The sequence below is a fragment of the Epinephelus fuscoguttatus genome, linkage group LG18 (genome assembly GCF_011397635.1).
Source record: "Epinephelus fuscoguttatus linkage group LG18, E.fuscoguttatus.final_Chr_v1".
NCBI classification, from domain to species: domain Eukaryota; kingdom Metazoa; phylum Chordata; class Actinopteri; order Perciformes; family Serranidae; genus Epinephelus; species Epinephelus fuscoguttatus.
This window is the reverse complement of record NC_064769.1, coordinates 17,008,300-17,241,463: the sequence shown is the minus strand read 5'-3', so window position 1 is coordinate 17,241,463 and position 233,164 is coordinate 17,008,300. Positions and strand designations below refer to the sequence as shown.

Here is a 233,164-nt window from a genome sequence, read left to right as displayed (position 1 = left end):
GTTTCCAGATCCCACTTATCAGAGAAATGGTTGCCAAAATTAGCTCCCATGCAGCCTGAAAAAGATGATTGTGTTTTCATACTTTCTCAACACTCCAAAATCGTTGGGACTCGGAGTAGTGTTGAGATGGTGACGCAGTGACACAGTGACACAGGGTCGAGTGTTGGCCGGGTTGTTGGGTTGGGATGAGGGGAAACAGTTGTCTGTGTGTGTGTGGTGTGTGTTTGTCTGTGTTTTCGGGGGTTGATAAGTCTGAAGTGGTGTTGGAAACAGTAGTAACAGCGTCTAATCCTCTTTACCAGCTGCCATCTGTTTTGACAGACACAGCTTCTTTTTCCCCAAAAGGAATTGTCATCAACCTTTTCTATCGCCTATCCCGGCCTGTTTCCTCTCCGTCTCGCTCCCTGTTGACTGTCTCTTTGTCTTCAGAACCCACGCTTGTATTTTTTCATGCTCATCCTTAATGCCATACAATGGAGGTCCTGCTCTTGAGCTGGATTCCTTTACCAAATCCCTTTGTTCAAGTTTCCTTCCTCTCTGTCATCTGTGTAAACCACATTATAGTGCCTGTCATTGTTTTTAAATTCAGCTGTCACGTGAGTCCCGAACCCGCCAGCCCGCATTTCCTGCTCAGATATCTTGTGTCCTGCTATACCAAATATGGCCGTCAGTGTTTTCTCCACTGTGACAGTCTCTTATCTGACTTTCTTGTCACGTTAAAATTTGTCACCAGGATATGCAGTGTTACTATTTTTATTTACAGCACTTTTTTAATGTTGTGTAACATTATAGAGATACCCGTGTCTTGTTTGCCAGGCTACAGGGAAATAAACTTCCAATCCTTTTTATCTTTATTGCTTTGTCAGCTCAGCAGCACTCACAGTACCCTTGCCATGTCATTAAAAATAAAAACTAAAGTCACAGATCATAAAAATATCACTTCACGTGCTATGGACTAGAAACTTTAAGTATTAATTTGTCATTTTGGGAAATAAGCTTATTTGCTTTCTTGCTGTGATGCTTGGTATTAGATGAGAAGATTACTCACATATCTGTCCGTTACGTATGAAGCTAGCTTTAGCTAAGCATAAAGACTTGAAGAGAAGGTGTAGGCTACACTGCCTAGCCAAGAAGTAGTTGCGGCTAGTGACTCCCTATAAAACAGATTATTCAAATAGTATAAAGTGTTATTAGTGAGTGTTATAGGTGCTGTTTTGCTCTTGAACTCTGGACAAAACCAGGCTAACTGTTTCCCCCTGTTTCCAGTCTTCATGCTAAGCTAAGCTAAGCTAAGCTAAGCTAATCACCTGCTGGTTTAGCTTCACATTTAGCTTACAGATATGACAGTGGTATTGATCTTCTCAAAGAAAGCAAATAAGCATATTTCTAAAATGTTCAACAGTTCATTTCAGTGTCAGCTAAGGTGGTAAAACTTTTAGAAAACATTTCAAAATCTGGAGCAGAAAAATACTTTAATATGCTACAAAGATGATTCGCCTTGAACTGTCTAGGACAGTGGTTCCCAACTGGTGGATCGTGGTCCAAAAGTGGGTTGCGGGTCCATTCTGAATGAACCACAAGTGACTTGCAAACATGTCAAGTTTGTAAAAAACCACACTTTTTTTGAAGTATTTTGAATTTCTGGCACATAGTTTTTATTTTGAAGTGCCGATTCCTGCTGTAAAACGAGTGAGAGAACGGACAGCTATATGTCAGAGACAGCAAACTAGCTTGACAACATGGCCAAACGCAAGAATGATCCTGACTATATTAAACTGTGTGGACCTTGAACTAATGACTAAGGAAAAATCTGGACCCCGTGGGTCTAGGACCACCCATGATTTTGGCAAAGGGTCAACAATTAGCATTTCTAAATTTGTCTTCAAGGACAACAGGCCATTTTAAAGGTATACAACACAGGATTTTCCCAAAAAAAATAATTTCTAGACTCATTTAAAAGTAATCCCTCTTAGTCATCACTCATGACCCACTAAAAATGTGTGGCAGTGTGTTTATCAGAGACTCTGCCCTCCGTAATTTCCTTATTTCCTTTTTATTTTGCTGTATTCTGGGTGTTCCTGGACACAGCATGGAGTCGGGGCTTCATAAAAAGGTAGCAACCAGGTGCCAGACCATAAGTAGCACGCATCCAAGAGGAAGCTACAGACACAATGCAGAAAAAAACGTAAATACAGTATGCAAAACATCAAGCGGGAAAAGCCGGTTCCAGAACAATAGTGAATCTGGAGCAAGCCTTAACTTTTGCTGGTGATACTAATTACAAACAGTAGCCAACAATTCCCACATAGCATTTCCATTATACGTGGATGGATTTTGCAACTTTATTTAATAGCAAAATACTGAATAAGATCATTGCCACATCATTCATTCATTCATTCATCTTCTAACCGCTTCATCCTCACGAGGGTCGCGGGGGGGCTGGAGCCTATCCCAGCTGACATCGGGCGAGAGGCAGGGTACACCCTGGACAGGTCGCCAGACTATCGGAGGGCTGACACATAGAGACAGACAACCATTCACGCTCACATTCACACCTACGGACAATTTAGAGTTATCAATTAACCTAGTCCCCAATCTGCATGTCTTTGGACTGTGGGAGGAAGCCGGTCATTGCCACATCATCCTTGGATTAAAATTCTTTGGGGTTTTTTCACCTTGTGAATTTTGTGTCATGAAGGGAAAGTACCACATACACATTTTCAAGAATGTACAGAGCTGTACAAGGGCTTACTCAATAAAGAAATGTCATTATATCAGGATTATTAAACAATCCCGCATTTGTACGCCTCTATCAGATGACCTCATATAAATAACTATCTCTAAAGCAAACTGTGTATTAGAGATTGGTTCTTAGCACCATGAACCCAGAGGACCTGTAAAAACGCAGTCATGCTGAATTCACTGGGGCTGCCCCTCTTGTCTCTCATCTATTTGTGCAGCAGTCAAGGGGCTTAAGCCTCTATTAATCCTTAATTCTCAGATCAGCCTATCCTTTCAACTCTTGGCAGGTTTACAAAAGAAACATCACGTCCCTCCCAGCTACCCTTGCTGACTCAGTGGACACCTCAACCCTGTCTGGCATGGAGGGACTTGTTGTCTGCTCTGCTGTATGTACAGACTCTTAGGTTCACACCAGTAGCCAGAGTCTCTTCCACATGGTTTAACACAATATGCCACAGACAAAAAAAAGGATCACTTCCATTGGAGAGTCTTCCTTATATGTGTTATGTGCTACATTCATCATATTGTATCTTTTGACCTGGTACATGAGGTGATGTCTTCATGAACACCAAGAGATGTTTATGTTCTTGCACCCTGGTAACGGTACAATCTGTTGATTCACAGGTACATGTTCCCAGATTTGATTCAGTCTGGCACAAGGGAATCAAATGTGTCGAAGCAGCTATGGGGGCTTGAATGCCCTGAGCTCACCTTTATCACATGTGGCACTACCTGCCTACCTCATACACAGCTGCAGCACCTGTCCAGTTTTTCGTATTGGTATTGGCATACAGCTCAGTAGCTTTAGCGGATGTCGCTGTTGCTGCTCATAGACAGGGACAGGGAGAGGGACAGACACAGGAAGGGAGATTGGAAGGAAACAAAATGTAATAGTCTGCCCTATCCCAAAGGTCTAATCACAAAAGGTCAGTATTATATATAGATGGCCTTTATACAGATAGATAAGCGTTATACAAGGATTGCTGATGTTCTGATGTTTTGCAAAATCCTGGACATGGAGGTCTTCACAGGAATAGGTCAAAAATATGTTTATCCATTTTCTTGCCAAGAGTTTGATGAAAATATATATTTGGATCTCATGAGAGCGGTTTCAATATTTTCATCTAACTCTGTAAGAAGGCAAATATGTGTCTTTCCCAAAATGTCTAACTTTTCCTTCAAAGATCTGTGACTTTGCATGTTTTAGCCTATAACCACAAAATGTGTACACTTCATAGAACTGCTGGGGTTTTTTCTCTGTTGGAACAGGTTGTTGTTGTTGTTGTATTCCACACAGTGAAACTTTAATTGGGTTTGTCCTTTAATTCACAAGTATGTTGTCACTGTGAAGTGATAGGGAGGGAGAGCTGACAATGACAAACATGATCACGTCATAGCTGATAGCTGGTATCTGATGTCTCAGCATAGATACCTATCCTCTCACATCAATCACAGCAAACACATATCTTTAACCGTATATCTAAACAAACCCATTTTTAACTTTGATGATAACCTTAACAAATCACAAGGTAGTGAGTTGGGATGTATGTATGCACGTATGTGGTTTGTCTCTCTGAGTACTGTATATAAGCATGAGTGGGTGTAAAAACCTGAGGATAAAACTCCTCCATTCATTCTTGAAACATGTGAAATTTGAGATTGAGATTCAGGCAGACACAGCTGGACTGAGAGGAAGCAGCTGCGGACCTCAGAATTAGACACGCTCAACCCACACAAATAACGTTGTGGCTATCTGATTATGTGTTACATGAAAAACATACAGTGTAAGTTTCAGACGAAGCCTAATTTACAGCATTTAATTAAAGGAATGGTTTGACATTTCGGGGAATATTCACGTTTTGCAGAGAGTTAGATGAAGAAATGGATATCAAATATCACCATTTGGTCAGTGGACTTTCATGTCTACATATGATGCGTTAGGTATCCTCCTGCATCTGTTGTTGATGTTCCGAAGTATAGTGTTTGTTCCCATCCACCCTAACCCAGGTAAGTTTACATTAAGTGAGAAACATAATTCGTGGGGTGCTAATTCATAAGATATCATATGAACAGTTGTTCGCAATTTCTAGGATCGATAAAGCATTTCTGTATGAAGATATGCTGAGCTACAACCTGCATCCGGTTAGCCTGGTTTAGCATGAAGACTGGAAATGGTGGAGAGCTGTCCAAAAGTCCACCTGTTGTGGCTCACTTATTAACACATTAAACTCTTTGGTTAATCCATACAACAACAAGACTACAAGGTGTCTCTGCCAAGCTTCCCTGCACATAACCCCTGTAAATCAAAAAATAGATTGGTAGAGGTTAGGGTTGGGAACGATTAACCGATACGACCGGATATCCGGTTTGACAAGCGAGAGATACGGCTACGTCGGTAGCAGCCTCCTCAGTCGATACGAATCAGTCATGAATCCTTAGATGAATCGATTGTAGAGTCATGGATCGGGTATCGTGAGACTAGCAATCGGTTGACTGGCTTTAACAGTTTGCATCTCTAAAACAATGCGAGACCCGGTGGCATGCTCCGTAGCAGTAGGCATTACTGACAACAATAATGGATGTAAAGATCAGCGCCAACTTCACCGGAGGAGATGAGGAACAGAAGCTAATGTTGGTTGGATAAACCAGGGAGCAGCCAAGCTGCAGCAGAAACTAAAGGTGAATCCTGCCGGTTGTGGGTTGAACGCGGGGTCACAGACACAGACAGAAATACGTATTCCTGTCAAATACGGCGGCGCATGATAACAGCTTACCGGCGACCGACAAGCCTGGCTCCAGGTCCAAGAAGTCTTCGTCGGTGTCATGACTGCCCAGAAATACCAGGTGAGCCCTGGCAGCACACAGGTATGTCACGTGTCAGAGGAGAAACGAGCAGTTCACATTTCCACAAACCTCACCGCACTTTAGGGACTGTTCTTTACTTGTCAGGGGAGGAGGGTGGCTGGTTGATTTTGATTTTATTTATTTTATTTGATCCCCCCTTATGTTAATCACTTATTCATGCTGTTTTTGAAGTATGAATAAGTCAATAAGTAATTTATTCCATTGAAATATCATTGATGTATTATAGAAAAGTGATTTATCTTTTTATAAATGACAAACACAGAGTGTAGCAAACACAGAGAAATAGTCTGACATGCTGTCAGTGATAAGCTGCTAGTCATCACAGTCCATGATATCAACTAATAACAGGAGATGTCAGATTCTGCCCCTCCATTGCATGTTATTATTTTATTCTGCTTTATGTTTATACTGTACAGCGTTATGATAAACTTTATTCCAGACTCAAGTCCATATAAGATACATACAAAAACACAGACAATACCATAAAAACAACACAACAAGTAGGTTTAAAACACTTAAATTTTACTTAAAGTTCACTTCACTTAAAGTTTAAAACTTCTTCTCATTTTTATATTGATCCCATCCAACAAAATGATATTCATTCAGCAAGACTTTTTTTGGTCCATATCTAAAAATAAATACATTCGACATGTGATTTTGTTGTTGTTTGACTTTTTATTTTATTTTTGCCAGTGCCATACAGCAACAATGCTGTCTTTCACAAATTTGAAAATACTGTAAGAATGTCACTTTTATAGAATTGGCTTCTTTATTTTATAATATATGATTAATGTCTACATCAACAAATGTTAACCATAGAATTGTATCGAATCGTTCTGTATTAAAAATATATCGTTTTTGAATCGTATCGTAACCTGTGTATCTAGATACGTATCGAATCATCTATCACAGAGAGATTCCCAACCCTAGTAGAGGTGCAGGTAGGTGTATTTTGTTACCTGTTGTCCTGTGTTTCCAGTCTTTATGCTAAGCTAACTGTCTGTAGCTTCATATTTAGCAGACAGTCGTGAGAGTGTTATTGGTCTTCTCATCAAAATCTCCACAGGAAAACAAATAAAAACTGTTGAACTATTTGTTAAAAAAAGCACTCAGACATTACTGTGTGGAAGTCCTTCTGTGAACTTGACTGTTCTGAAGTCGAGAGCTGTAGTTGTGTGCAGCACAATGCAATTTTAGTGTCAAGGCCTGTCAGATTGCTTCCTCCTGCGACCCAACAGTTCCTCCACATAACTGCTGGTTCTGTTAAACTCCTCAGCTAATATCTTCCAACCATCAATTACATTACACAACAGTTTCTCTCTGGAAACCAACATCTTAAAGGAATATGTTGTCTCACTGTCTCCTCCTAAGTCATTTTAAAGTCCCATATAGTCACTTCTGCTGCTCCTGAAGGTCAGGGACAATCACACTGTATGGTTCCTCTACAATGTCACAGCATGTCATCAACACCAGGCAGCAGTTTATATCAACCTGTAGAGGCTGAACTGTAACATCAAAGTAACCTTCTGCAAGGTCAGCCAGCACTGGAATGAGTTATGCAAGTGAAGCATCAGGTAAGAGAGCATCTGGTGTGTGATGGATATTTCCACTTTCATGTTTCATTTCATTTCACGAGGTTCGATGACACGCCAGACTGAGACATGATAATGGTATAAGATGACGTTTCTTTTTTTTTTGGACTGTGTCTTCCTATAACTACAACCAGTCTGGAGGAAATATTTATATATTTTTTATGTCATTAAGCTACATTGAGTCATTGTTTTGACATTTTACATATCAAAAACTAAAAATCAAAATTCAGTTTTCCATTGTGCCCCACATGCTAGCACGTTTTTAGTCTCTTTCACTGAGCTGTTTTGACAGTAACCCCGCTGCATGTTCCACCAACAGGAGAAAAGACAGGTGGGTTCTTCCACTTTACATGATGAATGTTTTAAGTACAGTAGGCTTAAACAATGCACTTGACTAATAGGATTGTAATCAACCAAAATCCACTGACCCCATCAGATTACTCTACTAGAAAATAAAATCCTACAGTATGACAGCGGTGTTGTTTCCTAAACCTGCTTCTCTATTAAAATAAGGACAACTCAGGCTTTTTATATGGATTATGGATTTTTTGCATCCATAATTATGTCAGTTTGGGGCTATTAATGCCGGGTGGTTTCATAAATTTTTCATTAATTCCCTGAAATGCTGTCAGCTATCTCTTTATCCTTTAGGCAAACTGCTGTATATTAACTAATTAATGCATGGAAATAGGGAGGCCTCAGACTGCTGGTTGTAGAAGTGGAATGTTCTTATACTTAAAGGTTGCATATGTATGTTTTTACATGTATTAATCATGTTTTACTGCCAAAGGGTGAATGGATAGTAACCTAACTTAAAAGCTCAGACCTTCCCCGACTTTCTCTGCTGGACTGATTTCTATTTAAAGAACTTGGGACGAATTTTAACAAAAAATCAAAAGGATAAGATGTTACTCGTGCTCCAATGTGCCTTACCGCTCTTCAGCTCCACTACAGCACCAACAGTGTGAAACAGTGGGCAACGGTGAGTGTCCACACACGCTGTGTTTCCATTACATACCTTTTGCAGCAGTGGCTTAGAGACATACCTTCAGTTAGGGCTGTCGCAACTCCAATGCAACACTGACTTGTCTGTTCAGTCTCCGAGCTGCCGTTAGCTCTCCTCCTGGTGAAATAGTCTCAGAGCAGTGGGGAGTGACGCAGAGGGACCACAGGATCAGGCTCAAACTAGTTAACTCTTGTCTTGTTCTTGCTCTTTTATCCCTGTTGCCATTGACAAGCTTAATTTATTATGTGTATCTGGATTAGGTAGTTTTTAGATTGTATACCTTGATTATTCATTTCTTATTTATTTATCTTATCAATGTATTTTACCTTTGCACAGTATTTAACTGACTTGATGATGCATTACCTGTTTCAGTTTCTAGATGAGTGTGGTAGGAGTTTCTTTATTTTCACTGGAGCTGGGGAATTTTTGCAATTTCTCGTTTATTTCTGATATTGTCCGAGATAATAATTAAGTTGAAATTTAAGCATCTGTGGTCTGATGAACAGTAAATTCATCAAATTCAGTGCCTTATTAAAATAAAATATAGAAAAAGTACAGATGGTAATATTATTCTATATTATTGTAATTTATTTTCCAGCATTCTATAAACATGATGTCGGCCTATCACGTTCAGTCTCATGTTTGTCACTTCTGTTGTAGCCGATGCCCAGGTGCTCACTTGTGTCCACACAGTGCGAGCATGAGCAACACGATGCTGATTGCAGTTCACTCAAAGTCCAAATGTGTTCCCAGGTATTTTTAGCCTTTCTAGTTGGCACTCGGGTCGACAACATTGGTTCAGACTGACATATATCAACAAGTATTGAGCGGCTTGCCATAAAATTGGGTTGACCTCCAGAAGATGAAGCTCGCTGACTTCGGTAATCTATTGACCCCTTATATCAAGCACCATCATTGGTAAAGATGTCAGCCTTTCCAATCCTTTTGTTTGTCTGGCAGTATGGATTTCTTTACAGTGAGCATTACAGTCTCACAGAGCTGCTGGCATGACTACAGACTCTTAAGTCTGCTATTCTACTGGATCATAAGATCATGAGAATGCACTCACAAAAACCCTATTTTGTTGTTCACTAAACCCAAAGCCAAACCAATGTATTTGATTTGCCAGCTAAGCTAATTTAACACAATCTGCATCTGTGATTTCTGGGACCTTTTTTTCTGTATGTGAAGTGTTCCAGACTACACTCTGTGTAGCTTCCTGACTGGCAGCTACAGACGTGCACTCTCTGCCAGTTATGACAGTGTTTCCTCCTCCTGTGCTTTCCACTGTCGATTGTTTGCCTTGATTTACGTTAATGAGCAAACTGCCATTAGTGAGTGTACGTGTCACTGAAAGTGGGGAAGTGAAACAACGGAAGTGAATCAAGCTCATGATGTCACACACAAACCTAATAGTACACTGTTCCAAGATCTTGTTTGACTCATGGTTTCACTTCACATGTTTGATCACAGATATGATAAAGGAGCCAGCGCAGAGGCAGGCAGAATAATCACTGTAGTGGAGGAAGAAATTGATTTCTATAGGGGGCCACCATCCAGTGAGAACACCCACACAGAGAAATAATGTTAATACAGTATTTCATTTCCTCCTCCTGCTGTTACAAGCACAAAGAAGTTCCACAGAAAACATGTTTTGCTGATTTTATTTTTATCTGGCCACACAAAGCTCACACAGATCTTGTGACATGTGAAATCATTTAACTAAATATAAACTGACCAGAGGCACACTTTCCCTTTTATATGGAAAAAATGTTGTCCTCAAGGCTCAGTGGAGATTAAAAAAAAAAAAATGGAAAAAATGAGAGGCATAATCGCAGGAATGATGGTCCATGACTGTGAAAAGATGATGCTCTCACACATCATTTCATGTGACCATGAACTTGGTTGGAGCCGAGTGCTGTCTCCCCTGCATATCTCCGAGCACTGAAGCAAAGAAAACAACGAATGTGTAATTTTCTCCTCAGTTAGCTGATTTCATGCAATGAAAATAGAAACAACGCCTCATCACCTGAGTCATCTAGTGGGAGCAATCGTGAATGCACACGTTCTTTACATTTAAACACACGCCATTAATAATGTCACAAACTCTTTGGCAACTCAGGCTTCGAAATCAGTTCTTGGAAGACTTGTTGAAAGTAAAAATAAAGGCTGATGCTTGTGCCAGAAAACAGATTAAGGGTTGTGTGGCGGATGTGATGTGACACTGATGTTTTGCAGCTCCAATTCTATAATCACAGGATATGGAAATAAGACTTTATGCATGGAAACCTCAAGAGAAGACAGGAAAGATCGTATAAATTGATACTCTCCATCCATCTCTCTTTTCTCTGTTTCTTTTGCCCTGATCGCCGGATACACAACGGATCTGGAGCTCTTGACGCTATGGATAAACAGTGAGACTCTCATGACTAGAGAGCAGAAAACAAAGGGGACATGTGAGACACATAACTTGTCTGGTTAACGCCCATCCAGCTGTGATGTGACTAAACAACAGCCACCTCTGATCTGTACACTGTATCATTTGACCCAGCTCTGTCTACCACTGTACAATATCAGCAGTGCCAGGACACCTCTTAACCTTGCCAGATAAGGTCAAACTACTCATCTATCCTCTGCTGCCATGTGGCTCTGGATTATCTTAAAGCCACGGCTTGGAACATACAGAGAGGCCGGGACAGAATCAAGGGAAGCTCGAATCAGAAGGATTTGAGTGGTCTGGATAGAAGCCGTAAGACATGGAAATACTGAATGTGAGTTTCAATTTCTCAAGTATATTTAGCTCCTGCTTTAATTCATGATCAAACGGGAGTGGAAAGTGTTGAATGGAAACTTGAACACATATTATGTTCTGTTATTGTGGCCTACATAAGCCCACAAACCAGCTAAAACAAAAAACTGAAAAAAGCTGCCCTTAAATGGAGCACAGCGTGTAGATTCAGACTTAATGCTAAGTCCTTGAAGCAACTCAGAATAGCTGACCATCAGCCGACCGTTCTGTGGAGCACTCTGGTTGAACACCTTTATTTGGTCAGTGGCTGCTACTGCACAGCAATTTGAAAACACACCACGTACCATTTCATCCTTCACCTATATCTTTTTATTGTTTAATCTCATTGATTTTATCATGCAACATGAAGGTGTTCCTATATTTATCACAGCCTGGGTCCTTCATTTCTAGTTTAGCCATCATGTCTATCAGTAATAATACAGGCTGTTTGTATGCATGCCTCCAATAAGTAATGCACCACAATCATGTATAACACGCACACATAATCATAGGACAGTAATTTGTGTATAACCCACGAACTCAGGAATGCTGTGATCACATGACCAACAGACAGGAGTAAGGATGGTAGAAGTATAAAGAGCAAACCTCTGCATTAGCAAGCAGGTTGGGGTTGTAGACAGGTCAAACAAACACAGGACTTTCCCACAGGAGACCAGTGTTCAAGACTGTGTGGAACCAAGTGAAATTTAAGTTATTTGAATGTACATCGTCACCATGTTGCTTTTCCTAAGCCTATCCTATGTAACTTTATAACTCGGTCTTACTCTGAAGTTGTCGCAATCCAGCACTTGGGCTGTGACTTGGGGCGTCAGACACCAGTGAAAAAAGCTGTCCTTTGAAAGTTCAAAGGATTTGCGGAATATTTGCGCAGCGCTTTTCCGCATTTAAACCATACACACAGGCGCGGAATTTCGCGTTGTTGTGTTCCAAGTCTGTGCATTGTGAACGGGTGTGGGTGAACACGGACGAGAGTAGCAGCGGCAGCAGCAGCAGCGAGCTAGCAAGCACTTACCACTCTCACCGCAGTCAACAAGCTGGACAATGGACTGCCAGACGCGTTTATTTTGAAAGAGACTGTATATAAACTATGTATTTCCTGTGAAAACGGAAGTGTATCTTGCAAGAAGACAATGCATGTAACAGCCATAACTTGCCGTAACGTGTCCCAGAACAACCAACGCACCCAGGATACCTTGCACATCGTATCTGGACATGAAAAGTCCATGACCAAACTGTCATGATCCTGGGTTTGTTGATATATTGTTATCCTATGGACTTTGTTTTCTGTTTGTGTTCCTTGTTTCATGTTATTCATTCATGTTTAATGTGCTTCCTGTTTAATTTCATAGATTCTCTCCTCATGTGTCGTGTCTGGTTTTACTTCCTGTCTTTGTGTGTTTTCCCTCCTATTTTCTGTCACACCTGTCTCGTTAGTCCTTCCCTGTTCCCAGAGTCTTCCCTTCACACTTGTTCTGTATTAGTCTTGTCTGCTCCACCCTAATTTTCCCCACCACACCCTTGTTGTTAGCCAATCCCCATTTCCCTCCTTTTGCCCGTGCCCTCCTCAGTTTGTCTGTGTCCATCCTGTGTTCCTCCTGGGTGCATTCTTGCCTGTGTTCCTCCTCGGCCAGTTTAGTTTTTGTTCTGCTTTCATTTTGACTTTGAGTTGCCTGCCTGTATTGGATGTTTTCAATCACAAACTGTTGTATGAGAGTACGTTGAATAATAACATTCAAGGTAACTGATGAGTTGTGGCAATGTTTTCATCATCAAATCTAAAAAAGAGACCTAACTGTGATAAACCAGAATTACCCTTTAATCCTGCAGTAGTTCTTTGTCATGGAAGACATTCTGACATGTGACAGGAGAAACAGTGCAGGTGTAAATTATAAAATAAATTACGGCTGAATTGTACTTTTTTGATTCGGGATCTTGGTATTGTGCATGCTAGCTTGCTGTCACACAGTCACAGCTGACTGGGACGCTTAAATAAAGCAGAGCCATGGTTAATGTCATTAGGACCACCTGATGAATGTTCTGGTTTTCACCAACTCCAGAGAAAAGAATCTGTCTCTTCAGCTGCCATGATATTTCTCTGTAGGTACGTCACATGAGCAACCCCTTTCACATCATATTTGGTCTATTGTTCATATACAAATATGTATTAGAGCAGCTTTAAACCATGTAGTATATTGTCTTGTGCACAGATAATCCTGAGCATATACTCCACTGTTTGCTTTTCTCCCACCAGGGTTTTGCTTTTGCCCATCCAATGAAGGCTTTTTGTTTGGGCAGCGCTTTGATCTGAGCCAAAATAATCTGTCAGTTAAAAAAGAAAAATATGCACATCTCCATTACAACCATGATGTAATATGTGCTACTCTTTTATCTGTTTGTGAACACAACATTAAATCTTGGCCCCTCTTCCCTACTCTGCTTTGTACACTACTGTACTTGTAACGTCCAGTTTGTTGTAATGGTACATGGAGTGCATTTATGTAATGTGTTTTAAACTTACTGGACAAAATGCTTTACAATTTTGTCTCTCATTCACCCATTGACATAGACATTTATACACTGATGGTGGGGGAGCAATGCAAGGGGCTGGCTTGCCCATTGGAGCGACTTGGCATTCAGTCTCTTGCTCAAGAACACTTTGACATACAGTCAAGACACAACCCCCTCCACTGCTTTAGCCACAGTCACTGTAATGCAAAAGCCAATACTTAAAAAGCTAACTAAGCTAACCGCCAGCACCTTCCTGTCCAACAGAAAACTCTACAGTCATCACCATCCTCTTCTTCAGTTCTCACCTGCGAAAGTGAAAGCAGTCCCAGATTCACTCTTGTTTTGGAACGAGCTTTGTCCAATTGGTGTTTCGCTTCACTATATTTGTGTTTTTCAGTGCTGTGTCCTTGACTTTTGGCGCTTCCTCTTTAAAGCATGTTGCTGCTACCTGGTCGATACCTTTTTATAATGTCCTGACCTTACTTGCGCAATGTTATTGGCTGGGGGCTACAGGATAGTGGAGGCATTACCTGCCCTACTCTACCTTACACTGACTCTTATTGGCTTACCTTAATGTTTTTACCCTTACCCAAACCAGTATCAATCCTTATGCCGAAATCTAAACAATCTAACCAACAAAAGCAATGAGAACGAGCCAGTCAGAGGGAGAATAGGGCATGTCATATCTTCACCATCCAAGGAACGTTCAAACCACAGCAAAATAAGAAGAAAATTAGAAAGTACAGGCAGACGGCAGAGTCTCTGCAGATAAATACACAGCCACACACCTCTAGATGGTCATAAGTGATGATTGAGAGGGAATACTTTTGTATGAGTTTTTTTTTTAATTAGGAAAATCCTGCATGGTATACCTATAAAAGTCAAGGTTGAACGAAACATGTTGTCATTTCCCACAGTGATGATAAAACTCTAATTTCCTTTTTTCACAGTACATCACTAAAACACAAAATCATTTTAAAAATGTTCTGAAAGGCGCTCTTGAGACTTCTAAAACCCTGTCATGTTCCAGAAAGTGCAATTTCAGCTATTTCTGTGTTAACAATTCATCCTTCAGAGGCAGAGTACAGGAGATGGAGGGCTTCAGAAATCAGTGTGGCTGAACACACACAAATATTAACAAACTGCACTTCCTGAGGCATATGCTGCACAGACACACACACACACACACACACACACACACACACACGCTCACAACTCTCTAGGTCCCATAGACAAACAAGCAATGCACACACTATACTAATCAATACAAGATTTACACATGGATTAGGTGTGCTTTGAGCTGCATCTCCAAAGCTGAATGATTTATCCATTTTCCGTCTCTGTCGCAGCCATTTGGTTATGCAACAATCTAACACTAACCAGACAGTCTTTCTGCTCTTCTTGCTTTCCATTTCTCGACTTGTCGTTTCGTCTGTCATCTATGTGTTATAAATACATGAAATGCGCCTCTGTGCGTTTTTTTTTTTTTTTTTTGCTGTGTAAAGAAAAATGTGTGTGGCAGGTGGTAAAGAATACAATTATCATTTCTATCTGCAGAAGATTTATATACAAGCAACTAGTACATAAAATGTGTGTGAGATGCATCTGGCAAAGCTTGCACCCGCTAATACAAAACCCTCCTTTGCAGAAGAGAAGAATTTGGGCAGCAGCCTTGACTCCGAACTTGGTTGTACAAAGTTTATCTTCCATCGCTAAGAATGTGGTGACTGATGGCATTGGATGAGCTAAAGGGGTTTTCAGCGGTTTCCATCTTGGCAGCGAGTCATACATCTGCAAACTGAATCTCCCTGAGGATTTGTGTGTCAGCCAAGACTGTGCGAGTTAATGCAGGAGGCAGAAAGCAGGATCTCAAGTAAGAGCACTCCATTTATGTGGCGCTATTCAGTAAAACAAATAAAATAATTAGGATACGGTTGTGTTGTGGATGTTTTTCAGAATAAATACGTCAGGATAATGATATTAACTAAGACTATTTGTCATTTTATGTCCCACAAGATGTATTAATAGACATATGAATTCTGTTGATGTGTTTGTTGGTAAACAAATGTTTCAAAACTGCATCACTTTGCTTTGAAACAGCACATTTTAAGGACAAAAACTGCTAACTACAAAACTTCTAGCCGACACAGATCAACACTAGGAATAATTTGGAGCTGTGTTTCTGGCCAAGTTTAGCACTCCTTTTTGCTCTGCCTTTGGTCTCCGCCAACTCCTGAGGGAAATATGACTCTCTCACTGCTAAATGCTTCACTATGTTTACCAGCAGGTCATTTACGCCCTGTTTCCACCAAACACTTTCAGTCTGGTACCTTTGGAACCAAAAATAACCCTTCAGACACGGTACCTAGACAAACAAAACTCTTAGATGCAGGCTGGGTCGTTGTTACTCACTGCTATGTCCAGCACTCGCTATATTTCCTCAGTCTGTGACACAGTCTGCACCTTGTTTTTCAACCACAGAACAGGGTTGGACACTGACATTTTCAGAACAAAATAAAACAGGCTGCACTGAGAGTCTCTGTCAATGGGATACTTAAAAATAGTGGGTTTGTGCATGTAGTCCTTCTCAGGCAAGCTCAGGGGTTTAGTGTTGCCGTAGCCCACAGGAATGATGTTCTGTGACGCTTTTTTTTTTTTTTTTTTTTTTAAGTAAGGATTGGGGTATATGCTGTCCCAGTTGAAATAAATATATAAACTATATGTTAACTCTTGAAGATCCACTCATTACTAAAAGTGTATGTCATATAAAAATGAATGGAATGGTCAATGGTGTGCGGATGGATTCACATTGTCAACTCATACATTGAGTAACATTACAAGATAACATTCCACCTTAAAAGTTGCTGGCAGTTGGCCTGGTGAATTAAGTTATTTTTTCTCCAATTCCAGCTGCTGTGAGAGGCAGCAAAACATCCTTTCATTTCATTGTTACAGTCTACTGATAAAACTCTCCACATTATCAGCAGTGGTTACATGAGCCCCAAAACCAGCCACGACTCAGCCCTGAGCAAAGTCATCGTCCACTATTGACCAATCAACAGACTGCAGTGTTCACAGCTCCACCTTTTAGTACCAGATCTGTGTGCTAGGTACCCCAACAGAAGGGTGACCAAAAGGGGACAGTACGGAACGGTTCCACTGGTACCATCCACAACTTTTCACAATGGAAACAGAAAAAAGCATACCGAACTGAACTGTACCTTACTGTACTGCTCAGTGGAAATGAGACTTATCTTTGTCTGTATACTGTTTGGTGCTGAGCAGGTAGTGTAAATGCACCCCCTACACAATACAAATGTTGGATCTCCACTTTGTTTTTGTCTGCTAAAGTCTTTCTCTACAGTTTAAGGCATTTATACTTTTCCTAGAAAAATATTTCTTAGAGGTAGCTATTAAAAAGCCACCATCGGCTAAAACTGTGTGTGTAAGCATGGCATGGGAATGGAAAAACATACCGAAAAAGCTTGGCCACAGCTAATAGCTACGTTAAGCAGTTTTTGACTATTAGAGTGCTGACTCCAAAACAAATTCACCACAGCAACCATGGTATACTTTATCACCCTTTAAGGCTTTTTTTTTACTCTGAAATATTAGCAAATATTTCCATGTGCCATCCACTTCTGTAACAGCCAATCACACAAAGGCGGGGTTTAACCTCTGGCTGGTAAAACCCAGAGGTTACAGTAAAGGATTTGTTGAGGCAGGTTACTATCAGATATATGAATGACTTGTCCCCCCTCCTCTTCCTGTTTGTCTCATCACTTAGGGTGGTGGGTTGGCGGGAGTGGCACTGTCATACAGGATCAGACGCTGACACGTCAACAGCTGTTCACTGTTGGCTTTAGGCCCACATCCTGTGATGGCAGATGACTAATTCTTTAATGGTGCTGTCATAGGCTGCCAGATAAAAATGGATAGTATACTTGATGTAAAAATAGACCGAGAAAGGAAGGGCTGGGTGCGAAAGAGGAAGAACAGCGTAAAGTATGAGACAGACCATCAGAATGCAGCATCAAGATAAAGCGGGCCAGGACACAACACAACATATTACACCATCATTCTCCTTACAGTACTTTAATTTCTTTGCAAGCGCCTTTGTGTTGGGCAGTTTATTTTCCTAAACTTCACACTTTATAATGTCAAACAAGACATATGATACCATACAACTGTAGGAAAAGGGGACATAAGTTATTTCCACATATCCACAAATCAAAGTCCCCCTTGGTACTAATGAAATGTTCCATGGCAGCTATACAGTCCATTAATACTGAGCAGCGGTTTGGCCAGTGGCCACACCACAGAACACAGCACTGCAAAAACAGACCATAACAAAAAAATATATCTGGTAATTTCAAAATAACAGCACAGTTAAGGTTTAGAGATATCTAGATAGCATGATTGCAAGTTGGACTTTTCTTCCAGGAGTGTTGGAAAATGCATACATGTCAATAATCATACACACATGTACCATTAATCTGGGAAAAACGGAGTACAAGAGGGCTGTTTTTCCACAAAGAAGGATGTTTTCTTTGCCTCATTCCAGCACAACAAGTGTGCTTCAGTGTGTTCCAACTGTCTCTGACTAACAAAATCATAAGCAGTGAGGCCTGGCAGCCATCTGTGGCCAGCGGTATTCGGTTTGGTCATTGTCACACATATGTGGAAGGATTGTTGTCTGTTCTGTTATGCAGCAATCCTGGCATCTATTCATAAAAAAGTCGGAAATTCCAGATGATGATGATGATGATGGGGTACAGCTTTTCAGATTTGTTTGTTTTTCAATCCCTTTGTGTATCCTCTGTTGATTACTGCTGCTTCAGGCTGGAATCTATACTCTGTACTCACACTGGTTACATCACCGGAGGGGGAAACACATGGGTCTGATCGTCGCAGCCCAGAAAATGCTGGCATTGTTCGTATGTATGTTTCATACATATTATATCAACTGATTACGTGTATATGAGCTGTCATCAGGAAGTGGAGGGGATGATGGGTGGCGTGGCACCTGGGGGTGGAGGCTGTCAAGCTGTAGACCACTGCTGTCCACTATTCATGACCAACAAACAACAGAACAGGTTGTTTTTTGGCAAGACATCAGCAGCATTAGCAATAATTGTGGCACCAAAAGTGGATATTTTAAGTCAAAATATGATCTTTTTCAACATAGTTCCAACATACAGTACAGGCCAAAAGTTTGGACACACCTTCTCATTCAATGCGTTTTCTTTATTTTCATGACTATTTACATTGTAGATTCTCACTGAAGGCATCAAAACTATGAATGAACACATGTGGAGTTATGTACTTAACAAAAAAAGGTGAAATAACTGAAAACATGTTTTATATTCTAGTTTCTTCAAAATAGCCACCCTTTGCTCTGATTACTGCTTTGCACACTCTTGGCATTCTCTCGATGAGCTTCAAGAGGTAGTCACCTGAAATGGTTTTCCAACAGTCTTGAAGGAGTTCCCAGAGGTGTTTAGTACTTGTTGGCCCCTTTGCCTTCATAACTCCACATGTGTTCATTCATAGTTTTGATGCCTTCAGTGAGAATCTACAATGTAAATAGTCATGAAAATAAAGAAAACGCATTGAATGAGAAGGTGTGTCCAAACTTTTGGCCTGTACTGTATCTGCGACATAATAATGTAAAATGTTACATTTCTGAATGCAGAAACGTACATCGGCAACATTTATTACATTTGGGTTGATCGTGGATCATTCTGGAAGACACAGTGGTACAGTTTTGGTCTCCAAACAACCTCTGCTTCTTTGAGGCCGTTCTTGTCTTTACAACATCTCTTCCTTGTTAAAAGGGACTTTAAAAAGTTTATTTGGTTTGTGGTTGGACAATGACAGAATAACTGGCTTTGAATCTACAATGGTAGCCACAGAAGCCCAGTAAAAACTGTAGCGATGACATATGAGCTTTTTCCACTGTGTGACTGCTTTCCTTTACTTCCTTTGGATCTATTCCTGGCTCAGACACCATGTCCCACATACTGAACCGGTGGTTTGACAAATTGCAGGTATACAAGGATTGACAGCAGTTTCAGGTCTTTTCTGTGAGCCTTTTAAAAACAGCAGGTGCTCTATTGATTTCTCCAGGTACAAGTCAGCAAGTTCGGATCATGTAAAAGCTTTCTTTGTCATGCCTCTATTTTTGGGATACTTAAAAATGATCTGTGCCACGAGGTCTTGCGTGTAACCATCAGCTGACACCTTCAGGACAATCAGATATAAAATCCACCTACAGAACAACACTCCTACTCTCTTTGTGTCATTTTCCAGATTTTTTTTCCTTTTAAGTTGCGGGAATGATGAAGTCACTAAACTCAGTGTGTCTGTGTGACTTCATTTTATACGTCTGTTCCCCCACGAATAAAATTTTCTCTGAGTGACTTCTGTTGTAACTGAACAGTGAGCCTATTTTGCAAACAGCACAGTGCTTGCTTGTTTTCTGAAATGCCTCATTATGAACCTGCGTATATATGTATAAACATATAAATCAAGCTGCCGCTGCTCCCCTCACATTGTAGAAAAGGCACTCTTTTCTAAGCATTTTTTGTCAGGGCTCTTTTGGCAATAACAATATTTCTATCTTGTTTGTACACGTGTGTTTGCGAGGCTATTTGTGAAAGAATTACCTCTAATAATGATCTTTTTTTATCTTTCTATGTCATTGGATGAAACCTGTTTGTTGTGCTGCTGTATTCACCATAAAGGTACATAAATGGCTGTCCCACAAAAGCAGCTATGTAGCGCACACCCTCTGTGTCTCTCTCTTTCATTGCAAATGTCAAGGAAAGACCTCATTGCAGATTCACTTAATCATGCTAAACCTGACAGGAACTCATGTCCTTCCCTCGCCCACAGACGTGTTACCTAATACCGCAATGTTAATGTCAACATGTTCTGCCAGGTTTTCAGTGTGGATCCTAAATTTGCCCACTCTGTACTAAGCCTAGAAATAAACACTTGAGCAAAGGTTTGTCGAAAGTTGAAGTGACAAATTAAGTTGTGATACGAAAAGCCTGTGACACAGATGGAATGAATCATTTTTTCCCTTTAACACAAACAGAACTGATGATCAATCATGGAAACTAATAACTTCTTACTAACTATGTGACAGGAAGAAGAAACACTATATATTTACGTCAACAAATTCAGCTTCATACAATGTCTATCTGTACAGCTGAGGTACAACTCCTTGATAGAAATGGTATCTACTATTTTTAAGTCTAAATGACAACATGCCAGAAATCAAACTCAGCTGCAACCTATCATTTATACCAGTAAAAGTCTATCAGGCTGCAACGGATCATTATTTTCCTGGAATCTTGTCATCAGGTAACGAGCCATGAATCCAGGAACTTCAGCCAATTCTCATTCCTGCAAAGTTTACCACCACTTTGTCATGCCTCTTGGCCTGTGACATCAACGCCACAGGCACCCTTTAACATATTAATGAGACACAGTGGGCTTTCAGTGTAATCCCATTCACAGCAATACTTAAAGCTGAGAGAAACTGATGTAATATGTAGGTTAGCATTGTTTTAATGCTACATTAAGCAATTTACGTATGATCGCTGTGCATTGACGTCAGTCACCACACATAGCCTATTTATATCACATTATATTACGTAACAAACATAGATATTTGAACCCAAAACATATTTTTTTCTAAACCGAACCAAATGGTGTTGTTGCCTAAGCCTATCCACAACCGTTTCGCAACATCAACCATGTGATATGATGTGTTCAGCTATGTGTCACATAGATACGCTAAAGGGTGCCATGTGTGCTGCTACGAGGTGATGTGGCAAAGGGTTGGTGTTTGGTATTAGCTCCAGTACACATACCTCAAGCATGTTACTTCCTGTGAAGCCACAAGTTTTCATTTTTTGCACCAAGATGTTGATTAGAAGAGCTGTAGTTTTTCACCTTTGGACCAAGCCAGGCCAGCTGGTTCCCTGTGTTTCCAGTCAGCGTGTTAAGCTTATTTACCAGCTGCTGGAGGAGCTTCATATTTACCCACAGACTGTATCAAAAAGTGGACGTAGCAACCAGGGGTCTCATTTATAAACATTGCGTATGCACAGAACGAGGCCTTAAAGAGATGTACGCCACTTCCCATGCAAAAGTTGTGATCTATGAAAAAACTTTGATCCATGTTTAAAAACATTTTGGAGATGGGAAATTGGCGACACAGATGGTAAGTGGCCTGATTGTAGAAACTGTCAAATATTTTTTGGTGCATGTCATTTTCGGCTTTTGTCCATACGTAAATCTTTAGTATGGATCCTACTCGTTGTTTTATAAATCAGACTCCAGGTCTGAAAATGAATCCTGAAGGTGCTTTCTAATGGCCAGCAGGAGGCGACTCCACTGATTGCAAAGAGGTGTCCGCTTGCATAGACGTCCATACAAGAATGGACCCTACTTCTCACTTGATTTATCACCTCAGTAAATATTTTATTAAAGAGTTTGTGGTCTCAATAGCTAATTTCAAGTCTTCTTCAATAAAGCATGATGTTCATTTTGCAAATGATGGTCCCATTTAGACTAAAATAGATAATAAAGCAGGGTATGCTTTCAGGCTTGGCTGCCTTGTGATTGACAAGTTGCTACCATGGCAACCTGTCAATCAAAATAAGGTGTATCCATGGCACTGTGTACAATTAGCTATAAACTAGTTTTTTTTAGGTGTTGTATGTGTTATTGTGCATGAGCAGTCAGGTTGCCAGTATAGTTGGACGTGGTGTCCGCTGGTTCTCAGTCAATTCAACCCTTCGTTTCTCCATAACTTTGCCCTCTCGTGCAAATATGGTCACTTCTGGCTACAAAAAACCAAGATGGCAACGGCCAAAATGCCAAACTTCGGGCTTCAAAACAGGAATCTACAAACCAATGGATGATGTTATGGATGCTACATCCAGTGCTGTTATACAGTCTGTAAATTTACTGTACAGAGATGAGAGTGGTATCAATCTTCTCATTTAAATCTTAAAAGTTATTATCATTATGGAGCATCTGAGAAACTCTAAACTCAGAGTACAAGAGACAAAACAAGGGATACAGTGTCACAGGTTGTTTTGTCCAGATGCATTGTTGGTGTACAATATTTTAGATCCTGTCCCTGACGTAGTTTATCCATACAGGAATCCAGCCTCATCATGGTGGCGTCAATAGGACATTAATAGCACTGGGAGGGCCAAGTGATGCGTAATAAATGCAGCTTACCTACTCATCCTTCTCATTACTCTGCTCCGTGACGGATTATTACAGACATGCTGCACAGATGTGGATGCACAAACAAACACGCCTTGTCTTGCTAGATGGAGGTGCAATAAACTCATTAAAGTTCCTGAGAGACTTAGCTACAGTATAAACCACTCCCTGAGTAAAAATAATAACTGTTGATGGTGACTGTCATAGGTAAAGTCATGTCGCAGCGTGTCTAATCATAGGAAGGATGAACATCTGTAATTCTGAGTCATACTTTGAACTGAAATTCCTCTAGCTATTTTTTTGCAGTGGAACTAGTGATCAATAAAATTAAGTCAATAAAAACAGCCAGTAAAGGATGATGTGGGATGATGGTTAATGGAATAATATGATGCAGATGCACGCACATGAAAATAATAAAGCGAAAGCAGTGATGATTACAGTTATTATTTTTTCCGTAGTGATGTAGAGGTAGATAATTTTGTATCATTTCCCCCTTTCATTATCTCTATCTCTCACTCATACGCCCAGTTTTCCCTGGTCAGTGACTCACCCCTGCCATTCCTTTAGCCCCTGACTTTCCATTAGTCTCTTAGCAACCGGGGCTTGATCCCCCAGGATGCAGTCAGGAAACTCCTCATCTCCTTTTTTCTGTAAAATTAGAAAACAGGAACCTTGAGTGTAAGTGGCACAACATGGTGACATTATATGTTGCTGGATCAGGGAACCTAACTTCCCTTTTACTCTCAGTAACTGAAATTAAATGTATTCATTTCCACAGATTCGTGAAAAAATGCTTTGAATGTATTTAATACAGCTATTTCTGTTTTACTCATAATCATGGCGTGCTGTGGCATGTGTCTGCAGATGAAGAGGGGATCATAGGGTGTTTTGGAAAATGGGATATTAAGTAAGACCTTCTCGGTGGTAAAACCTTTTGCGGGAAACCACATGTCTAAGAAAGGTAATGTCTGGTATCTGAGTCCAAATAAAAGATCTCTCTCTATCGTCCTAACATAACACACATCAGTGGGTGCAGGTTCACTTCCCACAGACTTTTAGAAAAAATAGTTCTAATGTTTTCAATTTAATTTCAATTACGAACCCTGTTGCTCTTAATATAGCTTACTGGTTAAAGCTTTAAACTATTTTTTTCCTTCCTCCCAAAATGCTAATAGCCTACAACAATATTATAACTGGCAGCCGTCCTCCTCCCCAGCATGGGAGGGATGATAAAATACAATTTCCTCAAGTGTCTGAGACTAAAAATAACTAATGAAATGATCACTAAGGTTCTACCAGGAAGGCCAACTCATCCTTTACTACACAAGCCGAGAATTTCGGTTATGTAACATTTAGGCTGCAGTTATTCCCAAAAATATTAAATTTCTCCCCTGTACCCCCTGAAGCTGGGGTGACAAACTCATATTAGTTGCTGGGGCACACTCAGCCATATTTTACCTTAAGTGGGCTGGAACAGTAGAAACCATCGAAAAACAAACCCTCACAATAACATCCCCTCCATTTTTCCCCTTTCTTTAAAAACATACATTTACATAATCAATGATCCATTTACAAGACAGATGAGCCTGCGACGTTTTCAGAAAATCTAATGCAATTTCAGCATGTGTCAGTTTTTCCACATTCAGCCAGTCTACTACTCATTGGTATTAAATGTGCATTTTTCCATACATTTCCACTCCTGTGTGTTCATGCTGGCATCGCCACACCAAACTAAAGTGGACGCTTTTGAGGAAGCAGCTGAAGTTAACCCCCTACAACCCATTTATGGTCCAGAAGTCCTGACAGTGCCTCAGCCGCAGGGTTCCACCTGTACTGTTTTAAGAAGTCTGATACAGATTGTTTTGTACTGGAGCGTACAAGTTGCAACAGTTCTGTGCTGAATGTATGGTTAGGTTTAGGCACAAAAGACATTTGGTTATGGTAGGAAAAGATCATGTTTTCACCTAAAATACCCGATTTTGGATGGACAATCCCTGCTCAAAAGCAGCGACGTGTCAGTAAAAAACAACCACTTTTCCTGCCACTATACCCACTGGAAAACCAGCGATGGGTTGCGACCTATGTTTGGTGCCAAAAAGTCTCTGGAAAACAGTGACAAGCCACTCCAAATCACCCTCCTATTGTACCTAAAAACCAGCTGGAAAAAAAGATGGATCATTACAAAACACCCACACTTGGTGCCTAAAAACCTGCTGGAAAAACTGAGGCAGGTCACAACAAAACACTCACATTTGGTGCCTAAAAAGCCCCTGGTAAAATAGCAACAAATCACTACATAACAGCCTGGTATGGTGCCTAAAAGCAAACACATCGATGGGTTGCTACAAAACACCCACATTTTCCGACATCCCATTATTCCGAAAATTACCCATTGTTCCGAAGTCTCAATGTTTCGACATCCCATTGGTCCGACCATATTAAACCCATTGTTCCGAAGTCCTGTTGTTCCGAAATCTCAATGTTGCAATGCAAAAAGTTGAAAAAGCAAGCAGCAAGGGAAGAAACAAGAGACTGTGTTGTCGTGTTGTTTACTGTTGCCATGACGACAACGGTTGCCCTGTTTTGAGGACGTAGAAACAACGTTGAAAGTTATAATTTTAACCCAAACCATGATCTTTTCCTAACCTTAACCAAGTAGTTCTTGTGCCTAAACCTAACCAGACCTTAACCATGAAACAGTTATTTTGTAACAATGAAAAATGAGATTTCGGAACAGCGGGACTTTGTAACAATGGGTTTAATATGGTCGGAGCAATGGGATGTCGAAACATTGAGATTTCGGAACAATGGGATGTCGGAATAATGGGATGTCGGAATTATGAGCGGACCCCGCCTAAAAAGCCACTGGTAAAATAGCAACAAATCACTACCAAAGAGCTGGGTATAGTGCCTAAAAACCCACTGAAAACACAGCAATGTGTTGCTACAAAACACTTACATTTGGTACCTGAAAAGCCGCTTATAAAACAATGAAAAGTCACTACAAAACAGCCAAGTATATTGTGCCTAAAACTGCACTGGAAACACAGCAATTGCTCGCAACAAAACACCCATGTTTGGTCCCCTACAAGCTGTTGGTAAAACAGTGACAAGTCACTAAAACAGCTGCATATGGAACCTAAAAATCTGTTGGAAAAACAGCGACTAGTCACTACAAAACAGCTGGATATGGTGCCTAAAAACCTGCTGAAGACACAGCAATGGCTTGCTACAAAATACCCACATTTGGAGCCTAATAAGCCATCTGGTAAAACAGTGACAAGTCACTATAAAACACACTTGTATGGTACCCAGAAACCAGCTGGAAAAACAAAGACTGATCGCTTCAAAACACCCACGCTTGGTGCCTAAAACGCTGTTGGTAAAACAGTGACAAGTCAATACAAAACAGTCGAGTATGGTGTCTAAAAGCCTGCTGGAAAAACAGCGGGATGTCACTGCAAAACACCCACATGTGGTGCCTAAAAGGTCTCTGGCAACACGTCTCGCTAAATCACACAGTTTTTTTTTCCGTCGGTCTCAAACAGTCATCTGCAGTGGTCTCCAGCTTGGCAGGCATTTGGCTTAGGTGTCATGCCATCAACCATCCGTTCTACCTCTTAATGACAAAGGTCAGCTTATATACTACTTCATTTTAGAAACGCTGACATGTCTTTACAAGTGCATCAATATTAGGTGTGCAAAGTCATCCAGTGGGCCAGACTGGACCCTTGGTGAGCCGGTTCTGGCTCGTGGGCCGTATGCTATGTTAAGTTTATCATTGTCGCTGATTCTTAAAGTCCATCCTCCTCCTCAAATTCATGTACCTTTACTCAAATATTGAAGTAATGGGACTTGTGCTAAATTACCCTGTAAAATAAAATGAAATTATTAAATTAAATTAATTGATTCAGTGTTCTGGACAGAGGCACTGTTGCAGTTTCAAGCTTTTTTTTTAAGCTTTTAATCATCATCAGGAGCCAGTTGTGTAGGTGTCAGGAGACAGGAAACAACTAATAAAAACCAGGTGCAAATGCTGAGCAATCAGCTGGCACACCAGATGTTTATAAGCCTTTCATTCCAGATAACTTTACTCATGATTGTTTTATGGATCCGTCAAGTTTTTCTAGTTGAACCGACCGTCATAGTGTGCCACTTACATCAACGCCAACGTACAAACAAAGGGTGAGTAGATGGCTGGTGTGGATGAGTATATGAATATAATGTAAACAGATGATTCAGGGAAGCATTAAATTCACTGGCAGACATTTAAAAACTAGAAATGAATGAATGAACACAGGAAGAGAACGAGGGAACGCATGCTTTGTTTTCGAGTTGTGTTGAGTTCAACAGCACACACACACAGATGACACGTTTCAATTATTATGCCACGCGCATGCCCATAACTTTATCAGTTCAATAGTGGTGACGCATGCTTCACGTCACACTGTGACTAACAGGCCTAAGCAGCTGTGAGAATGAAAGACCAAAATGTCACTGGAGGAAGGTAAAAGGGTATATCACTCCCTACAAGCCCCTATACTGTAAATGCTGCAAGAGAGCGTGACCAAACACTGTGGCTTCCAGAGTGACGTTACTCATGACTCTCTTTGGTCCGAGAAGGAATGAGACCTAGGGAAGACAAAACATATAGCAGGGATTTTTTGTGTTAACTCAGAATGTCCACCCCCAGAGGAAGAGGTAAACAAATACATCTTTCCCGTAAAAAGTCTAATTATGGCTCTTTTTGGGACACAATCTCGACAGTCTCGTCACATAAGGTTGTCTCCCATGTTTCCCAGGCCTAAAATATGCGGTGAAAATTTCCTGTGGCCTGCAGTAAAAGGTTGTGTGTTACCTTCAAAAGAGGTAGGCAGAAGTGGTGAAGGCCACCATGATTCAGTTGTCTGCTCTCACTGGTGTTTATTTTAGTATCACATGAGTTGTAGTCATATGGACTCTCTTAAACTTTTCAAGTCTACTTTTAGTCAAGTGCTGGGTGTTTGTCTGGTTTCAATGTTTTTATTAGAATGATAGAAATTCACTTCAAAGGCTGAGCTCATCTGCATTCTTTTCCATATTTTTCAGATGAAAACTCCCACTCAACTGTTAGCGAAAAGCAGTGACGTAGGTTACAGTACTGATGCCCTCTCCCTCAACCCCCGCACATGCATTTTGCCATTCACTGACAGTGTTGAGTGAGGAGAGTGTTAGCTTGGAAGATTTGAGCTTGGAGGTAAAAGATGGTGCCAATTTTTTATTAAACCTTCACTCAACCTGGTGAAGACACGTTGAATCAGTATAATATTAAACTGCATTTGTATTATATAAACACATTCATAGATCCATTTCAGGGTATTATCCACAGTGGATGGCGGTAGGCATGCTCCCAGTTTAAAGAGGCAGACAGGAGTAACAGGGTACAGAAGCTAGGCAGTGTACTGCTGTGGTCGTTCGGTTTGGAAAGTCACACAATGACACAAACTAACCAATCAGAGGCAGCTGCAGACCAGAAACGTCTTGTGTTCTGTGAGGAAAAGTTACTGATTCTGTCAAAGGGGTCTGGTGGCTGTGGATGGGGGCAGCTGCAAAACGTATTTTAGCCCACTGGAAATAGGACCACATAAAAAATTAACATCACTTATATGCTATATTTAGATTATTTTTACCACTTTACCTGACCGTCAGACAGCCCTTTCTAAAGGGAAACTAAAGCTGTTATATCGCCCTCTTCAAAGCCACCAGACTCCACTGAGAGAAGCAGTAATTTTACCTCACAGTACACAGGAGTTACCACTGTCTTGACCGTTTAGTTTGTGTTACTGTGTGACTTTCATAACTGAAACTAATGTGGCATCTAGCAGTACATTACTTAGTATTCTATCAGTGTCATCATGCTGAAATCTGTCAGGTTATGTGAGAAATTTTTTTAGAATTAAAATTTTACCAAAATTTTAATTTTTGTATTTGAATAATTTAAAAACCTACATAAAAATAAAAAAATAATGGGACCACCCTTTAACTCTCTGACTTGCAGAAGAAAAATGAGTGCAAGAACGAGCTAAATGGTCATATTTAGTATTTAGTTAAAAGATACTCCTAACTGGACTTTATTCATTCATTCATGACTAAAACCTTAACTGGAAGCCTGGTACAAAACATCCAGGTCACCGCAGAGCTCCATTCCCGCTCAAGCCTCAAAAATGAGATAGAAGCTCTGGGAAACTCATCCAGATTAGAGCTCACGTTTGGTTTAGTATAATCCGCAACTCTGGCATCATCAGCAAAGCGTTATGATTAGAAATGATGCTCAAACAAAAGTGCACATTCACGTGTGTGTGTGTGTTTGTGACCGTGCACGCGACTGGATTTGTAGCTCCCAGCAACACAGGGGGAGGACTCATCCATTAAGGTTATTTGAAGTCTATTTTTAGCTTAGCATGTGAAAACAAAACAAAAGGATGAATGACATTACGTTAATACTCACAAATGCGCAGACAGAGAATTGTGCAGCTCATTTTGTTGTTTATGTCGGCTTTTGTTGAGGAAATTACCAGTGTGATGATGCGAAATGACAAGTTCCACGTTGATTGCACGCTTAAATTGGATTTGTTTTCACATTTTCCAATAGCCGAATAAAAAAAGAATAGTTAAATACATCAAAAAGTTCACAGAGTTTGACAGTTCCACATGTTTCTGCCATCGTTTCAGTTCTATTAGGGAAATACACGTGTGCATTCACTTTGCATTAGAAAGACAGGCTGCACAATGAGAAAATAAAGGAGAGAACAGCCTATTCCCCTCTGTGCAAGTCACTTATACCTGTAGGTCAATTCACACAATTAGAGCATGTGAGCGGCTCACTTACCGATGCATGTAAAGACAGAAGAAGGATGACAAAGGCACACGAGTGCTGCAGTACTGGACTGATACTTTCAAAGACCTATCTCTGCAAGGTTTACACATGCCCCTGAATTAGTTCTCAAGAGGAATACATTTAGACAACTGCACCCACACAAACAAAAAATAAGCTCCAGCCTTTTTTGTTGAAGTCTGTGATGTAACAGCTCTGTCTTTCTTGTCTTTCTTATATCTTGTGTAAGGATCTGCAGTTCTTTGTATTTATGCAGAATGTATTTAATTGTGCTCGACTTATTATGTGTGGGTCTTTTTAAAGATTGCATTTTATTACATCACAGTAAACTAGTAAACTATATTATGTGAAGGGGCAACAGCAGGGAAAATGGGCTTCATCTCTGCAGTGGTGGAAACTCAGTTGTCAGTATCTCAAACCCACTGACTGATGTGATCTCTGTAAACCAGCAGGAACACTAGTTGCTGGAAAATGCAGATGGATGTATTTATTACCTCCGTCTCAAACTTGTTCAAACCTACGTCTGTGAATCACCCTTTCTGTCCATTACAAACGAACAATTTGTGAATCAGTCTATTCAGTGTAGGTGTGTATACATGCACGTACAGGTCCCGGTGAAAGTAGGGCAGCACTATGAATAAGTGTTTTGCTGCAGTGTTTTATAACATCCTTGAGTAGGCTGCAGAATCCCGTTCTGAATCTCACTCACTGACTCTTCATTCATTATAGAGACAGACAGAGAGAGGGCATGTGATTGTGATAAGATTAAAGCTGAGACTGGAAAAGGTGTGAGAGGAGACAACATAAAGGTGCAGTAGCGTTCAGAAAGGAGAGCAAGAGGCAGCTCAAAATAGCAGCAGTTAGGTCAGATGAGGAGAAAATCACACAAGTCATGAGACAAAATTTACAGCAAAAGGCAAGTCGAGAAAAAGTGCACATTTTCTTTCACAAGCCAGAGCTGGAACTGTAAAATGTCCTCCACCTACTTATAAATTAAGATTAATTAAGCGATTCTTTTAAGTCTCCCTGTGGCTGTTTATCTTTAAATGCTTGTCACGCTACATTCAGGAGAAAGGAGACAAAACCAAGCTGCACGAGTGGATCCTGAGTGCAGATTACACAGAGGCTGATGAATACGTAAAAAAGAAAAAGAGACTAATCAGTGGCTTCAAAGAGCTGAACATACAGCTCTCAGTAAAGTGGATGGTCAGATGAGTATATTGAAGGGGTAAGCATTACATAACCTGTAACAAGGTTGAGGAGCCATGAAGGTCTTTGAAAAAGAAAAGGATGAATAAGGTGGCACGAGTAAACAACCTAGACCTAGTGAGGGAAACTGTTTTCTAGGGCCACAGAATGAAATAACTATCTCACCTTGATTATAAAAGGCCAAAGTAAAGTATGAGCCCTTGCGTTAAGAAGCATACATATTATAGTGCTGTATTATTATAACAGATGTATAGACATGTAAGCAGCAATTTTAAGTGCTTCACAGTGGAAAGGTTATAAGGACACATTATTTTCTATAAGATTTTTTTGTATATAAAATCGCATTCTGCAAAGTAACAGGTGTCTCCAGCTGTCAGCTGGATGTAGCAAAGTAAAAAGTGTGTCATTTCCATCTAAAATGTTGTGTGTGAACGAAGACATAGCGTACTACAGTATGGAAATATGGTACTTGTGTGGATGTACCTAATTACACCATGGCTTAGCAAGCTATTAATATTACCAAATTTTAACCATATATTCCGACTCTTTCAGCTATTTTTTTTGTTTTACAACCTGCAACTTTACTGTATTGTCATCTGATAAACCCACTGTATACTACCTGCCTAGCACCACAGCAAGAGGTTTCCCGGTTCAAATCCAGGGTGGGGGATTCGACCCAGGGTGGGGGAGCCCTTCTGTGCGGAACTTGCATGTTCTCCAAATGTCACCGTGGGTTTTCTCCAGGTACTCCGGCTTCCTCCCACAGTCCAAAGACATGTAGATTAGGTTAAATATGGTGACTCTCAATTGTCCGTAGGTGTGAATGTGAGTGTGAATGGTTGTCTGTCTCTATGTCTCAGCCCTGTGATAGTCTGGCAGCCTCTCACCCAGTGTCAGCTGGGATAGGCTCCAGCATCCCCGAGACTCCTTACAGGATAAGCAGTGACGGAAAATGAAGAATGGTGAACATCTTGTGTAACATTCAGCAGGGAAGAGCTGGACATTTTTCTGAAAAGCTGGTTGAGAGGAAGAGTACAGAAACACGACTCCAAATGAATGATAATGTTGCTCCGTATCTGCTGGATGCGTAAATACACAATTATCAGACAGTATTTTGGGTATCTGTTAGAACAGAGGTTCTCAACTGGTGGGTTGCGGTCCAAAAGTGGGTCGTGGGTCAAATGTGTCAAGTTTGTATAAAACACATTTTATTTTTAAGTACAGTGAATTTCCAGCCAGCACAGAGCTTTTACTCCAAGGTGCCATTTCCTGCTGTAGAGTGAGTGACCAATGGACAGCTACTTGACAGAGACAGCAAAGTATCTCGACAATATGGCCAAAAACGCAAGTGTGACGCTTAATGTGGTAAACTGTGTGGACCTTGAACTAATGACTAAGGAGAAATCTGGACCCTGGGGCTGGACCAGTTGGGAACCACTGTGTTAGAACATGTTTATATGCTTTAACCAAAAAAAACCCCCCAACCTTTAAGCCCCCCTCCCAAAAAAGCCCAGTCTGCTCTGATTAGTCAGTGTTTCTCGTTCTTCTGCATCTTGGCATCTCTGCACCATCATTGCAACTGGGGAATGACTATAACAGTCTAGGCCTCAAGCAACACTTTCTAGCAGGAGAAATCATCAATGAAAGCTTCAAAATAAAACTTGTCCCAGCAAGAACATGATCCAAAATCAGAGACAAACTAAGCTGGTGACCAAGATTACAAGTTTCCCTGAGGATGGCATGTACCTTAATGTGGCTGTGTAGGCTATGTAACATAAACATTTGCAGTAATGTGCCAACAACCATATAAAGAAATCTGTCTCAGTGTGATGTCATCTATTAGCCAAAATAGAAAAGACACTGGAAACAGAGCATTCAGAGCGGCCTGAAGCCTGAGGTTTTTGCTCACAGGGATTGATTTTATGTTTGTCGCATTATTTAAATCTTTGGCCACATTTAATATGAACATCCAGCACTGTAAGATGATAGGACCGAAAGAAGGGAAAAACACAATAGGTCCCCTTTAAGAGGTGAACAGCTTTGTGTTCCTACGTGGCCAAAAGAATCAGTTATAGGTTTAAAGCAATTTACACAAGACCATCTCTTGAACACCACTTGTAGCCACTGTGGCTGCCCTTTAGCAAAGGTTATGTGGACTTCCTGCTGGAAGGCACAAGGTCAACAGGCAAGCTATCAGTAGATGTTGACAATGGAGACTCTGGTGACGAGCAAACCTCATGTTCTCCGATTTTTAAATGATCAGAAATTTAACAGTATATGATTTTTTAAAAATTAGCCCCACAACCTACAGCAATGAACCTCCAACATATAACACTGCCACAGGAGATGCCAGGCAAGGACTCAGGCCCGAACTCTTTTTTGGAGGAGCCAAGAGGACGTCTCTAAGTGTTGCATCACTGGCAGAATTCAAAGGCCCCAGGGTCCTTTTGATGCCCTGTCTCTATTATAACAGCCTGCTAATGAGGTTCCATTTATAGACTGTTCATTTATATGATGTCAATGCTGAGGTCAAGCCAACGCACACACATGAATCTCCATATCTGAATCTCTAAGGAGCACATTCCTAATGGATGAATGCAATTTACGAATACCTTGAGAAGTCTTGCTTTCCTCATTTATTAGTCCAGTAATTTATGTTCGGGGTTTCTCTTGACCCAGATGTATACTGTTACAGTTATGTAAGTACCTTTGATTTGATTAGAAACAAAACTCGAGGGGGTACTTGACCATGAGGGTGCTTTAGATTGTTCTTATGAAACTGCTGACTGACCATGACCGATCAAGTATATTATAGCTGCCACCCTGGGATGTAATCTCAACACTGCTCGGGGTATCTTGCTCTTTTGATGACAAATGAGGATGAGGTTTGACTGCTTTTTCTTGGTTTTATGGCTTGCCTGTCTCCTCATCATCCCGATCCAAACAATTCCTGTGTTAGTGCAGCCAATGCATCTGCGAGCATGACCTGAATTGCCAGAACTTTTCCAGTGAAAACAGCTGAAGCAAGCAGAGTTTTGTAATTCTATGTCAAGTATGGAGATTTCCAATAGTATTTCCAGTGGTTTGTGTGTGTGTTTCATCAACTATCCCCACGTCTTCTTTCTGTATGGACATCCTGTCTCATGTCAACTGTCTGAACTCCTGCTCTGGGTCAGGGCAAAGGTCTGCTTTGACACACTGGACGTACCACATGGTGCCAAATTTTCAAATTCCTCAAGGCTGTTAAAAACAATCACTGATTGTGTTCACATGGACTTTAATAAAATGATGTCAAACCGAGAAAGAAACATTTGTGTCTACCCAAGATCTCATGTAAATTATGGTCTCTCAAATGTCTTTAGACCATGTCTTTAGCAGCATTCTCAAACTGTACTCACAAGATCTTTACTACTGTTTGCACTTTTTTAAAGCCACTGAAACATTTTACTATTGAATACTCTTGAAACGACATGTGTTCTAATTGGTTCACAGTAGTACACACAAAACATATTGCAACTTGACTCATGTAACTTTCACTTATAAACATTCAAACACAGGGTCATTTATTGTACAGTTGTATTTGTCCTGAACTTGATAAGAAGGCCATCTGTGCTTTTTTTTGTGGAATTTTCTCACCATCTGCAATTTCTGGCAAGTGTATTCCTCCCTCTGCAGATGGAAAACTCTTTTTGTTTTCCTTCATACTTGGGGTGCCTCGTAATGCCTCAGATGTCGCTCTAACTTGGCTAGCATCCTGGTTTTGTTCTCCAGCAAGTTATGACAGATGGTGCATTTAGGTCATTGTCACTGTTTTCAATACACTAAACTCAATTTATCTATCAGTTAATTTAGCTGGCGATGAACTCAGCATCCCATGGGAATGTGGAGCGAGGAGTCAGCAGTGTTCAGTGCAAAGCAGAGAAACTGCTGTGGGGAGCGTCATCTATTATACATCAATGTACATGACACTTCAGAACTGTAGATTTTATGTTTGGCTGTTTGTATATGGAACAAATTTGTGATAACATCAAGTGTAACAGAAAGCATTCAGCCCAGTTTCCAGAAGAAAATGTTGGCTTTGTATGTTTTTTGCAAACAATGAATATTCACATTTGTTTCATATGTATCATATGTGCTTAATATATAACCCATACTTGGGTGTTTTGTAGTGACCCATCACTGTTTTTTCCACTTGGAATAGTTCCATTACAAGTGATTGTTTTTTGCGTGACATTGTTGTGTTTCCTGCCAGGATTGTGCCCCCCAAACCAGGTATCTTAAGCCAAAACATGATCTTTTCCTAACCATAACCATGTGTTTTTTGTGCCTAAACCTAACCACACGTTCACCATGGTGTCGGTTGAAACATAAAGCTTCAACATATCTGCTACATAATAACATGCAAATGCAACGTATTTTTGGTTTGCAGAAATGTACAATGCCAAAGTTATTTCCAGTAATTGGGTTAAAGCAAAACATGAACACCAAAATTACCAGAGAAAGTGCTCTGTCTGCTCAGAACAAAACTAATATCTTTGCTTGTTTGACTTTATAAGAACAGCAATGTTTTTGTATACATGTATATAACACCATAACAGTATTCAAAACTCAAGAGTAACACCCTTGGGTGTGGAGGATAGGGGTGGAGCTATTAGATACTTTAATAAATGCTTGAAAATTTGTCTCAGTTCTTAAAGTTTGCTCTTCAGGCAAAGAGCAAATCTGCATTTGTTTTGATGTTAATCAAAGGGGAAGAAGGAAATTAGTCTCAGTGTAACAGTGATGGAATCTTTGCATGGAGCCCAGTCTCATGCCGAAGTCATCAAAATCCGGCACTTGGGCATTGACTTGCGGTGTCAGAAACCAATGAAAAAAGGCGCCTTTTAACGTTGACATGATATGCGGCTGGTTGCTGTTATAGTTTAACTGTGTGCAGTCGCATCAGGGGGAAGTGTGGCAGGACAAGGACGAAACTTAAAGCAGCGAACACATGGTTGGGTTACTGAAACCTGAACTGACATAGTGCATGTATTTTGAAAGAGACTGTATGTAAACATTAAATTTCCTGTGAAAACAGAAGTGTATTTCGCAAGAAGACCATGCATGTAACAGGCAGAACTAGACACGGTGTCCCAGAACGTCAACAACCGATGCACCCAGGGTACCTTGCATGTCATATGTGGATGTGGGAAGTCCATGACCAAATGTCAGTATGTGATGAGGTCGGAGTGAGAATGTGTTGTTTTTGCATGACATGAACAAAATTGCAAATAACTTTTGCAATAATTGCAAAACCAATGACATTCCCATCAGACTCAGATGTATTTTGTGTTTTGCCATAACTATCAAATGCTAGCATTCTAAAACATTACGCTATTAACATCAGCATGTTAGCATCACTATTGTGAGCATCTTAGCAGCTGACAGTAAGACTGAGCTCAGATCGAGCTGCTTAAGTATAGTCCTGGAGTCAGAGAGCTGCTGATGTGGCTCTGATTTTTATCCATATGGCCACTTTCCTGTAGTTTAAGCTGTATCAGCCTATAATGCTGTTAATGTCTTCATTAATGGCTCACAGTCAGTTCAGGGTAATGAGGCATTGAAAACACAAAAACAAAAGGAATGTGTGGAGAAGTGGAGAATGTTAGATCAACTGGCAGTAAAGAGTGAAGTGTCTGAGCCCTTCTCAACCTTCTAATCAAACGTTTATCATTTCAGTCTGATGACATTGTTTTCATGGATTCAAAGCACGTGTGGCTTTCATTGGCAAGGTTAGAAAGACCACATAAACACTCAGTGGTTAAAATTACCATTCTAATTCAAATAGAGGGTAATTATACATAAAATAAGTTATTTAGTTACTTACTAATTTTACTTAAGCCTGTGGTTTAAAATATTCTTTTTGATGATTTTTTAATTTTGGCCAAGTTCAATGAAAAATATAAATACATTGCATGCAGCCTTTTATATTTTCAGCTCCTTGATGATGATTTTAGGTTGTGGCCTCGACTACAGTGACCAAAAACAACATCCAAGTGCAGACCGTGGGTAACTATAATTAGCTCTGGACAGGGCACTACTGTAATCAGATACATTTTTGTCATTGTGGTAAGCAGAGGTTTACTGCACAATCACTGTATGTGTTATTCTTAGCTTCGTCTTTGGCTTCTCATGCATATGAAAGCATAGGCGGATTAGTCAGCTCATGCTACCATGTCATAACTATTATTACATTACTCACTCCTCTGTCCCTAATCAGGTGCTCACAGTGTAGGTGTAGAGATGCTGTTAAAGCAATTATGAGCTCTTTCGCCATGTGCTTGTGTCATGCAATCATGCAGAGAACAAAACAGCCAGGAGCCTCTGATTACCTGCAGGTTGAGGTTGAAAGAAAATGACCATTTGTCTCAAAACAGGCAAAGTGCTACTCATGTATTGTGGAATCTGTTTTTGTCAAGAGTAAAGCAGGTTAAAGGTTACACCTACACATTTATACATAGAAGAGCAACTTTGTTGAAATACAGTCATACTACTACTGCAACTACTGCAAGTTAAAGTATGCGGAATACAGGTAAGTGTCATTTATGATTGTTTATTATCTATTTTTATATAATCTTGAATGTTTCTCCCTGGAAATATGATCCTGCAGACAGATTACTTCTAACCAACATTTAGTCCTATCATCAAGACTTACAGTTCACTGTTTTAAAATATAATGAAACATTATCTTCTACTCCTAGAAGAGAGTAGAGATATGCTTGTCTCTTTTTGCATGTTTACGAAGGACACCCTCTTGAGGTTAGGTGACAATGCCAACCACTGTACCGCTACATCTGAAGTACTGCTTGTACGTATACTGGACACATCCATCCATCCATCCATCCATCCATCCATCCATCCATCCATTTTCGTAACCGCTTATGCTCTTTAGGATTGAGGGGGGGCTGGAGCCTATCCCAGCTGACATTGGGCAAGAAGTGGGGTACACCCTGCACAGGTCTCCAGACTATCACAGGGCTGACACATAGAGGCAGACAACCATTCATGCTCACATTCACACCTACGGGCAATTTCGAGTCATCAATTAACCTAATCTACATGTCTTGGACTATGGGAGGAAACCGGAGAACCCAGAGAAAACCTGTGCTAACTCAAGACCCACTTGCTGTTTTCTCCACAGAGGAGGGCTCCCCATCCCAGGGCTTGAACCCCCCACCCTGGGTTTGAACCAGGCACGCTCTTGAGGTTAGGTGACAATGCTAACCACTGTACCACTACACCTATCTAAGAAGTACTGCATGTATGTTTAGGGGACAGCTAAGTAAAAACATATGTTGATCCTCTAATCTGACTCTGTGTGAGGTGGAGACTGACATTTAAGAAAGACCTAAGCGAGATGGGTGTCAGCTGGCATGGTGCAAGGAAGGTCACCAGGGACCGGAGCAAGTGGAAGGGACTCGTCGCCCAGTGTTCCAGTAGGAACGGGAGGAACTAAGTCAAAGTAAGTCCAAGGAAGTGAGGTGGCAAACAAACATATTTTCCAAAACATCAAACTCTTCCTTTAAATATGTTAAGCCTACAGCCTCACCCAACCTCTTTGTTTTTATATTGGTCACCTAGAAAAACAAAAATATTCTATTTTTTGCTTTGGGATCACCTGTGGAAATAACACTTCAAATAGCTGCAAGAGGCCTTTAATTGGCCTTTGACAAAGACCTGCAATTACCAGCGGCAACGTAAAGAGCAACAGCCAGGCTTCCTACCTGCTTTTGCTCTCTGTGGTCTGCCGACAACTACTGTTTTCTCATCCCAACAATACATATTAGGTGGAGGGTAAACCTTTGCGCTGTAATGGCTGGTTAGACTTAGGTACTTGGTATACCGTCAACAGAGATTGTGTCGTTATTTTTACTGGCGCTCTGTAACTGTTGTCAACACTGTCATCATTGAGGGCTATGGCTTAAAATGAGGCCATCTGCTGTATTTGTGCATGGATGTCAACATAACCCAACAACAGCACATGTATGTGTGAATGCACTATCTCTGCTATTGTCTGTATTCACCATTTGAGATCAATGCTGTATTTACTGTACATCCAGGTCTCCCCTTGTGTTTTGTCACAAGTTTTCTTTCATCCATATTCAAAGAATGGAGCAGTGGCAGTGAATAGAATTAAAAAGTATAGTCAAATTTTGACACAAAATTACAGTTTGGTGCCAAAATAGCAGCAACAACTTATTCTACAGTTCACTTTATATCTGTGATTCTTTCTGTGGTGCAGAAGTACCCTTTCTGTAATTTGTTGTTCTCCTTCTGTGGGTTATTTCCATCAAAATTTGAAAGACCTAGATTGTAGTAGCATCGGCGTGGGGAAACTGTCTCCCAATGCTGAGCTCTCGAGCATGCAGCAAAGGTCTGCCGGCTCTCAAGTCAAAGTAGGTCACTGAGTGAAAATAGCATCCTTGTTGTCAGCCTCACTCACCTGTTGGTTCCTCTGCCACTTGCAAGAATATTACCCAAAAACTAGGCTGAGAAGAGGTCAGGCCAACCTTGAGTTTTGAAAGATTACAGAGGAAAGATGTGGTGTGTTTTGTTATATTGAGGACACCAGTTGCTAGGTTTTATCCCATATTTCTGAGGTGTCACATGATTCAGCAGCAGTCAAAAACACTTTCCCCAGTAAAAGTCAGTGGATTCAATATGTTCTCAGCTGCTGGTGTCATCACTGGGAGAAGCAGAAAACCTCTTAAAGGAATACCTCATCCCCCAAATGACCATTTATGTGTCATTTACTCACTGTGTGTCACATTAAATTCTCGAAGAAAACTTCATTTTTCAGGCATGCTGCCATTATGAACGAAGAATCCAAAAACATTGAACACTGATGAACTGAAGTCATAGGTGATAGCAGAACTCTATAAAAACATCTGTTTGCAAACTCTCACACTACTTTTACAGTATAATCCAAGTCTTATTTATCGAGCTGCATGCTCAGTACTTCCCAAACAGGAGCGTTTTTGCGAAATCGGAATATTCAGAACACACAAAACCACATGAACAGTCTCAGGCATGGTTGGATAGTGTGGTACAGGAAGTACAGAGCAAAGGACAGGATAAAAAAGACTTGTATGTTACTGTACAAGTTGTGTGAGTGATTGTAAACAGATGTTTTGATATTGTTTTGCTGTTTTTAAATGCAGTCCCCCATATCTTCGGTTTATCAAGAAGCTTATCCTTTTCTGGATTCTTCGTTCACCTTAAACATGTGAGAAAAACAAAGTTTTCTTCTGAAATTCAACTTAATACAGGTTGAATAATTGATATACAGATGGTCGTTGGGGGTGGCATTCCTTTAAAGCAAAATTAAGTGATAGAAAACACAGCTAAAAGTATAACCAAACACATATAGTTAGCTATTGGACTGACTTCAGAGTTGTCCAGTGGTGTTCATTATGTCTTTATTTTCTGATAATGACTTTAGTTGCTCTTTTATCTCAGACATGTAAGGATGTTACATACCTTGACAAGTTTCGGCAGAAACTTCCACCTTCCTCAGAAGTGTCACTTGGTGGTGGTTGCGACGCGTCTTTATCAGCTGATCTGTCAATCAGCTGATATTAGGGAGGCGTGACAGTCCTGTCAGTTTTGACAGACACACAACAAGGACTACAAATACTGGATCAGAGAGGCTATCGAAATAAGGAAGCGGGGCCCAGGGACAATGAACAGGGACGAAGGGGCATACATGCTCTCCCACACCTGGAACAGCATCCTGGAGAGGCTGCAGACGGACAGCAGGTGGCATGATTGTCCTGTCAAAACTGACAGGACAGTCACGCCTCCCTAATATCAGTTGATTGACAGATCAGCTGATAAAGACGCGTCACAACCACCACCATGTGACACACCGAAACATGTCAAGGTATGTAACATCTTAACATGTCTGAGATAAAAAGAACAACTAAAGTCATGACTTCAGAGTTCACAAGTGTACTCTACCACTTTCTGTTCACTGAATCAGCACCATCACCAAAACGGTCTTCCATCATCCCAAGGATATATCACAAATGACTTTTTTTTAATCACAGTCAGACCTGGGAACTCTTGTGCCTTTTTTTTTTTTTTTACCAGCAGAAAAGATAACTCTTGTGTCTTTATCAAACTTTTTTGTTTAAAATGTAAAAGCCATTTAACAGCTTCAGCTCCACTGGCTACCTGGCCAATACAGAACTGACTTTGATGGACACTGATTTTGTGACTGTTCTATAAGCCACTTAATTCCCTGGCAAAAACGAAAAAGCCGCACACTGGATGGAGCTCCCAAGTGAGTTTCAATAAAAACTAAAAAAAATGAGGATTTACCACATGACAAGGTAACGTTTCGAGCCTTAGTGAATAGTTAGGGTAATAGGGTAGTGAATAGTTCTTGTACCTGGTCACATGCCAGGCCAAAGAAGACCTGATTGGTACCAGCATACCTCTGTCGGTACTATAGCTGTCTGATGAAGAGCCATGAAGGCTCGAAATGTTACCTTGTCATATGGTAAATCCTCATTTTTTGAATTTTATTAAAACTCAATTGGGAGCTTCATCCAGTGCGCAGCTTTTTCCTTTTTTTTTTTTCCATGTTTGCACCTTAGCCAGCACCTGGGCCCCTACTACAAAGGCTGTGCCCCCTTTTGAATTTTTGCTACTGACTTAATTCCCTGGCCCCAGAATATGCTGTATATCAGGGATATCAAACTTATTTTGGTTCATAGGCCACAGTTATAGCCTGATTTGATCTGGAGTGGGCCAGACCAGTAAAACCACTGCATAATAATCTATATTAAAAAAAACAACACCTCCAATATTTTATCCTTTTCTTTTGTGCAAAGAAGGACAAGAACACTCTGAAAACATTTCCACTTACAAAACAGATGATGAACAGCCTGAGATGTCTCAAGAAAAGTAAATGCAATTTTAAGAATATGTCTCAGTTTTTCCACATTCAGTCAGTCCACGACTCACTGTCATTACATGCGCATTTCCATAAATTTCTGTTGCTCTGTAGTAATGCTGGCATCACCACACGAAACTTAAGTGGAAGCTACTGAGTAACCACGTTAAGTAATCCCCTGCCTTACAAATCATCTTCATATCAAAAGTTTTGGCAGTGTCTTACCGATAGAGTTCCACCAGATTGTACTGAAGCTGCCAATGACGATTTTGGACGATGTTCGACATCTTTAAAGGTGACCACAATAAGTATTCATTGTTTGGTTCAGAGAACTGTATTCTGGACAGGAAGTAGGCTACTCACTGTTTGAGTTATTCCTGAAAGGTGCCACCTATTTGCCTTTAAAAGTGCATCAGTATTAGGTGTGCAAAGTCATTCAGTGGGCCAGTTTGGACCCCTGTATATTTGACACCCTTGCTATATATGTTCACTTGACAATCTACGTTCAATCCAGTGACTGAGAATTCAATGCTTTTGCTCCTGAAGCATGAGACAAATAACCTGGAAACTTGAAACAAAGAATCACTCTAATGCCCACAAAGGATCTGAATTCCCTCAACCCACCGGCATTGAAAACCTCTCAAAGGTAAGTGTTGTCCTTCATCAGTGTCCCAGACACCATGTTACGTAACTATGAGGAAAACAGATCAATAAAGTGAGGCAGTCAGTCAACAAAGGATTATGCTTTCCCTGAAAAATCTGGACTCTCCTAGCTGCAAAATAAAGATACTCTTTGCCATCTGCACCTCAGTTATGCTGATGTTTATTCAACAGTGCCAGCTTAAAAAAAAATCACCACAGTGCTCAAATGTAAATCTTTCTTGCAAAGTGAAAGCAGCAGAGGGAGAAAGAGAGCAATAATATGTGCAGGTTCTAATGTACAGTATAAGATGCAGTGTACCCACTGGCCACTGCATAGGAGCAAGGGACGTGACTACTGGTATGTTGGTGCTCTCTGCTGGACAGAAACCATAAATACAGCAAGAGGGAGGGAGCAGGGTTCATCCAGTGTACATGCCTAAACAGAAGACAGGCATTTAGTCCAGATCATAAACACTTTATTGTATGTGATAAGTCATAAATCACACCAGCACCAATTACTTATCTCCGAGTACATGTGGGATGGAATTAGCATACAAAGCAACTCCGCATAACTGATGAAAACTACATCATCCAGATAACAAGAGGGAAGTACATCCGAAAATGCATGAGCGCTTTATAAGTGCTCGTAAATACATTGTTTCCACCGCCCTGTTTTATCGTTAGTCCTGCTTTAAATAAGACAGGATGAATGACCTTATTAGCCGGAGTCCAAATTGTAAACATATGGTGCGATTCATGGAATTATCAGCGATCTCATAACTTTCCAAAGGGGTAATATTTTCATCATTGAGCGGTTCGCAAAACAGAGAATACCAGATTGTGTTGTCATGTGTCTGGGACTCTTGAAAAGCAGAAAAATGTGGGAGCCTTTCAAATATGAATCATATCTTTATACCAAACTGTATTTCTGTGCAGTAATCTGCATAATGATCAAAAAAAGGGGAAGAATGGCCCTGCTTAATTTGATATTAGAGGTAAAATAAATCACGCTACACCCATGAGGAAAGGAGAATTCTCTTAATGGATACAGTGCCTTTAAGACTCATCCTGCCTTAGACTTTTTACTGTGTTGTTTTTCAACAATTAATCATTGAAATCAGTGGTTATGATTAAGATTTTAAACTCCGAAAAGTTCAATAAATAGTGTCACATTTAAAAAAACCTGCACACAAGCTAATTTTGTCGAAAAAAGGTGTATATGTGTCAGCCCTGTGATTGACTGGTGACCTTTCCAGAGTGTGCCCCACCTCTCGCTGTTAGGCTCAAGCCCCCTAGTGACCAGGAACAGTAAGTGATCACAGACAATGTATGGATAGTGTCTGTATGTGTTGGCTTCATACATCTGCACAAAATGGAATATCCCCCCATTCTTCTTTGCAAAACTGCTCAAGCTTGAGTTGCACAAGGGCCACAAATTCTTAACTGGACTTTGAACTCTGACTCAGCCACTCCTGGACATAAGAATTGTTGTTTTCTTCTTAGCTTCATATTTAAGGTTGTTTCCTTGCTTGAGAAAAAAAAATCCTCTCCCCAGTTGCAGACTGCAGCAAGCTTTCCTCCAGGATTTCTCTCTTCCTGCATTCATTTGACCCCCCACCCTCGCAGGGCCTCCAGGGCCTGCTGCAGAGAAGCATCAGCATGATGTTGCCTCCACCAGGATTTATGGTGGGGCTGCTGCGTTTCTGCTGATGTGCAGAGTGTTTAGTGTTTACTATGAGTATGACGCCTAAAAACAAATTCTTGATCTAATCAGACTATTCCACTGTTTCCACTTTGTTTCTGAGTCTCTCACACGTGCTCTGGTTAACGTTTTTTTTTTTTCCTCAAAACTTTAAGGCTTTCTCTTTGCCACAGTGTGAAGCACCTGGACACCTGCAGCTCCTTAAGAGTTGCTGTAGGCCTTTTGTTGGCCTCCTTCAGTGCCCTTCTCATGGGGATGCTCAGTTTTTTAGGAGGCAGATTTGCAGTTATTCCATACTTCTGATTGACCCCACTGTACTCTGAGGGATATTTGGTGCTGTTGAAATTTTCTTGCACTTTTCAATAACTTTGTCAAAAATTTGTTTGGTGTGTTTCTTGGTCTTCATGGCCTAGTCTTCACCTAGTTTGCCAGGAAATTGACTTTAAATTAACCTCCTAGATACAGCTGTGAGAACCTATGTCTTCAGTTAGTTCACTTCTAAAATCAAGTGCATAATAAAGCAGTCAAATACTTATGTAACAAAATATTTTGTGTCATTATATTTGCAAGTTGTTGGCAGCATAATGAGGGTTCCTGGTTCAAACCCAGGGTGGGGGTTAAACACTCTGCACATCAGCAGAAACTCCAGCTTCCTCCCACAGTCCAAAGACATGCAGGTTAGGTTAATTGGTGACTCTTAATTGTCTGTAGGTGTGAATGTGAGTGTGAATGGTTGTCTGTCTCTATGTGTCAGCCCTGCGGTAGCCTGGTGACCTGTCCAGGGTGTACCCCGCCTCTCACCCAATGTCAGCTGGGATAGGCTAGTGTTTTTCTGTTATGAAATTCAAAATTTTATAAAAACATTTCCTACTGACACAACACAATAAAGTGTAAGACACAAAAAACAAAAACAAAACAATCAATCCCTGTGATTTAATGATTTTTTTTTTTAATTAAGACAATTAAATCCTGGGTTGATTGTATAAATACTAATAATAAATAAATACTGAATAAATTCATTGCACATTTGGAGATTTAATTCTCACCTTTGCAGTTGATAGATCTAAGGGTAAATTTCTGTGGCTTTAAGTATAATATTTCATATCATAACTACTAACTAACAAATGAATTCATTCACTGATTGATTGACTGGAAAAAATATTTGATTAAGTAATTAATTTAACAAACTGAACTATAATGTACTAATAGACTAGTTTAGTCAACTAAAACTTTTAATTCTTCAGATGATTCATGAGAGGTTTGCAGAGGATCTAAATGGGGCACTGGGGGACACTGTACAACAAGAGCAAAACATCTCACTACGTACAGGCTCTCACTACAGGACACCTTGTCCTCACCACTGAGTGAACAGGAATAAAAAACCCTAATGTCCTCAGTACTTATGATACTGCAGGAAAATGCCATTTCATTGCTATATTACAGCTGAGATATCATAATAGTCAATAATGTTTTATTTTATGGTTATTATCATTATCACTTATTTTAATCATCATTATTATTATATTATCATCATCATTAGTAGGCTAGTATTTTTGTTATTAGTGTTCATGCTTATATTTCTATCTATTCTAAATAATTCAGCCCACATTTACACATTAACAGCCTCTGCCCTACCTGCACAACTAATTTATTAAAAATAATTAGCTGACAGGTCAAAGCTGTGTCTTTAAACATGCTGGAACATAAAACTTTTCTCTAGAAACAAGAACTAAACTATTTCAAAAGAAAAAAAAGATTGCTAATTCTCAGAGTAAGGTTTTGAAATGAAAATTTGTTGGCCAACCAAAAACTTGCTCTTGAAAGGCAACCTTAGAGCAAACTGTGTGTGGAGACTGCTGCAGTTAACAGCACTGACAGGAGTGAATCTGTTGTCACTGTTTTGATTAAAGTCCAGTTAAGAGTTTTAATTTTGGTTTAATTGTGCAAATTAACAGTTAGGAAACTTAAGTCTTGAACAGCACTGGGAAAAATGCTCATATCAGATTGCTATCTCCCTTTCCGTTTAAAAATAGCATCAAGGAAAACATTTGGAAAACAACAGTGATAGTGATGTGAACAGGGGCGTAACATCAAATTCTGGGCCCTATGCATAAACACTCTCTGTAGGCCCCTGCCCCTCCTCTCTTGATTCATATCTCTCTTACACACGTTTTGATTTTTTCTTTCACAAAGTCAGTTTTCTTTCTTTCCCGTTCTTTTTTTGTGAAACCCTGATTTCCATGTCTAGGGGAAAAACATGATAGTGTACATGGGTGCTGCGGCAGCATTAGCGGCCACTTAAATGACCCTGGCTGTATTTAAAGATGAATCCAAGTGCAGGGGCAGGCTAAAGGCTTTTTTCTTTATGTACGAAAAAAAGATAAGTCCGTTTTAAATGTTGTAAGCGTCACTTCCCTCATACTTGCATGCGTCCTTTATGATGGCATAGATACAGCCCATAGATGGCAATAAAGGGCAAGGTCAAAAGTTTCATACAACAACAAACGAGGTGGTCGTGGACAGAGGCAGTGTTGTAGTCTGTGTGACTATATAATGTCACTTCCTGACATGTGGATGGGGAATTCTTTTCACTATTTTTACTATATATTACCGTATATTATTATATATTACAGCTTTGTTATGTTATTTAAATTTCTTCATCGTCTCCTATGGTGGATTCTCACTTGAACTATGCTACACTGCCTCCATGACCTCTGGTTAGTACTGCTATGTTTCACCTGTCGCTGTAAGCTTTCAGAAAATGTGCACATATAGTATGGATGAACGTAGAGTATAGACAGATGGCTCTGTCTGTCTATGTGTCTAACATTAAGCATAAATAAGTCCTACAATGTTTATTTATTTATTCAAAGTTTATTTGTATAGGGACAAGTATGTAGCATACATGAATGACACACAACACAGCATTTATAGCCTACGCTAATATGCAATGCCCATCCTTAGCTGGGCCTTAAGATACAAAAGACTCTGCAATGAGAACACAAGTAACATTAAAGTACAAACAATAAAAATACAGACAGAACAAGACAAGACACAAACTACAATATGTAATTAGCACCATGGGATAGGAAGCACCAAATCATTCATGATGGCATGACTAATTCCTCTTAAAAAACTGTTTTAACTTGAGTTTACAGTGATCTAAACCAGGATCCAATTTGAGCTCTGAGGGTAAAGATGTGCCTTTAATGGGTGAGAGGGTTCTGAGAGAGGAGCTACTAGTTTTGTCATGTTACGTTCTATTATGTCTTTCACCTTATTTATTCTGCCATTTTTTATATTTCATTTGTAGATTTTCAGATTTTAACACAAACAATACAAAAAACAGGTACAAATCACCGTGGAAATGAACAGTACAAAAACAAAAGACGACAAACACTTTGGGCCATTCTTGACAAATAGGACATGAATGGTTGCCATGTCTTATCAAAGATTACAGAGCTGAGAGAAACACTGCACTTTCCTCTCTCCAAGGTGTAACAAGGTGGTGATTTCTGCCAACCAGGTCATAAAAGAAGGTGCATCCTCAGTTTTCCAAAGAGTTAAAATATTCCTTTGTGCCACAGCCATGCCTTATTGTATTGTCTTTTGTTGCAAGTGAGATAAAGCTGATAGATGGCAGTGCATGGGTGTGGTATAATATCACAGTGTATACTTTTGAAAAGCACTTAAGTTCTGCTATTTATTAAATTTAGTTGTGACACTACGGAAGTGTATTGCTGCCACATGTGAAAAGTTTATTGTTCTAAAAAGAAGTTTTTCATGCTATAACAATATATTATCACATTATAACAATATATTATCACATTATGACAATATAGTTTCACATTATAACAATATAGTTTCACGTTATAACAATATAGTTTCACATTATAACAATATAGTTTCACGTTATAACAATATAGTTTCACATTATAACAATATAGTTTCACGTTATAACAATATAGTTTCACATTATAACAACATAGTTTCACGTTATAACAATATAGTTTCACGTTATAACAATATAGTTTCACATTATAACAATATAGTTTCACGTTATAACAATATAGTTTCACATTATAACAACATAGTTTCACGTTATAACAATATAGTTTCACGTTATAACATTATAGTTTCACGTTATAACAACATAGTTTCACATTATAACAACATAGTTTCACGTTATAACAACATAGTTTCACGTTATAACAATATAGTTTCACATTATAACAACATAGTTTCACGTTACAACAATATAGTTTCACGTTATAACAATATAGTTTCACATTATAACAATATAGTTTCACATTATAACAACATAGTTTCACATTACAACAATATAGTTTCACCTTATAACAATATAGTTTCACGTTACAACAACATAGTTTCACGTTATAACAATATAGTTTCACATTATAACAACATAGTTTCACGTTACAACAACATAGTTTCACGTTATAACAATATAGTTTCACATTATAACAACATAGTTTCACGTTATAACAATATAGTTTCACCTTATAACAATATAGTTTCACGTTACAACAACATAGTTTCACGTTATAACAACATAGTTTCACGTTATAACAACATAGTTTCACGTTACAACAACATAGTTTCACGTTATAACAATATAGTTTCACATTATAACAACATAGTTTCACGTTACAACAATATAGTTTCACATTATAACAACATAGTTTCACGTTACAACAATATAGTTTCACATTATAACAATATAGTTTCACATTATAACAACATAGTTTCACGTTACAACAATATAGTTTCACGTTACAACAATATAGTTTCACGTTATAACAATATAGTTTCACATTATAACAACATAGTTTCACGTTACAACAATATAGTTTCACGTTATAACAATATAGTTTCACATTATAACAACATAGTTTCACGTTACAACAATATAGTTTCACATTATAACAACATAGTTTCACGTTACAACAATATAGTTTCACATTATAACAACATAGTTTCACGTTACAACAATATAGTTTCACCTTATAACAATATAGTTTCACATTATAACAACATAGTTTCACGTTACAACAATATAGTTTCACCTTATAACAATATAGTTTCACGTTATAACAATATAGTTTCACCTTATAACAATATAGTTTCACATTATAACAACATAGTTTCACGTTACAACAATATAGTTTCACCTTATAACAACATAGTTTCACGTTATAACAACATAGTTTCACGTTATAACAATATAGTTTCACATTATAACAACATAGTTTCACGTTATAACAATATAGTTTCACCTTATAACAATATAGTTTCACGTTATAACAATATAGTTTCACGTTATAACAATATAGTTTCATGGTATAACAATATAATTTCATGTTAAAACATGATAACTTATATTGTAAGAACATGAAAAGTTTCACGTTATAACAATATAGTTGCATGTTATCCATGTTTTTGGCCATGTTGATGCCTGTTCATTGCAAATACCTAAGTGTCAAATCACAACCAGAGTGTATGGGTGTACCTCCCCCCTGAGACTAAATATTACATAATAATGTGGAACTTTTAATGTCCTAACAATATAAGTTATCACGTTATAATGTGAAAATATGTTGTTATAACCTGAAAAACTTCTTGTTAGAACAATAAACTTTTCACATAATACTGACCCATTATTTTTTCCCTGGTGTGGCAGCAATATGCTTCCATAGTGGCACTAATTACTTAGAAATAAAAAAAAAAATATGTAAGCAAAACCATGCTTCTTGAGGGCCCCCTTTCCCATTAGGGTCCTGGTAACTGATCCCACTTTGCCCCCACTACAACACTCCCCAGATGGCTGTGATAGGTGAACACGGAAACTGTGCACGCCTAATCACTGACTGAAACGAAAGCTGTAATCTGATCAATATGCTCAATAATATAGACCTGCAGTCAGAGCATGTTTCTATAATGTTGTCACTTCACGAGAATTTTTTCCTCTGCGTAATTTCCAGGCTCCCTTTTTCCCCGCGTAACTTCATAGTCGGCCAACCATTATTTTCCGTCTTCTTCCCAGACTTTTTTCCTTTTTCTTTCTTTTTTTTCATGTAGGCTAATATACAGCCAGGCCGGCGCTGCAATTTCGGAATCTGCCCTTGTATATGGCGGACGAAATTTCCACAGGAGGAACCGCAACACAAACCCCCCGCGCGAGGCACAAACGGAGAGCTCGCCACGGACTGAAGTAAACCTCGGCAAATTCATGATTCATTACGCCATTACTCTTTCCTAAAATGTAACGTAGCGTGTCGCGGAGGGGGTAGAGAGAAAAAAAGAGACGCTGTGGTGAAAATTTGTAACATTTGGAATTTCCTCATAACTAATTCACAATTTTTTTTTTTGGAGGAAGCAGTTGTGCAGTCACCTCTGGTCGGGGAGGGAAGATTTCTGGAGCGGGGAGCCTGTTTCGCATGAGCTGCATCGTTTTTGGAGGTATGTCAGACCGCTGTGTTTTCTTTTTTTCTGATTTTAGAAATCCTAAATTTGAAGAAATTTCCAGCAGCGGGTGTTAAGTTTCAAGCTGCTCTACTTAGCAAGACGAGACCTGGCTGTCTTTTCGCACTCATGCTGGCAGCCAGTGAACCAGGTGCAGGCTTTGAAGCCATCCGAAATAGTCCTAATCTGTTGATGTGTTTTTTTGTGCCTGAATTTTCGTAATGAAGTTTCCGTGTAACTGCTGACTAGTCGCCTGTGCAGCTAGTTTGCTCGCATGTAGCGTTAACAGCACTTAGATAAAACACGCTGTGTATATTTCGGTGGAGCAAGGGGACCAGGCGATAGTGGCAACATGAAGGACGATGAGGGGAGGAACAATCTGAAACACAAAAACCTCCTGCAGCCATGTTTTGTGAATTTTCCTGCAAATTTGAGCAGAGCTTTCGGAGTTTTTCCCCTGAAACTCACACAGCAGTAACGCCAGCTCTGCTCGTGTTTGACGGCTCCGTGTTCACGATAGACAGACGAGAAGAAACACCAAAGTGTCGTCATGTCTAAATACATTTCTAATTTTATTTTTAGGAAGATAGGGGGATTTTAAATCTGGGTGTCATTGGCGCCACCTGTAGGCAGTCATTTTGGAAATTAAAAAAAATTGTAATGAGACTAGTTTTGCGACTTGTTTATTAAATTGAATGTTAGTTTGTGCACATATAAACCCGTGTTTTAATGCTTTTGAAATAAATAGACGCCTCTTTAAATGGCTGCCACAATTTTAAACTATCCTGTGCTTTTCATGCCATTTAATGGAAATGGCATTTAAATGCTGCATTTAAAGACCTGTGCAAGTGAATGCATCTCCTTTGATTTATCCTGCACTCATATTATTTTGTACATGTTAAACCCTCCACAGCAAACAGTTTGACAGTGTGTGAGATAAAGACAAAAAATCTTCTTAATCCACCTCAATCTTTTTTCTTTTACACACACATTAGCTGCTAATACCCAGTTTCTTATTGCATGCTTATGAATAAATGTGTATTTTTGTGTTATGCAGGCTATACAGGCATAATTTACTACTTAGTAAACATGGAACAATTTGGACTTTTATTCCCAGAGATTGGAAATGTGTAAGTGGAAAATAACTATCCAAAGTGTACTGAACAGCACTGGAAGAAGAAAGACCATGTCAGCATAATTTGAGGGCAGGAAAAACAATCACAACCAGTGGCTCTACTGTTTATATTAATCCTGCAGACGCCAAACAGTTTCCCATCTTGCACGGCTTGCTTTTTATTTTAATGTAAGGGGAAACTGCGGAGGCCATTTTGCTGTGGGTAATTTTAATGCTGACCTTCAAATCTGTATAAATTTAAAAAGAGCTGGTGGAAATTGTATGGTTGGTATGCAAAAATCTGGGTGTAAATTCTGACCTTTGCTTGCAAAGTCTAATCAAAATGCAGGAGTTTGAGTTAAAGTACAGGAGTGAAGAGAGGCAACCAGTGTCATGGGTTTAATAGGGTTGGATCACTCTGTGAGTGATGGGAATGTTTATATGCAGAATACCTGAAGGACCGAGTAATAAGTTATAAAGCTCTCAGGAATAATGCTGCAGTGTTGCAATGAAAAACACCTTAAACCCTGATGTGGTTAATGGGAACTGCATTCTGGGAGCGTTCTCGTTTTAAGCAAGGTAAGAGGAATGCTGGTCTGTCTGTACTTAAAAGAACAAAAGCTTTGATTCACGGAGGATATTTGGAGCGAATAGTTTGGATGGAGAGGTGAAACTTGTCCTTCCAGGCACTGATAAACATGAGATGGTGAGGGATCATATCACAGCCTGTGGGTTTCAGTGTTTGAAACGTAGTTGCTGCTTTAATTGTCATTATCTAAGTACAGAGGTTTTGTTTTCCGTTTAAAGGGCTAAGCGGTGAAACACAAACAGTTTCTGCCTTTGATGTCATGCCAGTTCTTTTTTGTTAATGTACAATTACAGATTCCTGATTTGTGCTTAGATGTGTCTGAGCAAACATACATCCTTTATAAACACAGCGAACATCTTGTGTTCAGTCATTTTCTTAGTGGCATGTTGAAAATGTCTGAAAATGGCTTCACTTAAATTAGTCTCTGGGGAATGGCTTTTCAGGGGTTGGGGCTGCTGCATTAAAAAAAATTCTGTGCATTCTGCACATATTTTTCCTGCCTCTTCCTTTGTAAAAATGAACCTTATTGGTTTCATGAATAATGCATAAGGACGTTCAATTGCTGCAGCAATGAAAATTAGGCCTGTTTACGTGCAGTGGTTATGTACACAGAAGCCTCTTTTTTTCCTTGACCATTTTCTGAAGGTAGAGCAGAGCCTGAGTAGCTTTTCTGAAATACAAATTTTCAGCAGGGCAAATCTCATTTCTTTGAGTGAAAAGGGGAGGGGTGAAACTCCCGCGGGTTTAATGAATCCATAAATCACAATAGTGCTAGGTTTGCTGCGCCTGCGTCAGTGTGCAGTGCAATTTTGATTTTCATCAAAAATTTAATCTGCCAGCCTACAAGGGTTTAGCAGCAGACCGGATGCCGCCCTGAATTTCTAATTTTAGGGGCCTGATCTTTCAGGATTTATTTTTGTATAATTCAAGTCTGCTTTTCAATATCTCTTGTTATTAAATTTTAATTCGTGGCATTAACATATAGATTGAAAAGGTTTTTATGGGGGTTTTGAGTGTATGCTGATGGAATTTTACTAGACGACACAGTTTCTTTTTCCAGAGCATCCCGTGTGTGTGTGCGTGTGTGTGTGTGTGTGAGGTGGGGTGGGGTGAAGGAGGGGAGGGGGGGATTTATCCATTTCTCTGCATTATTGCTTTTTTGAAATCATTGGTCATACACCATCTTGGAAGACATTTATTACAGAGGACAGAAAAATGTGCATTTGATTAAAGAAAGAGGAAAAGCAAAACATTTAGTGTGAAACAGGTTTTGGTCAACCCCTGCTCCTCGTCACTGACTCTGCTCCGGATAATACAAACATGCAGTGAAAGCAGTGATTGAAGTGACCCCCACCATCCCCCATTTTAGCTGATTCCTATTTTTAATCCCTCCAGAGTGGAACCATTTTCATGAGCCTTAAACAAATTTGTATTTTATATTTGGAATCTCTATTCCAGTCCACTTAACATGCAGAGCACAGTGATTTTTGGCTTTGCAAGGTACAATTCAAAGTAAGAAAATCTCTCTCTAAGTTCGACGCACTAGATTTTTTTTTTCTCTTTGCTTTAACCAAGCACAGTGATTGATTTACTTCATTATTGTGCAGAGGCAGATACTGTACTGCCCAAATATAGGCCAATTATTTTAAGTACCTCGACTAAGCGCTGAATTCTGAACAGAGGTATGTCCTAGAGATGTTTTCCTTGTATGCCTAACCTCCTTATTCTGTAACCCCATATACTTTTAGCACAGTGATATAATATATTGTTTTTAATATGCATGCATTGGCATTTTAAAACACAGCTGGACCAAATCACAAAGGGAAAACTCGTTTAATAGTTTGACATAAATCACAACACCACCCACCCTTTGCTTACTTTAGTGCCTCTTACAATGATAGCATCTGTAGATCCTTGATATGCAAATAGCATTTGATGATTTAATTTAACTATATTTCCCTTCTTTCTGTTTTAGTTGGTTTAGGTTGTGCTTTATTTGTAGGGAACATCAAGTAAGTGTGCATCTGGTTTAGCCTAGATTTTCCTTGCGCATGGTGCTGTAGGTTACAGTATATCAGAAGCCCCAGACTATGAAAGAACAGAAGGCCAGATGGCTAATTTTGCATTTTGACTTTAATTAGAGGAAAACAGGCCACAACAGGCATTTCATATATTCAGGGTATGCATTTAAAGTGTTGCACAGGGAATGTTACAGTGGATGACTAAGAGATTGATCTAATTCAGATATGCATGTGTCTTTGCCATTATTTCATTAGATCACAGATGACAAAAGTCTCGTAATTTAGCCATTATTTCATTTTAATTTCCACCGACTGACTCCTGTCAGCCACAGAACAGGCTGGTGGTGCTTAGTGAGCACTGAGGACCTTTGTTAGCCTTCTGTGAGCAAATGGTGCTAACACAGAATTTCCTATTGTTTTTCCAAACAAAAGCAGACTTTTCCAAGATAAAGAAAACACAGTTGCTGAACGTTATGAACAGTGGTGAAAGAACTACTCAAATCCTTTACTAAGTAAAAGTACCAATGCAACAAAGTACAGATCCTACTTAAATAAAGGTATGTAGGTATTATCAGTAGAATATAAGTATAGAAATAAAGCATACAACCTGCAGAAGTATGGCCCCTGTTACTGTTCATCAAAGTTTAAGCAGCATTGCACTATAGCTAGTCAAAGTTTAGCCAGTTCCAACACTTAATATACAGTTGCATAAGTTAGTCTAGTGGTTTCCAACCAGGGGGTCGGGTCCCCTTAAGGGTCACAAGTAAAAGACAAAGTTCTGCAACACTGATCTGTTTTTATTTTTTGGATTTTCTCTAATCTTTGCATTTTAGTGAAATAATGGTTAACTTTAATGTCTTTAGACTTCAAAGAGTTATTCAAATGAAACCACGTGGGACGTTTAGAGGGATAATGTCCCTTACATGTGGCAAAGGCCCCAACCTGACACCAAGCCAAATGGTTAGGAACCATTGGTATAGTTTTTGACAATGTATTGCTTTTCATGATTTTATGATTTGTTGTTTATGTAGAATTTTAATCTGTAAATTAATTATACCTTATATACAGTATTTCTGTCTAGAATGTATTTAAGTTAAAGTAGTAACATTAAATGGAGAAATACAACTAAAGTGCAAGTACGTCAGTTTTACTTGAGGTAAAGCTATTTAGTCCCACCACTGGTAATGACATCAATCATTAATCATCAAAGTCGAGAGTCGCTGTATTTGTGCCGTCTTCATTTGTTTTGGCTGCAAGTTAAGCTGACAGAAGGCCTTTACTCTATCATTCAAAAAAGAACAATGATGACACAGTGCTTTTTGTATGCATGAGGGATTAGACTTGTCACGGTAGAAAATTTTCATACCAGTGTAAGTTCTGCCAGAACAACGCCAGATACCGATGTTGTCGACTTTGAAATTGCTTCCCTAAGGCTACGTTTGGGAAAAAAACGCTGAGACAGAGAAGCCTGGCTTTACTGTATTTTTGGTGTCTCACTGTGAAATTTGCACAGAACCACAGTTTTCACACGGCATTTTCAGCAAGACAGAGATTATAAAAGCTGAATCTTTAAATGAAAAATAAAAAAAAAAACACTGACTGACCACATGCTGTAGTTATGTGTTTCAGTCTTGACTCTTAAAATGTACTAAAAATGGGAAACAGGCATCACGAAATTGAAATTTTCAGGTATACCTTCAGCAAACTTGCTCGCAGAGAGAGCCTGGCTCAAGGCTGAACCTAAACGACAGCCGCACTGAAGAAGTTGATTTTGGCAAACAAATTCACTCCCATAATCTATCTGCAATTACATCATTTCTTTCTCCATGAGTCAGAAAACGTTAAAATTGAATCCCTTTCCCTCGCAGGTGCTATTTATTTTTGTGGGTATCATTTTTGTTTTCATATTCATAAATGGTGCTGCATGTCTGCGGTTAGGCTTATTGAATTAATTGGATTTTTACAGAAAGTTACATGACATGGATGTGTGGAATTGCACTGATGTAATGTGAACGGTATACCAGTGATCCTGTACACTGCAACCAGCCTTATGAGGAGCATTCTCTAGAGATATTTGCATATGTATTATCTATAGATATATTTATAGGAGAGATTTTCAGAGACAAACACCAGCAAATTTTAGCTTTTGTTATATGTGCATTCTGTAAAACAATGCTTCAGTGTTATTAGTACAGTTTGCACATGGATCCACCAGAAACAAAACATTTCTGAGCACTGATGAACTCCACAGTTGATCTAAGATATCTTAAAATAGTTGTTCACTTGTACCCAAGACAGTTTATTCCTAAAGCTTGAAAATGGAGAACTGGCCATGAAGTTTTGACGTCATTGGGATGTAAAATTTGGCACTGCTATGCAGACAATAAATAGACCACTAGCTTTGCTGACCTAAAATATTTCTCTGCAAGTGCTTGCATTTAAAATGTACTTTTCATTTTAATGGGAAACCCCACAATTTTAAGGTGTTTTTCTGATTTTTAGCTTTAGATAAAAATAAAGATACTTGCATAAATACTGCCCAAACTGTTTCTGTACCTGCTGCTTTGGTATGTAATCCCAGTATTTGGGTATCATTTAAAATATTAGGATACGAGTACCAATATCCTGAAAGTGATATCGATACTAGTAGATTACTTAAAAAAAAAACCAGTTGTTTTTTTTAAATTACTTCATTCGATACTTCTGCGAATGCAAGTATTCTGTTGTGTCAAATGCCATCAGACACCACAGACATGTTGTTTAGCCATACTTTTTGTAGGTATCTTGGCGTGCTGAACAGCCATTTCTTCAGATACACCGTGCTTGACTTCACCACAACACAAACTGTATGTGAGCCAATCACAGGTCACATTGAAATTGAAGAATGCTTGCACTGATTGGCTACAAGCAAAACCATACAGTAATTTTTTCCCTCTAGATCTAGATACAAAAATGATAGTGGAAGGAAGGTATGATTTGACTGGAGAAGTTTTGATAGTACTGGGTTAAATATCCAGCCCTTAGACCCAGATTTTTAAGTATTGTATAAATAATCAAGACATTATGAATAAAGACTCATATGTGATTGGCTGTTGCTTTGGTTCTTTAATAGGCTGCATATTTATGTAACCTTTATGTTTTTCAATTAATTCAAGTTAAATTTGTTTTCTTTGTTAAAACAGTACTTTTATATAATTAAGACTGCAACAAATGATGGTTTTAAATAAGATTAATCTGCAGATTCTCAATTAATCATCAACACTGTTGTTTTTGTTCCCATGTTTTATGAGTTGTAATTAAAGATCTCAGATTTTTTTTCTATACACACAAAAGGCTTTTTCTCTTATTTGGTGCACAAATTGTAAAACAAAACATCTGAGCAAGCATCTCTCCTTTGCCAAGATAATCTATCCGCCTGACAGGTTTGGCATATTAAGATGCTGATAAAACAGCATGATTATGACACAGGTGTGCCATACGCTGGTCACAATAAAAGGCCACTCTAAAATGTGCAGTTTTATCACACCATACAATGTCACAGATGTTGCAGTTTTTGAGGAAGCATGCCATCAGCATGCTGACTGCAGGAGTGTCCACGAGAGCTGTTGCTCATGAACCCGTGAACAGACCGTCTCCAATCTTGTTTCAGAGAATTTGGCGGTGCATCCAGCCAGCCTCAGATGTGCAGAACAAGACCTCCATGTACAGCATCTCTGCAAGATCACTGGATACAGACACCCAGACATCTGATGCAACAGTTGGTTTGCACAACCAAAGAATTTGCATAAACTTAAAAAAGATTGTCTCAAGGAAGTTAATGTGCGTGCTCGTCATCCTCACCAGGGCCTTGACCAGACAGCAAGTCGTTGTAGTAAGTGACTTGAGTGGGCATCTGCTCACCTTCAATGGCATCTGGCACTTTGGAGAAATGTTGTCTTCATAGATGAATCCTGATTGTCACTGTACCAGGCAGATAGCAGGCGTCATATGGGTGAGTGGTTTGCTAATGCTAATGTTGTGAACATAGCCTCATGGTGGCACTAGGGTTAAGCTACAGACATGGAACACGGGTGCATTTTAATGATGGCAAATTAAATCTACAGAGATACCTTGACGAGATCCTGACACCCATTGTCATGCCATCCATCCATCGCCATGACCTCATGTAACAGCATGATAATGCACAGTCCCTTGTTGCAAGGATCTGTATCCAGTTCCTGGAAGCTTAAACCATCCTAGTTCTTGCAATTCCTGCATACTTACCAGACATGTGACCCTTTGAGCATGTTGGGGATGCTTTGGATTGGCGACAATGTGTTCCAGTTCCCTCCAGTATCCAGCAACTTTTCACAGCCATTGAAGAGGAGTGTGCCAACATTCAACAGGCAAAAATCAGCAACCTGATCAACTCTATGCAAAAGAGATTTGTCACAATACTGAGTGATTCTTTTGGATATGTGACAACAAATGCATTTGTGTCGCCCTACTCATGTGAAAACCAAACAAATTTCTTTTTGTCAAGATGAAAATGCTCATTTTAGAGTGGCCTTTCATTGTGACTATCCCAAGGCACATCATGCTGTTTAATCAGCATCACATCTGTCAGGTGGATGGAGTATTTTGGCAAAGGTGCAAAGGCCCACTAAAACAGATTTTAGCAGTTTAGTGCGTAAAACTTGAGAGAAATAAGCCTTTTGTGTGCATAGAAAAACCAAGGAGAATTAATTTGCTATCATAAAAGACACGGAAGAGCACATTTGCGATTCTGAACCCATCAAATGGTCGGCAATTTAGCTGAAAAATGACTTCAGTAACTTATCAAAATGGCTGACGGTTATTCTTCTGTCGATTAACTACTAAACAACTAATTGTTGCAGCTCTTAATATAGTTTTTTGATAATTTGATAAACAGCAATTGAGACAGATAATGGTAAAATGTATGCTATCAGCATATCTTTATTGCATTCATCGTAGCTTTTCAGCAATTTCAGTTTATATTTCTTTCCAGCTTTATTACGAAAGATCACTAAGTGATTACAATCAGATGCAACTGTTCAGTCAGTTTTTTTTACACTTTCATAGAAGTGTTTATTTAGTTATATGTTTTAGCATTGATGCAGTACTTAGTGGAAGTGTTGTGCTGCATTGTATTCAGAGGTGTTTCTGATTCCCCCCCCAGACCTCATTATAATGTGTTCCAGTTCAAGACCACCACTATGGCACCAGTGAGACATGTATAATTGAATTTACACATTTCCAACAATGTCTCCAAAAAAGGAATGTTATAAACTTTGTTAAGGTAGTATTGAAGTGGATTAGATTGTACAGATGTACCTAATGTAGTGGCCACTTTAGGCCTCATAGCTTTTCTTCCATTTTCTTCTAGTGTTAGCTTGTTTCAAATGTAAGAAGACTACCAGTCCTTTCAAAGTGATAGCAGTTATGACTCAGAAAAAGGCAAAGTTTACCTTGACTGTGTTTTGTTGCTTTGTCGTTCACCAAACTCAGTCTCTCTTTGTCTAACCTCTCCCGTTGTGCAGCTCTAATCTAACAAAAAGTGGTGAGGAATGTTAAAATGTAAATTTAAACTAACTTCTTATCTAGATTAAAGCCCAACTCACTAAAACTGAGCTGAACTGAGTAACTGGCTTTTCACTTTTTTTAAACCTGCACCTGCATTACATTAGATGTGTATTTTTTTGGCCTTTTATTTTATTAGTTATGAGCGTCTCGTTAAAACTGTATGAACCTGGCTTATAAATGAGTTGGTATCATTAAGCAGCTGTCTGGTTCGTGTAGTAAAATACAGTAGATGGGAGACATTTTCTCTTTTCAACAACAGTGTTTTTTCCTTCAGTGGTGTTAAAAAGCATAACAAGGTCCCAAAGATAACCTGTGAATATAAACACAGCTTGTTGGCTCGATTCTGCTCACACTTTTAGTCCATGGACAGTGTGGATAGAATTACACAGGTGTACACAGTTGCTGTACACCTTATGCCACTGGTGAAACCAGACACTGCGACAAGACTAATGGAAAGGGAAATTGAAATACCAAAAATGGAAATGCTGTTTCAGGTTTAAAATGGGAAATGCACAAAAAAATGAATGCAAATAAGAAATACTCAGCATTGAAAATGGAAATGGAAAATTGAAAAGGAAAGCTTCTTTAACTGGAAGGGTACTCAGAGAGGGCAGACCTTGGCCAAGGACAATAGTCCAGTCTTCGATAATGTGCATATTTTCATGCCACTGTATAACTCAGGATATGTTTCTAAAACTTTGTAATTATGTTAAAATATTGTCCGTGCCTAGCTGAAGCATGTGCATTAATTATGTACCTCTAAACTGGAAATATTTCACATACTCGCATACAACCAGAAAGCACTTAACTATCGTGTACATATGTACAAAAATCTAATGTTTAGACTGAGATAACATCATAATAAATGTCAGCTTATGGAAAAACTGTATTTTTACAAGGAAGAAATGTTTACTGAAGTCAAATTTAAATTGCAGTTTATTGGAGTTTATTGCAAACCGTTCACATTTGGATGTGACTAAGAGTATAATTAGTTACATGATATCAGTGTATTAAGTTAGTTTGAGGAAAAAAGCCTTGGTACAATTGCGACAGTGTTATCATTGTACTGGTTCCCCATGAAACTGCTGTCCCTGAGTGCTCCACTGCTTTTTGCATGAAGTTTGAGCAACTACATATGTATGCTGCCCCAGAGGAATACTGGTACCTGCAAATGTGGATTGCGATATGGAGTTATCATATTTCTACAGCTGGCCAGAATTTGTCACTAATGAACTGTACTACCATTTTCCTGAATTTTGAAATTTGCGACACCGATTCCAAAAAAGTTGAGACAATGTGTGAAATGTGTGAAAATTAACGCAATGATTTTCAAATCCCCTTCAAACTCATACTCAATGGAATAGAGAACAAAAACAATTTTGATATAATTTTAAAACTGATAAACTTAGTTTTTTTCGTAATGGTCGCTCATTGTGAATTTGATACCTGCAACTTGTTGTTGTACAGCATCCAAACTTTTGTGGTATTGGGGTTGTATGCCATTTTGTTATGTAAATGCATCTCAGTCCCTGTGATCTTAATCTGACTTGTAAATGTGTCAAAGAATCTCTAAATGCGTACAGAGTTACGCTGATGTGTTAATGTGTAGGAATCTATGTGTGTACTCAGGATCCGTGTGTGCATTATCGCATTTGTAAATAGGTAAAATTAGAAATAAAAATAAAAAAAATCCTCAAAATCTGTGTTCAGATTTTCAAGTGCACTGAGATTTGTAAATGTGTTGACAAATCTATTTGTGTACATAGATGCAGAATCACAGGACTTGTCTGTATTTCCAGTTCTTGGAGCAAAACACTACTATGTGTGTACACATACAGATTTGTCTACGCATTAACAGAACGCATTTGCAGATTTACCTACACGTTTACACGTCTCCGTACACTGGCAAATCATAATACAGATTTGGAGGTTTTCTTTACGCATTTACGCCCATGTGGATTCTAAATACACATTTGTATATTCCTGTGCACACCTATAAACCTCAGTATGCATTTAGAGATTCTGTTACACATTAACAAATTTGATTACATATGCAAATACAAATTTGCAAATAGTACTGATACTGTAATGACCCCATGCCCTAATCATCCCTGTAGGGAAACCAGGAGATCAATAAGGTGTTTGTTTGATTGCAAGATACAACAATTAAATTAATTCCCATTAAGTATGCTGTGGATTTTTACGACACAAAGAATTTACTATTGTGTGTAAAATCTGAAAACCCATGCGCAAGCTTGTTCCTTATAAAGGTTCTAAGGTATTAGGAAATCGAAAACATACTCGACTTGCACAACCTTCCCGCCAAGTGTTGCGCATACTGTATGATAGAGCTGACAGTAATTTTTATTCTTCTCCAGATGAAGGTATGCAATTTTAACCATAAACCCTTAAATATTTTTGTGTCAGAATTATCATGGGTCTGTTTGCTGAGGCCTCTGGCCGTGTGTCATATCCGAAGAAAGGTGTATTCGGCTATGAAAGGGCTTGTTGTTGCTGAATTGGTGCGCTATTATTAGATGACCAATTTCCCCTCTTTCCATAATATCAAACATCCTGGCATAACTCTGTTTTGCATGGTTGCATTTTGAGCACATTCTCTTGACAAGGCCTTTTATAGCCTTGTGCTGAAGTGGCAAGTTGTGTAATTTGGATATTTTTAAAATGAGAGCATTTGGGTGCTACAAAGTTGTGGAATTTGATGCAATCAAAGGCCACTTATGAACAGTTAAGCCTCTCTGTTCTAACAATAAAATTTTGTCTTTTTTTTTTTTTTTCTGTCCTCAAAAATTACACCGTCACACAGATATATTACAGGTGGTGGCTCCCGTGCATTTTGATCTAGCATCTCTTGACTGTATTTAGAAAAAGAAGAGTGGTTGTCTCTGATTTTGTTTTAGACTTTCAATAGTTGTCAGAAGCAGGCTACTGCTTGTTATGTGCGGCTTGTTCTTATGTACCTAGGTGGGGTACAAATCAAAGCTGATATCTAGACAGCCCTTTTTTTCTTGGATATTGGTAGTGTAGCCTTGGTAGTTTTAAAATAACACATCTGTTTGACCTGGTAGTGCTAATATTTTGCACAGATGTTATATTTTGGGTTAGAACTCATGCCCAAATCAAGATGGTAAATTATTACTGGACTGTCAAATAATGTCTTTGTCTTCTCTGTTGTTTTTCCCCTGGTACAGAAGCACGGGCTCAGAGGAGGTGGAGTCATGAGCGCACAAGAGGCACCCAATCCCGGGAAGGAGCAGGCAGACGGTGGGAGTGCGGCCACAGATGGCCCCTCACCAACCTTAGCCCCAAAGACCAAGAGCACATCTCCACCACCTGTTACAGTGAAGAAGGAGCCCGGGACCTCAGAGACGAGTAACGGGAAAGTGGGTGATGCCAACCCCGCTGAGATCTGTGTTGTCATTGGAGGAGCTGACGGCGGAGCAAGCGGAGGTGGATCCCGTAGAGCTCAGACCGAGGGTATGTTTGCCCTTGGTACTCCTCCTCCAACGAAGAGCACAGACTCATGCATAGGTGTGTGAATATACATATGGATGTACTCGTGCATTTCCTGACTGCAGTGTTGTCTGGTGTCTCTTGACCACCGTGACCTTGCTCTCTGTCTGACAAAACAGCACAACAGTATTTAAAAATTACATTTTTAAACATTCAAAAATTGAAATCACCTCAATTTTATCTATTTATTTTTGGATTAACGTCTGAAATCTTAAAGAGAGATACCTCAGAACTTGAGTGAATAAAACCAAGACCATCTGCTTGCCTAGAGATTGAACCATTTAGGGTAAGGTAGTATGAGCTTTGTTCCTGTCTGAGTCTGCTATCTAGTAATTTGCAAACTCGAAGCTCTCATGTGATGCTGGTGGTGATTATTATTTATAGTATTAGACGACCCACGTGGCGGATTCCTTGTTGAAATATCACAGATAAACAGATGTACTGTGTACATTTTTAGTTGCCAATTTACCAGGTACACCTTGCCCAAACTAATCTATTACAACAGGCCAGCGATAATCCCACTTTAATGAAGGTTATGATGTTTCTAATATTTATTGTTTCCTCATTTATATAAATGAGGACAAAATATTAGAAAACCCTCCCAGTGTTACACAATATAATTCCATAGCACCACAAATGACCACCTTAGACTGCATTAGTTTTAGCTAGGTGCATCCACTGAACATGTTTTTTTTTCTATTCTCAGTTTTGCAATTTTAATAATGGAGCACAATTTAGCATTTCTGACATATGGGGTCAGATCAGTCTCATAATGAATGAACTCACGCAGGGTTTTTCACGAATGCACACGCTCTGGTTCACAAATATAATTTTTATACAAACTTGTAATATAAATTCGGAAATGCACACACTCTGCTTCACAAATATTATTTTCAGGCACTCTTGTTATATAAATTAACAGATCATGCGAATTGCTGAATGTACATTTACAAACTGCTTCTCATTTGTGAACCTCTCTACATTTGTGAGAGAAATCTGTGTGGTGAATTTTGAGACTCCTCTGACGTTGCAGGTCAGCGAACGTCACCATTGGCTGGTCAATCAAATTTATGATTCTGATTGACAGATTCATCAGTTAATCAGGTGTGTTCGCTTTCAGCCAATTGTATGGCTCCTTACATTTTCTCCACACTTTTAAACCCATCGCAGAACTACTGTTGGCAGTGTTCAAACAAGACGTGCTAGACTTAAACGGTTGAAGAGATATGGATCAATCTCAACCTGTAAGTAACATATTTATCTTATTATCTCCTCGTTGTAAATCACGCAATGTTATTGAATTATAATGAGTTGAAGCGTTCTGCTTAGCCAAGTAACATGTTTGAATGAACATAAACTATAGCCATGTTTCTATCAGCCTGTTTAGATGCGCATCTAGAAGTATCGCATCGGAAAATTATGATGGAAACGCCAAAATTCGAATTAAAATGATTCGCACAAACTAAATTATGCTCGCTTTAGCTGGGTTTTGGTTGATTCGAAAAAATGTTGTATCGCAAAACAAGGGATGGAAACAGTTATGTTCAAATTAAGTCTGACGTAGCTAGGGTTGGGTACTGAAACTCGGTGCTTTTTGTACTTGGTACCGATTCACGTCGGTACTACCAAGTACCAATTCACTTAAAATGAAACGGTGCCAAATTTCGGTACCTGAGGTGGAGGCGGAGCGAGAGCGCATGACTCGCACCTCAGACTCAGCAACAATGGCGACAAAAACAATGTGCAGACAAAAGTTAACGTGCAGCACTGTTCCTAAATGTTCTCAATAAAATGTTGAAACTGAGAAGTTTAGACTATGGGCCCGAGCGACGCATAGTGCGTCCAAATTCACACCTGTTCTTCTCTGTGGATTTTCTCCGTGACTGTGCGTCATAGCGAGAAGCCACGCATATCAGCGGAAACAGCAGAATTGTAGCTTTCCAACAAGGCCAAGCACTTGTCGGTAATCCAATGTTTTCACAGCGAAAAATTACAATAAAATGATGTATAACAGAGCTTTCATGCAGCTTTGCACACACATTACTCTTGGATGGATTACTCGCGAACGCAGGCTCACACAGAAATGCCACGCATATCACATGAAAGCGCAGGACCACACACATCATTGTGCTGTCATCCCATCACGCTCTAAATACAGATCAATTATCTACAAAATAAAAACTTGACGAATTTCTTTACGATCCATTATACAGATCTTGTTATCAGTCACTTCATATAGTGAGGAATATCGTATCTTAACACGTCTTAGGCTTGTGTGTGTTTCTCCCGGTCTATCCACATTTGTAGTCCGGCTTTCAAGATGCAGATATCTCCATATTGTCCAGTTGACACTCCATCAAACTTTGTATGACAAGACCAGCCACTTCACCTTTGTGCACCCAGACAACTGCAGCCTAACTATGCATGCTGACAGGGCCGTAGTCACCATATACATTGAGGGGGACACGTGCCCCCCCACCAATGCCCAAAATGTCCCCCCAGTATATAACTGAAACTGAAAAACAAATATTATTTTGGAGGACATCATTGCACTTGGCTGACTATTTTTCTATGATCTTAGATGTAAATATTGCATGTTTCTTTCAGATAAAACACATTTTTGACTTGTGAATGAGTCAATGGAATTTCTTGCAATGATGAAAAAATACTGGCAAACATTGCCCCCATGGCACAAACCACATGTTTTGGACAACTGTGAAGTGACAGAATGTCCCACCATCATGGTTCTTATATTGCCAGATTCCAGAGAGTCTCCCCTCTTCGTATATGGCAGAATATGTCAACTTCCAACTTGCTATGTTGAGATACATGTAAAAATGTAAGAATTTAGGTACACAGATTTGTTTTTTTCATTGATATAAAAATTAATATAAAATACAGGCACATAGAAGAACGTGAAATGATGGCAAATCTGGTTAGCCCAGATTGTCCTGAAAAAAACAAGATATAGCATGTGTGTGTAGCCTTTATAATGACTGTGATATGAGCTTAAAAGTAAAGGCAGTAAAAATACCCCAAAAAGGCCTAGGGCCCACAGGGTTAAAAAGTACTGAAATAAGGTACCGTTTGGTACCGGTACCAAATTCCAGATACCGGTACCGGTACCGTATCGGTTCAATTATGAACGGTACCCAACCCTAGACGTAGCGCACCTCTCCATGGTGATATCCACACTCCGGGTCGGGAAGGCGGTAATGCATTTACAAGCTGGTTGCCAACTGCCAGAAAACGTAGAAGAAGAAGAACGCGAGACTTGTTTTGTTACCGGTTCTGTAGTATGTAGTTTTCACCAAAGTCCGTACATTTAATGGAAACACACAGGATCCGTATTTCTTTTAATGCGCATTTCCCAATGATTTGAATCACTTTTGGATGGAAACATAGCTTATGAATACAGCCTTCCCGAAAATTGACCTCCATTCTTCTTAATGGCAGGGTTTCCCATTTTTTCTAAAGCCCCCACTATTCCCCACACAGATTTCTCTCACAAATGTGGAGAGGTTCACAAATGAGAAGCAGTTTGTAAATGCACATTCAGCGATTCGCATGATCTGTGAATTTATATTACAAGTGTGCCTGAAAATAATATTTGTGAAGCAGAGCGTGTGCATTTCTGAATTTATATTACAAGTTTGCATAAAAATTATATTTGTGAACCAGAGCGTGTGCATTTGCGAAACAGATCGTGTGCATTTCCGAATTTATATTACAAGTTTGCATAAACATTATATTTGTGAACCAGAGCGTGTGCATTTGCGAAACAGATCGTGTGCATTAGTGAGTCCGATATGCAACTGTGAACCAGAGCATGTGCATTCATGAAAAACCCTGCGTGAGTTCATTCATTATGAGACTGATCTGACCTCATGCTGACAGCTCACATAACTCGTTACAAAATAAACAAAGGCCTTGACATGGTAGTAGGCTTCATAAAGCTGATACTGACCAGATAAAAATACCTTGATTGCCTTGATTATTATTTTGGCGCTTGACATTTATACTGTTTCAATCAGTTAATCAGATTTGTGGTAGTCTTCTCTGTCAGCCAACAAAAGCTGAGAGAATGTCTCAGAATTTTAAGATGCCGTAAACACTTAATGTAGTGTAAACATTGTGTGGAAATTGACATTTATTTAGAGTTAAGAACATAAACTTATTATTAGTAACATTTTGGTCATACTCAGATGCAATCAGGAGATAGATTTTCACAGTGGTTATGATGGTGATTAATAGGATCTTAATTGTGACAATCAAATATCCTACATGTGTGATGATACTGTTACTTTGTTTTTACAAGGCTGTTTTTAATTCTCGTGCAGGTTCCTATGTATGTGGGGTGTGTGGGAAGAAGTACAAGTATTATAACTGCTTTCAGACACACGTCAGGGCACACAGAGGTAAGTCACTTCTTTTTTTTTGGTCTTTTTAACGTATGCATTGTCTTTATGAAAAGTCAAATAATAGCCGACTGCTCGCTGTGTTTTTCCCTCTCTTGACAGTACGGTCCTAAAATTATGCACTTCCTCTAAATGAGTCACGCATGTCTAGTTCTGGCTAGGAATTTTATTTGATATATTTAATTATTTTTTTGGCCTCTGAATTGTTTTAATGCGAGAAAGCACGCGTTGGAAGCGGTGAGCAGATGTGAGCACACAGTCATCTATTCACAGGTTTCTCTGAGGCTGACTGTTACTGTCCGTCCGTCCCCCCCCCCCCCACCCCCATTTTTCCACCACAGAATCAGATAGCATGGTTGCGGATGGTCTCCCCCAGACAGCCAACAGTGAGTACAATTTTACCCATCATCCAGTGTACACAATGAAATTTATTAGCATGTCAGCACAAGCTGTTTATTTCATACCTGGCTCGTATTGCAGACATTATGTTGTTTTACTAGATATCTTTTTAGATTTTCATAAAGCTGACTGAAAAACAATCCACCGCAACTTATAACTGAAGATGCCTTTGTTTCTATGTGACTAAGCAGGCTATAAGCCATATTATTTACCCTCATTGTCCCCCTCCCTCTCTCCCATCAGTCTTGTCTCCTCACTGTAGGCGCCTTCCCATAGGTGACATCCTAATACCAGGTACATATAAGGCAACATCCAATTTTACCTCAACATTTCTGGCACAGTCATGTCATGGGTGGACACAATGTTCTGATTATCACAATATTTTTGTCTGAGAACATCATTTCCTCTGGTTTAAGTGAGGTGAACCTGAAAGTATATATAAAAATAAATGCCGGCCTGCAGGTTTGGGGATGTTGCTCTTTTATAATTGCATTGTATATCAGCTGCCAGGACCTGTATTTATCAGGCATCTTAAAATCACTCCCAGGAATCACGGTGAAAGTTTGATTAGGACTAAAAATACTCCTACCTCAGAGTAGTACTTGAGAGTTATTTATAAAGCTTCCTACACGCACTCTCAGCAATCATTACATGAATGTGCACATCGCTTAAAGGCAGCACTATCAACATGGCAGGGAGAAAAGAAAGAGCAATCATTTTGATGCAGACAGAACACTATTTTTTTGTTGTTGCATGAGAAATACAAACACTGTGTAACCAAAAGGTCTGTGACAGTGTTAATAAGTAGGCCAGAAAGGCTGCTAGGCAAAAAAAAAAAATAAAAAATCCTGATAGATTAAATTCTTAAGAGGATGGAACATGCTGTAAAGCATTTTTGGTTGATGCCACTTTAGACTTTATACTTGATAATGACTGGCATGCCAATTTATGAGAGCATTTTTAAATATAACTTGCTTCTAAGATCACTCCAAGTGGCCCCAAAAGAATGTGGCAGCAAGTAAAGATCAGACAAGCTCAGGCACATTATAACTTGTTTTAGTGGAAATTAATTTAATACAGAAAGATAAATAGAGTGATTTCTGCAGGAAGAATAAAATCACTTCTACATGTCAGTGATTATGATAAGTTTAAAGCCCTGGTTTAAGGTTGCACGGTTAAGATACGGCATTGTCATAACCTTGACTTTAAGCCTGCTTAACACCAGACTTGTTCCTAATGATTGGGTACTAAAGCAACTTACTCTGGATCATTGCAAGCCTGTGTTTTAAAACCAACAGAGGAAAATTAAGCTGGGCCAACTGATAAAAACCTGGATTTTCCACTCAGTATGGTTTGTAAAATATCCCTCTGTTGAAGGAGTGTGGGCATAGGAGGATTTTTGAAAAGCAGAAAACAACACAGGCTTTAGTGTTGTGGAGGAGTTCCTGGAGTTGAAGAGTATTTTTAAGCACGGCTCGAACAAACTTTCTGTACTGATTAAGTGGGCGTTAAGACCAAAAACAGCACTGTGTTTAAATCATACAGGGGTTGGCGGGGGTGTGTTGCTTAAGGTACCAGTGAGACAATAAAACATGATCCAGGACGTCTAGTGTGATTAATGGATCTATTTAAATCGTCAGACACCAAAACACAGAACAGAGCATTATAATAGTTGGACTGTGAGACAGGCCTTAACAATTCTAGCATGAATATAATCACATTCTCATACGCAGCGCTGTGCCAGATGCCATTGCATTGTGTATTCCATACTATAACCCTGTCCTATTGATTGTGAAATCAAATGTAAAATAGATTTTGCATTTCTCAGTTTTGTTAAATTGGCAGACGACGTGCAACCAAAATGAAAATGCAAACTGTACTTTGGCATATGAATGTGAAATATGTCATAATTGTAGTGCTTAGCAAATGGAAATGAAATTGAAATGCCAGTTTGAATTTTCATATTTTCATTTGAGTGGCAGGATTTTCCCAGGCTTGTTTTTTAAAATATTTCATAATATTTCTCCAAAAGCAGCTGGCAGGATGTAACATCCAGTTGCTTACATTTTTATTGAAACACCCAAATCAGAGGACATTGTAGGGTGTCATATCTTGAGCTCTGAGCTTGTGTTTATTTTTTACAAGCTATTTGAAAACAGAGGGGGAAGTAATCAGTTTGGATGAGATTGTGCTCGACTCTTAAGGGTATACTATGCAGGATTACAGATAGTCAGTTACCCTTTGTAAACAGTATTGCCAACGAAAGTGAAAGCTAGCTCTAGCCCTCATTGTCATTTGCTATATTTGCTTTTCTTTCTGTGCTGTGTCTTTGATTTTTTGTCAATTTCTCTTAGATGCGTGCTGCTTACAGTTTATCATCTGGTCGTACCTTTTATAATACCCGCGCTCATAGCTGCGCGCTGTGCCCACAATGTTCTGAACATAGCAAAATAAGGAGAGAAGAAAACACAAGCAGAGGGCAGAGTCTCTGCAGATAAATACACTACCACTCAGTTCTAGTGGTTTATGAGTGATGATTGAGCGAGATTGCTTTTGTTTTAAACATTGCTTTTTAGGAAAAATTCTCCATAGTATACCCTTAACTGTCCTTGCTTTCTTTGGGAGTGTTGTGTGTGGCTATGTCTGAAAGTGTAATGCATTCGCTTAAGAAAAAAATTGCCCTGTTTTAGAATTAATGAGGTAATAATTGTGTTAATTCAGTAAAATAGAGCAGATTTTTTTTTCTCTTGGTGAGTGCATTTCGCCTCCATAGCTATGTAACAGCCAGTGCACAGATACATCCCAGTAGAGAGACGAGTCTAACCTGCAAGGATCATGCATCCGTAACAACTTATCTATGTTGTTACTGTGTTATCGATTTACTCAGGATGTGTCCTCACCTGTGCTTGGAGCAATGATGTTATGTGAGCTTTAATTACACTGACAAATGCCAGGAACCCACTAATTTGTGGAAAATAGTTTTAATCACGTCAATTGGTGGGGAAATTATAGAATATGCATGGTATTAGAGCCTTGAGGTGTTGTAAATGCAATTACAGTTAGGCACCCTAATAATCGCTTTTGTCGCTGTATTTCCTTGTTGCCAATTAAGCATAAATTGCATGAACCCTTTCGCTGTGTACAGAAGGAACTAGTTTTTAAATCAAATGGTTTGGCTTTTCTGTGCCCCCGTCTATCATACTTCTAGTACAGCCATTTACTGTCTTCCCAAAATATCTAAAATACAGTTTTTCTGACATCTTACTTTTTAAATCACCGATAGAGATCATGAAGACATGCATTTCAGTCTTAAAAGTGATCAGTCCAGAGCAGAATAAACATATCTTTCACGGTATTTAAATACATCTTTGGAATACCTCAGGAATTCAGAAAGCAGCTGATTGAATTAGCAGAGTCAGGACGGACTGCAGAAAGTTCAGAAGTTGTCGCTCTGCTGCTAAATGATAAAACATTTGTCACATGGGTGTGTAAGGTGGTTTAGGGGCCCTCTGCTGGGGCAACATCAGTCAGGCATAATACTATGAAGAGAAGACTAAACCTGAACCAACTGGAGAAAGAAGGTTAGAAATAGATTTTGTTGCCTTACGCCATGCTGTTTATGCAACAGATTGGCTTCAGACAGGGTTTCACTGTGGTGTGCCAAGGCGCACTTCAGGTGTTCTTAATTGTCAGCAGCCACCTGGCTGCACAAAGATCCCACTGCAACAAAATTAGGAAGAGCAGAACAAGTAATATTCAGCCCTTATGTCCTCTCACTGTCTCAGCCCTCTACATACTTGGCTGCAAAAGTTAAAACACATGTAAACATGAAGAAGTGATATTAATGCACAGTCAAAAATATATGTTTCATGATTTGGGTCTTAACGTATAGTTAATTCAGCGTGCAGGTTTAAAAAAAAAAAAAAAAGTTTAATTCATATGCTAACAGTATGTCGATCTGACAAATCCCAAATAAAAATGCAAAGGCAAATTCCCATTTAATTCTTTTATATTCTACTTATAACACTATTTGAGTTTAGTTCAAATTTATAATGCAGCATTTAACTTATTTACACTGAAACGTGTTTTGCATTAGTATATTTTTAACTCTGTTTATATGGAGATGTCAGTCATAAAACTAATCAGATCATTATTACCTTTTCTATCACTTTCCCCGCAGGGATTCATCTGCCTATTTGTCTTGTTTATCTAATCTCATTTAGCCTCTCTCTGTCTGTCTGTCTGTCTGTCCCAATGCAATCATATCTTTTCCTATGTACTTTAATCTTATTTGTTTGTTCATTTATCAATGTTTCTAATGCAGAATGACTAAAAGCAGAACTCTGCCCTCTCTGCCCCTTTTTTCTCTGGCACAATGAAATACTTTTTCTGCAAATTAAGTGTGAAAAGCAACTGCACCACCTTGGGGTACAGGGTGTTCGACTGCTTCTCTGAACGTATTAAACTGCTGTGTTTTGGGGCTTAGTTGGTGAAATTGTACGCACTGTACCTGCAGTGGCTCCTTAAGCCATGTCACATTACCTTCTACCATTTCTCCTGCTCTCTGTACTGTGCACCAAACCAAAGTTTGCTGTTGTTATATTATTATTAGGGTTATTATTTTCACAGTTGGGTCATTCCATGCCAACTCACTCAGAATTCAGAACATTTCACCGTTCAAGTCATGAGTTGGGGAAAAAAATTATGTAAAAACTCCTGTGAACTTCATGGTACCCTGCGAAACCCTTAGAACTACATTTCATCTTTTTTTTTTTTTGCTTCTTTAAATTTTTCTGTAAATCTGCAATTAATGTCATAACTTAACTATAAAAAAAGTAGGGAAATTGAAATAATCCTTCATCGGAAAAATATACAGTCAAAATATCTGACTGAATGGGTTTTTCAGCTTCGAAACACTTGGTTTTTTTTATACAGGACCAAATAACTTCTTGATGTGATAGAACTATATTAATACTAAACAGAACAAAAATTTGGCTGCAGTAAAGTGAAACCTAGTGAAGATAATAATTGTTAAAAATCAAAGATTCTTTGTTCTGGGAATTTTTTAAAACATTTCTATTAATTTGATTACTGTAAAAACAAAAAATCAGCGACAGCTATTTACATGAATACATGTTGTGTACTATTCTTAAGGCTCATTTATACTTCCTTTACGCACAAAAATGAATCCGTCCGTTTGAACCTGGTAAACATCACTGCCCTCATACTTTCAGGCGTCCTTTATATTGGCATAGACACTGCCAATAAATGGAGCTAGAGGGCAGAGTAAAAGTTTCATACAACAACAAACAGAAGCAGTGTTGTAAATGGAGGTGGTCTATGTGGCCATTAAAAACATCTTGACATTTAGATGGAGAAGTCTTTGTGCTGTATTATCGATCCGTTCCACCATTTTTTAAACTTCTAAGTTGTCTCCTGTGGTCGTATCTCGCCTAAACAAAGCTACACTGCCTCCATGATCGCTGGTGGTACTGCATCATTTCTTCCGTATCTGTAAGCTTACAGAAAATGTGCACAGACAAAATGAGCACGGGGTACAGACACAAAGCTCTGTCTGTCTCCGTCTCCATATCTCATGTTGAGCATAAATGAGCCCTTTAGGGTTCTTGGACGTTCAGTACAAATTTAAACCCAATCCAATGAAAACTAAGCAATTGGTGAGGCTTAGAATACACATACAAAGAATTGCAAAAATTACAAAATTTTGCTGTGAACGGCCAAACTTAAAAAGAAGAATCAAAACTAGAGAAGTGCTTGGAATCGAGCTATAGCATTTTGAAGTGTCCCGTGAACCTAGTAGAAGTTTGCACATGAATTAATTAAAAAATCGTTGACAAGACCTCTTAGGTGAGTTGGTATGAAATGACCCAGTTTGCAGTTTTTGATTTAGTCATCCACAAAATACTGCTTGTCAGTCCCAGTAATATTCATTGTCTTTATCAACAATGCCGCTCTCTCTATCTGTTCATCCGCAGATAGCTTCCGTTACTCCTGTGACATCTGTGGCAAGAAGTATAAATACTACAGCTGCTTCCAGGAGCACCGTGACCTGCATGCAGTTGATGGTAACCAGGAGTTTTTTTGGACAATTTGCATGACAATTTATTTTTTTCTTTGAAACTCCCAAGTCTTGCTCTGGAAAGCCATTTATAAGTGAACTTCCCATTTCACACTGTCCCCTCGCAGCAGAATCTCTGCTTCCTGCAGCAGCAACAAAAGCTGAGTAGCATAGTAAAGAGGAGTTGATCAGAAAACTTCAGGCCTTTTTGCTAAGAAAAAAAAAATACACAATCAAATGAGCACTTGCCTGACTCTAATGTTAGTCTTTCTCAGGTAAAGTGTATTTCAGACAGGATAGTTCTCACGTTTGTGGACGCAAATAAATCCCACTATTTTAGAATTTACTTTAATTTGACATTGTTTATTTATACTAGCACTTAACTACAGAGTATCACTTCATGTAAAGTCATACGTAAAAATGTAAAGAAGGTATGAATATGTAAGTAAACTGTGGGATGTCTTTGCCATTCTCCATTTCTTCCTCATCTGCCTCCTCCATCTCTCTCAGATCCATATGAACAGGTAGTGTTACCTGTGGATGGCCTTAAAGAGGAGGAGCCAGTTGAACCCTACCAGAAAATCGGACCAAGTAAGACTGTTTGATGCACTTTTTGTTTTTGCAAGTTCTACAGATATACAGCAGGAAAAGATGACAAAATGTATCATACATACAGTAGCATAGGCAGCAAATTGCAGCTGCTGGTTTACAAGAAGAAATAGATTAGATTGGGATCATTTGTCATTGCAACCCATTGTTTCAGAATGATTAGATCTAATTGCTTTTAAGATGTATTTTAGTGATTATTTTAGAGTGGGAAATCATACATCTGACATATCTTCATAGATGGGATCGAAGGGTAAGTTTGGTACTTTCCAATGTGGACCCTATTTTCCCAGATTTTTGTGTCTAAATGAGTAATGGGAACAACCACTTTCGAAATTGGTCCAGTGTTGAGCGAGGATAGCCATCACCAATTCCACCAGACTCCATTCAAATAAACAGTAATTATAGGATATATAAAGCCAGCATACTTTTACATGTAACTGGGTGAATTAGGGGTTTATTCCAACCAAACCAGAGTTGCTGATTGTTGACGAACTCAGACATTTTTTTGTGAGTTTTCTTTTTTCTGTCGACTTTAGATACAGTGTGTTTCATGATGATAAAATTACTGTTTTTTCTGGTTGGTTTAGCGATTAAAAAAGTTGGGGGTGTTTCTGGTTAAATAAAAAGGATCTCTTTAACAAAAATGTCTCTCTCTGTACGGATACTTTCCACAAGTTTTCAGACACTATTAATATCCTGAACCTATTGGTGGCAAAAACGAGCACTTTTAGTAGATGTTAATTGACGGTGCAAACATGCCCCAAAGGGTAACATTGCAGCCTGTTTTGTGGTCTTGCCCACTTTAAAAATCGCTGTTCCCATCAGTCTCTTAGACACAAAAAGGAATTAGGGCTCAGGTTGAAAAATACTGAACTTAACCTTTAAGGTTGATTTTAGGTGCATCCATCATTTGTTTGATTTTTCTTAACATAACAAACATTTGACAGCTTGAAGTCCACCTGTGTCCAGCTCAGCGTATTAGACACAGTTTGTAATGCACAACCTTAAGTCATGGTGATGATCCATGTTAGAACAATATCACAAAGCATATGAGCTAACTCCACACTGGAAAGGTTTCAGAACATGAGTCCAAAAGTCCTCCTTCGCAGGGGAAAAAGCACTCGCCCACCTCCGCAGAGACCGCGGGTTCAACCGACGGCAGCGGGTGTCCCTTCAAACACAATTGGCAGTGTTCGCAGGTGGGAAGCCTGCTCTTGTCACTGCACTAATGACTCCTACTGATTGGGGGGAATAGCGTGAACCTCCAGGCACTATGCAGGGAGACCCCTGTGTGTTTTAATGTTCTCTAATATTGAGGTATTGCTAAATGTAAATTTTCAGATGAGAAAAGATACATCAGAATCACCAGCTCCTTCGTCTTTTCCACTCTATTAGACCTCTTGTTTTCTGCTTCTCCCTTGTGAAATGAGACCTGATTAACAAATCCATTCTGTCGCCTTTTTTTATTGAACACAATTAATCCAACAAACTGGACCTTAATTGATATAATGCAGTTTTACCACTAACATGGATTTTTAAGAAAACAAAGGTTTGATTGTTTGTTTTCTTGTCCGCAGAAACTGGGAGCTATGTTTGTGAGTTCTGTGGGAAGCAGTACAAGTATTTCAACCCCTATCAGGAGCATGTTGCTCTTCACACACCAATGGGTAAGCTTGTTTAGTTACTGCTCAAAGTCAGGATGTGCAAGATTCCCCTATTTTAGTTACTGTGTTTGTTCTTACAAATATAACCACCAAACATTTATAATAACATGGTGTAGTACCTTTTGAACCCCTATGTAACCTGTACATATACCGAAACCCTAGAACCCTTTTCCCACGCTCGTGCTGACTTGGCTGGGTTAGGTTTGACTCTGCACGTCAGCCCAGCACTGCGTCTTAAACTGATTATGGCCTGTCATTTGTAATGACGTTTAAAAGCAGTGGGCTGGTTCACGGCTAAAGGTCCCCTGTTATTTTGCTGCAAGTGTTTTTCCATCATGCAGCACAGCAGGTAAAAGAAGTTTACCTTTTAGAGGTGAGCTGTTTGCAGGGATGCAGTAAGAGTCTTTTGTCTGCAGTTCGTTATCTAACATCTCACTGTGGCTGTTTCTGCTTTTGCACTTCCTCCCTGTGGTACTAGTAGACTTATTTTGATTGAAGGTTAGCCGCTAACAAAAGTCGGCTAATTCAGTGTTAAACAACAAGCCCCCTGTTATTTGTCATTCATAACCTTTTATTGTGGAACAGCAAAATAAGGAAATGTCGGGAATTCATCAGCAGTAACTTAACGAGACTCCTATACAGCTGAAAGTGAACATGAAACAGTAAAATAAGGCAGATATCTAAAGACAAAAAAACAGGAAGCAGGAGAGAAACTAAACTCCAAACCACAGAGTTTTAGTTAGAGGTTACAAAAGTAATGAGAGCTTCAGAGACTTTAAGAAAGGCTTTTGTCTCTGGTCTCCTGCAGACAGATGTGAGTTGAGTCTTGCAACACACACTTGTTTCAGGGGGAGAATGGGGGCTGTCAGGGGTTGGCTGTGGTAGGCAAGAAGTCACTGCTACTTGCTTGGAGGTGGTCAGGCGTGCTTTTGGCCCTCCTCCAGAGATTGTACCTCTCAGGTGCGGCTCAGCATGTTTACACTGACAAAGGAAACGCAAATGGATTTGGCTTGGTTTGACTTGGCGCGGCCAAAAGAGCTTATAGAAAAGGGGTATACATCTGTTTAATGTTTCCACAGCAGACAGTACTCTTAAATGTTGTTACTGCTGATGTTACGGGGTCGTTACTGCTCTATCGCAGTTGGTGGGATATTTAAAAATGGTTTGTTCGTTGAGTGATTGAGTCCTTGTCATGCGAAATTGTCGTGTTTGTAGCTCCACCTTTTAGTATCGGATTAGTGTGCTATGTTCTACAACAAAGTGGTAACAAGACTGTGTTGTACTAAGTATCTGTGAGCTGTAAATTCACCACTTCCAAGCAGAAGAGAGAAGATAAAGTTATGTTGGAGCCCTACGGTGGAAAGTTTCTCCTTGCCTGTGCCGCTGCATTTCGACCAGAGGTCTCTGTACCAGTGAGAAATGTGAAAGTCTAGAACGCTTACTCTTCAGCAAAATCTGGGGACCAAAACAACCCCAAGTCGACTGAGGGGTCTCTGACTGACGATTCGAATCTCCAAATTTCAAGGAGCAGCCCCAGAAGTTTTAACATTTCAAAGTTTCTTTTTTAATGTGTACAATGCTAATTTTGCATCTTTGGTAAGAAAAACCAATCAGTATTGTCATAATGGGTGTCACCGGTGTAAGTTGGACCACTGGACTGCAACTGACTCTGAGAATCTGTCTTGATGTAGGCTCCTTTGATTTGAAGACATCACGGGTACAGGAATGTGGTAGCATGGATATGAGTAAATTTGGCCACAGCCAAGCTGGTAAGATAAAAAGTAAGCATTTTTTTATCCTACATTTTTTCAGTTGTTGTTGATTTACTTTATAATGCTAAGCAAAATTTTCATGCCTTGTTACCTCATAATCTGAATACTTGTACTCTCAACATACACACACACACACACACACACACACTCACACACACAAAGTTGTGCCTGCCTTTACCTTTAACTTAGTATTTACAAATCATATACTGTACATTAGATTTGTCATTGGTGTTGTAGAACTTGAATGCTTTGTGATTGGCCGAGGGTGTCAACATGACAAATTGTGATAATGTTGGTAATGAGTCACGCCAAAATGGAGCAGAGATGGATGTTGTTAAAATGGGAGAACAACCTTGTGAACATGATCAGAAACCAAACACCCATCGCATGCACTGCTGAATAATGTCTTTTTAAAATGTCAGTGTGACTCTGGTCGCCCACACGACCACAGACGTGCAACCAGTCAGTTTACCATGACATTGGCATAGCTGGGTTTGATGGCAGGGACCGTCACAATAATATCACAGTCCTGCTGTGAGGGTGTGGTAGGAATTCATAAGAGCGAGCCTCACTGTGGCTAACGCATGTTCGCTGAGCCAGTGGAAAAAGAATTTAAGAGAACCCTGAGAGATTGAATGTACTGTAAGGTTCTGGGTCACCTTGCCACTGTATTTGTGGCAACCCTGCTGGAAACTATTAACCTCTAGTGAATGGTTAATTGCAGACTTAAAGTGATGATACTTAAACGTTTTTTTTTCTTCTCTTGTTATGACTCTTTTTAATTGCCTCAAGCACCTAAAATGATTAAAATGATGTTCAAAAACACTGAAATTAAATTTAATATAGCCCACATAGATTCCACGATTTCTTACCAAATGTTAGTTTTTTAAAAGCTGTCATATTTATTTCCAGAAACATTCACAAGCTAAAAAAAACACTAATTAAAATACTTTTTTTTTTTTTTGCTTTAACAAAGTAAAATTAATCACAAAGGTCTGTGTTTAAGACTGTTATACATATATACATATAGACATATAGTCCTTTGTCAACATTGCAGGCTCCATTTCTTCACCAAAACTTGTTCCCAGCTGTGATAAATCGGTGATTTTTCTTCACACTGGTACTGTATTTTGTGGCTCATGACCCCCCCCCCTTCATCTTTCTGCTAAGAAGCACTCTACCATAAAGAACTATTTAAAGCATGGCACACACTCACATCTTAGAAGTGGGTCAAAAAGATGGAACGAAGAGGAGGAATTAAAACCATATTTAAATATAATATGAACATTTGGATCCTTTGTCGAGGCCGTTAGCATGATTGATTTGCATGCTGCAAACTAAAACTCAGATTAATGAATTTCACGCCATTGACTTTGCTCCAACTTAAGTGTTGTGTGGGTTCAAAGCTCGAATTAAGAATATTATCCACGTTACTTACCACGGACATGTCACTCAGTGTTTCTCCTGTGTTTTCACTTACAGACAGTCCATTCAGGCGGAAACTGGAAAGTGCAATTCAGTCTAGTCTGGTTGACACAAACAGCTCGCAGAATTCGAGCGGTGAGCACTGAGTCACTTAATTTTATGTGGATGTGTGTGTATTTGTGTGGAAATGTGTCATTTCTGCTCGAACGGTGAAAAGGTATTTTCAGTTCTGCTACAAAGCAGGTATATGTGAGTGTCAGTATAGATAGAAGCAGTATTTCTGCAGACAGTGTTTTGCCGCTGATGCCTGGGCTGAAAATTGAGATGGAGGGGGAGTAGATGATGTTAAGAGGTTTGTGTGACCTACCTTGCATCAATTGTTACTATATAAAACTCAAGTCCAAGAGCTCGATTATTATTATTATTCTACTCCACACTCAGACCATGAAAATGGAGACCTTGTTGAATACCATGTTGGATCACCTTTGGCTCTGATAACACGCACTAACATAACATAGCACTGCCACACATCATGGCAGTGATTCAAAAAGCAGCTTGTAGTTAAAGGCCCTAAAAACATATTTTCTTTATAAAGCTTCTTATTGTGAGCAATGTTGTCCTACAGTACAAAAGTCTTCTTTGTTTTCCATTAGTTTCCTGTCTGTGCCATTTTGTTGTGCTTTTCTCACTCAGAGAAAACTATTTGTTTTTGCCTGGTGCCGGAATCAATCAATACGTCCTTGTGATGAATTGGTTGTATACAGTTAACATCACTATCAGTCACTGATCACAGTTTCTGTGAGGTCTCATAGTGTTTGGTACCAGAGCATAGAAGTGTTAAGTAAATGCTTTTGCAAATCATGCTTGCCATTTCAAAGAATAATAAACACTAAAGGGGCTGACTGAATAAACAACAGAAAAGAGTGGTTGAGAATGGCCCACTGTGTTTGTAGTTTTAACTCCCTCCCTATCCTCCCGTCCGCAGGAACTCCGAGCCCTCTGGTGGCCAGCACCTTCTCTGCAACCCAGAGTAAGTCCAACCCCACCTTCCTGCTCAGAACAGCAAATATGCATGCTGCCTTCTTCTCATTTCACCCTTTTTTCTGGTATGCTTCAATTTTGTTTTTAATCTGTCGTTGTTTGGTGTTAGTAGTTTCTCTAATCCATTTTGATTAAAGAGATTTTCTGCATTTAGCTTCATTATCACGAGGGAATGTCTGAACAGGATTGTTAACACTAGCCATAATATGCATCTGCATTGTGCACAGATATCTCTGTGTCTTGTAATGACTGATAATTAAGCATCGGCAGACTCATACCTGTATAAGGTTTTCTTTTGGCGGACAAGGATTGTTGGAAAAGGATTTTAAAATGTTTATATTTAAACATTTGTTTATTATATTTTGTTGTAAATGTTGCTTTTATTAGATACGACAGAAAGTGAAGGTAGAGATTGAGAGATAGGGAGGGGGACTGACACGCAACAAATGCTTTTCAAACCAGGGACATTCTGATTACATGGCCAGCGCCTTAAATCCACTGGCCATTAGGACGAACCAGCAGACAAATTTTAAACATTGCTGCAGGTATTTGCAAAGCAACACAAAAACTGCATCACGATTCGAGCCACGTCTCGGTGGAACTGACCTCCAGAGTATAGATCGGGGTTATTAGAGGCTAGTCGATGGACATATGCACAGTGTATTCATTTTCTCCTCCGACAAAGAGTCAACACTCTTCTGGGCCTTGTGATTTTTTAGAACCCTACACTTGTGGTGCCTGTGGCATCCAGTTCCAGTTCTACAACAACCTGCTGGAGCACATGCAGTCCCACGCTGGTGAGTTCACGACTACAAATGCATGTTAAGCTGGACAGGGAAACAAAAACAGAATGTGAACACACCCTCAGTGGCTGCAATGCATGTGGAAGTCTGTATGATCACCCAGAATCCTCAATTGTTATTGAAGAATAGGCATTAAATTCCTGAGAACACATTTGCATATGAAGTTCCAAGGAACATATTGTTGTAATCAGGGTTGTTGCAGATCTGGTTCTGAGGCTGCTGGATACAGTTTTCATGTTTTGTTGCAAAAGCTTTAGTGCATCATACATGTTTCCATGTATATATGCAGTAGTGCAGTCTTTTTCATTTAATCATTCAGTACATAAAACATCAGAGATAAAGATCAATTCTAATCTCAAGCAAGCACAATCGACAGACATGACAAAATTACTTTGTTGCTCACAGTCAAAACAACAAAAAATATTAATTTTACAATGGTATAAAAACTAGGATAGCAAGCAAAACCCCACATCTGAGAAGCTGTAACCACCAAATGTTTGGTATTTTTACTTGATAAATGCCTTATGTGCAGTTTGTTTACCCTCTTATGCATGAATCATGTTGCTTGTCCTCCAATATATTTACACTAGTTGATAATTTATGATGAATTTTTGCTGTTTGGCATTGGCCTTGCTTTTGAATTACTGCTGTGAGACTGACTTCATTTAAAGACACACCCGGCAACATTTGTGGATATTCATATATGACAACTGACTGAGGAAACAATTTAGTGTAAGATCTTTTTATCAACCTGGTCACTAGAGTTGGGTTGGCGATTTTCAGTTTTGATTGTCCAGCCGGTCGTAGGAGCTGAAACCGATTGGACTTTACGCAAACTGGCATTTGTCATTATGACAAAAGCAGCCTACGTCAGCAACCTGTGCCGACGGTGTCACATATATTGCATCAGTAATGAGGAATATGACAACATGCTCAACATAATGTCATGTTTCTTTGTTAGTGGAACCACTAGTGTCTGACAGGCTGTGCGCAATTTACTGCCGAGCTGAGGCCGACAACATGAAGGAGTTCAAATTGCAGTAGAGGTGGGAGGGGGTAGGATGCACACGGTGCACATTTTGCTTATTTACTAGAAACTTAATGCGTTTTTTGAGGTGACGAGACTGCTCTCTCAAATTCCTTTAATACAGCCTGCTCAAGGTGCAAATGTAGCCGTTATATATAAAACTAAGAAATGGGGAATGGGAGGGCATTGTGGTTTTGCTGTTGAGCCGACAGCCGAATCTCATTGTGTGTATTTAGGAGCCGCTGCTCAGTTATGTGTGGCACCTAGTGGTAAAATTTGTTATACCATTGCGGTCTGAAGTTTGGCTTACAATCAAACCGGTTCTGACATTTTTACATCGGCCCACCCCTACTGGTCAGCTGATTATGAAGGCACAGTCTGTTAATGAAAGCTTATTGGAGGCCAAGTAATGTGTTTTTGTCTTTTCTTTTGCTGACAGCTGTTTTGTTTGTTTTATTTTGTGTCATCATTTTATTCTTTATTCTTTACATACACTTTCACCATTAAAACCATACAATATCATCGCCACTTCTGCCTAATGTTCCATGTCCGTATCTCCACAGCGGACAATGAGAACCACACCAAAGGGGACTCTCCCAAAACCTCCTCAGCCTCCGGTCCTCAAGAGCCGCTGTGGAGAGGCTCTCAGGCTCAGGCCCATTCCTCAGTTAAACTACAAATCCAGCCTCAAAGTATCTCCCAGAGAAACAACACACTCAGCCGTAAGTACTGCCATCAACTTAATTCATTTCACACTGTCAGAGTCACCGTACATAGGGGTCTATGAAAACGTTTGTACCCTCCTTGACTCTTTGTACACTGTGTTGTTAGAAAGTTGTTGAAATGGAATAATTATGGAGCCTGCGGTGGCCTGTAGGTTAAGAAGCACATCATTTAACAACATCCCTGAGTGTTTTCTGTTGCACTAGAGCAAAAAGAAAATCTTCGTCTTGTGAATAAGATTCAAATAATGCCAAATGCAGTTTAAAGTTTAAAGTGAATCTGGTCCGTAAAATGAATCCAGGTTTGTTCCAGTGTTGTTACCATGTCTTTATTATTCCCTGTGATTCTGTATTTCCTTTTCTCTTATAAGATACTGTGTTTTCTGCAAAAACATAAAGTAAGAAAAACAAATAAACACTAATTATCTTTCTCATGTTTACTCCACTTTCCTATTTATCCATCTGCTGTCTGTTCTGGCAGAGAATAATGGACTACCTGAGAAGGAACGACAGCAGGTGGCTGAGCGCCTCTTACGGGTAATGTGCTCAGATCTGAGCATGCTAAACGTGCTCAACAGCAAGGACTTCCTGAAGTTGGCACAGACCCTAGTGGATACAGGTGCTCGTCATGGTGCCTACTCCACCCGTGATGCTTTTGGCAACATGAGTGCCTTGGCACTGCGCCAGCTGCCCCGCATGTACAACCAAGTCAAAGTCAAAGTCACGTGTGCTCTAGGCTCCAATGCTTCACTTGGCATCGCTGTCACCTGCCACTCCCAGACATCAGGTCCAGATGCTTGCTACGTTCTAACAGCCTACCAGGTTGAGGGGTCGAGACTGAAGCGCTATGTGCTCGGCGTGAGGGAGGCTGAGCTGAGGGAGGGGCCTGAGCAGATTCACCACTGGGTGCAGAATGTGCTGTCTGAGTTTGTGATGTCAGACATTCGCACCGTGTATGTCTCAGAGCCCAGAGTGTGGGCGGCAGGATTTGCAGGATCACCACTTGGCGGCGGCGGCCGGAGCAGGATATGCTTGCGATGCGCAGGGTGTTCTCTCGGTGCAGTTGTCCAGGCTGTTCTTGGGAAGCGAAGCCTCCAGGCTCGAGGCCTTCACGAGTTGGCTGAGCTTCTCTCAACATGCCGAGATATCGCCTCCTCCACCACTCTGTCCCTTCGCGAGGAGCCGTGCACCAACACATCCACAAGCACAACTGAGGAAGGTTCACAGAGCAGCCCTGCACAGTGCCCCACCCCTCCTTGCTGGGATCGTACGGCTGAAGCTCTTCTGCAGGTCCATGCACACTTTGAACAAATTTGTGAGGCTTTTGGACGCAGCAAGGCCACAGCTCCACTCCTCCAAGGTCTCAACAAGCATCTGCTGGGCACGCTGGCTTGTCTGCTGGCACCTCTGCGTCTGGCAGCTCTGGAGCTGAGCAGTCAGAGGAGACCAACGTTGCAGCAGGTGCTGCCGGTCTACCTACGCTTGGAGAAGTTTTTCACATCCAAAGCTGGAGAGGCTGGAACTGGCACGGCTAGCAAACTCTGCCACTACTTCCTAGAAGCACTGAAGGAGAACTTCAAGGTAATGAACTGGCATTGTGTATAGTAAGTTTCTCAAACTAACATTTTGCTGTCAAAGTGAAAGATCTTACCAGACATTTGATGCCAACTTGACAGTTGGTATGATTGCTACAAAAAAAAAGTATTAGGGCTCAAACCCAGACCTGAGCCTTGGTATATCATGAATGCTCAGGAGTATTTGGTTTTAGGAAGTACTGACAACTATTCGTCTGTCTCTAGGTTGAACGAGCCCACCAGGTAGCCATGGTCCTGGATCCACAACTCAAGCTGCGTTCAGTGCCAGCCTACCAGCATGAAGACATAATCTCCCGTGCATGTGAAATGGCTGCTGAAACCAGGGATGGAGGTATGACTGGTGGTGGAGGCTCAGGTGGTGAAGAGCGGGACACTGACGGCCCACCAACTCCTAAAATAAGTCGCGTAGAGGGTGCGGGAAACAATGGCGGCACCTCACGGGGGACCTCCTCATCTTGCTCTGTGTCTGGTAACGATGAGAGTCAGAGCCAAGTTAGGCAAGAGATTTTTCAATACCTGGCTGAGCCTCTTCTCCAAGGCACACCTGACCTCTTCCAGTACTGGAGCACAGCAGTGAACGAGAAGTTCCCCAAGCTCGCTCGCCTGGCGATGTGGCTCCTTGCTGTGCCTGCTGTGGGCATACGCAATGAGTGTGTGACTGTGTGCGAGCAGAGCCTAGCTATGAAGAGGAGGCAGCAGGTAACCGCTGAGGAGATGAACAAACTCATTTTCCTTCGCTCCAACATGGGCTAGGAGAGAAACTCAGCCAACCCTAATCAACCAAACCTTCACCTCCAACCAATGACTGAAGACTATTATTTATATACTGTAGGTTTAGACAACTTAAATGTGTTAAATACTTCTCCAGACAGATATTTACAGGAAACTCACATTGTATAGGTTGCAAACACCCATAAAACAATACGGCTTATTACATATTTTATATGGAGAAAGGACTGTTGTAAAGTACTGTGGACAAAATGTAGGGGTGGAACGGTAACTCTCAAAAGATTGTCCCGTTTGGTACGCCACCCTCGGTTTGGGATGCACATGTAAGCAGGATCAGTCTTATCATGGCCAGTGATTTGAATTACTCCAGCCTAATGACTGCTCAAGGCTATAATGCTGTTATTCTCACTGGATGGCAACATTTTCAGGTAAAGTCAGCTTTCACTGCTTGAAACTACCGTCATAGACCTCTGAAAACTCACAGCAGTACGTACTGTAGCATGTACAGTATAAGAAGGATGAGTTTCATTGGTGTATGACACAAAAATTCAAGAGGTGAATCTCCACTGCCATTGCACCTCTGACACTTAAGTGTACCAGGTTTTTGATTTACCGTGTATCACTGAAGATTATATTTTTCAACATACTCAGCCACGGGAAACAGTCAGGTATCACAGCTAAATCATTGCAGCTAATTCGATGGTCGCTTCTGGTGACCTAAAAATTTAGCTGTCGATCATTTGCATGCACTGCACTGCACGCATTTTTCATTCAAAGGGTAAAACAGCAGCCGATAAAACATTAATATGATGCTTTCCATTTCTGTTTATGTTACAAATTGTAAAGAAAAGTCATCCAGTGGTTTGTTTTCTTACTAAAATTAACTTGAGAGGTCTTTTGCTGCTAGAATTGCAAGTCAAATTGCTAGATTTGCATAGATGGGCCTATACCATGAAGTTTTCTTGGATAAAATGAAGCTTTTGGTTGACTTGTCTTAACATGCACAAAGAGGACAGCATCATATTAGAATCTGTTTGTGGTCAGCTCTTACACTGATTTCATTCAGCCTTACCACAGCTGGATTGCACCAACAGGGAATTAAATAGCATATTGGTTATATTATCTTTTAATGCTTAATGGAACAACCCAGCTTGTATGTCAGTAAACACACAATAATGACATCTAGAGGCCATTTTGTCTGGCCAGATGATAGTTTCCAGATACTTCAGGAATCTCTGTCACATCAGTCAGCTCTGTGGGACGTCAGTACACTTCTTCTTACCGGAGACATTCTGCCTGTGCATTGCCCTCAGATAAACAGCAGTAATGTTATTAGCCATCAGCTTGGTAAGCTTGTAGGCAAGGATTTAATTCATAATTGCATAAATCCTTGTGTGGTTGCCCACTGTGTGTATATGTGTGTGTGTTTGTTTTGTTTTTTCAAAGCTTAATTAGAAAAGACTTGTCCACAGGAAAGTTATCATTATTATTTTATTTATTCTTTTTTGTCTCATTTATCATTTTAATGTAAACATTGTCTTCCTTGCGAGCTACACATTTCCATTTTTAAAGCAATAAGCTTTATCATAGGGCATAGTTTCCAACTCTATCTCCTCAAAATGACTGTTTTCATGACGTTCTTACAGTTAATTATTAATGGTAAATTATTTTCTTCGTGAAATCAACTCTCAGGAATGAGTGCACCCAAGCAGGCACCGCCACTTTTTCCTCACTGTACCGAAAACACACCGAACTGTGACCTCAATGCCGAGGTATGTACTGAACCGTGACTTTTGTGAAACGTTCCACCCCAAATACAGTTAGTGCCATTTGCAACAAACGAAAAATGGGTCTCCGAGGGTTTATTTTTTTTACAGGATGAAGCAACTTCTGCCAGTACGTTAAAATCAACACATGCATCCTAATGAAGTCAACTTATTTATTTTTTTATGGATTCTAGTATACATATATGCTAGCTAATACCTCCTAAAATGACTAGGGTGAATGGAAGTTATACTGTACATTTGTTTGTTGCCTTTGGTACTAATTAGTCAAGTACTAGTTTGTCATCTCTGTTTTTGGGCCTTAAGTCTCTTTCATGCGCCACCTTAAATGGATAGTTCGGACTTTTTAAGGTTGGGCTGTATGAGTTACTTAAATATAATCAGTGTATTACCAACAGGAGATGACAGTCAGCATCCTTCTAGTTTGGAGAAACGAACAGGAGTACTGCCAAGGAAGCAAAGCAATGTACTGCTGTGGATGGGGGCAGCAGCAAACTGTATTTTAGCCACCTATAAAAAAAGACCCACCGAAAAAATCTCTATCGTCAATCTATATCATTCAAAGTGTGCACTATATTTAGAATATTTTTACTGCTTTACTTTGCCATTAGACCGTTCCTTCCCACTACATTTTCTCAACTGCAGGACTTCTGTATTCCTACGCATAGGCCCAACTATGCCAAATTGAAGACGGTCCACAAGACATTGGCATTCGGGGGGACTCTGGATGATTGTTGATTCAGACTGCATGTGAGGCACTGGCATCCTCTGATTCAGAAAGATCCTGAAGTTGTTTTTTAACCGGCTCCATGCAGCAGGTGGGCTTTGCATCTGCACAGCCAGTTAGCTGGTGCTTTTTCTTGGCCTCCAGTTTCCACAGAAATTTCCCCTTTTTCTCTCTCGGCCCATTAAGTCTCCATCTACAAAAGTTCCTCTGTATACTGTGGTTCATAAAGGTTTCCCCTTGTCGCCACAGTGAACGTCATTTTGTCGTTGCTGTCACAAATTTGTTGTCTCTTCCAAAAAAGGCTGAAAATCTGACCTAACAGCTGATCTCTGGTATAATTCAGTGTGCGGCACAGCCGCGCTTATTTGTAGGAATAGTAGTGTAAACAAACGGCAACCTCAGGCTGAGAAATGAATCCAATGCGCAAGTGCCAAAACTGCAGTTCCTTGAATGGCCACTTGATGCTGGCTCCAAAACAGCGTAAATCCCTTTAGTCCCCCATGTTCACATGTCCAACTTCTCAGCAGATATAAATAGTTTACACCCTGGTACAAAAAACAGTTTTGGTCTCTATAGCTAATTTCAACATTCATGACAATTGTACAGGGTTGAATTTTTTTTAATACTCTTCCATTCACATTTTATTAAGTGTTAAGGTTATGCATATTTAAGGGCGGGGCCGCCTGAGTGACATACATGTTACACATATAGCACACACTTAAACTGATTTTTTTTTAGGTGGCTAAAATAGGTTTTACTGCTCACCCTGTCCACAGCAGTATATTGCTTTCCTTCCATAACAGTACTCCTGCCTGCTTCGCCAAATTTAAGACATGCCGTCAGCCATCTACTATAGGTAATCCACTGACTGTAGATAAGTACCTCATAAAACCCCACTTCAAAAAATCTGAGCTCTCCCTTTAACAGTCAGAGCCAACATCATGCCTTTTTATTGCTGTTAAATGGCCTTCTTTTCACCATCTTTTCTAAAGCTTGTAGTTTTTTTTTCCCCACTCCTGTAGATTCAAAAGAACCTCTGGCTGATGGTTTGAAACAGTGCCCTCCAGTGGTCAAATGTGGAAAAAATCATTAACAACTGTGGTATTTGACAAGTGCTTTATTCCAAAGTTCAGGTCATCTCTTAATTTAATTTCTATATAACAGGTCAGGAATTATTTCCACAATAACAATAACACACCCAAGCACAAGTATCCACTGTATAAACCTATACTCAGAACCATGGAAATAAAATGAACTGTCATTTTATTTCTATACCGTAAACCTATACTCAGTAGGTCAGGTCTTTTCTGGGGTCATACCAGAGCAGAGAGATTTAACAAAACAAATACTGTAGTATGAGTGTTTCATTTGGGATTTGTTTATCTTAATATTTGTAATGCAGCTTAAATATCATTTGATCCTAAAGGGTTCAGTACAGTTAGATAATGTCACTGCTCCACATGGATGAGAGGCTATATAATCTACCCTTTGAATTATATTCAGATATTAAACACTAATAGTCATAACTGAAAAAAATCAACTTTAAGAAAAGAACAAAAAAACCCAAAAAACATTGTATTTATTTTGTTTCCCAGCTTCCCAGTTCAACGTAATGGTCCATTGTGTAGGATTCATGGGCATCTAATAGCAGAAATTGTGTGTAATATTCCTAACTATGTTTTCATTAGTTTATAATGACTCAAAAAGAGGAATAATTGTGTTTTTGTTACCTTGGAATGAGCTGTTTTTTTATCTACATGTGAAACGGGTCCTCTTCCACGGAGTTTACCATATTGTTTCTACAGTAGCCCAGAATGGACAAACCAAACACTGGGTTTAAAATGGGCCATTCATTTTTTTTTTTTTTTGGCCACCATACTTCTCCTACACACTTGGCATATGGGAGAAGTTTCAATTCTGCAACCTCACCGCTAGATGCCACTAAATCCTACACACTAGACCTTCAGGATACGGTCACATTACTCCTCTGCCCAGCAAATGTTCACTCAGTCTGCTGTTAATGTTAGTTGACTTGGACGAATTCAAGCATACGTTTCCTGTTATGGTTCATCTTTGTTTATCTTTGATCTTGCTGATGTGCACGGTTACTCAGTAGGATCACTGCTGAACTGTGCACACATAATAACTTTAGTACTCCAGCTCTATGGCACCAACTTATTTAGCCACAGTTTCAGGTTTATAATCACACTTAAAAATATTTATTTATGACCCAGGCTGCAATTGTGATATGTTCTTCTTTGAGGCTGAGAGCTGGGCAATTTTGTTAAATGTGACTGTACCTTTAGGCTGTAAAGGACACAGGAAGTGGAAAGTAAGAAGTCAGTACACTGCACATGGGATATTACAGGGCATTTGAGTGAATGGTCTAAAGTGCAACGCCAAGGTCCAGCTAAAAATATTTCTAGTCCACCTGAGTGTCATTTTTCAGTTATGTATTAAATTGTCAACTTCTTTTATAAATGCTTTAAAGGTTGAAAATGCTTACCTGTCAATCAAAGGTGAACAGCTCTGCATTGCAAACTACATCAGATTGTTTTTAACAGACTGTTGCCCTCTTTACCTCCATTAACAGCTTTGATGTAGTGATTCATACATGTTCTTTTTATCCTCTTTTGTAAGAGTAACTTAAAACCAGGCTGTAAACTACTTTTGCTGCCCTCTCTTGTTGAAGGTCTTCTCCCTGTTTCACAATCAGTGATGCATGGTTGTGGTTAGAAATGTGGCCTGTCGCACCTCTAACCACACCCAACAGAGCAGTGATGTCTTTGGGGTTTTGAAGTGCACCTGTACATCTCTGTGTGCAACCACTGGAGGTCAGCAAAGACAACATTTTCAGGGGGTCTTAGGTTACTCTTTAATGATTTCTTAAACTGTCTGATTTTTTTTTATTTTGCAATAAGGTTCAGGAAAAATAACTCTTTCACTCACACGTTAACACAATCTGTTATCTGTTTTCCCTCTGTAAGGCTTGGGGAAAGTGACTTCATTCAGTGTAACCAAGACGTACATTATTTCATCATAATAATCAATATGTATACTGCTGTTTGCAAATTGATTAATGTCACACTTATATTTTGGTTAAAAAAAAGATTGCTGTATATTATATTTGAAATTTAATTTTTTTAAAGTACCAATCCAATGTTTTACCTCAGTACTCAGAAGGTAATGTCGTCATTTAAAGATTGAAAATCAGATACAAAATTTAGCTCTGGTCTAAGATATAGTCAAAATACTGTACATTGATTTGCAGTCTTAGCGGTGATCCTCAATTGAACTGATGAAGGGATTTTTCTTACAGTTTTTAAATAAGTATTTTAAATAGGATATGCTCTGGGACAAAATGCCATTGTTGACGTAATGATGTCAACATGATTTTACTTAGAATAGCGTTCTTTTTGTTGATTAAATACAAATTATATCTAAGATATGCATGCTTTTAATAAGAGTACTGATATATAAAGTTAGAGCCGACATGATTCACTTCCATCTGTTGAGAAACACTGGCTTTATGAGTAGACGTTACCTTGAGACACTCATCACGAGTCAGACAAGCAAGCGGGACTGATAATTAACCTTTCGAGGTGGGAGTAGCGACGCTGATCATGGGTTGGTGTTAATGGGTTGACATCATCCATTTTCAGAAGATGTATTATGTAAATACATGAGAACTGCTGTTTTTATGCCACAAGGGGGAGCCTTCATTTCAGAGATACAGTAGGGAACACCAATAACATTATACCTCTATTTTCTACAGTAGCATTTCAAAAGGTTTTTGATATAATAGAAAACTCAAGTTAGATACTGTTATTAGACAACTGAAATCAGCTGTAAGTTTTATTTTGTTTCAGGATTTTAACTTATTCAGATAATAATTGTAAAATATGGTATAAGAATGCAAACATGGAGATCTTTTTTTTTTTAACTATGGATTATAGTCTGTATTATCAATTCAGGTTAAGAAACTAGTGTTGCTTTCATCCTATTTTACAGGCATTTCTTCCTTTTATACTCTGCTAAAATGCAAAAAAAATGGGTTTGATTCTCTTCATTTTGTCTTTTTTATCGCACTTTGGCAGCAGATTCCTGTGTAGCTTCAGATCTGAGTTGTCTTATTAGTAAGCCTAATTTATACTTTTGTAGCAACACTATTTTTATATAATGGCGAAGAAAGGGTTCAGTGTCTTTTTCTTTTGTTTTTCCTGTGTCATATGTGGCAGCGCTGTTCAATGTTTCTTGAATACATTACCCACTGTAGTATGTGATGTGTGAATAAACTCCAAATCTGTGTCAACACTGTGGTTTATATGCAGTTATAGGAATGGTGCCTGTCTGTGCATGTGTATGTTGAGAGAAGATGGATGTTTGAGGATCTGAGAGGTGTTTTAATGTCAGAAAGTCCAGTTTTATCCAAGTGGAAGTGTGTATTCAAGGGTAAGATTGAAACCAAAATGCTTTAAACTCCCTTTGCCCCCGTTTCACATGAAAGAAGTTTCCTTTTCAGTCAGGGGATGAAGTGAAATGTTTAGAAAGCCTGCTTCTGTATGTATGAATCAAGCGAACTTGAGAGGATATTTGACGATCTTCCTGTAAAAATGACTCTGGTTGCTTATTTTCAGTATGAATGAGGACTCCCACCCAGAGAGAAATGAAGCAGAGCTTTCCACAGTGGCTGAGAGGGAGAGACGGAGGGCTTCAAACACATGTAGAGGAGGAAAGAGGCCTTATATAAGGGCAGCGCGATTGAAGACTCACACATGGGAAGTGAATATACAGAGGCTGCTTAGAGGTGCGTGCAAGGGTTCCCCAGGGGCCACCAATAGGGCAAAAGAGCGAGGGAGTGAGACAGGAAGAGGGAAAGAGCGAGCAAGTGTTCGTCACTGCCTGCTGTCTTTCCCCCTGCTTTTGCACCCGGGTCAGTCAGCCCCCAAGGTGCAGCAGTCTGCTGCCATGCAGAAACACCCGCGCTCTTGTCTCCTCCGCTGCTCCCAACACAAGGGCTGCCTACCAAAAGCCTAATTTGCAGCACATGCGTCCAAGTTTGCCTCCCCCACTCTTTCTCCACTGCCCCGCTAACCCCTCGCCCACCACACACACACATACACACACAATACGACCTACTCCCTTCCTCCACACCCCTTTGCTGAAGGTGACGTTTTTCCACAAACTATTACTACAGTGAGATGCTAAGTTTGTTTTTGCTTACGGCACCAAGTATTTGCCCTCATTTTCAGTCATTTAGAAAAGCAAAATGTGGGGAAAACAACCCGCCCACTGGACAATTGCTTCCGTTTCGTTCTGGGCTAAGGGAAAGTTGCAGATCAGCTCTTTCAAAAGGAAAGTCTAGAGGAGTACTGAGCCTGCTTTGCAACTGGCATACATCCACACAAATCATACAGTTTTATTTTATTTCATTTTTTGCTTGATGCCATTGTTCAAGTTCTAAAATTATGAATTTGTGCTTTGCATTGAGAGTAATAAATGCAGCAGCAGCTGAAAATAAAGGGGGTTCCCTCTGTGTAACAGTATGTGAACACTAGGTGGCAGTATCTGGCTTTTTATCAGCTACAGAGTGGACACAATAAAAGCACCACCTCTGTGAAATAATGTAATCCGGTGGAGCAACACTGCAAACTGAGGCCTCAGAAGTTCAAACATAGATTTAAAAACCAAAATCAAACATTGAGGTGATGCTGATTGCTCAAGTGCGGCTTTTGATGACTGAAAAACACCATCATACCGTTGAGCTTCAGGTAATCCAGGTTAGGATGTTCCCTTTGAACGTGGAAGGCCAAGATGTTTGAGACTTTCCAAGACAGCCAGAACACCACCCAGTATTCCAAAACTATTTCTGCGTGTAATTTGGCCTCTATGACTGTGTTTATGGAGTTATACAGTATATCCACTGTAAATAGAAACTTGAGTTCAACTCCAATTTCACAATGAAGGAAAGGAGATGAGTTCAGGGTCATTTGGAATTTTCAGTCTGGAGGATTTGCATGTTTTTGTACAGTTGAAGGAACCCAGAGCACCTGAGGAAATCCCCTGACAGCAGGAAAACATGTTAACAATACAAAACACAGACGTCACGGTGATAAACTACTATGCAGTACTGTGCCTACACAATTCACGCTTGTCCTTCCTCCACCATCTGTTTTGGTGGTGGTGGTGGTGTGTGTGTGTGTGTGGGGGGGGAGGGGGGGTAAGACACATGTAGCTGTCCAGCTACTTTTACAGTAACACGGAAAGTTCTGTACTCTTCACTTTGCCCTTGGCTGTTACACAACGAAAAGAGAGGCATCCAGGTTTCGTTTTTCCAAGCCCAAATTAGGCGGTGCCGTGTAGCTTTGCTCCCACCTCTGGCATTGACAAGGTTGGCACCTTCACCCCTGCCCAACCAATGGCGATCACAGCTGTCCCGACTTGTCTGCTCAGTGAGCATTGGAGGGACAGGGAAGGACAGGCGGAAGGAAGTGTTCTCATCCTCCTCTCCTTGTCCTGTATGGAGGACCCGGTGGCACTGGCACTGTAGTTTCTCCTGCTCAGCAGGTGCTGACTTTTATCAGTAGTGACATGAATGTACAGAACTGCCAGGGCACATCCACCCAGTTGCTGTCAGGTGTCGTTCCTGCTAACACTCCACCTAGCCCCTGACCTCACAGGCACCCGGTGCGCCTGTCTGTTCGCCTGCCTGCTCTGCTCCCTCTGCACACCTGCGCAGACACACATATATACACATGCACGCACATCCAGCCCAGTCGTCAGAATAAAGTGTTGGCATTGCAGTAAGTTACCTTTTATATGTTTCATACGTATCATATCAACATTCCCAAAGTTCCATAGTTCATATTTAATGTATATGAGTTGAGCTGAGGAGGGGATGGTGGATGGCGTGACACCTAGGCGAGACAACTGCCAAGCAGGAAATCGCTGTTCGGAACCAACAAACAACAATTTTAATTTTTTACGAGATGTTAGGACGTTTCCAGCCGTGTTTGTGGCAACAAAACTTTGTATTTCAACTGCATGTCAGGATATTTCCAGCCACGTTTTAGCGACCAAACCAAGGTTTTTAACTACATGTTGTGACATTTTCAGACGTGTTTGTGGGGACAAAACTGGGTATTTTTAAGGACACATTGGGACATTTCCTACTGTGTTTGTGGCGACCAAAACCGGGTGTTTTTTAACAACACATTGGGATATTTCTAGTTGTGTTTGTGGCGACAAAACTGGCTATTTTTTAGCAACACGTCGAGACATTTCGAACTGTGTTTGTGGTAACAAAAGCGGGTATTTTTTGACAACACGCTGGGACTTTTCCTACTGTGTTGTGTGACAACACTGGGTATTTTTAACGACACATTGGGACATTTCCTACTGTGTTTGTGGCGACAAAACCGGGTAATTTTTAACAACATGTTGGGATATTTCTAGTTGCGTTTGCGGCAACAAAACTGGGTATTTTTTTAACTACACAATGGGACTTTTCCAGTCGCGTTTGTGGTGACAAAATCTGGTATTTTTAATGCTATGTCAGGACATTTCCAGCCATGTTTGTGGCATGTTAAAAGACATGATCTTTTCCTAACCTTAACCAAACACCTTTTATGTCTAAACCTAACCACATGTTAACCACAGCTTTATCGCAACATAAATTTGAAAATTAAGATGTAAAGTTTCAATATATCTACATGCACAAATCTCACATATCTGTTGTTTGCAGAATGGTACAATGCCAACATTTATTCTTGTGATTGCGTTGGGCACGTCATATACCAACTCAGATGATGATGTCTCCCCTTAAAAAAAAAACACTGAATTTGTAGCTTCTCGTGCATCTCTCAGAATGTCTTTGTTCTTCCCAAAGCCACAAATGAAACAATATGATGTAAACACACAAAATGAGTGTCCAGGTGTTTTGCATACCTCAGATGTACCAGCTCACAGGTGCTGCCAACTTCCTCCCTGAAACAAAGAGCACACTGTCTGCGAAGGCTATGATGAGGAATTTCACTGCCTATTACAGCAGGCAGAGCAGCATTTGAATATTTCATATCTAAGTCAGAGTTATGAGATGACGCCGAAGTGTGAAAATATGATGTTTGACTCTTGGCTTGGAGAAGGCAAGTGTGGTCACTGTGAAAAGGAGGTCAAGGTTAAATTTGCTTTGTGGATATAAATAGCCCTTCAGTGATGTCCCCCTGATCTCACTGTTATTATTTATTAATCGTCGTCATGATCTGGGGAGCACATCCAGCCTCATCATGCAATTTCAGACAGCTGAGGACAATGACAAGAGGAGGATAAATGCCCAGGCAGAATTTCAGACCCTTACAATGAAGCCCATACGGTCTCGGCTATAGTGAAACAGGCCTATTTGTTTTGTGTAAAGACGTCATTGCCCTTTTGTTAAACTGCCATATTCAGGATTGCTGACGCTGGTCTTTACAAGCATTGTTCTTGCCAGGGCACATCAGTGGTTGTGTTCCCGACATGACTCTGCCTTTTGTTAAATATTTTTTTCATTGACATATTTTCTCTATTCTACAATTAATTTGCACCAAGAGAACCTGAGGCTTGACAAGTAACATTACACATACCAATAAAATTGTGTTATTTGGCTGGGAAATTATTACAAAATGTCAGAAGTTGAAAGTAATCAACTCCTCTGTCCCGGCTCATTATACAATCTGTTCCTTCTGTTGCTGCTTTTTATTTTGTCTTTCCCTGTTTCGTCCCTGTTCTGTAGTGTCTGCACAGTTTTCAGCTGCTCACTCAGTTCACCTTCTGCTGCACCTTTCAAACTTCTTTCCCTGCAAATGAGTTGTTAGACATCGTCCCTTGGGCTGTTTTGACAGGGCGCTAAGCTAAAACATATACCATGTGCTGCACTTGTAACATAGTGAATGTAAATCCAGTTCATAACCTGTTTGTTCTTCCATTTCCTCTCTCTTGCCTCCCTAGTTTAGCAATCTGTTCCCCACTGCATATAATTGTTACAATCAATTCAAAAATGTACTCTAGTAAAAGAGCCAGAAACATTTGTGGGGATATATCTCATTTTTTGTTGTTTTGATTTATGCCCCTTTATTTTTTTGTTGCTCTTCGTGATTCTTGGTTTTTTAGCTATGCCAATTGTGATTAAGAAATGACTGTTTATTTACAAAAGACCATTTGTAAAATTGAAATAATGTTTTAAAACGTATTTAACTTGGCTACCACAGTCCTGATTCTGCAATACTTGTATCGTGTTTGATTACTTTCCTTTTATAAATGACTCTGTTTTTGTCCGTGCATTGTAGACCTGAAGAAATAACTTTTGCTCACTCAGATCTGAGATACAACTCCCCTATCCATCTGTTAAATATTAAGCTAGAGCTAGCACTCTTTTAGCTTAGCATAGCATAAAGACTGGAAACAGGGGGCAGCAGCTAGCCTGGCTCCGAAAGAAAAAGTCGGCACATCCAAAGGTTATGTGCGAGACTAATTTTTGGCTGGTTGAGACAGTGAGTCTCACTGTCACTGCCCCCCACAATGAAATAATCGCATCACACATAACCACCCCTTTACAGATGGTGTTTTTCATACCTTTAGACACTGCAAGACTAGTTTCCCCCGCTTCCAGTTTTTATGCTAAGCTATGCTAACTGTTTAGCATACAGGCTATACTGTGTCGCATACAGGCATGAGAGTGGTAGGCTATCATTCATCTCATCTTAGAGCTCATTTATGTATTCCTTCATTCATTTTGCTCAACTGCTTCACCTGTTGCGGAGTCACGGCAGAGCCTATCCCGGCTAACATTGGGCGAGAGGCATTATACACCCTGGACAGGTCGCCAGACTATCACAGGGCTGACACATAGAGACAGACAACCATTCACACTCACATTCACACCTATGGCCAATTTAGAGTCACAAGTCATGTCTTTGGACTGTGGGAGGAAGCCGGAGTACCCGAAGGAAACACAGCTGACCCGGGTTCTAAGCAGGAACTCTATTAATGCTAACCACTCTACCACCGTGCTGCTCATTTATGCTTAACGTTAGATATGTGGATTTGGACAAGGATATAGCCTTCTCTCTGTACTCCGTGTTCATTTCGTCTTTATCCATGCACATTTTCTGAAAGCTTATAGATATGAAGGAAACACAGCAGTACCACTGGGAATTGTGGGGGTAGTGTAGCATAGTCTTAGCGAGATACAACTGTGCGACACAACAAAGACGTTTTAAAAAATTGCAGAACAGTAGGAATTGGTAAACACAGACCAATGCCATCTTCAGTGCTGCCTTCATTAAAAGGCACTAAATTATAACCTCCTCCGTCTTTGCCTCGTTTGTTGTTCCCCGAAACTTTTGACTCTGCACTCTAGTGCCATCTAGTGGATGTATCAATACCAACATAAAGGGTGCGTGACAGTATGTGGGCAGTGATAGTCACAATGCTCGAAATGAACTGATCTATTTTCGTACATATGGAGAATATGAATGACCCTTAACTCTTAGGAAAAAAAGTGAAGAAAAGTCAAAGTATGCCTTTAATGTTTGCAGTATTGCAACTAGTGGTATTTCATGAGTCATGATTTGAAAATTGTTGTCTGTGCCACAAACAGAACAAGTTGAGAGTATTCTGTTTAAAAGTTTATTTGATTATCTTACTTTTTGTTTTTTGTTTTGTTATTTTTTTAATGTTTTGTGCCACAGGGAATAAAGGGAGTGAGGTTGGTTGATAAATTTACTTTTTTATGAAATATTATTGAGGCATTTGTGTTTCCTGATCACAGTGAGTTGGGAGTAGTTTTGTGAGAGACATCCTCATTCATGCAGTCCAAATGTCACTTAAAGGCGCCATCAGCAATTCTAATCCAATACACCTTTGGCCATATTTAGTGACCTCATGGTCCACTAGCCGACTGTTCTGTGTGTACAATGAAAAAAATATATATATAGTGTTCACACACAGCCCTGGCTCTGTAAATGGGAAACAAAGTGGCTCGAACTGAGTTTCACAACACTTTGCCATGAGAAACAGAGCTAGGACATGATAGTAATTAAACGTAAATAACATCAGAGATATTACCGAACCTTCTGAAGGAGCCTTGGGTGTTGAGTTCAAATATCAATAGTCTCGCTCCAGAATCACTGACTCCACCTTTGAGTATACTGTTACCCTTGTTTTTAGAACATTCAAATTGTATTACAAACCTTTTAAATCTGCTTTATGTCATGACTGTGTTGTTAGAATATTGCCCAGACTTATCTTTTACCTCAGAGCCGCCCGGAGCCAGCTCGCTCTTTATGCTTGACTCTCCGCCAACCAATGTCATGTGAGGCGTCGCTCTGGAGCTGAGGTAAAGAAAGTACATTTTTAATGATTTAGCATCGAGTGCCTTTCTATTCTATATTCCATCATCTCATTTCCATGATTTGTAACTACTTGGTGGCTGGAATTATTCCTCAGGGAGAATAATTCCTTGGCACAGAAGCAGACACTCAATTGAAAATACACACTGGGCAATTTTAATTTGAGAGGATACTGAAAAATGACCCATTTATTAAGCCTGTTTGATAATCAAAGCTAATGGATCGTTTCAATTTTCTTAACTCTGCGACTGCTAAAAGGAAATGTGGAGAGGCTGACTGTGTCTTGTAATTTGGATATATGAAATGAGGTGATTTATAATTAAATGGAAGTATGCTTTTGTGATCATAAAGCTTAATTGTTTGAGTTATTTTGTAAAGAGCAGTTTTTTTTCCCACTGTAATGATTTGAGATGACCTAACCCTTCGGTTTTTTTTTTAAGTTATTGCCACCACTAAAGAAGATCGAGACGGTCAGTGCATATGTGTATATTATTATTATTGCCATAAGGAACTGATCACGATGCAGCTGCAGATCTGAATCTCCGACAAGGTGTCTCAGATCTGGAGCGAACACAGAGTGGCCCAAGGGCATTACAGGTGCATCATGATGACGCACACTGTTCATCAATGTCCTAGTCCTTGACAATGTCATTCTAAACTGAGGAAAAAAAAGAAGCTTCTGGGATCTGCTCAGCGAGGCAGGCTTGTTTACATTCTCCCTTTTCTTACTCCTCCTAATTCTTTCTGGCATTCTTTTTCCTCTCACTCCTTTGTTTTGATGGAAGCCGGTATCTTATTGGTGGAAACGAAAAGACAAGTTGATTGATCAGGCCGGGGGGTATTGATCAAGCTGATCCTCTGCTGTGACCCTTGACCCTCCGATTGACAGCAGCCCCTATAATGAGGCCTCAGAACGGAGACCATGGGATGGGGGGTTTTGGGAAGGGCATCTGCGGGGAAAAAAGAAACCCAAGGGGATGGGTTGCGTACACACACATACACACAGCCCCGGCTCAATCAACTTGGTGCCATTGTTACGTTGCAATGCCCTCGATAACCCCAATTTGCATAATCGGCTTTTGCATTGTTTGGCCCAGACACATTAAGGTGCGGCATTGCATTGTTGACTGCAAATAAGCACGTGCCCATTGTTTGCTCATCTCAGTGTAGCATTATGCATTGTTTACTTATGCTACAGCATGTGTTTTTCTGCTTACTGACTTTACCATCACACTAAAGCATTATGTTTCCCTTCCCCGCTCAGAGTAAAATATACATTACATCTTACGCAACACAGTGTGTCCACACAAACCAAAACGTTGTTTTCGTGCTCCACAGAGCACTTCGATTATTTACGGCACACCCAGAGAGCATAAGGTATATATATGTTCTTTGCAAGGTCCACTGCATTTTGTTAAAGTTGTTTACCAACCGCATTCTAGACATTCCTGCCATTTTTCTCTCGGTTACAGTCTCCTAAGGACTACACCTCTCTGAGTGCTGTGAAACATTTGTACCTTGGCACATTGAGAAGTCTTTTTTTTTCTCTCTGATTCACGCATTCATGCAAACAACCACAAAGAACAGACACACACACACATACACTCCATGCACTTTAACACAGGCTCCCTCCTACACTGTGTGGCCATATCCATTTCTGCTTACAGGTAAATGTGCAATCTGTGCAAATGCAGCCATACAGGTAAACACTGGTGTGCAAGCATGCACACTCACACGCACACACACACACACACACACACACACACACAGACACACAGACAGACAGACAGTACAGTTGTGATGCTGGCGCCACACAATGGATCTGAGGCTTTATGAGGATTTGGCACGTAGATTTTCTTTTATTGTTCAGATAAGTGTAAATATGCCCTGCCTCAAAGATATTGAGGCTTGGTTGTATTAATAAAAGGAAAGTCTTAATAGAGGCGTGAGGCTTTGAGGTCACAGAGGATACTTGAGAGAGTGTTGACTCTGGTGACAGGTACAGCTTGTCCAAATTTAGACAGCCATTGATTTAGTTTTAGTCATTGTTGCATCCACATCTCAGTAGCATATAGCAAATATTCGTATTTAGTTTTTGTATTTAAAATGGCAGGCTGATCGGGTATATGTGTGCGACTTGAACAGCAAAGCACCAGGACATCCGGTGGTCTCTAATGGTTCCCTTTACTTTGTTGCTATATTTAAAAACAGTCACTGTGTACAATGTTGAGACCTCCCGACCTCCACACCGCAGGGGTTTTGTCTGGATGAAACAAACTGTGCTGAGGCGACCTCCACAGCAGCATTAGCTCCACTCTGAAACCAGATAAACCGGTGTACAGTTGTTATCTACATCTTTCATACATATTGTTTGAGGTTTTCTCTCCTTAGTGCTTAACAGTGTTGCTGCTGCTCTGTGGTCACTGCTGTCAAATTTGATTAATCTCTTTAACAGCTTGTGCGCAGCCTCATGCAGTCAGCGTGCAAGTGTGTGCAGTAATTTGATTAAGTTTTCTGATTGTTGAAAGTTATCTCATATTTGGATATGAAATTATTACATATTTTCCCATTATTATTATTATGACCATTATCGTGACAATTAACTCCAGATTTTAGATATCCTGTTAAAACCATTAGTCTGTGTTTACCTTAATGTAATAGCAACAAAATTACTGCTGTTTTGGTTTTGGGGGTGGGGGACTATGTTGAATAAGTCTGGTTAAAGCTACATATAATTTTATTTTATTTTTTCGTGGATGGGTGGCGGTGAGAGGCTATTTAAGGGGAACACAACATTGACGTATTATCACAGAAAGTTAATATGCCGCACATGTTAACACATTTACACATCAAGCAGACACAGAGCAACATTAGCATTCATTTGGAGTCTCACTGTGTTCACCTGAAGAATAAAAACTCTATATTAACTCTCCTTTTATCTCTGTTTTTGGTCTCAACCAACTCCTCATGGAAATATCTTGTTCTTTAGTTTCTAAATGCTCCACTATTTCCACAAGCTAGTCGCTAACATTGTCTGCCATCTGGTAATCTCCACAAACAGATATGTGTATACGTATGCAGACTTCATAGGCAGCAGGACAAGATTTTGGTATTGGAAGCATTCTTGTTTCTGTTTGTCGTCCAAGTCGTATTAACCAATTGCCTTTGAGCAGCAGGTAAACAGCCTATATGAAGAGGCGCAAGGCATTGGCCGAAATACAATCTCAGAGCCCACTGGCTATTGTCTGATGATGATTTAGCTTTATACTAGCTTTGTTTTGTAATTATTCGCATTTATATTCACATCCAGATATTTGTTTACAGAGATAAGCCAAGTGGCAAATTAGTGGAGGAAGTCTTGACTCTCCTAAGAGGTTATTGCCCAGAGATGCTTTTTTTTGTTGTCAGACCAATAGCTGATGGGTTCTGAGATTGGTCATTTGGTCCCAGACAGGTAGCGAACAGTGTGGGCCATAACACTAAACCATGAGTATAGGCACTAGATTTTGTCGAGCTGAGGGGAACTGTAGAGTTGGGTGATAAATCTGCAGGCTAATCCCCGTAAACGGCAATTTCCACAATGCATGTCATCATTTGGACCATTTTTAATGTACAAAATATTAATTATAGCAGCTTGAAATCTACAATAATTTACTGTATTTTGATTTAAATCTTTTGATTAACATTGGGATGAGGTTTTGTGCATGTTTTACTTACATTAATGTAAAACAAAAAAGACATTTTGTGGTTAAATCTTTAAGGGCTGCAGTTTTATAATGCATATTTGATGGAAAAATGACTTTCCTTTTTGTACCGTAAGTGCAATTTTCCCATCAGGTTCCCCAATTAGCCTAAATCAAGCCTGTGTGGACATCTACTGTACAGAAGGTGTTAAAAGGACAGAAGGCGCTGTAATCTACGACTCTCCAAATGTCAAAAGGGGTTACGTATCCCATAAATAATTTTTTATGGGTGTGTTTTACAACATGAAAGCCCACACAATATACAGTTTGTTTTATGTGAGGAACATCTTGTAAGTAAAGGAAGGCGATTTTGAGTTCAATGAGTTCGATGTTTGAATGTAATGCTGAAAATTCACTAGTTGCAAACTGGGAATGGCTGTTGCATGAATTTGGTCTTTGCACTCTCTTCCTCAAATCTTTCCCTACCCTACAGCAATCCTTTGGTCACCCTAAATGTTTTTAATAAGACCAAGCTATTTTTCTTCCAATGGGCCATATCCCATTCACCTTACCAGACATTTTTCCACTCTTCCTCACCCAGATGGATCAGACTACTTCAAGCAAAAAGCTCCAGAAAACTTCCAAGAAATAATTTCTTTCCTTATTCCTTTCTTGGAAAGCCTTCAGTTTCAGCCATCATTTGGTGAACTAGAGGCCTGCGCCAAATTGTTGTCAGTCCTGGGGGCTTGATGCCTCAACCTGGTTAATACCACTGCAGAAACCACTCTACTTTGTGTTTTTATGGACAAGCGTCACTGCAACTGTATTTCAAGTAGGCCGGCTAATGAGCTTTTTAACCATCTCCATATGGACGTGCTCTAACGTCTAGACGGAGGGGCAGTAGTGGTGGCAAGCGGTGGTGTGCTGACTGTGCCGTACTCTGCACTCCTGCACATATAATTCTTCCCCACGAGCAGCAGAGTTAAACCAAGGGCAAGCGTTGGTTGCCGTTGGGGACCCATAATGGGTTATTGTTTACCACACAGCTCACAACAGCGGCTAAAATCCAGGATGTGAAGATGATGAGGAACACACTCCTCATGCACATTTACATATGTAGACAATGATGTGATGCTGAGCGTGGTTCTGTATTTCCTGAAGTGTCCACGTGAAATCTTAACTGTGGGATTTGGATTCCTGATAAAGTATTTAACATATCATTCTAGTTCATAATCAACAGTGCATTAACATTGGCATGAAAAGAGACAACTGAAAGTGTGAAATTATTGCACTGAATAGTCTGTAGTTTTAGCCATGCTTCCAAAGGTGTTGCAATTAATTTATACATCTTAGTCATCAAATGCTATTGGATTGTCTCATCACGTGTCGGGAAAATGTGTCATTGCTGAGGTAGAAACAGCTAAGAAGTTGGATTGTAAAGGTTGCTATTGTGAGGGTAGGTTTGACTAAAGCATTAGTTTTTTGTGTTTTGCCTCTCCGAAGCAGATACATTTAAAGATGTCATTGTTGCATTGCAGTGTGGATGTGAAGACTGAGCATTGTGAAAACACTGATGTATTTTTTTAAGTGATGAAGCTTTCAAAAACATGACCAATGCACTTCCATTTTCTGGAAATGGTAAGAGACCAACTTTCTGTCACCTCCAACTCCCTTATGCATTTATTTACTCCGTACTAGCCCATTAGTCTGGCAATGGCAGTAGTTTGATCAGCTAAACTAGAACACAAAATAAACGATCAAAGAGAAAGTCTGATGCAACAGAATTGAGCTTGACCAGCTAAAACATCCGCAGCCAAGTCTGTCAAATAAATCTACCGGTTTAACCGCACAGCTTACCAGGCAGTGGTGGGTAGGTATTATGCCATTGTTTGTCAAGCAGCATTTAACTAAAACACAATACAGATTTTTTTTTCCTAATTTTTGGTTGTGTTTTTGGCATTACAGCATGTACAGCAAACATTTAGACAAGGAACCAAAAATGCAAGCATAGACAGAAAACTGTAAACAAGTAAAACTAATTTGTATCCATGTTTCTCTGAGAAAGTGTAGTCTCATACATACAAATCTCTTACTCTGTTTCAAGTCCTTAACAAGTCATAATGCTCTCTTTGCCACGTGCAAATCAATTTTTACAACAGATTGATAATGTATTTAATTTACCATAATCATGAATGGTTGCACATTAAATCAAGTTCAAATGCCATATACTGTGCAAGCAGCATATTACGACTCATACCTATGCTACTTGTAAGGGCTCATTTATGCTCAACATTAAATACGGATACGGATACGGACGGAGCCTTCTGTCCGTGCTCCGCGTTCATTTCGTCCATATTTCTGCACATTTCCATAAAGCTTACAGATACGGGCCAAACAGAGCAGTATCACCGGGAACCGTGGGGGCAGTGTTGCTGTCACTACCCGATACGTAGTTCTAGTGAGACACGAAGAAGAAATAACAATTCAATTTCTTTCATCGGCAGTACTAGAGAAAATAATTCTCCGTCCTCCAATCGCAATGTATTTAACGGCCTCACCAACCACCGCCTCCTACAACGCTGCCAAAAAACTGACAAAAACAGATTTTGTCTTTTATGCAAGAGGTACATTATCAGTATCTCCTCCACAGTCGCCATGTTTGTTTTTGAGTTTGTTGTTATAAACTTTTGACGCTGGGCTGCCTCCTGGTGGATATATTGGTTAACATCCATGCCAACATAAAGGGCGCATGGAAGTATGTGGGCAGTGACGGTAACATCATTTGAAACGGATGTATACATTTTCGTATGTAAAGGGAGCATAAATGAGCCTTTAGACAGCACTCTCTAGTGCCCATAATAATTATTACCGGAGCAGTAGAGGAAGTGAGGTAATAAAGTGAATGAGTCCATGTAATGGTGTAAGGACTTCTTCCATCTCCATACACCATGTATGGAGATGGAAGAAGTCCTTACACAGTGAGCAGGAGGGTAGGTGGATGGGTCAAACAAGCACAGGACTGTCACTCAGGAGACTAATATGCATGGCCTGAAGTCAACATTGACTCATTTTAATAACAAGGTAGCCTAGTATGCTGGTAGATTATGCTAGTGACAAATTTGACGTGATGTGCGTGACATCTGTCATGTGACCTACGTGACAGTAAGTTAGTAATTAAAGTATTTAGGCCAAACCATGGTGTTTTTTCTAAACCTAACCTTCCAGTTTTGTTGCCTAAATCTAACCAGATATAATTTAATGGCATCAGTTTCTTAACGTAAAGTTAGTTAAAACTATGACCGTTTTAGGATGGTAACATATGTTGTTTTGGGAATGGTCTTATCCTCCTGAGACCCTGTGTCCTCATAAGAGGGCTTCACATTTTGGGTTTACTTGACCTCATACTTCATTCTACTTAACTTAGACCTGTTGTCCTCGTTTGACACTTTTTTGTGCCATCTAGTGGTATTAAGAGCACAATACACTAATCCATGTAAAAACAAGATGGCAGCCATCTCTGCCAAGTCAGTCTGCTGCCGATCCCGACACAAATGTGGACAAGGTAGAAAACCTGATCACATTTTATGGTTGAAACTTGTTTATTTATGATTAATAATGTCTGTGGTTTGATATAGTAACAAATTTGACCAATTTTAGCAACAGTAACAAGCTAAGACACTGTTAATTAGGAAGTTTTCGTTTGACATTGAGCCTTTATTATCGTCTCGTTTGAACACATTGGGACTTAATTATTTTTGACAATGTTTAGTTTTTTATATTCATTGGGTCCTACTGATCCCAAATAGCTAGGAGAAATTAAAAATACACACCAAACAAAAGTTCGTGTCTCAGGAGGATATATGTTGTTTCGGAAGTCAGTGGAAATCGACCTATTCAGATGTTAAGGTATACAAGAGCATTGAACTAGATTATTGAAAGTTGTTGTGTTGTGTGTTGTTGCATTTTCGGAACCCATCGGCTGTATTCGGCGTCTGACTTCCGGCAGATGGCGATACAGCCTCTGGGGGCAGACCTCCAATTTTTTGGCATTCCGGTTTGATTTGGGCGGAGGAGGCGAATTTCCATTTCCGACTTCCGTTTATATATAAGTAAATATGCTGAACCATTGCAATGGATTCAGAGTTTGCAGTGACGCCAATTATGTTCCGCCTCGTTAGTTCACTGCATGGAGCGTTTAACCTGGCAACAACTGCAGCCGGCTCAAACGTGATTGGTCAATATCACGCGGACTACAAACAGCCTAGCACCGGAAACCAGGGCTCTTCCGCTCTTCTTCCGGAGGCAAGATCTCTGGGGTTTGCCTACAGACTCTACATTCACTAAATGTAGAGTCTGTATATAGAGACTAGTGTTGTTGTGACTGTCTGTAATCCACGCGTTTTGCATACTGCAATTTGTCTTTTGTTGACTACCGCAGTTTTTGTACAAAATTATCTTTGGTATCACTTTTTTTAAAACTGTGCTCAGTAATGCAGTGTTGGCTCTTCATGGTTCTCCCCTGCAACTTGACTGAATGCTCTTGGATTGGTTCAGAAAGTGGATCTGTGGAAGTATTAGTGTGGAGTATTTTGGAATGAACAGTATTAATGTTCAAACCAATTGCCAGAAAAACAATTTGGCATTGTACATTTCTGCCAATTACGGATTTAAACTTTATGTTTTAGTAGTGCTGTGGTTAATGTGTGGTTAGGATAGGCACAAAAACCACTTGGCTATAGTTAGAAAAAGATCATGGTTTTGGGGAACAAATCTCAAAGCAGCAATGTTTGGGTAAAAACAACTGCTTTTCATGCCACTGTCCTTGCTGGAAATACAGCGACAGATTGCTACAAAACACCCATGTTTGGTGCCTAAAAAGCCACTGGAAACACAGCAATGACTTGCTAAATCACATCCAGTGTTTTGTGGTTTGTTGGTCTAGTTCAGTTGTATGCAGTGGTCTGCAGCTTGGCAGGGGTATCCCCTAGGTGACATACCATCTGCCTTCCCCTCCATCTCCCAATGACAAAGTCAGCTCATACACTATGTCACTTTAGAAATGCTGATATGATACAAATAAAACCTACAAATACGTATATGTGGTTTGCCGAAACGTACAGTGCCCACATTTGGATGACTGGGCTGTAATGCTGGGTGACTCAGGAAATTATTCGTGGCACACGTTTTAAATAACATACTTTTTAATCTTTGGCCTTGGAGGAAGGTATCAAGTACTTTCAAGTCAAAAGACTCAAGTCCAAGTGAAGTCACAAGTCATTGGTGTTAGGGTCCATGTTGAGTTTTTAGATTTTGTAAAGTCGAGTCTAAAATCATCAAATTTGTGACTCAAGTCTGACTCGATTCCAAGTCACGTGACTTCAGTCCACACCTCTGGGGCTTTGTCTGTTAAAATGTGGTGTTTTTGTCACGTAAAAATGGTTTGGGGAGCTGTTTTCCAAAATGTATCGGCCAGTAACCAACTAAAGTGATCTTTTGCTCTAAGAAAGAGTTGTAATTTGATGCTGAAAAACCTGCCTTAAAGGTACAGATAAGTGGACAGATGTAGTCTTACGGGAGTATAGAACAACAGGATTTTCTGTGATAAGAAAAACTAGATGTAGAGATAGAACATAGTCACATCCCCTTCCTCTTCTCTTACTTTCGGTTGCTCTACAGCTGGAAGCTATAACTAATAAATGATGTAGCACTTGGATAAGGGAGGATAAAGGGGCATACTGAAAAGTTATGGAGTGGGATAGGAATGACAGAAAAAAATACTGATATGGTGTGATGATATAAATGCACTTAGGACAGATGTTTAAATTACAGGTATGAAAGGAGGACACAAGCCTGTGCTTAAGTTAACTTCTGTGATCCAGAATGATCTACTATCTGACTTAATGTGATTCAGTTTGCTGTGACGAACTAATGGAAATTAAACAATAGACTTCACAAATTCACACAGAATAAGTCAACGTTTTATTTTCATCAACAAAGTGGCATTTTGTTGATTTTTTTCCTGCACCAGTAATCTGACTACTTTCTGTATTCTATGCTCCATTTGGCCTGTTTTGATTATCAAGCGGTAACATAATGGCAGTCTCTATTTTCAGTCTTCATATAGTGGGCAATGCCACTGTCCAGCTGAACTGGCTGCCCTTCCATGCTAAGCGCATATAAATGACAGCTGTCATAAGCATTAGAAAAGATTAAACCCGATTTATGCGAATGTATACATTTTCTGTAATCTTTGCGGCATTCTGTTTAAAAGTAACAAACAACACCTCCGTCTCAGTTGTCACATCTCTTACTGGGAAGTGGTTCCTTTTTACCAGAAACTGCCTGCGTGACAGTTTTCATGGAATCACTGAAAACTCAACCTGGTATGAGTTTGTAGGTAGCACAGGATTATACTCTTAAGGGCTTTAAAGGGTATTCTGTAACGGCATTATATTTAGAAAGAGCCATTGCCTTACAAGGTCCCGGCCACTATTATGGAATCCTATTGTCGCTTTGCCTTTATTTTCCTCTCACATTTCTCATCCAGAATCCCCCATATTTACTGTAAACCTCATCTGCGTTATTCTTTAATGTGTTAACATTGTTGACACTATATCATTTTACTCTGCAGATCATCCACACACAAAAATCGAGGCAAAAGCATTTAGGTTTGCACTTTAGAAGAGTCCCAGATTAAGCTGGGTGCATTAATGGATTATAGGACAATGTTTTTTTCCTATTTGACTCGCACTGCTCCACAGTCACTCTGATGACGTGGTGGGATTATTGTACAGTACTGCAACCACTTTTCTCTAAACACAAGTGATAGGGACACAACGATGGCTGCATCGCCATGGAGCTAGAGATAAAGTTCGAGGATGCTTGCGACCTACATGGCATCAGACACAGTTAATGTAGTTTATTTTTTAACACTTTATGATTGATGGAAATTTAAAAAGCCATTAAATGCACATCATTGTTGCTCCATTTTATTGTTGAATATTAAGTTACTGAGCTTTGTGTTGACAAAATATGCTCATGTTTTACCTGACTCACCAAGCTGTTGCTTGTAGATAGCAAAGATGTTAGTGACAAGGGAGAGGAAGAAGCCAAAAACTGTATATCTGATACACACACAGGACAAAGAGGTCAGATAATGTGACTTAAGTGACTGGAAATCTCTTGCATTGTCATTTGGGTTAAAATATTACAATGATCTTGCTCAAGTTGTACCTATTACTGCCTCATGTGTCTTATATGCCTGTTTTAACCGATTCGACAATGTCAGAGGTTTCCATTTGTCCAGTTGTGTTTTATTCACAGCTGATCTCTGACTGATCTTAACATCATGCCCCTCTGTAAGCGATGCAGTGCATCGTGCTTTACGGACTGACTCAGATTTGCAGTGGGATTTGCAGAATCGCGCACGGGCTCCGTGACATGAACCGTCACGGGTCATTAGGTTAAGATGGGATGTTGTCTTCCTGAACCATCAAATCCAGGAATAACTGGGAATCCAGCCTGTTTTGAAAAAAGCAGAGATATTGTGACGCTTTCCTACTGACAAATGGTAGAAACGGGGGAGGCACACTGTTTGAACTTTGCGCATGTTGATTGGTCTGTGCCCTGAGGGGCTGGCTGGTGGGTGCAAGACTGTACTAAAACAATTCAACTCAATCTCCTTGCATAACGGAGGGATGGCGAATGACCTTTATATGAGCATGTTTCAGGGTCCCCCCACCACCACCCCCTCCTTCAGTCTGTACATAGTGTACCAACCTGAACGGATGCTGACTGTAAGACATTAGGTCATCTTTTCTATCTTCAGCACTCATGTTCTTTCAGAGGGAGAGAAAGTGACAGTCTGATCTCAGGTGAAGAAGTGAAGAATGTAATTACAGGACTGGAGAAGTCTTTCACCTTCTGTCATGATACTTTGGTGCCTTAGAGGGTTTACTTTTCTATTTCCTGTCAGTGTTCAATTTTGATATCAAGTACATTTTGTGAAAATCCACTTGCAGTACATTGCAACACTAAAGTACATTCAAGTCTGTGATGTGACCCAACGGTATTTTGCTGAATGAATTTTTTTTTTTTAGGTCAGCTGAAAAAAAAAATACATTTTACCACTAAATGGGCATCAAACGCTGGCAGTCTCGTGGGAATCAGGAGTTTGTGGGACAACGACCCAAACAAAAACTCTTTCAAAGGGGATGGAAGTGTTGCCACACGACCACATCTGACAGGAGAATGTGTGTTAACAACCTGTCATGTGAAGGTTGGGATACACAAAGTTATCCACTGTCTTCCTTTTGACAAGATTTAAATTTGTGGTCCATGTGAAACTCTTTCTCAAGGTCAAACACCTCTCAATATGCTCAAGACACAAAAGGAAATATGCGGCCCGAAGTCGCAACACCATATGAAAAAGAAAGCAAATATTTAATGTTTGTTCTCTCTTCCCTTTATGGTAGGTGGCAAGTTTTGGCTGTCTAAACACACATTTACAACAAACAACCCTGGGAGAACAGAGAGGAAACACCAACATTCCAGCTGACTGTCTCTATGGAAAGCCACTGAAAGGTAAAGTCACTCAAAATATTCTCAGAGTAACAGCAACACTAACCAAAGGACTGTTTTTGTTTCACTCAGCAGCTGAGACTCATGCAGGCTTCGTCATTGCTCTCAAAGGTTTACAAACTTTCAGTGGAGAGCGTGGTCTTGAAACTCAAATCCATCCAAAGTGACGGGTCAGTAAACATTAAGATGTGTGGGTCAGCCTGAAACTTTAATATCCCTTACATTCATTTTTTTCAAAGTCAAAAATCTGCGCGTGGTGATGGTAAACTGGAATAAACTGAGATTTAGGGTAATCAAAAGAAGAAAAAACACACAGCAAATAGTCACATAACTGCACTTACTGCCATTCTGAGGTTAAAAAGTTCAAACTCTGAAAGAGGAAAAGGACATATTATCCATCAAATTAAGTTAAGTAAAAGAAAGGACAAGAACTGCTATGGCTTTGTCAGCGTTCTCCCATTACGTCTTTGATCTACTGCTTACTTTATTTTGAAAATACATTAATGGGAAACATGACTTTGACGGGACAGTCACTCTGCCAAAGTAAAAATGGAGGACTTTCCCAAGAGCCTGTGAGTGGCATGATAGTAGTTTTTAAATATTGCATAAATGTGTAAATTTTGGATATTGATCTTTATTGATTACATGTATATATTTTACCATTACAAAAAAAGCTTTGCTCCTTTATTATGTTTGGTGCAATATCTTTGGGATAGTTTTCAGTGAATTTTATTTATATTGAAGAATAACAAGCCTGTATCCTGAGGAAATATGAGTGCCAAAACCTCTGATTGTGAAAATGGAATCAGCTTTAAAGCTTCCAGGAGGCAGATTTCTATAAAGAACAGCAAGGGCTGGAATAATTCTCCCCTGTTCTCAGACTTCTTGGTTAAGGGTCCTGTGGTTGTGGACTTGGTGGAAGTGTTGGATTGTTTAAATTGTAACCGCTAGAGGGATACATATACGCCTTTCAAACTCCGTAAACACCATCCTATCACTATGTGCCACAGAGAGCATTACCGTCAGTGAGAGTTGCCTACCTGTGTGACTTCCCACTTTGAAAAAAACACAGCCCCGGAACATTTGAAACATGAGTTGTTCTTAAAAAGACTTAGAGAGAAACTGCCTCTAAAGCGGACGGCGAGCTCCGACTCCTCCAAGTGTATCTGTGTGCTCCAGGCAATCAATGAGGACCGCGATGCTTACTACTTCTGCAGCTCTCTGTCCCTCTTTCTCTCATTCGCCTTACCAGATATTATAGTGCATTTCAACTTTTGTACAGGCATACAGGCGAGGGGGAAGTTTGGATTCCATTTTTGAGCACAATTCACCTCTTGTTTTCCTGTAATAAATATGAGAGGTCGGTTTGTTGTCACTTTTCTTTGGAATTTAATATGTGCCATTTCTTATGCTGTTTTACGGGTAGGATAAGGAAACAACAAAAAGGTGTGACAAGAGCTTGGCGGACAACTGTGGATTTCTGCGAGTAACTCCTACCGTCCAAAGGGGATGAGGGGGGCATCGGCCGGACCCCCCTCTTGATTGATTACTTATTAGTCATCCCTTTGGCTAAATGGGACCCATTGAAAAGGCACCGTGGAACACATACATGAATCAAATATTCCTGTGTCCCCTGAATGTCTCCAGAGTAGTTTTGCTTAAGAGAGGGGGTCGTGGCTTAGCATTATAAAGAGGGAAAAACAGCATAGCTTTATGGGTTTATTTAGACAGTTTCTACGCTTTGACATTCTACCGCTGTAAAAAAGACAGAAGGAAAAACTCGAGAGGATTCCAAAGAGGAGAACATTGTGGACATACATTTTTTTCTAGTTATTCCGTTGTTTCTTTTATTTTATTTTTTCCCTTCTTATTTTAAATATTTTTTTGCCATTTCCTCTCCCGAAAAATGAAACTTTGGACATCTCCCTGGGTGTCTTGCCTGGTGATTCTCATCTTGTGTTTTGGATCAGAGTGCGGGACAGTCCGGAGAAAGGGGAGATCCAAGAGGGAGTTGGTGCGCATTAGGGAGGCGAAAGCCACCATCCCAGGGGCTTGTGCCACACGTCTGCCCCGGGGCAAACGCTCTTTGCCCGGCTTGGAGCGGCGGGTGCTTCGCCAGCGTCGGCGCTCCTCACAGGCGGAGGAAAACTCTCCAGACCGGGGGAAAGCTGTCTATTTTACCGGCAGGGGAGATCAGCTACGGCTGAAGCCCGGCGTGGAGATACCCAGAGGAAATTTCACTCTGGAGATGTGGATCAAACCGGAGGGAGGTCAACGATCACCCACAGTGATTGCAGGTAGGATAGCCTACACATCCTCCATCCTATTGTCAACCCAACTCCTTTTATTAGTGTAACTCCAAAACTGGCGAGTTAAAATGGAAAACGAGAACTAAACATGCAAATGTGCAGTGTTTTATCCCAGTGTCATGTAGTCTGAAACAAAGCAACATGCAGTTTCAGCGAGTTGAAAATGAGTTCATCTATCAGACTAGACAATGATGTAATGCTCTGAAAAGTACAGCGGATATTTTAGGTAGTGCAAGCATAGGGTCACTGAAGATTTTGATCACATTTAAGTTTGCCAGAGAGAAAAACGCTGCAATATGATTTTAATTTCCTAATTAATTTCCCTGTAATTTTCCCACTTAAGAATTCTGATGTATGTGCGCCGTGCTCATAAAAGTGAGGAGTGCGGGCAGCAGATATAGGCTACTGCATCATTTGACCGGCAGCTGATGTCACTGTGCGTAAAATGTAATTTCTCTGAACCGACTTGGCTATTTTAAAACTATGATGTAATGGCCAAAACTTTGTGAGCGAGCACGTCACGTCAGGCACAAAGCGGGAGAGATCCGTTGTAGGCGCTCAAAGCGCACAGCTCAAGCCGCAAGCTTGAGTGTCCCCCAAAATCGACACCTTTGGATTGGCTACCGGAGTTACGGGACAGGACTGAGAGATCCAGGGTTTCCCTCTCCAGCCCGAAAATGTCCTGCTTGTGTTAGTGGCGGTGTGCTTTTCATGGTGACTGCTGGTGCTGTATACAGTCTGCCCCAAAAACGCAGACTGTGGTGCGAAATCATGCGTTATTCGGCCAGTCTCCAATTCAAGGCACAATCAGATAGTGATGATGCATCTCTATCCACTGACTGCGCAGAGGAGGATACACACACACACGCACACACACTTGAGTAGATCCCTGCCGTCACAGGAAAGCTTGTAGTTGTCATCTGTGCGCACTCCTTTTTGTCCTGCAGCCATGCGTAAAGGAGCACAGAAAGGTATTAAAAAACTGTTATGCATCATCTGTTTTGACCAATAGCGCTTTTGTGCATTACAGTATAGGACTGGGCTTTTTTGTTGCTTTTCTTTGCCGATAGGGAGCGTTGCATACACAACTCTTTGCCTGCTACAGTACTTGTGCAGATGGCTGCCTTTGAACTGAATTGAACTGAATTGAACTCAGTCCTCCTCAGCCTCCCCTATGCCAGTCTGCACGTTTGGGGACTCAACTCAACCATATGAGTAAATTTACATGCTCCTTTTATTTTATATCTGTCTGGCTGTCTCGAACCCCCCTACACACACATAAATAATAGCTCATGTGTGTATTTGTGTGTGTGTGTTTTGAGATACAGTACACTTAGAGTTAGTGCTAGCCAGTTGGCAGGGACATGCTCTGCAAAACCAATCCCTTGTCAGAGTCTCAAAGTGAGGGAGAGGGGGGTGAGAGGGTCTGTTGTGACCTGAGTGACTCCTAGATTTACAGAGGATGGACACAATAACAGGAACATCTGTACAGTATTATGCAATCCAGTACAACAACAACACAAACAAGGGCCCCCACAATGACCATAGAGTTGAATGAACACCTCCTGGATACAACCTTAATAGAAAATGACACTATAGGTGTTACAGATGTTGGTGTTGGATCACATTATCTTGTACAGGTGTTGTTGTTGTACCCCCCCTCCCCCCTCCCATCTTGTACTGGCATCTCCACACTAGAGATTACAACTGGTGTATAATCTTGTGTGCTCTTTTTTTTTTTTTTTTTTTTTAAGATTTGCTCCCATTGCTCTCCCGTCCGTGTGTCACAGAGGGAACCCAAAGAGAACAAATATGATGATCAAACAAATTCAATAAAGCCTAATCTTTTAAATCCAATTCAGGCCTCAAAAATCCCAGTGCCTCTAAAATTGCTCCATCCCCTTGTTTTGATCCCGGCGCTGTGTTGTTTGCAGCAGCTGTTTTTTTTACTGTGTTGTTTTGACCACCACTGTTTCTCTTTCTCTTTCTGTCTCTCTTTTTCTGTCTTTTTCAGTTTTCTTTGTTGTTACACTTGTGTTGTTGTTTTCTGTGCAATTGGTTGGGAATCATCAAAATAGCATCAAACTCTGGGATGAGTTGCCTCTATATGTTGGCTAGCCCCCACAGTCTGTTTTAAAACACAGCTTTATTTTTCGGCTTCCAGTTCAGTATGAGAGTTGCCGTATTGCTTTTATCATTTTATTGTCATTTTGTCTTTTAATCTGGTCTTTGTATGTTTACTCTACTGTTTTTTGACTGTATAGCAATTTGGTCAACTTGTTTTTAAGTATGCTTTATAAATGCAATGGGATCGGCTTGGATAAAATGAGCACAATATCTGGCTTGACGAAAGAATAGTGGAAGCCCTGGAGTGGTTTGGTTCTTTGCATCCTTGCCCAGTCCCGGTGGCTCATTATTGTCTTTGTTTTTAAGTTGTGTGTTGCACACACACAAATCTCATATCTCTATGGAATATCTCCATTTAATAACAATGGATGATGGATCTATTTACCATACCATATCACCATACCATTACATCTACATATGGAATGGGTCCTCTTTCATTGAGTCTGCCATGTTTCTACAGTAGCCCAGAATGGACAAATTAAACACTCGCTCAAGATAGGGGCATTTGCATTTTTGTGTCAACAATAGTTCTCCTTCACAGGAGAAGTTTCAGTTGGTTGCAATCTGCAACCTCACCACTAGATGCCACTAGATTCTACACGCTGGACCTTTTAAAGGTATACTATGCATAGGCTCATACAAAAGTAATCTCACTCAGTCATTATTTATGGCCCACTAGAAGTGTGTGGCGGTGTATTTATCTGCAGAGACAAAGCCCTCTGCCTGTATTTTCATATTTTCTTCTGTTTTTGCTCTGTTCGGGATGTTTCCAGGCGCAGCACAAAGGTGAGGTCAGGACTAAAAAGGTAGAGACCACATGTCAGACAGTAAGCAACTCTAATCCAAGAGGAAGTCACAAAAGTTGAGGACACAGCTTTGAAAAAACCCAAATGTAGAGAGCCAAACACCAAGTGGACAAAGCTCTTTCCAAGACGATAGTGAAACTGGGGTTAGCTTTCACTTCCACTTTAATTTTTGCTGGTGATACTGTTTATAAACACTAGCTGACATTTCCTGCATAGTATTCCTCAAAGTTATTTAAGTGGAGTCAACCAATTTTCTCTCAACAATTCCTTGGAGAGCTAAAGCAGGACCACTTATGGGTGAAATGAGAATGACCAGGGATCAGTAGCTGTAACTTTATACTCCGCAGATGAGCAGTCAAACCATCATCAAATACAACTGTAGATTATCTTGTACCCTTTGAATTAAACTACAAGACTTCAAGGGAAAAAGAAACCTGTTTCCTGTACTGTCATTTCCCGAGTGTGACAGTTACATGTGGTCAGAATTGATCCCAGGTTGAAAAGCATTTGAAACATTTTAAAGGTTTACACACACACACACACACACACACACACACACACACACACATATACACACACACGCGCACACACGTACGCTCTGTCCAAATGTTATGCAAACTTTGTTGTGCTCTATTAGCCCTTGTATCCGGGTCATTTTGGGTTGTCCCGCATCAAAGGAAGAGGAAAATAAATCACAAGAGGAATGGAGGCTCTCCTCCATGACCTGCTGGGGACAATTATATGCAGACGTTAGCAGATAATCACTGCGATAACAGATATATTTTTGGTACGGTCATCTAGTCAGGTGATACACGAAAAAAAAAAAAGTTCAAAAACACATTTAGCTTTGCTGGTCCTTTTTTCATGGATACTTAAAAACTGTATCTTAATCCTGTTTCATCATAATTGAATGTAACTGGGAGACTAAGAGGAAGACGAATAACCTTTAGATCATGACTAATTACCTGGCAAGTGGTTAGAGTCTGAAGTGGGGTTAAGCCCTGAGTGCAACACTTATACTCAGCGATTAATACCTCTAAAAAACATCTTCACAGTCCCCTTATTAGTTTGAATCATTATCATGGTCATGCACTGTGCCTCACTTTGCCATAATGAGTGTTTGGAAAAGAGTTGTTGAGTTCCCCCAAATCCCCCAAATAATGTCCTCAGTGTCAGTGCAAGTTACAGTGTAGAAACGTGGTGTTAATTTATGTCATCTGGCGTTAAAAATGCAACAATTGGTAGATCATTTATGACTCATAAAAATCAGCATTTAGTTGAATTAAATCAGAGTGAAACTTGACAGCCAAGCCAAATGTTTAAAGCCAAGTGTTTTCAAGTGGTGTGATGACATTTTTTGCAATCAATATCCTTGTTATGTTCGCTAAGTTTGTTTTTAAGATATCAATGGGATTTTCCATTATCTCCTCAGGGAAACTGCTGTGGCGGTCACTTTAGTATGAAAAGTGCCTTTCATTGACCTTTCAGAGCCAGAACAGCTCAAAAGTAAACGAAGTCTTCATTGTTCCCTTCCTCCCTGCTTTTTATCAAGTCCTTGTGACATTTTTCTTTGTGTGTGTATGTGTTTTTTAACTTTTTTCCTGAGTGTGTTTTTCTTGGAAGAAGACAAATGGCAAGTGCGGGGAAGGTTTGCCTTTGAACCTGACAGGAACAGCTCTCTACCGTAGCGTGTGCACATGCAAATCCCTTTGCGTGTGTGTGTCTGTTTCTGAGAGGACACAAGTGTGTACTTCAGCTTTTCAGCTTGTCTGTGCATATGGTAGTGTGCGTCCTTTTTCACGAGCACATACGTATATATTTATGCATGTCCGTATAAGCATGTGCATATGTGTGTGTAGGTGTGTTTGTGTGAGCCAGAGGAGTCGCAGTGCAGGGTCTGGAAAAGTGTAGTGTGTTAGATTAATTGAGCATGGCAGAATTATGACAGCTGTTTACACTAGGAGCCCTACGAGCATTTTAGCACACCTTTTAGCCTTGAGTGCACTGGCTGACAGATGGAAGGCTTTTTCCTTCCAGTGTAGTGGAAAGCCTGAAAACGTCATCCACCAAAGGACTGACCTTGACGCTGAACCCAACCCTCGCTCTTTGAACATTAGTCCATTGAAATACCAAGTTAATGAATGCATACTGGAGTGTGCATCTAATTAGAAACAGGTCAAAGTTAGCAAGATGTCCGTGCAATCACCATTACGCAGCCACTTATTGCAGGCTCAGGTAGCCTAATCGATGGGAACAAAGGCATTTGAGTGGACAAGTGCACTGAGGCAAAGATGTGATCATCACTATGATAATCAGCTTATAATTTCAGACCATACTAAAGGCAGCAGAGGCAAATATGAAGGGTATTTACAGGCATTTGATGCACAGATCCTAGAAGCAAATTCAAATGACACTCAATGCCTATATGGACTGGGTGTTGCAGATTGAGTGCCTCTTTGTGGATGTATATAAGACCCAGAAAGATCATAGTTCCCCTGATGGTAGCAAATCCCAGGAATGATTTCTTGTGACAAGAGTGGAGTCCCGCTCCCTCCCCAGAATCACCTGTGAACATAGACTTTCACAAGCTGAGATGGACCTTGTGAGGCACGTCAAGGTGCTTTGGAATCTTTGCACACTTTGACTGGACCGTATGGATGTACGCACACAGTCATGAACACGCATTAAAACACACACACACACACACACACACATGCACAGACATGAACTTGTGTGCCTGCGCACACGTACCTCAACAAGCGCTAAACAAACAAGCAGTTAACATTCAGAGATCCCCTAAGAAGTGAAAACACATTACCATGCTGAAGCTGACATGCACGGTCCAAGTGAAACAGGAAAAAGGTGTTTTGGTGCCTCTACAAAAACAAGGCTTTAGCAGAAAACTAGCCTTTTCTGGCTACCCCACTGGCAGGGGACATTCACACGAACGACTTTAAATGCGCTCAGTGTTCACGAGAAGCCTATACAGAGAGATTTCCATGGGGTCTCCCTTAGCTAAACATGCACTTCAACCCAATTTCCAGGACAACACTCACTTAGAAATGAAAAATATATATCATATTAATACATATGCTCCCTATCTACATTTTTGGTCTCTCTGGAAATAACACTTCTTAGAATATTTGAGAATAAAACAGTGTTCCAGTGTATAGTTTGAAATCTGGTTCTCATATCGACCAACAAATACTCAAATAAAATTAGCATTAAGTTTCATATGTATGTTGCTTGTGAAGATTGCAATATATCATATTATTGAAAAATGAAGATGTGGAACGATAGCATCAGTAAAGTGTCAGCACTCTTACAGGTGACCACAGAACAATGCTTTTTATCACTGACGTTGATTTTCTTCCACGTTCACATCCACTTTTTCACCTGGAAATCAAGGCACACCACGTTAATCAACCTTTTTTCATTCTCTCTCCAGGCCTGTACGACAAGTGTTTCTACGCCTCCAGTGACCGAGGCTGGCTGCTTGGCATCCAGGCGGTTAGTGAACACGGGAATCGTGACCCCCGCTTCTTCTTCTCCCTTAAAACTGACCGTGCCCACAAAGTGACCTCCATCCACTCCAATGCTCGCTATGTACCCAACCAATGGGCACACGTGGCAGTCACATATGATGGTGTGTACATGAAGCTCTTTGTCAATGGCGCCCAAGTGGGCGTCAGTCGGGAGCAATCGGGCGATGTCTTCAGCCCTTTGACCAAAAAGTGCAAAGTGCTGATGATTGGGGGGAATGCACTGAATCATAATTACAGGGGGGCAGTGGAGAGGGTGGGCCTATGGAGGCAGGCCAGAGGGCAGAGGCAGATTGTCAGGGATATGCAGGCCCACGAAGACCCCCAAGATCTACCTCAGTTGGTCATACGTGAAACATTCGAGCACCCAGGCCGGAAGTGGCTGACTGTAAAAGATGGTAGCTTTCCTCAGCGATTAGGGTTTCTGGGTGGTGTCGGAGTCGTAAATTCTGAGGGATTATTGGACACAACGCTGGACCCTCCAACTTGTGGTCAAACTGTCTGTGACAATGTCGAGGTCATCAAAAACTACAACAACCTTTGGACCTTCCGTCGGCCCAAGAAAGTACGATATCGTGTCATAAATGTTTGGGATGATGCACGGATTAGGCCAACTGTATCAGACCACCAGATCAGCCTGCAGCACCAGCAGCTAAATGATGCCTTTAGCCCCTACAACATCACCTGGGAGCTTAGCATTCACAACGTGACCAATTCAGCACTTCGAAACAGATTGATCCTAGCTAACTGTGATATCAGCAAAGTTGGCGATGATTCATGTGACCCAGAGTGCAACCACCCGCTGACAGGTTTTGATGCAGGTGACTGCATGTCGGGATATCGGAGCCGTTGCCCTGAGCATAAGCAGGGGAATGGTATATGTGACCCTGAATGTAACTGGGAGAACTTCTTTTATGACCTTGGCGACTGCTGTAACCCCAATGTGACGGATGTGACCAAGACATGCTTCAACCGCTCTTCCCCACACAAGTAAGCTCCCTTTCTTCACATTTTGCATGTTACCACGTTTCAGCACTGGTAATCCTCTTTGGTGGTTGTTTAATAAACACAACGCTTAAATTCACCAAAAAGCTTTAACCAACCACAGCATTCTTTGCTTAATTTGATACATTTTTTTGGTTGACGTGATTGAATAATTTTGGTAAACCAACTCCACACGATGGCCTCACATGTCTAGAGTAAATCAAACAACAAATCTTTCCATACATGTGTCCCTGAAGAGAGGTTTTAATGTCTAGTCCTACTGTTTCCTGACCATTTGGGCTGAGGCTCAGTGTAACATAACTCCCAGCCTGTGTGGCCTGGGAATTCCTCTGGGAGCAGCTAGTCCAATCTAGCCTTGGCCTGGTTCAATCAGTGTTCCACACTTAAGCGGGGCAAAACAAACGCAACCGGATGACTTTCCTAGTAGCAAATGCGCAGGCCAGACCGCTCATTTTTGTATCAATTTTTCAACAACTCTCCTCACCTTTTTCTACTCTGTGTCTCCTATACCCAATGGTCCTAATTAAGCTGGTCTGATTGGAGAAGGGAGTTGGCTTGGAAAGAGTGACACTCTAAACAGAGTGTAAGGGCAATTAGAGGTCAGAAAAGAGAGTCCGGTATGGCTTTTACTTGGAGCAATGGAAATCATTTCAAAGACATGCCAAGTTTCTTCAGGAAACCACTGAAAAACATGTTTCCTAGACAGGCAGGTATGGGTCCCTAAACGTGAATGCCTGAAAGAATTTTCCAGGAAAACAGAGAAGAAAGTTTACCTCACTTGCACGCAAATACCAGCATAACAGAATCTCCTAGGTGTACTGAACATCAAGCAGGAGATTATGTGGTTTTATGTGGCTACTTTTGGAGAATACAGCGGCCTTCATAAATGCATGCAAATTTTTGTTTCTGTGGTAATGTCATTGTGGCTTTTAGATGATGAGTAAAGCTGGCAAGGAGAATACATCTCTGGAATTCTGGATTTGCTGTAATAAGGTTTGTGCCAGACCTCCAATAGCAGGATTGTTTGTTTCTTGGTACACTGAAACTCAACACAGTAGACTGAGACATTTTTGTGGACAGTGCAGGGGGTCTTTATGGGTACGCCAGAAAAAGAGACAAAAATGAACGAGATTCCGATGTTTGTCAGGATTTCTTCTTGCCACTGTCATGTGGGGACAAGCAAAAGGGAGGAAAAACGAGTAGACCTAGTGTGTGGGATTGTTTGGGTCTTTCTGATAGCATGAATCAAGGAAACCGGGCTGTTTTCAATCATAGTTAAGCTGGAAGCATTGTCTGTTTGGCACAATCCGGTTGTTTAAAATGACCGCAAAATAGCTAAATAATGACATCTAATTAACAACATGAGAGGGGGAAAGCAGGTGGGTTTGCCGTTGCTTCCATCTCTCAATTCCCATCACATCCCTTCCAGCTTAGTCATCATTAGAGGCTCATTCATCAAGTGGCAGGCAAACTACTTCATTTAGACATCAGCCAATGGCAAAACGCTTGCCGTTGCAATGTTGAAACCTCCCTGCGGGCGTTTAAAAGATGGGACCGTGAAACGAAGGATACCAGCAAGAGAGAGAAGAGACAGAAAGAGGACAAGAGAATTCTCTGTCTAAAAAATAGATATAATCTCCCCAAGTGGTTGCTTATTTTGCTTTGATTATGGTATGTCTGGAGAGACTTGCAGAGAGCTGCACTACAAACAGTTTGACATTCCTCCTTAATTATGGAATTCTGGATGAACAATGTACCGCGTATGCAGGGGGAACAATGGTTGTGAGGTCCTGCATTTATTTTTGCAGCGTTTGCGCCTGTTACCACTTACGTGTAGTGTTTTCAAAAATCTGGCTAACACAGGACACAGGCAGCTCTGTGGTCCTGCAACAGTCTCCCCTCTGAAAATACCATTGATAATAATCCCCCCTCTCCCTCCCTTCACATTGGCTGAGGGAAATATTTTGCATTGTTTTCACAGCCCATGGTTTTGACACTTCTTATGGTTTTGGTGGTATTTGATGTTATCTGACAGCATTTATTTTAAGGCGGAACATTCTTATGTCTGAAGCAAGGGACATTTGAAATTGTGGCTGTAATTTATACACTGTGAATATACATTACATGTGCAGAAAGGCAGAAAACAAATGGTACTCTGAAGAAGTTGTTTGAGCTGCTGATGGTTGTGCAGTGGTGCCCCCAGAAATTTTTCACTGGGGTGGCTCGATGGAGCCACTAAAAAATCTTGGGGTGGCACAAAACCAAAAGCCATTGCTGAATTTCAGGAATTCGATTATGCTGTCAAAGTATAGGCTAGTAAAAAATCATGTCAATGTCAGAGTTTAGGAATGGTACTGATATATTTTGCTTTCTCATTTTACAGTTAATATGACTAATTATCTGATGTGCATAGACCAATACTGGTACCATTAACATTTTGAATTCCACAACAATCCTGTTTTAATATGTGATGTATCTGTTTATACATGTGTTAGGTATTTCATTGTTCTTCAAATAGGCTGGTTGTCCTTTTCTTTAAAGGGATAGTGCACCCAAAAATGAAAATTCAGCCATCTCACCCATATGCCGAGGGAGGCTCAGGTGAAGTTTTAGAGTCCTTACATCACTTGCAGAGATCCCAGGGGAGAGTGGGCAGCAACACAACTCCACCTAATGGAGGCTTACGGCGCCCCAGATTCAAACATCCAAAAACACATAACTGAAACCACAAAATATCTCCATACTGCTCGTCCGTAGTGATTCAAGTGTCCTGAAGCCCCGACATAAAAAGTTGTTTGGAAAAACGTCATTTGAACTCTGTTTTTAGCCTCACTGTAGCCTGTAGATATTTTGTGGTTTCAATTATGTGTTTTTGGACGTTTGAATCTGGGGCGCCGTAAGCCTCCATTAGGTGGAACTGTGTTGCTACCCACTCTCCCCTTGGATCTCCGCAAGGGCTGTGAGGACTCTAAAACTTCACCTGAGCCTAACTCGGCATATGGGTGAGTAGATAATGGCTTAATTTTCATTTTTGGGTGCACTATCCCTTTAAGAATACAATTTTTGGGGAGACTTTTGGGTACACGTAGAACCCATTTTCATTACAATATCTGGAGGTGAGAGTTTGAGAGACCCCTTTAAAATGGCCATGCCAATATCCTTGCCAAATTTAGCCTAACTGTGGAGCAGTATTTAGTCCCCTTTCTAACAAGCTATGCTGACATGGTTGGCGCCAATGGATGTCTTTTGCTGTCTAGTTTCACAAGATACCACTAGCCTGCTAGCTGTAAAATGAGTGCCCCACAGCCTTTTAAAGGGATACTTCACCAATTTTTAACCGGTTTTTTATCATAGCAGCATGGGTACTATATGGAAATGAACTGTGGGGAACTTCCCTTCATCTTACCAGCAGCCAGATCTCCCTGCTACTCTCTCAGCCCACAGATCGTGCTTTCTCATTTTTTGTATGCCCGCGACCATGTACACAAAGAGTATAGAAGCGGATATAGAGAGAGAATCCCCACCCCAAGACCACACTCGGATCAGGCTGTAAACTAGGTAGTACTATATAAACCAAGATTCTAAAATATAAACCTAGGTTCTATCATTGCATTGCATATTTCTTGCCTAAAATGTCTTCATAACCATATTTAAGTGCACTGTTTGGCTGTATTAAGAGAGTCTGTAGACAGGAAGTGGGTGCCATACTATTTCCTGTACTGTAAAAACAGAGGCTGAAATAGGAACTTAGTTTCTGTCACTGTGTTGCTTATTGTTTGCCTCAAATGTTTTTGGAAACAAATTTAGCTTACTGTTTAACTGTAATTCTAGATAGACCAGCAGGCCGCCATACTGTTTCCTGCACAAAAGCCAGCCAAGCTTGCAGTACATCCCCCACCAACAGGAGCGTTTATTGGTCTGATGTGATGTGATGCAATGCATTCTGGGAGTTGTATGTTTTCTACTTCTTGAGCAAAAACAAATGTCACAGCCCTTTCTGTTTTCTCTGATCTTGTAGCACATATATCAAAACTGTTTGCAATGGTATACTGCTTAGACAGCCCAGTTCTATAAAAATAACAATCTCTCCAGCAGTGAAATACTTCTATAAAGACAGCAATATCAGTCTCCAGTCATTTTCGCCACAAGGGGCCAGTTAAAGGGCCAGCAATTGTATCAGAGTGGCCCTGGTCCCCCCATGGGGGTGCCACTGTGTGTTTTTGACTGTGAATGAAAGATCAATGTAATATGTAAGCAACTTGACAGAAGATCAATCCCATAATATCAAAACTCATCAGATTTGGAAGGTTTTGCGAGCACCCGAAATTAAAATGTTTTTTGGAAACACCTCCCGAACTAAAGTAAGATTGATACACAAACTTTGCAAGATGGATATTAGGACCATTTTGGCCTCAATATGTTTTTGGGAAATGAAGTTCAGGCCTGGCTTTATCAGAGGCTAACAGGTCATCTGTTTTCCCCTGGCCTCTGTCTCTCTCCCCCTCCTGAGTCAATACCTCTCACTGTGGCAGGTTAATGGATGGACCACCCTTCCTCTTTCCTTCACTCCCTCTCCCTGCTGTATTCTAGCTCAGAGTGGGGAGCTAATCTCCATGGCCCTTGACTTGGGTGTTTTACAGTTGGTCGTCTAAACCTTAAGCCCCCGTCCCATAAAACATAATGGAGTGCTTGGGCGTAAATACCAGGAGTTTGCACTTCCCCTTTAAAGCCATAGCATACTTATAAGAGCACCTGTTGCCGAGTTTCACCTGTGCTTGCATGGGGCCTGAGAGACGTCTTTCTGCTCAACTAGGGGACTGAGGGGAAATTGGAGAAAGGGGAGGCTTTACTTGGGCCGCTGGGCAGACAGGGGAGTTGCATCTGACTATGATGGAATAATATGTAGCCAGATACTGTAGGTGGTCTTTCGAAAATATGACACACTGGGGAATTCAGTTGATAATGCCTTGGTGGGGTCATTGTGGTTCAAGGACGGCACCAAGGGTGTATATCCTCTTACTTGATTAAGAGCTTCTATTCTTCTCAGATAGGAACTGTGAGAACTTGGGAGCATTTGGACCTTCCCATCATCTGTTCCATATGTCTCCAAATCCTGCTTTTTGACAGCAGGATCTCTGGAATCTGAGCACAGACACAGTTCCTATGCATGTGTCTTCCTTGGAAGGGGAAAAAAATAATCAGTGGAGTAAGTTGGAAGGTTAAAGAGGAGAGTGCAAGTATAGTAATAAAGGCAGAGATGAATGATGGGTTTAGGGGCTGTGGTGTTGACCGACTCGATGACAGGGGAGCTGAGGGCCCCCTCCAATTTTAAAAGTGTTCTTGGCCGTGAGAGCGTCATTGCCATGCCAGCTCACCCTTGCTTTCACACTATGCTGCCCCAGACATATGTATACAAGGCAAATTTATGGGCTTATATGAATTATATATGGGTGTAAATGGATGAGGTCATAATCCCCTATTTAATATGTATCAGATATAAAAGCATTAACACGGCAGTTTGAGCTGCCTTGTGCACCCCTGGATCTCCTTACAACAGATGCCCTGCAGTGATGCTTGAATTTAGCAACGCTCCATTTTCTGCACTCACCTTACCTTTCTCTCCCTCCCTCAATTTTTCTCTCTCTCTCATTCTCTTCCTTTGTAAGTCTTTAAAAGTTTTTTTCCCAGGACATGTCTGAAAAGTGGTGTGGTTAAATGCATGGAAAATCCTGTCTTTCCCAAGTGGCTCATCTCGGCTGAAAAAATGTATGATGGGAGGCAAGAGAGGGGAACAGGGGCTATGGGATGGGGAAATAGTTGAGGGGTGTGTGTGTGTGTGTGTGTGTGAAAGAGAGAAAACACCGGGGGCGGGGAAGGCGAGGAGGTTTGAGTAAGATGTAGATGGACAGATAGAAAGAGGGTGTTTGAAAGGCCCAAACTGCTCTGACGACAAACACACTCATGATGAAATCATCGGGACTTCCTACAGTGGCAGCCGAGCTAAGCTTCAACCAAATCTTTACCAGCACTAAACATGCGCACATGTATGCAAATGCACACATAAAGTGCCTTTTTTTTTTTCCAATCGATTATTCTCAGACTGTGTGTTTTTGCCCTGAAAGTCCCCTTGTTCATCAATCCAGCACGTGATGCACATTGTGTTTTTGTAACAGGGCCAGGAGTGTCAGAATAATCGATCTCAGATTAGTACATTTCTGACCCTACAGTAGAACTGCTGCTCTTATTCATCGCTGACTCGATCATTTCCGCATCGAACCCCTTGACCCCCCCCCCCACCCCCCCACCCCCCCCATGGATGTCCAAAAACTCTGGACAAATATTTTCTAAGGAAATAATGAAATTCCTGAAATTATTAGGAAGAGGGACCTTATATCATCTGTTCTCTCTCACCCTCTCTCCTTAGACCTGGCCCCAGTCAGTGCCCCCACTTGCTCTCGCGTAGGCTTGAAGAAAGCATTTGCTACACTGAATCCTTTATTCAAAACGTCTGTTTTGAGGGAGCGCTGCATCTTCACTAAGCAGCTCCCTGTCCAACTTGTGATTTGAGGCAGAGAGACTCCTCCAAAAAAGGTTGTAGAGATGTTATAAAACATTTCATGTAGCTGCATATGAAATGTACATCGGTGGTAACCTTAGCTGGCTTGTCGCACAGCGGGGAATTAGCTCACTGGTGTAAATTTTTCCAGAACATCGCCAAACACCAGTGTAACTTTTAAATTGCTTCCTTTAAGCTACATTGAACATACGCAATGAGACAGCTTGGTTTTTCACTCATATTTTAATATTTTATGCAGACGTTTGCTTTTGAAACATAGACCTATTAGCCAAAGAACAAAAAAAAAAAAGAAAACATTGGCGCAGCTGGCTGCCTTTTTAAGGCTTATTTAATGAATTTTAAAAAATGCTGAGTACAAACAGATTCTGCAGGTCTTATAATGTAGTTCAGGATTTGAGTAGACGCCAAATAAAATGGTCTAATGATCTAATAAAATAACAGAGGCAGCGACTGAAATTTCTCTTATATATTGAATGAAAACTGGCCAGGCTTAACACTGAGCCTAATGTGGTACCACTCACACAGTTGCATGTCTTTTGGCAACCAGATGCTCCACTATATTTAGCTGAAATCCCAAGATGTCAAATTAGATCTCTTCCACTTTGAGCTGCTTTTTTGTGGTTATTGCTTTTGTTATCACAGAGCCATTAATCATAGGCTAAGTTGTGTTGCATGTCAGTAGGTCTCGCTGAATGCAGTTTTTTTGGAGAATAGTTTAAGAAGTACTTCACTGCTGGAAAGATGGTCTTTTCATAAAACTAGGCTGCTAAATACTTTTGAAATTGGTGCTACATGACCTGAGAAAATGAAGGGAAAAGGGCTGTGGCATTTGCTTTTGCTCAAGAGGTAGAAAACCTACAGCTACCAGAATGCACTGCTGCATCAGACCAATAAACGCTCCTGCTGGTGGGTGAGGTAATGCAAGCTTGGTTGTTAATCCACTGGTAACAATATGGCGGCTGACAGGTAATGAACGATGTGATTTACAATTAAAGCTAAAATATGTTTCTGAAAACATTTCAGTGGAGAAACAGGAACGTAGTGACAGAATCTAAGTTCCTATCTGATCAACATTGCTCAGTTTTACCATTTGATCTCAGTATTTTCAGCCTCCAGGAAACAGGAAGCCGCTTCTCGTTCACAAATTCTCATATTACAGCCAAACAGTGCACTAAAATATGTCTCTGAAGACATTTTAGCTGAGAAATAGGCAATACAGTGACAGAATATTGGTTTATATTTGATCAGTGCTGCATAGTTTACAGTTTGATCCAAGTTTAGTTTAAGTTTGAAAGAGGGAGAGATCTCTCCATCTGGTTCTTAACTCTTTGTGTCTGTGGTGGCGGGCACGAAAATGCAGAAGTACAATCTGTATTTCGAGCAACAGCCCTAGAGCCAGCAAAAATCTGCTGGATGACGCAAAATCCATCTGATTTTAGCTGGGAGATGAACGGGAAGATCTGGGTGCTGGTATGATGGAGGGAAGTTTACCATGGTTCATTTGCGCATACATACAAAGCTGGTTGAAAATCAGCAAAGAATCCCTTTAAATGACAGAACAATGTGTAGACTATACTGTCAGTGAGTCAGTGCTGTCAGCTTGTACACAAAAGAAATCAAATCAAGTGTCTTTCAGTGGAACTGTACACCCACATTATGACTTTACAGCATTTCAATACATAGTGTAAATATACTTTTATTTTGAGTCAGCTGTTGAGTGGAAGAGCAAATATAAATAGCACACTCCAGGATTCTGCACTTCACAAAGGTATGAGTCTTTGAAATTTTTGCTTTTATCCTTATATTTACCTGAGTTCACCTAAGTGGGACAAATGTGATGTGCTCTTTAAAAAAAAAAGCATGATATTTACTCTTACAAAATGATAGCACCAAATAAAATTGCATGTACTGTATGTTGAAAGTATAATGGAAAAGGATTATTGTACTATTGACATGGCGTCTATTTAAGATTAATTTCCAAATGTACCATAAGGTATCTAGATGTTAAGTTCATATGGTATAAGTGCAAATTAACATTGCAAAATAACTGAAGCAACTCAAATATGACCATTGTCACTGATGGCACACAAAGTGCCATTCCTATTCTTTATCTCATTTTTATATTGCCATAACTTATGAACTATTAAAGACATGGGGTACCATTCACAAAAGCGTGCCAACAGTGTGAAGTTTAGAGATTACAGTGTGTTATTTTACAAGTTAGTACACATTAAAGCAAAGAAAAGGAACAGTGAAATCACTCTGTGTACTCTTCTGCTGTGAGGAAACTGTATGGGGTCAGGTGCAGTAAAGTTCTGTTTTATTGCACTTAATGATCTAAGCACATACAAAATTAGAGTACAAAACATGAGGCGGGCAAGTGGGTCACACAAACTAGGTCAAAACATTTGAAGAGGATCTAATTTGTGATAGTAGGACCAGTGTCATGTTTTGTTTCTGATTAAGCCCTGTTTTCATATCCATTGCGTTTCTATTTCCAAAGCCTTTTAAAGCCAAAAGAAAAAGAATGAACTATCACTTCAGCATATGCAACAGATTATTGACTCTTCAAAGAGATGACTGAGCTTGTTGATGCTGTTTGCCAGGACCACCAGCCAGGCTCATAGAGAAACACTTGTTTGATGTGTTCATAAAATGAATGACAGTTTCACTGCTGGAAAGATATCTTGTTGTGTTGAATGATTGCAGTCATTAGTGCTGCCGTTAGTATCCCCAGGGCCGAAAAAACATTGTGTCATTGATAGACAACAATTAAGTGAAGCGTCAGGCGTACTTGAATGAGTCAGACTGATCTGAGATGCTTTCAGAAAAACAATGTTTAAACACCTTTTGTTCCGTAGATGCAACCCAAATAAAGAAACAAACAGAAATGGTGTTGCTGCTGGGACAAAGTAGCTCTGTTGCATGGCCACGCTAGCACCTCCTCATATATAATACAATATTGTGCATATTTAGGGTCGGTTTGAAGATTTGAATATGTGATATCAAACGCATATAAGACAGCCAAGCAGTAGTCATTCTCTGTTAATGTCACACTGGAGTCCATTCGAATAAAAAAAATGTGTCATTTTACTGCAGTGCAGCCAGTAAGACCATGAAAAAAAACATTAAGCGAAAATGTCCAAAAATCTCATATTATTTTTAGTCCCACTGGTAAAATGGATTTTTTCCCACCAGCTCCTTTTTGGTCCTTGCCATGACATCATCTTACTGTAAGTCGAAACAAAGTGCACTCAAGAGGATTGTCACAGACACACAAACTATTGTAAAAACAAAAGTATTGTATTGGTTACTGCATGATTCACTGTCTTACAACATAAAACATCTGACATCATCATGCACGCAAAAACATCGCAGCTTGGAATTTGGTATCTCCACAAATGAGAACTCCAAAAGCATTATACGCCCATAGTTGCATATTTGGGGTAATTGTACTGTTTATTTGCCTCTCGCACTTCCCAGACAACATCAACAACATGATGTGTAATCCCTCTTTTTATTACACAAGTGTAAGTGAGGACGGACTGCAATGAAATTGAATGGAAAGAGAAGAAATGATTTGATTGGTCAAAATTAATACCAGCCGGATCACAGTTATTTATCCTTATCTGACACCATTCATAACCGCACTGCAGGTGCACAATCACTGTGCCAGGATTTCTCAACAAAATTACCCAAAATCTGTTGGCCATGTCCAAGTGAAAATGTTCTTCTCAGGCAGAGCAAAGAGAGGAGTTATATTATTTATTTGGGGGATATTGTTTAAGAAATGCCAACTGGTTTCAACCTCACGGGGTCAATTATTCCCATTCAACCCTCATTCTATTGGTTTAAGGGCCATTGCTGTTGCCAAAAGACTTTAAAGAAAGTCAACAGGGACCTCATTCTGAGCTGTCATCCTGAAAGATAGCACTACGTAAGCTCTTTTTGGCCAGGAACACTGTTGTTATTTGTACAAGTTTGCCTTGGTGAAATCTGCCTTCACTTGGAAGAGACTCCCCCTCATTGTAGGGCCATTAACTTAATTTGAAATACTCTTTTTTTTCTTTTTTTCTTTTTTAACTTGTTTTTCATTTTCCAGAGCCTATTTGGATGTGAAAGAGCTGAAAGAGATTCTGCATTTGGATGGCTCAACTCACCTGAATGTCTTCTTTGCCAATTCTTCTGATGAAGATCTGGCTGGGGTTGCCACTTGGCCGTGGGACAAAGAGGCCCTCACACATTTGGGTAGAGGACAAACAACAACACATACATGCATGCATGCACACTCACGTGCACACACATCCCCTCTTTGGCAGCCCAGATTGTTGATTTGAGTAATTACAGTTCAAGCCCCAAGCAGTTTCTCTCTTCATCACAGCTCTAACAGGGAAGAAGGTGATAATGAAGTTGAAGAGGCCCATTAATTATGCATTGTCTGAATTTTACTCCACTTCCACAATTACTTTACACTACACTAGGAGGAGGCTGTTGTGTGTGCACACTCACTTGAGTGTCTGTAGTGTTTACTTCATGTGTTTGTATTTTTTCAGGTGGGATTGTGCTGAACCCCTCCTTCTACGGAACATTTGGCCACACTGACACGATGGTCCATGAAATCGGACACAGTCTCGGGCTTTACCATGTGTTTCGAGGTATATCAGAGATCGAGTCGTGCAATGACGCGTGTTTGGAGACTGAGCCCTCAATGGAGACTGGAGATCTGTGTGCCGACACCAACCCCACTCCCAAATACAAAGGCTGCCACGATCCTGAACCCGGCAATGAAACCTGTGGCTGTCGGCATTTCACACACACACCGTTTAACAACTACATGAGTTATGCAGGTGAGACGGAGCCTCCGCATGTGTTTTTTATCCAGGGCAAAACGCTACAGTTATACCTCTCACATGAAACTGACACACAGAGATCACCGTAGAGGAATTTGTTGAGTCTGTGTGCACACTGAGAAAGGTGTGGAATTTAGCGGGGACGTTTCATGGGAAAAACACAGCAGGGGCACATCCTTTCATGTCACTCGGGCAAAAGTTGAAACGTTTTTTTGTTGTCATAGTTAAATGGTAAAACACAAACAGGTGGTTGAATTTCTTCATGGAATTGATTTACATCCTTCTCCTGTCACTGTTCAATCCAAAATCTGCACCCCTCACACTGACCACCTACCTCCGTTACCTGCAGACGATGCCTGCACGGACTCCTTCACCCTGAACCAGGTGGCTAGGATGCACTGCTACCTGGATCTCATCTACCAGACCTGGCAACCTGCCTCCAAACCTCCGCCAGTGCCAATGCCACCCCAAGTGGTCGAGCAGCATCATAATTCCATCACCCTGGAATGGTTTCCTCCAATTTCTGGACACTTTTACGACAGGTGAAATGAGCTACATAGGTTGCCAAGCAGATGTGGGTGTGTATGGTAATAAAGGTGATAGAAGTTGATTTCGCTATAAATTATTGTTTGACTTGATATGGCAAATAGTATAATTAAATGTTTAATTATTTTTTTAAAGACTAAAACACCCATAGGTGAGCCAAATAATTAGAAGCACCATCTTAAAACTTTGTTAAACTCTGATCATTTGACCTTATTGTCAACACCGTATCTTTATATACTGTATAAATGATGTGTTTTTGGCCTGTATCTAAGTTGGCTGCTGTGTCTGTCTGTTGGTTTCCTAGAGAAGTGGGATCAGTGTGTGATAAATGCACTGAGGGGAGAGTTCTACTGCAGTATGCCTCCAACTCCTCGTCCCCACGACCGTGTGCCCCATCTGGACACTGGTCCCCACGAGAGGCTGAAGGTACAGTACGATACTATTGACTATACTTAGTGGTTGGTAGGTTTCATGGGAGTGAACACTGTCATTGCATGGTTGTTGTTGATGCACTAATTGGACAGGTGTGGCTCAAGTGTAGTATGCTTATCATAATTAAAACAAACATGTTTTCTTCCTCATCCTTCACTCTGCACTGAACCTACTATTTCCTTGATTATAATGAGCTGTTGTTGTAAGCTAATTTAAAAGCAAAGCCGCATTCACCTTTATCCCACAGCTTACAGTATGACAACATGATTTGAGGTTTGCCTTTTGTTTATTTTGTGAGTCAATATACGGACATGCAAAATATTTGGTGACTGACTCAACCTCAAAACATGCAAATGACTCACTGGATTCTTGACACTTGGGCCGTGGGACAACATGGAAGGATCAAGGAGGTCGCTCCCCAATGGATGGTGCTGTATGGTACCACAATTCCCATATGAGGGCTCAGGCCCAAAACTAAGTTTAAAGATCAGCTGTAATTCCCCTTTTTTAAAATTTGAGTTAGGGACCAAGGTAGTTAAGTTATAAAAATAGTTCTCCCTTCTGTGCAACTCTGATCACTCTGGTGCTAGTAGTGGCAGCATCAGTAATACTGGATATTATGCATGTGATTATGTGCAGCTGTGTGTGCATTATGTTGTTCTCCCATATTATACACTGTCTAATAAACTTGTTAATAAATGTATTGGAAAAACCCCAAGTAGTTACATTAGACACCATGCTTTGCAAGGTTGTATTCTTCAAATCAATCAGGTGTAGCAGCATTTAGGTAGCCTGGAAATCCAGACTCAAATCTATAAAGATTTTGAGTCTGGCCCTCAGCGATACACCCTTCCTACCCAAGGGGCAGCACTAACTGAGGCATATTAAATGCCGCCGCATGCAATTGGATAGCACAATAGCCAATCGGAGCAAAAAACAAGGCGACATATTCATTGCACTAAGCCCCATGTGTTTGCTGACCAGTGGGGCTAACTGATATATTATGCTTTTGCCGTATCCCGTCGGCAAAACAGCAAAAATGTCCTTCCTGGAAACGAAGGCTTCTAGGGCGGTCTTCTGTTCCTCTCTCAAGGAAAAAGATAAGTGTAGTTGGCTTAGCGTTTCTTCCAAAGCTAAACTGAATGGACGCGGCCCTTTGGCAGCTGCCATCTTGGCTGTTTACTTTTAGACTCTTACAGTGCAGCGCTGTCCTCATCATGTTATGCCCGCCCAGAGCCCGCCTCTGTCAGATAGACTGATCTGATTGGTCTGAGTGGCGATTCAGCGGGCTCTGCTCGTCAGGGCCAGATCCCCGTGTAGTGCAAATTTGAATTTGCTAGGGGCGGGGCATCTGGATTTCCAGGTTAGCGTTTAGGACATTTTTTTCTGAAACCTGTTGCTTTAAGAGTGTGTTGCATTATGGGTTGTTTGTTGCATTAATATTGTTAGGCTAGCCAATTAACAGTTGCTTCTTAAAGTCAAGAATGCTTCCTTGGTAGGACGAATGCTTCCAAGTTGTATCCCACAGAGGCTGGGCAAAACTCCCTCCTAGCATTCGGTCAACGAACGTTAGAACAGTCTAGCAAATGCCCAGGTGTGCGTCATTGAAGAGGCGCCACCTTCAATTCTGGCAAACCCTGCACAAAGAACTGTGGGTATTTCATGCCCACTGAGCGTACACACATGCATCCTTGAAAATTCTCTGAAGGAAGGAATCCATCCTTGGTAGAATTCGAAGGATCCTTGACAGTGGAACAGTCCTTTGGCTGGATTTGATGACGTAGTCTTTCAGCCAGTCAGCCATTTCCCTTGACTCTGAGAAAGCACCACCTGTCTGTCTACAATGTGTGCAGTACAGGCACCCAGGAAGTGTGCTGGACTTTTAAGTCTATTTCACATTGTGACTACAACCATAGCAAAATGACCCATTTCACTATCAGTAGTTCATTCATTTGGTCTGATAATATTTCGGACTTACACTGGTCCTTGGAACCATCCTTCTTATCTTCCTGGTGCTTCCACTGTGATTAGTACCAGTGATGGCATAACAAAAACATAATAAAAAAAGTAACATTTATCCTAAGCTAGTCAAATGTGAGCTCAACTTAAAAAAATCTACATAACCATAAGCATGCACACAAATACCATCTGGCACAAGTGAAATGCACATACATTATCTAATTCTGTGTACACACACACACACACACACACACACACACACACACACACACACACACACACATCTGTCCATCTGTTGTACTAACCTGTACATATTGTGCCAATACCCAAGAATAAATGCGATGTGTAATGTGGGTAATGGTGTTGTCTGCTCATTGCCATGTTGTTGCTTCTTACCATCTATTTCTATATTTGTGATGGGCTCAGTGGTAATGGTTGCTAGATAAAATCAGGACACTAACAGCACACAGACAGACAAAATACAGCAGCACAGCACGACAGCAGTATTGTGTAAAACATGGTTAAGACAGCCCCTGCTTGGATTTTGATGTGCATCTTTTGGTGCTGTACGGTACCGGTACAAATGAAATTATCAGCAGATTTGATAAAAGAGTTGGCTGACTGTGACCATAAGTATTTTCCCCATACATCACTGTAAAGGGAAAGTTATAGCCACACATGAAAATGTCCTAAATTTTAAACGCATTATTTGAATCAATAAATGTTTACCATCAGAGTTCTTTGCAGTTTTCAGTCTAATCCTGTTCAGGGTGACCCTGACTATGATCATGTAAAATCTAAGTAACACACACATTGAAAACAAGAGGAAAAACATTGCGGCAGTTGATATTGTTTTGGTCAGATCTGGCTGCGGACAGACACAATGACAAATACGACCAAATGATGCAGTAAAAAATGTTTTGTCACTTTGTCTGAATGAATTTCTGTGTGTGTGTGTGTGTGTGTGTGTGTGTGTGTGTGTGTGTGTGTGTGTAGATTCTCTAGAGTCTATAGATTCTAAAGTCACTGAACCTTGCCTTCACACTGGCTATAGTGTATGTACTAGAGGCAAGTCTGGGCTTGTCTAACATGCTGTGTGTGTAAACTGTACTCTATTTTCCCTCTTGGAAGGGGTCCCTGTTTGTGGCAGCTCCCCATTCCCTGTAACCTCTGCTTGGGCCAGCTTCTCACTGGATACTACAGCTGCTGTTTCCTGCTGTGATGGTGCATATGTGTCCAGCAGTTACTAACTTCCAACAGAAACTCTGGCAAACTACTGACTCTCAGATACTGTAAAGTATTGGCATATTAACTATTGGCATAACTTCCTTATATTGGAAGATAAGTGTGTTAACACACACTCTGACTGTGCATGTGTTCATTCATCAGCATTAATGCATGCACATGGCACCTGTTATTTAAGGACTTGCTGTATCCTCACAGTACTTGACTAGGAAACACTGGCGTGGTCAGAGAGAGACCGAGTACCTCTCATAAATCTTTACTACTCTATGCCCGGGAGAAATATGGCTGGAGGAAAAAAAGCAAGAATGAAAAAAAGGCAAAAACACACACATGGATATGGATTCAGGGAGGGGGTAAGAGAGGTTGGGTGGGGTGGAAACCACCCAAGATAGTTAGGAGAATTGCATGTGGTTAGTGACATTCACAAGGGAGGATCCTGGGTTGATTGAAAACAGCAGTGTGCATGAATGGAAGTGAAAGGTCCAGGATGTGTATGTTCGCCAACATATGTGTGTGGGAATGTCTGTGTGCGTAGCTCTATGTGAATACACATTCCTGTTATTTTGTATGTATGTATGGAACTGCGCTTACAAAATAACACTCTTCACATTTGCAATACATGGAATGTACAAAATGTCTGCTTGTGTGTAAATATGTATGGATTTACTCAATGAGCCTTAACAGCAAGCACATGTGTGTCAGGGTTTGTCTGCCACACTTTGCAGTCCGAACATGGTTAACTAACTGATATGAACAAAATATGTGTAATTGTTACATAATGCGTGACATACATCATAAAGTCAGATTTTTTTTTTTTAGTAAATCTCTTGTAATGCATATTGCCATCATGTAGCCACATTCTCTCAGAATGCACTTTAAACCATTTGGCTCATCCATTGGTTTCAACAATCATAACCACATTATTTTATTGTGTACTTCCTGGTAGCAGTAGAACTGTTCTTACCCATCTCATTAATCATCTAATTCCTTTGGATATGCGACAAAGTACCCCTGATTTTGAACAGATAAATTTGTGACAGAGATCCCCTTTACTAGCCTGGTTCCAGACCATAGACCCTGCTCACTCAACTGAGTAGGCTTGCATTACTGGTCTGGCATACTTCAGTGAATTTGCGATTTATCTCGTCCAAACGATGGATGGACCAATGAACGCCGGGGGTCTAGCGATTAGCCAATCAGCGCCACGCTGATGTCAAGCTGTACGCTGGTGGGTAACTGGTGAGGATAGCAACAATGGCGACCGCTACAGATCCTACAGACCACATTAACGATGCTATCGAGGTATTTTGCCACTACTCGCGTTAATGGAGGACCAAATTAAGGAAGCTGCTAAACTGGATTTAACGGCGATGCAGCTGGGCGTGCACAATGACGGAAACATTTTAAACGGGCAATGCTCACTTGTTTTCAGCACCCCTGAGGCATGGATACTAATGACGTCAGATTCTGGGTGAGTCGTTGATCTCTACTGATTGGTTAGGGAAAAAAGTCAAATTCCCTTCCCCTTGTAAATCGCCTTCAATGGAAGCCATGTCAGACTGAAGGTTCTGGGATCTTCAGTCTGACACTCAGGCTACCCCTTTACACTTTTGATTGAGATGCGTCTTGTATCCAGATTGTATCTAGATATTATTCAACCTTAATACAGTTACATCCGCTATTAATATGTGAGATCCGATTGAGATTTGATCGCTCTGTCCAGCTCAAAAAAACAAACGGTTGTAGCCATCGGCCAACCCTTTGATTACCCATTGCTTAATAAACAGCACAGTTCCGATATGAATTGCTGTGTTTCGTTGGTAGGACCAATTTGAAAGTAGACACTGGTCTTGTTTTGACTCTGGTCCATGAAAAATACCCTGCAGCTCCAGTGAAGCTTGGGGCCCGTATTCCAACCATTGAGGGAAAGCCATGTCTACCTGGTTTGGAACAATTGCGTGCGATTATGTATATCCGCCCACTTAGTTGGTTGTATGTGGACTGAAAATGGAACTGCAAATACACTTGTGGTCAATGTGGTCACAATTCGTCCCTGACCACCCGTGGAGATGGTTTGGCCGATCAGATCACAATCCATTGTCAGTGACTTTTGGGTGCATTTATACCTGTACCTCCATGTGGTCAAGCACCATCTGATTGTGAACCGATCACCCAAAATGCATTTAAATGCAAAGCGTAAAGGGGGTCAGAGAATCAGACGTGTTGATGTGATCTCTATGTTTAACGTATCACTCATTCTGATCCATTGCTATTTCACACCATGAGGCTACACTAAAACCCAACACTTGATCAAAGGAAAAGATTGTTGTGCCTTTACCTTCCAAGATCAACACTGGCCAAGCTACTTTCAAAGCTCCCTTCAAAAAGCGACTCAGTTTCACCTTGCTAGGGGTTGACATTATGCACCATGTAAACCACAGTCAACAATTGTTTGTAATCATTTGGTTTGTTCTGGTACGCTTGTCATTAAAAAGCAAGATAATATTCAAGGATACTTTTATCTTCAAATTTATGTTGTTGCAGTTTGATACTATCCACTTCTGGTCCTTACCTTTCTACTCAATGATTTCCCATGGCTCCTTTCATCAGTTTGTCACAGTACCGTATGGTAGCTCCTCTTTTTATTTAATCAGGCAAAAGAATCTATAGTGATGTGTACCTAAAAGTAGCACCTGTATCAACTGCTCCATGTGTAAAAAAAAAGAGAAAAGAAATACCAGCTGCCAACAGCTATGACGGATTAACCTCTGAAATACCCTGAATGCAACGTGATGTGACATTGATTCCCAGGCTGTAGAGTGTCTGTTGCCTTCATAAAGTGTGTCTGTGAAGTGTCTCTCTGTTTGTGTGTGTGTCAGGGCAAAAGGGTTGGAGGGGGTTGATGTCTGCCTTTGGAGTGAGGAAGTGTGTAACAGTGTGTGACAGTGAGTCATCGATAGTGAGAGCCAGAGCCAGACACTTCTTAGAAAGCATAAAGCGTGCATGCCCGGACATATCCCTGTCTGTTTATTCATCCGGCTCTCTGGACTTTTTGTGGATCAGTATGATTCTCCAGAGCAAAGGGATTATGGCTGGATAGTGGGCAGGCACCAGCATCTATCCTGGAGTTATACTCCGCCGACTAGTCATTTTTCTGTAAGTTGTATCGAACATTGATCATCCTTGTTTCAGAAGAGCACACTATCAGTAACTTTTCTTTACCTGTGCATGAAAAAGGTTAATCTTGAATGGCAGGCACAGTTGCTGGTTTTGGAATTCCCAGATGTCTGATGTTGATTGGATAATTGTTGACTGGGGGCTGAATTAAAAAGTGGCAGAAAGGTAACCCCAGCCAACCCCATTGCCAACCAATATGTTTAACCCTTAAAGGAAAAAAAAAACTTTCAAGGATAAAAATAAAGCTACATGTTCGATATTAGGGCTTTATGAAATAATGAATCCCCCTCATGCAAATACCTCCACACACTCAGTCCTGGTAGATTACTTTGTAACATGAGTGCTATGTTTCTACTTTACCTGGCAATCATCGCAATGAATGATAAATGATTGTCACTGTAGTTACTTTCCAGAGTTTTAAGATCTTGTCTTGTAGTACTGCCTTTAAACCTAACCTTCAAACTAGAGGTCTTTACAGGCCCTCCAGAATGCTATGGGGCCCAAGTTCTGGCCCAGGGCCAGAAAGGGTTCAGGTCAACTTTTTATTATGGTCAGTTGATCTGGATTGGCTCCTATTCCATCCAAGAATTCCCATGCTTTAACTGAAGTAGCCCACCTGATTTCTGTTTAATCTTTTCACTGGCATCTGAAACAATATGATCCCAGACAAGGCAGCACCTCACATTTTTTTAAACACAGGACTGTTTTAGGTTTGAATGCCCACTTAGAGACTCTCAGGTGAGCGTCCCCAGTTTTATGGTGTGATTAAAGCTGCATTGATTGATTTCTTGCGTCTGTGGGGGAGAAAAGTATTGTAAAGGCTGACAAATACACAGCTCCCATCATATCCCAAGTCACCAAGAACAGTCCTGGGTTGTGTATGAATTGGCCATAGTAAGGTCTCTGGCCCAGTAAGACTTGCTATACATAACCCCTGCCATCTTTTCTGAGATCATTATCAGAATATAAAAATCTTTCTTACAAGCTTTGTAATTTACTTATTTTTCTCTCCCAACAGTCAGGGGACATGGAGGCTCACCAGCCACCTGATTATCCGCAATTGTAGTCATTGTACTCTGAAAACAGCAGTGAGCTTCCTTTCCATGAAGATTCCCAAAATTCCAATGTGGTGTGCTTATGTCCATTTAGTCACATTTGCTCAGACCTTAACCTATGTTCATGACACACTGGACAGCTTTGAGATAACAACGATAGTGTTTTTTTGCTGAACCTAGCACCAGTTACTCTACTGCCGTGATGCCTGATGTATTTCACTAATTTTTTCTTAGAATGGGTGTTTTTGTTGCCAGACTAATACCCAGATGGGATCAGCTAATCAACAGTGAATGAATGGCTCATATTCAAAACTTAGGTCTGGATGGTTTCGTCACCTTGGGGCCACCTCTCCCTGTATATAGGGAATTATAGGTCAAACACTTTCGAGATTTTTTTTGGACAGCTGTGTGCTGCTGTGAATTTTAGAAGACGGAGACACTGATATGGAATTACATATTTATCTTTTCATTGTGAATTTTGATGACATGTTGAAGGCCTCTACAACTAAGCATATAAATATAAATCATTGTGGTTTTGATGTTGGATTTAAACCCTTAGCTTGCACAGATCATTCTGCTAATCACAGATACATCTTCGCATCTTTAAAATACAGTTTATGTTGCCTCAGGTTACACAGTGGATGACACTCCTATTCTGTCTCCTCTTAAATCTCAAACCACATTAGCAACAGTGCCAGAGCAGGAGTAGGGCCCATCATAACAGCTGACATTACAAAATATTTTCAGTGGCTGCAGCTCCTTTCCTTGCAAACTCAATGAAAATGTACCCAGAAAGCTAGGACTACATAAGCCGAGCAAAGCCAAGCTCTTGGAGTATCTTAGTTCATTCTCTCCCAACCTTCCCCCGTCTTTCTCCCTCCCTCTCTTTCTCTTTCTCTTTCTCTCTGTCTCTCTTTCTCTTTTTCTTTAATTCACCTCCACTCTGGCCACACACACACTTACAGTACAATAATAAATGTGTTGAGATAATGTGGCTTGGAAACCATATTCAGTCCTCACTTGATTAAACACTGGAATTTTGCACGGTGCCCAGAAATGAGGTTAGCAAATGGCTTCGTTGGTTGCCAGCTTGGAAATGCACAAAAGGAAATCGAGGGAGAACATAGTGTCTGCTGCTTGCTGGCTTCTAAAAGTGCTTGATGAATGTTAATGTACGTCACTTGGGATAATGCGAGTTAGCTGTGTGTGGACTCCAAATATGGCTGGAGTGTGACTGTTAGAGGTTGTAATGACTGTGTTGAAGTGAGAACCCTGCGCAGGCCCCTCTCAGAAGGTACACACCTCAGCTCTGCCTTTCCTCTGCAGATGGACTCACAATGAACTCTCAGTTTCACCTCTACCTTGATGTTGCAAGAAGCGTTGATACACTAAAAAGATCAATGATGCAAATTCTCGATCTGTCAGCACTCAAAAAAATGATTATTAGCTTTAGAATTTAGGAAAAAATGACTAATTTACCTGTTCAGATGATTTTTTTTGCATCCTTGGAGTAAATTCAAGGACCTGGAACTTGAAATATTTGCGTTCATCCCAACACGTCTTTATGTCATTTCACAATCATTCATTATGCTAACGTAGGAATTTGCCAGGCAACTTTTTGGTTATTGTGTCTGATTTATGTTAAATGTCATTTTGTTGTATCTGTCTTGAATTCACAGGCCCTCCAGATGTGGAGCAGGCCTGTGAGCCAAGCGTGCGCACCTGGAGCCCAAATGCAGGGAATGAGCAAGGTGTTGTCGGCCTGTCGGAGTGCCCTCTCCAAGGCTGCATGCTTCAGCTAGAGTTCGCCTACCCACTTATACCAGACTCCCTGACTGTGTGGGTCACCTTCTTCAGTCCCGAGGAAACGGCACTTCCAGCTATCCATAACATCTTGCTACTGACTGTCAGCGGGAACAACATTTCATTGGGCCCCAGCAATGTCTTCTGTGACACCCCACTGACGCTGAAGCTGGACATAGAGGAAGAGGTGTATGGGGTACAGTTTTTTACCATGGAGCAGCACCTAGAGATTGATGCCACCCTCTTGGCATCCAAGCCAGACTGCATACTTTGTAGGCACTGCCAGCCACTACGCTACCGCCTGTTGCGCCAACCACCCTTCACCCATGCACCACATGGTCTGATGTTGAATGAACCTACCCGCCGATATACAGACAGGTGAGTGACCGGGTAGGTGAATATTTTTGTATGACTGACTGTTTCAGCATCATGCGTAAAACTCAGTATGTCCTCCCTGACATTCCTGAGTTGGTAAATCTTTAAATAACAATACAATGGACATGCTTTAGATTGAAACAATTGATTTCAATCAAAGCTTTGTCTTTTATAAGTTGAGAGTTGCTGAGTGATTACCATTGAGCTTCCTGCTTCAGTGTGATGTAATGAGGGTTTTTTGGACATGCCAGTAAGAAGGTGTTTATTTATCTGTGGAAATGATCCACAAAAATATGTTCTTAGGATGCCAGATATCCTTTTCAACCCCCTTAGGAGCACTAGCAAGCCACCACCGCTTCTGGAGTTTCAAATCTACTGCCCAACATTTGTTTCCTAAGTCACAGGTCAGTCATTGCCCACATTTGTTTTTTCCCATGTTCCATGAAGCAAGGGCAAACAGATGGCTTGTTAAAGGTATTATCTGCACACTGTGGTGAGAGTTTAGTGCTTTGCTTTCATGGAATGTGCTGACTCGATAAAGATTGTGCTATACATGGCACCGCTGCGTGTTGTGCCATCTCACTATCGTGCTGTCAGCGTGGTTCACATGAGAAGGAAAGTGCTTGATAAGAGGCGAAAGGGTGAGTATGCATGTTATGCAAGATGGAATGATGATACCTAAGTTCCACAAAGTGTCCGTACACAACTTCCTGGTTGAATGGCTGCGTCTGTGGAAGGCTGTCTGCAGTGGGGATGTATTTATTTGGGGGTTTTGGCACACTTGAGTGATTATTGATGTACTGTAGGTAGTTTCACTGCTGTGGTGTATTTCACTAGCTGCGGTCGCATTCCAGTGGTAGTGGTCAGTGGCACTGGCTGACTATTTTCTGTTGTGAGAGCATATGGGATCTTGTCTCTGTTAAATGGTCAGATAAGTTTTATAGCAAATTAGTATGTGTGTTCCAGTCTTTTTCTTTTGGAATTTTTTTCAAAGCATTTACCTAAAAACTGTTTTGAACAAAACATAAAAACTCGAATTCTTAAAAACATAACAAGAAGAAAAAAAACATTGAGAGAAAGCACACTAAAGAGATAGTTTGCTTTTTTCTTACTTTTGCACATGGATATTAACCTTTATATCACTATGCTCTGGGTTCTGCTTACAAATCATGACGCTACTCAAACCAAGTAAGTAAAATGCAGTGGGGTTTCACTGCATAGTACCAATACAGCATTCTTCAACAAACAAATAATTCTAACAGAAAGATATGTCCAACAGGAGAACCAAGAGTGTAAAATTTGTGAGTGATTGTAGGATTATGTGATGTGAGTTTGATGGCTAAGATAACGACCCATCACCCTCACTGTCAACAACAAACATAGCCTTTGACATGGTGGAGTAAAGAGCAAAGTTCACTCAGATGTTTTGGCATGCCACAAATCCAATGTGAAGTGCTCTGTTTGATCGCCTTGGTGCAGCTGCTAAAATGCTTTTGTTGACCACACAGTAAGTTGCTTCTTCTTGCAACATGTTTCCATGGGGTTGGCTACAGTGATGGAGGTCCTGGTTGAGGGGGCTGATTGACCTCCCGCTGTCAGGCCACTGGCCTTCACTTGAGCTGGGGTAAACTGAGCAAGAGGACAACTGACATCTTGGCTCCATCCATGGGTGGTAGTTAGTTTGGAATGGCTGAGGGCTTGGAGGTCAGGGTGACAGAGTAAATTATGCTGGGGAGAAAGAAGTGAAGAGGAGACGCGGAGGTGGAAGGCTGGACCAGTTGGGGGTAAATCATTGGGGGCCAATAGGTGATGGAGGAGAGCATTAGGGGGTCGAGAAAGTATGAAGAGAGGGTTGGAGGATTGGGTTAATGTGACCCCATCCCTCTGAGGTTCCCCAGCCCATCGGCTAATCCTCTTCCTGATGTGGGCTTCAGAGCTGTCATTCAGTCAAAGCCTATCTCGGAGCTGATGTGAAGAGACCTCCCAGCCAAAACAGAGAGAGGGCAACTCCCTACACCCTCTGTAATCTGACTCTACCCTGGTTCTGCACAACTCTTCGACATTATACCCCCATCCATCCTTAAGTTACTCTGCTGCTGAATAAAAGTCAGTCTACCTCATGTCCCATCTTAAAACAGAGATACTGGATTGGCTTATATATATGCTTTTTTGAGCTACACACATATTGGCTAATTGTGAAAAATAGAGCTACACTCTGGCAGTCATCATTGTGAGAATCCTCTACATGTATCAAAAAGGTACCAGTATACTCTGACACAGCTCTAAACCTACAATTTACGTAACTTTCCGAAACTGACAATCACAATTCACATCCATTTCACACTATCATAGGCCAGGTGTGTGACAGTGGTTGTTTCAATTTGTTTTTTCATGCTTTACACAACTATTTCTGTTACTTTTAGTATATAAAAATCAGTGCAAGACTATGAATGCCCTCCAGGAGAGACTATCTGAAAATTAGTGGCCATTCGCAACAGCTATAAACATTTTTGCCTACTGACGTGCTGGACAGCGTTCAAGTTTTTTTTTTTTAGCAAACTGCAGCCTTAAAGAAGTACGTATCCCCCCAAATAACAATTTGCATATCAATCACATGTTATGTTGAATTTGTGAAGTTGCGAAAAGTTTTTGTTGCATACTTCTGTTGAATAAAGAATCCAGAAACACAGACAGTTCTTGATGAATTGAACCTATAGGTGGCCACATTTATCATCAGCAATACAATATCAAAACATCAGTTTCCAAACTCTCACACAACTCATGCAGTGTAATCCAAGTCACAATTATCCTGTTGCATGTTCAGTACTTCCCGGACAGTCCTTTTCGTAGAGGAACTCAATGGAAAGAGAAGCTTAATAAATACTCTCTTCAAAACCAGACTACTTTGACAAAAACTGTAATTTTACCTCACTGGACTCTGGAGCTGCTGGTCTACTGCTGCCTTGATCAGATAATTTGTGTGTGATCTTGGTGTTTTAAGAGTTAGTTCAGATTAACCAAAGTCACACATTAACACAACCTAACTGATCGAGGCAGCGGTAGACCAACAGTTCCTGTATTCAGCGAGGTAAAATTACAGTTTTTGTCAATGTGAGAGAGTATTTATTGAGTTTCACTTTTCATTCAGTTATCCTATGGAGAGGGCTGTCTGTACTGTGCATACATCTGGATAAATGAGTGGGTTTGCAAGTTTGTATATGGATGTTCAAGAGGAAGGCTGAATTTCTTGGGCATAGGCTGCACTGATGATTACTGTGTCTTTTTCATGTAAAGATAACAGTTAAAATCAATAACTGCGATTTAGCAATTTAGCAGACTTATCAGCAGTCTAATGCGATATTAACGGCACTCTACACCTTTCTAGTATTTGTGCACATTTGCATGCATCTGTGTCTTTTAAAGTACCTCTTTTAGGTCTTAACTTGCAGCATTAGTTTGTTAGACATACCATAGGGTGTAAAATTAATAGCAGTTAAACCTCAAATTCATGTCAGCTGCCACACTGACAAAAGGAGCATTGCCCTGTTTGTTGTTCTTGCAGGCCCAATCTAAGATATTTTCTCAACTTCCTTAAATTTATCTGCTTTTCTCATCTGGGATCTCTCAGCCAAGAACAACAAGCAGCTACAGAACGGAAACACATCCATATGCATGCTCACACATAAGCCTAATGCACACACCAGTGGAGACAGGAACACACACACAGATGAACACAGACACACAGCAACACTCTTCTTGCTCTCAGTAGCAGGCACATACATTAGCACATGCTTCCATGTGTAATCACCTGGTGCTATCAAAACACCTTTGAAAAGGCATATTCCAGTACCTTGTGCCTGACTTTGAACATGAGCCAAGATAAAACCTCTATTCCTACAGAGGTCTTGAGAAGAACGCCTGGATGCACAAAGACGGACCAATTATGAATGAATCTTATCACGTGAACCCTTGTCTGCGACTGGTGTAAAGTCCTTTGTAGTATGAGTCGCATCTCCCATCAGTTACATATCATATCTAATCAGTTACAGATGAAAGTGTGGTTTTATGAAGTCTGGACGGTCGCCAGAAGTCATGTCTATCTCAGCATATTGTTGATTAAACACACACATGTACCAAATGAATGTACCACATCAAGTGAGACCTAGAGATGATGCTGGTTGTAAACGTTTTCACCAATGTTCTGTTCATTAATGTCCCCTGCCACTCCAAATGTTGTTCTTATTTATATCCCACTCACCAAGTTCTGAGGGATGGAGAATTTATGGAAGTGTGTTACATCTGAACCACTTGTTCTGTTTCATTCTTCCCTGCTGCCAACCGCAGCGCCTAACACAGCATGGCTATTAGCAGTGAGGTCAGGAGGAATCAAGCATGCACTTAATTGGGAACAGGTTGAAAGCTACATTTAAAGCGTTGTTTTCACGCTATGAGGAGTTGCACTTTTGACCCTCCAGAACCAAAGGTGCATTATAACATCCAGGTAACATATGTTGCTTAGCAGCGTACTTTAGTCCAGCAAACAAGGTTAAAACACTGCTGGTGAAGTAAATCATGGATATGTCCTTGGATCTGTATGCATCTGAAATAACCCCTACAGTCTGTTTAGAAACACTTTGTTCTCAACTCCAACAAACAAAAAGACCATCAAACTGATAGTGGTCAACTGCTTACCATATGAATCATAAGGGCTGCCACTGGGCAAAGTAGTTCTTATTTTTTAATTCACTAAGATGACATCTGATCTTCCATAGTCTTTCTACCAGAGCCAAACATTTTATCTTGGACCGCAAAGGAAGGCCACAGTGCCCTCATGTGTGACAGGACAGAGGAGTCCAGATTATGGCCTGTAGGTGCTTTGATAGGATGAGGGAGCTGCCAATGTGCCCCAAGCAGGTAGTGATTCATGCCAAAGCTCTGTTTCCACCAAAAACTTTAGGAATAGTACCATTAGAACCCATACATACAGAGTTGTACCTAAACCCTAGATCTGTTTTGCATTTCTGCCACAGACCGTACTCTTAAATGTAGGCAGAATTGTTACCGGATGGTAATAGCAGCATCATTGCTCCATCTAGGTCTCGCTGTATTATCTCATCCCTAACGATGCAGAAGAACGTCTGCGCCTCATTAATTGTCCATGGAATGGGGTCTTGCACCAACATTTTCAAAACAGAGAAAGAACAGGCTGGAGTGTTAAGAGTCTCTGTCGCAATCTATGGGATATTTTTTTTTTTTTAAAAAAGGGTTTGTTCATCAAGACCTTGTAGAGCAAGAGTGAAGATAATCTCTTGAGAAATCAATGGACTGTAGTGTTTCTGGCTCCACCTTTTAGTATCAGATCAGTGTGCACCTCAACAAAGGAGTAACGAAAAAACAGGACCAAATGGAAAGGTTCTGTTGGTACCATCTACAACTTTTGACAATAGAAAAGCAAAAATAACCATTCCAATATGTAACAAACTGAACTGAACTGAACTGAACTGAACTGAACTGGTCTGCTCGGGGAATTGAGGCTTGCTTAATTGAGAATGGTCTGTTTGGATCTAGACCTAAAAGTTTAGCTTTAGCTTTTTACAGGAGACAGATGTGGGTCTGGTTCAAAAAGTGTTTGCAGTGGATCACTATTGACACTGTTGACTGGTTTGCAGTTCTTAGCCGAGCTATACTTACTAAAGTAATTCACTGTTGACTGTGGTAGCAAACCACAGCATGTGGTCTGAGAGGCCTTAGTTGTGTGCTCAGTCAACTACCTTGACCTTTTGTGGCGGTACACCGTCACCACACTACTTCTGCCTTTAAGATTATCTAAATTCCCAGGACTTCTCAGGAGGATGTAAAAATGCAAACAATGCTGTCGTTTTCAGGCGTCTTTGGTCTCCAAATCTCCAATAACTGGCTACAGCATGAATTACTAAGCATCAGCTGATTCAAATCTATTGGGAGAGCACCGTCTTGATTTTAAATACCCGTGGGAGGATCGATCGAATAAACCTCAGCATAATGAGGAATAGATGACTGTTACCTCATTATATTTTCCACAGAAGCCCCCTGCCCTATATATATAACTCCAGGCTGTATTTTAGACGTACCCATTTACTCCTCCCTTTTCCTTACCTCTCCTTTTGATTTTTTTCTCTGTGTGTTTTCTTGTTCTCCTCTCCGTTTACTTCCCGCACAGCTGGATCTAGCCACTTGTCTCTTTGTTCTTGCTTGTTCTTGCGTGACCATGTCTCTCAGTGTGGCCTGATCAAGCAGTGCAATTACTTTTCTGTGCATTGGATTACCTACAGTATGATAGCCAGAATTGCTCGTTATCCACAAAAAGGAAATTTGCGTGCTGCCTTCCTGCAAAGCTATATCTGTTTCTCTCTTCTTTCCGCCTATTCTGTGTGTTTGCTCTCCTCAAAGATAAAGTCTCCCACAGCTCAACTTTTCCAGGGGCTAAACTAATTCAATTAGAGGGGGCATGTTTGAGTATAGCCTGGAGTTACACCAGCATGAGCCAACATCGCAGAACAGGACATACTGAAGTATAAAAGAGAGTCTGTCAGGTCAAACATTCTGTGTTGATAGTAATAAAGCCAACATAAATATCTCATCCTAGGCACGAATTTTGCTGTGGGGAAATTCATTTTGTTACATGATCTTCAGGTCCATCAGCTTTTATAATTGAGGCGGCACAGCTAACTTGAACTTCGTCTACTTTCGTCTGCCGGGAATGTGATGAACAAACACAGGAGGAATGGCGAAATGAAGATGAGGGGGGAAAACAAAAGCCAAGGACCATAGTCAGAAATGTCATGACGAAAATGCTCTTTCCTGTTGTAAATCTTTTGTTTGTGTTTCTTCATTTTCTTTATTTTTTTTTTTATTTTTTTTTAATTTTTTTTACATTTTTACATCACTGGGGGAAGAGCATGAGTACATATGTGCACAAGCAACACCTTTTATGTAATGCAATGTATTGGTCTGTATATGTATGTGTACATGGGCATGCAGAGTACCTGCTTCTTTCATTAAACGTGTCTTTTAGAACATTTGACTGCACTAATATTCTAAGAGCACTCGGAGAGCGCAGACATCTGCCAAAGCCAATAGCTCGTCTATGATACGCAAATCTGCAAGTGCAACCACTATATGTCTGGATATAGTTCCCAAACTACTAGAATTATGTCAAACAAGTTCTCCATGTACAGTACAGGCCAAAAGTTTGGACACACCTTCTCATTCAATACGTTTTCTTTATTTTCATGACTATTTACATTGTAGATTCTCACTGAAGGCATCAAAACTATGAATGAACACATGTGGAGTTATGTACTTAACAAAAAAAGGTGAAATAACTGAAAACATGTTTTATATTCTACTTTCTTCAAAATAGCCACCCTTTGCTCTGATTACTGCTTTGCACACTCTTGGCATTCTCTCCATGAGCTTCAAGAGGTAGTCACCTGAAATGGTTTTCCAACAGTCTTGAAGGAGTTCCCAGAGGTGTTTAGCACTTGTTGGCCTCCTTTGCCTTCACTCTGCGGTCCAGCTCACCCCAAACCATCTCGACTGGGTTCAGGTCCGGTGACTGTGGAGGCCAGGTCATCTGCCGCAGCACTCCATCACTCTCCTTCTTGGTCAAATAGCCCTTACACAGCCTGGAGGTGTGTTTGGGGTCATTGTCCTGTTGAAAAATAAATGATCGTCCAACTAACGCCAGCGGATGGGATGGCATGTCGCTGCAGGATGCTGTGGTAGCCATGCTGGTTCAGTGTGCCTTCAATTTTGAATAAATCCCCAACAGTGTCACCAGCAAAACACCCCCACACCATCACACCTCCTCCTCCATGCTTCACAGTGGGAACCAGGCATGTGGAATCCATCCGTTCACCTTTTCTCTCGTCTCACAAAGACACGGCGGTTGGAACCAAAGATCTCAAATTTGGACTCATCAGACCAAAGCACAGATTTCCACTGGTCTAATGTCCATTCCTTGTGTTTCTTGGCCCAAACAAATCTCTTCTGCTTGTTGCCTCTCCTTAGCAGTGGTTTCCTAGCAGCTATTTGACCATGAAGGCCTGATTCGCGCAGTCTCCTCTTAACAGTTGTTCTAGAGATGGGTCTGCTGCTAGAACTCTGTGTGGCATTCATCTGGTCTCTGATCTGAGCTGCTGCTAACTTGCGATTTCTGAGGCTGGTGACTCAGATGAACTTATCCTCAGAAGCAGAGGTGACTCTTGGTCTTCCTTTCCTGGGTCGGTCCTCATGTGTGCCAGTTTCGTTGTAGCGCTTGATGGTTTTTGCGACTCCACTTGGGGACACATTTAAAGTTTTTGCAATTTTCCGGACTGACTGACCTTCATTTCTTAAAGTAATGATGGCCACTCGTTTTTCTTTAGTTAGCTGATTGGTTCTTGCCATAATATGAATTTTAACAGTTGTCCAATAGGGCTGTCGGCTGTGTATTAACCTGACTTCTGCACAACACAACTGATGGTCCCAACCCCATTGATAAAGCAAGAAATTCCACTAATTAACCCTGATAAGGCACACCTGTGAAGTGGAAACCATTTCAGGTGACTACCTCTTGAAGCTCATGGAGAGAATGCCAAGAGTGTGCAAAGCAGTAATCAGAGCAAAGGGCTATTTTGAAGAAAGTAGAATATAAAACATGTTTTCAGTTATTTCACCTTTTTTTTTTTTTGTTAAGTACATAACTCCACATGTGTTCATTCATAGTTTTGATGCCTTCAGTGAGAATCTACAATGTAAATAGTCATGAAAATAAAGAAAATGCATTGAATGAGAAGGTGTGTCCAAACTTTTGGCCTGTACTGTATGTAGGCTACCCCAGAGGATTACAGGTTGGCCCATTCTACATCCTTTCACCAAGCTCGATGAAAATCAGGCCACTAGTTTTTCCGTAATCCTGCTGACAAACAGACAAACAAACAAACCAAACCGACAACATAACTTCCTTGTCGGAGGTAATAAATGGTAAATGCCTCTCATTCACCCACACTTGGGGTTCACTGTCTTGCCCAAGGACACTTGTGGACAGGAGGAGCCAGGGATCAAACCACCAACGCTGTGATTAGTGGACTTAAATGTTAAACAGAATGGTTTGACTTAGAGCTCATAAAAAGTTACAGCCTCCCTGCACATCACTCACACTCTTTTGTGGTTTGATTGCTGACTTTATCTCTGGCCTCGGGTGAAACCTCTGTGGCAATGTTTGCTGCTTGGGCTGCATTGCTGTCACACTGGGGATTATTTGGCAGCAGTGGAAATAGTGGTTCATGCCTGTGTACTGTTGTTTAAGTTTAAAGGCCATACAGTTGGCTGGCAGTGTGTTACTAAGAACAAAGGTATTGCGCGTATGTGTGCCAGCATGTATTTGTATTTGTCTGAGTTGCTTTGTGTAATGGGCATATGAATCCATATATGCCCTGGTGCTCATGTGAGCTGTACAGTATCCATACATGCTTGTCACTGCATGTACAACATTGCAGAGGGCATTCCAAAATTAGACCTATACTAGGCCTACTTGATAGTCCACATGAAATGATCTATAAGCTAACCTATCGGTCCTCATTTACTGATGTTGCTCTCCAACCATATTCCTAATTTTAACCCTGCACTTACCCAATACTAGCCATAACTGTACAATCATGCATCCCTATCCCCTTATGCATTGAATAACATAGAGAACACAATCACTCTTTTTCTTTATAGTGTGTTTTACTTTTAAAATGTACATTTTTCTGTCTGATTTTGCTTGAACTTAATGCTAAGTAATTATTTGTTTATGTAGTATTTAGAATGGTCCATCAAACTGTATTTTCCAGGATGAGCACATCATGTCCTTGAACATAACACTGTAATAAACAGCACAACCATGTTTTTTATCTATTTCAATTTTCAATTAACAAGTCTGTTATAGGCAAGGGAGCCAAGTGGATCTGTATTAGTCATCTAACATAGTCATCGCATGCCATTCAGACCAAACAAAATTACAGTGACACAACAAATGGAAACTATGTCGTGTGCAGGACAACCTTCAGACAACAGTCAATGCATATAGAATTCACAAAAAACATGGGAAGTAACATTTATTGTTAGTATCAGTGAATGTCTGAATCTGAATTAGAATGTAAGGAAATAATGTCTTAACCTTGGTCATCTATCTTATACACAGACACACACCCCCACACACAGATATTCTTGTATTCCTATCCTCGTGAGGACCTCACTGACAGAATGCGTTCCCAAGTCCCTTACCCTGACCTTAACCATCACAACTAAATGCCTAAACTGAACCCTTACCCTTACCCCAATTCTAACCTGAACCCTAAAACTAAGCCTTAACCCTCAAGCAGGCCTTTAAAAAACTGAGGACCGGCCAAAATGTCCTCACTTTGCAAAAATGTCCCCTCTCTGTTGCTAAAATAAGTTTTTTGGTCCTCACTGTGTGCATGTACAAGTACACACACACACGCACACAAAAGGTAAGGTCAAAAACTCTGAAAGCCAAAAAAGAAAACCATAAAGGAGAAACCAAGACCATAAGCGACAAATCAAAACTACAAATGAGAAACCAAAACTATAAGCAAAAGGGGAAAAAAGTCAAGACGGAAAGAAAACTGTAAACAACAGCTGCAAATGAGAGTGCTGATGCGAAAATCAGTTATACTGTTTTTTTTTCTCAAATTGCTTTAAATAGTCAGACTAGATAAATAAATACACAACCTCTCAAATTATTTGCTTGCCTTTACATGTTTATCTTCAAACTTCTGTTCTTAGCTTCATTTCCAGTTAAGAAAGTCAGATGAAACAAAGTGTTTTCATAAAACAGGCGACTGACATCAGTTTTTTTTTTTTGACGAGTCTGACGTGACCCATGATGTGTGTCATTTATTTGATCACCGGCTCACAGGCACCAGTGAGCAGATCCTACAGAAATGATTAGACTCGATGGCAACATGTAAAGGCAAACAAAAATTCAGAGAGAAAAAGCAAGAGTAAAATAATAAAACAAGACGGCTAATGTCATGACAGCACCCTCACTTTGCACTTGTGTTGTTTTTTTACTTACAGTTTTCTTTCCTCGAGTTTTGTTTTGTTGCTTTGCTTACGGTTTCTCATTTACAGCTTTGATTTTTTTTTCGTTTATGGTTTTAGTTTTCTCATTTATGTTTTTTTCCTTTCAGACTTTTTTTTCAGACTTCCTTATCATGGTGACTCAAGAAACCATCATGGCGACTTACACCGGCAAAGTGAGTAGCCCCCCAATATTTCTCCTGTCCATTGTGTATTCATCATGATGGCTCCTTGAATCACTGTGGTGAGGAAACAAAACAAAGCTGGACCCAAATCGCTTAAACGCAGTGACTGGATAGGTAGATGTGTGGAAGTGTGTACTAAGACAGATGTTCTAATTTGTGATGTGCTAGTGGTACTTGAGATACCTGAAGATTGCTACAACACACACACTAGCAAACAGAGCAGTAGCCCTATCGACCCGTTCTCCGCAGGCCTGGTCCAAGAATCTTTCTCAGTTGCTCTTTCTCCTTTCTTTATATGTGATTTTTTTAATCAGGCATTTCTTCGAGGCTTCATGTTATCCTGAAATATGTGGACTTACTATGACCTTTACCTCTTTTTGCAGGGATGTGGCACCACACATTGTGTATACCTACCAGGTCCAAACCATCTCCGGCCGGAGTGAGAGTGAGCCCTCCCCACCTTTGGTGCACGACCTGGGGGCACCGTACTGTGGAGATGGACGCATCCAGAGGTAACAGGCGCCCATATTCTTATTTTCAGAAAACTCAGCTTTACTCCTGATGTGATTCAGTTGGTATTTATGAGTCTGGCAGTGTGCATGTGTGGATTTTTTCTAAGTACCTCATTCTGCTATTTTAGTTCCAAAGGAGAGGAATGTGATGATATGAACTCTATGAATGGGGATGGCTGCTCCAGTCAGTGCAAGAAGGAGCCCTTCTTCAACTGCATTGGTAAGTCATATGGACAAAGGTATCATCAAGGTTTAAGTGCAGTCATTGGTTTCTTTCTCTGGATTGCTGTTGAGAAAAAAAAATACTTGAAATAGGAGAGTTACTTTACCTTAAGTGCACCCTTGATCAACTTCTCAAGCAGATCTGCTCATTACCACTAGTAGAACGATGCAGTTGTGATGCATACTGCAGCTGTGAAGGAGTGACCCTGTATGGCCTGTTGCAAGGCATCGCTTGTGAAATATGCTTGTGAAACATATCTAGAGCTTGCACAGTTTGGAAAAAGGAAAATAAAATACATAACTCATTAGGAGTTGGATTGTTTTGATTTATTTCCAGAGAAAAGAAAGTTATTTAAAAAATGGGGAGGAAAAAAGGGAAATGGACTGCACTCTTGGAGAGCACTTTTCTAGTCTTCTGACCACTCAAAATGCTTTTACACTACATGTCACATACACCCATTCACACACTACTGGCCAAGGCTACCATACATGGTGCCACCTGCTACTTGGTAACCATTCACATGTTCTCAGACACCGTTGGCACAGCCATCGCGAGCAATTTGGGGTGTAATATCTTGCCAAAGGATACTTCGACATGCAGACAGGAGGAGCTGTGGATCGTGCGGCTAATCTTCCAATTGGTGAACGACCCCCTCGGCATGTGATCCACAGCCACCCCAGAAAAACTGGTCATGAGATACTGTATCACAAACTGTATCTCGCACATTTATTCAAGTGTAATGTGTACCAGCCCAATCCCCAGGCAAATTTTTTGCCATTGTATGTTTCTGTAAACCATGGATACATCACATTTGCACATTGTTAGGATAAGTTAAAAGTTTACATCTTGACCATGCTTTGGCTAACATGTGGTTAAGTTTAGGCAAAAAACCCATTTAGTTATGTCATAGTTACGGTTAGGAAAAGATAATGTTTTGGCTTAAAATACCCAACTTTGGGGGCAAAAACCCTGCTGGGAACACTTTTCAAGCCACTATCCAAATTATTCTGACAGTTAACATAGCGATGTCTCTGTAAAAGCAACAAGCCACTATCCCTGATGGAAAAACAGAGACAGGTCAGTATAAAACACCATCATTTGGTGCCTTAAAAAGCCTCTTGAAACACAGCAATGACTCGCTGAATCACAACCGTTTTTTTTTTTGTTGTTGGTCTCAAACAGTGGTCTGCAGTTTGGCAGGAATCTTGCCTAGGTGTCCCGCTATCCACCATTCCCTCCAACTCCTGCTTACAAAGTCAGCCCATATACTACATCTCTTTAGAAACATTGATATAATACTTGTGTAATGTCCAAATGTTATGTATTCATGGTTGCAGAAATCTACAATGACAACATTTTCACATTTTCTCCTGGCAACTGGGCTGTGTGTACATAAAGTATGTCGATTATTTTAATGATGTTGACTGAAGCTTAGACATATTGTACTGGCCAAAAATGAGTTTAAAAGACATGTACATGTGACATTTATCAAGTCTGTGTTTATTGCGGTTACTATGTATTATTTCACAAAATAGAAAGTTTTCGATGGGACCCACAGGCTGACTTTGTGAATGAACAGATTTAATATCTGGGCGTCTTCTATGCAAGTACTTCATGCGTTTCTCAAAAGAATAAAAACGCCATTAGATATCATAATCACTTTGACCTCCTGTTGAAAAAAAAAATAAAAAAAGATCTGGAAATCATTATTTTCTTAAAGGGTGAGTCATCTTATTTTACATAGTTGAGTGACTGGCATCTCCTACGTTGTTTTGTTTTATGAATAGATGGATGGTTTCCTGTCCAGTTCTCCTGCTGTAGACAATCATTTCGCCCCCCTGTTGTGATTGTATGTGTGTGTGTGTGCATGTACAGTACATGCATGCATGCACACACATGTGTGAGCCTCTGTGAAGTGGCCACTTAATCCCTGTCAGATTGCTGGATGACTGCGTTGGCTGGGCTGTTTTTCCACCAACTGCAGCACTCAGGGGTGTGTGTATGTGTGTGTTTGTGTGTGTGTGTGTGTGTGTGTGTGTGTGTGTCCAACACTGTCTGACATAGTTGTAGTTTTGCACAGAAATCTGACACTATAATGATGGGACCTTCTGTCCATCTGTCTGTATGTGTGAGAGAGTGCCTGCTTGTCAGTGTGTTGGATAGTGAATGAGAGAGTTGGATGGAAAATTGACACTAAGTATACAACAGGGCCAGGGCGCTACAGTCTGGATGAGCTTTAATAGGCTATTCACACGATTGAGTCGAATTATATCTGGAATTGACGAAATCGAAAATCATTCTTTTCACATGACCCCACCTGGTGTTACAATCCCAGTGGTTATGTTTCAACAGGGCTCCGAGCCATGGTAAACACAGGTGCAGATAAAACATAAAGGAAATGCAATCTGATTTTTAAAAGCCATATTCTTATATTCCTGCTATCACAAAAGCAAAGGTTTTGAAGGTCAGATTGCCCCACTTTGACATGTTGACAGTGTAGCTTGGGGTGCTGTCTTGAAAACAACTAACATAAAAAAAGCAGGTATAGCTTGCTCTGACAGCCTCGGGACCTTTCTTTTCTCTGTCTCTATCCATCTTTGTTCATCTCATCGCTGTCCTTTTTTTTCAAGCTGTAGGGCTCTCTTCTTTTTGCCCTTGCACTCAATCACCTTTCCACTTTTTCCGTTATCTGTTTATTCTACCCCTGTCCAACTTCAAATGCTGTAGCAATACCCTTTTTCTGTCTCCTTTTCCATCCCCCCCCCTCCCCCCCTTCTCTCTTTAGCTCACACTCTACCTATTACTTGTGCAGCTTTCACAAGCCACTGTTTGAGCTTCCTCATGTCTCGCTCCTTCCCTTCTTCCTCGCCTCTGCTCCTGCTGAGTGAGTGGCGGGAGTGTATTCTGTATGCCCCCTCAGTAGCCCCTCGTTTCACCATTGCCAGAGCACAGAACTGACTTGAGTTTTTGGCTTTGCTGGAGAGGGCTGGAATTTCAAGGAGGAGGCCCCGGCCAACTTGGCACAGAATGCCGCCTTTCCCCCTAACTGGAACCCCACCGGCTGACACTGCTTTAGCTGAGAGCTGAGAGCAATGAGGCCCAGGCAGCCTCCCTGCTCTGCTCCCCTCTCCTCCAGTCCATAAGCTTCCAGTTCCAGACCTTAACTCCGGGTGGGATGTCTGTAAAAATTACGGCTGTATCTTTCTTTACCTCTTGACTTTGTCTGGTTCCCCCCCAAGTCCCCTCCTCTCTCTGTGTTTGTCGCTCTTGTTATATTGCTCTCCTTCTTTCATGCCTTCTTGTTTGTTTCCTTTTGACATGAACATGTTTTCCCTCTGTTTTTGTAGCTCCTTACACACTCAATAATTCACCCTCCTTTTTCCATGCACCTTTTATCCCGCACCTTCCTCCCCCATCTTTATCCAGTCCTCTCATCACCTTCCAAAATAAGAGATAAGGTTAGATCCCAAAGGATCTGGAGTACATGTGTTCTAAAAAACCAAAAGGATGAGAGAAGGAAAGCTAAAAGTGTGTAAAACCTCACCTGTATGGCTCTGTACATTTTATAACATGCAAGACAAGGAAAAGTGGGGTGGTGGCGGAGGATATGTAGAATCTGTTTTAAAATAAAATTTTAGCTGTACTCACACCTCACCTTATGGAAAAAGCACAATAGAGATAAAACACAGATAAGTATCAATTTGAAACTGCAGCTTTTTGTTCTGTTGTCTGTTCACCTGCAGAGGAGCCAAGCATGTGCTACTACTACGATGGCGATGGGGTGTGTGAGGACTTTGAGCGTGAGACAGGTGTGAGAGACTGTGGCCTTTACACCCCCAGTGGTTTCCTCGACCAGTGGGCCTCCACTGTTGAAGTTTCACATGAGGAGAAGCCCTACTGCTCTGGAGAAGTGACTGCTGGGTACCCTGCTGTTACAAAGGTAAGGTCATCCAGTTTGTGTTATTTATGACGTTTTGGATGGATTTTTCTAAAACATGCCTTCATCTTTGTGATTATTACACATTAGAAGCAACCAGACAATTTTAGAGTCCTGATCTGATATTAAACAAATTGGATCACTACAAACAGATTCCCCCATCACTCCATCATGCAGTATAGTCTTTGATTCATTGATGATTTGGTGCTATTGCTGTCTCATCCACAATGATGACAATGAAGCCTCAATGTCTGCAATACACTTACAGAAAAAACAACTAATTTTGCTTGTTTGCCAGCTGAGTAATTTTAGAGATTGGGACATTTAATTAGATGTCTCCCAGGGTGGATGCAGAAGTTTGCCGCTCTCATTAAAGTAATGCTTATTGAAGACGAGAGAAGAAGCCATCGATTCCACGTAGGCTCGGTGGAAGCATTGATCTGTTGCTGTCGCAACGCAGAGAGGGGCTGATTGGCCAAAACATTAAGGCGAGGCATACATTCATGTACGCACATACACACACAACGCTTCAGACACATAAAAGCGCATGTGGCTGAATCCTATTTAATCCCCTCTCCCTTATATGGAGAGACAAAACTAAGGCATGTTGTTGAAGTATAGTATCAACTTTAAAACCTTCTTCATCATTTTAACTTTATTATCGTCCAGTTTCTTGATGGCTTTCAGGGTATTTGTTGTTTAAACCAAATATTAAAGGAAGCAGCCTGCTGTATCTTTCTTTGATGTTAAAGGGACAGTTCACGCAAAAATAAAAAATGCATATTTATTTTTCATCATACCTGTCGTGCTATTTATCAATCTAGATTGTTTTTGTGTGAGTTGCTGAGTGTTAGAAATATCGGCTGTAGAGATGATTCTTTCCAATATAATGGAACTATATGGCGCCCGTGAACACTAATGGCGTCCTCCTTGTCTGAGCTGTAACATGACAACTAATAGTTCGATACTGCAAGTTACCGTGAGCTAGCTATTATTGTTTTACATGCTCTGTTATAAACACAAGCCTCTCATCCATGAGTAGATGCATGCTTCCCTCTGCGTGGTGATACGACTAGCATGTGTAGTTTGGTAGAAAGAAAATAGTTCTAACATGAAACTGCTCACAACATTGCTGTTGAGTGTTGTGAATGTATTTTTTGTCGTGTTGAGCACCACAAGCCAAGTGCCATATAGTTCCATTATATTAGAGAGAAGGCAGACATCTCTATGGTCAATATCTCCAGCACTCAGCAACTCACACCAGAACACTCTTACATTGATAAACAGCACTATAGGTAAGAAGATGGGTGAATTGTCCCTTTATGAGCGACATCAGTATACATCGTTAAACTGTATGCTCATAGATGCTTTAACCCAGTACAAAGGAGAAACTTTTTGTTCTTCGGCCTCATGCCTCTATGCTGGCAGTGCTCTCTTCTGAGGCATGTGTGTGATGTTGGAAGCGGTGATGTTGGCTGTAGAGCTTGTTCCCACTGCTGATGATGCATTTTACAAGGCCAATGAACTGGGTCTTCTTGAACAGCTGTGGTCAGGTGCCTTGCTCAAGAACACTTTGGCATGGACTTACCCAAACAAAAGTAGGAGTTTAATCGACACCATTTAATGCATTTGATATTTATGTGGCACCACTTCTGTCCGAGCATGTGTTCCAACCAACAACATTGCAGATGGTTTATTCTCTGAGAGGAATGAGACACCAGTGGAACATGTCCATACAACCATTAAATAAAGGATTTCTGCTGTGAAGGACACATGTTCATACAATAAGCACTTTTACTGTAGAGAACACACTGTTCCCTGAGGATCATATGTGATGAGATCACCTCATTACAAGGCCACTGACTGTCCACTCTGTGTGGACACCCAAGTGCATGTGCGTGTGTGGAAAATATGCAAACACAGGTTAACAAAACACAACAGTCTTGTCGCTATCTCTCTCTGGCCCTCATTTTCACTCTGTATGTTCTCTCACCTTGTGAGGTGCAAAGCTTGTAGGTACACTGTTACATCACAAATTGTGTCCTCAAAGCCCATTCCCCTCACCAACATCAGTACATGTTGATGTAATGACTGACATTTATTTTCCCACTCTAGTAACATGCACTACAGCAGCATCAAATGCCATCTCTTCAACTCCAAATGAACTTTGATTACACTGCGTCCTTGCAGCGTGGAGCATGTGTGCACACAAACAAAAAAAAATCTGCTCGCACAAAATGCACACACAGTTGTGCACACTTGTTTGCTTATGGTAGTCCCTTGGAAAACAAAGATAACATAACATGGCCTCAAATAACTGAGTCGAGATTCCCGTACAGGCTTTGCTCCGAAGCAATTGTGCAATTGCATGCATGTGGCTATGGCGACTGTCCTGGAGGCTCATGCCACAGATGAAGCATGTGAGGATTGGTTCTGGAGATGAAGACCAGGCTGTGGGATTGCCTTTGTTCATGGATTCAGTTTAAATGTGGCCACGTTAGAGCAACATATAAAACACCACAGTGGCTGATCAGTAGCAGACAATGTTACTGAAGATGTTACCTATTTTAAAGAAGCCTTTAGTGATGTCTTGCATCTGGTATTTTAATTGCTGTGTCTGCCGAAAGTCGCTCTCAGTGCCAACCAGAATCAGCTTATAGAGTGCCCAATGGATTGTCATGTTTTAGGCATCTGGATCACATTCCCTATCAAGAGCACTTTGTTCTAGTTTTCTCAGCTTGCTGCCGATTGTTTACATAAGGGGTTTGATTTTCCTGGGTGACCTTGATCCATTGGTGGAAGGGGATGCGAACATTTCATCTGAGAGCTGTATAGTCACTTATGGTATACTGTTGATCTACAATCTTTGTTGAGATTTTGATGTAATCTTTCTGAGCAACGTAGTGTGCCAAAAGCACTGTGGCTTTGCTGATACAGACCCACATCCAGTATTGCCCTTGACAGGGATTTGGAGCTGTTGGGGAAGTAAATTGCTTGGCAACTTTGAGATGACTGTCATCGGTATTAAAATGGTGAGGATTGAGAAATGATAACTGCTGCTGGGGTGCAGGGCTTATTTTCTGTATTCAAGGGAGACAACTCTGAATACATTACTTCTTGAGCACTTTATATTTGACTTGGAAAATGAGTTTGAAGTGAACTCATGAAGTAACCTCATTGTGTTGGTACAAATCTTAGCTTTGGTGAGAACTTGCTGTACCCTGACATTGAGTTGACTTCTGTTGTGTTGGAACACATGTTGCTATGTGAAAAAGAAGTATGCCCTCTGTGGGTAACAGATCAATGATTGCTAAGACTAAGTCCAGTCTGCATACCATTAGGGATAGTATGTAAGGATATAGTGCAGTATTTTAGGGACAACAGATTTCTGGAGTTATTTCTAAGGAATGAATTGGTCTACAAGAATTAATGCTGGTGTGAGTCTAGTGGAGACAATGTACAGTAATTACCTTTATATTTTCTTGCTTTTGTGTGTCATATCAGGACCCGTTCTACTGAATTCATGAGAATCTATAGGATGGCTATATCAGTCAGTACGTTTACATGCCACTTGAAAAAAACAAATTATTGCCTTAATCCGACTATAACTGGACAACTGAAGTGCATGTAAACGCGTTACTCCGACTAATATCAGAGTTCTCCAACTCCGATTAAGACACCCAGATAATGCGATTGGAATTCGATTTTCTCCGGCATGTATACGCCGTAATCGGAGATAAACTAGACAATGCATGTGCGCATGCTCCACACCCCCCGCGCTGGCGTATGACCCCGGAACAGACAAGACATGCTATTGCTGTAGCCCTCCAACAGCATACGGCGTTCTTGTCTGCCTCTCGATATCACCATGACAACGAAGGATAGCGTGCACCTTATCTGCACAATCAGTAACGCGTACATTACGTACGAGATGAACAAAGCTGTACAATCATCCATCTCGCTGTTGTTCGAAAATGCCGGTCCGCCACCTGACTCCAGTTGTTTATTATTAAGTGACGTAATAGGTCAACCGGAAAGGGGGGCGTATTAACCTGCTGAAACGACACATATCGCCACCTAGTGTTGAGGAGGAGGACATGTTCCCGTCAGTAATTCAATTTTCTCAGTTGCTTGTAAACTGGGACAAGGACAGAAGTTCGATTAGACGCCACAATCGAATTTTGAGCATAGCTCGATTAAGCTGTGCATGTAAACGTACTGAGTGATGTTTGTTGAAACAGTTCGACATCAGCTTGGACTTACTCAGCAATGTAAAGCAGAAAAATGCTACTGCTTGCATTTTGCAGATGGTGACAAGATCATTTTGGCCATTTTGTAACATTGCTGCCTTTCATACAGTGTCTCTGGATAGCTCATTGGCATGGAATTACTCATTACTTCAAGGCAACCAAGGCTGTCAGAAAAGCCAGACAATGTTGTCATTTGTATGACACATGAATAAAGTGAATAAACTTTAGCCTTGCCAGAACCTGGAGGGTAGGAAAGGTTAATTGTGCCACAGCATAACTCTTCTTAATCATTTTAATAATTTATTTCTCCTTCTACTTGAAGTCACAGAGGTATAAATGTGAAGCATGTTGCGACATAGCATCGTTTCACAAGAAACAACTGTTGAGAGCGTTGAGTGACCATGCATAAATAGCTTTAGGGTGACCCTGCCAGGAGCTAAGCTGCTGTTGGAATGGCTCTTGGGTTAAATAGAATTCACGATGTGGTTACAGCACACTCTCTGTCTCTTTGTCACTCACCCATTTCCTGTATAGTAAACTTACAGTAAGTGAAGTCACAATGACCATGACACTATGTAAGTACACCAAGATCCCTATGCTTGACATGGTATAATAGAGATATGGGGGTGGGGGGGTCAGCTGTCATTTTTTTGTTGAGGACTTTGGCACTTTGAGAAGCCCTTTGATCTCAGCCAACCACACTCCCAAGACTATGTCATTACCACGGCACAAAGCCAAAATGACAGTAAAGTTCTCTGCTGAAGTTAGTGTCTGGTTAACCACTAGCATCCATCCCACAATATGTACCATTATTGTCCTTCTAGTGCCTGTGTCTGTGCTGGTGTCTGTGTGTGTGTTCATGTGTGAGAGAAAAAGACGGATACAAAGGGGGGAGGAAAACTGAAGCCCAGAAAGAGGTTGTAAGTGCAAAGGGAGTGTACAAAGCAAACCAATGTTAAGTGTCTTAGTAAGATTCTGGGCCACCACAAGCCACTAGAACAGCTTCAGTGCTCCTTGGCTTCTCAGAATCTCTGGATCCCTGCTGGAGGAATGAGCGTCATTCTCCCAAAAGATATAACCTAATTTCCTAAATCTGACAAAAGAAATTGAAAATGAACCAGAGCCATTTTCTATGTAATATTTGTTGAACAGAATTCACTGAATATACAAATGCCAAAAGCAATTGACCCTTTGCCTAGCCCTGCGCTTTTGTTTTTTGCCGCTGATGGTCTATGGAGCTGTTCAAGCTAGCATGGAGACCACTGTCAGTAAGCACACTCCTTTAAGAAATATTGTCTAATTTTTTGGAATAATGAAAACATAATGTCAAAGCGAAGCAGACAGAAGGATCCGCAATATGCCTTCAATTGATATATCCAGGATATCAAACTGACTCTGCAGCAAAAACAGGTTAAAAAGACAAAGATAGAAGCTAAAGCTTAAGGATCACAGTGTGAAAATGAACTACCATATCACCTGGCAACATGACAGAAGACAATAAAATTTAGGAGCTACATCTTTCCTGTGGCAGAGTAGCTCTTTCTTCACATGCAGCAAACATAGCATGTTTATCCATTTGGTATACCTTTCGTAGCCAGCGTAGCATATAGAGCTAACTTACTTACAAAGTATAATGGATAAATGTAATATATATCTACTTCTAACCTCTCCAGGTAACAAGTATTATACTTACCCATCCCTCAGTCACCACGTTTAACCACAACTAGCTTGAAATCTTCAAAACCAGCCCGAAAATGAAGAAAATCTGAAGGGATTGCCTGAGAGTCTATGGCTAGAAGATCTGCATTTGAGGACAGGACTTAAAGAAGGGTCAGTTTGTACGATGTTCATACCTGTTGTTCTATCTTACACAGGCTCTGCCTTCTATTTGACTCTATGGGAAGTACAACTCACGAGTATGCATTCTCTAGTGCTAATAGAACTAGGGTTACAATATCTTAACCTTTGTTTTCTGCATTACGATCAACCTAATAGAGAAGATGGTGCTCCCAACAAAATTGCCGGAATAAATAATAATGCCCAAAAATTACAAGTTTGTCAAGGGACGGCACAGTCTAGCAGCCACAGTAATTACAAATGATTTGAGCAGAGATTTTAATAGTGTGACATTATAAAGCCACAAAGTCCACAAAGGAAGGAAGACAGGGTGGTGGATTGGTCAACAAAGTGTCTGACTTTGACATGGGAGACCACCATTTATACATTCTGGTTTTCTACTAGAAGCCAAGATTGGTTTCCTGCCCTAACCCTTACCGAGTCATTTTTGTTCCTAAACTTAACCAAACCTCAATCATAGCGGTGTCAATTCAGAAAATGGTTTCATTTTTGCAATAAACCTTTGTAATGGTTTTGGATGGCACTTACGGAGTGGGCTATTTGTCAATCTGTAGAGCAGTTACTTGTTTCATTAGAATGACTTGTTGCAATGGATAGAAATCTTTCTGCCAAATATTCCACTTGTACTCTGTCTTTTGTTGAATATATATTTTGAATTTTATTCTCAGTCATAAGTAGCATAATGACTATAACACTTGACATCCCCAATGGATAACTGAATGGCAGATGCCTTAGTGCTAAGTTATCAAGCAGTTGAAACTGGCTGTGAAAGTGAGTCTGTGCGAGTTGAAGTCATAGTTTAATCAGAAACCAACAGCACATTGTCATCATGTTTCCATGTTCATGATGCACGGCTCTTGGGTGGAGTTGGGATAGAGATGTGCTTCCCTGATACAGGACAATACTACCTTAAAGTGTAACCACCTCTCTGTGTGTTTGTGAATGTTTTTTGTTCTGAATGAATATATAGGAGGTAAGGCGAGGGATAGTACATCATTTCCTTCTGATCTAGTAAACAAGTCCTGTACTGGTTTTGTGTATCAGTTCCGTTTGATGTCTAAAGACAGTGTTGATACTGTGTGTGTGTGTGTGTGTGTGTGTGTGTGTGTGTGTGTGTGTATCTGAGAGAGAGAGAGCAGGGCAGGCAGCAATGATAGGGATCTTTGCGGATGCAAGAAAGTAACAACAGCACAAGAAGGCACTTGAGGAGAAAGAGAGATCATGTATCTGCACGAAATCTCAAGTGCTACGTACTTGTGTGTGTGTGTGTGTGTGTGTTCAAGGGGTATCCACAGAAATATATTTCTACCGTAAAGCATACGAACATAGATTGAGAGCGATACTGGAATACATCCTTTTATCCATTAAATGTCATGGTGAATGATAATCTCATCATAAAGCATTTGTGCATGAGAGCTAAACTTTTTTTTCTTAACTTCTGAATCTTCACGCACCAAAGCAAAGCCAAGGAGAAGGATGGGTGAATGCTCCCACATTGAAACCACCGCTGAGGGAGGGTTCAGCAACATAAGAATGAATGGTGCATAGGACCATGAATACATACTGTCGTTTTGTACACAAGAGTTTAGTAGTCTGCTGTCTATTTTTTCAGAATGTAAATTTGCAAAGTTCTTTGTAAGAATGACAAACATGCATGTTTGGGTCAGACAGTGTGAATCCCAGCACTAACTTGTAGAGTTATGTCCACTGTGGCAGTGCTATAGTAATGTTTTTGTGCTAGGGAAACAGTTACGTAATGATATGGCAATGTGTGTAAAAAAAAAAAAAAAAAGTAAAAGCACAACATGCACATTGAGAAAAATGACAAAAGAGCCAACAGCAGGCAGGTGCTGTAAAAGCTGCAGAAGTGAGAGGACGTGGGAAAATTCTATATAAAGATACATTATGGCTGAAATGACATATGAAATAATGTAATGAGTCAGAAACACAAATGGCAGATGGATGAACAGATGGGGTTAGTGGTTGTAATAGGAGGTAAAACAATCTGGAAATTAGTTTGACCGACAGTCTTACTGCATTCAAAAGAAAATACATCATTGAATAAAATTATTGTGAAAGTAGAAAGTGGTCCAAAACCGCTCTTATCGGCCACATTAAAATGTCCTCAAATGAGCAGTTTGATCCAATCAAAACCCCATATGGACACCAGAGAATGTATGAAGTTAATAAAGTTGAGATCCATTAGTGATCACAAAAAATCCCTAACTGCCAGTGTTACATTCTTGCCAGGTTTAGTTTTTTTTAACCTTTCTGTTACCTCTTACAGTGTCAGACCCATTACGAAATGTTAAAGATCTCTAATACAGGGCTATGTGTTAATGTAGTAAGGTGGCATCAGCTTATTTAAAAGATCCTCTTTTCCTTTCTGATGGAGCTCACACACAGGTACGTAGTCAGACAGAGAAACACAGGCAAACACACACACTCACAGTGTCGTCTCCATGCAGGATTATAGGGCAGGTCCATAGGGGACTGAAATGTACTACTGCTGTCTTTGTGGAGCAGAACATAATGTTCCCCCACTACCACACCATGGAATATGGTGAGCCAGCTCAACTTGCTCTAGGGGGATTGGATTGGAGAACTGGCCCTAGCAACTAACCTGTGTGTGTGCATGTGCCCATGTACGTGCGCAAGGCTGCTCGCCTTCACGTACATGTGTGTAGATGAGTTTGTGTAAGTGGGGAGTGTGCATGTGCATTCGAAGTTTAAGATCAAACAGGAAGCCAGGTGATTTCTCCAGAGAGGACTGCTGCCCAGGCAATCTCTGACGCAACCCCTGGGCACCCCTGGAGAACACTCCCCTTAATTATACATAAGCAACAGAAGGGATAACATTTTAGTCCTCTCACGCTGCAAGAAATTGCCTATATATGAAGTTCACCCATCTTCACATGTAAAACAAACATATGTGCATAAGGTCTGAATTAAATAAGCACATTTATCTTTAGGTGAGTAATGCTTCAGAGGGAAAGGAGAGGGGGAAGAGACACACTGTATTATTTCTATTATGGCCGTTAAAAACACGGAAACAATAACTGGCCCAGTTTTGCACCAGGTCCCAAATAGCAAGCAGTGTGCAAACACACACACACTCAGTGGTGCACTCTACAGGTGCATCACTGGCAGTATCCTGACTGGCTGCATCTGGCTGGAAACCTCAGAAATTTTTCCAAGGGGTGGCAAGATGGGGCCACTGAAAGTCTTGGGGTGGCACCAAAACTCAAAGCCATAACTGAATTTCAGGAATTCAGTTATGCTGTTTAAGTATATTGGCTAGTTGAAAACTGTCAATTTGGAGAGCTATGGAATCGCATATTGATATACCTTGGTTTATTTTTGCTTATTATCTAATGTGCCTAATACCAGTACAGTTTACATTTTGAGTTCCACAACAATTTTACTGTGCTATCTATCTTTACATGTTAGGCGACTCATTGCTCTTCAAACAGGCAGGTTGACAAATATACAGCTGTAAACTGAAGGAGTACATTCTAAGGGCAGACAAATGGGCTGAATCCAAATGTCCAGACTGCACCTCACTTGCGGACTCGCTGACTTTACGGGCACGTTCCTGGGAAGTCTGGGAGTGCTGTCCAATTCCACAATTCCTCCAGTCCACAAGGGGCCTAAAGCGGACTTTCTGCAGACTTCCAGAGAGTCTGCATGGGATGCAGACTTCAGCAGACTCCACTGATTTAATTGCCCACAATTCATTGCAATATGGACGTCATGTGGTAGTTTTTTTTTTTCAATAGACGACTAAAAAAATAATACTTATGTGTGTTTAAACAGTTACTATAGCCTATTAAAACAACACTTGAATCGTGTAGGCCAGAAATAATATTCAACATCATGATACAGAAATATGTAGAAATACAGGCTATAGAGGGGAATCAAAATACATTGTATTATTGCTGCCTACCCTGCCAGACATAATGGCTAGAAAAGTGGCCGAAAAACAACTAAAGATCTTCTGATCTAACCAATAGGCCTACCCAATCTATTTAATCATAACCCAGTCCTTATTTACAAACATATCTGTATTTGAATGTCTGCAGTCTGTATGTTATACAGAAATGTATTTTGTGCCCTCACAAAACAACCCTGTACACGGGATTTATATCTTGTTATTGACAGGGATAGGTGAGAAGACGGCAGTTACAGCGTTGTAATTGTTGCCCAAATATTTCCACGGTAACGAGTAAAAACAGTCTCAAGGGCTGTCTATTAGCGGCTTGCGGACTTAACATGATGACGGTGAACTCATCACTGTACGTACAGCTTAAGTCTGCAAGGGCTCAGACCACAAGTCCAAAGGGGGGACATTTGGATTCAGCCATGGTATAACTGTCTACCACATGTTTATATTACTGATATTTAGGGCTGGGCAATATGTCGATTTTATATCAATATCATGATATGAAGATTTTGGATCTTGTAATATTGCAATTTTTGTCTTTTCCTGGTTTTAAAGACTCTATTACAGCCAAATAAAGTAGTTTTCTGAACATACAAGACTTTAGCTGTTCTATTATTTGCCTTTACCCACTTAGTCATTATAACCATATTACTTGTGATTATCTATCAAAAATGTCATTGTGTAAATATTGTGTGAAAGAACCAATAGTCAATATCATCGATATCGAGGTATTTAGTCAAGATATCATGATGTTTGATTTTCTATATTGCCCATCCCTACTCATATCACTTTATTTCATTGTTTATTGATGTTATATTTAACCCATACATGAACTTGCATTTCGTTTTTACTCGTGATTTTTTGTTTAGAGAAACTCAATTAGCATTGTTTGAGGAAACCCTGAGATTTTCAGTGACTGCTTCTGTTTTGCATTTGAGAAATAAATAACTTGAATTTCAGCTTCAGGGATGCATGCATACTGCATATGGGCTACTGCAGATTGTACATACACACACTTTACATATACATCCAAACAAACACACAGGCAAAAGTTGCACGTACCGTTGCACAAGCTGAAACACACACACGTACATGCCCACAAAAACAAAAGCTCATACAGTAGCCGAGCTGTTGCTTTCAGCAGCACAGGAAGGCCAGCTTCTCTGGCACTGTCTCCCTCACCAACATTCCCCCAAACCACACAGCTCTCGTCAGGCACAGTGCCAGTGACATAAGCGTGTGGTAACATTAAAAAGAAACCTCTGGGATGGCGTTCCTTTTTCCCTTTTACTTCTCCCGTTTCAATTATTATTGTGGTTCTGCCATGTGGAAACCTCATTGTGACTGGTGTATTTTTTCATGGCACTGATGACCCCCCATAACATTTTCAAGCTGTTAATATGCAGGGTTTTGGCCCTGTTTTATGGAGCATAGGGGGCCACTGACTGAGGGACATTTATATTCTCCGCAGACCCATCTGTTTTCAACTTGCTGGCATTGTACACTCACCAATCCCTATACATTAGTTTGTGGTCCGGGTTCCCTACCACCCAGTCACTACACATGTCTGCCCTGATGAGAGTGGGATAGGTAAACTGCATAATTGCACCCACTCACCAACTTTTACAGCCCATTCTCAGTAGGCCATGGAAGTGTCCCATCATTAGCCCTGGACCAATGAGACGGTGAGCTTCAGTGGGTATGGGTGGGGCTGGGTGACAGGACATTACCTCACACACCAGGCGCTCACCAGCATTCCAGTAAACCATGGGATGGTGCTTGGAAACTCATACTAGTTTCTCTCTGTTGCTCTTTCTCTCCACAAATGCCTCACAGATGCTCACTCCTGCTTCCCATGCTCAGGCTTCAAATTCGTATACAGTATATGCCTTTAACAAAGAGAGAGGGAGGAATGGAAAAAAGGAAAGAGAAATACCTTTAGATGGAAATAAACATGTTTTAGGAGGTGTGGTGACAGGATAAATATTCTCTTGGGAAATTGTTTTCTTAATTTGCATGTGTCCAAAATTTCCACCTCCCCAGAAAAAAATAAAACAAACTAGGCCACTGCCTGACCTTACAGAGGCATACAACAGGATCTAAAACAAACAATAAACTCTGAAATGCTCAGCAGGTAGACTCCTGGCACACCAGGAGTGATTGGACGGATCACGCAAAATGAACGAGGGGCTTAGTTGCTGTAGTGATTATGTTTACAGCTTAAGTAAGTGACTAAATGAAGGAAAAAGTAATATATAGACTTAAAGGGATAGTTCGGATAATTAGGTGTAAGGTACGTATCCATAGTCATGGCTGTCTGCACGCTCCTATTTTGGAGAAGCAGCAAGACGTATTTAAGCCACTTTAAAAAGGCACACCTTTAAAGATACCAATACCAATTTAAGTGAACACTATATTTAGAATATTTGCACTGCTTTAACTTGCCGACAGATAGCCTTTTTGACAGAGAACTGAATCAGTTACCCATGCTCTCTTCAAAGCCACCAGACTCCGTAATTTTACCTTGCAGAACACTGGAGTTGCTGGTCTGCTTCTGCTTTGATTGGTTAGTTTGTTTGTGTTATTGTGCGACTCTGGTGTTTTAGAAGGTTAGTTTGGAGTCACCAAAGTCGCACAATAACACATACAAATTATCCAATCGAGGCAACAACAGACCAGCAACTCCTGTGTTTTGTGAGGTAAAATTACTGTTTTTGTCAATGGAGTTTCAGTTCTCCATTAGAAAGGGCTGTTCAACTGCAAGGTAAAGTTGTGAAAATATTTTATAGTGTACACTTACACACTGATTTTTTTAGGTGACTGAAATACATTTTGCTACAGCACCCATCCATAGCAATAAATTGATTAGCTTCTGTGGCAGTACTCCTGCTTGTTTCTACAGACTGGGGGTGTGCCAACTGTCATCTATTGTAATACACGGACTATGGATAAGTACCTTATACAGCCCTACTTAAAAATATGAACTATCCAATTAAGATGATGGGGTTGGAGTCATTTTGGGCTATGGGGACTTGTAAAATGATGTAAACAAAGGGGATTGTGGCAAAGTTGGTTGACACAGATAACAGTCTTAACGACAGAATGCTCATACATGCCAATCCACTGATAGTATCTACTCATGTTGTTGCATACTTCCACATGGTACATAGTATGTAAGACATTATGTTGTCATGATGGCGTCTTCATGTCTGTCTGTGTGAAGATGCTTCTCGTAATCACAACACAACTCAACAGTACATAACCAAAGCTCATACTGACATCATTTTTGAGCTTCATATTGAATACAGATAAGTGCAGATGGGAACAAAACTGATTTTCATCAAACTGCTGCAACACCTAAACACTTCTAAAGCTTATTTCAAAACATTTGTTGACAAACTGTCACACAACTCGTGCAGTATAATCCAAGTCTCATTTGTCCAGTCGTATTCTCAGTACTTCCCAAGCAGACAGCACTTTCCGACTGGGAACAGAACTAAAAGTGAAACTTATCCATGCTGTCTTAAAAGCCAGACTCCATTGCTAGATAGAGTACTTTTACCTTGCTGAACACAGGAGCTGCTGGCCTACCACTGCCTCAATGGTAGTTTGTTTGACGTCGCTGATACTGAACTAATCTTCTAAACAAAAAAGGTACATGACCATGAGACTTAGATTATACAGCACGGGTTGTGTGACACTTTATAAATGGCTGTTTTTTGATTCTCCATCACCATGGAGACGCGCGCGAAAAACAAAGATTCCAGAGTTTGAATTCAGCATAATACGGGTTGACTCATTGATGTACAAATGGTCAGACTGAATTCATGTTTATACTGTTAGTGATTTGTCATGACATTGACACAGAAATGTTTGCTAGTTAATGTATTACAGTAACTAGTTTAATCATAGACCCTATTAGGTGTGGCAGGGCTTTATAATAAGACAGCATGCCGATGTGAAAACTCACCTCTCTCTTCTTTGTGATGTCCCTTGTTCAATACAAAGTAAATACAGAAAGGTCCCGAGTTGAGCGAAGATCTCTCTCAAGCTCCTGGGCTCCTCTAGTGTTTGCAGGAGACAGGGAGGACCTTTGCGGGGCCTCCTAAATGGCTGAGGGCCTCAATAGTCTTCCGCGAACATATGGCCCATGTTTGTGTGTGTGTGTCTGCGAGGTTTATTGATTTCAATCCAAGATAAGACATTTTGACAATCTGGAGGCTTCAACATCAGTATTGGAGCCAAGGAGTGTGTAGCACGTGTGTATGTTTGTTTTTGAATCCGCGTATGTGTTTGTACATGGATATGCGCTATGTGCAGGCATCCCTCTGCAGAGGTGATCTAACCTCACCCTGGCACTAAATCTCCATCACAAGGGAGAAGGCTGTGGTTGGGGTACATTATGCTATTAGAGCCATTATTATTGTCATTACTCTGTCTTTACTAACAGCGCCACTCTCTAATTCCCCCTCTTCAAGTTTATGGTTTTCTTTATACTCTTAATGAAGGTTTTCTTTATACTCTTAATGAACGTTTTTACAGTACAGGCATATTTTTTCAGGCTAATGAGGCTGATAGTTGTGCTCTCTCTTTCTCCTTACCTTTATCCGGTTTCCCCTTTGGCTCGAGACACTTAGCCCTCCTTTTATCTGAAGTGGTGATTTACAAACACCAGTTTGTGTCTACAGACCAGGGATTGGCTGTTGTCTGCCAGTCTGACTAGCCAGCTGGTACAAATTAAGACCATGTGTGTAACTGTGTATGATTGTGTGTGAGTGTGCGTGTGTTTGGTGTGTGTGTTTGAGTTATGTACCTGGACGAGTGACTGTTATGTCCTTGTTATGAATTAGAACAAGAGAGACATGTGTTTAGAATGAGTGGGGGCATGAGAGGCTATCAAAAGTAATAATTTCATTTTGTTATTTCACTAAATAGGCCGCCTATTTGCCTCTCTGCGCAAGAGTAACAACTTCCACTTAGAGGCAAATCCATTCAAAACAGGTATTACACATTATGTGTATTACTGCATTAGCTTTTCCTGTCACTTGCAACAGTTTTAGTCATCCATTTTTTACCCCACAAACAACAGATTTGCCATATCCTTCTCTTACTTTTTCCAACTGAGAGACTTCTTTTGACTGTCTTTTGTCAACAGTACCTGCTGGGATATTGTAGTTGTAATCAAGCAATCCATTTGAAGGTCTGCTGGCAGGTGGTATATTTTATAGGCATAACAGATTGAAGGAGGGCAAACAAAAACAGGCCTTAGTTTAGATGCATATGTGTTATTTCTTTACTTAATTTGCATTTAGTGTTTTTCTTTTACCTGTATGATGCATTCAAGCTCAGAGCCTGAATGGGTGGCAATTTAACGTGAATCTTTTCTTTTGAGGGTTTGCCCTGTTTATGACCTCAGCCTCACTTCCCTGTTGGGGGTGTCCAAAAAGTAAGTCAGTGCTTTTTTTTTAATCCATTGGAAACACATAGAAAAGGTCTATTATGATGATTATACTGGTGTTATATCACATACGCCTAGACACATGCACATGCAAACCTTTGTGTTGCCTTTCTTGTTACAGTAAATCTCCATGCGCTCTGAATCCCACATCTTACAAAGATACAGTAAATAATGTCTTTGACACCAATTACTTTTTCCTCCAACTGTTTTCCAGTGATTTAATATTCCTAATATTAGAGGGCGGGCTGATTGATCAAGCTTGCAGTATGTCTGCGATAGAGGAAATCACATCTGTGTTTTATTTGCTCTCATTGGATTCAGCTGATGTATTAGCCGTAAAAGTTCATTTATAAAATCATACTGTTTCTGAGCCAGATTATAAAAAGGGGCCGGAAAAAAAGCACGCCAAAGACATAAAGACAAGCTGACTTGTGTTTATCAATAACAGTTACATTCTCTATACCAGAATAAGTTTATGCTACGATGATGATGCAGGGATGTTTTGTGCAGATGTTTGGCTAACAGCGTATATCCACTGCCTTAGTCGCTAAGCTGGTTGAAGTAGCTTTTGTATATTAATAACGATAGCCATATGCTATAAACTTGCAAATTATATGTAGAATTATCAGGTTTTGATATTGAACCTGTGATAAAGTGAGTGCTATAAATATTTCTGGGCTTCCATCCCTCTCTCCTCAGTGTATTAATCAATGCACGTGACTTTTACTGTCAGTTTGTATCACTGATCTCCAGCAGTTTTCAACTGTGACGAACTAGCTACTTGTGAGTTGAAAGAACTGGCTGGATGTTTGGCATGATTTTAGGACATTTCCTTTCAATACAAATAATTAAGATTAAACTCTCTATGCTAAACTTGATGAAAATGATCTGTAATTTAAAGCTATTAAATCCTAAATTAGGTTTTAGGTTTCCAGTGCACAATAATGTCAGGTTAAGTGAAATTATAAAACACTTACTATATTACACATAGTCTATCATACTGTACTTTTTTATACTGTTTTATTTGACACTCTGTTCAGTCCTGCTCCTAGGGTTATATTAGCAGTGGTGAGTAGAGTGCTGAAAATCTATACTCAAGTAAAAGTACAATTACTCAAATTACTCAGGTGGTGGCAATGATTAAGTTATGAAAGTAACGTGAACGTTTAAGTTAGCATGACATTAGGTTAACTGTATCCTAAAGCACACCGATTTAAAAGTCCAGCAGACCATGATAAGTTTACGGTATTATCATTTTATCAAAGATTAAAGCTACACGTGAAAAATTAGCAGTGGTTAGTGGTGCAGTGGTTAACATTGTCACCTCACAGCAGGATGAGAGAGCCCTCCTGTACGGAGCTTGCATGTTCTCCCTGTGTTAGCGTGGGTTTCCTCAGGGTACTCCGGCTTCCTCCCACAGTCCAGACATATGCAAGGTTAGGTCAATTGGTGACTCTAAATTGCCCAAAGGTGTGAATGTAAGTGTGAATAGTTGTCTGTCTCTATGTATCAGCTCTGTGATAGTCTGGCGACTTGTCCAGGGTGTAACCTGCCTTTTCTACAATGTCAGCTGGGACTGGCTCCAGCCCTGCCACGACCCCCAACAGGATAAGCAGTTACGGAAAATGAATGAATGAACATTAGCTAGCTACTAACATTTTCACCCACAGAATATGCAGCTTACTTCAATTCATTGTGGAGGTTAGAAGAGGAGTTTAAAATATCTCTTCATCAGAACATTTGCCATTTTTTAGATTTTGGTATAAAAAGTATGGCCAGGGATTGTCACTGGAAGCTGCCGTTGTTCTGGGTTTTGCTCCGTCATGATCAGGTTGTGGTCAAAAGACAGATGGTGCTTCTTTTTCTTGCAGGCATCTGCAATGGAAGTGCTCCTCGCATGCTCTCCCCCCTTCAGTCAAGGCCCACATTTACAGCAGACTAGTTGTAACAAAAGTATACATAGCAAATGTAGTGGAATAACTGGCTAAAAAATATACTCAAGTAAAAAGTGGAGGTAAAGTTTAAAAAGAAACATTACATTTACTTGCTCCTTAAAAAAAACTACATTTTATACTTGTTTGTGGTGTTACCACCCAACAGTTGTCACATAACACTATATCTCTATATCTCGTATACCATCATAATTTGTCATATTACACTATATTGTGTTCTAAATTCAGATTTTTGCATCATGCTCTATACTATATTTATATAACATCTCTATGTCAATACAGACACTAAGTGCCATTATCTGATCATATCACCAGTCTGGTGTACACTGTTAACATAGACTTGCTGACTCTGCTGCTATTTTTCACCACCACTGTCACTTTACCTTGTGGTTTTTGTCTCTATATGTTCCTGTATAGTTTTACTATCTTTTCATTTTATTCTTTTTTAATTTTAGTTAAGTTTTTTTCATACCTTTTATTATTTAGTCTTTTACTTTCTTGCGTTCTCTGTGCAGCTGTAACAGCCCAATTTCCCCTCTGGGGATCAATAAGGGTTTATCTTATCTTATTTTGTGCAAAGTAGTGTTGTTTGTCAGGTTTATCATTTCTATCGCTGTGGTTATTATTTTTGTGCTTATGAAAGCATTTACTGATAGGTTGCTTATTAAACACTTCTTTTCAAAGAAAAGCATTTTGTTCAATTAACCATGACTCATTGTAGCGTAAGCCCTCTAAACAACAGCAACAGAAATAGCAAAGGGGGAAAAAAAGCCTTTGAAAAGTGTGTTTGTTTGAACATGAAGGGAGGTGAATTAACCTGATTACAAAGTCCAAAAGTTAGCGGTGTGCTCAAAGGTTGAACCTTTGATTGCGCTCTGGAGTTCTTGAAGAAAGTTGGATTGGAATTTTCTATGGAAAAGCAAACTTTAGTAACTGATGCATACAGGAGACAGAGCGCTGCTGAAGTTCCAGTAAAAAAAACATTTGCTAGGTTTAACATTGATACAAAGATTTGATGTTTGGAATCATGGACTTGAGCCTGTAGATTAATGTTGACAGCTAAGACTGTGTGTCAGCTCACATATAGCCAGAAGTGATATATGTGACTGCAAAGGCTAGCCACATTTATTTCAGAAAAGAAAAACCCAACACGTATCAAAATGGACTTTAACTGTCTACATGAAGATCTGTTTTCAAGACAGAGCAGTGCTTGTGTGGGTTTCCGCCAGGTTCTCCAGTTTCCTCCCCCAGTCCAAGCATACAGATTAGGTTAACTGATGACTCTAATTTGCCCGTAGGTGTAAAAGTGAGTAAGAATAATTGTCTCTATGCGTCAGTCCTGTAATAGACTGGCAGCGTGTCCATGGTGTGCCCAGCCTCTCACCTAATGTGTGCTGGCTCAGACCTTTGTGACGCTGGAAATGATAAGTGTGTATTGATGAATGAATGGATAAAATCAAGCCTTGCTTGGCTGAGTGCTAGATGGGTGTAAAAGTGTATCACCATCACCACCCTTACCCCCTCTTTTAATGACTAAATTAAATCAATGACAAATCTATTTAGAGTGCTTTGACTCTTGCCATCACATGGGGATGTGGTTAGAGGAAGTGTAATGAGCCATGGGAGACTTGTGAATTGCCTCCTACTGGTGTGACGCTTTACAGGGGTTGTTTGCTTGAGTGCAGGGGCTTTGGCATGCCAAGCAGTGTTTGTCTGTCTCGAACAGTGGGTAGTTAGAAAAACACACCAGGAGATTGGGGGGTGGGGGGGGGGGGTGGAGGAAGGTGTAGCTAGTACCACCTGTGTTTACATGAATAAGTCACAGTTGGCACGTGGAAGGTTTTTTTTTTTATTTTGCCTGTCAGAAAAAGGGTAGAAATGTGAAGCAACTCCTCTTGACTCCAGTTCATTAGCAGCCTACGATCTCCTTAAACCATATTGCTTAGTTAAGCCAAGCCCCAGAGCAAAGTCAAAATTGGGCTGGGAAACGACGTTGGACTCTATCACAATAACCCTTCAATGAAGTTACCATATTTAATCAACATTTAGCACATTACTTTGTATTTTGCTGAATACAAAATGGAGATCAACGCAGCTGCACTCAAGCTGGGACAAAGTCTTATGGCGACTGATCTCAGGTGTTTGTCACCTGCATTTCTCATTTCTGCCGCTTCAGCTCTGAACAGAAAGGTCACGTCAACAGATCCAGGGGACAGATATATAGACAGATAGCTGGTCTGGCCAGTTTTCCACGGTGGCAGGATCTTACAGTAGCCTCTCTAGCAAAACTCTCATGTTACTGGTGTCTCATTTCACTAGCTCAGGGCAGCGGGCGAAACTCACCGTCCTTGAGTATGTGCCCTCTCTCCCCTTAGTGTGTGTTATCTATTGCTCAACAGTCTTTTACCAATGTGTTCTGCTGCATTTCCTTACTTTTATTAAAAATCACTGTTTGCATCATCACATTCGTGTTTTCTCCATCCTGTCTGTTTTCTCACCCTACTTTACCAAACATCATCCTAACGAGGTTAATGAGGTGATAACACGTGGGCCACAAATCCTAGAGGGGTTCCTTTGGTCTTCTGTATGTCAACAAAGCCACAGTAACGAGGTGACTTAGTCATCATAGAAAATACAATGACTGAATACTAGAGGAGCTTTGAATTCACTTGCAGTCCTTATCCTTTTAAGGCCATCAAAGAACTGGCCGCGACATGCCAACTGTTGTGTCGCCTCACTTCAGCTCGGCCAAAGAGTAGGTCCTAAACATACTGCAGAGACTGCAACCGAGTTTGTTTTGATCTCATTTCCTTTTGACTTTAGCCATTTGTTTGCTTTCCTTATTCCCATGTGTCTTCACATGCAGTTTAAATGCCAAATCAAAAATATTTCACTCACCAATGGGCTCCATAGTTTCCAACGCCAATTCAATATGTGGAATCGGCCAAAAATAGCACACAAGGGCCGACTATAGCCAACAATGCAGGACATGTCACAAAAACTAGGGCTACAGACGCTCACCAAAAGCTCAACATTGACCAACAGCTGACAGTCAGATTGGTCTGTTAGGGCCCTTAAAGCTCTGCCCAACCATTATCACTGTCTCTAATAGGCACACAGAGTGGTAAAGTGTGAGGTTGAGCTGCCATTCACTGTCATCACCATAACTCACAACTCCTGCTTTCCTCTGTGGTAGGACAGATGTCTGGTCATATTGAGTGCACTGGTATTTGAACTGATTGCCATATTCAGCAGCCTCTGTGAATACACAAGTGTCTTTATTATGCATGTCAGACTGCCATTTATCACATCGATTGACAGAGTATAGTATGTTCAAGCAATATTAATAAATATTTATTAATAATAAAAGTCAGATTTTCAAATCTGTTACAACACCAACTTTACATCTTACTTATTTTTTTTTACCAGTACACAGGCTGCTTTCAAGGAACAGTATCTCAGTAAAATGTTGCTGATCCTTATCTCCACAATACAAATCTGTAAATAAAAAATATGATTTTTTTAAAAAAAATTATACTCAAAATGTTCAATCAAAATCTGGATCTAAAGAGGTTAAATTCTGAGAAAATACACAAAAGCTGTGTTACACATGTGACTGATTCAGGTGCTGCATGGAATCAGGAAAACTCTCTGAGGGCTTCTAGTGGGCAGGTGTGGCATGACAGGGTATAAAAAGCCAGCTCAAGGTAAGTTCACAAAAACATGCAGAGACTGGTAAGAAGGGGAATCAAAGACAAGAAGAAGAGAGGGACATGGGGCATGCGGCACATGACAGGTTGCCGGGTTTGTTGACAAGACACAAACAAACAGTCCTGCACAGAATCCACGTCAGTTGCACGTCAGGCCAGACAGCAGACAAACAGCTGACAGCTGTGGAAAAACAGGGGTCACAGCATTTACCGGCAGTACAGTAACATAACTAAAGCTCATGGTTTTTTAAAGTATGTGTAAAAGTTAGCTATTTGACAAATGCACATTTTTTATTTTATTTTAGCATGTCATCTTTTGAACCAACAACTCTTTACTTTTTCTTTAGCTTTGATGTGTTTTGATGACGTTGAAAGAAGGAGCAAGCTTTTCAGGGACGGTAACTGGCTGGAGTGCTTTTTAAAAGAAATATTGTGTCTAGTTGAAATAAATCTGTTCCTCAACTTTATCTTACATTTATTCCTTCTTGATATGTATCACATAAAAAAAATGTTTCGGCCTACAAAACGATAATGACCATTTTTTCCCTCTCTTGTTTCCCCAGACATGTCAGTCCAAGGTGTTTGATCTATCAGATGGAGTGTCCCAGTATGCATGGTTCCCCTGCCGTGAGGCCCATAAGACAACCTGGGGATATCCTAACTACTGGCTCAAGGTGAGACCTATCTGAAAAGACTTTGGTGTCATGTTTTGTCACTTGAAGATAATAGGCTCATTAACCTCATGTGGATATGCAACTTCAGAGGGTGGTGCCCAAAAGATAATGGACAAGGGCAAGATAGCATATTCCACTCCACCTTGTGTTGACGAGTTTCCTATCCTCAGTCCATTCCATTCTTTACTGCAGTACCGTGCAGTGTGTTATAGCTATAGACTGGATGAAAATAATGGACAAAGTCATCTTGACATCATCAATTGGTTTGGGGACTGTTTTGAAGCTATGAGTTTGCATTTTGGCCATTGTCATCTTGGATTTTTGGAGTCACAAGTGACCCGAAGTGACCATATTTAGACAAGAGGGTGGCCCGCCCTTAATTATACATAACTTTTAGCTTTAATATAATCTAAACAGGTAAGTTATATAAAAAATCACCCTATACAGTTGTCATTAATGTTAAAATTAGCTATAAAGACTAAAACTGTTTTTTGGTACCAGGCTCTGAACATGCTGTAAAGCATTTTAACACTGGGGTCTATGGGGATGGATTCACTTTTGGAACCAACCTCAAGTGGCCATTTGAGGAATGGCAGTTTTTGGCACTTGGGCATTTTTGAGCCCCAGATGTTGTCTCCTGGTTATGATAACAGCATGGCATCATTAATGTGGCTAAGAGTGCGCAATGCAGGAGAATTACGCACCAATTTGACAGCATATATGATGCATGAAACATGATTCAAATTAGAAACAACTAAGAGAAAGACATTGAAAGTCAGGGTACATTTGATTTAAGTTATCAACATTTTAATTGACTTTATATGTCATGTTTTCTTTCATTCAGGCCCACTTTTCTCATCCCATGGTGGCAGCAGCAGTGATCATACATCTGGCTGCAGATGGGACTGGCTACCTTGACCAGACTCAGTGTAACATCACTGTTCAGCTGGTGGACACCAAAGAGGGCATCCATAGCCTGGGTGAGAACTGTCTTCTATACTTTTGAACTTTATTCACCTCCACTGTCAGATGGCTAAATGTGACTAAGTGGGAAGCTGGGCTCACAGGAGCTTTACCTACTGTAACTAACTGGGACTTGTTTTAGCTGAGCAGATATCATATACAGCAAAGCCCCTTTAAGAGCATGTCTCATCCGTCTTTTCAGCTTATGCAAATATCTTCATTAGATTACTGTATCACTCTTTCAACACCAGCTTGCTATTTAGCCCCCTCTTCCAGCCTTTTCTTCTCTCCTTATTCACTTTTAAGAGAAATCTGCCACTCTGATTCCTTCTGATCTCTGCTTTTGTCCCTTGCTTCCTCAACCTCAATCTCAATGTACTTTTCTCTTTGTCACTTCTTCATCTCCAATGTCCTTTCCACAGGTGAGTGGCGTCTCAGCTGCCGCACCAACCCTTTGGTGATCCCAGTGAGCCATGACCTGTCAGTGGCCTTCTACCACACCAAGGCTATCCTGGTCATGTTTGCCTCTCGGCTCGTGGCCATCTCCGGAGTAGGCCTGCGCTCCTTCCAGTCCTTCGACCCCATCACGATAAGTGGTTGCCAGAGCAATGAGATCTACAACCCCACGGGCCAGAGGTGAGGCAGAGAAAAAGGGAAATGGAACACATGGAACACTGGTGAACATGAGGCCTACATACTGTATATTACACACACTTCACAACCAAAGACATGCAGTCAAACACATGCACAACTTTCACAGTCTCTTGCCTTAAAGGTGCAGGAAACTTGATTAAGACGTTTATTTTTACAAATCTCTATATATAGATTCTATGTGATGTACTAGAAAATTCCTGTAGTCTAATCTGACACACCCTATTCTCATTTGGACATTGTCAGATATAGATGCTTTTTAATGCCCCTTGGCGTCTGAGAGTGACGCACAAGGCAACCTTTTTGTGTATCTGTGTGATATACAGCTGAAACACATTGTAACATTTGATTGATGCATGATTAGGTTTAGGCAACAAAACTACTTGGTTAGGCTTTAAAAAGATTACCCTTTGGGTTAAAATAAATATGTTTAATATGTAAAGTGACAAAAATATGTACGCACATATATAAGCGATGACTGTAAGTAAATTTCGTTAAAATATGTCAAAATAACATCGAATTTTGGTTTCACACGGGACACAAACTGTGGTCTCCTGGCTGAAAGTCCAGTTTTGTTTGACCAGTTCAGCTCAACATGGACTTTCTCGGTCCTTATATTATGTCAGTTGCATGACAAAGCAACGGTATTTGATGCACTGAGAATGAGAACGGGCTCTCATCAAAGTTATGATACATCAGGATGGTAGGAGCACTTCTTTTTGTGTCTTTATAATAAATGCTGGAGTAAGAATTCACCTGTGGAGCATGTTGAAAGCACCAGTTTAACATGACAACCCATGAATGACAAAATAAGATCTGTATTTTGCTGTTAGGATTTTTACATATAGCCCAAAATCACATCTGTCTCAAAAGGCTTCATAGTTGCACAGCGGTCGACATTAATGAAGAAAACTCCACAGAGCAACGGCGGAGGGATCTGTCAGTCTTCCAGAGTCAGTCATACAATAGGTGCTGTATACACAGAGTAGACAGACGTGGCATAAGTAGAAATAAACAAATATGAGGTGTAATTATTGAGAGAGTTTGACTTCTCCAGGAAAGGTTTTAAGTGTTTGTAGTGAGGGCTGTGAATCAGAGAAAATGTCTAGCAATTTCCAGGTGCCACCAAGCACCAGTCAGACCCCGACCACAAAATGTCTTCCCTGCTGCCTGGAAAGAGCACAGACTACACTTACACACAAGATGCAAGTCAAGAATACCATTCAGACAAATGGAGAAGAGGCACAAGATGCTAAGAGCTGTGTATGTGTGTGTGTGTGTGTGTGTGTGTGTGTGTGTATTTGAGCCAAAGAGAGGGAGAGGCATATGTTAATTAATGATGCCAACAAGCTGTTTAATGTTACAAGTCTGCCCCAAAGCTACAGCTATAACTGTAAAAAAGTTCTCGGCAACACATATAATATCACTGGAAATTTGCAATTAATTTGGACCTGTTGCTGAGCTCCGCGAATTTCCAACAATAGAGCCGCCGCGCTGCCTCCAGCACTAAATCTTGTTTACCACCCCAGTTTGTTTTGTATTGAGTTCGGCTGAAGTGCACACTGCATACAAATAGTCCTTTTCTTTGAAAAGTCCTGCCAAAGCAGACATGATTCGCCTGTAATGCGTTTTGCAATGGGGTTCTTAGTTGCCATTTTCTGAACTCTTACAAGTTAATTAAATAAATGACCTGTCAATCAGACATCAAATGTGCTGCCCAAGGTTGAGCAGTATTCCATATTTGGACATTTTTCTGTGTGTGATGAAATAATCCATAACATCTAAAAAAAAAAAAAGAAGTAAAGATGATCAAATTTGGGTAGATATAAGATATTTCAAACAGCTGCTGAAAGACCACCAAACAACAATTAACACATATTTAACCACAAATTCACAATTTTTTTGAGTCTCTGGTACCTTTAATTTTAACTACTAACCACATGATGTCAAGTCACTCCTCACAAACATAGTTAAACCAGACCACACACACACAAGGAGTCACTAATTTGCCAATTTCCACACCACTGTCATGCATGAGACCGTTCATACTGATGATGCTCCCACAACCCTTTCAACAAGAAATGCACTAATAAACACCACAATACACAAAGAATAGATGGTCGGGGGTCTGTGCAGAGAGATAGAGCTGTTTGTGGCTTTTGTTGTGTGCCAGTGAGACATCCAAGAGCACCTAAATAGATTAAAACTGCTGTGCATCTGCACCAGCCAGGAAATTGTTTGTTACCGCACTCACACAGACACACACACATAGACTAGTTGCTTTCTCCTGGAGTTCTCACTGACTTTCTTTTCTTTCATATTCCCTCCACTTCAGCTAATTTCCAGAGGCTGTTGAAAACAAATGTTTCTTATGATTGCAAGTCAACCAGATAGTATTATGATCAGTTTTTTATTTACCCGTCTGTCCTTACAACATCTGTAGAGAATCCTGGCTCGGACTCTCTGTCTTTTATGTCGCTGATCTGTTTCTTCTCTTCATTCGACTCCAGTTTATCATCTGCATTTTGTCGTCCTTACCCCACTTTCCAAATTTCTTCTCCATATTACCCAGTTCCATCTTTACTTCCTCCTTATTCCCATTCCCTGTCCCTGCTTTTCCACATTTCCCCTCCTCCTCCTCCTTCCCCTTCATCAAATGTTATCCCATGCTGTCTCCTCATCCTTTACTTTCACGTCATCGTCCTTTCTCTGTAACTGTTTGCCATCTCCTTCTCCTTAATTCTCCCTTTTCTGTGCCTCCCGCTTTCACTCTCTCATTCTCCTGGGCTGGAGCAGCACATTTCCCGTAATACTTATGCCTCCACAAAACACCACATCCCTTTTTCCCTGAGTTGTTAACAACAGGAGCTATTAACATGACTCAGTTTTATGTTCCATGCTTGTCTGCAAAAGCATATATGTTCTCCCTTTTCTCTCAGTTTTTTTGCACCATTTTCCCCCGCACTTATCACCTCCAACATTGTTTTTTAACTTTATATGTTCTATTTGTTGCACGTACTGTTTATTGTGCTGTATACTGTACTTCTCGTTCACAAGGGAGGAGGATAGTTTTACAGGTAGTTAATTGTAATTTATGTCAGAAATTCCAGCGTGACTAGTAGAAAACCACAAGGAGATTTTGTTCCGAGCCAAAGTGGCCACAGAGGAGGCTTCCAGTTTGTCCTCAGAAAGCCTAGACATAAGGAACTACTACTCTCGTGCCTTATAAACAGTCTTTACCTGCTTAGCTTAGCATCTTCATGAGCTGTTGAGTTCATTTGGTTTTACTTTTGCTTTCTACAGTGAGAATGAAAGTAAGGTAGAAAAGTGGAAGGACATAAGGAAAAATCTAGTTGTATATGTAAGATTTGCAGTGTTTATAATTTGAGAGGAAAAGCGTAGAAAAGTGAACAATTCTGTCTGCAGGAAAACAAATGGATAAAAAGAGCAAAACAGAGATTCCATTCTTGCAGGAGCGAGTTTAACAATGTTTCCCCAGACCTGTATTTTCTTTCATCCTCTCTCTATGCCCCCATACCTTCCCCTCTTTCTCTCTCTCCCTATTTCTCCGTCGGCTTCAGAAGGAAACCCTATAGAATGTGGACTGTTGTAAAAAGGTGCCTTGGGCATCCAAGCCTTCCAAGAGTATTAAATGCCTTCTCCATCAGGCTACCAACACAGAGCTGTGGCCAAACTGTGCCATTGTAGCCTGCACATAATATATCCTGTCGCTCTTAATTCACAAACTATGCTCTGCCATGTGCGCACGCATATAGACACCCCTTTCATGCGCATAGCAAATATGGCAATCTTTTCTCCATGTGGTTTATTGATTTGATATGTTAAGCAGTCATTGATGGATGGATGTGGTTGGTTCAATGTGTGGCTTTTCTGTTTGTGAGCAAATGTGTGACTGCTCCCATGTTTGAGTGTCTGCAGTATTATTTTATACACTGAATTTATGTTGGTTGTAACTTTAAATGTGGTTTTTAGTTTCTTTCTCTCTGTCTCTCTCCCTCTCTCACTTTCTTAACCAATCCCCCCACCCCACCCCACCTCACACACACGTTCCCTCGTAGTTGTGTACATTATTCGTGCGAAGCCATTGACTGCCAGGAACCCTTAATCCGCAATGCAGAGCTCAAGTGCAGTAGCCCTGGCCGCCACTTCTACAATGGAGACCGCTGCACCATCTACTGCAACTCTGGATACGTCCTGCAAGTCCACCAGGATGATGACATCATCAAGAGCCAGGTAAACACACTGCTACACACATGTTTAAACACACACACAGGCAGCACAGGAGCTCGGTGCAAAAAGAGGCACATAAATGCATAAATGTACACATGCAAACGCTTAAGTGCAAAAGCATTTCTACAGCATATGGGAACATGCGTGCAAACGTGCATTCGTGAATGCACACATGAACATGCATTGATGCAAACTCAAGTACACAAATGGCCATAAGAGAGGAGTGCAAACACGGTTTCTCTCTGCTCTCCTCTCTATCTCTGCATTTATTTTGTCACCTGCAAAAACTAGGCTTGGCACGGCAAGCCTCCAGGGAGGATGACATCATGAACATCCAGGTAGATGAGTGCTGCACTGAGGAGTGGAGACGCCCCAGTCTCCTCCTCTTGCTGGCTTGCTACACATATATAAACACACACACACACACACATGCACACGCACACACACACATACACACAGACACACATATTCCGTACAAGCACAGACATAATAGTGTTTAGTCTCTTGCTGAGCATGCTGCACCATCACCTCAAACAGTCACTTTGTATCGCTACTCCACCGGGACGATGACATCATCGCATAGTGTCTGCTCCCTCTCCCTCCCTCGCTCCATTCCTGCTCATTTCGCACACATTGAAGTCTCTGTTAAAGGGCAGAGATTTGCTACCGCTCTCTCGCAGCAGCACACATTAAATGCTTCCATATCGATACCAGCACACATACAGTAAAGTACAGACAATCCCCTGCATAAACAGGACACAGATGCGGACAGATACAGCATACACACAGATGCGTGCGCACCACAAGTAAACAAACAAACAGGGTAGTTGACACCGCATTGTAAACCTTTTGGATTGAGGCCAAGCTGCTGTAAAGGCCATATAAACGCTTTATCCTTCTCCACGGCTCTGTAAAGAAGTCTGCAATACAATCTATTAATGCTCCCTGAGAGAGACGGGAGGTTTAAAGAACAAGGTAAATTTTGTTTTTATGTGTATTTCAGTCTGGAACTGTATGTGAGGGTGTGTTTGTGTGAGAGACAAGAGTTTTATAGAGTAAAAGAGAGGGGGAAATAATTATTTTATTTGGTATTCAGTCAGGATCCTGACCTTAACAATGTGTTCTTTCTCCCATCTTTCACATGGCTGTTGCCGGGATCTGTAACTCGTCATAATTGGAGGGTTTCTTAAACCACAAAGTCGTTCAGCTGTCCCTCCGTCTTCCTCTTCATGGCCTTATTCACACATGCACATACTGTATCTGCACACGGAAAGAAGCACAAATATGTGTGCGTGTATGTGCACGGACGCACATTCACTTCCACATCCATACGTGCTGTATGTACAAACACGAGCCGAATAGTTTCTCCATTGAGTCTGCACAAACTTCTAATTGCATTAGATTTTGATTGACAGTGTACTATTGTGGCTATTCATCAATGTCAATTCATTTAGTGATAAATTATGCTTTTCAGAGGGGAGAGGCAGGAAAGTACAGAGAAAGTGGGGTGAAGGGGGGGCAGGAGAGAACAGAAAACAAAAGTAGGGCAGTGCCAAATATCAGTTTTTGGACTTTGAAGGTTTCCCACAAATGATGACTGACAGTTCAAAGGTATTTAGAGGACCTGTTATTTATGAATAACTTTTCACATCGATTCATTCAATTAAAACACATCTGGTCAGTTTTGTTGATTTAATACCAAATTAGCATTTTGCGGTCAATTCTAATAAATGATGCTCTGTAAAAATGCCCAAATCCTCTCCCTCAGTTCTGAAATCATTTTAAGCTTAGCCATGTAATGTCAGTAAGGACAAGTAAATCATTGCAGTCAGCTGACATGCCGCTGGTGAAAAAAAAAAGTTGGTGCTGCAAACTAGCTGTGCAGACTGACTGATGTTAATAATTATCATAACAGAATCCAATCTTTTTTTAACTCACCCTGTCTGCCATAGCAGGAGTGTCTTCTATTACAAGCTTGTTGATCCATTTCAAGTCCAGTCTTATATCCTCAAAGAGTGAAACAATTCTCTGGAAGATGATTTCACCAGTTGTGCATCCCTCCAGGGGCAGTCGCAGTCTCTTCCGAAAGCCTTAGTAGTTTGAACGCAGAAGCAGCTTCACAGGGCACCATTTGCTGTAAACTAAAGTTGTTTTTGTTCAGTAACTGCAAACCATAATTTATATAACTTCCTTTTTTAGTTCTGACACTAGAATGCAGCATTTTGAAGCAGGCTTCACTTCTAGCTGTAGATTGGGGGGGTCAGCTGTATGTTTCTTTCTATAGCAGCACAGCTGTGACTGACTGAACTGTACCACTGCAAGGCAATTGGACAAACAGTAAAGATTTGAGAGATACTCTGGGCACATCCATTCGACATCAGACGTAATAAAGGGAATGTGCTTTATGTTAAGCAGTCATAGGAAATATTTAAATTGATCTGGCCAAATACTCAGGGTACATCAGCTCTTACTTCTCCATCACATGAGATAGTAGTTTAAAACCCCATGTAAAAACAACAAGAAGGTGACAAAAACAAATACAAAAACAATGTTACCTCAGATTTTCTTTCTCCCCTCAGTTCATGCCCCTTTTTTTCAGCCACACAAGTGCTTAAAGGACACACACACCTCTGCGCTGAGGTTGATGGCGTGAAGCACAACCTTGTCTCCTTTCATTAGCCAATTACATTCTTGTTTCAGTGATGTCAAAGTAGTTCTGGGAACACCAACTTCTTAGATAATGCTATCTTCAGAACAAATCTGTTCCCCTCACTTGCTTGATTTGTATATGTGTCTTTTGTTATTATCTCCACCAGGCGTAAGTCTGGATGGGGTGCTGTGTTCATCCGTGTCTGTGCATCTGTATGTCTACAGCTAATCTTGCATACTATTGGACCCATTAGCCTAATAATTTTTGTGCACATTTGTGTCTGTATGCTCAAGGACCTTTAGGGCTCATTTATGCTCCCTTTATGTACGAAAATGTATACGTCCGTTTCAAACGATGTTAACATCACTGCCCACATACTTCCTTGCGCCCTTTACGTTGGCATTGATGTAAACCAATATATCCACCAGGAGGCAGCCCAGCGTCAAAAGTTTATGACAACAACAAACTCAAAAACAAACATGGCGACTGTGGAGGAGATATTGATAATGTACCTCTTGCATAAAAGACAAAAACAGAGGCAGCGTTGTAGGAGGCGGTGGTTGGTGAGGCCGTTAAATACATCGCAACTGGAGGACGGAGAATTCTTTTCTCTAGTACTGCCGATGAGAGAAATTGAATTGTTATTTCTTCTTCGTGTCTCACTAGAGCTACGCATCGGGTACTGACAGCAACACTGCCCCCATGGTTCCCGGTGGTACTGCTCCGTTTGGCCCGTATCCATAAGCTTTATGGAAACGTGCAGAAATATGGACGAAATGAACGCGGAGCACGGACAGTAGGCTCCGTCCGTATCCGGATCCGTATTTAATGTTGAGCATAAATGAGCCCTTAGTGGTTTGGTTGATTCATAATTTTTGAATAAACTATTGTATTGACTAATCTTTTTTATTCTGTCAATGACAGCTGACTCCTCACTCCTCTTTACCGGCTGGTAGGGGCTGCACATGATCAACAATTGCCAGTCATGTAGAACAGCATTTTTGGCAATCAGCTAGGCTAAAAACAAGCCTTACCTACACTCAAAAACTGACATCATTAGAAAAGTTTGGTCTCATTTTGAACCAAGCATCTGCAGATTAACTCCATACCCTGTTAGTCATGATCCACCAAAGTAAGACAAGATATGAGGTAAATAAATCCCTTTTTTTAAAAAAAAAAATCCTGCCCCCATCTTGATTTTACGGGAGCCAACAGGGACAATTCAGTGAGATTCAACTCTGCTTTGTTCCACCACTGTCATGCATGCACACCGGACACACAGCCTGCCCTGCACTCCCTATTCCCCACCCACATGCCCCCAGACACACCTGGCGGAGATCTGCACTCCACTGAGAGAACTCTCTAGTTGCTATCTGTTTTCCTTATCTCTCAGTCTCTTTGAAATGGTTCAGGGACACTTAGTGCTGACACTAAAAAGATACTTCATTTAACAGGCTCTACAGGCTTTACAGCTGTCCACTATAGAACAAACCTATAAACCCCAATTACTTGCCCACTATATGATTGCCCATCCACTTTCTTTTAATGACCAAAACACCATCTTTAGATCTTGTTGAATCAATGGTGAAAGTGTTCCACACATTAAGAAATAACTCCTGGTATAAAATGAGCCATTATAGCCAATATAAATTTAAGGGAAACCGTCCTTCTCTGAAATACGACCACATAGGTCATACAGGCAGCTTACTACAAACCATATTACCATTTATTGTGAGGCGACCTCTGGTAGCCATAGTAATAATGACAGGAGCAAAGGAAACAGCCAGGTGATGTAGTTTAAAGGGTGACAAAGTCTGCCTGTCAGGTTGGTGGATAGATAAAAAAACACAGGACTTTCAATCAGGAGACTGCTGTTTGTGTCCTGTATGAAACCAAAAGTCAATGTTGAGTCATTTTGACTATGTAGTATGTCATGGCGTATGTCAAATGATGTTAAGTCAGTAAAAAATGGTCTTATTTTAAGCCAAACCATCTTCTTTTAAACCTAAGGAAGTAGTTTGGTGCAACTGCAGCCATTTCAAAACGCTAACCTTAAAACTTTAACCGTTAACTGTTATATACGACCTTTCCTGTCATTTAGGTAGGGGGACACTGGTAGGGGAGCTATTTTGGGAAATGCTCCTGTGGGTCATATTTGAGGGTTGGAACAAACGACTTATGTGGGCGTATGGGTTGGAGGACTTGTTGATTTAAGGGCTAGTAGGAGCCATATCAACATATTATTTTGGTCATATTCATTCGAGTGGGCAATCTGCCAGCTCAGCTGCCTTTTATGTGCATGTTTTATGGGCACCCAAATGCAGACGTCATGATGTTCTCGTGCCTGGCTTTTCTGTGGGTGCTCCAGTTTTTGTCCCACTCCAAAAGAGTTAGGACACACTTTTGACTGCAAAATTTGTTTGTCTCAAAGAACAACTGAAATTGTTACACATTGTGACTTTAAGGTCAGTCGGGCTATTTTTGAGTGCCACTTTTTACCCTCCCTCCTCCTGTGCAGAGGGAAGAGCATCCTGCTTTTCTGTGTCTGAGTCCTATTCTGTCCTGATGGTGCAGGCAGCAGGGAATACCTCTACTGGGCTTCACCCTTGTAAGCATTTAAGCCAGAGATGGCCAGAGCACTGGGGTGGCTTCTGGGGCTCTAGCCCTGATTCTATGCAATTCCCTAAAAATATATCTAAGTTAGTGTTCCTCTGTTGGCCTAATATTCAATTCATAGTATTAATGGCCACATTTACTTGGCATGGTTGAGGATCCTTGATTTTTAGAGTAGCCCCGATATTGTCTGGTTTCTGGAGCCAGCCTCAAGTGGCCATTTAAAGCGCTGCAGTTTTTAGCACTTCCTATTGGTATTATTTTTCTGCCCTGGAGGTGGCTGCTTGTTATTTTCTTATTATTTCAAAGGACTTGAAAAACCGTGGACATAACTAAATGGGGTAAATGAGAAAAATATCTCTCCGGGGGAGCAGAGCTTCAAATGTTTGCCTCGTCTGGCTCTGCCCCTGCTTGAACTAAAACCTATGTGAATTGATGTTTTTCCCTTCGACAACAAATGGATGTGGTTATGTTTAGCCAACACACACGTTTGGCTTTACATTCATACGAAAAGCAAACACGGACCTTCTGGTCGATGGTTGCTGGAGCCATCCATCCCCGATCCCACCCACCTTACTAGGACTTATCACCCCTTAACTTTCACCACCAGGTGCCGTTACATAATAACGGCAACCATCATGCCTACACGAAGGGCCGACTTTTTTCTGTCTGTGTCTGACATGCGAAGTCACTGCCCAAGTGCCAGTATTTGACGACTTCGGAATAAGACCGAGTTGATGTGAATGAGCGTGAAGGCAGTACATTGTAATCCTAGTTTTTTAAGTACAGGTGGAGCCATTTAACATTGTTACTCCTTAAGTTGCTGACTTTGTGGATGATGAGTTAGGGCTTGACAGTTGAATGGCTGGCACCAGATGATTTAGTGAAGATCCTTCTGATTGGATGAGCATGTGAATACAAATTTCAGTGTGCTGTCCTGCATTGAAGAGTGGTCAAAGTTATAGAACTCATCCCTTCACTCCATGTTTGCTAACAGAAAGCGTGTGTATCCTTCACTTATTTCCACAATGGGAAAAGAATTACTCAGAATCTTTAGACTTCTGGTAAAAAATTTGACATTTTCTTTACTTCGTTAATTCTTCCACTCAAAACAAAAGCTCACACATCCACTCTGTGTTGGCTGATGTGGTTCATTAATTATAACCCTCCCAGAATTTCATGTACTTAGAAGCATGTCTACTTCTGATGACTGTTAGATTCTCAGTAACAACCCACCACATTTTACTGTTCTGAACACATTCTGTCCAAAATCATTTGTGCAACCGTTTGGTTTTTCTACGAGAAAGTCTGTGTATATTCCAGGCAAATAAAACCTCTCTGCTTCTAAGTAAAGCAGTTTTTTTTTACTCCAACACTGTTTCATAAGGGCTTTTCCATGAGGACTAGACAATAATAAATTATACTTAATTCCACTATTAAGCAACACTGTAATAACTCTACCTATTAATGTTCATCTGTGTGTTACTATACTTTTGCTACTTGATAATGAGTTTGTGTGCCATCCAAACAAAGTAGACCCCCTAAGATTAAGGAAGAGGCTGTCCGTCTGTCGGTTCATTTGTCTGTTAGTCTGTCTGGCTTGAATTAGATAGAGTAGCCAAAGGTTGTTAAAACTGCTTCTGGAAGAGAATGGTCAGCTGTAAATTTTTTACAGGAAGGAAAATTCCCACACATTTACACACACAGTACACACACGGGCATATAACCCTATATACACAAACACACTTGAGGATGCATGCTTGATTAAATGCGAAAACAACTCATGGCAGATGTACGTAAATGTAAATTGTGTGCATTTGTGTGTTTGTGCATAAACTTGATCACACTTTTACACGCATTTAAAGATGGGTAAATTTTGTAACTTAAAACACCCATACACCATTTCACAAACTTACTTAACATTCCACTCACACATATTTACAGTCAGCACATTAACACTAAATGGATCCTTCCACATTTCTTACATGCAGACTTTGTTCACAACCTCCCATCATGATTTACTCATTCAACTCTACACCCAGTTATTTTTCAGCAGGCTCTCACATGTGATGCATATGTTACTTTGTTGGATATCCAAATATGAAAGGGGCTTATTTATTTTGAGGGAACCTGATACTGTTATGCAGTATCATATAATGGGATCAAGATGAAAGATAGAAATACACGGGAAGGGAGAGAAGGTTATGAAGCAATAGATATGTAATGCTAACTGAGTCCAGCTTGTGTGGCCTTAACGTTTGGCCACTCTTTAAAAAGATGTGGGTAATTAAGGTCAACCAAAACAGGGGTAGAGTGTAATTCATGGCAACAACACAGGTTTCCCATTTTTGTTCTGAGAGGGAAAAGTCAAAATGATTGAGCTCTCACAGCTTTGTTGTGAGATTTCTTGGCACCGCTATCAATTTAAGCATTCCTGTTGCGTTACATGGTGCTATTTAATGGAAGAGGATGAAAACAGTTGAGGTTTGGATGATGCAGAGGCTCCCCATTTTGGTCTCATCTCTGCAAATATCATGCCACAAGCCAAATAATTTACAGGAATCAGAACTATTTCTAATAGGAAATAGACGTAAGTTCAGGAAATGTTTCTGGTTAAAAAAAAATAGTCAGGAACAAGAGATTGCCATTTTGAAATGTAATGTTTTGGAAACTTTCTGGTTGCCACTTCCATTCCCAGGAACTTGTACAGTACTTGTACACCAGTAATACTGGGTCCTTAATGCTATATTCACTTTACAATCATAGCTCTTGATCAGGAATGCTTACACACTGATATGACACACATACACACACAAGAATTCAAGACATGTGGCCTTTGCAAGCCCCAGTCAGACCTTGCCAGATCATAGCTACTTCAGCAGTGGTAATAGTCTCAATGACATGTTCATAGTGGGAAGGGAGGGATGTTAATCTATTAAACTAGGTCTTATTTCGTGCTGTAGACTTGAGCTAGTCTTTGATTGTCATAGTAGAGTGGTGTTACCACTGGTGGGTTTGACTCCTGGCCTGAGTCCGTTTCTTGCGGATTTTTCATGTTCTCCCCACGTGTGGATTTCCTCTGGGTTCTCCAGTTTCCTCCCACATTCCAACAACATGTAAGGGACCAGTCGCACAGGATGGACTTTGTACGCTTGAAAATGTGCGGCAGTCTGCCTCAATTTTGAGAAGCTTAGACAGGAAGAAGCACTGGAAGAAAAAATCTGTTTACAGGCAACTGCAAAGTCAACTACTGTCAGTCACTTAGCTGTGGGGCATACTTGATGACACTAGCTAACTTAGGAAGAAACTGCAATCATGGCACTAATTTGCCTGCAAAGCTGGTGTGCTTTATTTTACTCCGGGTATTTTATTTGTCTCCCACCTCTTTGTATTATGATTCATGTTTATACAGAAACTCAGACAGAAGACAAAGCCACAGCCGTTGGTATTCCAGTTGTGGAAGACTCCCTCTGTCTGTTGTCACATTTCCATCAAAGTCAATCTGTTTTGTGTTAGGGCTGATTGCGCAGTTGTTGGATATCAGTTGTCTGAGTGGCATGACTTGACCTTACAAATGCTATCAGCAGTTACTTGAGCTGCTGGGTAGCCTGTGAGGCTACAGTACACTAGGGCTGATCAAGCTTTGTTACACACTGATTGGAGACTTGTTGGACTGAGTGCTGAATTGCTGTAGTCATTTTTTGTGAGGTAAACATTTATAGGATGTGTGGGACATCAAGCTGTCACATCAATGCGCAAATCAGTGCTTGTTCCAAAGTGTACTTATGCATAAAGCCTACCACAGAAAAGTCCTGTAATTGTCTCTATCTGACATTTGATATCTTGTCTTCTTTTGCAGTCAGACTCCTCTGTGACTATAACCTGTGCAAATGGAAAGTGGAACAAGCAGGTGTCATGTGAGCCTGTCGACTGTGGTCTGCCAGACAAATACCATGTTCATCCTGCCCATTTCCGCTTCCCTGAGGGCACCACCTACGGCAAGAAGATTACCTTTCAGTGTCGAGAACCTGCCCAGCTTGTAGGTGAGATGCATAGTGGAGCGTGTACACATGCATGCAGAGATACACATTTTCCATGGGTCCATGAGATTAGGTGAAAGTTACTTAATTTTAATGTTAAAGGATAAGAGATGAATTATTTGAATTTTGCCTTTTATTTTGTAAGGGATAATGCCAGAAGAGGTGTCCATTATCAGGAATTAATGGAGGGAAGGACAGAACCATACGATATGCAGCAGGGAACTGTTGCCTTCACGTCATCCATTAATTCCTGACTATTGACACCTTGAAAGGCATTATCCTGCTTATACCATGGTCAGTTGCCAACAGAAAAAAAAATATTCGTTTAAATTATTATGCGTTTTGCGAATAAAATCTAAAGTTTTTCATAAGCCATAACTCAGTGTCCCGGGTAAAATCTAAGGATTTGAATATCACCTGAAAGAATCACTGCCATCTGGTTTTTATGCAATGGAAATGTTCTCTACTCCAGTAAACAGGATGAACCATAGGAACGACTTAGCAATGGGAGATATTTCTAGTCCTCTCAGCTCCTAGAACCCTTTGGCTCAACTATTAGCCAGAAAGCTAACATTATGCTAGCAACATTCAAAGTCCATAACACTGCGTTTGAGTGACAAACAGTAAGTATACTTTGACAGTATGTTAAACAGTAATACTAGCTAGCTCCAGCCATGTCATTGTTCCCATATCAATATTAACATTTTCACGAAGAAATGGTAGGCCATGTGTGCTGTTGGGCACAGTCTGAAGTAAAGAGGTGACTTATGTGATACCAAGTGTCAGTAAGTTCAGAGGAGCAGTGTAGGCTGAAGTCCTGCAGCATTATAAATTTAAAGAAATGCTGAAGTCATTCATTGTTGAAATTAGATGTTAGCTTGTTAATGTGTTTTAGATACAAGCTGATACTGTAGCTAGCGCATTAATATAGAACAATGAACAGACAGATCAGATTCACTGGAACCATTTTGTAGATGTTGTCAGAGAAGCTCAAAAAAAAAAAAAAAAGCTCAATGCTAAATCCAGGAGGCCTTACACAGCGCCTTGCAGCCTCCCTAAAGAGAAAGCCAGAGAAAAGCCCTGTTAAACCACAAACATTGAACAAGCAAAACCTGGAGGCAGAAGAGCCTCATGAAAAGCCAGAACCACAACAAGCCCATTCTGCCACTGAAAGTCCAGAAGAAGAGAAAGAAGAAGAACTGCTTATCAATTACTTGACCTATATGTCTCCAATACTTGACCTGTGATCACCACAGACAGAGCCAGGGCCTAGCGGAGAAGAGGAACCACCCCAGTAGAACAACAGTAAGAGGAGATGAAGGTTAAACCTTATGACATGTATTTGCATTTAGTAAATAGGGAAATGAAAGGACTGGTCAAAGTGCCAAGATTGCCAGTCGGGCACAGATGGCTGGCCAAAATGGGAAGTACCTGATTTAAAATAGATGGTTTGATTAACAGATCAGCAAATTCTTAGAAAAACATTAGTTCATAAGTGAGGTTACCCAGGGATATGATCTAAAGCACCAAACTTTTGGGAAAGGCAACAATGTTTTTGTCTTGTAAAACTTGTCTGCATCAGCAAAGGTGATCACGCCATCTGTAATTCACACCCAGCTAGCCTCTCGCGTACCTATGATGTAATGTAGGATGTACATAAAGGGACAGCAAAGGAGGAGATTCAATGAAGGATGTCCATGTAGGGGTAGAGAAAAAGGTATAAGAACTCAAGGTTTTTGCTGAAAACGAGACTTCAGTGAACACAACTCTCTTACTGTAGCTATAGACCGAAACGAGCCAGGGCCTGATGAGATGGGGCTTCTACAGGTTTTTGAGATCATCCTGTTCGGACTCAATCCACTGAGAGAGCTGCAGTTACCAATTTTAAAAACTTCTGGACTTTTTGCGTTTTTACTTCCAGTCTTAATCTTTGGAATCCAAGGAGATCGTGAGTAAAGCAGCAATGGGAAAGAAGATAGGGAACAAATTGATTGTGTTTGATGAATTATTTTTTGATTGCATCAATCACACCTGATTGAAATTACTATTTTATTGCTGTAAGACTCTACACCATTAAAATGAAGTAACTCATCCATAGTTTTCTGTTTAATTACACTTTGTGAAAGGGTCCCTTTAAATAATCAAGTACCCTCTCCTTAGTGATGTAAGATTACAGATTGTGTCCAGCTAAGCCAGGTCCATAGATGTAGGCACTTAAGGGTTGGTCTAGACTCATTTCCCTAGGAGCAAAAAGTATACTTGCAGCTTAAACAATTTCCTGCAACTATAACAGCTGTTGCTATTTAGAAGGCAGCTGTTGTTAACAAAAGAGTTCTCATCTAGTATCTTTAGTTTCAGGCCATTAAGGGTTCTAGTGAGAAGGTACTGGGGATTCAGGAAGAAGACAGTTAATAGCTGGATGAATCACCTTTGCACCAGTCTATTCTGATTAGAAACTTGCTCTGTAGGTGAACAGGGAGGCTAATCTTGTCCGCTTTAATGTGAGTCTGGACTCTTGTACAGCAGTGCCAGGGTAACAATGTCCATTAACGGGAATAAATGGACACCCTGCAGCCAGTCAGAATCGAGTATTCACCCAGACCATGGTATAAACAAATTTAATGCACAATAGCAACCTAAATAAGTGATATCATAGATTTTACAGTATGCCATAACATACAGACCAGAACAATTGAAAGTCAGAATTACAAAAATATAAAATTATTTCATTCTTTTTCACTTCAGTCACTTGATTGTCCAAATTCTGCTCCTCAGTCCACACATTTTCATGTGCATCTTTTTTTTGTATTTCTCATTTTTGACTGAAATTCACTGACCAATGCTTAATTTTTATTTTTCATCTACCTCTTTTCCTTTCTCTCCTCAGGTACAAACAACACCCTTACCTGTCTAGAAGATGGTCTGTGGTCTTTCCCAGAGGCTCTTTGTGAGCTCCGCTGCCCAGCCCCTCCTCCTGTGCCCAATGCTGTGCTACAGACCAAGCGCTGCAATGAGACAGGCCTCAAAGTGGGCACCCTCTGCAAGTACAAGTGCAAGCCAGGCTACCATGTCACCAACAAACCCAAGAGGTAAAGAAAGCATGGTTGTTGTTGGTTTGTGTCTTCAACAGAAAATGTTCCCAAATGATAAAAAAAAAAGTCTTCAAATCAGTTCCATTTCAAGACTCTTTATTTTAACCTCACTGAAGTTACACAAAGCCTACAAGGCTAACTCTTAATCATCTCCTTTCCCTTTAGGCGTGCGTTTAAGCGCCAGTGCACGGAGGATGGCAGCTGGCTAGAGGGGGCATGTGAGCCAGTGACTTGTGATCCCCCACCTCCCATCTTCCACGGCTCCTATCACTGCACTGACGGCTTCCGCTTTGACAGCGTCTGCAAACTCAACTGCTCTGATCCTGCCGGTAATACTGCTATCACCGGAGGAGGCTCTGCCCATACGGTGAGGCTGCTGCACGCTCCATGCAAGCAGGTCTGTCCATCTCTTTCCTCTCTTTCTATTCTTGCTTTACCTATATGTTTGTCTTCTTTTTGTCATGTGTATAAAAAGTGGACATTCTCTCTTTTTCTCCCGTCTTTGCATCCTCACTGTTGATCACTTTTAGGGCTTCACATGGCATAGAAGTAGTGAATAATGTAATGCAAAATAAATACCGTATAATTCATCAGAAGCATTTGTGTTTGTTGGTTGTTGAATACCAAGGCCCTTAACAATGGACTTAGTCCTGTTTGTGTAAATATTGGTTGTTTAAAGGGACAGTCTTGCTCAAAATAGTAGAGATGTCTTCCTTCTCTCCAAAATAATGGAACTAGATGGCACTTGGCTTATAGTAATCAAAGCGCCAAAATATACATTTGAAAAACTCAACAGCAATGTGTCTTTCCAGAAATCATGACCTGGTTACTCAAGATAATCCACAGACCTTGTTGTGAGCAGTTTCATGCCGGAACCTTTTTCTTTCAACCAAACTATACCTACCAATAGTATCACCGTGCAAAAGAAAGTATGCATCTACTGCTAGCTCAGCTAGCACTACTGAGCTAGCTAATGTTACATCTCAACTGAGGAGTTGTTATTGTTTAGACAAAGCTCTAGTCCACTCTTCCTTCTGTCGGTTGATATGGTTAGCTGGTCTAGTTTAGTAGAAAGAAAATAGTTCCGACACGAAACTGCTCACAACAAAGGCTGTGGATTATCCTGAGTAACCGAGTCGTGATTTCTGGAAAGACACATTGCTGTGAGTTTTTCAAATGTATTTTTTGGTGCTTTGAGCACAACAAGCCGAGTGCAATCTAGTTCCATTTTATTCTACAAAAGGCAGACATCTCTACGGCAAGTATTTCCAATACCTGGCAACTCATGCCAAAACAATCCAGATACAAAAAAAAATGCTACAGGTAAGAGGAAAAATATGTATTTTTGATTTGGGGTTTAAATGTCTCTTTAAAACACATCACTGTAAAAAATACTCTTATCAAATACCATAAAAGTAGATTACACTATAATATTGAGTTTATGATAGCTGATGATTTTTCAAAAACACACTATCCTGGCTGTCTTTTATCTGAAACTTCTTACGCTGCCCTCACTGTCTGAACGCTTGTCTCTCCCTGCCTGTTTCTCTCCCTGTCTCCCTTAGCCCTACTCAATTTGACGCCATGCTAATTAGATTGCTATTGATTTCCAGAATAGTCCTGCCGCCACAGACTTTTGAAATGTATACACCTTTTAATCTGTTCTGCCTCTCAGGCGTTGTGGGTTGGATGCCTGATAAAAATTGGATCGTATTTCCCCCGTTGCAACGGGATGCCATCTCAATGTCCTTGGCCTGCAAGTGTTTGCGTGTCAATGTGTGTGTGTATAATTGTTTGCCTGTCAATGTATGTGTTATTTTCAGGGCGCAGGGTCCAATGTGATCCGATGTAGGAAGGATGGGAACTGGACAGGGTCGTTCCGCCTATGCCCACACAGCAAAGGCCAGTGTTCTTTACCTCAAAACCTCCATTATAGCCTACAGTACTCATGCAAGCGAGGACACGGCATAGGTCTGTATGCACAAATTTACTGTTGTATAATAACAATTCAATTTTCTTACTGCTGATGTCATCTTTCATTATTTGTATTACTCACAGCCTTTGTTACACGGCTATTATTCTTCATCATTCATATTACTCATTCCTTTTCATTTTGTACTGTTTGTAATCATTATATTTTGTTCCTAATGAGAGCCAACAAAATGTCCGAACCACTCTAATGTAACCTAGCACTTTGAATATTACAGAATATAATAATTATTTTAAGGGGAAGGGGGGAAGGATACATCAATTGAAATGCCTTGGGTCTAGGTGTTGTTTGTGCATACTTTTATTGATTTTTGTTTTTCTGTTTCTCTCTTACTCTCTCTCTCTCTCTCTCTCACACACACACACACACACACACACACACACACACACACACAGGTGAGGAGTGTGAGCTGACATGCAGAGAGAGTAACAACGACGTGGTGATCCTCCCTAGCAACATGACAGTTGAAAGTGTACTTAAAGAGCACTGGAGGAACCCGCACAAAGTCAAGGTATGTTTGTATGTGTGTTTGTGTCCACCTCACAGCTCTAACAGACGCACTTCACAAAGTTCTGTGATCCACAACTCGCCTGGAAGGAATTTCACGTATAGCATCCACATCCTGGCTCTATTGCCCACAATGCAAAATACCAGCATGGCAACCCTTCAGACATTTTCAGTCTATTTTTAATTAGAAGTGTGAAAACGTGCTGCTGCCCTCTCGCATCCCTGTCCTCAGTATGACATTTCAGCTACCTTTCTTGGAGAAAGCAAAAGCTGCAAAGCATCTTCTGGAAATAAGTGTTGTCACTACAGTGACATTTGTAGTGTTCCATTTGCCATGTACTTGTGTTAACCAGAAATAACCTGTAGTGAAAAAACAAAACAAAACAAAACAAACTTTACTATTGCTACCATTGTGGCTAGGTTGTAAAACCTTTTCAACGCTCACAGGTTAATGACCTCATTTGATTTAGATATGCTTCACAGCTGCCGGCCTCACTGATTAAGTTATGTTTGCTTAAACTGGCAGATAGCAAAATAAAGAGGTTAGAGAACATTTTGGGGAAGGTCATTACACACATATCTGTACACCTTGTCCCTTTGGGAGTGCCACCGAGTGACACCCAACCACCTCTGGTGTCATTTGAGTTTATATAAAGCTTCTGGGTGGGTGGGGATAGGGCTGTAGTGTGTATATGAGTGTGTATGTGTGTGTTAGTGTGTGTAGGTAAAGAGTACTAGACTACACTTTACTCTTCTAATCTTACTCTCCCTTTTAACTTGATTAATGTAAACGATAGGCAATTAGTTTTTAGTGTTTTTGTCAGCCTAATGCCCTTTTAGCTGGAGAGTCAGAGAAAGATCTTACTAAATAGCATCAAGTTTTGTAACCAGAGCAGGAGAAAAGAGAAGCCACGGCCGAGTAAAGGAACACATTGTGTTTCTCGCTGTATTTTTTCCCCCTACAACTCCTTTTGTTTTTGTTTCAGAGTCACACTGAGTCAGCAGCTTTTTGTGGTGGATGTCGGGAGAGAGAGGTGGCTCGGGCCACGTGGACATGAAATGATCTGTTTTTCATGGATTTGTGTAACTGATATCATTTGTGCTCAGTGGTAATTTGAGACCAGAGGCTCTGCTGTTGGGGGCAGTGGATAGCATAAGTCAGAAAAGGGGTGGTAGAGTGAGTGTTTCAGACATGCACCAGGGTTAGGGGGGTTAGACGAGTAAGAGTTTTTGCTGGTAGTGTGCACTTAAGCATGTGCCATATTTTGTCCTGTGCCGCTACCTGACAGGTGATAGATTCCAAATCGATTAACTCAAGAGTTTCTGTGTTGATGTACTTAATGCAAGGATGGTCAGTTTAATCACACACATACACACCAACCCTATTACCAGAATAAATATTGGCATTGCATGTCTTTGCAAACCACATATATGTTACATTAATATATTTCATATGTAGCTGATATGTTGATATGTTTCTTCATATTTACATTTTATATTGTGACGGCACTGTGATTAAAATGTGGTTACATTTAGGCACATAAACCACAAGGTTGGGGTTAGGAAAACATCATGTTTTAGCTCTTGTTACAAAACAGTGCTTTTATCACTACAAACACAGCTGAAAATATCCTGAACTCTTGTTAAAATAATACCAGGTTTGGTCTCTACAAACACAGCTGGAAATATCAATAAGTCTTGTTAAAACATACCTGCTTTTGTTGCTACAAACGCAGCTGGACATGTCTCTGACTCTCATTAAAATATACCCTCTTTTGTCGCTACAAACAGCTGGAAATGTCCCAAACTCTTGTTAAAAATAATACTTTTGTCACTACAAACACAGCTGGAAATGTCCCAAACTATTGTTAAAAAATAATGCTTTTGTCTCTACAAACACAGCTGAAAATGTCCTGAACTCTCATTTAAAATAATTCCAGGTTTGGTCTCTACAGACACAGCTGGAAATATCCATAAGTCTTGTTAAAACATACCTGCTTTTGTTGCTGCAAACACAGCTAGAAATGTCTCAAACTCTTGTTAAAATATACCCTCTTTTGTCACTACAAACAGCTGGAAATGTCCCAAACTCCTGATAAAAAATACCTGCTTTTGTCTCTACAAACATAGCTGAAAATGTCCTGAACTCTTGTTTAAAAAATACCAGGTTTGGTCACTACAAACACGGCTGGAAAGGTCCCAAACTCTTGTTGAAATATGACCGCTTTTGTTGCTACAAACAGCTGGAAATGTCCCAAACTCTTGTTAAGGAAATACCCACTTTTTTCACTACAAACACAGCTGAAAATGTCCTGAACTATAGATAAAAATAATACCAGATTTGGTCTCTACAATCACAGCTGAAAATACTCTCCTTAAAACATACCTGCTTTTGTCACTACAAACATGTTAAAAATGTCCCAAACTCTCATTAAGAAATACCTGTTTTGGCTGGAAATGCCCCAAACTCTCATTAAAATATAGAAGTATCCCTAACTAAAAAAAAATTTGGTTTGGTCACTTCAAACACAGCTCAAAATGTCCAGAATTTTTGTTAAAGAATACCCTCTTTTGTTGGTCATTAACAGTGTTCTGTTGCTCTCTGCAGCTTGGCCGCTGCCTGACCTAGGTGTCATGCCATACACCATCCTCTCCTCCCCCCTGATGAGAAACTCAGTTCATATACATGTAATCTGAAGTACCTGACTTTAAAAATTTTGATATCATACGTATGAAACATACAAATGTTACATATCGGTGGTTTGCAAAAACGCATAATGCCAATATTTTCTTCTGATGACTGGGCTGCGCACACAAGCTATACCATTTCCGATAGTAATCAGAGTTATTACAAGCATCCCAGTGATGAAGGGACAGAAATTTGCATTGTCTAGTCATTTGTTAGACGTCACATTTGCAATTACACTTATGTCAAAGTTAAAAGGATCATTTATAGTGAGAGGGTCGGCCATTTAATTCTAGAAGCAAAAAAATAGATGCAACACGAAATGCATTAAATACCCAAAGGCCAAACAGACGGATAGATATTGCTGAGATATAAGATATAGGGAGGGAATGCACAGGGCTGTTACAAAATGGTATTAAGAAACAAGAACAGGAGGGGGTTGCTCTGGTGGAAAAAGAAATCAATCATGCAATGGCTTACAATTGTAGTAACAGTTGGAGCGTATTAACATGGAGCAGACACCATAACTTCGAAACTCCCCTGTAGTTTAGGATTCTTCATACAGAATCTAAAAGAGAATTCATGTCCCCAAATGCACTTTCTAGTTCTACTTTGCTGAGTTGGAGGTTAATGTTTCCCAACTTAATAAGTGATGTTGATTTATTGCCTTTAAACTAGTTGTATTTCGGTTCTTGGTGTGACCCACTTAGAATTCGCTCCTGCTTCCCTACCTCCACCTTCTCTTCCTCCTCTTTTTCCTGTCCCTCTATCTCTAACAATTCTGCGCCCCCAGCACCCTCCTCCCCCTTTATCAGCAAAATTACCCTGTCGGGCTTGCTGTGGAATTAGTCATTTTCTACATGACATGACCTCGTCTGTGGTGGCGCTGAGATAGGGATCTATTTTTATGTGGTATCAGCGCCCCGGGGAGGCTTCAGAGGGTGAGGATCCTATACGTAGTGAGGGGTGAGGCCAGGCCACGATCATGGATTATCATGATTTACGGCCTTGCTGAGAGAGGAAAAAAAAGAGTGAGAGAGAGAAAATGAGGGAGAGGGGAAGAGAAGGAGTTTCTGGATGACATCATCATAGCAGAGCACGGGAAAAAGAATAAAAGTACAGTAGTTGCAAAAAGTTTCACCTCTAAGACAAAATAATGTGCTTACTCTTCCACCATAGAGGGACTAACCATCATTGCCCTCACCTCTGAACACACATGCGTACACACACCACAGATGTGCCTGCATTCTGCCATGCAGTGCGACATCGCAATAGTAGAACGGTTATTCCTGCAGCTCTCGGTTGTCCTCAGATGCTATGTTGTTCTTTCGCTCCACCTTCAACCCCCCATCTTTCTTTTTTTGCATTGATTTGCTGACAGGACTGAAATGAAAAATACCTTAGGTTGCAGCAACAAAAGAAAAGCACGTCAACTTTGGGAGATATTGGGACACAGGGGGTCTGAGAAATGGACCAATCTAAGGTCAGACAGTCCTCTGCTGTGGATGACACTTTTGATCACGCACACTACTATCCCAGTCTGGGGTCACACTTGCTGTAAACAAAACCCCTCTCCACCTACTGGCTCGAGTAGACTCATATACTGTACGCTAATGTCCCTGTGTGCTTAAACACGCACACAATAGAGATGGCCTCACAGCGCAGACACACATGCCCATCTGGATTCATGTGAACATATGCATTTTCACGTCCCTACAGTATACACTTACATTTGCACATGCAGGTACACACTCTATGCACAGTGCTGCTCACCTCCCCTGGACACAAATGTTTTCTGTTGCATTTCAATGAAGAGCACAGTGGGAGAACAGGATGGGATTCCACACATTCTGCAAAGATATTTGAGAACACGGTGCTCTTTACCTCTATGTCTCCCTCTCTCTGCCTCCTTCTTGCTCTCAGCTCGTTCCTCCCCTGGGGCTATGGCTTAGTTATGAAAAAAACACAATGTTTTATCAAGTTGTGGCTTGTAAAAATCAACTTATTCTGCTTTGTTCTGAGGTGGAAAAAGGTCAGTATGAATCAAAGAAGGATTGAGAATGAAAGCCTCCATGTGTAGCACATGAGCCTTTTTGATAACCCCTATGTTTCGCTATGTTAGGTGTGTGTGTGTGTGTGTGTGTGGGTAGAAAGTGCCCTGTGACTTTGTGTGGAGTGAAATGCAGGTAAACGTAACACATTCTTGGCAAAGCTATTTAAATGCTGTACATAAGGGAAATAGCCCCCTTAAAGCACCACTGTTTCTTAAATAATTACACCTCACCTCAACTTTTGTCTTATCTTTCAGAGCATAGTCTGTACAATGGGACTGAAATGGTATCCGCACCCAGAATTGCTCCACTGCATCAAAGGATGTGAGGTAAGGGCTGGACCTGAATTAGATTTTTGTTTTTGTCTTCGTTTTTGTGGAGTAATAGTCTCATCTATCATATGGGACTTTAATACTTTAATCCTTCCACCTTCCTTGATCCCAAACCAAACAGAGCGATGAGAAATTTGTCTGATATATTATGTTGCCAGATTTTAGTATAGACATTTATAGTGGATATTACAGTTGGTTCCACTTTCATGGTGAATAAACATATTCATACAAGCATGAAAATAGCACAAAACATACACATGGTAATGCTTGTCTGGGCACATAAAAGTGACCCCCGCACACCCAAAGAAACTAGCTTTGATACAAATGAATTGCAGTCTTAACAGCCTGCAAATGTAGTCTTATAAAAGTTTTATAAAAGTATAAAAATTTGCTGTGCTTGGCCAATGGATTTGGACGGACAATGGACTGGCAGATGCTGGACAAGTAAAATACTCAGACCAACCTGCACAGTGGGTGAAGATTGTCAGAATACTTGGATTTATAAGTCGCAATTTACTTCCAGATAGGGCTGAGATTGGTAGCCAGTTTTTTTCTACAGGCTAGCTGATGTGGGGGTGAAGTTAAAAGTACAGTAATGTTGTCCACTTCAAGGGCTGTTTCTGATGTCAGTTGGGAGGGGAAAACAGGTATATGGATGAATTACTGAATAGGTCTGCTGGGAACACGCCCAATGGCCCAAAGTGTCAGGCCCCTTCTGGCCTTCACCTGCAAAACGTTGATCAAATTAACATGTATTGACCAAGAAGAGACTCAAATGACCACAAGGAGATGCAAAGGAACTACAAAAAGACATGAAACGATTATGAAGTGATGAAAAGGGATGACGAAGAGACACAGACCTACAAAGAGACAAACACTTGTCACAAATAGGTGCAAAAAAACTACAATGAAGCACGGAATTACTGCATAGAGACACAAAATGACCAAAAAGACACATATATACAGCTTAGAAACACAAAATGGCCTCAAAGAGACAGAAAACAATTCCAAAGAAACACAAAACAACCACAAGGGCACACAGAAATAACAGAGACACAAAACCACAGAGACGCTGACAACTACAGAAAGATGCAAAATAACAACAGGTGTGTCTTGGGACTATATGGGAGAGGTGGTGGAGCCTTTTGCATGTCTGTGCCTAGGGGCCCATTGTTTCATAATCTGTACATGTGTACAGGTGTATGGTTCGGAGAAGCCATTTAGGAATTCAGTCAAAAATGCTGTTGCTACGGGTCCATGTCATTGGTCCGACAGCCCATTGATCCTACATCCCATTAGTCCGACGGTCCGCAGTGCTGAATGGCTCCCGGCAGGTGTATTTATGCCTTGATGGTGCGCCGCGACCAGCTCAGGGTCAGCTGGGAAAGGCTTGAGGCGAAGCAGGCACACAGCTTATGTGTTTGCCACTTTCCTTTTCATTTTAACCCACACCATGATCTTTTCCTGACCCTAACGAAGTGGTTTTTGTGCCTAAACCTAAACAGACCTTAACCACAGGGCATCATGATGATTTCGGAACAACGGGACTTCGGAACAATGGGTTTAATATGGTCGGAACAATGGGATGTCGGACCAATGGGCTGTCGGACCAATGGGCAGTTTGCGTTGCTACATGGGTATCTGACTCTCATTGACACTTATCAGCTTGCTTACTGATTTATTACCTCTTAAACGTGATCATGTGATCACATGCTAAACATGTCCTCCCTTTAAAAATGGTATGTTCACATGTGAATACAACATGTGAAAGAATTCCACTTTACGTCACGGAAGAATGATATCATCAACTCAGTTTAGGCCAATGGGATAAGCTGATTGGTAACCCAAGTGGAAAGGGTGAGGCCAACACAATAAATCACCTTACTGGAGTGTTTTGTGCAGTGGATAGTTTATGGTGTCCTCGGTTTGATTTAAAGGTCTGGCCCACTAAGGGCTTAAAAAGTCATGTTGAAAAATGGGGGAAATTTAATGTATGAGATTCATCAGCAAATTTATCCAGAGACCTCTAAAAGGCCCTGAAATGCTCGGAAGTAAACTAGAAAAGGCTTCTTCGGCACTTGGGCTTTTAACTATTATCTTTACTTGCTCAGTGCTCTTGCCTAATTGATGCTCTCTCTTTCTGGTACAGCCATTCATGGGAGACAACTACTGTGATTCGGTCAACAACAGAGCCTTCTGCAACTATGACGGCGGAGACTGCTGCCAATCCACTGTCAAGACCAAGAAGGTTAGTGGCATGCTTGTACCTCACCCTTCAGGCAAAGAGATGATGTTGGATTTGGTCCTGGTCACACTGATCAACAGTCAGTGTTTGTTCCCCAACTCTGGAGTCACACAAAGCTTAGGAATAAATCCCACCTCCCACATGTGATCGTTTTTTTTTTCTTTTCCCTGCGCCTTACCGACTTAGACTTTTTCATTTTCTCACTGCCATGGATCCAGTGGAGATTGCCATTATCAAACTTTGACATTTATAAATGATCATTTCAAGGTATAATGGAAACAACAACTGAATATACTGTTCAGGAATGCTGTATTTCATTTCTTGGAACATCTCTAAACAGATTCTTCCTTCCTTTGCTTTGTGTCCAGCCGTAGATTACTGGTAGACAGATTACTGATACAGATCCAAAACAGTGGGAGTTGTCAGACTTCATCAGTAGTCTTTGCTTTTCTTTGATATTCAGTTTCCTAATGTGTAAAACGTCTATATTTGTCTCTGTGTGCCTGTTACAACCTGTTCTCATTCCCACATTGTCAAATACCAGCGCTTTGTCACACCCTCTGGGTGTCTGATTCTGATGCACAAGGCATCTTTAGAATCTGTATCAGACACACAGCTGTCTCCTGGGTGAAACATGCATTGGTAATGTTAAAGAAAGTATGTTTGTTATGGGGTTACGGTTAAACGTAGTGTAATATTACTTGAATAGGTGATGTGAAGTGATGTATCTATGTGATGTACTTTCATACCTTATGTAATCTTACATTAAAATAGGTCAATGTTGATTTTTAGTTTTACACAAGACACAAACAGAGGCCTCCTGGGTCAAAGTCCTGTTTTTCTATCATTGTCCATTACCCGACCAACTCCCTACGCACACTTTATAGCAGTTGCTTTGAGCGTGTAATATTGCTGCAGATGGGAGTTAGTTGAAAGCCTGATGCATCTCACGCAGACACTAAAGATAACCTTGTGCATCAGTATTCAGACGCCAAGAATCGTGACACAACGTCAGTATGTGACAACTTGGAAGAGAGACCAGGCTGGAAGTTACTCACTCCACAAACTGTGGGTAGTCATTTTAATCTAACTTAGTTATCACAGAGACAAAACCTCATGGCTTTAAGAACTTAAACTGCATCATACTTACTTCTCTTATGATTAATTAGAACTCTCACCTGTCAACACCCAATCAGCTGTGTTACATTTCAACATTAAGCTGAGCATGACAAAAAGTTTGGTCATCTTTGTGATATTAACTCTCTTAATTCAGGGATGTGCTTTGTCTGGCTCTTTCCAGCCAGTTACTGGCTAAGAAACTGAGTGGAAGTGTATTGTAGCTTCTGTGCAGCAGCATCTGCTTCTCTGGCCTGGCCTGTTTCTGTGAATCTGGCGAGGGACTTTAGTTGTACTCCTGGCATATCCATCTGTATGTCTGGCTGGACTTATATTGCAGTCTATGTGTCTCCCTGGCTGTGTCAGTGTGTCTGACTGGAAAACCTCTTTATTTCCTCTCGGGGGGGGGGACGACATATGAGGGACATCTCACTATCTTCCATTTTATAATTAAAGTTCCCATGATTGCTTCCGGTCCATCTTCACACAGGTTTTCGTGGATGTTTTGGATCCCTCAACGTGAGGACAGAAATAATCATGTTTCTTTCCTGGCTAACAACATTTTTCCAGAGACGGCTTCTTTGATGTTTATTATTTGTTCCTTAGTTAAACCTTTGTCTGTAAAAACATTGGCAACAGATTGACCAAGGCATGGCCTTTGGTAGAGGAACAGGGTTTTTTTAAATGGTCACATCCACATTGTTTTCCTAAAAGCACCCAAGAGTACCTCCAAGTACCCTCGAGGAGAAGTAGTACTGGGCTTAAAATCCTTTTTTTCTGTGAACATGCACTGGTGCATTGAACTCCATGCACCACAAATTTTTACCCGCAACAAATTTTCTTCTACTGTACCGTTTGGTGTGGCTTCTGCAGTGATGCGGGTGCTGTGCTGGACCGTCATGGTGAAGCAGAAGCTGAGCCAGAAGCTTTCAATTTACTGGTCCATCTACATCCCAACCCTCACCTGTGGTCATGAGATTTAGGTAGTGACCAAAAGAATGAGGTTGCGGACACAAGCGGCTGAAATGAGTTTCCTCCATGGAGTGGCTGGGCTCAGCCTTAGATATAGGACAAGGAGCTCAGACATCTGGAGGAAGCTCGGAGTAGAGCCGCTGCTCCTTCGCATCGAAAGGGGTCAGTTGAGGTGGTTCGGGCATGTGATCAGGATGCCTCCTGGGCGCCTCTGCTGAAGGTGTTCTGGGCATGTCCCACTGGTAGGAGGCCCTGGGGCAGACCCAGAATGTGCTGGAGGGATTACATATCTCATCTGGTCTGGGAGGTCTGGGGTACTTTGCTTGGCCTGCTGCCTCTGCAACCTGGCTCCGGATAAGCAGATGAAAATGGATGGACGGATGTACCATTTGGTGCATTTGTCCTTTTTACTCTGCACTTCAAAAGAAATCCAACACTGACTGCTGTGACATTTTTTACTAGTTTTAACTGTGCAAAACTTTCCAAGCACATGATTACTGCCAGAATCCGAAGTTCTCCAATCCAAAAGATTACGTCGTATTTCTGTTTGCCGAGCTTGTATCTGCTGCTCTAAAAGACTGTATTATCATCTAAAGAGTCACATGGAGTCTCCAATGTGTCACATGACTTGTCTCAATGGATCTTTCCTGGAGCAGTAGGCGGAACCCAGAAGAGGAAAGCCAGACATTTTGGCTGCCCAATACCAATTAATTAAGCACCAAATATTTATACCGAAATTTTATGAAAATAAACACACTAAAAAGATTTAACTGATTTCAGTTGGACTTTAAACAATTATAATTACAAAGGACTAGCTAGCAGCCTTAAGAGAGAGGCATTTACACCTCACGTCTCTGGCTCCGTCTCTGGCTTTATGCAATGTATTCATTGAAGTTAGTGCCCGTCATAAGGAAAAACTACATACTTATTGATAACAATATTTAATCTTCAACCTTCTGTGAAATGGCTTCTATCCTGTTGCAAAGCCTCCAATTACAAAATGTGCACTAAGTCCCACATGCACTTTCAACAAGAGCCTGCATTATTCCTAGAAATATGTAATACACAAAAATACAATAATTTTACTCAATCCTCTACCATGCGTCTGGTAATGTGACAGATAAATCGTGGTACAAGTAAATTACCATCAAGGCAGATTTGTACAGGATAATATCACTTAGACTTTTGCAGTTCTCATAATTTACTAGATGTTTGGCCTCTTAAAGCTGATTTGCCCTGAACTAATTTTGCCAAACAACCACTCCTCATATGTTAGATTGCTCTGTGCTACTTGGCGATTAACATTCCTAACCTATCTCTAGCTAGAAAGAGGTCCAGAGGTCCATGATTTGTTTTAGTCCTCTATTCTTAACTTCAGTATTTGATGTAAGGTATTGTATCCTAAGTTCAATAGCAGCAGGAAAGTCGGTGAGCAGCCCGCTGGGAAGTGACCTCACTCCTGAAGTGGTTTCGCTGCTGTTGATTGACGCTATCTCATCTCTACATCTTCTGGCCCCAGTCCAGTGCAGGGGCTCAGTGAGAACTTGCATAACTCACTTTTACTGACAGACCCCAGTGGGGGGATAGCCTCAATTGAATTACTGTAGCAACAAGAGGTTGAGCTTGGTGAGAGCAGAGCAGGCCATTGATCTTGTAAAGAGTTAGGATTTGTTATGTTGTACATCAAAGGAGGGCACGGTCAGTTTAACTATACATCTTATCCTTGGGTGTCAAGTGAGAAATCTATAGTTTAATAATGAAATTTGTGGATGGTTTTGACATTTTGGTCCACTTCCTAAAAGGAGGTTGAAGCTAGTCCAAAATTAAAAACACATTTAAACAGATATATCGTCCTTAGTCTTAGATTAACGTTGAAAGGTCCAGTGTGTAAGACTTAGGGGCATCTATTGGCAGAAATAGTATATCATATTCATAACTATGTTCTCAGTAGTTTATGATCACCTGAAAATAACAGTTGTTGTGTTTTTGTTACCGTAGAATGAGCTGTTTATATCTACAAATGGAGTGGGCCTTCTTCCAAGCCCAGAATGAACAAATCAAATACCGGCTGTAGATGGTTCCCTTCGTGTTTTCATGTTGGCCACCATAGTTCTCCTATATGCCTGAGGCTCCAAAAAAACCCAGCACACACATCCATAAATGATAAATACTGGGTGCTGGACAGAAAAACAAATACAAAAATACAAAAACAGGTCTGCACACCAGAAACTGCGCCTTCTGGAAATTTTAATCGTATCACCACATGTGACGTTGCGGGCACCAGCCCTTCATCAGACGTGAACAAGATAAGGAGACACACCTCTATATATACAACCAATGGTGGTCGCCCAACAGATCATGTGATAACACGTGTAGCTATATAAATATATACATACTATATATATATATATATATATATATATATTTTAAATTATTCATTTTCTTTGTTAAATAGAGGTGCCTCTAATACTACAAAAATACTCAATGAGAAATAACACAAAAAAAAAATCCAAAAAATGTTAAGAAAATATATGAATTATAAAAATATATTCTTCTGCAATTTCACATTGAATTTGCCTGTCATGATGACATTATTTTTACTTCATGTGGTATTCGAGGGTCATGTCTGATGAAGGGCTGGTGCCCGCAACGTCACATGTGGTGATACGCTTAAAATTTCCAAAAGGAGCAGGACCTGTTCTCCTATATGCCTGACACATGGAAGATGTTTCAGTTTTGCAACCTCACCTCTAAATACCTCTAAATCCTACACACTGGACTTTTGAGTCCAAGTAAAATTAAAGTCCATGTTTGTACAATTTTCTTCTGCAGCAGCATGTTCTGTAAAACCCATCTTGACGATCACCTTGTTTTTTTGTGAATGAGTTGTCACACAAATTTTTACCAGTGAAAAGTGCACTGCTGATGTCAGTTTGCAGGCTACAGAAAAATAATAAAATTTTACCTTTTCTCCTCTTCCCCTGCTGGGGCTCGGCCTGCCAGCCGTTGTCAATCAAACACGGACACACCAATCCAGTGGCTGAGAGGAAGAGGAGTATTTCTTTCAAGCTATTTTCCTTCCTTTTAATAATAAAAAACAGTTGACAATAAATTAAAAAAACATGTTTACATTACATTTACTGCATTAAGGCATGACTAAATGTGATTTCAGTTGGCTTTTATTCCTTGCGGCGGAATCTGGCCCAGGTTTACTGCTGCTGTATTTCCAAGCCAAGGATGCTACATGCCGATGGTCAATAGTAGTGTCTGCAAAACAGGTGTTAGCAGTTCGCTGAAATAATAACTACAGGCAAATGGGGGTTCAAATTACCTACTTGGTACTAACTTCTGTCACGCCAGCAAAGACGAATGGGGTGAGGAGCAGTTCTGTTCCAACTACTGAAACATTCAGAGAGCTGCTACAGTATGATACAGTAAGTATCAGTAAGTATGATACAGTAAGTATCATACTGTAGCTGGGCTCAAGAACTCCGGGCTGCTTGTCCAAATTCTACTGGAAGGCATTTTGCCCTGGCATTATTTGAAGAAAGCAGTCTGGCTGGTGTTTTCCACTAGCAGGTCCCCTGGAAACTATTCGGAAAGATACGAAAAATTGCTCCGAAATAACCAATCATAATTTGATTTATTGGCTGCCAGGAGCGAGGGGGCGAGGAAAGTAACTGTGGGTGAGAAACAAAAAGGAAACACTCAGGAATTAAGCTGATATGTGAGAGTGATATGGGAACAGAGGAAAGCCAGATGTTTGATATAATCCCTTTTGCTTGTTAGTTCGTGAGCCCATTGCCTAATTGATGCTGCCTGCTTGCACACACATGTTGGCTAATGCTTTGGCCAGTGCACGTGAATGAAACTCAAATTAACCTGAATGTCCGTTTTTGATTTATTAGCCAGACAACTTCATCTTCTTGTTGTATTACTTTGATATTTTTTCATCCACATTTAAAATTTCCTCCCCCTTATTATCGTTTTGGTACTCACTTTTAGTTAGGCATTTGGATTTAGTTGTTTATTGCTGTTGGGCAAAGCTTATCCTCATAGTCATCTCTATTTGATCTGTTCAGTCAAAACAGAAACAGGGTATTTTGCACCTGATTCTGATTTTCCCCAAACTCAACACATGCATGGCACGCGGCCAAGGATGGAGTTGCATAAAAACCTCCAAAAACAAAACAAAAAATGACACAATATGTGACAAAAGGAGTCTGTAACTCATTTGTGACCGTCTCTCTCCTCTGAGCTGCCGAGTAACACACTTGCGGGTGACAAAGACAGGCAGTGCTCTCCTTTATAGCAGGAAATCAGTGTTCTTCTCCTAACCACAAGTGACGACTTTCTCTCTGTTCCTGAACACAGATTGTGTTGTTACAGATTCTGTTGTCATAGAGGAGGTCATTTGATGTCAAATGAACTATTTGTACTTATTGCCGCTAGCATTTTCTTTTTAACACAGACAAATAACATTTTGTTTTCCTACAGCATATTTAAGGGGCCTGCTCAACTGCAGCAAACACAAATTTATGGAGGGAAGCGTTCAGCTACTGCTACCTTAACTATAACCACTGAGCCAGCTAATTTTACAGCCCCACAGAGGAAGACGCCATTAATGTTTACCTCTCACACTGTCACAAGCATTGGCCTTTCAGTCATGAGTAGATGCACTCTTCCTTCTGCATGGTGATACAGTTGGCTGGTGTATTTCATTAGAAATAAATTATTTCCTACATCAAGCGTCTCACAGCAAAGTCTGTGGATTATGTTGAGTAACCGTGTCATGATTTCTGTGAAGAGACATTGCTGTTGAGTTTTTTTTTAAATCTATTTTTTTGGTGCTTTGAGCACCACAAACCGAGTGCCATCTAGTTCCATTCTGCTGGAGAGAAGGCAGACATCTCTACAGCTGATATCGCCAACACTCGGCAACTCACACCAAAAGATAGATAAATATAACTACAGTACAGGTAAGAGAAAAAAATATGCATTTTGATTTTTGGGGTGAAGTGTCCCTTTAAGTAGGATAAACCACCCATTCATTCACTCTTCCTCACACTCTCACATACACACTCACACAAACACATTATAGCACATGAACAGACACACCAACCGCTGGTTGTTATGCACACAGGTCAGGTGACTCAGTACTGGTGTCTCTGGTGTGTTGTGACACAGCATGTGAGAACAATATTATCCACACACGCAGTCACACCTCTCATGTGTTCCTCTGCCAAAACCTTTGACATGTACTGTTTCCTTCTGATCTTTGGTAATAATGCGAAAGCAAAAGCACAGGGCGAAATTAAATTTTACAAGAGTTTAATTCTCCCTCATCATCCAGTGTTATATATTCCTTTGTGCTTTTATTCTGTCTAAAGAGAGAAAAAAACTCTTAATCTGCCTCCCTTATTTACCTTGTGACCTCAGACCAACTGTTCATAAAGCAATTATGATTCCAATTCACTGATGGAGGACACACAGCACACCGATGAAAACATCTGCTCACTCCTCCTCAGCAGAAGATGCTTAAGTGACTTCTTTACAGCAGTTGCATGACTGTTTATTATTATGTTCCCCAACATCAAACGCAATGCCTCTCCAATCTGGAATGATTCAATGGTCCAATATGAAAAATCATAATTTCTGGAATGTAATAAAATTTCTTCCAGATACAACAATTGGGCAATTTCTAGTCTTTCCAAACAAGCTTAACTGGTATTGTAGGAATTAGGTTATTATCAGTTACTAAAGTTTTCCAGGTTTCCCCTGCTTCTCTTTTTTTTCCTTTCAATTTAGACTTTAATCCTGATAAGAGCTGAATAGAAAAAGAAAAAGGTGCAGTGCTGTGAAAAGCAATGGCGCTCAACTGCTCATTTACTTTCATTCCCCTTCCCAGCAAATGCTGCTCTTGTCTTTTATTTTGGTAGAGATTTGTGTATTAAGGAGTTCTGGATGACTTGCTGTGCATTATTCCATCCCAGGAGCTTTGAAGGTGCAAGGACTGGCTGCACGTAAGGTCACCACAGGATCTCCCCTTAATAGTTGCAAGCTGTTGGCTGAATTCGGAGAGGCTGGGAGGAGAGGAGGAAAGGGAACGGAGTATGCCTTTCTGAGGGTTGCCTGCGCAAGACGCTTTTGTAGGTCCCCCCTCGTTCCCCCCCTCCCTAGTTTGGAAGGAATTCCTTTCCTGGATGCTGGAAGCAGTACGCAGAGGGCACCGATTATATAGTTATACGGCTTGGCCTCTTTAAAACAACTTTTTCTAAATGTGCCTGTAGGTTTTTTTCTGTCTGCGTTGGTGGTGAGGTCTTGTGTAAGTGCTGAGATTCTTCCTAGTTCCTCACCCCTGTTTACAACTCTCAGTCTGGCACAAGAATGCTCAATACGTGACCTGCTATGTGTCATGATTGATGTTTGTGTCTTAGCTGATGGTCCGTGATAGCCACAGCTGACCACTTAACCTCCCTGTCTCTGTGGTTCTCTGTTTTTATTGCTGTTCCCAGATTTACATTTAATTTATTTCTATACAATCCAAATAAATCACAGTTTTAACAGTCCATCTTTTGGAAATATTACAGAGACATAGATTTGGATGGATTGTATGATGTTTATCAGTGGTGAATAATAGGGTTTTTTTTTCTCTAATTTTCAGCCTTAACATGGTCTACATCAAATATTCACATAACAGGATGCCAAAAGCACATGCCAGCAACAGCTCTTTATTTTTTAAATGTCTGAGGGCAGCTACTTTATTTCCCGTTGCCAAGGCTCTGCCAGGGCAGTTAAAGGGGAAGAAGGGGCAGAGGTATAGATAGGAGCAGGCACCCCCACATGCTGTAGAGGGATTTTTTGGTCATGGCAGTAACCGTTGCTTTCTTACCTTAATATGCTTCTTGCCACTATCATGTAATGCTCCTGGCAAATCACTGAATAAGCAGCAGCATGCCATAGCTCCCGTCATTCACAGCTTTTCTGTATCTGAATGTGGGGAGCAGGGTGAGGCCAAAGGGTGGAGGGGGCAAAATGCATCTGAGTGAGAGGGGAAGGAAGGATAATGTGAAGGGAGGAGCAGAGGGCTTTTCTACACAGCTGAGCAAAGTTGGGTGGGGGTGAGGTTGCCGGGTTTAAGTACCTTTTTTGGCTGTTTGCTGATGCCAAGTGCTCGCACTTATTTTGCCAGACTCAGTTATGTGTTATTTTTTTCTTAACTTGCACTTTCACTGTCCTAATCATATCCATTAAAGCCCCACCCCAGCCAGTGTTACTTCCTGTTTTTCAGTTTGCGTTCTTTCTCAAACAGAGAATGGGGCTGTGGTAAATAGTCAGATGTAACAAGAATTAGCATGGATGGCGATAATGGTCTCTCTGAAGTTCTAAAGTGAATATGAAAGAAGATGAATCAAACATTAGCCAGAATTTATTAACTTATTAATGACACTTCGCTTAACAATTAAACCGACAGTTGACATGGGCAACTTGTTTATTTTGCTGGTTTCGGTAATGCCAACAAGTTAATGAAATAGATACTTCACCCCCCAAATGACCATTTAGATCAGTTACTCACTTTGTGTTACATTCAGAATTCATAAAGACAACTTTTGTCTTGTATCCCTCTGGGGTACAAAGAATCAAAAATTGAGAAAATTCTTGATGAATAAAGGTGGCAGTATTAAAACTGTATTAAAAAACTATAAAACTGTATTAATCAGAGACCATCTCGCTATGGGATAATTTCCCCACGGGGTTCATCCTGGCGCTGTTGAGTGCCATTAAACTATAATGGCGACCAGCCACATAATATGCTGACATTAAAGAATGCCTTTTTTGTCAGTGTCTGACGCCATAAGCGCCAAAGTGCCAGATTTTGACAACTTCAGAGTGAGGCCAGGTTGACTTAAATCAAATGTCGACCAGGGGCATAAAGTGACGGGGCCAATTACCCCTTTTCTACTTCTTACCCTCCTACTTCCAGTGCCCTTGCTGGGACCACACCCATCTTTGAACTCTGCCTTCATTTTGATCTCAACTACACACCTATTAAATTTTTTGACTCCATCTTGAACAGTTGTAGTTGTCTGTTGTTGAACAGTTGTCCACATTTTGTACAGGTTTTATACATACAGCTAATGTTTTATCGTCAAAGACTATAGAATTTTTTGTCAGTCATCACACTTGGCTCAGTGATTTCAGTTACTAATTTATTTAACATTTGATTTTAACTTGTGACATGCCATGTTATTCAGCCAAAGCACAGCTCACTGTGTGTTTCTATGCGTACCATTTGCTTTGCAATTTTTTATATTGTTCGTTCTCTTACTCTTGTAGAAAGGAATGCTTGCATTCTGGATTTATAAATATATATGTATATTTATTTATTTAAAAAAAAAAAACTTTAGAAGAAAGCAAAGTTGTACTTTAATCTAAAATCTAAAATCTTTGTTAATATTTTTGAAAAGTGACAAAAAAGTTGCTAGCCATAATTCACTCTAATACCAACTGTTATTGGCTAATCAAAGGTGTGTTATGCATCCCTAGATCCCTAGGCTTGTGCCCCTTACACACCTTCTTCGCTTTAAGCACAGGCTGACACGCACATACTGCACACACAGAAATGAGAGGAACTCTGTGTTATTTTGACCTGTTCCTGAGATGGAAGGATGGGGCTCTGACAAGGTCTGCGTTCTTCAGAAGGGCTTTCATGTTGCTGTTAGTGGGTGTCCTCCCCCAGCCCTCCTCCAACCCTGGGACATGGGGCAGCATGAGGGCCCCCAGGCCCACAAGGCCAGCCAGTCCCATTTCCCAGCCACCCTGAGAGAACCTCAAGTCAGGGCCAGATGTGGCAGCTGGCCCAGCCACCCTGGAGGTCAAGGTCAAAGGAAACCATGTCAAATTTGCCACCCACCATCATTCTCTAGATAGAGAGATAAACAAAAGTGGCCTTGGAAGGGAAGTGAGGTGTAATGGGAGGGGTAGTGGGGATGTGTGCCGCAAGAGAGTGGAGTAATAAAGCAAGGTAAAGTAAGGTGGAGACTGCAGAGAAGACAAAGTGAAAGTGTGAAACAGAGAGATAGTGTAATTAAACTGAGAAGGAGTCAGGTGGGAGCGAGGAGCCCCGTGTTCTTGGCTTCAGAGTGCCACAGAGGAAACACTGTTCATGCGGTTGACAGCTGTTTCTGAAGTGTGTCCGGCCCTCGGCTTGTAAAGTCGTCACATGTAGGCCTCATTTTCTCAGAGGAGTCTGGGCACTGCCCACCTGGCCCTCACATTAGGAACCCCCCACCCCCCAACACACACACAAACAACTTATTTTATACCCTATTTCAAAGGAGAGCCTGCGTCACTGCTCCTCAGTGACTAGCATGCTCCCCCATGTCATTCCACAGACCTGCTGTCTACAACTCCTTCACTCTCACAAACTATTGGTGGTGTTTCCTGTGTGTTGCATTTACCACCAACTATAACATTTTACCTTTACTTTACAGCGCTATTCAAAGCAAAATTCAAAGAAAGAGATAAGTTGTAAAAAGGGCTCATTATTTTTTTGTTGTTGTTTGTTTTGTTTCTTAAAAATCTTAGAAAATCCAATTTTAGATAACTTCATATATATATATCCTATTTGCAAAACAGTGCTCAGTAGTTTTAACTATTTTTTTTAGAAACAGTATCAGAGATTCATAATCAGCTGCTTATTCTTCATTTCTACACATACCTCTCTTCACTTTCTATTATTGGAAAATTTTCTAAGCTGAGGAACTTTTTTAATCATGGTCTGAATCTTTTTTATTGGGAAACACAGCAACCTTAACACAGATTAGAACATTAAAGGGGGACACCACCTGAATTAAGAATTCCAATATATTTTATCCATGGCCTAGGAAAGTGCAATCAATATATGTGAAGATGAGCCACTCTCTCTCAAAGCCAGAGACCAAAGAAGTAAGTCTCAAACTTGTGATTACTCTGGAGCTGCTGATTTTATGGACCCAAAGAATGTTTGTTTTCTCATTTATACCCAAATGAGCTTTATTCTATTGTAGTGTTCTCAGTTATGGAACAGAAAGTGTACCCATATACTCAGAACATTACCCTGGGTGCTCTCAGGGGCATCTAGAACATCTGTCCCAGTTCTATGTCTGTGGAGCAGTTCCAGACTTTACAGTCGATGACATCACAGATTTGAGTTTTAGCACTCTAATTTGTGGATTTGGTGGAGAGTTCATATTTACTCATATTTTTAGACTGTCTTAGACCATAGGAAAAGCACGTATGGCATTTGAAAATGGGCTTTGTTCTTGTGTTCATCAAGATCAAAATCAGTTTAAAGGGTATTTTTATGTGAGAATCATTTAAAAAACGAAAAATATAACAATTAGCCTTAGTCATACACAATCTGTCACATATGAATTTGGATAAACATGTTTACTCAACCACTTAGGAAGTGAGTCAGCTTCAATATTTGACGTTGATGGTGAGCGGTATAATGAACACTATTGTTATGGATGCATCTTTTAGTGGATGGGAAATTCTCATTTCTTTCTCATTCTAATGCTAATGCATTTAGTAATTACCTGACTTACCCTCCCAGATAGTATTAGCTTATGATGCAATTTGTTTGATGGCATTACAGTAGTAGTCTGGGTAATTATACAGCAGCTTCTCCATATTCAGATAATAGCCCCATGACCCTCCCCTGGAAACGACTCCTCCCACAGCAGCCAGACAGCTTTCACTAATAGCATTGAACTAATTGCTGTCTTTGGCATGAGGCATGCTGTCAGCTCAGTATTTGTGTTGGTTCCAGTGGCTAGTACTGTTGTTACATTTACATTGTATACAGGGATCCATTGTGCAAAAGCGACAATACCACTCAGACCTAACAAGAAAAAGCGACACCACAGGCCCCCACAGATTGATCTGATAAGCCACCAGGACACAATTGCAGACATGCCCTTGGTCTGCAGCCTGCCTTCCATGACTTGGACCACATGTGTTCCTTGTTTGGCCTGGACACATTTTGTGTACCCAAACAGCTGAAGCAGGCCCCCTGAGAGGCAAGCAGACAAGGCAGCAGCAGCTGGTGCTGGTGACGCATTGCCAACGTTATCCTGTGACATCAAACGCTAGGGGCGATGGCCTATGATCTTCCGGTGCTATTTTCACCTACAGTTCACTTTGACATCAGATAATCAGAGGAACTGAGATATCAGTTTCTCTCGTGATATATTATGGGTCTTCTATGAACGCTATATGTACCATAACATTTTCAACTAGGACTTAAAGTAGACTCATGGCCTTAAGGGACATAATAGTGTCACATACATCTATACCCTGACAATAATCTTTCTTACTGGCTGGCAGGTGTCCTTTATTTTCTTGCAGCTGCACACCACCAACACTATGTTTTCATCTTTTGTCATTCTAAATTGATACCACATTATTAGCAACACCATGGAGGTTTCAGTGCCTGACAGTTCAGATCCAAGTTTAGGTACACTGTGTACACAGAGTTTGTGTACCCACTATAAATGAGACAAATGGCCTAATGAGAACCACACCAATTGAATTTCAAACCTGTTTGATATTTGCAAGAATCTGGTCTATATCAGCTACGAGGAGAGAGAAAGAGAATGAGCTAGCTTGTGTGTGTGTGTGTGTGTGTGTGTGTCTGTGTGTGTATAACTGACAACAGGAAAAATGGGGAAAGCGAGGTGATGTGTATGCCCACTAGAAATATTGTATATTAACAACTGCAACAAAATCCTCAGTAACATTGGACAAAAACCTTGCAAGCTACTGCAGGGTTAGCAAGTTAGCTTGCTAAGTAGGTAGGCTATGCTAAGTAAGCTTGCCAATAGGTTAGAATATTGTTCACTAACAAAGAGTAAGGATAATAGCATTTTTTGGTCGCAAATTCCTGCAGTTAATACATTTTTCTTCCTTTTTTCATGTTGATCCTAGATAGGTTTGGTTGGGTTTATCCAGGACCATCATCATCATCATCATCATCATCACAATGATTCTGCATAATTTGTTTGTGTTGACTTTTACATACAGTACATAGCAGTGATGGTCCTGGATCAACATCAGTGATTCTATTCAGTGTCAAAATGCCGATGATGGTCCTGGGTCAATAAACAACTTACCCAGAATCAAAGTGATGATGATGGTTCTGTACCAACATAAACAAATTATCCAGGGTCAACATGACAATGATGGTCTTGTATCAACTTAAACAAATTATCCAGGGTCAACATGACAATGATGGTCTTGTATCAACATAAACAAATTATCCAGGGTCAACATGACAATGATGGTCTTGTATCAACTTAAACAAATTATCCAGGGTCAACATGACAATGATAGTCTTGTATCAAACAAATTATGCAGGATAAAGATGATGATGATGGTTGTACATGCAAATTATCCGGCACCAACATTGCAATGATATCCCTTCATCAATACAAGCACCACAATCTTGCAAAAAAGAAAAAAAAAATGAATAGGATATTAAAAAGGAGGGAAAAAGGTGTCCTTTGCAGGTCTTTGCAACTGCAAAATGTTATTATCCTTATTCTTTATGTTAATGAACAATATTTTTGCCTATTATCAAGCTTTCCTGTTAGCATAGCATACCTAGTTAGCAAACTAGCTCACTAATATTCTTGTCTATCGGCAAGTTTACACGTTAGCATAGCCAACCTAGTTAGCAAGCTAAACCGCTAACCCTGTAAAAGCTTACAAGGTTTTTGTTTAGTGTTACTGAGGATTTTGTTTAATTGTACTAACTTAAATGTGGAAAACAGAGGGCTGTGACTGGTTGATTGCAGTGTTGTTCCAGGAATGCGATGTGGGGTGTTGATCCAGGAGCATGCCCTGTTTGGCAAAATCATGCCATGTGCTTGTTAACTGCGGTCAAACTGTCAACCTAGGCAGTACTAATCAAATATGAATTATGATTCTGTTACAGCATTACCTTTTTCTCACCTCAGATGTTTTAAAAAAACATATTTTGGTGTACTGTTTAGCTGTAAAATGAGAACATTTACTCTCGCCATGGGCAATGCTTGGTTGTGGCTCACCTTTTTTCAACATGGCGGCCGGGTCACAAACTTTACAGCTGTATTAGAGACTCCTCAGCTCTGATTGTTTTTTTTCTTCAGCTTCAGTTAATTCTTGCTAATGCAATTGACCTATGGCTAAGCCACACTCCCCTCCACTCAGTCAGACAAACTATCAACATTCAGTGACCAGCGCTATGGCAGGTGTCACAGTACACGGCATTTTGCAGGAGGCAGTTGATGATTTTTGGGGACATAACGATCAGATGTCATTGAGAGGTAACCAAAAGGGCCTAAACTACGCATTGGAGGGATATATTAATCATTTTATTGTTGAGAAGCTCGATGAAAAGCTTAAATTACAAGTGAAAATTTATAGGTCACAGTGTACGCTTGTGAACTGCATCTCGTTGCCCTCACCATCAAAGACAACAAGTTAAAGTGCCACTGAAGTTAAGGTTTTTGGCTCAGAATATGAGAAAAGGATAACGTCCTTTTTACCATCTTTACCAAGAGTGTCTCTCTGTTAGTTTGGTGCTACAGTATTTACACTGAATCATTCAGCCTGATGTTTGCCAACCTTTGTTATCTCTGCGATTACAGATAAATTAATGAAGCTAAGCTCCAGAAGGTAACGTTAGCTTAACTAGAGCCCTTTAGACAACAGCTAACAATGATGTACGATCACCAAAGTACAAAACTAGAACAAAATAGGCTAATGAACTCCCAGCAAACAAGGTGACATGATGAACAACGCAGCTAGGAGCTAACATTAGGCTAACTTGAGCTAACGTTAGCTAGAGATGTTAAAGATAACTTTATATTTCTTTCCAGCAAAGTGACAATATGTTGCCTCAAACACAATGTTGACTTACCTTAAAACAGATGTAGACACCATTGTTAATCTTATTCACCTTGAGTTGATGTTGTGGTCTAACGTTACCGCACAACTTTATCCAAAGGAGACACTTTTTGTCAGTTTAGATGTGGTTTAGGAAAGGGTAAAAAATACACCCCGTCGCCCAGCCTCTCAGGGTACCTTGTGTCGGAGCTGCATGTACCCCTGCACACCGTTTGACCATTTTTAAACTTCAAATCTCAGAAAAAGCTCATAAAGCCGAATGAAACTGACTTTCTGTAGTGCATTTCAATGAACATCCAGGCAGAGAATGTCCAAGTAGTCTGGGGCCGTTAGTGGCCGTTTTGGTAAGGAAACGGAACCAGGGCGAGTGAGACAGGATCCGGAATTCGATGGATGTGCCTTTCCGTAAAAATAAAAGCACCAAGCTAATAAAAATGCGGTGAAACTTTTTATTTAAAGAATATAATTTACAAGAAAAGCCCCAAGCCATTAAGTTAATCGATTTTCTTACACCCCTCATCACCCCAAATCGATGGTGCGCCAGAATTTAAAGTTTTACTATGGTGAACACTTCTAGTTTGGTGAATTTGGTGAATACCGCATCCGCTTCCTAGACCGGAACCAGAATCCAGACAAAATTCAGAGTGAATAGACGCCTGGTGGCACGAGGCTAATGTCCAAGTGTATGGGAATGGCTATACGCAGAGGCAGAGGAACATGATTTTTTTTTTTCACAGATTATCACAGATTATCTGTCTTATGTCAGATACTGTCAGGATATAGTGACAGTTTCAGAAAATATGACAAAAGGTTATTTGAATAGAAGTTACCAACTACAGCTTTGATGTGGTGGTCATTTTAACACAAACCATGATGTTTTTGTACTTAAATCTAGCCAAACTTTAACCATTGCATCAACAAATGGTTTAATTTTTGAGATGAAAATTTTATGAATGTTGGTATCTCTTTCTCTCCCACCCAGGTGATTCCATTCCCCATGTCCTGTGACATACGGGATGAGTGCTCCTGTCGGGATCAGAACGCTATAGAGAACAGAAAGGATGAACATGTCCATTCCCTGGGGTGACCAACCTGAGCAGGGACCTCTGTTCAACGTCCCAGGACCCTTGCTCCAACACAACACAGCCAGAGTGGCCGAGGCAGACCCCTCCTTCATCCTCCTCTCGGCCTCCGATTTCCTGCACATGCTGCTTAACAGGCATACCTCTCCATCCATACTGCAATCCCAACCAGCTGAAATGCCTCCGCCTCCACATCACAGAAAGATCTAGAATAGAGGATGGAACTCATGAGACTCCACAGGAAACTTCATTTCTCAGCTAAAAGGAAAGTAACCCTGCAATATCATCATTTAAAAAAAAAAAAAAACAGCGTATATAGCAAGGAGAAAAAAAAATAAAGTACATGAAACAGACATTTTTTTGAAAGAAGAAAACAAGCAAACAAAAAAAAAACCTAAACAAAAACATAACCAAGCCTAGGTAGCATGCCTTTTGTTCAGTTTTGTGCTGGCTTCAGTGTCTATTTTAGTGACCTTGCTCTACAATCACATGATTGAACCAAAGGTAAATCAAAATGTGCAAGTGGGGGATTGTGTTGATGTTGGCTCTGTGTTTTGCGAATATGAAGGAAGTCAAGACAAATGTTAAAAATAATCCTCAGACAAATTGAAGACATGTCGAACACCTTTTTCGGAGGGGCTAGAAGTTTGTGCTTATATCATTCCTGGTTTCAAACTGGTCAGACATTTTTGTATCTCTATGTCCTTTTCAGTAAAAGTGTGTTTCTTCATAGGCACATCAGAGGCTATAGAGGTTATTCATAGCTTGGTGGGGAATGAGACAGCCATATTGTTAAGTTTCAAGCCACAGTTTCAACACAAAAGCCAAAATAAAATGCACAAACACACACACATTCAGACACACACACACACATACACGCACACAAAGTCGACTAGTTGTTGACCAACCACACACACAATTTCCTAAGACAATTTTATACCTAGAGCAAAATCCTGAATGCATTATGGAAAAAAGTTTTAGCATGGCTTCTGCTACTGTGTTTGCTGCTACTTGCCATCTTCACATCATAATATCTAATAGGGTTAGACAGCTTCGTCTGCCTTGCTGCTTACAGTACCTCTTTATAGCATTCATTCACATTTGCATGTTAGTCCATAATATTTTCAGAGAATACACGTCGACGACACCACGTATGAAATGCACTAAGAACTTTAAAAAACCCAGAACCTCACTTGTCATTCCCGTTTAACCCGACTGCCCAAGAAAAATACTACATACATTGACCACGACTTAAAGAATGTCATCGTTAACACCTCACTTCGGGTTGGGGTGATTTTAGTTTCAGTTTGAACTCCTCCCTCATGGCGCTTGATCAGAACTTTGTTACCTCAAGCACTAAATCAAAAATGTTTAAACTGAAAATAAAATGATCCCAGCCCTGTTCAGAATGTAGTCAATGCTTGTCAGGAGTCTGTGGCTTTTTTTGATCGCACAGTACTGCACCGCACAGTCACACAAGAGTACAGAAATAAAGGGCTGGATATAGGCCATGGCTCTTAGTGAGAATGCGTATAAGTGGAAGGAGACCACATCTGATACAAATGAGCGCGTACACACATATCTCTCATTCTCTCCCCTCCCTGTAGTATTGGACTCTCAGCTGTAGCTCCGCAGGCAACCATGTTATACATGAAAATGACATTTGGATGTATATGTCAACACAGCATTTGCAGTCGCAATATGATCAAAGGTCCCTAAGATTCTCTGCTGGGTCTAGTGTATAAGTAATTAATTTAACCATTACATTTGTCTCTGCAGTAAAAAGTGCATTTGGTTGTTCCGATCAGCACTTTTCAGTATTGTGAACTCGGGTGTCTGTCCCCACCAATTAACGTCTTTAGATTATATGGCTGCTACAATAGCTTTGTATTTTGTTATTCTTCATTCCAGACACATATACACTAGTTTTTCTCATGCACATTTGATAATGAAGGCTGCTTGGCATATTGGTCCAAACTTTGCTGCTCTTATTCGGCTGTAGCCATAGTCATGCTTACAACCAGCATGATTGGGACTTTCATTTCATCTGGGCCAATGGCACAGTCTCTCTAACTCATATTAGGCTGCTAAAGCATTCCAGATCATCCTTACAAATCATCGCACACAATGAGCTGTACAAGTGGCAATGTTAGACCAATTTCATGTAATTTTAAAACCAATGTAAGTGAAGAAGCAAGACAATACCACAACATGCAGAGAAAGCGAGAAGGTATTATTTTCCATCAAATACAAAGGAAAAAAAAATCAAAACTTATCATGTAAATATTACTTTATGTTCTTGATGGACAGGAGCGTTGAAAAAATGTCTTTGTTTTTCATGTATTTCATTTTCACAAAATGTCATATTTAATCAGTGTTTGTATTATTGACCTCAGTTACTGCACTTTTTTTTAGTTTCCATGTAAGAAAAAAAAGTATATCTTTCGAAAATGTTTAGAAGCTGCTATTGTCAGAATGGTGATCTGAAACAAACTGTATGTTATGATATTCAGTCGTTTGACTCCCTGTGTTGCTATTAGCTTTCCTGTCATTAGCGTGTTATATGTATCTGGCCATAGATGCTCCTCTCCAACCTAAACTGACTTTCCATTCGAGGTTATCAATGAAGTAGGGAGGTATTGTCACAATGAACCATATATCCATCCATCATCCATACAGGCCCAAAATCCCCCCCCCCTGTTTGGAAGTGTATTTCAAGTCTAGTTAGACTGCAGATTAGTTTGTCTTTTGTTTTGCCCTGATGTGTGTGTAGTACATCGTCTTAGGTTAAAGGTGTAAATTTTGTCAGAGAAACCAAGAGATGTTAAGGAAGGAAAAGCTTAAATGAAGGAATTCCCATTAAAAAAGGGACTCTTGAGAGACTTTGTAACTTTTATGAAACCTGAAACTTTGTAAGGACGTTGTAAAGGCTGCATCATCTACAAAGATTGCATTTAACACTTTATATGAAAACATATATAGCCCTGGTTAAAAAAAAAAAAAAAAAAAGAAGAAGAAAAAAAACTTGTATTATGTTGATATTATCAAATTGTATGTAATATTAGTACTCCAGATACTGCTGCTTTACATAGAACTGTTACCAGTGGGGAGAGACTTACCTGCAATCACTACACTATGCCGATGACATGCAGTACTGTGGTTCATCATCTGCCATTGAGGTCACTGGAAAGCCATTCTAGCCGTTTGAATGGATGAATCCGAAATCTGTCATTGGATCCTTCCCTTCATTCTATAAACTGAGTTCACATAACCTGTCGTCGCTTCCACATACTTTGACTAACTATATATAATATCCTCCTCAGTGATTACTTGTATCAATAGTCAATGTCTGGATACCAAAACAACTGATCGTTATTACTATCAGAGAGGCTACAGAATGAAACTGCATGTCAACTTGAAAAAAATATATTCTTAATATTGGAGAAGGTACCCATAAGCCATAGCTAACCAAGATATTCATGGAAGGAAGTATAAGATTACGCATTGGATGAGGACATCACCTCTCTACTGTAGTCATCACAGGATCCCTTGCTGTACCTCATGCCTGTAATGTTTGCTGCTTCTATATTTTTGGTATTTTAGTGACATTTTTGCGTCTCATAACAATGGTGTAAATAGTAGAACTATTTATTGAGAGTGTTATACTTTTTTAAGTTATATTTAATGTCCATGTAAGTTATTTTTTACATTGTTCTTATAAAAAAAAAAAAAAACATTATCGGTTGTGAGTCAAAACTGTCATTTGTCTCTGTCATCGCGCTACATTGTGATCATTGCTGTCAAGCATTGATTAGACATACAGTACACTACAGGCCCACAACCACACAAAAACTCTTCTCATTGGTCATTGATAGATGGACACTGCTCGCATCCAATGAGGATTCACCACATGTTCAAATGTTACTGAGTGCAGTGTATCTTTTCTTTCCTTTCAAACCAGAATGTAAAGTTTATTTTTTTCTTTATTTGCTTTTTTTTAATGCACACATTAGCCATGCGTACAAAGAGTTGTGAAAAGAGAACCAAGTATATAATGGTCAAGTTCATAAATCCATAATATAGCAAATGATGTTTTGAGAGACCAGTGTAAGGCACAAGGAATATATGTACACAGCCAGCTGAGGACAGGAGAGGTGGCAAATACAGAGGGATCAAAAATGAAGGGAAAGAAGGACTGGAGGTCAGAAGGCAGCCAATAGTGCCCCAGATAGTGTTCTTGGATGGCGGAAAAGTAGGTGGGCAGGGAGAGAGGTAGGGATGGGTGGGCTGCTTTTCCTGGCCTGTCTAGCTATTTGTCCAGGTGTGAAAATGTGTACTCACAGAGGCTGCCCCTGGGCCAGGGGTGGCCGGCGCTGACTGGCAACAAGCCGAGGCCAGTGAGTCAGAGTTTCTCCTGGGGGTGGCAGCCATCCCTTTCTGGGACTCCCACCACTCCCTCTCTCACCCCTCCTACCTCCACCTCCCCACTCCTCGACACACTGCCTCATCTGTCACTGTCAGGTATGCCTGCGCGGGGCTGCCAGGGTCAAGCTGGCCCTCTGAAAATGAGAGAGGATGTTTGCCCAGCTTACAGAGCCTTTTGAAGTTAGGCTGAAGGAACACAGTTCGCCTCACCTAGAGCCTATGCTTATCACATAATATGATTTGTATAGCCGTCTTTTTTTGACAGGCTTTGATACCTCTCCACATTTTCCACCAACAGTCACTCCTTTGTTTCTAATTTAACACACCTGGTTGTTGTATTGCTCGTCTAAAAATGGCAGAAGCTTTTTAGTGTCGAACTCATTACAAAGTGATGGGGAGTGTAAGAAAGAGTGTCTGAAGCCCTAATATTTTTGCTCAGATCATTGTGGAGAAAAATACTGATGTGCCATCTTGTTGTAAGACATTTTCTTTGTGTATTGTAACACATGAAGTACCTCTCACAGGCCTCTGGTTATAGAACGGTCCACTTATGTCTGTTTCCTAATCCCTCAATAAATAAAAAAGGTGAATTGTCCCTTTTTCTATGTGGGAAGTACAAAAAAAGTGTATTTACATATTATGTGGATATCTAGTGGTATTACTGCGATGTTTCGTACCCGATTGCTCAACAAATATATTTTAAGATGTAAATAATATTATATGATGATTGTATTTGCAAACCATGTACTAACTGTTTGGGAGTAGCTCTTGGATTGATTTTTATCATAACTATTATACAAAGAGATGAACCGTGAATATGTTGTGCATTGTGTCAAAGTATCACCTGCAAGACAGAAAAAAAAAAAAAAAAGACCTGTGATGCTTTACCACACCACTCGCTGTCAGCATTTATTTGTTCATAATGGCTTAGTACAAGCACTGTTGTCAGTTGTCTAAACCATGAATTTATCCATTGAGTCATGAATTATTTATTTGTTGTCAAGATGAATAAAATCATAATGGTCATGTCTGGGTCTTAGGAGTCTGTTGGAATTGATCCTCATAATCAAACTTGACTGATCCTTGTCACGCATTGAGAAGTTCATTTTCAAATTTGTCTGCAAACAGCTTTCATTTCTCCTCACTCCATACTGTATATTGTCGAGTCTTATCCCAATGCCTTTGTGTTTGCTGAGAATTTCACCAACACTGTAAAGGTAGCCATCAGACTCAGTAGTCCCTCCCTCCTTCTGATGGCCTCCTCTGTCTTTGGTTCTTACACAGTATGCACTTTTTCAGGCACATATACAACAGATTGGACTTTTATGTTTCAGTCGATGATTCTCTCTGTTTTCACAGTTGCAATTATATATATTTTTGGTGCTCTGGTACATGGCAAAACATGTCTGATGTGTACTATATTTTCATAAGGAAGAGTCATAAAGATGAGTATCATGTTCATTTTGCTGTCATTTATTGTGTAGAAATAAAACACTGGTTAAAGTGAACATAAGCCTGAGGAGTGTGGCCAGTTCTTTGGAAGTTTGTTTTCTCACCATCGCTGCTGGTTCATTTTGGAGCTGCTTTAATATTGTATTTTTTAACTCTTGTGTGCCTCTAAAGAGTGTCTTTCTTTTTGGAAGATCCCTACCGAGCCCTTTCAAAATACAAAAAGCGCTGAGGTGGGTTTTAAAAGAGGAGCTCATTCTTTAAGCCGTCATTGATACATTGGCATCGAAATGTGAGTGCTGTTCCTGGCACACCAATGACGTTAATGGCCTAATTTGTGAGAATGAACATCAAGCTACTGATTTTTAAAGTGCAGTTAATGTTGCATGACTGGAAAGAAACTGGATCTGAGCTTAAAGGAATAGTTTGTTGAGGGAGATGGAAAAAGAAAATGCTTCCCAGCAGCTCACATGCAGAGAGGCATAGCCACCTTCAGTTAATGATATAAATTAAAGTAATTCATAGGGGATGGCTGTCTGTTAGTTCAGTGACTGATTTCCCCCTTTTCCAACTCAATGTAAATATTTTTCAGCT

The 233,164-nt window shown here is 40.5% G+C and overlaps 2 protein-coding genes across 16 annotated transcripts; both read left to right on the top strand.

Moving 5' to 3' along the window:
• The first annotated feature begins 50,220 nt into the window (after positions 1 to 50,220).
• znf618 (zinc finger protein 618) lies at positions 50,221 to 92,567 on the top strand. Of its 14 annotated transcripts, none has more exons than XM_049603621.1 (17): positions 50,221 to 50,372; positions 50,534 to 50,620; positions 63,140 to 63,425; positions 67,802 to 67,879; positions 68,221 to 68,265; positions 68,522 to 68,572; positions 74,275 to 74,364; positions 74,868 to 74,948; positions 76,076 to 76,165; positions 76,544 to 76,633; positions 78,322 to 78,411; positions 79,885 to 79,962; positions 80,813 to 80,857; positions 81,588 to 81,665; positions 83,262 to 83,420; positions 83,902 to 85,001; positions 85,220 to 92,567. In XM_049603621.1, the coding sequence occupies exons 3-17, from the start codon at positions 63,167 to 63,169 to the stop codon at positions 85,766 to 85,768; spliced, it is 2,883 nt and encodes a 960-aa protein (XP_049459578.1). In that variant the 5' UTR covers positions 50,221 to 50,372; positions 50,534 to 50,620; positions 63,140 to 63,166; the 3' UTR covers positions 85,769 to 92,567. The 14 variants fall into 14 exon arrangements, with proteins under 14 accessions (XP_049459578.1, XP_049459576.1, XP_049459572.1 ...); XM_049603619.1 differs by having other exon boundaries at positions 63,140 to 63,479; positions 78,322 to 78,399; XM_049603615.1 differs by having other exon boundaries at positions 63,140 to 63,479.
• Positions 92,568 to 113,084: 20,517 nt separating this feature from the next.
• On the top strand, positions 113,085 to 230,433 carry pappaa (pregnancy-associated plasma protein A, pappalysin 1a). Of its 2 annotated transcripts, none has more exons than XM_049604391.1 (22): positions 113,085 to 114,202; positions 120,596 to 121,679; positions 132,374 to 132,519; positions 132,825 to 133,118; positions 133,471 to 133,663; positions 133,972 to 134,093; positions 143,215 to 143,716; positions 155,391 to 155,519; positions 155,648 to 155,739; positions 159,486 to 159,682; positions 181,413 to 181,523; positions 182,368 to 182,503; positions 182,909 to 183,122; positions 187,217 to 187,391; positions 196,511 to 196,694; positions 199,579 to 199,780; positions 199,949 to 200,150; positions 201,607 to 201,754; positions 202,169 to 202,284; positions 207,275 to 207,346; positions 209,499 to 209,597; positions 226,597 to 230,433. In XM_049604391.1, the coding sequence occupies exons 1-22, from the start codon at positions 113,812 to 113,814 to the stop codon at positions 226,699 to 226,701; spliced, it is 4,914 nt and encodes a 1,637-aa protein (XP_049460348.1). In that variant the 5' UTR covers positions 113,085 to 113,811; the 3' UTR covers positions 226,702 to 230,433. The 2 variants fall into 2 exon arrangements, with proteins under 2 accessions (XP_049460348.1, XP_049460346.1); XM_049604389.1 differs by having other exon boundaries at positions 199,949 to 200,180.
• The last annotated feature ends 2,731 nt before the right edge of the window (positions 230,434 to 233,164 follow it).

Bases quoted from the DNA above. Each gene is read 5' to 3' on its own strand.
- znf618 (XM_049603615.1), top strand. From the start codon at position 63,167: ATGAGCGCACAAGAGGCACCCAATCCCGGGAAGGAGCAGGCAGACGGT. The intron at 68,266-68,521 runs GTGAGTACAATT...CTCTCCCATCAG, and splicing joins TCTCCCCCAGACAGCCAACA to TCTTGTCTCCTCACTGTAGG. The intron at 80,858-81,587 runs GTAAGTCCAACC...GTGATTTTTTAG, and splicing joins CACCTTCTCTGCAACCCAGA to AACCCTACACTTGTGGTGCC.
- pappaa (XM_049604389.1), top strand. From the start codon at position 113,812: ATGAAACTTTGGACATCTCCCTGGGTGTCTTGCCTGGTGATTCTCATC. The intron at 121,680-132,373 runs GTAAGCTCCCTT...TTCATTTTCCAG, and splicing joins AACCGCTCTTCCCCACACAA to AGCCTATTTGGATGTGAAAG. The intron at 132,520-132,824 runs GTAGAGGACAAA...GTATTTTTTCAG, and splicing joins AGAGGCCCTCACACATTTGG to GTGGGATTGTGCTGAACCCC.